Raw genomic sequence first — 239,657 nt, 5'->3', positions numbered from 1 at the left:
CTTCTCTGTCTGGCTTCACGTAGAATTCTCTAGGTCCATCCATGTTGCTGCAAATGGCATTATTTCATTCTTTTTTATGGCTGAGTGATATTCCATTGTATATATGTACCACATCTTCTTTATCCATTCATCTGTCGATGGGCATTTAGGTTGCTTCCACGTCTTGGCTATTGTAAATAGTGCTGCAATGAACATTGGGGTGCGTGTATATTTTCGAAGTATGGTTTTCTCCGGATATATCCCCAGGAGTGGGATTACTAGATCATCTAGTAGCCCTATTTTTAGTTTTTTAAGGAACCTCCATACTGTTCTCCATAGTGGCTGTACCAATTTACATTCCCACCAATAGTGTAGGAGGGTTGATTGTCTTTGACCAGGTTATTTTACAACTCTGTGAAAGGTAGATATTAACATGTAGAAAACTGATAGTAATGCATATCTTTCCTGTCCATAGCTATGCAAGTTATTCCTTTTGTCCACTAGAAAATATAAATCTCTGTAAATCAAATCCTCATTTGAACCAGTTATAACATCCTACTGGTCCCCTCACTAATTAATGAGTTAAACAAAATCTTTGACACATGTTCATTTTATAGTTATATGAGTCATGATTAAATCCTCTTATATAAATCAGCCTAAAGCACTTTAAATAAACACACGTTGGAAACAGTTCAACATACAGAAATAAAGGCAGAATATGTGATGTCTCCAGAGGTCAATATAAGCTAAGCATGATTAGATACTTAACTGATAGTGACTTGCTGATCTTAAGAACCAAAGCAGCAAAGAGGGAACATTCTGGAGTTGAGTACATTAAAAACCTCAGGCCACGAAGGCATTGAGGGAGATGGCTTTAGATGGCTTTTTTTTTTTTTTGGCCACACTGTGTGGCCTGCAGGATCTTAGTTCCCCAACTAGGGATCAAACCCATGCCCCCTGCAGTGGAAGCTTGGAGTCTTAACCACTGGACCGCCAGGCAAGTCCCTAAATGGCTTTTTGATACTCAGATTAGAAAATGTCTTTCTTTCTTATTTGGAGGCCCCTGGACTAGCTCCAGGGGCCAGGAGCCTGGACATAACCAAAGAGCAAATCCGGATGGCCTCACACATGCATTTCTTAACCTTTGCTCTGTAGCTTAGCAGAGAGCTGGCTCAGTAGGTCTGAGTTAGCTCTGTGGGAGAACAGGCTGATACCAGCTGAGCCTTCCCAGCAAGGCCACTTCTTCCTCTACCAGGAAGTTCCCATGGCAGAGCCAGAGGGCAGGGGCCCTGTCTCAGAGCCATTTGGCCCTGGCCAACCATGCCCACCCCAACTCAGGGGAATCATGAGAGCTCAGAAAGCCGTGTGCACTTTGCTACTTCCCTGCTTGTAAGTACTCTTAATAAAAAAAATTTTTTTCCCATTAACACCACATGACTCTGCTGCAGAGTATCTGTGCCCTCTCTGCAGGACATGGACATGGGAGGAGTTGTCAAGAGGACATGGACCTGGGAGAACCAGCTGGGGCCAACCCCCAGATTCAGGAAGGCAGAGGAGTTAGGAAGCAGGATCAAGCCTTACTGGAGATCCAGACTGACTTACCCAAGTATTGGATTTCCAGACCAATTTTAAAAATCACTGTGTTTTTTTGTTTGTTTGTTTCTTTCTTTGGTTTTGTTTTGTTTTACCAAACCCTCCTTTCCCTTTACTCAGTATACCAGTCTCCTCTTTTTCCCACTTCCCTTTTTATTCCTCAATCATCATGCCCTTCCCTACATCAACGTAAGGCAGCCAGGGTAGTAACTCCTTCCGCAGGGAAAGGACCAGGCAGCAGTTGGGGCTCGCCTACTTTCTCATTGCCTCTTCTAAGCTCTGCAAGTGTCCCCCTGGCTCCCGCCCTCAGAATCAGCCAACACTCCACGCCATAGGCACTCACTGACTGAGAGTGTCAGCTTCAGACACCACGCTCCCAACTGCTCCCGGACGATGACCCCAGGCCCACATCAACTGTTTTCGAGTTGCTCCCTCTAGAACATTCTCTAGCTACATGCCCACCAATAATTCTCTGGTTCTGAGTTCAGTGCCTAAGTGTGGTTTCCCAGCATGGATTGGACTGGACCTTGCCAGGTAAGGAATTAGGCATGAGTGAAAGAACAAAGGAAAGGAATCTGTTGAAACAATGACCAGAAGAGTCCCTGATACAACAGTGTATTACTCACTGTATTGCCTAGCCTACAAATTAAGCTGCTGCTGTAATCAAGACATTTAGAGATCAACAAATAAGATAGAAAAGTAAAAGTTCAGAGGCAAATAGTCCAGGCTGATGGGGATATCTGCTCCATATGATGGTCTTTCTGTCTTGTTGCTTCTTCTTAGTGTGTGGTCCTTAGATGCATGGTTAAAATTGGGCTGCCACTAAGACTGTGGCCCAGGCCACCGGGAGACGCAAAGAGAAGAAATGAAAGGCAAGCAATTTCGCGAGTGACACAAGAGCTGTACTCATCACTTTATTCACATTCCATTGGCAAGAACTTGGCCACGTAGCCACTCCTAGCTGTGAGGAGTCTGAGAAGTGCAGTCTCTAGCTGAGTCACCTTCTGTCTAGCTAAAAACTCTATCGCTATGGGAAAAAAGGAGAATAAACTGGGGGGAACACTCAGCAGTCTGCCAAACTCTCCAATTTTGCTTTCCATCTTAGGAATCAGGTAGCAGTGACTTGAATCGCAACTTCTATTCCTATAAACCCCTTTTGCTGGGGTTTACTGGGCCCCTTTCCTCCTTGGCCCACTTTATATGTAGAGCTAAACATTCCAGATCAGTCAGAGTATCCAGAATAAAGAGAGAGGGGACAAAATGTCAGTCAGACCATTAATCTGAGGCATGTTGAGAAGGCTGTGGTATTTATGGCGAGCATCCACCCCCGTTCTGCATCGCTATTTTAATTCAGGTCAGAGTCCTTGATCCCTAGGTCTTTTAAAGCCCATCTGTAATGTGCACTCTCTTTGTCATTTCCCTGTGGCCCCTTCCCTGTGGAACCACCAATCCCACTAAAAGCACTTAGATTATTTAATTCAAGTTATTTAATATAGCAATGACAATAGGCTATCTGGAGACTACCCACCATCTATACTGAAATTTGCATGATTGATGGGAAGTCTAAATTAACAAGAAGCTTCTAGTTACCTAGAGTTGACTTTTTTTAACAGTGTAAATGTTGTGATCTGAACATACCTTGTTGATATCCCTGACTAAGATTTTAATCATCAGTGAGGCATATCTGTTTTGCTCATCACTTAGAACACTGGCTGGTAAACAGTAGGTGCTCAATAAATATTTAGTAAATGAATAAATGAACCTATTAAATGCCCAATGCTTTTACTTCCTAAGGAAGATAATGTATAAATTTGTTTACATTTTTGTCTAAGTTTAATTTCAAAATATTCTAAAATATTATAAACAATTTCAGATCCTCATGTATTAATACATCTTGGGAAAATTTTTAGCAACAATGTTTGAAACAAAAATTATTTATGACTAGTATTGATTTAATTTTTTAAATACCATACCATAATTGCCCCAATTTTCTCACCTTGAAAGTTCATCCACATCCAAACCATCCTGTTTAGCTCTTCTCCTCCATAAAAAACCTCTCCTGATCACAGTAGCTCATTCTAAGCCCTTTTCACTGTGTACTGATAACACTTATTCTATACCTCTTAACTTTAGCATTTAATTTTCTGCTGCCTAAAATATTTGGCTACTTATTTCCCATATACTGTATGAGTTTTCTTTCTCTAAGGACATCTTTTAATCAGAACATTACTCAGCACATGACTTTGTATACTGTTGGCTGAAAATTTACACTTCTTTTTGATTCTTTTTCTTTTTCTTTTTTTTTTGGCTGTTCTGCACAGCTTGCAGGGGGATCTTAGTCCCCCAACCAGGGACTGAACCCGGGCCATGGCAGTGAAAGCACCAAGTCCTAAACACTGGACTGCCAGGGAACTCCCCTCCTTTTTGATTCTTTATTTCTCATAATTATGGCCAAATAATAACTGTTTCATGAATGCTTAGACCATTTATCTGGTGATTCTCTGAACAATCCCTCAAACACTTGGCCAAAATCCTTGGAATGTTGGGCCCCCTGGTCTCCTTCCTGTGAGGCAACCACTACTTCCTGCTTTGGCAAGCTCTTTCCACCAGGAGCCACAAGAGGCTTTTAAGATGTGGTTTTTGGTTTAAATTCATTAGAAGTTATGAATATAAACTAGCAATGAAAAATCAGTGAGAAAAAACACATGTATAATCCCCCAACCTTGAAAAAGAGAACAGGGACTTCCCTGGTGGTGCAGTGGTTAAGAATCCGCCTGCCAATGCAGGAGACACGGGTTCGAGCCCTGGTCCGGGAGGATCCCACATGCCTCAGAGCAACTAAGCCTGCGCTCCACAACTACTGAGCCCACGAGCCACAATTCCTGAAGCCTGCACGCCTAGAGCCCGTGCTCTGCAACGAGAAGCCACCACAATGAGAAGCCCGCACACCGCAGTGAAGAGTAGCCCCCGCTCTCCACAACTAGAGAAAGCCCGCACACAGCAACGAAGACCCAACACAGCCAAAAATAAATAAAATAAATTTATAAAAAAAAGAAAAAGAGAACAAAGTAAGACAGCACTAAAGATTTCTGTTTTTTAAAACTACCATAGTTTGCTATGTTAGATAACTTGAATTTTTCCCTCCATCAGGCTAGAACTACAAATGAGAAGAGCACTTACGAAGTACACAGTATTTTCAGCACAGTCATGGACATATTGGGTGACTTTGTACATGTTTTGACTTACTGTACTGCAATCTCTCACTTAGAGATAACCCCTCTAAGTTATAGATCCATCTAGGACTAGGAATAAATAACAAGTATCTCTAAAGCACTGGGTTAATGAAAAGGATAATATCACAGAAATAATATGCAACAACATCCTCAGCAAGTGACCCACAGAAAACCAATAGATAGTTTAAGATAAAAAAATAGTCCAAAGTAGTTGCTCTCAACCACTATTTCAGCCCACCCAGTGGGTGGCCTTGGGAAAAGTGAAGGGAGCTCATTAATCCATATACGTATGGTATCTGCAAAAAATAAAGGCTTGACCAAAGCAGGTTTAAACAGAAATGTATTATCTCACAAAACAAGAAGTCTAGTTGACAGGGTTGTTGGATTTAGTGGTGTCACCAAAAACCTGGGTTATTTCCTTCCCTCCTTCTTTTTCCTCTGGCCATCTTACCCACCCTTACAATATGGCTGCCAATAGCAACAAGTTTCCTCATTCATATCCAGTGGGAGAGAAAGAGGGAAAACTTTTTCCCAGGTCATAAAAGATAAGCCCTACACTTCAGTCTGACTGGGCCAAGTAAAGCCCTAAGTCCATCCCTGGACCAGTTACATTTATCAGGTTAAAACATGCTCTGATTGGCTTAGACTAATCAGGACCCTCTTCTGGACTGTAAATGGGACAGATGCTTGAACAACCCCCAGGTTCTGATTCAGGAAGAAAGAAAACAGGGTGAATGCTGGCTCTGCCACCAATGGTGCCCACAGGTGTGAAGCATCCGGAGACTGAACACATTATGTGCCTTTGTTGCTGTTTCCAAATGCCCTAGTGGCTCCTGTGATTAAAAAAATGCAGACCCATTCTGGAAGTGTTTGGGAAGTGCAGCTGAATGCATAATGGCCTTTAGCCATGTCTTTTCTCTACAAAGAGGTATTAAAATTATGACTATAATCATCTGATTAGACAGGAAAGAAGGAAGGCAGGCTCTGTGTGTTGTTAACCTTTGAATTATATTGCAGTTCCTGTGGGAGAGTCACTGCAGCCCTGTCGCCCTCTACTGGAATCATAGCAAAATTGTTGAACTTTTTATTTGTTTCCAAGTCTGTTTTTAACCGAAATGCATAGGCTTCTAGGTTCAAGTCTAACTTCGCAAAAAGTTGCCTAGTTTCTTGTTGATGGACTTTGATATGCTTGTCATGGCTCCAGGGGAATCATTGTAGAGAAAAGAGGAAATACTGTGAGATCAATCCAGGTCTAAAGCCACAGAAACCATGAGGAACCCCTTAGGGGGTCTGCTGGGATGGAAGAGGGGATGTAAATGTGGGGTTCCCTCAGCAGCATTACATGGTCTGAGGGCTGAATGTAAAACACAAGGACTTTTTTTGTTGTCTCCAAAGCAACCCAACTACTGAATAATTGTAGTTTGCAACTGAATGGTCCTTTGGCATTTACGAAACATTTTTACATGATTCATTTGGTCCCAAGAATGAGCTCTGGAAGCAGGCATAGCAGGTTACTACCTCCACTTCATCAGTGAGGAACCTGAGGCCCCAAGACATTAAGTTATTTTCCCCAGGACACGTGGTTAATAAATAGGAAAATTTGTGCTTTCAATCCCAGGGCCTGTGCTTTTCCATTGACCCTATACCCTCTTCTCCCTTCCTGGCTGCTCTGTAAAGTGATTTTATTATCTTACTTAACATGTTTCCCAAGGCATTTTGATGGCAACTCAGATCTTTTTAAATTTCATTTATTTATTTATTTTTTATACAGCAGGTTCTTATTAGTTACCTATTTTATACGTATTAGTGTATAGATGTCAATCCCAATCTCCCAATTCATCCCACCACCATCACCACCACACCCCTCACCCTGCTTTCCCCCTTTGGTGTCCATACGTTTGTTCTCCACATCTGTGTCTCTATTTCTGCCTTGCAAACTGGTTCATCTGTACCATTTTTCTAGATTCCACATATGTGTGTTAATATACGATATTTGTTTTCCCCTTTCTGACTTACTTCACTCTGTATGACAGTCTCTAGGTCCATCCATGTCTCTACAAATGACCCAATTTGATTCCTTTTTATGGCTGAGCAATATTCCATTGTATATATGTACCACATCTTCTTTATCCATTCGTCTGTTGATGGGCATTTAGGTTGCTTCCATGACCTGGCTATTGTAAATAGAGCTGCAATGAACATTGGGGTGCATGTGTCTTTTTGAATTATAGTTTTCTCTGGGTGTATGTCCAGTAGTGGGATTGCTGGGTCATATGGCAATTCTATTTTTAGTTTTTTAAGGACCCTCCATAGTGTTCTCTATAGTGGCTGTATCAATTTACTTTCCCACCAACAGTGCAAGAGGGTTCCCACAACTCAGATCTTTTAGTTAATTAGTTCCAGATTACTTCCTGCTAATTAGAGGAACTGATTCATTTGAATGAAATAGAGGGTTTTGGCGATGGTAAGAATGAATTCTTTGAATGAAAAGTCACATTTGGAACTATTCAACTCTTGAAGAAAAGAATGTAATTTAATTGTATGACAAAATAAACAAGAGGCTTAAACTGAACTCATGGGTAAATGTACAGCAGAAAAGGACAGCTGGGCAATTTAATATATGACTATTCTAGGGGTGGAAAAAATTTCCCTTCTTCCATTCTATGCTCTTTGGCCGGTCTAATAAGTAAATTGACATAAGACAGATTAACAAGAGAAAACCAAATTTAATTTTGACAGGAGTCCCACAAAAATTTGAAACCTAAAGTTAAGCTGGGCAACTGAGGCTTATATGCCATCCTGAGTCAAAGATTGGGATAGGGGCCCGGGGTCTTCAAAGGGGAGGAGGGTAATTCACAAGAAGATAAGAAGAGGAGGTGTTTGATGATTAGATGTTCACCCTGCCATGAAGATAGGTCATTCAGATAAAACATTATCTCTGGTAGTATCTCTCTTTCAGGACCAGGCCCCTTATCTAAATTCTTTTAGGCAGTTAAGGGAAAGGTAAAAGTTTTCCCTGAGTCTGCTGGGTCTTGATTGCCTTCAGCTCAAAATAATCCTCGTGTCAAATTGACCTATTTGGGGGTGACCTATTCTGCTCTCCCTCACTATTTAACTTTTTTCAACATGTCACTATCTTCTTTTTTTCGGTCATGCAGCATGTGGTATCTTAGTTCCCTGACCTGGGGTCAAACCCGTGCCCCCTGCAGGGGAAGCGAGGAGTCTTAACCACTGGACCACCAGGGAAGTCCCAGCATGTCACTATCTTGGCTCACAGATTAACTTTGGTTGCATATAATTTCTTAAAATAAGTTAACATAAATTCCATTTTTTCTTTGAATCTGTTGAAAACATTTTTTAAATAGCAAGCTTCAGACTGTATTCATTTGTTGCCATGTTTCCAAATGATTTGGTTCTTTGCTTTAAGGAGAGAGAAACCACTGGAGATCTTTAAGAGTCAGTGACACAAAGGATTTTTGTAGATTTGTGCCCACCTTCTGCCCTCTGAGGCTTAGGGTTAGGATTTCTCTGGGGGCTTCTGCAATCACCCTGCCACCCCACCAGGAGAACACCCAGGACAGCTCAGATGTGAACATCGCAGGTGTGTGGAGGATTGCAGCCCTTGACCGTTGGTGGCCCAAGTGTACAGAATCATGACTCTTCCAGCTGGCATAGGTGTTGGGGCTCCCCCAGGTTAACCTACCTCATTTACCACCAGAAAACGGGTCTAGATGGGTTATTTGGTTTTAGTTGCTTTTTCCAAGTGGCTATAAAGTCAAAGGAGGTTCTTGTTTCATTGGTTCCATTTAATTACAACTAGTATTTCCTGTTTTTAGCCAGTGCTGGAGATAGAGCCGGCCAATCTCTGGTGATTGTGGGATTGGAGCCGTGACTCCTGCTTTTAATTGTTCTGTAGAAAATGCAAAAGAGAGCAATGCCGGTGGTTTTCTCGGTTGATTCTTCTTGAAGTGTATAGTCAGTCGTTTCAGGAGTTGCTGAATGAAGTTTCATCTAACTTTAGAATTTCCACAGTTCACGCTCTGAAACCTCATTGTTAGGGACATATACTTTTTAGACATGGTTCGTTTGCTTAAAAACCACGTTTTACTTTCAGGTCCATTTACAGGCGTTAATTGGTTGTCCCTAGTAATTTTTTTTAAATTGAAGTATAGTTGATTTGCAATGTTTCAGGTGTACAGCAAAGTGATTCAGTTATACATATATATATATGTGTGTATATATATGTATAACTTTTTCAGATTCTTTTCCGTTATAGGTTATTACAAGATATTGAATATAGTTCCCTGTGCTATACAGTAGGTCCTTGTTGTTTATCTATATTATATATAGTAGTGTGTATCTGTTAATCCCAAATCCCTAATTTATCCCTTCCCCCTGCCACCTAGTAATTTTTAAATGGAAAAGAAAAAGGAAAGCTGGGCTGCCCGTCCCCACCTGTCCGCACCCAGTCTTGCAAACTGCTTCCCCAACTCGGTTATTCACGACCTCTCAGACAGAAGGAGGTGGACCCTGAGGTGCCTTAGGATTCTATAAGAAGCAAGGCCAAACTGTCTACGCACTGAGGACGGAGACATTGAGTAAATGACCAAATGGCCTTGGGTGTGGAGAGGCTCTCTTCTTAGCAGTCAACGCCATGGGGCATTTCCCACCTCAGTGGGACACCACGCTGTGTGTCCTGAGAAAGGCAGCCACATGTAGGAGCTCATGGGATTTTGTTCCAGCTGGTTAGAGGTTTTGATTGTTTTGCAAATACAAAGTTTACACCAAGAATATGGCTGACTCAACCATCTCGCTGCAAACCTCCAGGAAGACCAAAAAGGGAAATCATTAAGATTTTAGGCAAACTTTCAGCTTCCTTCTGTTACATCTAGTAGATAACATGCCAAAGAATTTGAATATAGCAACCCTCCCACGAGGAAAGAAAGGCTGTGGATGAAGACATTTATTGTACAGTGGGCGGCTAGGAGGAGGTATGATGACAAGTGCTTAGAAAGGCAGATGGCACAATAGTAACAGCTCAGATTTGAGCCAGTTCGACCTGGGTTCAAATCCGAGTGCTGCCACGTATACCTGGGTGGCTTCTGGGTGTAAACCTGCCCAGGCTTCAAGTTCTTCATCCGTAAAATGGAAAGACATCAACTGCACTTACTTCTTAGGGAGGTAAATGAGTTAATAAACAAAAAGTGTGCAACATGTAAAATGTTCCACTGTAGTCTCTCAAGGGAAAACTGTGAAGTTGTGACAGATACCACCACCATCTTGCCCTTAGAGCTTTAAGCTAACATTCTCTCATTTGCTTCTCACACCAACCCTGGGAGGTCGGCTAGGTAGGAATTAGTGCCTCCGCTTTACACCTAAGGAAACTAAGAGCCCAGGGATGTTCTCCACCGTAAAATGGAACAATTAAGAGCCCATCAGGATTGCCTCATCTCTAAATTGTAGACATGCCTTTTCAAACCAAGCCTATTTTCTTCATTTGATTGCAACTGATAGATAACAACTTTTTTAAACTGCATGAATTTTGCTTCATCCTACCAACTTCTACAAATTCTTCACTCACCCTTGTGTCCACCCAAAGCAAAGTTCAAGTGTATGTTCGCCACCTCTGAGCTTTAGTCCAGGAATTTCTTTTCTTTTTTTTTTAACATCTTCATTGGAGTATAATTGCTTTACAATGGTGTGTTAGTTTCTGCTTTATAACAAAGTGAATCAGCTATACGTATACATATATCGCCGTATCTCCTCCCTCTTGTGTCTCCCTCCCACCCTCCCTATCCCATCCCTCTAGGTGGTCACAAAGCACCGAGCTGATCTCCCTGTGCTATGCGGCTGCTTCCCACTAGCTATCTATTTTACATTTGGTAGTGTATATATGTCCATGCCACTCTCTCACTTCATCCCAGCTTACCCTTTCCCCTCCCTGTGTCCTCAAGTCCGTTCTCTACGTCTGCGTATTTATTCCTGTCCTGCCCCTAGGTTCTTCAGAACCATCTTTTTTTTTTAGATTTCATATATATGTGTTAGCATACGGTATTTGTTTTTCTCTTTCTGACTTACTTCCCTCTGTATGACAGACTCTAGGTCCATCCACCTCACTACAAATAACTCAATTTCATTTCTTTTTATGGCTTAGTAATATTCCATTGTATATATGTGCCACATCTTCTTTATCCGTTCATCTGTTGATGTAGTCCAGGGACTTCTTTTTTTTTTTTTTAATAAATTTATTTATTTTATTTATTTATTTTTGGCTGCACTGGGTCTTTGTTGCTGTGCACGGGCTTTCTCTAGTTGCGGCGAGCGGGGGCTACTCTTCGTTGCGGTGCATGGGCTTCTCATTGCAGTGGCTTCTCTTGTTGCAGAGCACAGGCTCTAGGCCCACGGGCTTCAGTAGTTGTGGCACATGGGCTCAGTAGTTGTGGCACACAGGCTCTAGAGCGCAGGCTCAGTAGTTGTGGCACACGGGCTTAGTTGCTCCGCGGCATGTGGGATCTTCCCAGACCAGGGCTCGAACCCATGTCCCCTGCATTGAGGCGGATTCTTAACCACTGTGCTACCAGGGAAGCCCCCAGGGACTTCTTGATGAGCATGCCTCTGTGCTGCTAAGTCAGGCACACACTCGGGCACACACCTGCACACCTGCCAGTTTCTTTGTTTATGAGTTATAAAGTCATTATTTGTTTATTTAACTGCTTTATTTTAATTATTATAAGAGGTTTTACTTCTCCAAACTGGAAACAATCCAAATATCTATCACAGGAGAATGGATAAAGAAATCACAATTTATTCAAACAATGGGCTACTTCTCAGCAGCAAACAGGAATGAACTACAGATACATGTAACTACATGAATTCATCTCAAAAATGTTATGTAGAGTGAAAAAACTCAGACATAAAAGGGTGCCTACCTTATACTACCATTTATATGCGGTTTTAGAAATGACAGAACAAATCTAATGGTGATAGAACATTGGTTGTCAGGTCATGGGGAGGTGAACATGAAGACTGACTGGAAATGGGATACAAGGAGGCTTTATGAGGTGTCAGAAATGGTCTATCTTTTGATAGGAAGGTGGGTTAAAGGGTATATACATTAAAATTCATTGCACGGTACACTTAAGGTCTGTGCATTTTACTGCATGTAAATCATGTCCAATAAAAACTGTCAGCTGTAGGTTATGTAATAATTGTTTATTAAAAGGTAGTTTTCCAGAAATACAGATATGACTAGACATGCCAACTATTTATATGCCCATATTCATGCGGACTATTGACTAACATTCAATAGACAAGAGCAGGATAATTTGGTAGAAAACAACAGATACCTTTGTTCTTGGACAGTACGACCTTAAGGTAAGCAGTAACTTGAATCAAATGGTCCAGACTACTAACTTGTTTAGTGACACATTGTTATTCACAATGTTGTTTTTAAATGTAGTCTTTTTTCTTTTTTAAGAAATAAACTCCAGAGCAATAAACTCCAGCTACTTATCTCACTCTGGTATTCTTCTTATTTTCAATACATGTCTATCATATTTGCCTACTGACTCGATTTCTTAAAAATATTCAAACTCAGAAGAACCTCTCCTCTCCTCTGTGATCACATTTACATCCCTTCAGCCAGCAGGACATCTCAAAACAATGTACTATTGTTGACGACGAGGATGGGGGTAACTCAGGGCAAACCCTCCACCACTCCAGGGAAGACAACTAAGACGGTGAATCACCATGGAGGCCTTCTCCTGCCCTCTTGAATCTAGTGATCAATCTCCTCTTAGAGTGTGGGCAGGACAGGGGGCAGCCGGTGGAACTGGGGGCTTTGGGACTCCACAGTCTACCCCAAGGAGAATTGCCCAGATTTACCAACCCCATTGCTTGCCCCCCAAATCGGCAGAGAAGGAGGGAAAGCGAGAAACCCTACCCTCTCCCAAAATAAACAGTGGTGGGGACTCACTGCCCAGGTCCTATTTCCAGGCACAGAAACATTCCAAGTCTCTCTGAGCTCAGCTGTAACAGAAGCTCCTGGCATGACCACAATGCTTTAGAAAGCCCCATTTCTCTCCGCTTCACACTTGAGGTAGAACAGGAAGGGAGGGACAGGCAGGGAGGGAGAAGGCAAAGGCTAAATATTTTGTTCTCAGATATGAGCTTCCCCACAATTCTCAGCTGGTGCTGAATGGAAACCGGTGGGTGTGCTCTTGCCTAGTATGGCAGGAACTGCTCTTTCCTACACTCTATGCTTTCCCTTTCTTCCAGACTTCCCTGTTTTGGGCTAGGTATATGTCTATTCAGAATAAGTACATTTCCCAGCGTTTTTTGCAGGTGGATGTGACCAAGGGACCAAGTTCTGGCCAATGGGAAGTGTGTGGCAGCCTCCTGGAACTTTCCTTGAAAGATAGCCAGCATGCCCTTTTTCTCCTTTATCCCCTTAAGCATCCTGCTTCTCCAGTGGCAGAAATGTTGGCTAAAGCTCTTGCCACCATCTTAGATCATGAGGTCAAGGGCCACACTCTAGGGCTACACGCCGTGAGCTGGGAAGAGCCTGGGTTTTCAGTCCCTGAGGACTGCATGGAGGAGGGCTGCTATACCACGCCGGGCTGCCACTTCCAGACTTCTTTCTTCTTAAGCCCATGTTCTGTCGCTCGCAGCTGAGCCTAATTGAAACTGAGGCAGGTGACATTCAGCAAGTCACTGAAAGCAAATGCATCAACCTGGATGGTATTCAGTGACATCAGGCAAATTTTTTCAAAGGACTTCTCCTGAGGCCAGAAATATACTCTACGATGCTCAGTGAAAAGCATGATTCAGTGAAGAATCCTGAGAGGTGGGCCATCTTATTCCAACTTCAGAGAGAACCTGTGCAGTACCGAAGTCTGGGTGTTCACAGGTGTCCCAGTGGGTCAGAGGGCTGAGAGGATGAAATCTGTAGCCAAAGTGACAAGTCTCAACCCAGGTCATGTGCTGTCACCAACTTCATGTAATTTGATGCATATTAACTAATTTGAATTCTATAACCGGCAGAAGGGGCTATCTGGGCAGGCACTTTTCCTTTAAAAACTAGCTGTCTGACATGATGCCTGTTACTCAACCTCTCTGGGTCTGGCTTTTTATCTGCAAAATGAAGGGCGAGACATCCCCCTAGAAAGGTGGTCCCCAAAAGCTCCGGCTGGTCCATGATGAAGTTTTCATCTGTCCTTTTGATGAAAACGTCAGGGTAAAGAGCAAACTAGAAGGATTTTATATTCTGAGATCAGGTCTTCCTACATTTTCAGTGTGAAAATTTTTGTTGTTGGTTTAGAAATGATTGCAATTATAGATGGAAGTGTATTTGGGTTATAGGGTGGTTTTAAATGTTTTCATCTAGCAAAGTTAAAAGTTGGCAACGCTCTTCCTCCCCTTCTTCCCTCTCCTTTCCTTCTCTTCCTTCTTCCTCCTCCTCAGCCCCTTCCTTCTCCTCTCCTTTGTCTACTTCTTATTTTTCTGGGCCCAGCACTGGGCTGAGTACTTCAGACACTTTAACTCAGTCCTCACATCCATCCTAAGAGGCCAAAATTATCATCTTCTTTTTTTTCAGATGGAGAAGCTAAGACTCAGAGAGAGTAAGTAGATTACTCAAGGTCACACAGCTGGCAAAATGCATTTACTTAATCTCTAGTTTCCTGCCTGCTTATTGAACAGGAATAAGATATTGCAAAAGCTAAGAGTAAACGACATGACGTAAGTAAAGCATCTTTTTTTTCTAATTGCAAAGCTATAAAGCAATATCTTTGAAACAATTTCTCTACAAACAGGAGACTTTAAAAAATTTTCTGTAAAAAACATACATGGGGGCTTCCCTGGTGGCGCAGTGGTTGAGAGTCTGCCTGCTAATGCAGGGGACATGGGTTCGAGCCCTGGTCTGGGAAGGTCCCACATGCCGCGGAGCAACTAGGCCCGTGAGCCACAACTACTGAGCCTGCGCGTCTGGAGCCTGTGCTCTGCAACAAGAGAGGCCGCGATAGTGAGAGGCCCGCGCACCGCGATGAAGAGTGGCCCCCACTTGCCACAACTAGAGAAAGCCCTCGCACAGAAACGAAGACCCAACATAGCCAAAAATAAATTAAATAAATAAATAAATAAATAAATAAATAAATAAATAAATAAAATGAGTTACAGAAATAAGATGCCTTATTGGAGATAATCTTAAATCCCCTTGCCTTTAAAAAATATATATATATACATGTGTCCTTATGTGTAAACAGTGTAACTGTGAAGAATATCTTAGTTTGAGGAAGTTTATTGTTACATTTTTGCAATAGGTGAGGCACAACTGTCTCCTGCTTCTCCAACATCTCAATTAAAAAAAGAAAATAATCAAGGAAAACAGTGAAATTAAAATTAAACAAATGCAAAAGCCTAAGGTTTTTGGAGAGAAAAATGACCATAATCTATGTGTAGCACAGCATCTAGAGCATAGTGGGTACTTACAAACAGTAGCTTTCGTGTCGCTTCAGCAGCACATACTGTATACTAAAATCAGAACAATACAGAGGAGGTTAGCATGGCCCCTGCTCAAGGATGACAAGCAAATTTGTGAACCGTTCATATTTTTTATGTATAACAAAATCACTTTGCTATATAGCAGAAACTAACACAACATTGTAAATCAACTATACTTCAATAGAAGAAGAAAAAGAACAACAACAAAAAAAAACAGTAGCTTTCATTAATTCCTTCTGTCGGTACTTACTGAGCATCTAACATGTGCCAAACACTGTTATGTACCCTGAGATACAGCAGCTAAGAAAATAGACAAAAACCCTGCCCACTGGAGCTGACGTTCTAGGGCTTGTTACCTCTGTGATTACATCCTCTGCTACGGCTTTCACCCACGTGCACTCTCTCTGCTCCCAGGAGGAAGGAGAGAGGTTCGTGGCCACGCTGCACTCTGCAGCTCTTCCAATGCCACGGCAGCGCAGACATGAGGGAGAAGAGGTGCTCTCTGGGGGAAAAGGAAAGGTGACGGGAGGAGGACCTGGATAAAGGCTGGAGGCTAGAAGAGTCTGGCAACCGGAGGACCAGGACCTGGGGTTGGAATCTTCCTCCCAGCAGTTTGGGCAAATCTGATGTCAGAGCAGAAAAACCAAAGCTCTGCGGGTGGTGGTGCTTGCCTGTCCCTCCCACCTCCGGCCTCCATTCCACCCATGCCAGGAGGCCAGGTACCTTCTGGACTGATGGGAGGAATGTTGATAGGAGAAGATGGAAACTTCCCTTGGGCCCTTTGCGTCTCAGACCCCAGAGCTTTATAAGAGGAAAACGTAAAAAGTGAAAAGGTTTTGGGGCCAGAAGTCCCAGTTCCATTAAACTGGATTCTTGGAAGGATTAAAGGACTGGGTTCCTGTAAAAGCACCTGCTCATAGTAGGTTAAGTATCCCTGTTGGGCTGGTTTGTTTGCCCAAGATCAGGATGAACAGATCGCTGGGAAGAGGAAGGGTGGGCTTCTTTTCCTCAGTGCCCTCCCCTGCTTTCTGGCTGGGTCCACAGCCCGGCCCCCACACACTATGCTCATTCCTGCTCTCCTATCTCCCAGGGTCCTCCCCCAGAGCAGACCCTGAAGCACCCCCAGAGAGCCCCTTGTCTCCCAGGGAACCCAGTTTGCAAACTATGCAAAACTCTCCCAGAGAAATTTATTTCAGACTTTAGTACCAGCCTTTTAAAAAGAGTTAGTGTTATTAACAACAGCAACCAAAAAAAAGAGTTGTGAGTACAAGAAAACCAGGAACTCTGGGGATGGGGCTCAGGCACTGAGATTTTTTCCAACAGCTCCCCAGGTGACTAAACCAGGGCTGGGAAGCATGGATTAAGGAGAATAATCACAACATAGAGGAAGTGCGTCAGTGCACAAATGCATAAGATGCTTTGGAAACACAGGTGAGTTAAAAATAAATTAAGCCTGGGCAAGGGAGAGGATGTCAGGAAAAGTCACAAAGGGGAGGTGACATCTGAGCTCAACTTTAAATAATGAGGGAAGGTGGTCTCTAGGCCCTCCCTACTTGAGATATGGTCTGCAGACCAGCAGCGTTGACGTCTCCGGGACGCTTGTTAGAAACGCATAAGCCTAGGTCCCCTCCCAAACCTACTGAATGAGAATCTGCATTTTAACAAGGTCTACAGGGACTTCCCTGGTGGTCCAGGGCGTAAGATTCCGCACTCCCAATGCAGGGCGCCCAGGTTCAATCCCTGGTCGGAGAACTAGATCCTGCATGCATGCCACAACTAAGAGTCTGCATGCTGTAACTAAAGATCCCATGGGCCACAACTGAGACCTGGCACAGCCAAAATAAATTAATTAATTTTAAAAGTTTTAAAAATAAATAAGTTTATTAACAAGGTCTCCAGGTTACTAATAGGCACGTTAAAGTGTGAGATGCCTTGGGCAAAATGGATAAGGTGAAGTGCATTTGCCATCATAAACCTGGCCAGTTTACATTCATCAATGGTTTCCTACACCTGAGGTTGGTTTTTCTATTTATCTTTTAAACCCCAAACCTAATGTTCTCAAGGGTTGACCCAAATGCCATTCCATGATGACATCTGCATGTCTGAAGGTGAGGACTGAGTGTTTAGTCAATCCGCTAGTGGGGAAGGTATTTATACTACAGGTGTGGACACTTTCCGCTGGCTATGGAGGTTGGACAGGCTGGGATGTAGGGCCCTTCTGGCACCAGATTTAGCTCTCAGTGCAGATAGGCCAGTGTACTCGCCCTCGGACACATGTTGGGCACACAGCCTTCCTTTGGGTACCATTTTAACGTGTGTCACATTTCTTAGGGATTGGTGGGGAGTTGGGGGCGGGTAGGTCCCTCTGAATGGCTGCACGTCCCACAGGCCAGCTTCCAGCCTCAAGGAGCCAACCCCGTGTCCTAGTTTAATTCCAGGTTCCATCTGGGTGCAGGGATAACTCCAGGCCGACATGTTTCAGCACAACCTAGGCCAATTTGGGTTTTATTTTCAGCCCCTTCTCTGTCCATCTAAGTAAGGAAATAAATCACTTTTCCCTGAAAATACCGTGAGAAATGAATTGTTTCATGCAAAGTCCACCTACCTGATGTGTTCACACAGTTATGGAAGGCAGCACACTTCCGTGGGTGTGTACTAGGGGAAATCCTTCCAACCTTGGCAGGATTTACGTGAGAACGGAATTAGGAACCCTACATCCCGCTCTCACCACGGCGCCAGGCACAGAGAAGGCACTCGATATGCCATCCTTTACACAACGCAGCTGCCCACACTGTGCGGCATGCGAGATCCTAGTTCCCCAGCCAGAGTTCGAACCCTCGCCCCATGCAGTAGCAGCTCAGAGCGTTAACCACTGGACCACCAGGGAAGTCCCAGTGCAGTTGCTTTAATGTCTGTCCTCCCATCTTCTGTGGTGGCTGAGGCAGGTGCCATGCTCCCGCCCGGCAGTGCCCACCCCACATGGGGACGGAGGACGGCACGAGTCCTCGAGACTGCTGCTTCCCAAGCTCTGTCCACAGACCTGGTAGCTGGGTTATAGACATTGTTCTTGGACCACGCCCCCCAGTTCCAATTGAAGAGTTTGGGGAACGCACCACTGAGACCACAACCTTCACCCACACTAGGTATGCCGTAGTGTTATTTTTAAGTCCTCCAAGTAAACAAGAGTCTAAAATAGTCTTCCGTGGTATTACTATTTTTTTGGCTGCTCCACGCAGCTTATGGGATCTTAGCTCCCTGACCAGGGATGGAACCCACACCCCCTGAATTGGAAGCACGGAGTCTTAACCAACCACTGGACCACCAGGGAAGTCCGGTTTTCCATTGTAAATAGCAGTTCTCTGAACATTTTTCCTTCTACCTACATAAACCTCTTATACTGGAGAGAACGGTCCCTCTTCTTTGCCACGGAAGGCCATCTACCTGCATGATTTATCCCACCTAGCCTCTGGACTCCATCTTGCCAGATCTGTTCATAGCCCTTACCCTTCTCAACTTCTGTGGTTATTATTTGCCCCCAGCCCTACCCTCCTCCACTTGAGAGTATGCCTTCTTCCTGCATCTGTGACATACTCTCCTGGTTCTCCTTCCATTTCTCTGATCAACCCTTCTCTTCCCACCTAAATAAATACTCCCAAGCTCTTGTTTGCAGGCCTCCTCTCTTCCGCTTCTCTCCTTAGGAGTTTCGCCCACCTTGATAGCTTCATTCATTGAGCACATCGGGGAGGGTAGTCCCAAATCTCTACCTCCCTCCAGCCGCAGACCAGTGTTTATAACTTTTTACTTGACATCTCCACTTGCTTGCCAGACCAAACTCCTCACCTTCCACTGGAATAGCTCCTTCACCTGGCTTCCTGGTCTCTGTCAATGTCAGCACACAGGCGGAGGTTCTCAAACATCACTGAGCTTAACATTATTATCATTATTTTCCTGCCTCATCGGTTCCCTGAAACTCAGCAGCTTTCCATTTTCCAAATTCATGCTCTCCCTTCTGCTGAGGTTTACAAAAAGATTGAACCAAATCAAAGTGGTTTCAAAGAGTTCTGTCTAAACTTACTCACAGCCCAGAACGCTGATTATCTTTGACATACATGGCCCAGACCAGACCCGTCCAGTTTCTTCCCCAGGTTTACTCTAAGTGGGATGAACCTGGAAGGACCCTTGACACCACAGTCACGGAACTAGAAGGATGAGAACCCAAGACTTTTGTGCATTTGGCGGAGTGTCTGCTCACTGCCCCTAAACACACCCAAGCTTTCCTTCTCCATGTTAATATTCCCTCCCCTCCTTTCTACTAGTTGAAATTATACCTATCCATTGCTCAGAATTTACCATAAATAACACTACTCCTCAAATGCTGTAATCTCCCCCTCCTTTGAACCATGCCCGCTACCACTGTAAGCTTCTTAACGGCTGAAAGCTGTTTCCCATGCATTTATCTGTCACCACCCCATCCCCTCACCCTGGCACAAGGCCTTGAAGACAAGTGCACAATAAATGTTGGCTCCTTATTGTCAAAGAGGTATGTCTGATCATCAGTTTTTGTATAATACCTATTTCTTTTATTCTTACATGCACATTTTTCACAATTTAATATGGGTGAAGTCAGGCTTCATCTTATAATCATTGGTTGCTATAATTTAATTAGCAGCATTTTTTCTTGCTTGGTGGTACATAAACTATGGGTGCATCTTACATCTGATAGTGTCTTAGATTCAGTGAAATAAAGTATCATTCAAGCATCCCTGATAACAATTATGTTTACTCCTCTATCTTCCTGTCTCTAAGGTGAATTGTTCCGTTCTCAAAATTTCCTTAGTTCCTGTTCTCTACTCCTACTGTTGTCTCCTCTTCACCTCATTTAATTTTCTACTTTTCTCAAGTAGAGTCAGATTATCACACTGCAGTAAAGCTGTGCTAAATCTGATGGTGTCATTGGTTCACGGTCCCACATGATAAAATGCTATTTACAATTCTACATGTTTGCTACAGAATGAACTCCAGTTCACTGTATAAGCTAGTTAAAATACATCTTTATTTTTTTTTTAAAGTGTGATCAGGCCACCATGTTATATGAGCCTCAATTTATGAAGACAATGTAGTCAGAAGCAGAGCAGTATTGGAATTAAATAAGACAACCAAATAATAGGATATATTTAACGACAATGTATCAATAATTATCATTCTTTGAGCAGCATTGTGGCCTAGGAGAGTCTCTAGAGAGTAAAAGTTTCTAAACATGTCCAGGTGCCCTGTACCATCCAATTTCCTTGTTTACGTACCTTCATTCTTCATTTGTCCTTGAAGCTGGGAGAGCCGCTGGTCTTGGGCCAGGCAACTCCGTGGGGGGGAAGCTGTCCTCATCAGCACTGGGAGGGGCGGGGGACCTGCTGTGACCCCTAGTGTTGCAGACAAAGCTGGTCTCTCACCTCTTCCTGCAACCTAGGATCCAGCCAAAACAGATGACTTGCCCCTCAAACTATACTCTGCAATCCCAAACTTTCCCGCCTCTCTCATGCCTTTGCTCAGGCCGATCCTTCCATCTGCAGCAGCACTGTCTAACAGGACTTGCTGTGATTGCGGAAATGTTCTCTAGATCTGCACTATCGAATACAGTAGTCGCTGGCTGCATGTGGCTATTGAGTAGAGCACTTGAAATGTGGCTCGCACAACGTGGCAAGAACTGAGTTTTTAATTTTATTTAACTTTAATTAACTTAAATTTAAATAAATACATAGCCAGTGGCTACCATATCGGACCGCACATATCTAGCATGTACTTTCTACATGTGCACCTAGCATGAACATTTCTTCTCCAAATCCCCAACCTTCGAGGAGCGGCTCAGAAGCTGTTTTCTCCACGAGATCCAGTCTTCCACTGGAAATCATTCTTTCCTTCCTTAGAATTCCCATTACACGTTGAACCATCTTTGTTGCGCTTAATACTTTTTAACTTACACGTAATCGTATACCATATCCTTGACCAGTCCTTTTTCTGAGAGCTATACAAGAATAAGACGATCTCTTACTCTTAATGTGGACCCTACTATATCTAGTGCAGGGATTTTTTTAATGTTTGCTGCATGAATATACTAGAAGCAGAGTAATTCACATTAACAATGAGGAATTGACAATGATTGCTGTGCAGTAAAGGATTAACCTTGACAAAAGAAAGGTTTGGGCCTTGGCCTCTAGCTCCTGGGAGGTAACTTCTAAACCCCTGGGCTGTCCTGCCTGATTGGAGGGTCTTTGTTCACCTGGGGGCCTACGGCCATGTCGGATGGTCTAAGCTAACAATGTGATTTATGATGGGGTTTCAGGCTGAGATTGATCAGCTCAGCCTCTGAAGGAACTGGAGACTAAGGTCAGCCATATAGGCAGTCAGCTATATCCAGATGGCCAGCCCCCAATAAAAACTCTTCACTTTGATGGGTTTGGGTGGTTTCCCTGGCTGGCAATACTCAATGCATGTTGTCACACATTGCTGAGAAAAATAAGCGCTGGCACAGGGCAGGTATTCAATATTTAATGAATGGTTGAATGGATGTATGAATGAATGACGTCCCTTAATAGCAAAATCATGCGAGTTGCCAGACTCACCCACGTCAAATCATTTCCTGTCTGGGATCTGAGTTGTTTTTCTTTCCTAGATAGGCACTTAATCCAGTGTAGGGTTTACAGATTTTTTTATTCCTATTTTGAATCTTAATTTCCTGTCTCCTATCCAGAATGCCCCTAAACTTGCCCTTCATTTTTCCCTTCCCTTTACAACTGAATCCTAGGCTTCATAAGGGTCTCAGAACATTCATCTGGGAGGCATTTGAGTCTTTTTTTATTGGAGGGAGGCTCTCATGAACCTGTTCACACACGAGAACAGAAGAAGACGGTCCCAGAGCGGCAAGAAGTGGGACACAACACAGCATGAACGATGAGCAAGCCCATGAGGCCTGGGGGAGGGCAGCTGGAGGGCTCCTGGGCTCCTCCGGGAGCCAGGATGCTGCTCGAGGTGGTCCAAGAGCTGCTGCTCTGTGAGGGGACACGCTCAGCAGGTCCACGTGTGGGCGGCCGGCCAGACACCAGAGATGTCCGTGCCCTTCCCCAGGCATAGCCTCAGAGCCCCTAGGCAAACACTGACCAATAAATTAAGTTGAAAAATATGTAGGAAGCTGGGAATATCAACCGGGAGTATTTGTCGATGGCGTGGGTGTTCTGGAAGATGCGAAGACCCACCTGGCCCTTCAGAAGCCCCTTCTTCCTGGAGGAGTTGGATTCACTGCTCAGGGCCAGGTGGGCCACTATTTTGTCTTGCCTTTCTTCTTCTGTCAGAATATGGCTTCTCGGGTACCCGGCCAGGCTGTTGGCCTCAGACTCACTGCAGCTTCCACCCAGCATCATGGTTCTTGAGTGGAGCATTCCACACATGCATGGGAACTGCGGGCAGCAAACACAAGGGGAGATGTCAGGCATGTTTAGGCCTGTGAGAGGCCCAGAGGAGGCTGCCTGGGCCGAGAGTAAAGCCCATGGCTTCTCAGAACCACAGAAAAGGCAGAACTAGAAGCATCTCCAGAGATCACTTTGTCCAACGATTCTCTGTCCTGGCTGTGTACTGGAGTCACCTTGGGAGCTCTTTAAACTGGCCATGCCCAGGCTCCACTCTAGACGGATTAATGTACGGCTCCCAGGTGATTCTACTATGCAGCCAGGATCCAGAACCACTGATTTAGTCCAAATGCCCTCCATTGCAGAAGCAAAAACTAAGACCAAGAGAGGCTATACAATTCTCCTGGGATCAGACAGTTAGTGTCAGATTCAGGACTTTAAACACACCTCTTCTGGTTCCAGCCGTGGACCTCCACCACTGCGTGCATGAATCAAAAGATGATTAGGTAGGAGAGTGTCCTTATTCTAAAGAGTTCCACTTAAGGGTAAAGGGTCATGGTACCTATCAGGTATTTTTATTTTTATTTTTTTATTTATATATTTTTTCTTGGATTTTTTCTTTCAAGTTTTTTTAAAAATTGAAGTATAATTGATTTACAGTGTTGCATAATTTCAGGTGTACAACAAAGTGATTCAGATATATATATATAGAAAGAGAGAGATATACACATATACATAAAATGTTTTTTCAGATTCTTCTCCATTATAGGTTATAACAAGATAGTTCCCTGCACTATACGGTAGGTCCTTGTTGTTTGTCTCTTTTATATATAGTAGTGTGTACCTGTTAACCCCAAACTCCTAATTTATCCCCCTCCCCCCTTTCCCCTGTCACGTATTTTTTAATGGTTCAGCTGCACCAACAAAAGTATGTTTATATGAGAAAAAGCTCACACAAAAATGGCAAAATGTCAACAGTGTTGGATGGAGGGGCAGGGTGTATGAATGTATATTATCCTATTTTTTCAACCATTTCTGTGAGTATGAAAATGTTTATAAGGTGGAGGGAAGGGAATGGTCTTGTTTAACTCCTCCCCAGCAAAGCTGGCACCGGTTAACGGCTGGTTCATGAACCCATATTTGTTGGATGAAGGCTTTGCTATGTTTTTTTTTTTTTAAATCTATTTTATTTATTTATTTATTTTTGGCTGCTTTGGGTCTTCGTTGCTGCGCGCGGGCTTTCTCTAGTTGCGGTGAGCGGCAAGTGAGGGCTACTCTTCGTTGCAGTGCTCGGGCTTCTCATTGCAGTGGCTTCTCTTGTTGTGGAGCACAGGCTCTAGGCACGTAGCGTTCATTAGTTGCGGTACGCCAGCTCAGTAGTTGTGGCGCACGGGCTTAGTTGCTCTGCGGCATGTGGGATCTTCCCGGACCAGGGCTCGAACCCGTGTCCCCTGCATTGGCAGGCGGATTCTTAACCACTGCGCCACCAGGGAAGCCCCGAGGCTTTGGCATGTTTTGAATGACTCTATACAGGAAAGTCCAATGGATTATAAATCAAAAGTATTTAAATATAATCCAAAGGTATTTGATGATAATCAATGTACAGATTATTGAAAATTTAAACAAGGATTCACATACCCAAGTAAAAAAGGTTTGTGTTTGGCTGATGCTGGCCAAAGGTATGACGCCTGCCTGATCCAGCCAACTGACCTTGGGTTTATTCCCAACCTGTTGGCTTTAATGTGTTTCTAACCTGGCTCTCAGCCCTGTGGTGCCTCTGTTTTTCCATCTGGGAAAGTGAAATAATGACATTTCACACATTTCCTCCTATTGTCATGGATCTTGAAATACACCAATGGATACCAGGAAGCTTTAGAATGCAAAAATAGATGAATGATTTTATGTCAAATCAGAATAACTTGAAGTATTTTTACACTTGAAGAAATCTGTAGTTTGGAGAGCTATTTTTTTTAATCAGGCATGATTGTTTCATTGTTATTTCTATGTCTTGTCCCACCAGCAACAATAATTAAGTAGCACATTAATACATTCCTAGAATAATTAACTCATAGATTTTAAGGATAAAAGGTCAGTGAGAGGTCATCTATTCAATTCTTTGCATTTAGCTAAAATCACATCCAAACTGGTAAAATTGTGAGATATTGTTATATCACTGGGGACTTCTTTTTTTGTAAGACATGGGTCTTCTTTTTCCTTGCTCTAAACTGAAATTCTTTCTGCTAAAATAAAAACAGACATTTAAGATTTTGAGTTAGAATCAGGAAATGCCCCAAATTATGGAAAATCTCTATTTCCCACATCAGCTCATTTCTAAGAAAAATTAAGTGGCACGTGGCGCACTGGGTCTGGATGATCAGCCAAAGAATTCAAGCACATATAGGGGAGCAGAACTATACTCTGCCTGCCGGTTTCAACCCAAAGCAGCACGGGTCCCCTTTTGAACCATGGTGAACCTAGCAGGCTTCAGTCAACTTTGCCCTCTGCAGAGCAGAAGTCAAAACTCAGGGAGCATCAGAATTGCCTGGGAGCTTGTCAGCAAGGCCAATTCCAGGGTGCCATCTCTGGAGATTCTGAGCCCGTAGGTCTGGGGTCCAGCCCTTAATCTTCATCTTTAATAGGCTGAGAAGGTGAATCCAGGCCAGGTGCTCCTGGGCTCCCACTTTGGGACCCTCAGCTCCACTGGGGGCCATGTTAACGTTGTGAACAGTGGTTTCTCTGTGGGGCAGCGGGAGAGAGATTTCGTGTCCTCCCACCGGTCTGCCTCCCCAGCAGCCGCAGCTTCTCAGCCTTTCAACCGCGTGCTTGACAACAGTGGAGAACAAGCCCTCACTTCCCGGCTGTCTGTTCCCATAGACATGGAGCTAGACTTGGAGCCCAAAGGGCTGTCCACGGATGATTTCCTCATTGCTCTTTAGCCAGCATCGTATCATCACTGGCAAACACCGGACCCATTATATGGCAACAGGTTAATGATCTGCCTGAGTACAAGTTATGTGCTGTTAATGGTTCATGGGCGCATATCTGTCGGATGAAGGCTTTGTTATTTTTTGAACAGCTCTACACAAGGAAAGCCTAACAGATTACAAATCAAAAGTGTTTAAGTATATTCTAAAGGCATTTGATAATGATCAATGCACAGATTATCAAAATTTGAGGGAATTCCCCGGTGGTCCAGGGGTTAGGACTCGGCACTTTCATTGCCAAGGGCCTGGGTTCGATCCCTGGTTGGGGAACTAAGATCCCACCAGCTGGGGAAAAAAAAAAAAAAAAAATTGAACAAATCCTCAAATGCTGAAGCAATAGTATTTTGAAGACAATTTAAAATATAAACTCTTAAACAATCTAGCATATTTGAAGACAATTGGAAAAATTTAACAGGTATAATGTGGGCATTAAAAAGCTATTTTTAAAAAGGCAACAGGTCCCCTTTCCTAAAATTTAAAGCTCCCTTTGCTAAGGAGCTCCCAGCCAGCTAGACACACATAAATGTGAATTTTCACGTCCCCTGATCTCTACACCTTTTAGGTAAACACCCATTTTGATCAGTACAATGACTAGCAAGGATTTGGTAACAAGTTGGCATTTTATTTCTTAATGTGATTAATAAGAGTCCGCATATGAATAGAATAGATTTTCCCTCTCTGCCCAGGTGCATTGCCCTGAATTCCCCATTTGCATTCCGTCCCATAGTAGACTTTACTATAGTGCAGTATCGTATAGATAGCATAGTATTTCCAATGAGTCTAAAGGCTAAGGTTGTGTGGCTGAATTTTCACTGGGCCAGACCACTGATAAATACAGGAGTTTTTTATGCTAGAACTTTCCTCTTGTCTGTTCACAGGACGTAGAGACATTTTCCCTAGACAGGTTCAGTAATGATAGTGATAATTTATGTGCATCTAGAACCACACAGTTTCAAAACAACTCTCATATACATTTTTGTAAGGGTATTGTGACCCTTACAACAACCCTGGGAGGAAGGTGGGGTGAGGGTTCTGTTATACTTTTTTTTAACAGATGAGGAAACTGAGGCCCAACATAAATGGCAGAGTTGGGCCCAAGAACCCAAGTCTTCCTAGTCTTTGTCCAAAGACTTTCTACTTTCTGGGATCCTTTGTGATGGAAGCTAGGATATTCTAAAACGGATCCTCCTCCTTTTGCACAAACATCTCCCTTTTCTCCATGAAAGCTCCCTCCCGCTATTCTCATCCAACCAGCAGCATGGGCTCCAACAAGGAAACGAATGAAACTTCTCTCACCTTCTCCTGCGGCTTCCGCTCCAGCACGGTGGTCAGGTAGTTGACGGCCGCGTACTCCAGCACCGAGAGGAACACGAACACGAAGCTGACCCAGAGGTAGATGTCCACGGCCTTGATGTAGGACACGCGGGGCATGGAGGCATTCACACCCGTGATGATGGTGGACATGGTCAGCACCGTGGTGATCCCTGCAGCATCCAGCTTTAGTTCAGCCACTGACAAGGGTACACAGCTGCCCTCACATTTCACTAAGTCCCTTTTTTTTCAACTAGTAACCCTTTTATACTGATTTTTGTAGTATGTTTCTTCCAAGGTCTTATGATGCTTAAAGAGATTTTATGTATAATAGTGTGTATATGTCCATCCCAATCTCCCAATTTACCCCTCCCCCTCTGGTAACTATAAGGTCGTTTTCTACATCTGTAACTCTATTTCTGTTTTGTAAATAAGTTCACTAAGGCCCATTTTACATTTGCTCTCTCTTACACCTAACAGGAAGTGGCCAGGGCACGTTTCCACCGCATCGCGGTGTGAGGATCTGCAGGGATCTGCTCCCGCGCAGCCCACCCGTTCTCCTCCCAGCCAACTGCCCGTCCCCTGTCACTCTGAGCCACTTGGGAGCCTGGGTTTCTGCAATGTGGTTGCTCAGATCAGCAGAGCTTCCCGAAGGATCTGCTCAGATGTGGACTTTAAAACAGTGGCTATGAAAATCAACTCTACTTCAATAAAAACAATAAAAATTAAAAAGCAGGGGCTACAGGACCCCTCTCAAGGAACCTTCCCAAACGTCAAGGAAAGAACACATCCTCCCTCGTCTGAGTCCAGGAAGACTGTGGAAATTCCTGGAAGCCTGTCATACAGGTTTCTTCTTCACTGTGCCTTGCTGGTCAAACCCTCACATGTCTCAGTGCCCAAGCTGATTGTGTCCAAATCTCAATGACGAATTGCAAATGTTTACTCTGGCATTTAGGGTCTGAGAAGGACTAAACCACAGCTCCAGGGAGTACAGCCCTCTCCTTCCCAGAAATCATGAAATATGGGCCCCACTCCCAAACTGTCAGTCTGTCTAAATAAGGCCAACAAAGTTTTTGTATTTGCAGAGTAAGTTTGGGCATTTGTCGAATTGTCTTATTTATCAAAGTACTGAGCTCTGATACTGCCAGTGGTGGAAGTCTACACCCCAAGTAGGTGCTATCCTTCTGAAATGATTCGAGCAGAGCTGATGCGGTTTGAACTCCCTGTGGTTTTCACAGTGTAGTCTGGGAAACTGAGGGCAGTATGTGAATGGAAAGCAAGAAGCAGGAGGAGAGTTCGCTCCTTCTGACTCTGACAGCCCATCGGTTAAGGACCCTGAATGATGATTTTACTTCTCCTTTACATAGTGATTGATTGAAAAAAATAAATAAATAACCACCCTATCACACCTTATCAAATGCTTTTACCCAGGGAAACTCTGGCGGGCACAGCTCTGTGGTCGATCCAGAAGGACACCCAGGACAGCATGACCATCAGGGTGGCGGGAAAGTAGGTCTGCAGCAAGAAGAAGAAGATGTGGCGACGCAACGTGAAGTTAATGTAGAGACGGTTGTACCAGCCTGGGGGACACAGGAAGAAGCCAGTGAGGTTCCATCGCAGAGGCAAAACCAAACTCCTTCCCCGGGGGCCCTTCTTCCCCTGTCATCACACTCATCTTCAGCAGAAAGTTAAAAGTGAATGATCCAAGGGACTTCCCTGGCAGTCCAGTGGTTAAGAATCTGCCTTCCAATGCAGGGGACGCGGGTTTGATCCCTGGTCAGGGAACTAAGATCCCACATGCTGCGGGGCAACTAAGCCTGCGTGCCGCAGCTACTGAGCTCACACACCACAACTAGAGAGCCCATGCACCACAACTACTGAGCCTGCATGCTCTGGAGCCTGGGCACCACTACCAGAGAGAAGCCTGCACACCACAACGAAGAGCCCGCACACCTCAGCAAAAAGATCCCGTGTGCCACAACTAAGATCCGGCACAGCCAAAAATAAATTAAAAAGAAAAAAGAGTTAATGATCCAAAAAAAAAAAAAAAATAGGGAATTCCCTGGCGGTCCCGTGGTTAGGACTCCTTGCTCTCACTGCTGGGGCCCGGGGTCAAACCCTGATCGGGGAACTAAGATCCCACAAGCCTCACAGTGCGGCCAAAAAGAAAAAAGTTAATGATTGGTTGGCTTAGTATAATACATTTCCTTTCTAAAATCTAATCTCTCTGCGTCTCAGTTTTCTCATCTGTAAACTGGGTATACTACGATCTACACCACAGATCTGTTGGGTAGAAATTAGTTAATTCATATAAAGCACTCAAAACAGTGACACATAGTAAAAGTTATACCGGGAACTCTTAAAAATGGTTTTAGAAAGAGAGTTGATTTGAACTTGACAAGAACAGATGAGAAAAGAAAATTGTGTGGCAATGCACATCAGAGCAAAAGAGAAGAAAGGGATGGGGTGAGCACCATGGGCATAAAGGGAAAGCAGGTGTGGGCTGTCCTGACACCAAGGCAACCTTGGCTGGGACTCGCTCTTCTCCAGTGTTTGATGTTGCAAACAGAAGGGTGGGGCTGGGGGCAGGCGAACGGGGAGATGGTGGCCATGCAGAGGCAGACGGTAGCCCAAAAGCTTCCCACAGCCAGGCCTAGGCTTCTCAGCACTGGGACAAAGGAAGTGAGAAGTCCTCCAGGGTCCCGTGGCTGCTGCAGAGCTGTGTATTGCAGCTCTATATTGCAGAGCTGTGTAGCGTATAAAGGTAGGTTGAAGTCCTAAATCCCACCACCTGCGAATGTGACTTTATTGAGAAATCAGGTCTCTGTACATGTAATCAAAGTAAGACGAGGTCATATCGAGTTACGGTGGCCCATAATCCAGTGACCGGTGTCCTTAAAGAAGAGGGAAGTTTGGACATAGATGCACAGAGACACACCATGGGAAGACCAGAGTCACAGGGAGAATGCCACGTGACAACAGAGGCAGAGGTTGGAGCGATGCCATAACCACCAGGAGCTAGTAAGAGGCAAGGAAGGAGTCCTCCCCAGAGCCTTCAGAAGGAGCATGGCGCTCAGGCTTCTGGCCTCCAGCACTGTGAGTGAACACATTTCTATCGTTTCAAGCACCCAGTTTGTGGTACTCTGTTAGGACGGCTCTAGGAAACTAACACAAGGGCTGATGGTGAGATTCAAGAAGAGCGGACAAATGGATCCTCTCAAAACTTCAAACATGGCCCCAAAGTCCAAGAAGAGGTCACACTACGTATAAGAAATGAACCCATAGCTCTGAATATAGGTAATAAATACATAGGTAAATCCAGTAATAAATACATAAATAAACAAGTAATAAATACATTTCCCCATATCGTTAAGTCAAACGAATCAGGTTACAGAATAGCGTGTACACTCTGACCCTACTTTTGTAAAATTACATAATTAAAGCAGGATGTCTGCAAGGGTGTTTGCTGAATTGTTCAGAATGACTACCTCTGACCATGGAATTTCAGAGGGCAGCAACTTTTAAAGCCTCTGCTTTTAAGTGCTGTTTATGTCTTGTTGGACTGGGCATTATTAGAATAATGAAAAGTTATTTTCATTGGAAGGGGAAAAAGTTAACACTGAAAAAGAATTCTAATGTGTTTTCTTCCCCATTTGAATCCGACCGCGGCAGAAGTTAGCTACCCGTGCTGCTGTAGAAGGCCAGTCTGGAAGTGGTGTGGAATTTCTGAATCAGAAACTGAGACAGGGAGATCTTCTCATCTGTTTTCAGGGATTCATCCCCATTCTTCCAGTACAGCATCAGATCTTCATCTGTATATGCATCTTTGGGAAGAGGAAAATAAGTTAATTTGACTCCTTTTCTTCTGAGGCAGGAGCAACAGGGCCATCCTACCTCAGCCAGGGATTAAATAGGTCTTATCCCTGGCAGGCAGTACTCAGTCTCATAGTTACTAAAATGGCACCGAGAGGGAATAAGGCAAAGATTTGCCATTACGAATACAGACACTTACAGCTTTCCAGCTCCAAAGAACAGGTCTGGGAGTCCAGGGGAAAGTGGCTGAAATCCATGTTGCACATGGCGGTGACTGTAATCCTAGAACCCAAAAAACCATGTTGGCTCGTGCAGTGAGTTACTGGCTCATATACCTACCCAGAGTAAGGAGGACAAAGACACGACCAAGGGCAGCTGCCTCTTCATGTCTACTGCAGAAGCTCGGAAACCCAGGACTCTTTTTTTTTTTTTTTTTCTGCCGCGCGGTGCAGCGTGCGGGAACTTAGCGCCCTGATCAGGGATCGAACCCGTGCCGCCAGCATTGGGAGCACTGAGTCTTAACCACTGGACTGCCAGGGAAGTCCCTCTAAGTTAACTTTTAGAGTTTTGTCTTCTGTAGATGATGGTATTTGCTCTGCCCGGATCCCAGCTCCTGAGGCTGCCGGCTGTGCATGGCCCACGCCTGTACCCTTCTCTGAGCATTGCCCGCGTCCAGAGACTTGTCTTCCCCAGAGATGCCCGGAGGTTATGCCCTGCCTCCCCAGGCCCGACTCAAGGCTATTAGCACTGAATTCTGGCGAACTGTACAAGGTGTGGGATGAGACCGTGTAATCACTCAAGTCAGCCCAGAAGCCAATCTGCAGTAGCATCTAATAAACAGTAGCTATCGTTATTTTCCTAATGTTTATTACCAATAAACTAGAATCATAGGCTCTCAGGGGTGGAGGGTACATAGAAGGTCACCATCTCCCTCAGATCATTCAGGTTCAATTAGTCTCCTAACCTAACCTTAAGATCCCCGATGACAGGGAAGTCAGCACCTACTACGGTGGTCATTTCATCTTTAGAGAGTTCTAAGTATCATCAGAAGGTTCAGACCCTCCCATGTAACCCACAGACCCAAACACAGTGACAAACTCTTCGGGGCCAAAGGGACAGACCACACATATACATTTTTTTTTTTTAAAAGAGGGGTTTTTTGGTGGTGGTTTTTAAACCAAGAGTTGACTAGCTAATTCATTCCACAAATGCTGTTTTCTCACCTACTGTGAAAAGCACAGTTTAGCTCTGACGATACAGTGGTAAATCAGTCAAACGATCCCTGGCGTTGTCCACACATATATTAGGATGCCATTGGACACAGAGGCCATGACCCCGTGGACAATTACCTCAGGCTGTACAGCACCTGCCCATCCGGGAACACCCTCAGCATGATGTTGTCCGTGGTGGTGTCGTGGATGAATGACCTTTTGGAGTGAACAAAGAAGACGTCGGGGACCCAGATCTTCTTCACCAGCCGGCCGTCGAAGGTCATGCTCTTGTTGCTGGTGCTGGGGAAGACCAGCCGCTCGTCCTTCCAGTAATGCCGCAGGTAGAGGGTCATGGTGAAGTCCTGTGGGAGTGGGGGGGAGACCAGACAGAGATGGCTTACAAAGCTCTCTTCCTGACAGCCGACCCTCTGTCCACCACTGTGACGGACACCTCAGGCTCAGCCTCCAGAGTTGAAGGAAACAGTTCTGCAGCCCTGCGGGACGACGGCCAAGGCAATGGCGCTGCTGCCACAGGAAAGAGAATGGCTCATGTTTGTGCCTCATGAGGTTGGAGCCCAAGAGACAGCACAGCCCCTCCTTCAGGCTTTGCAAAGGAAAATGGCAGCTCTGATGCCCACCGCCTGCCCTGGGGCCAGCAGGGCTGGATTCCCACAAAGCCCTGCACTCTCACCTAGACCTTTGCACGCATGGCTCCTTACCTATTGCCTAACCATTCAATTCAACTTAGCAGACACTTCCGGAAACCTGGACAGTCAAGTGTCCCATTTTGCCTTTTTTTTTTTTTTTTTTTTTTTGTGGCCACACTGCGTGGCATGCGGGATCTTAGTTCCCTGACCAGGGCTCAAACCTGTGCCCCCCTGCAGTGGAAGCGTGGAGTCTTAACCACTGGACCGCCAGGGAAGTCCCAAGTGTCCAATTTTGGAGGGTTTCTACCATTAGGCTTGTAGTATATTTAAAGGCAGAATTGTTTCCTGCCCACCACTGAATCTCCAGACCCTAGTTTAGTGCCTGGCAAGGCACAATACTGGATGCTCAATAAATATCTGCAGAATGGAAAAATGGGGGGAAATGAATGAATGAGGAGATGGGCAGCTGCATGTCTAGTATAATTTCAGCCAGAAAGCTTATCCTGTTAAAAAGTGTCTCCTCGTCTGCATAGCTGGTGCCTGAAACCAAGAGTGTAGCCCTTACACCGTAGCCAGAGCTAATACATGAACGCCAATGAATAAATAACTACCCAAAGGAGCCTGTTCCAGGAGCAGGTTGAAGGAAGGCTGGAAGGAAGCATTTGGTGGCCCACGTCTGCTCTGCCAACCACACTCAGGCTCCTCCTGCCTGTCCCGGAGGCCCGCCCGTGGAGGGGAGCACCGCCCCACTGGCCCACCTCTCCCGCCCCTCTCTTCCCCGTTTTGTCCGCCACCCTTTCAGTTTGCAAACACTGCCTCAGAGACCTCGTACGCGCTCTTGCTTGGCCCTCCCTACAGCTGTCAGGCCTCAGCTGAAACGAGGCTTCTTCAAAGACGCTCCGGTGCCCGCCTGAGCCTGCTGGGCGCTGCCAAGGAGTGAGCGGAGAAGCCGTGCTCCCGGCGGGCGCTGGCGCGCAGAGACCTGCAGAACTTGAAGGGGAACACGTCCGCCTCCCGCGCTCCTCCAAGTGTGGCGGGTCCGGCCCCTCACACCGCTAAAGGGGCGCGTTCAGAACGTAAAGGGCTGGGCCTCACTCCCAGAGACCGAATCAGGAAGTCTGGGGCGGGGCCTGGGATCTGCATTTAACACCCCGCCCCGGGCCCACAAGTTATTTTTACCCGTGAAGCTGCAGAAGCGAGGCTCTGCATTTTACTAAACCTGGGCCAAACTCCAAGTCCCGGTTTCATCCGCTCCAGCTCTGGCCCCGCCCCCAGACGCAGCCTGCCCCAGCGTGGCCCCACCCACCGCAGGCCCCCAAGGGACCTCGGCCACAGCAGCCGGCTCCAGCGCTGCCTGCGGAGCGCGCCTCGTACCATGTCCACCTCCGAGATGCTGTCCAGGCTCTCCAGCTGCACGTCCACGCCCACCGGGATGGCAGGGCCTGCAAAGAGGCAAAGACGGCTGGTTAAGGCGCCTTCCTCTCTAGCACTGCGCGAGCAGACAGCCCCTACCCCCTTCCCAGGGGAGCCTGAGCGGAGCAGGGGTTTGGCAGTGGTTCAGATTCCATGAGGGTTTTCTTGCTACTTCCTGGCAGGTTGGATGCCTGAGCTTTCTCCATGAGGGCGGGGACTGTGTCTACCTTAAGTGCCTTTCCTGGGCCAACATGGGTGTTTAACCCATGCTTGTTGCATGAGTGGATGAGCTGGATTATGTATGTTTATGCTTCCATAAAATTTTTTTTAGATTTTAATATTAAAAAAAGTCTTAAATGGGGAAAACAAAAAAACCTGTGTCTGTCAAGCATATTAATGAATGCTATTCCATTCACAGGCAAAAAAATGTCTCTGAGAGCATCAGGTGGCATCTGGGCGGAGCCTTCTGAGAGGAAGGCATTGTCTGGAGGCCAGCCCACTGTACCTGGGTCCCCTGGGCCCTGGACAGGGAGTGCAGGACTAGGGCTTGCCGACCCACCGTGGTCTGAGCTGGGAGAAGCTTAGGGTGGCAGGGGGAGTCTGGGTCTCAGGGAATGAGGACTGGGAGGGCCGGGGACTTTGGCTGAGGGCAGGGGAGGAGGATCAGAGATCCTGACAGGCTCTGGTGGGCCAGGGCACTGAATGGGCTCACCGACTCTCCCCAAACCTCCCCCGTGGTAGGTTTGCTAAGACTTGCAATCCCACCATGAAAGATTTGGGGCTTTTGGCTGAGCCCGTTAGAATGGGAGCATTTTATTTATTACTGGTGGGATTTAGTGGCTATTTTCTGTGTTCTTAAACATGAAAGCAAATGAGCACAACCTTTTTTTTTTTTTTTTTTTTTTAAACCAGGGATCGAACCCGGGCCCACAGCAGTTCCAGCCGTCCTTTGGAGAGAAATTTGATAAAGGCTGTGAAGGTGGCGTTCAGGCTCTGGAAGTATTGCCCACATGGGAGTGCGGGTCAGGCTCCAAGGATCCTGGGTTGTTGGAAAACATCTGTGTGCTCAGGAGGCTCCAGAGCTGCACTCGGGGACTCGCACCCCAAGCTTGAACGGGACCAACAGCTCTGCCCTCCTTGGTCCAAGTGCAATGGAGATGACCTTTGCCTTTGACTTGCCCCGCAGCCCAAGACTAACGCTCCGCCCCCAGGTTCTCCCGAGCTCTTCATTTTGTGGCCCTTCCCAACCTGATTTTCGAGAAATTCTTCCAAATTACTGGTCTTTCTCCTTTTTCCCGTGAACAGTTTTATGTTTAGAGTATGACTGAGTCCTATAAGGTGTTAGAAAGAAAATAAGCTAACTAGGCATTTGTGCCTTAGCCCATGAACACTGACGTGGGTTTTTTACTTTCAGAGAGGGATCTGGTGAGCCAAATGGAAGTCACTGGTGGAATTTCAGGCAGTATAGCCAGTGAGGCAACAAATTCAGAAGGGAAATATGTGTTTAGCCAAGAGCTTTTCTTGGTTCCTAGACTTTCTGCAATTATTTCTCCTCACATGGTCCTGGAGAGCACACATTAGGGATTTATCCATTTTTGAAATAAAGCTATATGTCATTTCTTCTCCACTGACTCTACAACAATAAATGTGAGGTAGAATTTTAAGACAAATTAAAACAGAATTTGCCAACAGGCATCCTGCCCTAAATGAAGGTGTTTTTCAAGCAGAAGGAGTATCATCCAGAAAGAAAGCTGGAGATGCAAGAATGAATAAAGACCAACAAAAATAGTAAATATATGTATGATTCTAAGGGAACACTAACTATATAAAACAATATTAACCATGTGTTGTAGGATTGAAAAAACTAAATAAAAATACACAACATTTAAGAAGGGAGAGGTATAAATGGAGTGAAAGTGTTCTGAGGTCTTTGCATTGTCTGGAGGACAGTACAAATAGTTAATTAACATACTAGTACTATAAGCCAAAGATTCATGTTGTTTTCTAGGGAACCACAAAAAAAAGTAGTAAGGGTATATATTTTCAAAACTAAAATAGGAAAGCCAAAATAGGTATAATCAAAAATAATCAGTCTAAAAGAAAGCAAGAAAGGAAGGAGAAAAAAAAAGAGAGAACATAAAGAATAGGTTGGACAATAAAAAGGATATGATAGGATGATAGATTTAGAACCAATGTATAAATTATTCAATAAATGTAAATGGTCTAAATGCTCCAGTTAAATATATTCATACTTGATAATTCAGAAATGTTGAAAGTTTATCAAGCTGGATCAAGAAACAAAATCTGGGACTTCCCTGGCAGTCCAGTGGTTAGGACTCCATGCTTCCACTGCAGGGAGCACGGGTTCGATCCCTGGAACCCTGGTTCAGGAACTAAGATTCCGCAGGCCACGTGGTATGGCCAAAAACAAACGAACAAACAAAAAGTCATCAAGCTGCACTTCTGTTGTCTGACTCTTCCATTAAATATATTTTCTTTAAAAAAACAAAACAAATACAAACAAACAAAAAGAAACAAAATCCAGCTTCATGCTGTTTAAAGAGACACACTGAAAATATAAGAGGGAGGGACTTCCCTGGCGGTCCAGTGGTTGGTTAAGACTCCACGCTTCCACTGCAGGGGGTGCGGGTTCAGTCTCTGGTCTGGGAACTAAGATCCCACATGCCACAGTGTGGCCAAAAAAAAAAAAAGAAAATATAAGATGGAGAAAAGATAAGATACAACATGAAAGGATGCAAACATACAACATGCAAAGAATAAATAAAAGAAAGTGGGTGTAGCTATATTATATCAAGTAAAGTAGACTTAAAGACAGATGAAATAGACATAAGAGGGTCATTTCATAATAATAAATTATTCAATTCACCAATAAAATATAACAATTCTTAATTTGTGTGCATTTAATGATACTGAAATAGCATAAACTAAAAATACCTAAGTGTACTAAACGCAAAAATGTTTTAAAAATTGAGATTTTTTACATAAAACTGGAAACTTTTGGAATCAATCAATATAATTTTCCACATTTGCAGATTAAGATACAGGAAAAGCCTTTGCTAAAATCAGTACCCGTTTATAATTTTGAAAAATATAGGAATAGAAAGGAACTTCCTTAATCTGAAAAGGGATAACTACCAAAAAATAGCTACAGTAAACATCATATTTAATGATAAAATGTTGTAAGATTTCCTTTAAGATTGAGTATGTCTGTTAATGCGACTTCTGTTCAACATTGTTCTAAAGGTCCTAGACAATATAATAAGGCAAGATATGAAAAAAAATTATGACAACTAGGACAAAAGAGCCATTATTTGTATAAGATTGGGTATATAAATTTTTTTAAAATCAGCAGATAAATTGTTAGACTTAATATGAGATTTTAATGAGGATGTTGAATACAAGGTCAGTATACAAATATCAGTTGTATTGCTATACGCCAGCAAAGTTAGAAAAAGAAATTTTTTCAAAAATACCACTTACTAGTAGCATCAAAAATACTTAGGAATAGGTACCTAGAAATAAATCTAACAAAATATCTGCATGTCCTCTATGAAGAAAACTATGAAATACTGAGAGAAATGAAAGAAGACCTAAGTAATAATGTTCATGGATTGGAAGATTCAATATTGTAAAGATATTAATTACCCCATATTAAACTATAGACTCAATGCAATTCTAATCAAAACCCCCTTAGATTTTCTTGTGGAACTTGGCAAAGAGATTATTAGGAAATTCAAAGTTCCAATGGCAGTCCTTCTTGAAGGAAAAGAGGGTGGGAGGATTTGCTCTACCAGATATCAAGATTTACTATAGAAATACAGTAATAAGTGGTGAAGCACCAGCATAAAAACGGACAAATTGACAAATGGAACAGAGTGGAGAGTCCAGAAACAGACACATACCTTTATGTACACCTGACTTATTATAAAGATATCACTGCAGGGCTTCCCTGGTGGCGCAGTGGTTAAGAACCTGCCTGCCAATGCAGGGGACATGGGTCCCTGGTCCAGGAAGATCCCACATGCCGCGAACAACTAAGCCCATGAGCCACAACTACTGAGTTCTGTGCCACAACTACTGAAGCCCGCACACCTAAAGCCCGTGTTCCGCAACGAGAAGCCACTGCAAATGAGAAGCCAGCGCATCGCTGAGTAATATATGTACCACATCTTCTTTATCCATTCATCTGTCGATGGGCATTTAGGTTGATTCCATGACCTGGCTCTTGTAAATAGTGCTGCAGTGAACACTGGGGTGCATGTGTCTTTTTGAATTATGATTTTCTCTGTGTATAGGCCCAGTAGTGGGATTGAGGGTTCCCTTTTCTCCACACCCTCTCCAGCATTTGTTCTTTGTAGATTTTCTGATGATGCCCATTCTAACTGGTGTGAGGTGATACCTCATTGTAGTTTTGATTGGCATTTCTCTAATAATTAGTGATTTCGTGCAGCTTTTCATGTGCCTCTTGGCCATCTATATGTCTTCTTTAGAAATGTCTATTTAGGTCTTCTGCCCATTTTTGGATTGGGTTGTTTGTTTTTTTGATGTTGAGCTGCATGAGCTGTTTATGTATTTTGGAGATTAATCCTTTGTCTGTTGATTCGTTTGCAAATATTTTCTCCCATTCTGAGGGTTGGCTTTTGGTCTTGTTTACAGTTCCCTTTGCTGTGCAAAAGCTTTTAAGTTTCATTAGGTCCCATTTGTTTATTCTTGTTTTTATTTCCATTTCTCTAGGAGGTGGGTCAAAAACGATCTTGCTGTGATTTATGTCAAAGTGTGTTTTTCCTACGTTTTCCTCTAAGAGTTTTATAGTGTCCGGTCTTACATTTAGGTCTCGAATCCATTTTCAGTTTATTTTTGTGTATGGTGTTAGGGAGTGTTCTAACTTCATTCTTTTGCATGTAGCTGTCCAGTTTTCCCAGCACCACTTATTGAAGAAACTGTCTTTTCTCCATTGTATATCCTTGCCTCCTTTGTCATAGATTAGTTGACCGTAGGAGCGTGGGTTTATCTCTGGGCTTTCTATCCTGTTCCATTGATCTATATTTCTGTTTTTGTGCCAGTACCATATTGTCTTAATTACTGTAGCTTTGTAGTATAGTCTGAAGTCAGGGAGTCTGATTCCTCCAGCTCCGTTTTTTTCCCCTCAAGATTGCTTTGGCTATTTGGGATCTTTTGTGTCTCCATACAAATATTAAGATTTTTTTGTTCTAGTTCTGAAAAAAAAGCCATTGGTAATTTGATAGGGATTGCATTGAATCTGTAGATTGCTTTGGGTAGTATAGTCATTTTCACAATATTGATTCTTCCAATCCAAGAACATGGTATATCTCTCCATCTGTTTGTATCATCTTTAATTTCTTTCATCAGTGTCTTATAGTTTTCTGAGTACAGGTCTTTTACCTCCTTAGGTAGGTTTATTCCTAGGTATTTTATTCTTTTTGTTGCAATGGTGAATGGGATTGTTTCCTTAATTTCTCTTTCTGATCTTTCATTGTTAGTGTATAGGAATTCAAGAGATTTCTGTGCATTAATTTTGTAACCTGCAACTTTACTAAATTCATTGATTAGCTCTAGTAGCTTTCTGGTGGCACATTTAGGATTATCTATGCATAGTATCATGTCATCCGCAAACAATGACAGTTTTAATTCTTCTTTTCCAATTTGTATTCCTTTTATTTCTTTTTCTTCTCTGACTGCCATGGCTAGGACTTCCAAAACTATGTTGAATAATAGTGGTGAGAGTGGACATCCTTGTCTTGTTCCTAATCTTAAAGGAAATGGTTTCAGTTTTTCACCATTGAGAATGATGTTTGCTGTAGGTTTGTCATATATGGCCTTTATTATGTTGAGGTAGGTTCCCTCTATGCCCACTTTCTGGAGAGTTTTTATCATAAATGGGTGTTGAATTTTGTCAGAAGCTTTTTCTGCATCTATTGAGATGATCATATGGTTTTTATTCTTCAATTTGTTAATATGGTGTATCACATTGATTGATTTGCGTATATTGAAGAATCCTTGCATCCCTGGGATAAATCTCACTTGATCATGGTGTATGATCCTTTTAATGTGTTGTTGGATTCTGTTTGCTAGTATTTTGTTGAGGATACTTGCATCTATATTCATCTGTGATATTGGTCTGTAATTTTCCTTTTTTGTAGTACTTTGTCTGATTTTAGTATCAGGGTGACGGTGGCCTCTTAGACTGAGTTTGGGAGTGTTCCTTCCTCTGCAATTTTTTGGAAGAGTTTGAGAAGGATGGGTGTTAGCTCTTCTCTAAATGTTTGAATTCACCTGTGAAGCCATCTGGCCCTGGAGTTTTGTTTGTTGGAAGATTTTAAATTACAGTTTCAATTTCATTACTTGTGATTGGTCTGTTCATATTTTCTATTTCTTCCTGGTTCAGTCTTGGAAGGTTATACCATTCTAAGAATTTGTCCGTTTCTCGCAGGTTGTCCATTTTATTGGCATAGAGTTGCTTGTAGTCGTCTCTAACAATGCTTTGTATTTCTGTGGTGTTCGTTGTAACTTCTTTTTCATTTCTAATTTTATTATTTGAGTCCTCTCCCTCTTCTTCTTGATGAGTCTGGCCACTCTCGCCTTTTGAGATGGACCTCATTCTGTCTATGGAATGTGTATCTCTCTATATAAATCCACTTCTTACATATCACTTTGTCTCTCACTGAATTCTTTCTGCGCTAAGACATAAAGAACCTGAGCTTCAGTAAGTCCTGAGACCAGGTGTGTGATTTCAGTGAAAAGACAGTGAGTTCAAGTTCCAATCTGAGTTGTGCAGTTTCAACATGGATCCAAATAGCTGAGAGTTGTTTCCTGTTAGAGGAAAGGAATTAAACTGGGCTCTAGGCAGGGACAGGCTGTCAGATGAAGCAGGACAGCACAGGGGGGCCACCATGGACAGATGTTCATGGCAGACTCGAGCACGGACGTGCAGAGAGAGAGAGGCTTCTACGACAGAAGAGGCCTATCAGGGGGAGGTAAGCTGGGGAGGCAGCTGGGCCAGACTGTGGAACTTTCGGGACACAGAGGGGAGAGGCGGGGCTGCATTTCATCCCGTAGAATATGGGAAGCCCTGAAGTTTCTGAGGGAGCAGCGCAGGGAAGGGGTGTTTCCAGAAGGTGAATTTGGCTACGAGGGGGGGTTTGGGGGCCATGGTGTTGGTGTCGGTAGTGCTTCCAACCTTCTTATGATTATCATCCATGAAAGAGAAAATTTAATTTATTTAAGTATGAATTCATTTAAATTTAAATTAAATACTAAGGAATAAGATGGGAAGGGAAGGTGGAGCTTTGGAGGGCCACAACCATTGTAATATCTAAGATTTTTTTCACCCCCCAAGAAGGCATTGAGAATGTGTGGTGTGAGGGGGCAGATCTGAGAGACACTGTGATGCATGAATTGATTCAACTTGGTTGATCTAGGAGGGGAAAGGGCAGGAAGGAGGGGGGCAAAATCAGCAAGGTCTCCACAGCTCCCTGCCTGAGTCGCCTAAGAGAAAGCTGACAGAAAATCAGCAGGTTCACTAAGTGAAGGCCGGAATTATGGGTTTTGCAATTATCTCAAGGAAGCACAGGAGCCAATGTTTCGTCTCCTAAATTCAGCCCTTTGGTGGTTGGATGTGGTGCAGGAAGGGTTCTCCTGCGCTCTAGAAGCTGACATGGGGAGAGTACTGCAGGCCCAGCCACTGCCCCAACCTGCCCCTGGTCCCATCTTCCCCGCTCACTCAATCTCGGCCGGTCCAGCCGTTGCCCCTCTGGGAAAGCAGACCCACACTCCGCCCTGCTCTGTGCTGGGCAGCTGACCACTAAGGGCAGCGTCCACATTTACAAACCCACCCCCAGGCAGGAGCACAAGTGGGGGCCCATATGCCACATGCTTGAATGTCTAAAGGTTATAAATCAAGCTAAGAAACTGCAGAATGATATATAGCCTCGCCTACTGTTTTGACAAATACACGTTCATGTCAACCCAGAAGGCCAAGCCCAGCCTCAGAGCTCTGACTCCTGGGAGCTCCGGCCGGGACATGGCAGGGCAGGGAGAGCGGGCCCAGCTCCGGAGCTGCCCTTTTCCCACCATAGCAGCAGCCGGCACAGAGGAGAGCCTGGCGTGTGCTGGTGGACACCCCCGCCCACTATCTGAGCTCTATCGAAAGCCGTCTGAAAGGCAGCCCTCAGCCCCCTCTCAGCACCGGGGAGCGGGGGAGGGGAGAAGAAGGGGAGGGGGAGGGGAGGGGAGGGAGAGGAGAGGGGCGAGGGGAGGGGGAGGGGAGGGGGGACCCCGCATGCGCAGTACAGCCCCCACCCCCACCCCCGGGGCTCGCCTAGGGAGGAGGCCCGGGCAGGTCCCGAGGTGGGCTCCGGGCTGTGTGGACATGATTCTGGGTCCCAGTACCCAAGTGTGGCCTAGAAGGGAAATCTCAGGTGGGCACGTCCTCTTGGCCCACAGACCACGCCCTGAGTGCAGGTGAGTGATCACACAGGACCCCCTTGCCTTGGCCTATGGCCACTGTTCACGGCGGGCCCTTGTCTTCTGCCCTCGGGTTGGTTCAGCCAATGAAGGTGCCAGCAGGTCTCAGAAGGCTGGAGGAGAGTGAGAGGAACTGATTCTCTCCCCCAGCCCTCCCTGCAGGCTTCATGGGCCCACCCTCTCCTGGATGCCAGGGTTCCCCTGTAAGGCAGCCCCTTCCCAGGGCTCTTGGTCTTTTCCAGATTCTGGTAACTGCTCCCTCCTCTTGCCCTTCACCCCTAACCTGGTGAAGGCTCCGCATTCTTCCAGCCCTCAAGGCTTCACTGCCAGCTTGCTGGTTTCCTTTAACCCTGCCCACCCCTTTGTGAGCAGACCTTTATTAAACTCTCCACTGTTCTCCCACTGTTACTGTAGCTTTTCCCAATGCCTCTCCCCTGGGCTCCGTCTGGGTGGATGGCCGCCCCCAGGCAGACACTCAGGTGTCCCAGCTTCCTCTGGTTCCATCGGTGGCTGTCTCCCTCCTTCACTTCTCACGATCCCTCCACTTTTATTTTTTTAACTGGAGTATAGTTGATTTACAATGTTGTGTTCGTTTTAGGTGTACAGCAAAGTGACTCAGTTATACATATACATATATCCATTCTTTTTCAGATTCTCTTCTGATATAGGTTATCACAGAATATTGAGTAGAGTTCCCTGTGCTATACAGTAGGTCCTTGTTGGTTCTCTATCTTACGTATAGTAGTGTATGTATGTTAATCCCAAACTCCTGATTTATCCCTCCCCACAACATTTTCCCTTTGGTAACCATAAGTTTGTTTTTGAAATCTGTGAGTCTGTTTCTGTTTTGTAAATAAGTTCATTTGTATCATTTTTTAAAATTAGATTCCACATATGAGTGATATCATATGATACTTGCCTTTCTTTGTCTGACTTACTTCACTCAGTATGAAAATTTCTAGGTTCATCCATGTTGCTGCAAGTGGCATTATTTCATTTTTTTCTGGCTAATATTACATTGTATATATGTACCACTTCTGGGTATATACCCCAAAGAATTGAAAACAGGGTCTTGAATAGATGTTTGCACACACATGTTCATGGCAGCATTATTCCCAAGAGCCAAAAGGTAAAAACAACCCAAATGTCCATTGACAGATGAATGGCAATTAAACAAGATGTGATATATTCATACAATGGAATATTATTTGGCCTTACACGCTACAACATGGATGAACCTTGAAGGCATAATGCTAAGTGAATAAGCCAGTCACAAAAAGACAAATACTGTATGATTCCTAGAGTAGTCAAGTTCATAGAGACAGAAAGTGGAATGGTGGTTGCCAGGGGCAGGGGGAAGCAGGAGTAATGAGTTATTGTTTCAGGACTTACCTGGTGGCGCAGTGGTTAAGAATCCGCCTGCCAATGCAGGGGACACGGGTTCGATCCCTGGCCCAGGAGGATCCCACATGCCGCGGAGCAACTAAACCCGTGCGCCACAACTACTGAGCCTGTGCTCTAGAGCCCTCAAGCCACAACTACTGAAGCCCGCGCTCCACAACTACTGAAGCCCGCGTGCCTAGAGCCCGTGCTCTGCAACAAGAGAAGCCACCACAATGAGAAGCCCGCGCACCACAACGAAGAGTAGCTCCCACTTGCCGCAACTAGAGAAAGCCCGTGTGCAGCCAAAAATAAATAAATAAATAAATAAATTTATTTTTTAAAAAAAGAGTTATTGTTTCACTGACAGTTTAGGAAGATGAAAAAGTTCTGGAGATGTATGCTGGTGACAACTGCACAACAATGTGAATATTCTTTTGCCACTGAACTATATGGTTAAAATGGTACATTTTATGCTATGTATGTTTTAGCCCAATTTTTTTAATTTTAAAAAATCAGCATTGCATTCTTTCTCCTAACAAATGGAGGGGAAACCCCAGGCCTCTGGAGGTTCTCCTAACCAGGACACACCAGCGTACCAGGCAGCTGGGAGCTTAGACAAGATATTTTTGTTTCAACTGATCCCTGGGATTATTAGGAAGCTACTAGATTTTTAATCTTTTCTCTTTCCAGACTGAAAAGGTCATCTGAGGGGTATCTAGTCTTAGGCAAATTCCTCTCTAGCAATTATTTTTAAATGTCAGTCCACAAGGAAGCCCCTCTTCGAAAAACAAGTTAGGAAGAGAAGACAGGGATGCAACACATACCCCACAATTGTTGACGGGCATCTTGTTGGCATGGCCTGCTGAGCGTGCACGGATGCTTTTTAGAGGGGCCTGTTAGGCTGGGCCGACACATTAGGGCCGGTTGAGCCCAGGCTCTGCTTTGGACCAGGTGTCTGGCACAGGGCTGCCCCCAAGGAAGGCGGGCTTCCTATTACTCACACAGAGCCATCTATGTGCTGTCTGCAAGCCTCCTTCCTCAGAGACACACCCACCCCCTGGCCAGTGCCTCTGCGCAGGAGTGAGGGGCTGGATGGAATGGAGACCCTCAGGAGGACCTGCAAGGAAGGCTTCTTGGCTCTAAACCATCTGCAGGTGCTCCAGGGATTACGGATTATAGCAATCATTGAAACCCCAGGCAGTGGGAAGCTCCCTCCTCTGACGGCCCCAGCCAGCCTGCTTGGCCATGTTGCAGCAGAAATAGAAATGAGACTTTTCTGATAAACAAGGAAAATAAGGAAACAATGAACAGGCTGGGGAAACAACATAAGCAGGTCTGAAAGAGTTAAGCAATCTTGGTCATTGTTTAGCTGTTACTACTAACAAACACTTGTAGCTAGACTTGTCCTTCACAAAGCTGATTACTCTCTGACTCCATACAAATTATCCTTTGCACCTGGCCTTTCTTCTCCCCCTACACTCCCTTGTAGCACTCTTCATTTCAGAAAGAAGTTCATGGGCCGATAACTTCAGGGACACCAGACCCGGTTGCTGAGCCGCCTGATGCCAGCTTTGGCCATGAATTTGCAGAAGAAAAGAAATGCAAGACCTTCGCTATTTTTGATCCTTATCATATACCCCGGACTGCAAGCCGAGCCCCACGTATAAAATCTTCTCCGATTCCCCAAGGAGGGGGGCACAGTTCTTGAGGCGTTAGCCTACTGTGTCTTCCCTTTGCCTGGCAAGGAAAATAAAAAGCCTCTCTATTTCTTATCTTCCAGTTCTCTGTCTCCGTATTTTTATTCGGCATCGGTGCACAGGGAGCCAGATTGGCACAGCCAGGACTCAACGAGTTGCAAAGATTCTTATATATGAGTTCATGTGTGTGTACCTCACTATGTGCTCCCCTGGTCCTATTTCATCCAAGTGACATCTAGACATCCAGGAAAGCCCTGCAGGGGAGAAAAGGTGCCCAGAAGACCAGCTGCTCTGGCGGGAGGGCGTCGGAAGGAGGAGTAGCCCCCTCCCTTGGCTTTGGTGACCAGAGATCTTGACAGCTGATGTGTAAGAGCCTCAGGTCTTATCGCACCTGCTGGAGGTGACACCTCCTTCCCCGGAAGCTTTCCCTAAAGTCAGGGTCTTTCCCAGCCTCAGAGGCTTACTCGGGCAGGGAGGGGCAAGGGGCTGTCCTGATTCTCCACACTCTGGGCGACACCAGAAGTTGCAGGGATCAGGATACAGGAAGTCCAATTTGCTCCTCAAACGTGGCTTGAGGAAGGAGCACCCTGACTGAGGCTGCAGCCTGTTGGATGATTCTACTCAGAGCTGGGTTTTCTGGGAACGTGGCAGGATTTCACCTGCCAGTCCTGAGAGCTAGCTCCTGGCTTTCCTGGCTTTCTCCCAGAGGAGGAGGGCGTTTTTATGAGGCTTTCACTTTTGCATCTGACATCACAGAGGAAACCCAAGTTCTGCCCCCAGTTGTTCTGTGGCCATCACTTAACCCCCTGGACCCCAGGCTCTTCTGTAAACTGAAAGTCCTAACCAGGTGATGACTCAGGCTCCTGCCAGCGACATCAACCTCCGTCAGAAAGTTACACTGTGTTATTCAGAAGATCACCCAGACCCAGACACACACAGCTGCCCTACAAAACTGTGCATTGAGGCAGGGTCACGTTGTGACTTTTGAGGACGTTGGGCACTTTTGCCTTCGTGGGCCCTTCCACCAGAAAAAAAATATTTAAAAAGCATACAACTGTGGTGGTATAAAGATGAATATATTAATATTATATATTAACATTTTCTTCTACCTAAAATTTTATTTTTTTCTTCTGACTTTAAAATAACATCTTAACAGGGGCCCCTAGGAGTATTGTTTGTGAGCCCTAAACACGCCTGCTCTGCCTAGTGGCCCAGCACTGGGGGACGTGCGGATTGAGGGGGTAAGAAAGAGACCCAGCTAGGAGAGCGGGCCTTCCTCAGTAGCTATGTGACCTGGACCAGTCACCTCACCTCTCTGTGCCTCAGTTTCCCCATCTGGGCATAATAGTAGTACCTACTTCACGGAGTTGTGAGGAATGAAGTAAGATCGTGTCTGTAAGTACCCTGGGTAGAATGGTGCCTGGCACAGAAGTCACTAGAAGTTGTTCGTTGTCATTAATGCTGTTGTTTGTCAACCTTGTTCCAGTTGCCTTGCTGACCCTCTGCATCTTACCCGACCCTCTAGAAGAAAGGCAAGGGGAGCAAGGGTGTCTCGCTTGGACTTCCTGGAGCACATACAGCTAATTTTAGAGCTGCTTATTCAGGGAAATGTTACTGAATTTCAGAAAACTCTCTGGTGGCATTACCCAGAACAAGCCCTCGAGGGCACCAGAACCCCCAGCTGTGCAGCATTCCACCCGGGGCAGGAAGAAGAGGCAGGGGCTGTCATCTGTCGCCTGCTCTCTCCTCCTGCTCGGCAGGTGTCAGAGCTCAGGGAACTGAGTGGGAGGCTTTGAGTCCTTGTAAAAATGCAACGGCCTCTGGGATAAATTAATGTCCTAATCCCCTAACAGTCACACGAGGGAGGCCTGACAGCTGGGTTTTTCTAAGGGGCCGTGAGCCTGTATGTGCCAGGGCTTTACATACATTATCTCATTTAATCCTGACAGCAACCCCAGATGGACGGATTACTATCCCCATTTCACAAACCAGCAAGCAGAGGCTCAGAGAGGGTCGGTGACTTGCCCGCAAGTCACCCCTACTCCTTCCTGCCGCCCCAGGAGAACGTTGGCACCTGAGAGGAGTTCAGGAGCGAGATAAGGGAGGAATGGAAACCCGCCTGCCTGGGTCTCCCTGGCCGGGGCCCATCAGCGGCCATGCTCCGGGCCTCAGTTTCCCCACCTGCGCAAGGGGGGCGTGGGCCCCGTGTCTCATGCACTCTGCAGTTCTCATCCCTCTCCCTGCCTGGTTGGTGCAGATGGCCGCCTCCTTGCCCAGCCCCCTCCCCTCTGTGGCATTCCTCCTGTCCCCGCCACTCCTCCCCAACCCTCCAAAGCAGGGAAGCTCCTTTGGGGCAAGTCTGCAAGGGAGCTTTGCAAGGCATTAAACTGTTGCTGCATTGGCAAGCAGGGGGCCCCCTCAGAACCCCAAGTTCCCAGCCAGGCACGGGATAGCAGAGCCGGGGAGTCCTTTTCTGTGTGGACGCTCAAGCCCTGCCACCCCCCCCCCCCACCACCCATGCAGCTCTTATGCTCTTATTTTTTTCGGAAAGGAAAGTTGGCAGCAGCAGGGCTGGGCCTCCATGGATGTAAACAGCTTAATCATCCTCAGGTCCTTTTCTCAACAGCCCTCTCCACTCACTTCCTTCCAGCTCTTTTCTCCTGGGGATAATTAGTGACTCCGGAGCCAGCTGGGCTTCTCTGAGTGTGAGTGGGAAAATCAGGGACCCCGGGGGGAGGGCTGTGCCTGAGGGAACCCACTGGAAGAGCAGCAGGAGGCAGCCCTGGCATCAGGCCCCAAAGGGCCAAGGGGAGGACACAGTCTTACCTCCAAAGGCGGGCCTCATGGTGAAGTCATGGTCATCCACTCTGAGAAGTGGCTGAGGTTTTCCCTTTCGGATTTTGGTCACATCAAGGTTCTTCTTATATAGGTGACTGCAAAGACAAGCAAGAAACTGTTTTCCGTCAGCCCACCAAGGCATCGCGTGAGAAGATTTGGGGAGATTACTTCCTGCAGGATCTACGTGTTACTCACCTTTTCGCCCATCCTACCATCTCTTTCTCCACTGAAGGGAGGTCGAGAAATAAAGGGTCCCCCCCCCGCTTACCTCCACCACCCCGGGCCCTCACAGGCAGGCTGACCCGAGGACCTGGCCCTTCCAGAGGCTTCCTAAAGTAGATCCCCCCGAGGCAGGACACCATCCTACCTTGCAAGCTCCTAGCTGTCTTGCCCAAAGTCATGATTGGATGACCAACAGTTGGGTCTAATGGTGGAGAATTATGATGGGTCTTTTTTTCCTGTTAAAATATTTCCTCAGTGTTGTTTTAATATTGGTTTTGCGATAAGGAAGATTCTTAGGGACTTCCCTGGTGGTCCAGTGGGTAAGACTCCACGCTCCCAATGCAGGGGGCCCGGGTTCGATCCCTGGTCAGGGAACTAGATCCCGCATGCTGCAACTAAGACCCGGCACAGCCAAAATAAATAAATAATAAATAAATAGTTCTAAAAATCAATATAACAAAGTGGCATATTTTTTAAAATAAAATAAAATAAAATTCTGAGACAAATGTAGTTAAAGTTTTAAAAGGCTGGTGTTATCCTAGCCAGACCTGATGCTCTTTTCTTTTTTTTTAGAGTATTAGTCATTTTTTTTAATTTTTATTTATTTATTTATTTATGGCTGTGTTGGGTCTTCGTTTCTTTGCGAGGGCTTTCTCTAGTTGTGGCAAGCGGGGGCCACTCTTCATCGCGGTGCGCGGGCCTCTCACTACCGCGGCCTCTCTTGTTGCGGAGCACAGGCTCAGTAATTGTGGCTCATGGGCCCAGGTGCTCCGCGGCATGTGGGATCTTCCCAGACCAGGGCTCGAACCTGTGTCCCCTGCATTGGCAGGCAGATTCTCAACCACTGCGCCACCAGGGAAGCCCAGACCTGATGCTCTTTACATCTGTCCAGTTGGCAGCTGTCTGAAGAATCCACCCGGGCGGAGAGAGCCTCAACCCTTGGGAGAACAGACAGTTCACAGCCAGTGGGCATTAAGGCCACAGGTGGGCACAGAGTTGCTCCGACCATCCAGCCAGGTGGTGGGCGGGGGAGCTGGAGCCCAGGACTGCAGACCCTGCTTCCCTGTCCTTCCTTTAACCCAGAGGAAAAAGGAGTAATTCTCTCCTCTTTTTCACTCACACTCATTCTTTCCATCTTTTTTTTATTCCCCACCACAATCACACATAATCCTAAAGCAGTCAAATTCAAAATCTTCTAAAGCAATAGTCTACTTAGGATTATCACTAAACAGGAAGAATAATAGGAGGGGAGGGAAAAGAAGATGGAGAGGAAGCAAGGCAGGAAGAAAGGAAGGCTAGGAGGCAGGTTATTTGGACATTTGGGTCTGACAGGATATGAGCTTTAATTCTTTTTTTTTTTTTTTTTTTCTGGCCGTGCCTCGAGGCTTGCGGGATCTCAGTTTCCCTGACCAGGGATTGAACCCAAGACCCGGCAGTGAAAGCCCGGAATCCTAACCCCTAGGCCACCAGGGGACTCCCTGAGCTTTAATTCTTGACAGAAGAAAATAATCTTATAAGAAGTCAGTGTTACTATCATATCTGTTATGTGCTGGCTATTGAAGGGTTTTAGAAGTCAATGAAGAGATTTTGTTTTTGAGTGTGTGTTGTTCAGCTATATATACCCCTATTTACTCTCCACGTTCTTACCACATTTTGTTGATTTTTTAGAGAAACAAGCATATTTCCTGTTTAAACCCTGTAAAAGGAAAGGGACATATTTCCTGTCTCGAGGTCCTGTTCTTTATGTCTTCCTACGAAATCCTTCTTAACTTTCATTCTCTACCAGCTCTGCCCAGATGGTATCACTTGATGGGAGGTCTGAAGCTGTGCTGATCAATAAAACAGCCACTAATCACATGGGGCTGTTTAGATTTAAGTTAATTAAAATTAGATAAAATTAGTATTCAGTTTCCTCGGATACACTAGCCATATTTAGGTGCTCAAGGGTCATAGGTGTCTGATCGCTACTATACTGGACAGTGCAGATATATAACATTTCCACAATTGGGAAAAGCTTGATTATTCAGTGCCGACCTGACCCTCAACTGTCTTCCCCACCCAAGAAGCAGATTCCCCTGTGAGCTGGGCCTCCCCGCCTTACAGCCCTGCTCTGGGAGTCACCTCGTCCAGCTTCTCACAGCTCAGGACCTCCCAGGCAGGCTCCCTCTTCTGCTGAAGGCTCGGTACCACCTGTTTCTCTCTATTCAGTTCCTCCCTTCAACCTTGGGGAGTTCAACATCCAGATCGTAGGAGAGCAAAATCTGCCACCTCAAAATGTGTCTCTTTGGCATGTGGATTATTTTGAGCTGAAAACAATCAAGGCCCAAAAGATCCAGGAAGAACCTTTGAGCTTCCCCCTAACTGCCTAAAAGAATTTGCACAGAGGGCCTGTTCCTGGAAGAGAACTGTCACCAGAGATCTCTGCAAAGAATATGGGCTAGGGGTGGTGGGGAGAAACTCTGCTGGGCCTGAAGACCAGAGTCCACTTGGTGTCCCATTGTCTCTGCACAGCCCGGCACACCATCGGTTTACCAAACACTTCCATCTTTTTTTTTTTTTTTAATCTTATTTATTTTTGGCTGCATTGGGTCTTCATTGCTGCACGCGGGCTTTCTCTCTAGTTGTGGCGAGCAGGGGTACTCTCCAGTTGCGGTGCATGGGCTTCTCATTGCGGTGGCTTCCCTTGTTGTGGAGCACGGGCTCTAGGCGCGCAGGCTTCAGTAGTTGTGGCTCGCGGGTTCTAGAGCTCAGGCTCAGTAGTCGTGGCGCACAGGCTTAGTTGCTCCAAGGCATGTAGGATCTTCTCGGACCAGGGATTGAACCCATGTCCCCTGCATTGGCAGGCAGATTCTTAACCACTGAGCCACCAGGGAAGTCCCTCTTTTTCATCTTCATGTGAATTGCCTTCCTCCCCTTTGTAGTCCTAAACCACTACCCCCAACATCCTCTTTGTCTTTAGCTGAAGATGGTTTTTAAGCTGAGGGTTTGGCCTTTTGGATGAATTACTCAGTTTTCCTGGGTCTTTCCCATGGATACAGTTATTAAACTTTTGTTTGATTTTCTCCTGTTAATCTGTCTCATGTCAATTTAACTCTTAGACCAGCCAGAAGAACTTAGCAGGGTAGAGGAAAACGTCTTCATCCCGGACAATACGGACAGCCATCCTGCAGTCTGGTTGCACAACTCTTCAATTCCTGGACTCAAGTGTATTTGCTCAACACATTTCTATGGATCACCTACTCTGTCCAAACACTGCTCACTCAAGTCACGGGAGGACATATATTCACCTCCCCTACAGAGCTGATGACCTAGTGGGAGAAATAGACAATAAACAAGTGGACAGATAAAGAATGTAACTTCAAAAAGTGTTGGGACCTCCCTGGTAGTCCAGTGCATAAGACTCTGCGCTCCCAATGCAGGGGGACTTGGTTCAATCCCTGGTTGGGGAACTAGATCCCGCATGCATGCCACAACTAAGAGCCTGCATGCTGCAACTAAAATATCCCACATGCCACAACTTAGACCCAGCGCAGCCAAAATAAACAAATAAATAGAAAGTGCCATAAATATATCATAGAGCAGGGTAAGGAAGAAGAGACAGATGGGTTGGGGTAGAGGGTGATCAGAGAAGCCCTCTGAGCCCTGGAAAGGGTGAGTCATGAGAGGAGCTGAAGAAAGTGCATTCTGGGAGAGGGAAGAGCAAGTGCAAGTGTCCTGAGGTGAGTGTGGCTTGTGTGTGGAACAGTAAGAAAACCAGTGGGCAGAGAATAAGGAGGAGGAAAGCAGTAAGAAAGGAGGTGGGAGACAAGGCCAGGGACTAGATCCTGAGGTCCTCAGGGATATATACTGAGTGGGGAAACACATGGGAATTCTGAGCAGGGGAGTCAAAAGTTCTGGTTTAACACCTGGGAAGATCACTCAGGTAGAGGAGACTGTGGGAGGGCAGAGAAGAAATGGGAAACCATTAGGAGACTTCTGCTGAGAGAACATGGTGCCTGGGTTAGGGCGGTAAGGGGTGGAGCTGTAGAGAAGTGATCAGAAAGGCTTTGCTGATGGATTGGGTATGGGGTATGGGGGAAACAAAGAGGCAGGGATGGCCCAGGTTTACGACGAGCACCTTGGTGAATGGTGGGGCATTCACTGAGATGGTAAAAACTGGAGGAGTGGCATGTTTGTGGGGATGACGGTGCATCAGATTCTTAGAAGCCGTCTTGATGTCCAGACGCCTGTGAGACACCAGGTAGGAAGTGCAAATAGGGTGGGTGCAACTCAGAAGACAGTAGCAGTAGCAGTGTTTTCACTTCCCTTGGCCTTGTAGGTTCTGGGGGGCCCCTGGGGGCTCAGCAGATGTGCCTGACCCTCCTTCTCCCAGAGCCCTTTGACTCTGCCCTCAACATCCTGGCCTGGCTTCCTCAGCTTGTCCCCTTCTCACTGCTCATTCTCATCAGCATTCAGACGGATTCGACTCTCTCTCACCTTGAACCAGAATGAAGCAGAAAATCTGTCTGGACCCCACGTCTCTTCACGCAAAATTAATTGAAAAGTGATGGCGGGACAGTGGTGGCAGTTATACTCTTCTTTGAACATTTCCTTTTTTTAAAAAAAAAATCTCTCCCGGCCTCTCAATAAATAAATAACTTTCCCAAAGACCTGCTGCCATTCCTCACTCCTGAGCACTTCTTGCCCCACTCGTGCCTGAGCCGAGGCCTTGAAGGTGCACTTGCCAAGGGTCAGGGAGGACCAGCCTCTGCTGGAAATCTCGTCTTCCAGGACAGGGTGCTTGTCCTGTCTCAGCTGCCTTCTCTTCCCTCTCGACACTCCCTTTGGCAGTGGCTTCAACTGTCATTCACTTACTGATGATTCCTAAATCTATGTCCCTTGCTCTACACCTTTATATCCTACTGTCTAACAGATTATCCCCAGTTGGGTATCCTATAGGCATTTAAAATCAACACGTCCATAGTTTGGGACCTGCTGAGTGGGAGGTGACCCAGCTGAAGGACACGTGGGCGTTATATGAAACTGGCAGGAGGGTAGGAGAGGTGAGGCTGAAATGGACAGACTGAGGCTGCAGGGGCTCAGCCAGGGAGAGCCTTGAAGATCCTGTTAAGAATTTTATCTTTACCCATGGGACTTCCCTGGCGGTCCAGTGGTTAAGACTCCCAGCTTCCATTGCAGGGGGCGCGGTTCGATCCCTGGTCAGGGAACTAAGATCCCGCGTACTGCGTGGCCAAAAAAAGAAAAAAAAAAAAAGAATTTTATTTTTATCCAAAAGCCAAGGAAAAAGAGGAAGGGTGTTGGGCACTTGGAGAAAGAAGCTATGATCAGATATGCTTTTGGACAAGCCCGTTGCAGCTGCACACTCCGAGGACGAGGGGCCAATGGCTTCTTCCTGTAGCTGGAAGGTGGGACCTAAGTCAGTTCCCTAGAAGCACGTGTGGTCATGGAGGGGCCCTTCCAAGGAGCTTCCGCCCCCCCGGGTCTCTTCCCCAAGAAGTGGAGCAGGACCAGGCCCGGCTCCCTGCACAGCGACTGCTGGGGGGCCGTATACAGAAGTCCCAGCAGAGACACCCCGGGAACGTGGAAGCAGAGCTCAGTCTGAGGGCTTAGCCGATCACAGACATTAAATTGTGAGGGCAGCCGGCTCACTGCCCCCTGGCTCGCGGGGAGCAAATCCCTCCCGGTCAGCACAGTTTCTCAGTTGAGAGGGGAGGATTAGGGGAAGGGGAGTTCCCGCATGCCAGCACCCCGGGGAGAGGGAGGAGATTGAAACCCCAGTGCCATTAATAAGGACCCAGAATTTTTCTTACGGGTCCAGTTATTTGATAACTCAGGCCGCTGATATCCTGATCCTTGGGCTATTGGTGTAAGCTAGATGCCCTGTATCCATCCTCCACAGGAGATGCCGGCCACTGCCCCACCCCAGACTCCAGGGGCTCGGCTCTCCCACTCCAGACTCCAGGGGCCATATGCCGAGCCCCAGCCCCGCGGCGGGGCTGCCAGAACCTTCACGGAACCTCAGACCCAGCCTTGTCGGGGTGTGGAGGGGGGAGAGAAGAAGAAAAAGTGCATCTGAGAAGCAGGGTTGGTGAGCTGCAGTCACCACATCATTCCAGTGGGTTTCAGTTGGAGAAATGAGGTTCAGAAAGATCAGGAAACACGGCCACACAGCCAGGGAGCAGCAGAAGCAGGGCCTGAACCTGGTTTCTCCAGACTTCCCAACCCCACTTCCTTCCCCAGATCCCTAGGGAGGGTGAGGGTCACTGGGTAGCAGGAGAGTAAAGCAGCTCCTGAGTCCAGCACTGGAACCATGATGCCAGAGGAGAGAAGGACGGCCAAGGGCAGGTGGAACCAAAGGGGCAGCAAATGGGAAGGAAAGATGAAAGGGGACCTCAGGCTTCGGCACCAGGAGGGGCCACACAGTGTGATCAGGGCAGAGCCCAGACTCCCAGATCGTGGTGTATTTTCAGATCTCAAGGGAGAAGGGCGTCTCTTGGCAGGAAAGCAATCATGTGGTCAGGAGGCCAGGAAAGCAATCATGTGGTCAGGAGGCCGCCTTAGGCAGCAAGGGCGGGGAATAAACCTGGGAGGCTGAGAGGCAGGAAGAACACAACAAAACAAACAGCCAAGAGCAAACAGGCTCACTTGGCAGCAATTCAATAAAGGGACACAAAGGATCATAATACAGGAAGCAGTTTTGAAAAAGCAGTTGCTGGACAGAATAATTGTTTTGTGAGGGTGTGTTGGCCAGGGTGACACAGGGAAGGTTGACAAGTTAGAAGAAGTCCTCTCGGTGTGTGTGTGTGTGAACAGGACTTGTAAGAGAAGGAGCTACTCCACAGAGCTGAACTGCTCTAAGACTGTAATGAGAAAGGGTCAGGTCATTTTATTCCTATTTAAACTCTTGTGTCAATAATGAAAGTACCTTTTAGTCAGATGTTTGGCTGAAATTTTTCACAGACAGACATAGCTCTATGATTGTCTGAGTGTGTACACGCCCTGGTGGATTACAGAAAGGCCTAGAAGCATGTTCCCTGATACATTTTCTCTATCCTTTTTCCCAGCTTCTGTTCAATAATTATTTTATATTCTTTGAATGTGTATGTTCACCTTTTCATCCACTTTAACACCTCATGGGATAGATTTCAAAAAGTTATCTTCACCCCTAAGGGTCAAATTCAATCCATCCATAAACAGTATAAAGTTTCCTCAAAAAACTAAAAATAGAACTACCATATGACCCAACAATTCTACTCCCAGGTATATATCTGAAGAAAATGAAAACACTAATTTGAAAAGATACGTGCACCTCAATGTCCATAGCAGCATTGTTTACAATGGCCAAAATGTGGAAGCAACCTAAGTGTCCATCAACGGATGAATGGATGAAGAAGTTGTGGTCTATATATACAATGGAATACTACTCAGCCATAAAAAAGAAAGAAAATTTGCCATTTGCAACAACATGGATGGACTTGGAGGGTATTACGCTAAGTGAAATAAGTCAGACAGAGAAAGACAAATACTGTATGGTATTACTTATATGTGGAATCTAAAAAACAAAACAAACTAGTGAATATTTAAAAAAACAGACTCACAGGTATAGAGAACAAACTACTGGTTACCAGTGGGGAGAGGGAAGGGGGAGGGGCAAAATAGGGCTAGGAGATTAAGAGGTAACAAACTACAATGTATGAAATAAATAAGCTACAAGGATACATTGTACAACACAGGGAATATAGCCAATATTTTATAATAACTATAAATGGAGTATAATGTATAAAAATTTAGAATCACTATGCTGTACACCTGAAACTAATACAATACTGTAAACCAACTATACTGCAATTAAAAAATTTTTTAAAATAAATTCAGTCTGTCCACAAGCTCATGCAGGTGTCTGGGAACGAGACTGTGGGTCTTCTGAGAGTAACAGAGATGCTGTAACTGCCCAGGCTGCCAAGTGGAGTCCCTGAGGGTCCCTGAGGGGCTCGTGCTGAACCCCAGCACCATTATTAGAAAATAGACAGGTTCAGACAACGGTTTCCCTTCAGACCTAGTAAATCAGGATCCTAGGTTCTGGTCCTGTCAAGCTACTACCGAGCTGTATGAATTACTCACGCCGACGTTTTAGCATCTGTAAAATAAGACAGTGTTTCCCCATGTGTGCTCTGTGGACTATGAATCCCACAAGATAGTCCCAAAAAAAAGTGTTGTTCTTTTTCTTTTTTTTTAAAGAAACACTGCATAATTTATCCTCCTCTTCAAGATTCACAACCTCTATTGGCATAATAAATGTTCTATAAGTTCTGCTATAAAGATATCTGTCTAAAATGGTCTAAACCAGGATTTCCCAAGCTTCTTTGACCCCGGAACCCCCTCTTTATACAACACCTATTCACATTTCACAGAATTAGAACTCAGGGGAATTGCTGGACCCCATGACCTCTGAAGTTCCTGCCAGTTCAACAGCCTAGGATTCTGGCTACATAACCAGGATGAGTCTTCGAGAGTGGTGCCTCTTTCCCAATATCCTGGACAATTTGTACCTGTTTGCTTTCTGACTGAGTAGAATTAGACTTCACAGAGTATTTACATCTCCCAGAGCAGCAGTCTCCAAAGTAGGGGCACACCTGGAGGGGTCAGGATGCTCCACTGGGATGCAAGAAGTAGAAATTGTAACTCTCATTTATAGTTAGTTTTTATCTAAAAATAAGGAAGCTTTGGGGCTTCCCTGGTGGCACAGTGGTTAAGAATCCACCTGCCGATGCAGGGGACACGGGTTCAAGCCCTGGTCCGGGAAGATCCCACATGCCGCGGAGCAACGAAGCCCCTGTGCCACAACTACTGAGCCCGTGCACCACAACTCCTGAAGCCTGCATGCCTAGAGCCCGTGCTCTGCAACAAGAGAAGCCACCGCAATGAGAAGCCCGCGCACCGCAACGAAGAGTAGCCCCTGCTCAACGCAACTAGAGAAAGCCCGAGCGCAGCAACGAAGACCCAATGCAGCCAAAAATAAATAAATAAAATAAATTTATAATAACAAAAAAACTGTGAGAAACAAATGTTTAAAAAATTAAAAAAATAAAAATAAGGAAACTTTTCAGCTTTAATTGAATATACATATTTATAATAGTACATGTATGTAATTTGTGTATATATATGTAAACACATCAGCGGGTACGGTTTCAAAAAATTGTCACTGATAGCGGTACGTGAAAGGGAGACCACTGACCTAGAAAATGTGCCTCAAGATATTAGTTAATATTCGTAATCACTAGTTCACACGGTGCTTAGTAGAATGGAAAAACAGACATGTAACATGGCGTGTTACACATGGCGTGGATATCTTAGCTGCTTGCTCTTCTCTTCATGCTGAACAGGACTAGAATATCGCGCTTCATACATCAGTTCAAAACAAACGTATTAAGGAACTTCGATTTGTGATGTAATTATGTTAAGTGCAAATTCTGGGCCTAACCAGTTATTTCTTGGAAGTGTTTCCATTACATCATGAAATAGCCTTCACTGTTGTTCACATGTATATTTTTGATAACCTAGCAAATTTCAAACATCTCTAAGATTCAAAACAGTACAATGAAACCTGATAGCATTATAAAATTGTTCCCAAGCAAATAATTTAAAGAAGACAACTCCCAGTTACATTTTTTTCTTAATAAGTCAAACTACATTCCTATATACAGTTCCCCTCAAAAAAAAAAATTCTTTTTTTTTTTTTTAAAGTGAAAGCAGGTTTATTTAGAGAGATACACTCCATAGACAGAACGTGATCCGTCTCAGAAGGCCAGAGAGGCCCCAGGGCATGGGGTAGTCTCGGAAAGTGAGAGTAGCCCTGAAATATGGGGTGGTTAGTTTAAAAAAAAAAAAATTCTTGAGTGTAATTCCTTAGCAGGTCATCTATGGTCCCTACAGGATGTAATCCCAAGAAACTAAGCAGCACAATCTGAGAAGTACAACGATGCTTTACCCACTAAGTCTTCAACTACCTGATTTAAATCAAAATGCTTTGGCTGAACACACACCAGAATGAAAGGCTCAGCCTGGTCTAGCTTCCCTCTCTCGCTGCTGGTGACACAATAGTGTATTTGTGCCCAGGGAGAGGCTGTGTTGGGTGAGGGCGAGGTCCTATCTACCCCCGGCTGGAAAACAGATTCCAGTAGGACGGACGATCTAACCACTAGCCCTCCCGGGAGCTGTCCCACTGTGTGTCACTGCCACCACGAATCACCTCCCTCCCCTCCTGCCCACAACTTTACCTTGGCTTGGACGTTTCCAGCTGCCCTGTCCATCTCCTCTTCTTGGGCTTTCTGCTCTCCACAAGAACCATCAGGCAAAACAAGAACAAAATGAGTCTTGAAAAATAAGGCATCCTGTGAATGTCTGTGATGCCACAAGCTGCTTTCCAGTAACCTGCAGCGGGGCAGATCCCCCCAGGCTTAACCATTGACTTGGTCTTCTGCCTCGAGCCAGGGCAGCAAGGAGGGCATGGCTGGCCAGGCTGAGTTTCCCGATTTAATACTGATACTGATGCTTGTGCCACCCTACTTCCCACCCCTTCGGGCCATGACACAAACACCAAGGCTTTGCCTTCCCCGCTACTTAGTGATTGGCTATTAGTCAGTAAGTTGGTTCTCCTGTGAAGCTCAGCTTCCGCTGAGTCCTAGAACAGCTTTGGCTAAAACTGTTATATAAAAAAAAAAAAATTAAATCTCTTGGACATGCCAGCTTTTTGCTGAGATCATTAATCCATCTCTCTGGCGATATAAAACCAGTCTGTCACATCCGCCAGGGAGCAGGTTGGATTCTGAGTGGATTTGCAGGGAAGACTTATAGACACGGAGATGGGCACCTGAATGTGCCCCGGAAATGCTGAGTAAACACGCAAATGACCTGTTTCCACAGGGTTGCTTTATTTCTTGAGCTAAGAGCCTGTGCTTCACCTATGGCCAAGGGTGCTTGCCTTTCCCCCAAATACACATCTTTTTTTTTTTTTTCAATGAAAACACATCTTATCAAAACATAAAACATATTTTGATTTTGAAGGAAAGCATAAACCAAAGGAGAATTCGTGATTATGTAAGCTCTTCTTCCTAGCATGAGCACTAGATTAATGTTGGTCTTTCATCCTAAAATGTATACTGTCATCGCTGATTCACTTTGTTATAAAGCAGAAACTAACACACCATTGTAAAGCAATTATACTCCAATAAAGATGTTTAAAAAAATGTATAATGCCATCATAAATGAGGCTTGATTCCTATTCTGGGATATGGAATTATGAACATCAGAAGTGAAAAGATACATGTGGTTATGTTTCATCTACTCTGCAGAAGAAAATGTTTAAAAACTACCTATTGCTTGCTTGCTGTGTCCTGGGAATGGAGATGATGAGTGTGGTAGAGACACAGGGAGATGAGGATGGAGGTCAGAAGGAGAAATAGCTAAAACTGAAACAGAATTAGGGTTTTCTTATGTAAGAAGGAATCAAGAGAAGCTCTTTTGATCCCTTTAAGCAAAGTAGAATGATGTGATCCACTTTATTTTTTCAGGAATTCCTAAGTGGGATCAGTTGGGTCAGAGAAGACCCAACTGATTGATCTCTTTTGACTATGTTAAAAGAGGATGAGGCCCTGCCCTAAGGGATGGGAAGAGGGAAGGAGAAGAAGAGGGAAGACAGAAGAATGTGACAGTCAAGTTATCACCGAAGGAGAATATACATGGTGACTGAATAGAGTAGGCGGTGAGAGAACACAATGAATGCTAGGACCCCGGTTTGGAGGCAGGTCTGGTGGGTTGGTACCACCATTATCTGATGTCCCTGAGAGGTGGACAAGTTTGGCGGGGTGGGGGGGGGAGGATGAGATAAATTTTGACTTATGGAGTTTGAGGCGTCATGGGACCTCCGGAAGCCCAGTAGGCAGCTGGAGTATGAGCCTGGAACTCAGGAGAAAGGTCTGGATTGAAGAAATAGATGAGGAACCATCAGTGTAATGGTGGTAGTTTAATCACAGGAAAAGATGAGATCTTCCCGGGAACAGAAGAAGTCGGAGTCCAAGTGCAGAATCCCAGAGACTCTGTACTCTTAAAGGCTGGGTGGGCAGCCAGAACACAGGCATAGAAAAACTAGCAGAGATGTTGACTACGAAAACCAAAGGAGTTTCAGGAGGGGGATAGTTAACAGTCAGTGCTGGGAAGAAGTAAGTACACAAAACATGTTCCTGGACCTGAGAACCAGAACATTGCTCCTAACTTCAATAAACTGTAGTTTTAGTTGTGCGATGTGGAAGAAGCCAAATTGCAATGAATTAAATAGGAATCTGGGAAACGGCGTTATTTAGTACGGGGACTGACTCAGTGGTTCCCAAATCTGGCCACTCCTCGGAATTACCCAGGTAATTTGTTTAAAAGTCTCATTCCTGCCAAAGATTTAGTGAGGAAGACATGAGACTTATGAAAGTTCTTTTCCATAAACTTTGTTCAAAAGATCTCTTTTGCTGTCTTTCCTTTGGAACAGGCCCATCAAGGGCTGACTGACTGGAACCCTAGAATTTTGCATGGATGTTGTTGGCTTTAAAGAGATATTTGTTTTGTTGCACTCCAGATGTAACTTTAGATCCTACCAATTTTTTCTTTAAATCTTACTTTTAGTAGTTCAATTATTGTGATTACAGTAGGGAGAAAAATCAGTTGGAGATAAGTGTAACTTTTTTTTTATAATGGCTTTATTGAAATATCATTCACATACCACAAATTTACCCCTGTAAAATGGGGTTTTTAGTTTTGTGCATATACATATACATCATGCAATATGTAGCCTTTTGTGTCTGGCTTCACTCAGTATGTTTTCAAGATTCATCCATGTTGAAGCATGTATTATAACTTCATTTCTTTTTATTGCCAAATAATATTCCATTGTATAGATATAACACATCTTGTTTATCCATTCGTCAGTTGATGGACATTTGGGTTTCCAGTTTGGGGCTATTAACAATAATGCTATGAATATTCATGTACAAGTTTGTGTGTACATGTTTTCTTTTGTCCTGGATATATACCTGGGTGTATTGCTGGGTCATATGGTAACTCGACGTTTAACTTTTTGAGGAACTACCAAAAGGTTTTTCAAAGTGGCTGCACCATTTTATCAATACATTCCCACCAGCAATGTACCCTCTAGCCATCACAGTGGGTATGAAGTGGTATCGCACTGTAGTTTTGATGTGCATTTCCCTAATGACTAATGATTCATGTATTTCTTTGTACAAATGTCTATTCAAATCCTTTGCCACTTCTTAACCAGGTCATTTATCTTTTTTATTATTGAGTTATGAGTTCTTTAGTCTTGATACAAGTCTCTTATCAGATATATGATCTGCAAATATTTTCTCCCATTCTGTGTTTTCAGTTTATTAACGATGTTCCTTGAAACACAAAAGGTTTTTCATTTTGATGAAATATAATTTATCTACTTTTTCTTTGGTTGCTTGTGCTTTTGATCTCGTATCTAAGAAACCACTGCTTAACCCACGGTCACAAAAATTGACAATGTTTTCTTCTAAGAGTTTTTGCCCTTACATTAAGGTTTCAGATCCATTTGGGGTTAATTTTGCATGTGGTATGAGGCAGTGGGTGTATAACTTTAACATTTGTTTATTTCTCAGGACAGAGGATCGGCCCCATTGGCTCAAGTTAAGAGCTGTGGAAAGGCCCCAGTAAGCATCTGCAGCCAGATTAGGCCAGAGCTAGGTGGGACTCTGGTCACACACAGCCTTGTGTCCTACATCAAGGGTTCAGGCTTATTTTAAGAGCAATGGGAGAGACGGGATCAGATCTGTACCATGCGCTGGAGAAGACTCCAGCTGCAGTGGGGCAGGAATGGAGACTTGTTAGAGATAATTGCACTAGTTGAGAGGAGATGATGGCTAATTAGTGGCAGTGAGCACGAAGAGAAGTGGAAAAATGCAAGAGAATACTCAAGGAGGTACAATGAACAGAAGATAAGACCAAATGACATAAAGAATTCAAAAGCAGGTATGAATAAAGTCACTGGTTTTACTGAGCAGCTCAAACTAGTTCTGAAGGCAACTTTTAAAGAGGCATTCCAAATAGCTTTGGAGCAATTATAGCCTCCCACAATGGCTGTTAAGAGTACACTTTTTTTTTTGGCTGCACCACACGGCTTGCAGGATCTTAGTTCCCTGACCAGGAATTGAACCCAGGCCCTGGGCAGTGAAAGCACGGAGTCCTAACCACAGGACCTCCAGGGAATTCCCACAGTACACATTATTCTTTGTTAAAACTCAGGTTCACTAAATGCATTCACCTTTCACATACTTCTTTGCAAGTAATAAAACAATATAGGCTTTTCAGTACTTCAGCCTAGGTTTCTGCACAACTAAGTCCAATTGTGTGAGGTCTGCCTGTTTACTGATTCTGCTCTATAAAAATGGGAGGTCTCAAAGTACCAGAAAGTTTATTCACAGCCAAAAAGAACAAAATGATTTCTTATTCTCCTGAAATAGGAAATTTTATGTTTTCATAGTCAAAATAATAAACAATTTTTAAAGGTTTTTAAAAAAAAGTAGTTGAGAATTTTGATGAAATTCATTTATTTCAGTAGAATAAAACTATAAGCAGCATGAAAATATAAAGTGCTACGTAAAAGCCCCACAATACATAACATTTGAAAGGTTTCATTGGTTTAAACAGTTACAGGTGAAACAGACATTATATATTTTTTCAAGCATGCTATTTTAACTACCTTGATATGTGCTATGTTGGTCAAAGGAAAAGCCATGAGTTACCTAAATCTGAGGATTGGAGGAAGGAGTCCTAAGCCTTTACCTACCAGATCACACATCCGGTTTTGGCCTTATGCTGTAAATAAGGGGTTAAATTGGGGCTTTAAAAATAATAGTTTTCTGAAGAGGCCCTTTATTGGGATGTAAGAATGGCTCCAAAGACCAGTTTTGTTCATTAACTCCACAATGGGGGCCAGATCGACAACTTAAGGAGTTTTAGGTAGCAAAGTGAGCTGAAAGGGAAGAAGCAAAAGATATGCCACTTTCAGATAACATGTATCAGGTGGTTAAAAAAAAAAAAAAAAAAAAAAAAAAAAACTGGAACAAAGGAGATGGCCTGGCTGTTGATGGGTGAAAGAAGAGAGGCAACTCAGATAGAGGAAGATCTGCAGAATGTGAAATCTTCTTGGCTTAATCAGTTTTAAAGTATAGACACACTCCATGGAAACATGCAACAAGATCACATAGATCGAGGCTGGCTCAGTGTGACGGAGAGGAAATGGAGGGAAGATTGTTCCTAGCACACGATTAACCTCAGGATAGGCTGAGAGAATGGGGATTTCCTTCTTCTCAGGTGATAACATTACCTGGTCCTCCCCCCGTGAGTCAGTGACCTCTTGCTAGGAGACCACTGACCACTGAACCAATATTTCTAATATCTTACATTCCAAACCAAGACTTCAGAATGTATTTTCTCATGGCAATAAAGTTATAAAATGGTAACCTATAATTTTCCTGATATACGAGGTCTTCATAAAGTCCTTGGGCCTTTTAGACTTTACCAACTTCAGCTGTAGATATAAGAGAAACAATCTGTAAACACTTTAAAAATGCTAATTTATTAAAATTTAAGAAAACTGTGTATTATATAATAGTATACAATACGTTCTTACTTTAGATGCAGACATAACTGGCTATAAGATGAAAACAAATTGTGTCTGATAGTTCATAGAACCAAAATCCTATCAGAGCAGGAGTAAAAATTAAATTTGCCTTTAAAATCATTTTACAAATTGTTTCTATCTTGCCCATAATTTCAGTTAGTTAAAGCTACGTAAGGACTTTATAAATACCATTCCCCAAAGTATTCAAGATACATTATGGACTAATGGATCTTGTCTAATGTGGCCTTGTCTAGAACCTAAACATGATTTACAACACTGAGTCGTTAAAAAAAAAAAAAAAAATTAACTTACAAATGCACTTTTAGAGCATAACCTATTTGAAAGCTGGGGACTGCCTGTATTTAAAAATTAAATCTTCATTAACAATACTCTCAAGAGTGCCCTCAATGCTGCTCCTGAACATGCTGAAGGTAACGTTTTTCTGTGATTATATGTTCTCACCAGGCATTATTTATGATGATAAAATTATCTACTAGAGTCTGTGGAGCTAGCTAGCACTAAGTTATATACAGATTTATTGATCAATATATCAATAAATATATTGATATATATTGATATATTGATTTTGCGCCGAAAATTATCTCTCGGGCTTTGATTAGGTGGGCAGTTCTAATTTCTGTCACTGTTACATGGGCCCTGAGCTTTTGTATTAAAATGGTACATGAAATATTTCAATATTATGATATTCCTGGAATAATTAAATTTATAGTGATTATAAAGCTAGGCATATAATACAACTCAAAAGATATACAATTCAAAGTACAGCAAACATTCAAATCTTAACTTGTGGAGGAAAATCAAGCAATTTCCTGGCTTGGATCCTTCCTTCCTTAAATCAAAGCTCTATGGAGGGTTGTTTTCCTTCTTTCTTTTAAAATCTTGTGTGAGAACTGGAGAGAAGGGGATAACCGCATATCAAAGTGGTTACAAAGCATTATTCCCTCTTCAAGTAACATCCAATAATAATGATGTAATCTCATTTCCTCAGAGATGTTTGACCGAAATAGTTTACTTTCACCAAAGAATGTTTAGGACACAAAGTCAGTCACAGAATGGGCAATTCCAGTATGTCTCATATGCATACATTTTAAGCAAGCTATTTGAGGGGTTTTATTTTCCCTTTTTTTTCAACTCTTATCCCTATATCATTCTACATTAAGTAGAAACAGAGTACTCAATAAATGGTACTGAGTAACTAGTAATACTCATCGGAACTTAAAATACCATTTTTTTATCCAAAAATTTTAAAGGGCTATACAGAAAAGTATCACAAATTTCCATAAAGAGAAGCTGAGGCATGAGAAACAACAATAAGTTATTTCCCTGTAAAGCAGGTCACACAGAGAGACAAGGGACTTTGACTTCCAGCCCCTTATACTAAGCAGGACACAGTCTGAATGTCTAGCTATATTTATACTGAACTATAAGGATCAAAAAAGGAATGAAGGGTAAATACAAAATAATCTTTTTGTAAACAATTCTTAGATTATACCCAATGCAGAATGTTTAATGAAGTAGCTGAGTCACAGCTCTTAAGACACAAAACAATATTATAACTCAAAGTCAAATATGTACTCATTGGCCAGATATATTCGTCGGAATATAAGAGCTGCCAATGCCAAAGTCAAGATGACAATCAGTACAGCGGATCCGCCATGATCAGTGTGGTGGTCTCTTGGCGGCCGGCCCTGGGTCACAGCTGGTGAAGTAGATGACCTTCTCTGACCCTGCTGCTGGGCCCGGCGCTGTCGAGGGCTCATGGAGGTATCCTCAGCTACAGGTTGGGCAGGTTGTTGAAGGGACGCTGCTAAGGTGTTCTGGACTCCACACTATGAAATTTTAAGAAATTTTCTTTGAAATTGGCAAAGAACACTTGTATACGTACATACAGGCTCTTCAACAGCACACGGAATCTCCGAGCACTAAATATGACTAAGGGCAAGACTACCAAGAATTCTCTGAATGCTGAGATTAGTAATTCACCCCCCGGAATAAGCCAGCAACACAATTTATTCTGAGTGCTCACCAGGTAGAGGAGGGATTTACCGGTAACAAATAAGACAAGGACAGAGTTTGCCCATATTCTCCATAGATCACTTTGTACTCTCCTCCAGCAGCAATTCAAACAGTATCTGCTAGGCATCTGGGTACCTCCCTTCTTTCAGGAGAGTCAAGGAGGGAAGCAATTTGATTCCCACTTTCTACATAAAAATTTGCCATATTCTAACTGGCAAAAAAGGGCAACTCGCAACAGTGTTCTTCCCCCAGTGTTATCTTATTACATCAACAATCATAGAACATAGGAAATAATTTCAAACCATATGTTCTTCATAATAATATTGTTATAAAAAATGGATGTGGTTTTCAAACCAGGCTTATCTTTTCTCATAATCCCTGTCAACTGAATTGAACACAAGTCTAGAAGAACCCTTTACTGTGTGTTTGAACTGTGTTATTCTATGAATGTAAAGCATGAACTCTTGTCAAGAGTGCCCTGGGTATGTGCTGAGAAACACGTGGAGGTGGTTAGGGGAGACTCAGTGTATCCCCCTGAAAAGCACTGGATGTCAACTGCTTTCCATCCTTTCAATGAACGCTTGGTCAAAGCATAAACACAATGTGGTACCAAGTGATTCAAAATCGTAAATGTGTTTTATAGACAAGAAAGCTCTACAAAATATGAATTCCACTTTATTTATATAGATACCTTAACTCTACCTCTAATAACCCAACAGTCTTTCTTATATTGAAAACAACTTTATGCTGATTATAATAGTGTCAAGACACATTCTTTCAAATAAAAAATAAGAATGTATGTTTTATTCAGAATAACTTTTTAAATTGAGTAATTACAAAAAAAGTATTGAACGAAAATACTATTCATTATAGAAATTTTCAATATTTAGGAAAAAAAAGAATCTAATAATGTAATTCAAATACCTCTTTTTTAAAAGGTAAGAGAATGAGCTTTGTCCTGGCAACAACTGTAAACATAGGGAAAAACTGCTGATCTAAGTTACCTGCAGAAGAAATTACGTTTTAATTCTGACAGCACCCCAACATTAAAAGATTTAAATAATCTGAGTTTCTTAAAACTATCCTTTGGAAGCACTCAAATGTAGTGACCCATAACCCAGAGGTAGAAAGGAACTACCCACTCTGAGTTAAAAATAAAAGTGCTGATGCTGAATGAGAGGTGTGTGAACTTGGACTTCCGTATGCCAGGGCTCAGGAGCAAGGTGCTCACTGAAGAGCAGATACACAGAGCTGTTACATTTTATGATGCCTAATGTTGCCACACTGTGTCATGTCATAACTTATTACAACATTCCACTGGAAATCTCCCATTCTTCCAGCCATTCAGCCAAGCAGATAAAAGTGTCTGATAGAGCAAAAGTACTCAGGGCTTATAGGGAAATGGGTTCTCAAGGAAAATAAAAAGCAAGCTGGTAGTATCAATTCAGAAACTAGCATAAGAGACTGACTCATCTTAAAGCTTTGATTTTATACATGTTGTTTTTCTTTTTCTTTAAATTAATTAATTTGTTTATTTATTTATTTATCTTTTGGCTGTGTTGAGTCTTCGTTTCTGTGCAAGGGCTTTCTCTAGTTGTGGCAAGCGGGGGCCACTCTTCATCGCGGTGCGCAGGCCTCTCACTGTCACGGCCTCTCTTGTTGCGGAGCACAGGCTCCAGACACGCAGGCTCAGTAGTTGTGGCTCACGGGCCTAGTTGCTCCACGGCATGTGGGATCTTCCCAGACCAGGGCTCAAACCCGTGTCCCCTGCATTGGCAGGCAGATTCTCAACCACTGCGCCTCCAGGGAAGCCCCTACATGTTGTTTTTTTCCATTAGTTTGAGGGGAGAACACTATCCTGCCCATATACCTGACTAAAACAGGGAGTCTTACCATTACTAGGCTGGCTTCGCCACTTCATAGATGTGTGACCCTAAGCAAGTTATTTAACCTAAGACTCAGCTCCCTCTCCTGTACAAGGATACTATCCAGTTCAGTAGTTGTGAAGATTAAACAGGATAATGATATAAAGTGCTTAGGATACACAATTGCTTATTAAATGTTAGTCATTATTAATATTACTATCGATATATCCCTTTGAAGACTCCAGATTTAGGTAACAAAAAAAGTCATGACTTTATTTAGGACTGCTTTCCAGAACTTTATTTAGGGCTGCTTTTCAGAACTTTATTAGTATGATTATTTGGAGTTGAAGGACTAATTGGACTAAATTTTGGTGGTTCATATTGAACTGCAGATGGAGAATCAAGTTGGCCTTAGCATTTTTAAAATGCCATAGGTTTGGTGGTAGGACTTTTAAATCTCTGCTGTTTGCCTAAACTTGTTCAAACACACATATCACAGAATGAAGACTTAAGTCATAATAGTTTCCATTTCCTTCATTAAGATGAAGTGATCATTTCTGGGAACGTAAAAGTATGTGACATTTAATTAAATTACATTTAAATATATATAAAAAAATCACAGTCACAGATAAGTCCCTTGTTATATATATATATAAAAGCTTTTCTATAGTAACCTCGAATAGCATCTGGAAGGGAGTTCTGTGTTTGCTTTTTTATGTGTGTGTGTGTGTGTGTGTTTGGTTTTTAACACAAAATGAAATGGCTTATTCAGAACCTCAATCCCTGGGAAGAAGAAAAAAGTCTGATAGACTGGAAAAACATAAATCGACCATCAGTATTGTTCCCATTTCTACATAGCTAAAAAATCTGCATCAAATAAACAGATGGCCTGATGTTATCTGCTGTATTTAGACTTTGGGCAATCTCTCGCCCCTCAAGGCTAAAAAAACTTACCTTATCTGGGATTTGATGTATAACATCTCAGTGAATTTATATTACACTTGCATGTAAAGCAGTTACCCCCAGCCGAATACTTCTTTCTTTTTTCATTTATTTTGTATCTCTGAGATATTGGATGTTCACTAAACTTATTGTGGTCATCATTTCATGGTGTATGTAAGTCAGATCACTAGGCTATACACCTTTTAAACTTATACAGGGCTGTATGTCAGTTATATTGCAATAAAACTGGAAGAAAAAATAAGAAAAAAAATCAAAATGGAAAAGACTAGTGTAATAACAAAACTACTGCTTGTGCAATCTAATTTACTAAACTTCTTGATTTCTTTATCTGTATTCCTAGTATTTCTTTAAAGTGCCAATCCTAAGATTCATTTATTCAACCAACAAATACCGATTGACCATCTACTATATACAAGGCACTATGCCAAGCACTAGGGATATCGTGCAGTAGAAAGACAACCCTGATCCTCAAGGAGCCTACATTCTGGGGAGGGAGATAGACAATAAATAACTAATTATAAAATAAATTACAACTGGAATAAGTATAACTGGAATATGCAACAGGAGACTTGACATAGATTTAAAACAGACTAAAGACAGATTTAAATACATCACAACTATTAGGAGACTGTCCTTATAGGTGAAAAAAGATTACTACCCTCCTCCTCTCTGTAATAGGATGGTTCTATTTTTAAAAAAACTATTTATGATATAAAAAAAAATTAGAGGGCTTCCCTCGTGGCGCAGTGGTTAAGAATCCGCCTGCCAAAGCAGGGGACACGGGTTCGAGCCCTGGTCCAGGAAGATCCCACATGCCGCAGAGCAACTAAGCCCGTGTGCCACAACTACTGAGCCTGCGCTCTAGAGCCTGCGAGCCACAACTACTGAGCCTGCGTGCCACAAGTACTGAAGCCTGCATGCCTAGAGCCAGTGCTCCGCAGCAAGAGAAGCCACTGCAATGAGAAGCCCTCACACCGCAACGAAGAGTAGCCCCTGCTCGCCGCAACTAGAGAAAGCCCGCACGCAGCAACGGAAGACCGAACGCAGCCAATAAATAAATAAATAAATAAATAAAATCTATAAGATAAATAAATAAATAAATAAAAAACGATTAGAATTCTAAAGGTGAAACGTAATCTGAATTTTTCTTTAAATACTGCAAGCTAAAACATATACTGACTAAAATTAATTCACTATATCTCTCTGTAATTCATGAAATTACATGGGCAACACATAAAAATGATTTAACTCTTAGCATGCACTTTTTTCTTATACTTCCATCTTCAGTCCAAAAACTTCCTTTAGAGCACCCTCTCCCCTGCTTTCTCCAATCCACTTCTTTCTGCCCATCTCACTCTCTGAATGGGAGAAGACCACTCAGTCCCACTTTATAATAAGTATTCCTGAGTAAAAGGAAAATCTGTATTTGCCCAGCTTCTATTCCAATTTTCCTGACCCTTTAAAATCCTCTATAAACTGGACAGGGGGGAAAGATGTGGCTACTCAACCAAACAATCTGTTACGAAAAAGACAGTTCCTCTCTTATATATAAGAAGGAGGGACTTCCCTGGTGGTGCAGTGGTTAAGAATCCGCCTGCCAATGCAGGGGACACGGGTTCGAGCCCTGCTCCAGGAAGATCCCACATGCTGCGGAGCAACTAAGCCCGTGCGCCACAACTACTGAGCCCGCGCTCTAGAGCCCGTGAGCCACAACTACTGAGCCCGTGCTCCACAACTACTGAAGCCCATGTGCCTAGAGCCCGTGCGCCACAACAAGAGAAGCCCGTACACTGCAAGGAAGAGTAGTGCCTGCTCGCCACAACTAGAGAAAGCCCGTGCACAGCAATGAAGACCCAATGCAGCCAAAAATAAATAAATAAATTTATTTAAAAATTTAAAAAAAAGAAAGGAAAGTCAATGCTTTCCCCCATAATCCTAATTATTTAGCAACAATCCAGTCACAGTTTCTTAATCAGTCTCTCCAACGACCAAAGCCCACTAATGTTTAGACAATAGGTCAGGGCACAACTAATAAGACCCATAGCATCCATGTAATCTTTCATTCAATAATTATTTATTAGACACTTACTATGTACAAGGGAGCACCATCAAACAGAACTTTTTGAGATGATACTGTTCCGTATCTATGCTGTCTAATACAGTAGCCACTAGCCACATGTGGCTCTTGAATACTTGAAATGTAGCCAGTGTGACTAAGGAACTGAATTTTTAATTTAGTTTCATTCTGAATAAGGTAAATACAAATTTAGATAGTCACATGTGGCTAGTGGCTACTGTATTGGACAGAGATGGTCTAAGGCAAATCTTTGACTCCAGGCCTTTAAGTCAGTGCCTTAATGCAGCTTAACAAACCTTCCAGAGATAGAGTGCCTATTTAGAAAGCAGCTAATGTATGTATATTTTGTTTCATTCAGAGTCTAGCACTATATTGAAACTAACTTTTCAGAAGAGTCATAGAATTCTGGGAGGACAATAGGACCTAAAATTTGTTTAGTCCAGCCCCATTTTAACAAAAAAGAAGGCTCAGAAGATATGAATAACTTGCTTAAGATACTATAATTCACTAGAGGGAGAGCTAGGTTAGAACCCAACTGTTAGGAGAACCAAAATATTCAGATATTTCATCTAGATATCGCCTCTTCTACTGCAAATAATGACAACGGTATAGATATAGATATAGACATAAAAGACAAGAGCCATACCGATGTACTTGCTGTAGCACCCTGGAATGTTGTAGGTATATCATCCTGTAAATCATTTAGTGAAAAAGAGTGGTTTAAGTCCGACTCAGCGATAGTCTTTCCAGATGAATTGACTTCTGCCTATAAAAAAAAGATACACCCAAGAGCAGTGTCACAAGAGGAGATGTACAGAATAACCCACAACCTACTAAGTCCTCTCCTGGATTTATTTTAATTACTACTTTAATATCAACTAGTCAGTTAAGCTCTGAGCATTCATTCGTGTCCAATACTGTGCTAGATATTTTAGGAAGAGTAGACAATACCTATTCTCAAGGAGCTGTTACTTGGTGAGGAACAAAACTAACACTCCTGGTTCACAATCCACTCCAGAAAGCTCTAAAAACTAAAGTTTTTTGTAATTTTCAGGCAAAGTCTGACATGTGAGGCTACTAACAGTCTTGATCGCACATTACTGTAAATATTCCCAGGTTTGCTGATGAGATATTAATAGATTTGATTACGGGGTGCTGCCCTAGATCCCACTATGGATGTTAGTATAGGTTTAATATTTCTAAAATCTGAAATTCTGATGTACAAAAGACATCTGGCCCTAAGATTTTCAGAGATGTAATGTTAAGCACAATAGGAATCCTCAGAAGGAAGAAAATAACCAACATTTACTAAGCACCTCCTCTTCCAGGCACCGCAGTAAAATAGAAGGGAAAATTTCTCCCAAAAACTGGACATGGGAGGATATACAAGATGTAGAGAGGGGAGAAAAGGGAGAGGCAGCATGTTGCTTAAGACAGGTTGACTTTTTTTGATGGAGCTAAAAATTAAATTCCGGAAGTAATTATATGCAGAGCAAAAGGATGAGAGACATGTCAAAATATTAATAACAGCTATTTCTTGAGGATGGGATTATGCATGATTGTTATTTTCTTCTTACTGTTTATCTATATTTTCTATAATAATAGTTAAAATTTATTAAGCACCAGAGACAGTTCTAAATGCAATACATTTAAAAGAGCATTAACTCAATTCTCGTAAGAATCCTACAAGTACCATTATTATTCACAGATGAGAAAAAGGTACAATGTAAGTAATATGCCTGATGTCCTACTACCAATAAGCAGCAAAGCTGAGATTTGAACCCTGGCACAGTATACCAGAGTCTAAGTTTTAACCATTACTATGCTATAATAATAATGCTGCTTCTGTGAATATATATTATTAGTTTTGTAATAAGAAAAATTATTTGTAAAAACCTCAGTGCGACAGAACTACATTGCTTTACTTTCTGTCCAAAAGTTGGCAATAAACAAAAGGGCTACAGAATTAGAATTTATTTACAAATTTAGAGTACCTTAAAACTGATTTGTCTAGCCAGTTCCTTGGCTTCTTGGTCAGCCTGACTTGAATCGCTTCCAGATTTTAAAGGCAACAGGACGTCCTTCATGGCAAAGCCACATCCCTCACAACAGAAATCTTGTGATCTGGTAAGAAGTAATTTTTTGATGGGTATAAATCAAATACTTGAAAGTTAATCCAAGACACTCAAATACTGAATGACTACATTTAAAAGATCACTCAACAATTCCGTATCACACTTATCTACATGCAAATTAGACAATTTTGGCAATAATTATAGTTCTGAGACAAATACACAAGTTAAACTGTTTTTTAAAAAAATCCACGTCAACTGTATCTCAATTTTAACAATCTGAAATTTAAAAATACAAAAACTAGGGCTTAGGTTTCATTTTTTCCTAATATACTGCCTAAATAAAGTAAGCTTTAGATCTGTAAGACAAAACATATAAATTGTTTAACTACACTGTCCTCAAGATCACACATAACAAGCCTATGTTAAGTCTATGTAAAAAGTCCATTTTAAAGCTCAATTCAGGAATTCCCTGGCAGTCCAGTGGTTAAGACTCAGCACTTTCACTGCTGTGGGCCCGGGTTTGATCCCTGGTAGGGGAACTGAGATCCCACAAGCCGTGCGGTGCAGCTAAATAAAAACAAATTTTTTTTAATAAAATAAAATAGAATTTACAGATATTTCCAAGGAAAAACTCACAAACCCTACTCATCAAAATAGTAGTACAACTTGAAAGATCAGAGAACTTGTGGAAAATCCAGACACTGAAATTCATCATTCATTATAATAAGTAGAGGCTCAAAATAAGCCTGCTAACTAGACTATTTCCTAATATTAATTTGTTTCTGTATGTTTTCATTTTCTTCTTCGTATGACTGGAAATAAATGTGTATAATATGCAGAAATATATATTGTTACATTGCTGAACTTTTAAAAAAACTATTTTGTCCTACTTCTAGTTCAACAAAATAAGAGTCTTAGATCTTGAAGAATATACTATTTATAACTTCATGTAGACAAAATATATGTAAAAGTTGTGTTAATTTAGTGTTTATTGATGAATGTTTTTTGTTTCACTAGAAGTAGCATTGCTGTCCATATCCTTTGAGAATCAGTTGTATCCAAATTATTTACCTTAAAATGTGTTCACTTTTAACTGAGAAGTCAGATGACGTTTAAAGGAGAAAGTTTATTTTTAATATATTAGTATTAGTTTATCCACAAGGACAGTATGCTACCATGGTTGAATGCAAAATCATGTTTTAGAAAGCCTGTATCACAGATTAAGAACCTAGAATATATAGAGTGAGAAGTTTAAACAAAAAGTTTTTTGGTTTTTTTTTTTTTTTTTACCTTGTACATGAAATGAACTGGATGAAAGTATCAAGATAGAAAGTCGACATAGGAAATCAAAACAAATGCTATGTACTCCAAGTACATATTATAGTTTGTGAATAGTAGCTGCAAGGTATATACCAAACTTGGGAATAAGGTTTAAAAAGAAAAGTTGCTGATAAAACAGGGAGTCTATCAAATCTTCCCAAGGCTAAAGTCTATCTGATTTAACAAACATCTATGGAGGGCCAATTCTGGGCTGTGCTAGGGTAAGATATACTATAATTTAATTAACATAATAGGTCTGAAAGGTGGCAGGCAGCGAAGTCCAGAACAGGACAATGATCAAAATCAAGAATGAGTTTTCGCACTACTCAAAGGAGAGGCTACTCCGAATCTAATGACTAATCTGGGTCATACAGACAGAATGTACTTGAAAAAACCCAAGAAGGCAATACCACTGGGAAACTACAACTTGATAAAGAAAATCTTTGCTTTATTCCAGATCATTTATTGAGCACTTGCTATGTGGCAGATGATACAGATACAAAGATGATAAAATGGATTCCCTCCCTGCCTTCAAGGAGTTTTTAAACTTTTGTGGAAAGCTACATACATATCATTACTCTGGCTCTTTTCCATCTGTAAAACTGCCCAAGTGGAGATAAATGACCAGTACTATCTTCTAGAAGGTATTGCTCATTGTAGGTTGATATTATCAACTACTTTTTAAAACTAGATAGCATGAAACAAATTCTTTAGAGTCTGGTCGCCCCTGGGGAAATTGATACAACTGAATTTCTGAAATAGCAAAACTAAGACTAGATCCTGTAGAACAAAGGTGAGTCACAAAGAGACAGAGCCTATCTCCTAGTAGACATTATCCAGAACAGTATTCAGATCGTAACAAATAAGGAAATGCAAAACTTACTTTTTCGCAAGGGCTCTTCTTTCCTCAGGTGTGTAATCTAGAGAACCTATGGCTCCCTCTCCTTTTGTTGGCATAAACCCAATGATGGCTAATAATGCTGTTCTTACTGAAATAAAAAGTAAACATCAATCTAAGTTGCTCTGTAAAAGGAATTGGGTTTACTCTGGAAAGAGAAAAAGAAAAGACTCATAGGGTTTCACTGAAGAGGTACAAGTAGGGGATTGTATTAAAATGATGCAAAAATCTAGACAAGGAAAAGAATTTTATTATTTATTCAATAATATCAAATTATTTATCCAAAACAGCTTCAACCTCGAGAGTATTATACGTTATTATTATGAATTGACTAAAGTTATATAAGATTTATATTCACTTTAAATACTCACTACTCCATGAAGGCTGCCAAGTTTCAGGATGATGTCCCGAGATGCTCAAACAGATTTTCTTGCCTACTTCAAATCGTCCATTAGCCTTAGGAATAAATAAGGTATTTTAAAAGTTATACATGTGTGTGTTTAATGTTTTATACTTTAAAATATAAATATATTTTATATATAAAGAACTTTTAAAGATAATTTTTTAGAGAATTTTAAAAGGATGGAACCTCCAAGGGCATACAGATTTTTGTCCTCTTACAGATACTCCACAAATATTTGTTGGATTCTGAATGAATAATAAAAGCTGTTTTTAGAAGTTGTAGCAGCTTTGTGAAACTGAGTTGCACAAGTGACATCTAAATAACTGACATATAAAGATGTCCTGATATCCTCCTCTGTGCCTAGTATGGTGCTAGACTCTGGGAAGGATCTAAAAGAGATGAAACTAGATACTGGGGAGGAAGGCTCTGAGATGGGAGTGATTCTCAGAAGGATGATGCAATTTCATACAGGAACACAGAAGTGAAAGATGAGAGAGAATGATTTCAGTTTTGTCTTGGCAGAAGAGCTACTGATGATGTCTGGCAGGCAGGCAGAAATACAGACATGCTGGTATCAGAAGAAGATAATACATTTCTGGTACGTGACTTTCACAGAGGTGATCGTTGAAACCATTTCTTAGAAATAAGAGAAAACAGCTGTAGTCTGAACTTGTAGACTATCCGTACTTAGGGGAAGGATAGGAAAAATAGGCATGAAGTTAGAATATAAGTTCCACGTGGGCAGAGAATCTGACTTATTCTCTGTCACACCCACAGGGTGCATGACACGTGTTTAATAAATATTTGTTGAATGAAGGCTGGAGAAGACTTTTCAAAAGAGAGGAAGTGAATCAGAAAGAGTTAAGTACTGAAAACCAGTACACATGATGAGATCATCGGTGAACAGCTGCTGCCCCACTGCCCCCCACCAGTTTCCCCACGCACCAGCCCTCCCTTCAGACCACCTGGCTCTCCCCACGATCTAGCAACTAAAAGAAGAGAAGGGCCCCTCCAGGGCCTCCTGCTCCAGCCCTACTGCCAGCATTAACAATTCTCAACAACACCTAGTGTTTAGTAAGCAGCGTCTATATGCCAGGAACTTTATAGTGTGATTATATTTACTATACACATCCCTTTTGACAAATGAGAAAACTGAATTTCAAAGAGATTATGTAACCTGCCCCGGGTGTAATGGAAACCGCACTGGCCAGAATCCAGGGCTATTGGCTCTAAAACTAATGCTCTTTCCACTACACCAAACGCTATAGGTAAAAGCAACATTAATTTGGTAATGATGAATATCTTTTCTTTTACCATTTGCTAACCCCATGTGTATCAGATGTTTAACTTAAACTTAGATGGAATAGGATGAAGACTGAGAAGAGGTGGTGAGATTTCTCAAACTGGTCTCTGAGACTGGTGTAGTAAGCCTGTTTAAACAGGGTGCTATGTGTGGGAACCAGAACACAACAGGCTAAACTAGAGTTAGCATGTCTTGAAGGTTATCAGAAGAGAAAAATAAGACTGCAGCTTAAAGTGGTAGCAGAGATATGGGAAGGTTTTTGTGTTTTATTTTGGCTTCTTTCAAGGTTAGGGGATAATTAAACACACATAAATGAAAGGAAATGAAGGAAGAAAAGCTTAACACTTAAGAGAGGAATTTACTGATGGAATAATGTCCCAGGAAATAAAAGAGAAAACTGGATCAACAGCTTTCCTTTACATGGAGATAAAATATGTGAAGATGGAGAGAAATTCTAAGATATAAATAGTAACAACATAGCTAACATTTATTGAGGACTGTGTCAGTTCTTATTCTAAGAGCTGCACGTAAAGATGAGGAAACTCAAGAACAAAGCATAAGAAAGGTGAGAAACTGAAGGAGATAACGTGATTAAGAGGTACAATAACAGTAACTACCCTTTATTGAGTACTTACTATGTGCCAGCCTAGCACTTGGCATACATTAATTCACTGAATCCTAACAACCACACTATGGCAATTAGCATCATGAGTACTTCTCAGATGCTTCAACTTCCTAGGAATTCTTTCCCAGAAAAAAATACAGTCCAAGGTCTGGTCTCCAAAAGCAAAGTTATAATAATAATGGTCCACTTTATTTCTTAATGAAAATGAGTATGCATACACACTTTACAGCCACCAGGAAGAGTTACACCAGAAGCATTCCAAAAAGTCAAGAATTCTTACCGTTAGCAGAATAATGCTTGGTGGTTTCATGGGATACTCTGGTGGCAGTACTATTCGTCCATGATAAACTCCTCCATCAAAATCTGAATCTGGGGGCCCTCTAACTGTGAAGTGCCATTCAAAAAGGTTATCCTGAACAAAAACAATAACCAACAAGGAATCAATAACATTAAAAAGTTGGATTTTTTTTATCAGTGAGTATTAGAAACATGGGTGAGAAAAATTAACGTTTTATATTATTGCTAGAACAGTTTCTAATGTACATAATGTCTCAAGTATAAAAGTTATAAATAAAAGCTATTAAATCTAGTTTTCATGTCCCATAAGAGCTAAAATGTTTTTAAACAAATGCATTTTAAAACATCTGAGCATTGTTATTTATTCATAAATAAGATTATAGATTTACATATTTCCTATTACTTTAGCTCCATTTATTTTCTCTGAAAAATCTCTTCTGGAGCCCTGAAGTTTTAATCTGGACTAATTGCTTTCTGACACATTCCAAAATTCTTCACTTGAGGGTCTTCTAGGTTTACTGGAATCTCAGTCTTCCTCTGTGTTTATTTGTTGTTGTTTGTTTTTTTGGTTTTTGCATTATTTTGATGTGGTTTATTGTCAGCTATGTGCCTCTGAAAGGAATACAAGGAAGAAAATCTGTGTTCTGGTATGTCTGAAAATATATTTATTTTGAGTTCATGCTTGATTGTTCTTTGGATGGGGATTTAATTAATTAATTAATTAATTAAAAAATCATTTGATCTAGAAAAAGATTACAGACTTAATTAAACTGTAAATTAATCCTTATATCCTAATTAGTGATAATTATTATTTATGTAATCAAATAATTTACTATAAATTTGGATTGTTTTAGCAAACTTTTAAAAATTATCCCTCATAGATGCCTAAAAGCTCTTTAGTAAGTGGTAATATTAACACACAGGCTGTTAACATCATCTTACAGTTAACCACGTACTTCATAGTTTGCAAAATGCTTGCACATGTTATCACATCTTATTCTCACTATTACCATGAAAACCAGATTGGGCACATTTAAATACCCTCCTTTCACAGATGGGAAGACTGAAGAGAGGTAGAGATGTTCATACAAAAAGCCCAAACTAGATGTAGAGACCCCTCAAGGGGCTAAGTCTTCCACCTGTAGAGTCTGGAGTTCTTTCCACTTTCCCTCCTGAGGGAAGACCTAAAATTAATTTAGTATCTGAGGCCCACTTTATAGAGACCAGAAATCTGCTTCTTCTAAAATGTCTGATTCTGAATGGCTAATAGAAATACTCAGTGTACACCCGAAACTAACACATTGTAAATTAACTATACTTCAATTATTTTTAATGGTTAAAAAAAAACCCAAAAAACTCAGGAACTATAGGGAATAAAATATATCAATAAAGCATATCAAACACATTTGTAATGACTCAAAGCAGTGAAAAAACAATTTTAAGAAACTTGTTTAAAATATTAAAGTATTAAAACACATATGTAGATGACAGAGACAGAAACTAACCTCTAAAGGCTGTGCATGATAATGATCTGTTGGATCTTTCAATTCTGCTGCTTCTTTCATTAAACGTTTAACAGCTAAAATAAAATTCACAAGATAGAGACATTTAAAATTTACTTTTCTAAGTGATTAGCACAGATTTACAAACCTAATGAAAAAGTTCCTACTTCAACAAAAAATGTGTAGAGGACTTGTTCAACAGAGCATATCATTTAATTATGGGATAATAGTAATAATGGTAGGGAGGAAATGGTAGCTAGGCACTAGAAGAGTTACACGTTAAATTAAATATATAGGGAAGTCTCATAAAGTCACTATTTTTATTTAGTAAGTACTTATATATACTTCCTATATGGTAGCACTCAAACATTAATTCATGTAATCCTCAAAACAACTCTATGAGATAGGTGTGATTTTTAACCCCATTGTCCAGATGAAGAAACTGAGACATGGAGAAATTATGTAACATGTCCAAGGTCACACAGCTGATAAATGACAGAGCTAGGATTCCAACACAGGCAGTCCAACTCTACCTTGTTAAAATATTTAACAAAAACGTGGCCTCTGGAACTCATGCTCATGAACGGTAAACCCCCTATATCCTCAACCTCTTGGGACTTTCTACCCACTATCTTGCATTAACTTAATGGCACTGTCCCCAGAGGTCAATGAATCTCTATAGCCCTAGCTGAATTCCTTTTTGAAATGATTCTTCGGCTTAATTAAAACCTCCAATCCACTGACCCCATAGCATTCTTCACCCCACCTATACCTATATTCACTTCCCTCTTCATCCACACTTTTGGCTCTTAGGGGTTCCTCTTTCATATTCCCCTGACAAAATTTAATTCTAACTGAGCCAACTCAACCATCTTCTTTTCCTTTTTAATATTTATTTTATTTATGTATTTTTTTTTTTTTTGTCTGCGTCGGGTCTTAGTGGCGACACACAGGCTCTTCGTTGTGGCGCACGGGCTCCAGGGCACGTGGGCTCTGTAGTTTGCCACGCGCGGACTCTCGTTGAGACGGAGCTCAGCAGTTGTGGCCCACGGGCTTAGCTGCCCCGCGGCCTGTGAGATCGTAGTTGCTCGACCAGGGATCGAACCCGTGTCCCCTGCATTGGAAGGAGGATTCTTTACCACTGCGCCACCAGGGAAGTCCCGCAACCATCTTTTTATCTGGAGTCTATACCCAAACAACTGAGCATTACTGAGGGGGGTTTAAAAAGTCAGAGACAGGCACATTGATGCCATTATAGAGTTATTAACAACAATCTCCACTGGGACACAATGCCACCCTGTGTTCCTACATTTCTCCAGGAAGCCTCCACCCAACCCCCTCCAACGAGCACTCCAAGACTATCTCACACCTATTTACTCTCAATTCTCTTCCACCTCTTTCAGTTAATGGCACAGACTTTTAGCCCCATGATCAATGACTACTGACAGCTTATGACAGTTTACAATCCTATGTGTATCTGTACCCTCTTTCCTCCCCTACTGGTTCACAAAGGTCAATCCTTTGATTCCAGCCCCCTCACCCTCAAGCTTTAGGTGCTAAAAATGTCAGGATACTGGTGTCGGATACAGGAGAGCAAAGCCAGGGAAACACCAGATGGCCCAAGGCTCTCCAAAACTCTGCTTGAGAACCAACTGACACAGTTCAATACATGCTATGAGAGAGGTGTGCACCAGGTGGGCACCTAACCTGAGAGCAGACAGAAGAGAAAAGGGGTCAGGTACTGACATCTGAAAGAAAGACAGTAGGAATTACCCAGCTCGGTATGAATAAGCACAGGAAACAATAAAAGTAAATTTGTGGTGGCACAGGTTGGAACGTTACGGGGAGAGGTTAACTGAGAAGCAAATCTCACACACTACAGCCAAACAGTTCGGTATGTGTCAGGACTTTTTGCATAAAATTTCATTTTAATCAAGGGTTCCTAAGCTGGAAAAAAAACTCTTAAGTCACTATCCTATTCCATAACTATTAATATTCTTTTCCATCTCTGACTCTGAGCTAAGCCGTATAGGCAGAGAATCTGTTCATCTGATCAGCAAATATTCATTAAGTTCATACTAGATGCTATAGCTACAACCAAAATAAAATATAGCTTCTGTTAGCAAGGAGCTTATAGTCTGGGGGGAGGAGTCAATACAAATCAGCATGATAAATGCTGTATTAGAAACACGCACATATATATTGAGACACGATCTCCCCCCAAGGTCCAGACACTAGGCTTTGTTCAATTCCTCGCATACAGTTCACCTTCTCTCTACTTCAGACCTTCCTTCCTACATAGCAATTCCTCAGCTTGCATCGCTGCTCCTCCTCCCTTCCCCCACTTCATCACAGAGTCTGGCTCCCACCAGACCTTTATGAAATTTACTCAGGAAGGTCTCCCTGACACCTTCCTTTGTCCACTCTCAGAGGACTGACTAGAGATTTCCATTTGGACAGATAAAAATCCTTGAGGAGTCCTGGCAGGAGAGTGGAGAGCAGGAATGCTCTCTAAGTTATTTCGCTTGGAAACCACTGCCCCGGATACTGGCTTGAGTCCCCCTTGCTCTAAGTCCTCTTAACACCCTATAATTTTTCTTTCATAAAGTTCTTCTCACTTGTGATTAACACCTGTCCTTCCTGCTCAACGACATTTACTTCATTGCAGTCTCCTCAAGGCTTAGCACACAGTAAGCACTCAAATATTAGCTGAAATGAATTTTACTATCTTCCCCCCAACAAAACTCTTTCCAAGGATCTGATTAAAAAGCAGTGGTTTTGGGGACTTCCCTGGAGATCCAGTGGTTAGGACTCCTCGCTTTCACTGCAGGGGGCACAGCTTCGATCCCTAGTCAGGGAGCTAAGATCCTGCAAGCCACACAGCGTGGTCAAAAGAAAGAAAAAGCAGTGGTTCTCAAATTTATTTGATAATGAGATAAAATCCTTCGTTCAAAGAAAGGTTTAAGGAGACCCTCAATATGTAAAACATAACAGCAGGGCCAGCATGGAAGGGCCTTCAGGCTGTTTATCCCCATCCGCCCATTCTACCTAAGGGGCCCACGGAAAGAGAACTGAAAGCCCCTGTTTTAGAGCCGTGTAAAAAAATATCACTAAGTTAATATAATTAGATATAAATAAAATCATGGAAGTTGTTATGAAGTTAATTAGTTTAACCTGATTACTGTTGTCAGCAATCAAAGATGCCAGGAAGACTGTTTTTCCTTTATCCCTCATCAGCAGGCTGCAAAATGATTAAGCTGAAGAGGTCAGATTTTATGTCATTCCATAACATTATCACATTTTCTCTGCCTCTTCGTCACTCAGCTCAGTTCAACAGAGGAAAATAAACACCCAACGGATATTATGAGAGATGTATGAAAGGGTCGGAATTGCTACAGGAAAGAATTTAAAGGAACAATCATTGGCTCAACCACTAAACAAGTTGATTTTATTAGTTCACGGGCCACACAGGCACAAACCATGTGAGAGACAAAGTACAAAGCTAAACAGAAGGTAAGATTATTCTAGTGTTTTTATAATCTATTTTTTCTGAAACAACATATACTATGAACACCTTCGTGAAAAAGAACGTGGACTCTGGAATTAGAGCTGCATTAAAATTCTGGCTCTGGGGACTTCCCTGGTGGCACAGTGGTTAAGAATCCACCTGCCAATGCAGGGGACACAGGTTCAATCCCTGGTCTGGGAAGATCCCACATGTCGCAGTGCAACTAAGCCCGTGCTCCACAACTACTGAGCCTGCGCTCTAGAGCCCGCAAGCCACAACTACCGAGCCCACGTGCCGCAACTACCGAAGCCTGCGCACCTAGAGCCCGTGCTCCGCAACTAGAGAAGCCACAACAGTGAGAGGCCTGCGCGCCGCAACTAGAGAAAACCCGCATGTAGCAATGAAGACCCAATGCAGCCCAAAATAAATAAATAAATAAATAAATATATTTTAAAAAATATGGCTCTGATATTTTGTAGCTCTAAATCCTTGAACAAGTCACTTATAATCTTATTCTGCCTCAATGTTCATATCTGTCAAATGAAACTCAATAATTTTGTCACATAATTCTCCTTTCCTTTTCACCCTTTCCTCTTCCCCAGGTCAGAAATGGATTGAGATTTAAGGCCCTCTCAATGATTCTCCCTGGTTCAAATCCAGGCCATAAGCATATGTAGTTGGCCACATGGCATGGCAACTTCTTCCACTCCAGCTCCTCTCTTATCTCTTTGCAAGGTTATCAGTGGAGCTCTCCAACCATGGTAAGACAAGGTGTGCCAGGAAAGAGAAGGAGGGTGGGGAGCACCTGCATTCCTGCTCTCATTCTTCCTTTTCATGGAGGCCACATGATCACTCTGGATCCAAACTCTAGGCTCTAAGGGCCTCCCATGAGCGTACTTCACATGCCCAGGTAGCTCACTGGACTTTGGAGACAAAGCTCCGGCTAAAGGGGTCTTTTAAAGGTCACTGTCTCTCATGCATCTGTTTCCCTTGGAAAGTATCAATGAATATCTTGATATCATCCAGCTCCAAGTTATCGAGGATGTGAATCCAACGTCATGCTCCCCAACCGCCTCTTCCTGCTCCCATAGTGAAGGCACTTAAGCAAATATTTAAGGACTCATGTTTCTGCCCACAAAGGCCCTGCAAAGGTATCCATTCAATTTAAAGAATCTCTGAGCCATGGAGATAGAAGAATAAGACCTGCTTCTTGTCTTCAAACAGCTTGTAGTGAGAGAGAAAGACATGAAAACAATTACAACACAAATATTGACCAAGTATGCATAACTATAGGGACTACCTTAGTCTGCCTATGGGAGCTGGACAAGGCAGAGCCTTAAAGAAGCTTGAAGAATTAATAGGAATTTCAAATGGTTAAAAGGGAAGGCATTCCAAGCAGAGGTTCCAACAGGGACCAAGGCATATAGGTGAGAAGAGCTGCTCCATCTGGAGAATCACTCAGGCAAAATGGATAGATGGTAAAAATGTACAGGAGCACAGGAGTGATAGGAGATGAGGCTGGTGAGGAGGGCAAGCTAAACAGTTTACGTTGAACTTAATCCACAGCTATCAGGAAGCTACTGAAATGTTTTCAATTTGAGGAGTGACCTAATCAGTTTTTGTTTCGTTTTAATTGATCTGGTGACAATAGCGAAGAATTAGATATATGTGACTGTGTGTATTGGCACCTGCGTGAAAATGCATGCATTTGTGTGTGTTTCAGGGTAGAGGGTGGAGTAAAGGAGTAGACCAAGAGATCAAAGACGACGCCAGTGGATTCCTGGGTGGCTGTCAAACCCTGGGTTAGGAATATTAGGGTGAGGTGCAAGTTTGGGGGAGGAGAGAAAACTGATTAGTTTGGTTTTGGGTTTTTATACCTAGGAGAGATTTTTTTTGGTCTGTGGGAAATTTGGGTAAAGATGTTAAATCACCAGTAAGTTCTAGTTCTATGTATCTAGAGCCTAGGAGAAGGTCTAAATTGGACATTAAAGCTTGAGAATGATTAGCATGAAGGGGTAGTAGACACCCTGGGCATGGATAGAATAACTCCTAGGTTTCTGATGGAGGTAGTAGGCGCCTTTGCACCAATCTCTTATATGCCAATCACCTGCTGAACGCAACCCAGAGGGCCCTTCCAAAGAAATCTGCCATAGGAGGTTCGTTACACATATGTCTCCCTACTTCATACTCCGAGATCCTGCGACTTTGGCCAGAACGGACCCAGAAAGAGATCAGGGAGCCTGATGCAGAGGCAAGTACTGATACGCTAGCCAGAGGCTTATGAAGTGGTTCCACACAGAGCTCTGCACACAGCCAGAGGTCCATTCCAGAAAGATAGTAAAAAGATATGTTTTCCCATCTATAAAATGAACATATTTACTATCCATATGCTAACACACTGGCCTTTAACCAGTTATTTGTACTATCTTAACTTAATTGGCCCATCCATACCTCTAAGACAACTCCACATCAGATAGAGAGAAAAAGTGTTATATCTCTTACATTGTGCAGTGTTTTTGACCACTTCCTTTCACACATGCATTACCCTACGAAATATTACAAGACAGAATAAAACAAAGGAAGGAAACATTTTCACTATGCCTCCTGCACTTATTCAATAAGTCCCATAGCTCATCTAATTTACCTTTTCCCTGAACTCTAAATAATCTGTACAATGACCAAAAAAGGTTTTAAAAATTTTTTTCATTTTTAGAACAGCAGCACTACCTTTGAGGAAATGAAACCAAAAAGGGGAAGCAATTTATTACACAGTAGAAGCATGTCTACCCAAGTTCAGCCAGATGACAAGTAGGTCATATAGTATAGAAACATACAACATTCTGGAGAATTTTAAATGCTTACCACAATCTCAGGTATGATAACCTAACAAAATTGAGCAAGGTCCTCTGACAACAATCTCTTGGGACCCACCAATCCTCCATTCCAAATTGTACTATTACTCACATTTTCATTATTCTCTGGACATTCCACTAAGTACCTCAGCTGTCTCAAGGAACTTGATACCATGTGACCAAGGAGTCACCCTAAGTTTTACCCACATAGTTTTATTAAAATCTAGCACAATCTTAACAATCTAGTCATTCTATCATCTAATCTTAAAACTAAGCTTTTCTTTCCCTCTTTCTCTTTGATCTCCTTTTTTTTTTTTTTTCCCCTGGTGTTCTTAGGAGATGGGCTGGGGGCGGGGATTGTGAATCCACTGAAATTGAATCCTATAAATGTATTTCTTGGAGAGCCCATGGCCTTTGCCAGATTTTTTTTAAAGTCTTTGCCTCCCCAAATGTTATGACCAATTCTTTAAACTTAAGTTACCTAAGAATGTTTCTTAGCCTGACAGCACTCTGGCTAACAAAGCTCTGTTCAATCAGTATCCTCAGGCTTCTCTGGATTCTTTGAACGTTTTTAAGTTATTTAAAATCAAGGATTCACAATTAGCTCTTTCCATGAGCATGCTAATCTTGCTGATTCTTACTGAGAAATTGCTTCTTTGGAAGAAAAAAAAAAAAAAAGAACTAGCAAGGGTTGGTCAAACCATCACTAACATCCTAGGATTATCATTTAGAGCTTAAGTGTGGAGCTTCTCCCTCCTAACAAATTTATCAAGGTACAGATCGAATACTATTTATAGAACACAAAGATTCGTTCCAAGCCTGTCTTAATCTGAGATGGCTGCTTACTTTTCGTGCATCTTTATGATACATCAGAAAAGAATTTGAGGCTAGGATTGTTTGGCTGCTTCTGTGAATGAAGCACGGGCATTAAATACAGAAAGAGAAGTTTCTATGACTGAACATAGACATACATCATACTAGTCAGTATGGCAAAAATCATGGTTAGCTCTAAAGTACACGGCTCAACTAGTTTTCGTAGCTTTTGGGTTAACTGGTATAGTCCAGAACATTTCCCTTATGTCTGTAATTCTATTCGCCCCAAATGCTGCAAACAGAACGTTTAAACTAAATCCTCAAATGCGAGTGGGTCAAGCAGCTAATAAAAGTCCGGTGGCGGCGACGGAGAAGGGCTAACGACGGTGTTCAGGGCGCAGGTAGGGCGAGGGGCTGATGATCACTATTACCCAGGGCCATCACCTTTACACCTGTGCTCGGGGATGAGTTGATAACCCAGCTCTACGCGGCGAAAATGAGGGCAGGGCAGTCGCGGTGCCGAGGGGAGTCCCCAGGTTTGGTGCCCGCTCGGCAGCCCTGCTGCGCGGCCTGCACCAGCCCGGCAGGCGGCGGGCTCGCGTAGAGCGCGAAACCGGGAGCGGGGCCGCGAGCGGCGGCCGACGCGAGGGGACGACGGCGCGGGGCCCTGGAGTTCGGGGTCACTCCTCCCTCCCGCCCACAGTGCGGCACCGCGCCCAGCCCGCAGCCCCGCTCACCCGGACTCTTCAGGTTGTAGCGGGTCTCCATGGCGGGTCGCTGTCCCGGCTCCGGCCTCCCGGCCAGCCGCCGCCGCCGCTGCCTCCACCTCTCCGCGCCGCTGCCGCCCGGGTCTCAGTGCGGCTCGGACCGACCGGCCGTGGCCCAGGAACCTCCGGGGACGCCGCCCAGCCCTGGCCAGGACTGCCGGCGGGGCGGGAGGCTGCAGGCGAGGCGCGGGCTCCGCAGTGGCGCGGGCTCCGCGGTAGCGCCGCCTCCTCCGCTGCTCCCCCGCCTCCCTGAGGGCTGGGCAGGCGCCGGCGCCGGCCCGGGTGTTGCTGAAGCGGGGGCCCGGGCTGGAGGTCAGCCTCCTCGTCTGGCCGCGGGTCCAACCCTGCCGCGGCCGCGCGGCCTGCGTCACCCGCCCTCTCCCCGGTTTTGTGAAGTTGTCCTGACGTGGCAGTCGCTTCGTGGCGGGAGGGCGGCGCCCACTTCGCCGGCCCCGGGAAGCCCGCTCCGGGATCTGAAAGAGCGAGCAGCGCCCAGGTGGTCTTCCTCTCACCCCGGGCCTCCCGGAGGCCGACCTTCCGCCGGGCCCATCCGACGTCCCCAGGCGCTCGCGGAGCTCCCCGCGGAGCGGCGCGGCCGGAAGCGCCCCGGCCCTGCTCGCGGCGGGCTGGGTCCGGGCCCGGGCCCTTGACACCGGGTTCAGAGCCGCCCCGGCCCGGCGCCCGCGTGCACCGGCGCCTGCCAAGTGCTTTGTTTTTAGATCAATAGTTGTTTTGGGGTGGAAACAGTTAAATCGGGAAGATAAAATCCAGTGATAAGGGATTGAGTAGGGTTTTATAAGGATTCTTTTTTAGACAAATGTGTTTAGGTGCCAGGCACTTAAGCATTTGGGGAGAGTAAAAAAAAAAAGAATTGAATCGGGGAAAGCATACAAATATGAAAGGTATATCCTTAAAGAACACACTTCAGGCTTCATTGCGGAAAGAGTGGGATTGAGAAAAAGAGGACAGGACTGGGGGTTTTGAAGACTTAAAAGAGGAGCAAAGACTTAGGAAAAGAGGGGAGATTGGGATGGTGAGGAGGATGAAGAGGGAAGGAAAGAAGTCTAGGTGGGATGAAGAGGGTTAATCAGGTTGGGCAAGTTTCTTTTTGTTATGTAAAAGTAGAAAACTTTCTTTTTGAAAGGCAGCAGAATATGCCACTTCAAAATATGCCTCTTTGGCATAAGGATTATTTTGAGCTGATTATTTTTGAGAAAGAGCAGGCTCAAGAGAATCTCTGAAAACAGTAGAAATTACCCTTTTCTAGGCGAAATTTACGTTTGTTAGCGTCTCCCTCTCTCTAAAGAGAAGGAAGGTTGACTCTAAATCACAAGAGAGTCTCAATGGAGAAGGCACTGACAAATCTGCAAAATAATCTTTACCCTTGTTTAAGTGCTTTTCCTATAACCTCCCATAACTGGCCTCCCTCCAATCCCCCTACAGCTTTCTTTTGTCTTTAGTTGAAGATAGTATTTAAGGTGGTGACTTGGGCCAAATCAGGGAGTTACTTGGCTTGTTTTTCTTTTGTTCATCTGTGTATTACAAGGGGTTTCAGCCAAGAACTCATAAGGGTAGAGGGAAAATTATTTTCCTTCCTATATTTTCTATTGCTAAAATTAAGAATCTAAAGTGAATTGAGGGCTTCCCTGGTGGCGCAGTGGTTGAGAATCCGCCTGCCAATGCAGGGGACACGGGTTCAAGCCCTGGTCTGGGAAGGTCCCACATGCCACGGAGCAACTAGGCCCGTGAGCCACAACTACTGAGCCTGCGCGTCTGGAGCCTGTGCTCCGCAACAAGAAAGGCCGCGACAGTGAGAGGCCCGCGCACCCCCGCTTGCCACAACTAGAGAAAGCCCTCGCACAGAAACGAAGACCCAACACAGCCAAAAATAAAATAAATAAATAAATAATTTAAAGTGAATTGAGGGTTTCCCTGGTGGTGCAGTGGTGAAGAATCCACCTGCCAATGCAGGGGACACAGGTTCGAGCCCTGGTCCAGGAAGATCCCACATGCCGCGGAGCAACGAAGCCCATGAGCCACAACTACTGAGCCTGTGCACTAGAGCCTGCGAGCCACAACTACTGAGCCCCTGTGCCACAACTACTGAAGCCTGCGCGCCTAGAGCCTGTGCTCCGCAACAAGAGAAGCCACCACAATGAGAAGCCCACACACCGCCACAAGAGAAGCCACCACAATGAGCAGCCCCCGCACCGCAATGAAGAGTAGCCCCCGCTCGCCGCGACTAGAGAAAGCCCGCGCACAGCAATGAAGACCCAACGCAGCCAAATAAATAAATAAATTTATTTATTTTAAAAAAATAAAATAAAGTGAATTGAGTTCTTGATATCTAATTGTATCAGCAACCCTTTGTAAAGAGTGAAATTTGGAGGAGGTGTGGGTAGGAGGTGGAGGATATCAAAAATAAAACTAGATAGTATCTTTTAAAACATTCCGTGATGTTATTTTCTGAAAAGTAAACTGGTAAACTGATTGGCACATATATGCATCCAAAACGGAACCCCAGTGTGCTGCTTCATTCACTCATTCTCTGTGTTGAATCTTCAAATTGTCTAACACTTGACATGCTCTCTGTACCACAGCTCTGCAAAAGCCAGCATTCGTGCAATAGGCCTCACAATGGAGAGGCTTATGAAGCAGGTACTATTGTTACCGATCACAAGTTCATGCGCTGGGTGCACAGTGAGGCCAAACAAGCCAAAACATTGAAGTTTGGAGCAGAGAAATGTTTATTGCAGGGCCAAGCAAGGAGAACGGGCGGCTCGTGCTCAAAAGACCCAAACTCCCTGATGGTTTTCAGGGAGGAGTTTTTAAAGGCAACATTTGGGGTGAGGGGTGTAGGGTGTGTGACTTTCTTCTGATTGGTTGGTGGGGAGGTAACAGGGTGGTGTTCTTGGGATCTCAATCATTAACCTGGCTCCCACCAGTCTGGGGTCTCTGTAGTTGCCATCCTCCACCTGGATGGGGGCTTTAGTTCCTGCAGAACAACTCAAAGATCTGTATCAGATTGTTATGTATATCCCTTGAGGAGGAACTAAGGCTCTGTTTTAATCACTGCACTATTATTTTTGACTGCTTTTCCTTTGTTTCTGCATTCCCTCACTTCCCTAATTAGTAACTGCTGGAATCTGCCCTTTGGAACTCAGGAAAAGTATAGGAGGCTGAAGCCTCTTTCCTACAAAAAAGAATGTGGTGAGGGTACACAGAAAGGCTTTTGTACCTGGGAGGGCCCCACAGGGTCCTGCTGGGTTTCAACCTCATAGCTGAGGAAACAGCATTCTGGAAGCACTAGGAACCCCTTTGGTTATTCAGCCTCCAAGTCCATCAGTCAAGCTCTGGAAGCAATAGCCCTCTGAGCTCTCCTTTTCTCCCTCTACAAAGAGATGGGGACATTTTGCTTCTCCTTCATTTTATTTATTTATTTATTTTTAAATTTATTTTATTTATTTTTATTTTTGGCTGCGTTGGGTCTTTGTTGTGGTGCACGGGCTTCTCATTGTGGTGGCTTCTCTTGTTGCAGAGCACGGGCTCTAGGTGCACGGGCTTCAGTAGTTGTGGCATGAGGGCTCAGTAGTTGTGGCGCACAGGCTTAGCTGCTCTGTGGCATGTGGGATCTTCCTGGACCAGGGCTTGAACCCGGGTCCCCTTTGTTGGCAGGTGGATTCTTAACCACTGCACCACCAGGGAAGTGCTTCTCTTTCATTTTATAAGTCACCACTGAGGCAGGAAGGGGCAGGGCACAACTTTTAAAAAAATGACAGCCACTGAGGACATAAACTGGTTAGAACCAACTAAGTCCAAGATGGCAGACAACTGACTTCCACTAGACCTTGAGCCTCAGTATACGCTCAGTGTGACACATCAGCAAGCTAAACGACACACCCACAAGCGCCATGACAGTTCCAAGGCCAATAATAAACGGCCAAAAAATGGGCGGTGACCCAATTCCTGGAAATCCTCACCCCTTCCCCAAAATAGTTGGAATGATCCTCCCACTCATTAGCCTATGAAATTACCCACCCCTATAAAAACCGACAACCCTCTACCCTGGCACCTCTCTTGCCTTCTGAGATGGCCCATACTCTGTCTGTGGAGTGTGTTTCTCCCTGAATAAACCTTCTTTTACTTTACTATGGCTCGCTCTTGAATTCTTTCCTGCGGAAAGCCCAGAGTCCACACTTGGCGGCCATCGCAGGGACTCGCCTGAGACCTGGGACGTGACCATCCTCTTGCGCCCCACTCTCTTCCCTGCAACACCACCACCTAGTCTACTCCTTGAGGCACTTCTCCCCATAAGTCTGGCTCAGTAGGATTTATAGCCTCTCCTTTCCTGATTAAAAACAAACTGAAAATCTATTCTGACAATTTGGTTATGGGCACATGTTAAAGTTTATTACAATCTTGCTGCAGGAGCTAAGACCTCAAGCAAAACAATTCAAAGATTCCTCTCGGCAAAGACATTTACAGAGAAGAGTATTGGAGGGGAGTAGAATTTTCCACCCCAAAAGGTGTCTCTTTGGAATATTATTTTAAGCTGGCTATTTTCTAGGAAACAGTAGACATGGGGAAAACTCTGTAAACCAAGTAGGAGTTACCTTTGTGTAAGAAACATTTATATTTGTAAGGGAAATCTCCATTTGTAAGGATGTCTTCCCTCTCTGTACCTGGAGGAGGAGCATGACTAAATCTCTAGAAACTATCATGGAGAAGGCAATGACTTAAATCCACATAACAACCTTACCCTTGTTTACTATGCTTTTCCTGGTAACCTCCCATAACTGACCCTCCCTACCCTCAACATCCTCTTTTGTCTTTAGCTAAGGCTGTATTTAAGGTGAAGCTTTCACCATTTTGGTGCGTTACTCAGTTTTTCTGGTTCTCTCCCATGTATATATGTTTTTAAACTTTCATTTTCCCCTGTTATCTATCTCATGTCAATGTAATTCTTAGATGAGCCAGGAGAACTTGGAAGGGTAGAAGAAAATTTCTTCCTCCCCAACAGTATTTAGATGCCAAAAGAAGAGTAATTCTATTTAAAGGTCACTAGATTCTTGACTGTGGGAGGGGACCTAGTTTCTCCAAAACATTAAATTTTTCCAAAAACTGCTTATATTTTTATCAGGATCACTTATGAGACAGGAGGAAAGGAAGCAGGGCACAACCTTTAAAAGAATAACATAGCCGTTGAGGATATGACAAAAGCTGGTTAGAACTGGTACTTCCCTGGTGGTCCAGTGGTTGACTCCACGCTCCCAGTGCAGGGGGCCCAGGTTCAATCCCCGGTCAGGAAACTAGATCCCGCATGCTGCAACTAAGAGCCCGGATGCCACAACTAAAGATCCTTCATGCCACAACTAAAGATCCCGCACACCGCAACGAAGATCCCACGTGCCACAACTAAGACCCAGTGCAGCCAAATTAATTAATTAATTAACTAAAAAAAAAAAAAAGCTGTTTAGAACCAACTAGGTCCAAGAGGGCAGAAGATTCAGATTCGACTTCCAGTGGACCTTGAGCCTTATTATATGTTCATTGTAATACATTAGCATATGCTAAATGACACACCCACCAGTGCCATGACAGTTCTGAGGCTAACCATAAAAGGTCAAAAAGTGGGCGGTGGCCCAATTCCTGGAAATCTCCACCCCTTCCTCAAAATAGTTGGAATAATCCTCCCACTTGCTGGCCTATGAAATTACCAGCCCATAAAAACTAACCACCCCATATTTCGGGGATTCTTGCTTTCTGAGATGGCCCACACTCTGTCTGTGGAGTGTGTTTCTCTCAGGGCAGTTCTTGCCTTTTGAGATGGACCACATTCTGTCTATGGAATGCATATCTCTCTAAATAAATCCACTTCTTACCTATCACTTTGTCTCTCACTGAATTCTTTCTGTGTTGAGAATGAAGAATCTGAGCTTCATTAAGTCCTGAGACCAGGTGTGTGATCTCAATTAAAAGACAGTGGTTTTAAGTCCCATCTGAGTTTTGTCTGGGTTCAAGTCCCAATCTGAGTTGTGCGGTTTCACTGGCAGTGGCACAGATTATACCCATTTTACAGATGAAAACAACTGAGGTCTCAGAGAAATCAAGGAATTTACTTAAATTCTCAGTTTTTTCAGCTATCAATACAAGTTCTTACCTGTGGACCAAAAAAATATTGCCTGCCATTTCAGGAAACAAAGAATGTTTGCCTGCCATTTCAGTAAACAATGTTGCCGGCCATTTTGTAAACAACAAATGTTGTAGCCATCAAGCCATCAGCTACCGCAATTGCCCCCTAAAAGTGCACCCCGAGGGGAATTCAGGATGAAGAAAAACAGGATAATGGCCCTAGAGAGTTAAGAAGAATAATTTCAAAGAGTCCAGACTCTTGCATCTTCCCATAGGTAGAAAAGCACTAAAATCATTAACTTGAGATATGTGGTTTTTTGTGATTAACAGTAATCTTTTCATGTTCAACTACATGTTTTTTACATGTTCCCCCCCACCCCCAGCAAAAACTCCTATATATCCTGGCTCCTCTCTTACCTCTTTGGAACACTTCCTCAGAGATATCCGAGAGGTGGCATCCCAGGCTAGAGTCATCCTGGGCTAGAGTCCTCGGTAAGGCCACAGAATAAAACATAATTCTTAACTTCTAGATTGTGCAATTTTTTCAGTTGACATATATTTCTGACATACTATTTTTTTTATCATATTGATGAATGGAAAATTTCTAGATTTTTATTAATTTCTTGATTTCATTTGAATACTTTGAAATCCAATTTACAGAGGTTCTTAAAGTTTCATTGACTTATTCAAAGCTACTTATCTAGAACGTTGAAGAACCCTGATTCAAGTCCAGGTCTTCCAACTCTGAAACCGGGATTGTTTTCACTGCACTAAAAAGGAATCAGGCTGTCTTGTGTTATATAAGGCCTTTCTTCCCTACCATTTGAAAAGAGGGACATGCTTCTTAGAACCTCAGTGCTATTTTTTTTTTATTGGAGTATAATTGCTTTACAATGTTGTGTTAGTTTCTGCTGTACAATGAAGTGAATCAGTTATATGTATACCTATATCCCCTCCTTCTTGGACCTCCCTCCCATCCCCACCTCCCATCACCACCTCCCATCACCACCCAGCTAGGTCGTCAGAGAGCACCGAGCTGAGCTCCCTATTCTATACAGCAGGTTCCCACTAGCTATCTATTTTACACATGGTAGTGTATTTATGTCAAACCTAATCTCCCAACCTCAATGCTATTCTTGAACTGCTGTCGATGGCAAGTTCGTGTGCCGAACACACAGTGAGGCCAAACAAACCAAAACGTCGGAGTTTGGAGCAGAGAACGATTTGCTGCAAGGGCCAAGCAAAGAGAACAAGTGGCTCATACTCAAAAAACCTGAATTCTCGGATGGGATAGTTCTCCGGGGAGAATTTTAGGGCTGCAGGGTGTGACTTTCTTCTGATTGGTTGCTGGCAAGGTAAGAGGGTGGTGCTCCAGGGACCTTGTGCTCAGCCTGAAGTTACCATCCTCCGCCTGGATGCGGGCTTTAGTTCCTATAGAAGGACTCTACGTATATCTCTTGAGGAGGAACTAGGACTCAGCTTTCTCGCTGTACTATTGTTTCTTGAGTGCTTTTCCTTTGTTTCTGCATTCCATCACTTCCCCGATCAGTAACTGTTTGAATCTGCCCTTTGGAATTCGTGGAAAGTCTAGGGGGCTGAAGCCCCTTTCCTACAAACAAGAAACTGGGGACACAGAAAGGCTTTTGTGCCTGGGAGGGCCCCGCAGGGTCCTGCTTTAAAATATTTATTCTTCCACATTTAAAAGTGTTCTTATTTTTTTTAATGATTTTTTTCTTGAGCACAAAAGTAATACATGATTGTTGTTTAATATTTAGAATATGAACAAAATACAAATCTCCTATAGTTCTACTACTCAGAAATGGCCATGATTAACATTTTAGTGTATTTACCTTTAACCTTTGTTTAGAAAGCATAGGTATGTTATTAGGGTTGAAATTCTATTGTTTATACTTTTTTTATACTAAAAATATCTGCATAAGCTAACTGGATTACTTGTTTTGCAAGCCACAGAGCTATTAATGACTTGTTTTTTGTTTGTTTGTTTGTTTTGCCACACCACGAGACATGTGGGATCTTAGTTCCCTGACCAGGGATCAAACCCGTGCCCCCTGCAGTAGAAGCACAGAATCTTAACCACTGGACCACCGGGGAAGTCCCTGACTTATGTTGTTAAAAAGGAAATGACAGGCCCAAAATGGAGTCACTTGTGTTAAGCCCCATGTCAGCAAATCAAGACTCAGTACCCAATCTAATTGTAGTTATGACCTCTTCCAGGAATGCATTCTGCACTGATCAGTCGAATTTTCTGGTCAGCACCAATGAGGTAATCTTCCACATAGCCCCCTGCCATCCCAGTAGGTAGGTTATCTAAAACTGAAGCAACCCACTCTTTTCCCCTTTCTGCCTATAAAAGCCTTCCATCTTGCACAACTCCTTGGAACTCCATTTTATTTGTTAGATGGGATGCTGCCTGGTTCATGAATCCTTCAATAAAGGCAATTAGATCTTTTTTTTTTAAATTTTTTTCATTTTATTTATTTATTTTTGGCTGCGTTCGGTCATTATTGCTGTGCGCGGGCTTTCTCTAGTTGCGGCGAGCGGGGGCTACCCTTTTGCTGCGGTGGGCGGGCTTCTCATTGCGGTGGCTTCTCTGGTTGTGGAGCATGGGCTCTAGGTGTGCAGGCTTCAGTAGTTGTGGTTCGCGGGCTCTAGAGTGCAGGCTCAGTAGTTGTGGCGCACGGGCTTAGTTGCTCCACGGCATGTGGGATCTTCCCGGACCAGGGCTCAACCCCGTGTCCCCTGCATTGGCAGGTGGATTCTTAACCACTGCGCCACCGGGGAAGCCCCACAATTAGATCTTTAACTCAGTTGAATTCTGTTTTTTTAACAGTTCGAATTGATAAATTTTATATCAGTGTCTTCCTAGAGTATAATTCAAAATAAAAAACACCTCGGAAAGCCATGTATGGACTTTATTGTAAATATTAATTACTTAGAATATTTCATGAGGTTTTGATTTTTCATTAAAAAAAATCAAAAATAACGCTGCCATAGTTTTTCCTACTGTTTTTTTTTCCCCCCCAAGATTTCCCCTTTGTAATGGTTAATGAGAAAAACGGTACTAATTTGCTGGCTGGTATTAATGTTAGGAGATGTTGGTTATTATCAGGGGCACAAGTTTAAACTCTGGTTACCTAAACAAAAATGTCCGCCAGGAAGGAGTTCTTTGTTTTTTTCATGCCTCGCCTTACTGCATTGCAGGTCTAATAGCTTTGCTTTTGTCTACCATCTGGTGGCCAGCTGAGAGATCCAGGAGAGAAACTGCCTCTTCATTTCTTCTTTCTCAATTTCTGCTATAGTCGAGATAATGTCTTCCCTGCTCATTCTATTTGAACAATTTTCTAATACTATATTCCAGAAAAAATATTATGGAGAGATATCAAGTGAGTATACTGGAAACCAGTGGAGTGCTTACAATACTAGTGCAGTGGATTTCTTCCACCAGATGACCCGTACCTCATTTTAAAAGATTTTCCCCGTTAATAAGCAAAGAAGCATTTTCTAAACACAGTACTTAATAGTTGTTTGCAACATTATTAAAATGATTTTTATTGTGGCTTTCTTAAAAATGATGTCTTTTCTTGGAAACCTAATTTGCTACCATAGCTTTGAATTATCTGACATCTCCTCCCAAATTACAGCTCTTGGTAGTAGGGATGAGGAAAAGGAAAACTGCTTAGTATTGTGCTTTTGCTTTATTTGCATGGATTGCATTTCTTTGTTGTTTTTTTTTCAAAATAAAGGTGCTTTTAAAATTAGCAACAGAAATGACAATACTCATTATATTCCTTACTCCTTAGTTCTGATGAACCAATGAGTTTGACATGAGATCTTTCATTTGCTAAACTTAGCTCTAAAGGAAACACCTGCAACTAAGATAAAACTGGTGTTCATGGGTGAAAGAAAGGTACTTCATGATGGGCCAGAAGAGAGTCCTACACAGCTGCGTCTTCTCTCTCGCACCGAGTCCTCTCCTAATAGCTCTTCAGGCACTGTCCCTCTGCCACTCTGTGCCTTTTTTTCTTGTGTCCCCATATCCTGTCACCCCGATTTGTCATTCTCTGGACCCCTTTTAGCCACTTGCTGATGGATGACACTCGGTCAGCTACAAACCAGCCAGAATAGCTTAGAACTCTGCACCCGACCTTCACAGAAGTTTTGGTTTCTATTTATTGGGAAATTGCAAAACGACAAAAAATACTATGAGTTCAATACTTTTAAGCAAACTTGTATTTTATTTACCACTATAGCATCCACAAACTTTCAAAAAATAATAGTTCATAGATGTGCAAAACACACACGATGCTCAGGGTGAACAGGAATTATGGGACTCAGAGTAATTCTGCAGCCACAGAGCATTTAGACAATATTATTAACGTCTTTAGAACAAACAACCCTACCTGCTTCCCATTAAAATTCATGTTACAATTATAGGCAAATTTTGAATAATAACCAAGTCATCCACTTCTAAAAGGTGGTCCTGGCCTTCCCCACGATGTATTCTTTTAGTACAAAATAATCAGAAAGTTGCAGGTATGCCATACTCCGTCTGCCTTATGGCATCTTGTGAAAAAATAGCTGGGCCAGTCTGACTTCCCCAGAAGTTGAAGTGGGCTTTAGGTGCAGATGTTCTTGAATGGAAGTATACACCATACATGCCAGGATAGAAAGCAAATTTTTCCCCAAAATACTGTTCTTCAGGAAAGAGAGCTGCTTTATTTTTTTTTCTTTACTTTGTCCTTTTTGAACAAAGTACTCTTCAGGAAGACACTATCTCTTGAAAGGACCTCAAGTGATGGCAGTTTTCTATCTTATAAAGGTCAGCTAGCAAAATCCGGGGGAAACGGTGAAAACATTTATTAATTATTCCTGAGGTTATGACCACGGAGAACAAGCATTGGAGATCATAATTAGTAAGCTTCTTACAAAGGTATTAGAAAGAGGAATACAAGACCTATTTGTGGAGATTGTGAATATGCAAGGGAAAAAAACCACTTGTCCCAAGATTTAACAAATGGTTCCTGAGATGCAGTAAAATCTCCACTGACAGCATCCTACTCAATTCAAAACCTGTTCTATCTTAAATAACTAGAAGGGAACTGTTAGATGACTCAAAATGTTGTTCCAGTGATGAGAGAGACCCTGCTGTAGAAGATCCCTGTGAAGAATTTGACTAAAATTATTTGAGTGAAGAAAAAGTAACTTTTCTAAATTAATACCATTTTGTATAATTTTTGATATTAAATGCAAGTATTTAAATACCTAAATGAATAGATGGTTTAAATAAACTTTTAAATTGTTTCATTTACATCCATAAAAGTTCTACATTCAAATTGCAGATGAACTAATGTAGACTTTGAAAGCTACATAAATCAAGTTGGAAAAGGACACCAATGCTTGAGGCATATGTGTGTGTGTACATATGTGTCCATGTGTGTGTACGTTTATGGAGGAGCGACAAAAGCTCCTCCAGGTGATTCCAATCCTACTCCTTCACCATTTCTCTTCCTAGTCCCTTTTTTTTTTTACTTAAATTTTTTTTTAAATTTTGGAAGCATTATAAATGCACAGGAAACAACAAAAGAATATACAGGAAGGTCCCAAACATCCTTCGTGAAGCCTCCCCCATGTTAAGATCTTACATATATATAATACAATGTCAAAATCAGGAAATTGACAATGGTACAATGCATAGAACTTACTCAGACTTCACCAGTTATACAAATACTGATTTGTGTTTGTGTGTATGTAGTTCTATACAATTATATCACATGTGTAGCTCCACATAACTATAGCCACAATAAAGATTCATTGCCAACAACTACAGGCCAAACAATGTCTCCCAAATTGTAAGAATTGCCTAGGTGCTTGTTTTAAAATACAGATTCCCAGACAGACCTCTGCCCAGAGATTCCCATTCCAGAAGACTGGGGTAGAGATGGGAATTTGCATCTTTAAGCACCCTAGATGATGCTTAAGATCAAGTAACTTTGAGAAACACTGGCCTGGAGCATTAAATGAAACAGTATAACGTGAATTGGTGGCTGTATTTCTTGCACATTATAAACCTGACTTCCTTCCTCTTCCGCCAATATGGAAAGACATCCAGGCCTGGTCTCTCCCTGTCAGCGCCTTTACTGGTTGCTTCCCATGGAGGGGCAGTGAAAGCCTGTTACCAAGACCGCCTTACAGGGGTCTGGGAGAGTCTGGAGTTAGTTCCTGGTTACTATCTAGTTGGTGAAGGTGGAACACTGCAGGGGTGAGCTATCCACCGGCCAGAGGCAGAGACAATTGGCAGCAGCCAAAGGGACTTAGGCAATCATGGAAACTGGAAGGAAACAGAAATAGCTTATAGGAATGGAATTCTCCACAGTGATGGAGAGGGTTAGCATGGGAGAGCCTAGGTCTTAACTGCTCTACTGTACTTGGCCATTCAGGGAAAGGGCCTTAGTATTCTGACTCTCAGTTCTAGGGGACTAGAAAGATCCCCCTTGCCCCAGCAGCTTATTAGTACAGATTAAGAAAGCAGGGAGGTCAAGGCCTTAGGCAGCTGGACACTAGTTAATGTTCCCCTTCCCCCACCCCCATCCTGAGTGGAGGGAGCTAGATCAGGTCCCTTTCATGGGAAAGGGGCTTGTCCACCTGGTTCTTGGGAGTGTCAAAAGAGCACAAAAGGGCAAAACTCATGGATTCTTGATGCTGGATAAGACCGATGTCATCTGAATCAAAAAAGGACCCCTTAGAAGTTAAATATGAACTCATGAATCACTAAACTCCAAGTTAATTATTTATTATAGTCAAGGATAGAGTCTATAGTAAAAGATGATCCTCTAGAGACTGCAGCCCCCGGACGACAACCCAACATACAAAAACATCCAAGGGATGGCAGTGAAAAGTGAAACTGCTCTGGTCAACACAGCAGAAAGCCCTGATCAAATGAAAGAAAAATTCAAGAGCTTCCTCAGAATTTCCCTGTTTGGTAAGATCTTAAAATTAACACAGAGAGCAGGAAAATCTTTTAGGTTAGAAAAAAAATCCTCAGGTATCTCTGATCTGGCCAGTGGGTTCCCTCTAGCAGTGCTTACAAATTGCAGGTCATGACCCATCAGTGGATTGTGAGATTTTTTTATAAAGGAAATGAAAGAGAAAAATACTAGAATGCATTGCATGTAGAAAGAATAGTAATTCATGAGATTTTTTTTTAAAGTAATATTTGTAAGCATGAGGGTATAATAGTTTGCATTGTGAATTGTATTTATTGTGACTCACAACAAAAATTTAAAAACGGACTTCATAAAGGGTTGACTCCTGCAGTTCTGTCCCAGGGCAGTTTTAAGCATCCATTCAAACATTGCTTTGGGTATGAGTTCACATGGTCATTCTGTTTTGTTTTGTTTTTTAAAATTTTTATTGGCGTATAGTTGCTTTATAATGTTATATTAGTTTCTGCTGTACAGCAAAGTGAGTCAGCAATACGTATACATTACCCCCTCTTTTCAGGATTTCCTTCCCATTTAGGTCACCACAGAGTATTGAGTAGAGTTCCCTACGCTATACAGCAGGTTCTCATTAGTTATCTATTTTATACATAGTATCAGTAGTGTACATATGTCAATCCCCATATGTACACTAATATGCATAAAATAGATAACTAATAAGAACCTGCTGTATAGCACAGGGAACTCTACTTCGCTGTACAGTAGAAACTAACACAACATTGTAAAACAACTATACCCGAATTTAAAACAAAATAAAACACTGACCATAAAAAGTGAATATTCTTGTCTATCTTTTTTTCCACAAGTGTTATCTAAAAATAAATTGACATTTTTGAGGGAAAAAAAAAATAGTGTATATATGTCAATCCCAATCTCCCAAATTCATCCCACCGCCCCCCATTCTGCTTTTTAAGATTGTTTGCCTTTTCAATACTGAATACCGAGGACCAGACTGCATCTCAGCTTTAAGTGTAAATCATTTATTGAAGCTAAAAAATGTAACATTCTATAAAGAAAGACTATTGACTGGTATGTACTGGATTAAAGATCTTGTTTTGGATTTTTTTTTATTTACTTGTTTTATTTATTCACTTATTTTTAATCATTTTACTTATTTTATATATAATATAAATTTAAATTTATTTGTTTTTTTTTTTTTTTTTTTGGCCACCCCACATGGCTTGTGGGATCTTAGTTCCCAGACCAGGGATCAAACCTGGGCCCTCTGCAGTGAGAACTCGGAGTCCCAACCACTGGACCGCCAGGGAATTCCCTAAATTTATTTGTTTTCATGAAATTGAATTGCTCCTTGGAATAACATGATATAATCTGAAGTATTTTTAAAATGATAATAGGGACCATTAAAGCCTATATTTTCACTTTACCCTGACAATTATAAAAAACTGCAAAGATACTGACGGTACAACTGAAATATAATCCCTGCCTGAACTGAACTTGAATTTTTGATAAAGGTAGATCTTCTGGAGCACCTGCCAGGCCAAATTTGACACCTTTAAAAATATCATCCGGACTTCCCTGTTGGTCCAGTGGTTAGGACTCCACACTTTCACTGCAGGGGGCACAGGTTCAAACCCTGGTCAGGGAGTTCCACATGCCACATGGTGCAGCCGGGAAAAAAAAAAAAAAACCTCACTAAAAAAAATCATCCAGGGGGCTTCCCTGGTGGCGCAGTGGTTGAGAATCTGCCTGCTAATGCAGGGGACATGGGTTCAAGCCCTGGTCTGGGAAGATCCCACATGCCGCGGAGCAACTAGGCCCGTGAGCCACAACTACTGAGCCTGCGCGTCTGGAGCCTGTGCTCCGCAACAAGAGGCCGCGATAGTGAGAGGCCCGCACACCACGATGAAGAGTGGCCCCCGCTTGCCACAACTAGAGAAAACCCTCGCACAGAAACGAAGACCCAACACAGCCAAAAATTTAAAAAAATAAAAAAAAAATAAAAATAAAAAATCATCCAACCTTTCAAAATTCTAAATGACTTTTTAAAAAGCTCTGCATTAGCCCTATTTCCTACCATCAGATTCTCTTCACATCTTCCACTGTTCTTCATATCAATTTAGTAAGAGAATATAAACATCTACCTTGGACAGCACTCAGAGTTCCTGGTACAAACAGATGGAAAAGAGGAGTAACAGTAAAATAAACTTTTAAAAAATGGTTCTGAAGAACCTAGGGGCAGGACAGGAATAAAGACGCAGACGTAGAGAATGGACTTGAGGACATGGAGATGGGGAAGGGGAAGCTGGGACAAAGTGAGAGAGTGGCATGGACATATACACACTACCAAATGTAAAATAGATAGCTAGTGGGAAGCAGCCGCATAGCACAGGGAGATCAGCTTGGTGCTTTGTGACCACCTAGAGGGGTGGGACAGGGAGGGTGGGAGGGAGATGCAAGAGGGAAGAGATATGGGGATATATGTATATGTATAGCTGATTCACTTTGTTATAAAGCAGAAACTAACACACCACTGTAGAGCAATTATACTCCAAAAAAGATGTTAACAAATATTTTTAATAAACTTTTTATTAAATCTAATTTTGGAAATGATATTGACTTCATATATGGATTAAGTTAGAAAAGTCTGAACATTAAAGTAACACTTAAAACACATTTTTAAGATAATTCACCTCTTCTCTTAATTACAGGGAAAGGCACTACTTCAATAAACATTTCTACTTTCACAGCCTACCTCTTGTATTTAGTTGCAGTAAATTAATAATACATTAAATATAGCTATTGATCTGGCCTTGGTAGAACAACTCAACTTTTCAGATGCTTGTTATGACTCTCCATGGTCTTTGCTGGAGAGTGGTAAGATCCTATACAGCTGTGGTTACAAAAACTAACATCTACAGGGCCTATCTAAAACTAGTTTATTTTCTATTATTTTTAGATATTAAAATCCTTCCATCTTCAGTGTCTGTCTTTGTGCTATTTTACTAGCACAAGGTCTGGCATATAATAGATACCCTATCAATAACTGTTGAATGAAAGAAAATTATAATTTAACTCAGAAAATGGCTGATAAAGAAAGGAATGTGCTACTGGTCCAGCGCTGTTGAGGGAGAATGAACCAAGGCTGGAGAAGGGGGTCTGGACTGGGCAGGCAGGGTCTTGCAAACTTTTTTGAGGAGTCTGACTGATACCTGTAGTGGAAACCTACGAAGGTGTCAAGCAAGCAAGTGATGTGGTCAGAAGTGAGGTTTAGATGGTCACTCTGGGTCTTGTGTGCAGAATGGAATGGATGGATGGCCGAGGCAGAGGGATACTAGTTAAGAGGCCACTGAGATTCAGATACGAGGAGAAGGTGGCCTAGACCAGGAGAGTGGAGGGGAGGTGGAGAGAAGAGATTCAATAGACCTTTGTAAGGCTGAGCTGAAGGAACTGGGTGATTGCTTGGAGGAGGTGAGCACGAGGGAAGAGTCAAGAATGAGGTCCAGGGCTTCCCTGGTAGCACAGTGGTTAAGAATCCACCTGTCAGTGCAGGGGACACGAGTTTGAGCCCTGGCCCGGGCAGATTCCGCATGCCGCGGAGTGGCTGGGCCCGTGCGCCACAACTACTGAAGCCCGCGCGCCGTGCTCCGCAATAGGAGAAGCCACTGCAATGAGAAGCCTGTGCACCGCAATGAAGACCCAACTCAGCCAAAAATTAAAATAAATAAAATAAATTTAAAAAAAAAAAAAAGAATGAGATCCAGGCAGTGTGCTCCACTGTCCCGCAGATCTGTCTCTTGCTTTGACAGTGTTTGGATGGAACAGCCCCAGGGACGCCCCTTGCTCCAGCCTCCCACCAGCCTCCAACCTTTTTTTTCTAGTCGCAGCCTTTGGAATCAGCCACTCAGCTATCCTTGGCCTCCGGGACGAGCCAACACCATTTTTTGAGCTTAGCTCCTTATTACCGATCAACTATTAGCTCCCAGATTCGTCAGAATTGTTCTACTGAGACAGGGAACTCCACTTCACTGTACAGTAGAAACTAACACAACATTGTAAAACAACTATACCCTAATTAAAAAAAAAAAAGAACTGTTCTACCAAGGTGGAGGCCGTCAGCAACTGCCCGGTCAACATGCATCTGTGGGACTCCCACACCTACCTCTCTATGGGCTTCTATTTCCACGGCGACGATGTGGCTCTGGAGGGCGTGGACCACTGTTTCCACGAACTGGCCGAGGAGAAGCGCGAGGGTGCACAGCACCTCTTAAAAATGCAAAACCAGTGCGATGGTCGCGCCCTCTTCCAGGACTTGTAGAATACTCACCAAGATGAGGCAGGTAAAACCCAGGACACAATGGAAGCCACCACTCTCATGGGAAAGAACCAGACCCAGGCACTTTTGCATCTGCGTGCTCTGGGTTCTGCCCATGCAGACCCCCACCTCTGTGACTTCCTGGAGAGCCACTTCCTGGATGAGCAGGTGAAACTCATCAAGAAGATGGGTGACCACCTGCCCAATCTCCGCAGGCTGGCTGGTCCCCAGGCTGGCCTGGGCGAGTCTCTCTTCGAAAGGCTCACCCTCCAGCACAACTAGGAGCCTCCGGAGCCCAGCAGCCTTTGAGGAGCCCCTCTGGTGTCAGGGCTTCTGCCTGAAGCCCCTCTCTGCAGCCACTAGGCAGCTTTTTTTTTTTTTTTTTTTAATTTATTTGATTTATTTTTGGCTGCATTGGGTCTTCATCGCTGCTCATGGGCTTTCTCTAGTTGCAGCAAGCGGGGGCTGCTCTTCGTTGCGGTGCGCGGGCTTCTCATTGCGGTGGCTTCTCTTGTTGTTGAGCACGGGCTCTAGGTGCGCAGGCTTCAGTAGTTGTGGCTCACGGGCTTAAGCTGCTCTGTGGCATGTGGGATCTTCCCAGACCAGGGCTCGAAACTGTGTCCTCTGCATTGGCAGGCAGATTCTTAACCACTGCGCCACCAGGGAAGCCCTAGGCAGCTTTGTAATCACCCTGGAGCCCTCTCTCAAGCCTTGGACCAAAATGGAAACAATAAAGCTTTCTGCAGAAAAGAAAAAAAAAAAGAGACCCAAGTTTCTGGCAGGGACCCTAGGGAGGGTGGTCACGCCATCACAGGGAGAGAAGATTTAGCAAGAAAGAAGCCGGTTCCATGTGGGACATGTTAGATCTGAGGCACCTCTTATAGGAGAGTCCAACAAAGGTATGCTAGCAGCAATTTTAAATATAGGTTTGAAGGATTAGGATTGAAATGTATCTTTTAGAATTTTAATCCAGATCAGTGTTTTAAGTTATTGTTACGTATACTAAAAACTCAAGGTAAAGGTTGAATATAGCTAAGATCAAAGGCTTATTCTCTCTTGATTTTCTTACAGTTTGATATACTATTGCTTCTCAGAAAATCAGATGGCTTGGGGAATTCCCTGGCGGTCCAGTGGTTAGGACTCGGTGCTTTCACTGCCATGGCCCAGGTTCAATCCCTGGTTGGGGATCCCGCAAACCTGGCAGCAGAGCCAAAGAAGAAAAAAAAAAAAAAAAAATCAAATGGCTATAAAAGGTATTTAAATTTTCTGATATTTAAATGCTGTTAATATTATTTTTGGCACTAGAGTTATTTAATGGATTAGGAAGAAAAACAGCATAATCTTTGTTGGGTTTCTCCTCCAGGTGAAGCACATTAGCAGACTGCTCCTATTGATTCTTTTCTTTTTTTTTAATTAATTAGTTTATTTATTTATGGCTGTGCTGGGTCTTCGTTTCTGTGCTAGGGCTTTCTCTAGTTGTGGCAAGCGGGGGCCAATCTTCATCGCGGTGCACGGGCCTCTCACTGTCGCGGCCTCTCTTGTTGCGGAGCACAGGCTCCAGACGCACAGGCTCAGTAAGTGTGGCTCACGGGCCCAGTTGCTCCGCGGCATGTGGGATCCTCCCAGACCAGGGCTCGAACCCGTGTCCCCTGCACGGGCAGGCAGACTCTCAACCACTGCACCACCAGGGAAGCCCCCCCTATTGATTCTTATGTAAGAAAAGGTATTTTAAACACCTCAGCATGTCAGCCTTCATAAGCCCATGCAGCAGAAACTCTGAACTTCAAGTCTCCCTCTTCCTAGTCATGAAAGGAGGGAATTTTAAGGGACATTTGGTGAGGCTACTTAGAGCAGTAGTTGACAGGGTGGACTCTTAGGTCCAACTCCGGGCCTCGTATCTTGCTAGTAATATGATCTCAAGTTCTTTTCATTTTATCTTTTACAGCTGCCTCCTCTGTAAAATAGGAGTGATAATAGTACCTACCTCTTGGGTTTATGAGGATAATTATGTAAAAGCATTTAAGGGCAGCGCATGGCATATCGTATGCACTCAGTATCTGTTAGTATTAAATAATGCTTTTAATGACATTTTCTTTCCCCTAAACTCAACATCACCACTGATTAAAAATCTTGGGGAATTCCCTGGCGGTCCAGTGGTTAGGACTCTGAACTTCCACTGCAGGGGGCATGGGTTCAATCCCTGGTCAGGGAACTAAGATCCCACATGCCATACAACGCAGCCAAAAAAAACAAAAAACTTGGAAATAATTTTTTTTTTTTGGTTGCACTGGGTCTTCATTGCTGCGTGCGGGCTTTCTCTAGTTGCAGAGAGCGGGGGCTACTCTTCCTTGCAGTGGCTCCTCTTGTTGCGGAGCATGGGCTCTAGGCATGCGGGCTTCAGTAGTTGTGGCACGCAGACTCAGTAGTTGTGGCTCGCGGGTTCTAGAGCACAGGCTCAGTAGTTGTGACGCACGGGCTTAGTTGCTCTGTGGCATGTGGGATCTTCCCGGACCAGGGATTGAACTCGTGTCCCCTGCATTGGCAGGCGGGTTTTAACCACTGCGCCACCAGGGAGGTCTGGAAGTAATTATTTCAGTTCAGATTTTCCCATCAGAAACAGGATTTCATATATAACATCTAATGCTAGCCCTCTCTGAGAACTCTGAGGGGATCTGTAAAAGTCATTATACGGTGGAATCTCACTAAGCAAGTAAGAATCAAAAGGTGGACTGTTAGGAAAAGAATTTTCAAATGGCTAGGGATTAGGGCCAGAGCAGCAAGAATATCTGAAGTTTACTGCAGTAAGTTCTACAGCCAAAACAGGCATGTCCCCATCAAAAATATGGAGAGACACGAGTGTTTAAAAAAATAAATAAAAATGTAAATCCAACTTAAACAGATCAATTTATCCTCATTTTCATAAAGTGACAGCTGGTTAATTAGGACAAACACATTTATCTAAAGGAACCCAGCAGTGATACGCATGTATACAGTAAACAACCTCACAAACATGAAAGACCGTGCTTTCTTTTCACCAAAGAGACCATTCCGCTCCCAGAAAGATTAGTTACGAATATGCCTGAAATAAAATGAGTGTTACCAAATCAGGAGCGTATGACACAAGCTTTTAAATGGGCAGCTAACGTTCTTGAAAGGAATGCTTTAACAATGGTTATAAATGATGTACTGCTTAAAGTAAAACATAATACTAAATACTATACTTGATTACAAATTACATCCAGTCCGCATAAGTTGAATGCATACCATACTTTAATAATCAAGACAATTCAGCTGTTTTTCTCGAGTATGTTTCATATAACCCGTATATAACAATATTGCTGTGTTTTTAGGCATTTTTACATTTAAGGGCCCAAAATATATCATGTTCACAAAACATTACTGTCTGTGAATGTCAACCAGTTTTTGATTTATATTCCATCAGAAACACGCTACCCTGGTCATACACACTAATCTACATCACTGAAAATAACCAAAGATGGTATTTCACAAGCAGAATCTCATCCCTACATAGAAGTTCTAATTGCCCTGGAAACCTGTAGGTCAAGTTCTCAACCTTTAAAAATTAGCAAAAATGTTCCAGAGCAGTCACTGTAGCCATGTATTTGGGCTTTGTATTTATACATTATTTTGTATATTTATACATATTTATAGCATTACATTTGAGACCGAAAAGGTGGCCACACACAAGTAAGCTAAGCCCCATATCAAAAATAAAATGAAAAAGGAATTGAAGAGATTTTGTGATTCCAATAGCACAGACTTCAGAAACTGAATGCTTAGATATAACTCCTACATTTCTCTTTAATTAAGAGGTCATTGCCATGCTTACGGCTTTGAGGCAGTAGTCTATATATCAGTGTGTCATTAATCAAAGAGTGCACTTACTATCATGAACTTGGGTCTGATGTCATAGCATTAACTTTGACTTTCCCCCAAAGAATCATTTGCTCTTGAAGTAATAGGCTCTTAAGGCACATTTTAACAAAAACCCATCATATACCCAGCTTAAAAATGGAAGCTCCACCTCGTTACAATAACATATATACCTAAGTAATGTGTGATTTACCAGATAGGTAAATGTCTCTATCTTGAGGATAAAGTCACTTTAGAAAAGTGATTCTTTATTTGCTTATTCAAAAAGAAACACTGTGTAAAAAATATTAAAGAATAGATTTATAAGAATAACTTCCTTGTACCATGTTGGCAAAGGTCTAACAGGTTATAGGTCTGGAAATTAGGAAAAAGACTTCCCTGGAACCCTGGCTTCCTACCCACCTGTGTTTCTGAGTAGGAATCATGAGGAAGGGTGTTAGGGCACCTTCATGATTTTTAGAAATTTCCTTCCAAAATGCACAGACCCTTGGGAGGGCTCAAACCTTAAACCCCAATCAGCTACCATCTTAAATTACAGTTACCAGCCTCAAAGGAATAGGACTTGGGAAAAGGATGGAAGGGGAGAGGATGGAAAGAAGCTGCAGATAGTAGTGGGATAGCTTCAAGAACAAGTTGCTTTAGGAACCTGATCCATTTTTGCTAGGTTCAGCATTGCTATCCCTATGAGGCTCTGCTGAAAACATATATATATATATGTACATTTTCTAATACCTGCCAACATGCTTTCCTTAGGGCTCTGACCCTTGGGATGGATCTAGAATAATCTACTTGGAATGGTTTGGGATGGGGGTAGGTTTAGAATCTCTTAACTTGCTGTTGGCCTAAAGTAAACATAAGAGGAAGAATTTCATAGAAACAGACACAAAGCTAACTGTAATGCCTCCTCTGGCCATCCTTTTCCACTGACCTTTAGAGGTTTTCAGGATGGCTATTTAGCCATGCAGAACACGCTGCTGGAGAGACGAGCTCTAGTTCAATCATAAGGTGGGAACAGGCAGAGTCCACAAGGCACACTGTCACAGGTGAGAGGGAGTCAGAGGTGACAAATGTGCCCAACAGGATTCAGCTCTGTGACAGAGAACTGAGATATTGCCTGTGGTCGTGGAGCAATGCAAAAAAAAAAAAAAAACAAAAAACAAAAAACAACTGGTCCTAAATAAACGTTTGCAATGTTGCACAGTAAGAGGCTCATTCCACAGGGGCCAAACATTGTATAGGACATATTTTAAAATCTGCAGTTGCCAATCACCTACATTTGGGAAACCATGCGACCTCTGATGTTATTACTTTAGCCTGAGTGGCAGGTACAGAAAGGCCTCCAGAAACCCTGCAATTTAGCGACATTCTGATTTCTCTCCATTGATCGGCACCATTTTGGAAATCTGGTCCCAAAAGTTCTAAAGAACAGTAATGCAGCAAAAAGAAATAACCTCTCTGTATAAAATGATTATAGAGATGTGTGTTGAGGTAAAGAGTTTTGTAAAAAGGGTCGACTAGGGAAGCACTGTCACGGCTATAGAAATTTTTAGATAAGTTTGGTGCTAATATTATTCTATAAAATTTCTATTTATATCAGTTATAAACAGGGGACAGTTCTTATTGCTCCTAGAGCTTGCTGCCCCAATCTGTTCCTCCACTGAAAAATGTTTTTTCTCAACAATTGGTAGCAAAGATTCCCAAATTTATAAAAAGTCATTGCCAACGCTTCACTTTTTGATTACTTTCTGACTGCCCTATAGATATGGACTCGGTATGCATGTCCTAGACATCAAGGACAGAAAAGAGCCTAGAAAAGTTGTTTTATCAAAGTTTAGTTCAATGAGGAAAAAAAAAAAACATGAAAAAGTGCAAAATATATACAGTTCCTGGCAGTTCTCACACAGGATTTTTTCTGACTACAGACCATAAAAGTTTACATTTCTGTAATGAAGTTACAGTAGATTCCACTTCATTGTTAATATATGTTTTTGCTTCAAAGTGCTTACTTTATTTTAAAAAAAGAGAAGATCAAGAGGGTGGCAGGAATTTTTTTTTTTTTTTTACAACAAATATATGTCATGTGTCCCAATCTCCTTCTTCCTCTTCCTTTAGTGCAACACAGAGCAGCAGCCTCATTGAAAGGTCTGATTTCAAAAGATGTTCCTGAAACCTCACCTACAGCAGCACCCTAGGCGTCCCGTTAGGGGTGGCTCCTTTTTTCTTCTGCAGCCTATTCTGAACCTTTCGTGATTTCACCACTTTCATTCTCACCTCAAAAACTTCATGGATGGCCTTCCGGAAGCAATGAAAATTATAGTCAATCAGCCCTGGAGAAGAAAACAAAAAATATTTATAGAGGTACCGCCTAGAAATAATCTCTTTTCGTGGCAGCTATGGCGAGGACAAGCCAGTAGGGGGCGGTAGAGGAGCAGGCTTAACATAAGATCTATAGATTTCTCTAGGAGGTGTGCAGCTGGGCTTCAGGAATTGCAGGCAAAGTCTTGTGAATATATATATTTTTACTAAGGAAAGGTTCCAGAGTATATACCACATTTTCAAAGGTGTCTATGACCCCAAAAGTTTGAAGAACCAATTGAACTGCCTTTTAAAAAAATCTTTCAGAATTAAAGATTGTAAGAACAATTAAGATATATCTTCAGTGAAATACTTATTAGTATTTTTTCCCCAAAAGGTATTATTAAATTGACTCTGAGTGGAGGCAGACCCTGACTTGGAGTGTAGCTGAGATCTCAAGGTCACAGAGCCGTTGTCATAAGCCCTGGGGAAAACAAAGTCCCTGATTTTAGAGTGGTTATTATCACCTCAGGTGAACTCTGAGCTCAGGAATTCAACAACCAGTGACACTCTCAGTTTTTCAATATTAAGTAAATTTTAAATGGGGAATAGTAGTGGAGAATCTTCTTGTATTTTCAGAAATCAATAGAATTTTGTAGAATTGATACAAAATAGAATAAAATCTAATCTAAGTCTTGAGCACATTTCTCATCATCACCACTAACTTGTAAAGTGTTGAGAGCAGCATTACATTTATACCAATTAGGATAAGGCAGTGGGTTCCATTTACTATCTTTAAATTTATTAAAATAACTAGTCCCAAAATTATTTCCATCCACTCAGGTGATGCTTCCAGAGTACCCCCCCACCCCACCCCACCCCCAAAAAAGAACTGTTTTCCAGACAAGAAGAGAAATGCTTCAAAGCAGTCATGTAACCAACCACAAGTATGCTGGAAGAAACACCATCTCAGCTTCCAGGAGCAGGAAACTCTCTGAGTGGTGCCCTCTGCTGCTTCTGCGGTGATAGTGACCACAGTGCAATAAAACTAGGAGACAATTTCCTCAAGAAAAGACCAGTGAAGCAAGAGGGAGAAAGTAGTAAGAAATAAGCAAGCCCAGGTATGGGCATCTCTTCTCTGCCTGAAGCTTTCTTTGGCACACAAACAGGTACCAGGGCTATGGAAATAAAAGTTTCTGAGGGTATCCCTCACACAATGGGACATGGGAGTTGGTGGACAAATGTGGAAGTCTTTCATGCCCAATGGGTGTGATTCCGAATTTCTTGCACACAGCTTCTCCGAGATTCCCCCAGCAGGAATGAGCATACAGCTCCCACTGTGGATGGCTTTTCTACCTCCCTTCTCTATTTCCCCACTTCCTCACTTTTATTTCTTGGAACCATCTTCCAAACAAAGCATGAACTTCAAAAAAAGAAAGAAACATGGAGCATAGAAATGATTTTATTTAGTGGGAGTTTGGATAAGAGATGTAAGAACCACCTGCAACCAACTGCCTTAGGCAGAAAGCTTAGCTAGAGGACTTTGGCTCAATTAGAATTCAACTTGGGAAATTTCAGATCCAGCCTACTGATGATTCCTGACAAATCTCAATTTATTCATGGTGCACATTTAAAATGTAACAGCAGGGGCTTCCCTGGTGGCCCAGTGGTTGGGAATCCGCCTGCCAATGCAGCAGACACAGGTTTGAGCCCTGGTCCGGGAGGATCCCACATGCCGCGGAGCGCCTAAGCCCGTGTGCCACAACTACTGAGCCTGCACTCTAGAGCCCGCGAGCCACAACTACTGAAGCCCGTGCACCTAGAGCCCGTGCTCTGCAACAAGAGAAACCACTGCAATGAGAAGCCCACGCACCGCAACAAAGACCCAACACAGCCAAAAATAAATTAAATAAATAAATAAATAAATTTATTAAAAAATAAAAATAAATAAAATAAAATGTAACAGTAATCTTGCTGCATTTGGAGCTTTAAAAGTGAAAATTCACAACTGAGGTTTTTAAAGGAAGTGCCTACAAAGAGTTTGCTGTTTATTTCAACTCTTTCATATAACGCAGTTGAAAATACAGGAACAGGGCTTCCCTGGAAGCACAGTGGTTAAGAATCCGCCTGCCAATGCAGGAGACACGGGTTCAAGCCCTGGTCCGGGAAGAACCCACATGCCGTGGAGCAACTAAGCCCGTGAGCCACAACTACTGAGCCTGCGCTCTACAGCCTGTGAGCCACAACTACTGAGCCCACGTGCCACAACTACTGAAGCCCGTGTGCCTAGAGCCCATGCTCTGCAACAAGAGAAGCTACCGCAATGAGAAGCCCACGCACCGCAATGAAGAGTAGCCCCCGCTCGCCCCAACTAGAGAAAAGCCCACATGCGGCAACGAAGACCCAACACAGTCCCAAATAAATAAATAAATAAATAAATAAATAAATAAATTTATTTAAAAAAAGAAAATACAGGAACAGAGACATGAACAGAACAAGCACTATCTTCAGCTCCATACGCAGTTATGGGATGGTCTTACATCCTTCCCTTGGTTCAGTGATTCTCAATCATAGCTGCACATTAAAAGCATCCAGAGAACTTTTTAAAAATTAACAAACCCCAGCTTCCTCTCCCAGGAATTCTGTTCTAATTGTTCTGTGACAGGCCTCGATGGCCATATTTTTAAACCACCTCCCTCCCCAAGGTGCCTACGATGTGCAGCTAAGACCAAGAATCCCACTTCTGCTTTCTATCCTCCCCTTTCTGCCAAAGCAGTCAGAAATCATCCATGAAAACACAGACAGAGACCAACATCAGGACAAGTCAACCAACAAGTGTTGATTATCAGCACCAGCAGGAGTCAACACTTGAGATTAAAGCAGCAAAAACAAATCGAACCACTCCATGCATATGTAAAGCATCAAGCTCTTTCTAAAGCTAAGGTGATCAACTTAATGCATTTGCCTGGGACTTTCCCAGTTGCAGCCCTGAAGGTCCCCTGTTTCAGGAACCCTCACCTCTGTCCCAGGCAAATGGAGATTGGTTAGTCACCCTAAAAAGCAAACAAGTTTAACATCATGGGGTTAAACCTTGTCTGCCTATTTATCTCTCTTATCACATGAAAACAAATACTCAGGTTTCTAATTAGTTTAATAAATTTTACAGAATCTGCCTATCTTCAGAGATGATCCTCCCTAGGTGGTTTAACAATAACTTGCCCAAGATCCACATGAGAAATTCCTGCTTAAATTAACTCACACGACCATAGATGGACATTAAAATCAGTGGGCAAAAGTGTGAGGAGAAAGAGGATTTGCATAGTTTGAAAGTATTTATTAACTACAAAGTGAAAAGTAGGAACTTTCCAGGGGAAAGACCTGGTAGACCCTATCTTAACTAAATCAAGGTCAGCATCACCAGTAATAAGCCAAACCAACATCATAAACATATGATACACTAAGGACACAATATCATTTCTGTGTGGTATTCTGGCCAAATTGCATAATCTCATTCCAATTGTGTGAAAATATCAGACAAACCCAATTTGGGGAACGTTGTACAAAATAATTGATGAGTACTCTTCAAAAGTGTCAGGGTCATGAAAGACCAATACAGATTGGAGGAGACTAGGAGAAATAATAACTAAATCAATTTGGGATCCTGGAAGAGAAAAAAAGGAAAAACTGGTGAAATTTGAATAAGGTCTGTAAGTTTTATTAATATTGATAGTATTATACTGATGTTAATTCCCTAGCTTTGATAACTGTACTACAGTATGTAACATGTTAACATTTCGGGAAGCTGGATGAGGAGTATATATAAACTACATACTATTTTTGCAACTTTTCTGTTAAGTCTAAAATCAGTTCAAAATAAACAAGCTCTCAAGGTTGATGTTATTGTACCCTAAATTTTAGGACCTGTCATCACCCTAGATAGTTTGGGGTCTATAGTTGTACTATTTGCATTACTTTTACTTTCCTTAGTTTCCAAAATCAACATAAAATATTAATCACCAAATATAAATTCTGGAAATATCTTTAACCAAGGGAATGTATGTATAATGGTTTAAAACACAATACACAGAACTGATTCTACACAGGGAGAAGCCTAGAAATCTTTAGCCCAGACTGCCATACACTGGTGGTATGACCATAGGAGAAAGTCACTTCTATTTCCTGGGTCTGTGTAAAATCATCAGTAATTGAGAGAGTGAAACACAGGATGGTCCTGTCTATCTTCAAAATTCCATGAATCCATTATATAATCTGTTCTTAGTTTCAGCAAGATGAAAATAAAAAGTAAAAGATTACCACCATTTAATTAAAAGTTTTGAGGGCCAAGGACATAACAGGCAATTTGGCTGGTAATAGTAAATACAGGAAAAAATACACAACTTCACTAAGAAGCAGAAAAAATGTAAATTTGTTTTCAATTATCAATTTTTAATGCTAATACCCAATATTAATGAGTATAAAGCAAAATGGACACATTCATATTCTCTTAGTAGCATAAACCTGTAAAAACTTTCTGAAGGACATTTTGGTAATATGCATTAGAAGCTACCAAAATGTATTGATCTAAGTAATTCCATTTGTTGAAGTCTTTCCTGAGGAAATAACCAAAGATGTACACAAATATTTAGTGGAAAGAAGGTCATTATGGATTATTTATAACATCAAAATCTAGAAACAACACATATTTCTAACAAGAGAAGAAACTAATCATTAAAATGACGTGGTTAAAAAAAGACTTAATGAATTGGAAAGATGTCTGTAATAATTTAAGTGAAGGTTATAGAGTAATATTTATTATATAATCCCATATATAGAGATATCTATGAAAAAACTGGAAAGTTATACAGAAAATATCAAGAGTGATTATGTGAGTGAGAAGCTTATCAATAATTACTTCTTTTTTGCTTATTTATTATATCTAAATTTTCTAAATGAATCTATTACTCTGTAACAAAAAGAAGTAATAAAAATCTAAATCATGTTTTCAGCCTCAATGAATTAAGAAGATTTTCATGATATAAATAAGTGAAAACAACAGGATAGAAAATTATATAGGCAATATGGCACCACTTTTGTTGGAAGAAAGGAAGGAAAGAAGGGATGAAGGAAGGGAGGGAGGGAGAAAAGGAAAGAGAAAAAAAATCCCAGAAATTTAACATGGAGTTTAGCTCTAGATGGTGAAACTGACTTTTTTATACTTTCCTAAGTTTTCAAAGTATTTTTATAATGAACATGTATTGCATATAAGAAGAAGAAAGGCTATTTCAGAAAATGTTACTATTGCCACTTTGTTGGGAATTTAGGGTAAATCATCCCCTAATTACTAGCAAAAATCCCTAGCTACATCAGTAAACTGATATTTCCCAGTTTACATAGTGGTGCGGGGCAGGGCGGGGGAATATGAGTATCTTTATGAGGGTTAATTGCTTTTGTTTCAAAATAAAACTACATTTGGTCCTAAAAAGATATTTGGTGACGTTATTAAATATATTCATATCTCCCTGTTTTGAAATCACGATGCTGTCCCTGTGTTTTAGGACTAAAGAATGGACAAGGGCTGAACAGAAGTTAAATAACATCTAGCTTTAATGTTGTATGAGTTTCATCCTTTACACGGGGAGGACAAGTGGTCACACGGTCCCTAATACCTTCCAGAGGTGTGGACCAAGAGGGAGGCCTTGGCACCCCCTGTAGGCTAGGGGCCCTCTCCGGGGTAAGAGACTCTACAGCCTGGCAACAACGCCCCAGCTGGCTCTGCTCCCAGAAAAGCTAAGGCCCCTCCCTGGGAGGATGGTCTGGTTCCACTACCACCTCACGGCAGCTGCATCACTAGAGGGCAGGCTGGTTCACGGATCCCAAAACCCCACTGATGTGGGCAGGAGCCAAAGGGGTCTGTGACTAAAGTCTGGAAGCCTCCCAAGGCACACTGCTGTCTCCCTGCATTCAACGTCTGAATGGAAATGCTTCATTTAAATCACACAAAAAATTACCTTTTCTTTCAAAGCTTTCCTCTCTGACAAAGCAAACGAGAGCCAGGAACTTGGTCACCTCTTTTAAATAGAGAACTGTTGTATTATTCAGCTTTATAATGGCTGTTGACTCCTTGTCATAAGGGGTTCCTGCTCCATCTTCTTTGAGACTAAATGGGGACAGAAACCAAAACATATTTGACCATTGAGAAAGAACTTCAGTTTGTGACCCAGCGACGGAGACCGGCTTTCACACAGAGAATGATAATCATAATGATAGGGAGTTTACACTTGCAGTGCCTTTCGGCTAAAGAGCTCAGAAACCCCCAGTCACGAGAATGTACACAGCGTATGACAGTCACTTTCCTACTGACACACTGAGTGTGGTGTGTCAGCTGGGCAACTCTCCAGGCACCTGAGGAACACAGGTGAGGGATGGAGGTTAGTTCTTCTCCCCTCCGTGGCCCACAAGGGCTTCCTGTTTTCTCTCGTGACAGAATAACCAGGCTGTCCAAAGCACAGCCTGATGAAAGACCAAGAAGGGGTGAAGAACTGATCCAAAATAAAGCAGCCTGAAGGGAAACGGCAGCAAAATGCTCGGCTAGATCCTGGATCCAGCAAAAAACTGCTATAAAAGACAGAATTGGGACCTTTGATAAAATTTGAAAATGGACTCTATATTAGATAATAGAGTGATGCAGAGATGTTAAATAAGTTTAATTTGAAAATTAAAACTGTGATCCTACAAGAAAACATCCTTGTTATAGGACATGATTCCTATAGAATCATGTTACAAATTACTCCCAATTAGTTCAGCAAAAACAAACATGTCCAGTCATCCCTCAGTATGGGGGGGCTTGGTTCCAGGATTCCCCTTAGCAGATACCAAAATCTGCAGATGCTCAGGTCTCTTATATAAAATGACACAGCATTTGCATATAACCTACACACATCCTCCCATATACTTTTTTTTTAAACATCTTTTTTGGAGTATAATTGCTTTACAATGGCGTGTTAGTTTCTGCTTTATAACAAAGTGAATCAGCTACACATATACATATACCCCCATATCTCCTCCCTTTTGCGTATCCCTTCCTCCCACCCTCCCTATCCCACCCCTCTAGGTGGTCACAAAGCACCGAGCTGATCTCCCTATGCTATGCGGCTGCTTCCCACTAGCTATCTATTTTACACTTGGTAGTATATATTAGTCCATGCCACTCTCTCACTTCGTCCCAGCATACCCTTCCCCCTCCCCGTGTCCTCAAGTCCATTCTCTACGTCTGCGTCTTTATTCCTGTCCTGCCCCTAGGTTCTTCAGAACCTTTTTTTTTTTTTTAGATTCCATATATATGTGTTAGCATACGGTATTTATTTTTCTCTTTCTGACTTACTTCACTCTGTATGACAGTCTCTATGTCCATCCACCTCACTACAAATGACTCGATTTCGTTTCTTTTTATAGCTGAGTAATATTCCATTGTATATATGTGCCACGTCTTCTTGACCCATTCATCTGTCAATGCACATTTAGGTTGCTTCCATGTCCTAGCTATTGTAAATAGAGCTGCAATGAACATTGTGGTACATGACTCTTTTTGAATTATGGTTTTCTCAGGGTATATGCCCAGTAGCGGGATTGCTGGGTCGTATGATAGTTCAATCTTTAGTTTTTTAAGGAACCTCCATGCTGTTCTCCATAGTGGCTGTATCAATTTACATTCCCACCAACAGTGTTAGAGTGTTCCCTTTTCTCCACACCCTCTCCAGCATTTATTGTTTGTAGATTTTTTGATGATGGCCATTCTGACTGGTGTGAGGTGATACCTCATTGTAGTTTTGATTTGCACTTCTCTAATGATTAGTGATGTTGAGCATCCTTTCATGTGTTTGTTGGCAATCTGTATATCTTCTTTGGGGAAATGTCTATTTAGGTCTTCTGCCCATTTTTGGATCAGGTTGTTTGTTTTTTTGATATTGAGCTGCATGAGCTGCTTGTAAATTTTGCAGATTAAGCCTTTGTCAGTTGCTTCATTTGCAAATATTTTCTCCCATTCTGAGGGTTGTCTTTTTGTCTTGTTTATGGTTTCCTTTGTTGTGCAAAAGCTTTTAAGTTTCATTAGGTCCCATTTGTTTATTTTTGTTTTTATTTCCATTTCTCTAGCAGGTGGGTCAAAAAGAATCTTGCTGTGATTTATGTCATAGAGTGTTCTGCCTATGTTTTCCTCTAAGAGTTTTATAGTGTCTGGCCTTACATTTAGGTCTTTAATCCATTTTGAGTTTATTTTTGTGTATGGTGTTAGGGAGCGTTTTAATTTCATTCTTTTACATGTAGCTGTCCAGTTTTCCCAGCACCACTTATTGAAGAGGCTGTCTTTTCTCCATTGTATAGTCTTGCCTCCTTTATCAAAAATAAAATGACCATATGTGTGTGGGTTTATCTCTGGGCTTTCTATCCTGTTCCATTGATCTATATTTCTGTTTTTGTGCCAGTACCATACTGTCTTGGTTACTGTAGCTTTGTAGTATAGTCTGAAGTCCAGAAGCCTGATTCCTCCAGCTCTGTTTTTCTTTCTCAAGATTGCTTTGGTTATTCAGGGTCTTTTGTGTTTCCATACAAATTGTGAAATTTCTTGTTCTAGTTCTGTGGAAAATGCCAGTGGTAGTTTGATAGGGATTGCACTGAATCTGTAGATTGCTTTGGGTAGTAGAGTCATTTTCACAGTGTTTATTCTTCCAATCCAAGAACATGGTATATCTCTCCATCTGTTTGTATCATCTTTAATTTCTTTCATCAGTGTCTTAGAGTTTTATGCATACAGGTCTTTTGTCTCCTTAGGTAGGTTTATTCCTAGATATTTTATTCTCTTTGTTGCAATGGTAAATGGGAGTGTTTCCTTAATTTCTCTTTCAGATTTTTCATCATTAGTGTATAGGAATGCAAGAGATTTCTGTGCATGAATTTTGTATCCTGCAACTTTACCAAATTCATTGATTAGCTCTAGTAGTTTTCCGGTAGCATCTTTAGGATTCTCTATGTATAGTATCATGTCATCTGCAAACAGTGACAGCTTTACTTCTTCTTTTCCAATTTGGATTCCTTTTATTTCTTTGTCTTCTCTGATTGCTGTGGCTAAAACTTCCAAAACTATGTTGAATAATAGTGGTGAGAGTGGGCAACCTTGTCTTGTTCCTGATCTTAGAGGAAATGCTTTCAGTTTTTCACCACTGAGAACGATGTTGGATGTGGACTTGTCATATATGGCCTTTATTATGTTGAGGTAAGTTTCCTCTGTGCCTACCTTCTGGAGGGTTTTTATCATAAATGGGTGTTGAATTTTTTTGAAAGCTTTTTCTGCATCTATTGAGATGATCATATGGTTTTTCTCCTTCAGTTTGTTAATATGGTTTATCACATTGATTGATGTGCCTATATTGAAGAATCCTTGCATTCTTGGGATAAACCCCACTTGATCATGGTGTATGATCCTTTTAATGTGCTGTTGGATTCTGTTTGCTAGTATTTTGTTGAGGATTTTTGCATCTATGTTCATCAGTGACATTGGCCTGTAGTTTTCTTTCTTTGTGACACCTTTGTCTGGTTTTGGTATCAGGGTGATGATGGCCTTGTAGAATGAGTTTGGGAGTGTTCCTTCCTCTGCTATATTTTGGAAGAGTTTGAGAAGGATAGGTGTTAGCTCTTCTCTAAGTGTTTGATAGACTTCGCCTGTGAAGCCATCTGGTCCTGGGCTTTTGTCTGTTGGAAGATTTTTAATCACAGTCTCAATTTCAGTGCTTATGATTGGTCTGTTTATATTTTCTATTTCTTCTTGGTTCAGTCTCGGAAGGTTGTGCTTTTCTAAGAATTTGTCCATTTCTTCCAGGTTGTCCATTTTATTGGCATATAGTTGCTTGTAGTAATCTCTCATGATCGTTTGTATTTCTGCAGTGTCAGTTGTTACTTCTCCTTTTTCATTTCTAATTCTATTGAGTCTTCTCCCTTTTTCTCTTGATGAGTCTGGCTAATGGTTTATCAATTTTGTTCATCTTCTCAAAGAACCAGCTTTTAGTTTTATTGATCTTTGCTATCATTTCCTTCATTTCTTTTTCATTTATTTCTGATCTTATCTTTATGATTTCTTGCCTTCTGCTAACTTTGGGGTTTTTTTGTTCTTCTTTCTCTAATTGCTTTAGGTGTAAGGTTAGATTGTTTATTTGAGATGTTTCATGTTTCTTGAGGTAGGATTGTATTGCTATAAACTTCCCTCTTACAACTGCTTTTGCTGCATCCCATAGGTTTTGGGTCGTCGCGTTTTCATTGTCATTTGTTTCTAGGTATTTTTTTATTTCCCCTTTGATTTCTTCAGTGATCTCTTAGTTATTAAGTAGTGTATTGTTTAGCCTCCATGTGTTTGTATTTTTTACAGATTTCTTACTGCAATTGATATCTAGTCTCATAGCATTGTGGTTGGAAGAGATACTTGATACAATTTCAATTTTCTTAAAGTTACCAAGACTTGATTTGTGACCCAAGATATGATCTATCCTGGAGAATGTTCCATGAGCACTTGAGAAGAAAGTGTATTCTGTTGTTTTTGGATGGAATGCCCTATAAATATCAATTAAGTCCCTCCCATACACTTTTAATTACTTTTAATGCCTAATACAATGTAAATGCTATGTAAATAGTTGCCAGCACGCAGCCAAGTCAAGTTTTGCTTTTTGGCATTTTCTGGCATTTTTTTTTCTGAATATTTTCAATCCACTGGTTGGTTGAATCTGCACATGTGGAACCCACACGGAGGGTCGACTGTATTAGAAAAAGAAAGAAAGAGCAAATATGGCAAACTGATAAAAATTGGTGAATCCCAGTGAAGGGTACACAGGAGTTCACTGTACTATTCTTGCACATTTTCTATAGATTTGAAATTTTTCAAAATAAAAAGTTAAATAAATAAATTGGTCTATTTAAGAAGAGGTGTGGCCTGCAAACACAAATGACTTGGGTTTGAATCCCAGCTCTCTTATTTATCGTATAAGTTTGGGCAAATTGAGTAACTTCTTTGAGCCTCAATTTCCTCATCTGTACATGAACAGTAATTACCTCAAAGTTTCCTAATGCAATGAAATAATACATATATAGTGCTAAGCATAGTGCTGAGAGCATATAAAATGCACAATAAATGCTAACTGCTGTTATCATTATTAATATGGCCTTAATGATCAAAATTGGGCCCTCTGAAGACACTGATGTAATCAGTTATGTATCCTTTCTTTATAGGCAAAGGAGCACGTCTTGTACCTTTTCCCTTATCTGAAACTGTGTATATGTTTTCAGAATCCCAGCTGAGATTCTTGAGCAGACCAGGTCACCTGCTTCTGGGGTCTCCAATTACAGGGCTGCCAGCTTCCTGGGCTGTGGCATGCATCCCCGGCCAGCCCCTGCAGGCCACATGGGCTGGCTCATGGCTGCTCCAGAAAACAGTCTCAAGAAACTCCATAACTCACACCCCATTTGTGACCCATACCCAGACTGGCTCTTACTGAACCAGGCGGGCTCCCAGGAGCACTGCACTCGGCAACAGAAAAGCAATCTACCAGCAAGGCCCTGCTCCCTCCTCCGCCCAATCCCTCCCTCCCCGTGTTTGTTTTAGCTGGATAAAAGTAACTCTGATTAACATCATTTATATGAACAACTTACCACTTATGTCTAATTACCATATGGCAAAATAATGATTATGCATATCATTAAATATGTGCCAGATTAACTGTGTTGTTCATTGTATTTGATTACGACAGCCATCTAGACTGTAATCAGGGTAGTTTCAGCTTCCATGACTATTTCAAGGTCATCCACTTAGAGTTTTAAAACAAGAGAATACTGCAGGGCAGCGATCTTGGAAAATAAGGTCTATTTCTAAAGCCGGTGGCAGTGCTTAGTAATAATAACAATAATTAATAATAATTATAATGGCAGCTACATTTATCCAGGGTCCACCAGGGGAAGCCTAATGATATTGCATTCTCACTACAGTCCTGTGAGGTAAGAATCACTTTCCCTGTTTCATAAGGGAAGGGACTGTGGGTGTTCATGTGTGTATAACAGTTAACAAGAAAGAGTCTAAACTGAATGGAAGAGAGAAATGGTAAGACTGAGGCTTGCCCAGAAGCTGGCAGAGGAGGCTGTGTAAAGTGGGTCACAGCCAGTGAGTAAAGAGGAAGATGAAGGAAAGCTTTACCTCATCAATGAGTGGGTGAGGATGTGAGATTCAATATCCAATATAAGGCAGCAACAACGCGATGCCTTAAAAAGATAGACATACGAGTTCACACCCACTCACTCTGTAAAACACCCTGAATTCAGCAAATTCACAATTATGTGGAATTATTTCTATGTTTGGTAACAGAATCAATTTTCCCCACGCCTGTTTATTTTATATTATTTTAAATGTACAAGAAGTTCTGTTTTCTAAGAATATAAGATAATAGTAATAAGCAGGTAATGTTTGCTTAGTTTAATAATTCTCTGCTGTCCACAGTAGAAGACAATCAAAAGTATATTGGAGGGGGCTTCCCTGGTGGCGCAGTGGTTGAGAGTCTGCCTGCTAATGCAGGGGACATGGGTTCGAGCCCTGGTCTGGGAAGGTCCCACATGCCGCGGAGCAACTAGGCCCGTGAGCCACAACTACTGAGCCTGCGCGTCTGGAGCCTGTGCTCCGCAACAAGAGAGGCCGCGATAGTGAGAGGCCCGTGCACCGCAATGAAGAGTGGCCCCCGCTTGCCGCAACTAGAGAAAGCCCTAGCACAGAAACGAAGACCCAATATAGCAATCAATCAATCAATCAATCTTTAAAAAAAAAAAAAAGTATATTGGAAAAAACAAACAATTCAGCAGTTATTTCATGTAATGAAGAAAATAATAGAACTGTGGTAAACATGAGATATTTATGTAGAATCCAAGGATCCTAGTGGTCTCCCTCAAGTATATACATTATGATATGACAACAGACTTTTCAGTAGAGGAAGAAGGTATCAGACTTGAGCTCAAATACAATACTAATTCTGTCCCTTATTGACAGTGTGAGCAGGGGTTAGAAACTTAACCACTCTGAACCTCAATGTGCCATCTATAAGATGGCGATAGTAATTCCTGCCTCGTGGAATAGTGGAGAATTCAATGATAATAATGTGGGCAATGAAATTATTAGCATAATGCCAGGCACTTACTCAATAATGTTTTGTTATTATTATTACATACGAAATGGTGTATTTATAGATCTCAGTCATTTCAAACAAAAGTATTAAGATCAAATAAGTAAATGCAAAATTCTCAAAGGTTATGAAAGAAAAGTATGGCTCAATTGTAGCCTTTCAGAATGTTCTACTTACCCATAAATACAAGAAATGTCGATAACCACATCGATCATGTCACAGCAGAGCTCATAGGTTTGCATATCCACGGGGGTACTATCAGTTGCAATGTAAATCTTACTGACCACATCAAAGAGAAACGCCTTTTCAATTCCAGAATTCTGAAACAAAAAGGAGATGCGGCCTTAAAGGGACAGCTGATTGCAGAGCATGTCATGGTTACATAAAATGATGTGCCATCCTCAGTCTCAAATACGAACCAGCAAAAATTTAGGTTGTTCCTTTTATTACAATTTAAACCTCATGGTCATAAACTTCTTTATAATGGACTTGCACAAGAAATGAAAACTGGAATTATCACGAATTATTTACTTTAGGTAAACAAATTAAGTCGTGTTTCCTGACTCTTAGAAATGTACCTGCAGTTAGGAAAAAGGCCAAGTAAAAAAAAGAATTTTAAAAACTTTATAAATTTAAAAATAGATTTTAAAAATCTAGACAAACAAACTCAAAATTGTGCAGTGAGAATCAATGTGAATACAACCAAAGGTCTGCCTTAATTCTATTTTGTGAAGTTTGACTTGAGGTGGTGGTTTTTAGGACTCAGCCAACCAGCACATCATTCACAGTGTTAAACATATTTTTAAAAATTCAACAGTATATACCTTATAGCCAAAACCAACTTTTATGCTCCCAACCTCTGGTAGGATTCCATTAACACTGAATGATTGCCTACAACTTGAATAAACATTCCGATTATACCAGTGAAGTACAGGAATCGTTTTGGGAGTTAAATTTTAAAGGCCCTAAAACAGTACATAGGCGCAATCTTCAAAAATAATATTTCAGTGAACTTGAAGTGCTGTAAGAGCAAGTAGAAATAAGATCATTTTCACTCTTGCAATGTTATTCTTAAATTCCACAAATGACTCTAACAGGACAGTATTATTTACTTACTGAGATAAAGATGTTTAGCAAATTCTCCAGGGTGGGGAGTTGTGGAATCAGTTTCTGAACCACTTTGCTAAAAGCTTCAAATATCGAATGGTCATATATGCTTGTCAGATAAAAGCTGAAAGACGAAACAATATTTCATCACTTTTTACCTTTGACTGAGGAATAGACGGTTCAGGCTATGTCATAACACCAGAATCATGCCTTCTGTATTTACTACACACACATTCTAGCCCCCTTCAGAATTCAAAACAACCTCAGTAAAAATTGAACATGTCATAACAAGACATTCCTGCCCAACTCCCCAAAGCAAGAACTGTGCCCATTCTGATCTGCTGACTGGCTGGACTCGGAGGCTTAAAAATGCAGCCGTATATGCCTGTATCTGCATCCTTACATTCTGCAAGAGAATCCAAGCCAGATCATCTTTATACACACCTCTCATGTTAATAGTTATATTATTGACACTGAAGCATCTAATCTTTCCATTTTTCCAATTTGCAAAATGAATGATGCATATACATACTACCCCGCAAAAATTAGAGAAATGGCTTTCCTCTGTGAATATTTCTATCTGAATTATTGTCAGAGTACTCCTTTACTTATCATTATAGATACTATCTATAACAGTAAACTTCAGCATCGATTAACTTCCTGGACGCAGTTCATGGGTTTTCTCCTATGTGTTTTTCATAGGGGGAAAGAACCTTAGCTTTGACCTTTGGTCAAAAAAATTTGTTTAAAACCCCATCGCTTTTCCCAAAGATTAGAGTTGGCACATGCAAAGCTTGCTTTTCCCAAATATTACCCCAATGTCTAACAGCACAAAACAGGGTACACAGGTAAATGACTGTCCGGGCCAAACCACTCCTGATGACTCTGGACCCCAGTGATCCCTGATGGGTTTCTGTTCTCACCTGAGGTGAATTTTTTCTAATCCAGCATCTGCAAGGTCATCATTTGCCCTCTGGTGAATATCTCTCTGGGTTTCAATTTTGTGGTCATCTGACAGACCATCCACTTTGTGAATAAACACCTCGAAGTTGATGTCGGTGTTCACTTTGTAGGCCCTGGTCACCGTGAGGTGGAGCCTGGCCAGGGCCTCCATGTAATCGTCCTGGGAACAAAGCACACTCCTGTCAGGGAGGCTGCTTTGATTCCCTTCCACATACAGTCTTCCCTCCCAGCTTTACTGAGGTATGACTGACAAACATTGCATGTATTAAGGTGACGACGTAATGTTTTGGTACCATTGTGTACCCATCTGTACCCATTGTGAAAGGATCCCCCCAGTCAAGCTAATGAACCAATCCATCACCTTACAGGTACCATTTTTTCTCTTCCACATACACTGTTAATCTTACAACCTCCCCCCAAAATATTTTGCAAATGCCCCAATAAAAGCTGTTTCATAGAATTCAAGACTGAAAACTTAAGTTTTGTTAACAAAGAAATGAGAAAGAAAGGCCAGAAAAATACAGTTATGATTTAGCTTGATGACAGTCATAAAGGTCGGAGTTGCAGTTTTATGTATTGAAAATGACCCCACAGCATCCAGGACCTTCCCTGGAATACTGTCCCTCCAGGATTCTGAGTCTCTTGGTGAAATGTAATGAACAAGTAGGGATGAAAACATGATAGGGATCGCTGGGAAGATGGGGAAGGAGCCAGGGGGAAAAACTTTAAGAACCACTGATCTGGAGCAGAGGTCAGCAAACCATGGCCCTCGGGCCAAACTGGGCCCACCTACTGTTTGTAAGTAAAGTTTTATTGGACCACAGTCACACTCATTTGTTTACACACTGTCTATGGCTGCTTTGAGGGTACAGTGGCAGAGCTGAATGGTTTTCCTCTGTGGAAACTCCTCAGAGACAGCACAGCCTGCAAAGCCTAAAATAATTACCATCTGGCCCTTTTCAGAAAAAGTCTGCTGACCCCTGGTCTAGAGTAATTGCCCCAAATAACACAACACTATTTTTTTCTCCTTCCTACAGATGATACCTATGTAATAATGTAATGAATGCCTGTGTATGCATCTCTCTGTTTAAGAAATCAAACATTAGACACTGAAGCCTTGTGTGTTTCTCCCCATCCTCCCAGCCCATCCCATCACACTCTACCCACACCCTCCAGAGGTAACCACTATCCTGACTTCTACCTGTATCATCACTCATGTCTTTATACATTACTGCATACATATGTATCACTAAACAACATACAGAATTCATTTACATTGTTTAAAACTTTACAGAAATATCAATTTGCACGTGGATTACAGTTTGCCTTCTTCACTCACATTATGTCAGTGAGATTCACCTTTGTTGAAGCACATAACTCTAGTACATGTTTCCTGTTAACAACTCTATAAAATTCCATTGTATGGATGGTCTAAAATTTATCACTCACTTGCCAGTTGATGAACATTCAGAATGTTTCCAGTTATGTGCTAGTTCAGATGATGATGATAATGTGGACAGTCTCACGCACACATCTCTGTGCCTGTTTGCAAGTTTCTTAGGGCTTACCCCGAAAGGAGGCTTGTTGGGTCATAAGAATGAGCACCTTGAACTTGACTAGATAATGTGTAAGAGCCCCTGATGCTCCAGACTCTCAACACCCAGTGTTGTCAGGTCTCTTCATTATTGCCAATTTGAAGGGTGTGAATAGGTCTTGTTTTTACAGCAAAAAAAGGAAAGGGGGGAATTCCCTGGCGGTTCAGTGGTTAGGACTCGGCGCTTTCACTGCCATGGGCCCGGGTTCAATCCCTGGTCAGGGAACTAAGATCCTGAAGAAAGGGATCTTCAGGACAGAATTTAAAGGACTTTTCACCAATTCTTTCGCCAATTCTGACTCCAAACCTGGACAAATACAGAAAAGCCAATAAAACAGGGGATGTTTTTAGGCATTCTTGTATTCCCCAAATTAAATTAATAAAAACGTATCCCTAGTTTTTAGATAAATCAAAATATTAAAGATACTAATAGGACACTATGAAGAGAGATAAAGATCAAGTGGAGTCCTCATCCTTTGTACTCTAAAGAGTTGTTTAAAATGAAAAACAAATATTGGACACTGGGATAGCAGATTAAGCATTTTGGAAAAATTCTAGATTAATAATTTGCAGCACTTTTTAAATACCTTACAATATCTCAAATAAAAACTAAAGTCCACATACTGTACAATTCCACATACAGAAATTCTAGAAAAGGCGAACTACTCTATAGAGAAAGAAAGCACATCTCATCAGCAGTTGCCTGGGTCTGGGATCTTGGGGGCCGTCTGAGAAAGGACACAAAGAAGATTTCAGGGTGGTGGAAACATTCTGTATCTTGATTGTGAGGTGGTTAGAGGTGTATTTGTCAAACTTGTTGAACTGTGTATTTAAAATGAGTGCAATTTATTGCATGTAAATTACACTTCAAAAAATGTTATTCCTTATGTCTTTAACTGAAGAGAGGAGTTCAGGGCACATGTCTGTGAGCAAAACTAGCCAAAGTCAAGAGTGTTATCACAGTCTCAAAAGATTAGAAATCACTCCTCTAACCTCCCTGCCAAGCATATAAAATGGTCTGATTACCAACAAACTGATGAAGTGGTACAGATCTACAAGGGCTAAAAATGACATGAAAAGAAAGAAAATACTTGATTTATTAGAGCAGAGGGATTGTGAATGATTTTTTTTCTACTGTGTTTGTTATTATCTTCTACAACAAATTAAAAAAAGGAAAAATACGCTGTCTGGTTTCTATTCCAAAATTAGATCTAGGAATTAGAGGCAGGTCACAATCACCAACGTGGGTCAAGCAGACACTCTAGTTTGGATCCCAGGCACATGTGAAATGGCTCCCGGGGGCCGAGGGTGGCCCTGGAGATGAGGTCCTTTCTGTGGGCCATGCCGGGGGCCTGGCAGTGTCACACAGGGAGCTCACGGGAAATTACTCTTGATGCTTTCACTCTCTTTTATTTTACAACATTCTGTGGGGACACATTTTCTCCCTGGTGATATATTTATCTGGCAATCCTGTGATTGTGAGGAATTCGCAAGCAAAAAATAAAAAAATATGAGGTGTCAGACGAACATAGAACTGCTTAGAAATGAAGGCAGTGACATTCAAGGGTTGCCGAGACACTTCCCTCAAGTTTGGTTTTGTTTAGTGCTTGCAGTCACATCAAGTAAAGATTTCCCCAAACGTGATTTTTATCAGCTGCTTCCAGTAGAAAAGTCTATTAGGCAAATTCTGGAAACTGCTTATTTAACTATTCCTTATTTTTAGTAAATGACAACGCTCAACAACGTTTTTTTCTACCTTTTAAAAAGTGTAATTTAAAAAGATGTATTTCTCATTCTTATACCTTTGTCTGCCCTACGGCCAAAACAAAACCCAACAAACCAAGAAACAAAATAAAACAAAGAACACATTTACCAACCACAATCGAAGGTCCACTTTTCATGCTCAGGTAAAATTAAAACCAAATTACAGTTCCAATTTAAAAATAGGCTAAATAAATAAATAAATAATAAAAAAATAAAAATAGGCAAGTGTGGGATGGGGAGGGATAAATCAGGAGTTTGGGATTAACATATACACACTACTATGTATAAAATAGATGACCAACGAGGACCTACTGTATAGCACAAGGAACTACACTCAATATTTGGTAATAACCTATAAGGGAAAGGAATCTGAAAAAGCATATAAATATATATGTATATATAACTGAATCACTGTGCTGTACACCTGAAACTAACACGATATTGTAAATCAACTATACTTCAATAAAACAAACCAACCATAAAAAGGGGATCACTTTGAAGCAATAAAAACACCCCAAACAATGAAAAATAAATAGGCAAGTATGCCTATTTTAGCCATATTACAAACACCTGAGATAGAGGTGCACTGGAAATTCAAATTCCATACATGTAAATTGCTATGTACGCACAATACTGTATTGAAGGAAGTACTTCCTAAGCCACTGTCTTGAAGTGATGAGTCAGGGTTGGAATCTACTTACCCATGGGTAGGGCTACTACAGCTCCACAAGTTCACCATGCAGTCGCTTGGAACTAAAAGGCTGAGTTAAAAATTTCATTTTTACATTAAACAGGCACCTCGTTCCGTGAATGACTTTATGATACTCTCAGGCATGAGTAGTCTTGTCTGAGAATGGTTTTCTAAGAGTGGGCTCAGAACCATTATTACTGAAGGTCTTCACAGCCCTTTCTCCCTAACACCACTGGGCTCCTGAAGGGCTGGGAGTGCTTGGCCCTACCTGTCTGACTGTAGGTCCACAGTTGCAGGGAAACGTTGAGACCTGAGCTTAGAGTTGGCTTAGGGCATTCCTGCAGGACTTGTTGCCTTTTATTCCCCCACAGCTACAAAAGAGAGCTCTCAGGAGGGCCTTCGGGCTGGGCCACCCATTGGGGACACTTTCTAAGAGTCCCTGAACATGGAGAGTTTGAAGAACGTCAATGTCAATGTCCCAGTTCTGCTACCTGTGCTCTGTGCTAAGACTGACCTGCCGGAGATGCATCTGTGGTCCTGCTGCTTCCCTTCCCCTCCTCCCTGTAAACCACCAGCTCTGCCCACACTTCACAGGAGAAAGGTCCAGGGTCTTAAAAACCCAGGGTGCCAAAGAGACCGTTCAGAAGGCTGGTCTGAATACCAATAAAGTGAGCGACTTTAACGCCTGGTTGGTAAGGTTCTTCACCAGTCAAGGGGCTCCCGATTCTTTGCTTTCAGCAAAGTTAAAGGAGGACACAATCAGGATGTCTACTGATAAACTATGAAAAAATAATATTTTTGTGATAGAAAATTGGGTAATTTAGGGGATATAACTTAGAAGGAGTTAAACAATTGAGTGAATGCTAGAACAAAACTCACCCCATATCCACCTCATGTGAACAAGGTTTCTCAGTACTTACAGCTATACAAACAAAAAAAGAATTGATGCCAAATCCTGTCTTAGTCAAGCATAGATACATGAATTAAGTGGAAAAAAATATATAAGTATCTCAAATTTTACATTTTGTATTTAGTTACCTATAAAATACATACTAGTCATGCTGCTGTAATTGTGTACTAGTAGTAATTACAATAATATGGTTCAGAAGAAAAATGTTCACACTTAGAACTTTATCTTCAAAGGAAATAGTAGACATTTTGAAATGTAGATATATATGTATTTTTGTTGTAGAGAACTTGTGATCTTTTATACATGTCTGCCAAGAGTACCAGAGGGGGGACACATCGTTGGTGTCACTGGCCTGCACGGTGGTCCCCCCCACCCCCTGTCTGTGAGGTTTCCTCCAGGGTTTGCTGAGAGCACACAGTTCCTGAACATCGCATGTTGGTCAGTGCTGTGTGAAGGGAGCCTTTTCCCCTTTGCAAAGCCTGAGAGCCCCAACTGAGAAATGCTAGTCTAGTAGAAAGGCCTATTCCTGACTCTAAAAACCAAACCAAAATGATTGCAAAGGAACTTGTTTGCAAGAAGGGGCTGCCTGGGGCAGGGGGCTACAGTCCCACCGTACCCCGAGACTGAGCCTTACCTGGGAGTCTATGACAAATATCAGTGCTCCCGTCCCCCGGAAGATCATCTCATAGTCAAAGGTAGGGTCAAAAAAGTCAATCTGTCCTGGGAAGTCCCAAATCTGAAAATTAACAAAGGAGCTGTTGGAAACGTCTTCCCGGCAGATCTTGTTCGTACTTTCCAAGAACAGGGTTTCGTTGGGAGACATTTTATGAAAGACAACTTTCTGGATGGATGACTTGCCACTCCTTCTCAGGCCCATGAGCAGGATCCTCGGCTTCACCTCCGTGCTGAAGGGGTCGCTAAAGTCCAGAACTGGAGAAACCACAAAACAAGAATGAGGGTGAGATGCTGTCACAGCGGTTAATGAGATGAGTTTCACTTCTGCCTCAGATGTGATTTATGATCCACAGACAATGCTACGTTTCCAAATACAGAGAGCGCTAACTCCATCACCCTGCTCATGGAGGGGCAAGCTTTTACAAAGTGCAAAACCCTGAAAAATGCTGCATCACCACCTCTCACACAATTTCAGAGGACCAGAAAACCTGGGATATTCCCCATCACGAGCAGGGACTCTGGAGCATGAATCACAGAGGTTTCCTGGAGCAGACTATGGGGGGAGAGAATCCAGTCTTAGTATTGCAGAGCAGGGTCCTTCTTTGCCCAGATCATCAGTCTCTGCACTAAAGAGATGCTTGTTTATTTGAGTTACGCCTCAAAGAAACAATTTTGGACTTCATCAAAATTTAAAACTTTTGTGCTTCAAAGGACACTTATCAAAAAAGTGAAGACAACCCAAAGAATGGGAGAAAACATTTGCAAATAATATATGTGATAAGGATCTAGTATCCAGAATATATAAAGAAGTCTTACAATTCAACAGTAAAAAGATAGTCCAATAAAAAATGTGTAAAGGATTTAAATAGACATTTCTCCAAAGATACACAAATGGCCAATAACCACATGAAAAGATGCTCGACATTATTAGTCCATAAGGAAATGCATATGAAAACCACAATGAGATGCCACTTCATACCCACTAGGATGGCTAAAATAAAAAAGACAGACAATAACAAGTGTTGGTGAAGATGTAGAGAAATGGGAACCCTCTTACACTGTGGGTGATAATGTAAAATGGTGTGCTTTGAAAAACAGTTTGGTAGGTCCTCAAAAGGTTAAACATTTGAGTCACCACATGACCCAGCAATTCTATTCCTAGGAATAAAGAAATAACATATGTCCAAGCAAAAACCTGTACATGAATGTTCACAGCAGCACAATTCATAATAGCCAAAAAGTAGATACAATCCAATGGCCATCAACTGATAAATGGATTAACAAAATGTGGTATATTCATATAATGAAATATTATTCAGCCATTGAAAAGGAATGAAGTACTGATTCATGCCACAACATGGATGAACATCAAAAATGTTATGCTAAATGAAAGAAGATAGACACAAAAGGTCACATATTGTTTGATTCCATTTACATGTAATGTTCACAATAGACAAGTCCATAAAGACAGAAAGTACTTAGTGGCTGGCAGGGGCTAGAGGGAGGGGGAAATGGGAAGTGACTCTTAATGGGTATGTGTTTTCTTTGGGGTGATAAAAATGTTCTGGAATTAAGGCTTCATGACTGACCAAAAAAAATAAGTAAAGAAAAATAAAAGACCCAGTATGAAACTTGGAGAAAGATCAAGAAACCAACATTTTAAGAAAAAAGGTAGAATATAGGAAAATAAATATACATATATTATTTTTCTACATTTCTTTTTTGTTGCCTTCTGAGCCACACCTCATTGTCTTTCTCAGACCCTGATCCTGGTCTAAGCATAATCCAATACAGACTGGAAAGTAATCCTTTATTTCCCTATTGCAACTAAGAATTTTTCCCAAAGTTCTACAATTATCTAAAACACAGGTTACTACCTGATAGAATCTTAGTAAATTTCATTTATATATATAATATTTTGATGTTTCACTTTGCAATAGTGCAGGGAAATACATAAATTTCAGGTAAAACAGTAAATGAATAAAGAAAATGTCAGTGAAAAAGGGCCTTATGGATCTTAGAAATAAAAACACAACTGTTGGGCGGGGAGGATATATGGATTGAAAAGCAGAATAAACACAGATGATGAAATAAATAAATTTTATCATCAATATAAAAATAAATAAATAAATAAATTTATTTTTTTTTAAAAAGGATGCACTCCTGGAAGAAAATACACTCAAATATAGTGGAATGCAACAAGCAATGGAAGACAAATTTTACTGAAACCTATTGATTTGAAATAAGTATTGATTTTAATTTTTTTTTTGGCTGCGTTGGGTCTTCGTTGCTGTACGCGGGCTTTCTCTAGTTGCGGCGAGCAGGGGCTACTCTTCGTTGCAGTGTGTGGGCTTCTCATTGCAGTGGCTTCTCTTGTTGCGGAGCACAGGCTCTAGGCATGTGGGCTTCAGTAGTTGCGCCTCACGGGCTCTAGAGCACAGGCTCAGTAGTTGTGGCGCACGGGCTTAGTTGCTCTGCAGCATGTGGGATCTTCCCAGACCAGGGATCGAACCCATGTCCCCTGTATTAGCAGGTGGATTCTTAACCACTGAGCCACCCAGCAAGTCCCTGATTTTAAATTTTTGAATAAAAATCAGAAACTAAAATTCCAGACAATGTAGACATGGGAGATTGGTGAGGGAGAGGTAAGCAAAAGGTAAGTAAGAGAATGCTACGGTCCTTGTTAGAAAAGCAGTTATGTATCAATTTTTTAAAATATAAGGATAAGCATCTCAAACTAGTAGAAAATATAAAATAGGTGTACCACATTTAATTATGTACAACTACAAAAATATTTAAGTGCATATAAATGTCTTTATTTCTTCCCAATTTATACTGTTGGATGTGGATGCAGATTGTAACCTCTCTTCAGCAGGGTCTGCAAGTCTCTACGTGGCATGATCATTGACATTGGTGCCCTGGAGGTTGGAACTCCTCCTCCTGGGAGAGTGGGGAGGTGATGGAGACCACTGTGGAAAGGGGAGGGAGTGTGTATGTGTGTTTACATACATAGAGTGGCTGGGAAGTGAAATACACATACAGCTATAACATACACACGCAGCTGGAGGCATGAGCCACCAAATGTAAACAGCTGGGAAATAGTGAGTCAGATCAGCAAGAGTACCATCAACTCTGTAGAGATCCCTTACACCCATGCAGATGCATTTTGTCATATTTAACTAGCATGTACAGAAATATACTGTGTGCCAGGGACCTCGCTAGACATAGACATCTCTACAAACTTTACCCACGCAATGAGGACAAGTCTGTTTTACACCTGAGGAACTTGGGGGAAGGAACCTGCCCAAGGACGCAGGACAGGTATGTGCTAGAGCCCTTACCCAGGGCCTTAGCCACCAATCAGCTGGCATTGTACTAAAACTGCAACAAAGACAAAAGAAGAGACCAGAAAATATCAGAGTGCGTTATGCATAACAAGAGTAAATACTGCTAGTGAAACTCTTTTACATTTACTTATACGTACGTGGGTGCTGGTTCCCAATATAAACGTATTTTTTATTTTGGACTCACAGTCAAAAATGATTGTAGGCCACTGCTGTTGAATAGGGAAGGTTTCTTACATCAGAAAAGCCTACTGGCAAAAATCTTCCCTCTAATTCTCTCACTCTCTCAAATATCTCTGCTTCTGAAACCCTATGGGGCTTCTCAGAGGATCTCCTTCCACTCGAGGAGTGGTAGCAGGGAGCTTCCATCAGAAAAGGAAACACCCCAGCCTCCGGACCTCCTGCAGAGAGCTGCCTCATCCCACACCCCCATGACATTTCCCTGAGTATCATGCGCTTGCTCAAGCTTGATAAGAACCACCTGAGAAAAATGAAAGCGTTAAAGAGGATGAAGGATGAGAGCTGCTTTGAAAGGGGCAATAAAAGGGCTAGTACTTTATTTTTTTTAAGGAAAATCAGAAAGGAACTACAGGAGAATCTGGGACTAGACATGGGACCCCAAAGAGGGCTCTTTAAAAGTGTCCGCGGGGGTTTGGAGGAAGTTGCCAGAGAGAGGTGAAATTTACAAGAGGGCAGTTTGTTCCTGTTTCATAAAGGTTCCCTGAACGTCCGCCAAGTGTTCTTTCTGTTCGACAGGGCTGAGCCAGAGGCTGCAGACACAAAGAAAAGCTTCATTCCTTAGCGATTAGGGGGGAAAACAGACAAGAATAACTGACGACTACAATGCACTGCTATCTACTGTGTTATGGGTTCAGCGAGAAGGTTCCCTGGAGAAATAGCATCTGAGTCTTAAAGGAGAGGAGGCATAAAAGAGATGAATGAGGGAAAGGTCGTGCCAGGAAGAGATGTGGCCTTCCTGGAGTTTAGGGAACATAGTTTAAAGACAAGAAAAGCCTGCACACTCTCCAGCGGCTTCCCACAGCATTTAGAATAAAATCCAAATACCTTCTTAGCCCAAAAGGCCCTAAGTGGGCTACCCTCTCATCCCATGCCTGGTTCACCCTCCCCACAACTTCCCTACCCTGCAGCCCCACTGGCCTTCTGCTTCCTCACCTTAGGGCCTCGACTCGCTCCTCCCTCCTCCCTCCTCCCTCCGACTCGCTCCTCCCTCTGTCCAGCAGGCTTTCCCCAGGCCTCCCCTGGCTCCTCCTCCCACTCAGCCCAGGGGCAATTTTACCTCCTCTCGCCTCAATGGGGTCCCATCACTTCCTAATATCCCTATGTCTTCTTCATAGTACTTCACTATACAAAATTATCTTTTTACTTTATATTGTCTTGTTTACTTGTTTATTGTCTCTCTCACATACACACAGGCAAAATACATTGTAGCATGTGGTGTGAACCCAATAAATATCATTGAATAAATTAATTGATAGAGAGATAACAGGCTAGCTCATGAATGAGATGCAAGTTTGGATTTCACTCTGCAAGCCATGAGGAAATCACTAAGGATTTTAAGGGGAGACTAACATGATCAGGAAGCTCACTCCAGAAACAGACTTCCTTAGAGGGGGTCAGTGTGCGGACAGCAATAAGCCACTATGGAATAACAATTTTTTTGAGCTAAAGGCACTGGAGTTCCTGAAGTCCCTTATTTGCCTAAAGCAGACCCCCCCAAAAGAACTCAGTTGTCAAAAATGTCCTCCCCAGGAGCAACTCTCATCTTCTCTTCTTGGAGAGTGAGAGAAGTCAGCCCTACACCCAAACAGACACTGTCACCAAACTATCGTTATGTCCCACCTTTTCTCCTATGGGCCCATTTATCTTTCCAGTGATTTGTTTTTCCATAAGTGCCCCTTCCCGCATTCCCTTTGAAGTCATTTTTTTCTCCCAGAAGTGCCCCTCTACCCCTCCTCATCCTCTGTTAAAATGGTATATAAGCCCCAAATTCTAACCGCCTCCTTAAGTCGAATTTTTTGTGAACTCTCATGCATTAGTACTTAATTAAACCTACTTTTCTCTTGTTCACGTCGTTTGTCAGTTTAATTTGCAGGACTCCAACTCCAGACCTAAGAGTTTTTTCTCCCTGACAATAATTAGGTTGTTCTAGAAACACAAATGAGAAGCATGTGGAAATGGGCAGATGGAATGGATTCATGAGAAGCTCAAATCCACTCAGTAGTACTTTGTGATCCTCTGAACATAGGGGACAAAGGAGAAAGAAACCCCAAGTTCCTGACCTGGAAGATCAAGTAAATAAGGACCTGTTCGTGAAGTTCATAAAGGCAAAGAGGCTGAACACGGATTTGAAGCTGTTGAGTCTGGGGTGCCTGTCGCCCTTGGCTCAGGTGAGGAAAAGATCTGGGGCCTCAGAAGGCAATATGAATACGAAGCTGCAGGCAGGTTTGAAGCGGCAATGCAGTTTGCTGAGGCAGTCCGTGTCCCATTGGTCCTTTTTTCCCCTGAACACACCTTACCTATATCTTCCACTGGATCCTGTTCGTACCCAAATTTCCCAGATAGCTCACTTTTGTAACTAGACTGCCAGGAAACCCAGGGAAACTCAGTCACCCAAGGAGCAGGATTATGGGGAGGGGTTACTTAACTGAGCCACTGTCAGCCCTTAACACCTGCAGGCTAATGACTTAACCCAGAAATGGCAGAGCCCTGTCAAAAACGACAGAAGGAAGGGAGAGAGATGGATCAGTGACTTGGGGACAGGGCTGCCTGGGGGCCACACCTGACTGATCTGTGGGCTGGGAATGTTCACAACAAAAAAGGAAATAGAAATCAGGAAAATGGGAATTGAAGTTCTGACAGGCTTGGCCCTGGCTTCCTGGGGAGAACAAGGTATTGTATGAAATGCATTTCATAAATTCTGATGTATCAGACAATTGAGAGCTATTATAATTTAGGAAAGTTCTCCAAGAGATGACGCCTTGGAACAGACCCCAAACTGGAAAATAAAACAAAGATTTAACAAAAGAATTAGGATAATGTGGTAGCAAATGGAATGGTGGAAGAAGTACTGTGTTAGTGCCAGACTGGGGTTCAAATCCCAGCTTGGCCACTTACCAGCTGTGTAAATGCCCACACATGTCCCAGAGCCCATGAGCCTTTATTTCCTCATCTATCAGGCTCTGTCAGCGGGTACGTACACACACACACACACACACACACACACACACACACACTCCGCTTCTTTTTTTCTTTTTTTCCCCAGCCCAAGCCTAGGTAACGAGAAGGTCTTTTTTGGAATGTGACCACAGTGAGAGGCTCACTCAGCCTTAAGGGAAAGTTAGAATGTCTTTGCTATTAGTATTCTGTGGGGTCCACAAAGGCTTAAGGTTCTACATACTTATGGTTTTAGGAAGAGGCCTCTGGTTTGGTTCTATTTGCATCATTATCTGTAGCCCTTTACATTTCTGATCAATGGAACTACTTACACATTCAAGAGCCAGGAGTCCAGTAAGAAATTCCAACCCAAGTGGCAATTAAATATATGAATACTAATACTGTTAATAAGAGAATATGCAAAAATCATGAAGATTCAGTGTCCGTTTGATTAACGAACTACTTAGTAAGGAAAATTTAATGCCATCAGAACATGTATTTTCAAAGGCACAAAGGTTTTTGAAGGTGATTTTTATTTATATGTGAAGACCTAATCTTTTTCTATGAAATCCTCTCACATCACACTGGCAGGTAACTAAAAAACATGATTCTATATGTGAATATTTCCTTTACATAAGCATCCAATAACATTTCTGGGAATTCCCCGGCAGTCCAGTAGTTAGGACTCGGCACTTTCACTGCTGTGGCCCGGGGTTCAATCCCTGGTCTGGGAACTAAGATCCCATAAGACGTGTGGCACAGCTAAAAACAAAAAACAAACACATTTCTAATGTGTTCTGATTTACCAATGCTTCTGCAAGAAGGGAAAAGTGTTCTTGTGAGCTTTTTTTTTTTTTTTCCTCCAAACGATCACTCTGAGTGTGATCAAGGTTGGTTTTATGTCGTCCTCGATTTTACACACTGAGAAACAGAGTTGGAGTCTTCCCCAGAGGTCCTCAAGAGGAGAAAGTCCACCAGCTCTCCGGGCGCGTTAGGCCAGGAGTGAAAAACCCATCTGTCTTGCATGTTACAGCAGAACCAGGGAAAGCCACTGTCGCAGGACAGCTTTAAAGCCCTCTTTAAAAGAGAATTGAAAAGTTGCCTTTAAAAAAAGGTAAGGCATATAAGAATAAAGGAAGTAGAGGAGAAGTAAGAAAAATGAGCAGGACAGAAGTGATTGTGATAGGAAGTAAAATCATATCACCAGCAGTGATGCGAGTTGGGGGGACTGAACAAAGCAGGTGAACTCTGAGACACAGCACCGGAGGACAGAAAAAGATAATCCTTCAAACTCGGAGCCACACCCCTTATCCAGAACTCCAGAACTTGCTGATTCTGCCTCTTTTTTCCATTAGACTACCCCAGGTCTGTTCTAATATTAAAATGGGAGATATTTCTTACAAAAGTAGAGAATCAAGATTCTATGATACCAGGAATCACTGAAACATGTTTACAAACATCTGATATAAAAATATGCTCTCTAACCATATGTATTTGAATAAGCTTTGGGCCTAAGGTGTGACCTTGGTCACATCATTTTTAACTATTCTGTGCTTCCATCTATTCCAACACTTATATATCTCTGTATTTTCAGGACCAGAAGGAAACCCAAGAGATTAGCTATAGCCAGGGTTGCAGTCAACCCAACTCTTTTTGGACAAGGCAGAGTTACAAGGGAAGGGACTTACATTTCCATGTACTTGACCCTCTCCTAAACCTTGCTCAGTTCTAGCCCATGTTGTGGCTGCAGAAAAGTCCCCTGGCATCTCTGAGCCACGGATTCAATATCAGAAGAACAATTCTCTCTACTTACCCTCAAGAAACAATGAGAAGATAACTTCACTAATAATTTTAAAAATTATTTTAAGAAAAAAAAAGCTGACACTAATGATTAGAAGTGAATCGCCAGATTCACTGCCTTTACAGCCACCAGGGAAGGATCACCTGCTGACCCTGGATTTTCTGTGCCTCCAGGGACCACCTAACTGTCACTTCCTCAGACCCTGAGAGAGTGCACAGGCTGCTACGAAAACAAGACCGCACTTATGTGGACTGTGGCAGAGCAGCTGTCTTAGCCAAATTTCCCTTAAAAATTGGGAGGGGGGGCTTCCCTGGTGGCACAGTGGTTAAGCATCCGTCTGCCAACGCAGGGGACACGGGTTCGAGCCCTGGTCCGGGAAGATCCCACATGCCGCGGAGCAACTAAGCCCGTGCGCCACAACTACTGAGCCTGCGCTCTAGAGCCCACGTGCCACAACTACGGAAGCCTGCGCGCCTAGAGCCCGTGCTCCGCAACAGGAGAAGCCACCACAATGAGAAGCCCGCGCACCACAAGGAAGAGTAGCCCCCGCTCGCCGCAACTAGAGAAAGTCCACGTGCAGCAACAAAGACCCAATGCAGCCAAAAATAAATTAATTAATTAATTAAAAAAAAAAACTTTTAAAAAATTGGGAGGGACTTTGGGAAAAAATAATTTCACTTTCTAATTAAATATGATCTTTTAATTGGTTTCCTTGTTATTATAGTTTTTAAAGAACTGTAATTTAATAAAGACTTAAAAGTCCATGTGTGTAAAAATAATCAATATTTTTGGTGCAATTGTTTTTAATGGTTTAATTATTGTCTCCTCTCTCTGGAGTTTTATCTGGAGCATGGGGGTTGAAGATGAGATTCATCTTATCTCTGATTAATGACCCTGAAAGGGGGGGTTGAGAAGTGCCCAAATCTGTCCTTAACAGAACTAAAGTGCTCAAGAACATTCCTGCTATTCATGAATAAAATTTGGAACGTAAGCCAAAGAAGTGCAGTTTAAGGCTCACCTTAGCTGCACTACATTTTCAAACTTAACACAATGTGGTAAAATGTACAAGGCACTCGGTTTAAAAATAAGATCAGAGGTTCCTTGTAAGACTATGGGAAATAAAAATCACACTACCCACCTTCAATCACATTCTTTTGCACAGCAATGCTGGTCAGGCCTGCATCCCACCCACCAGGGTAGATTTCTGAACCTCATGGAAAAAGCCCCAGGTCTCCGAGAAGCTCAGGCACTAAACCAAGTCCATTAGGATGGTTTGGAATTCATTAGAGAATTGCTTTGCTCATGGTTCAAAGTGCACCATATACATCTCTTCTCAGAGGAAATAAGTCCTCCTCCCCACCCCCTACTTTCCACGTCTTGAGTTTGAGAGTAGGTAAATGTAAAATTTACCCCAAATAACACAGGGTTATAAGGCAACATGTGCCCAGGGCCCATTAGAAATCGGGATGACCATTTGGTGGCACCTTGATGTCTCAAGAACAGAAGGCCACAGGAACAGAAGTCACAACTCCCAGCCTCCACCCCCATCCTGACTCCCCAGGACCATATCAGCTGGCATGACAGGTGCCAGGGACAGTCCTTGCTAGAACTGCTGACTGAGGGGCCTATCTGCTACTCTAGAAAGCGAATGTTCTGATAGAGATTCTACATTCAGGCCTAAACTCCAAAATCAAAGCCAGCGACACATGGAAAGAACAGCAGCCCAAGATAATGGAGGAAATCTTCAGAGACTAGACCGTATCCACAGCAGGCCCAGGTGGAGAAAGGCCAGGCTTCAGTAATGTTTGCTCTTCTTACCACACAAATATACTCAGGGCTTTTATAGCAAGATTTCAGTTTGATACCAAGAACTCACGAGGGAGGATTTTATTACTAAAGTAATCAAAAGCATCAGTTACAGGCGGGTTTGCCTTGGGTTAGGAGCACTGAGGAGCATCCTACACCCGAATCTGGGGAAGCCCTTTGTTCAGGAAATCCTGGCCCCTCAGCCAAAGCGTTAATTTCACTTCAAGGCCCCAAATCAAAATTTTGAAGTGCCCCCTTAAAGAACTGCAGAATAAACAAACAGGTCCCCTGCTTTTCCTGGAACCCAGTCTCTGGCCCCCAGGATAATATCAAATTACAGGGTTTTTCTTCCCATATACGGTCTCTTATGTCTTTTCCTTTTTTTTCAAAGAGGATCACAATTGCACCCTGTTGTGTGTCTTCGGTTTCAAATACCTCGCAAATACATCCCCATTCTGAATCTCTCCGGAGCCTCCGAAGAATCTAGGAGGGGCTAACAAACGCCATTTGAATCATAATGAAGAGACTGAACAATTTAACTACCAAAGGTAGCCCTAGAGACTCCAGCAAAAGGGTTGAAAGCCTTTATCTACAAAAATGTGGCCACCTGCTCGACTGTGGGACCAGTTATGGGGAGTGCAGAAGAGAGAGGCGCACAGGTGCACACACAGTTTAAGCAAATAGGGAATTAGTACAAATGCTCCCTGGGGACCAGACACTATGAAAAAGGGTGACTCGGAAAGCTCCTTTCTCATCTATCAGGCTCAAGGTTTAGTTAACAATTTTCCCTTTCTGATTAATTGAAAGTAGCACTCACCATACGTAAAATAATGAAAACTGCCCCCCCCAGAGAAAGGCTTTGTTTGTATGGAGAATTTAAAACAAGTCCAGTGAATTTTCAATAAAAGTTCTTCAAAATCAACAGTCACGAAAGTACTTTTTATCCCTCATGCAATTTCTGCCAAGTGAACATTTTAAAAGTTAGTTCCTTCTTTAGGAAGCTGACAGTTCCACCTAGATGTTATGTTTACCAGCCTCATTCTACTGACCTTTCCAAAAGACCTTACAATAAAGGACTTTTTCCTCGATTTGGAGGGAAACAAAAAAGATGAACCTTGCTGGAATCCTAACAAGCTCTCAACTCCCTTAGTCCTTGAAAATTAAACGCAGGAAGCCCCCGCTGGCTGAACAACTGCTAAATCCTGCTTCTTGAACAGGAAACAGAGTTTGCTTCTGAGTGGCTCCGTATTCCCCCGCCCCGCGCTCACTCCAGGGCAGGCGCTGCCATGCCCAGGTGGTGACGCTGAGCAGAGATAAGGTGTCCTAACAACCTTATTTGCCTGGATCTCTGGATACCCGCGGCCACACGGCGACTCCCTTATCACCTGGGTGCATCCCTCCGCCGCTCCACCGGTGCCTCCACGCCGCCGACCTGGGCGGCCCCGGGACCCCTCCCGCGGCGACACGGGGCAAGACTGACACCCGCAGCTGCCGACGACCCTGCCAGTCACGCTGCCGCCGGCTGCCTTTTTTAGCCACGACATCTGACCCCGGCTCCGACAGCAGCATTCAGGGAGAGATCCCAGGGCGCGCCGGGCGGTCCCCTCCCCTCCCTAACCCCCAGACCCTGCGGAGAGCTCGGGGTGAGGCGTGGGGGAGGTACTGGCCCTGGAACTGCCAGAGAGCGCGCGTTCCTCCTGCCCAGACGCTTCCTCTCTGCCCTCTCCACCGATCCCGGCCCCCGCTCCGCTGCCTGCACCCGGGCTCCCCCATTTTGCATCTCGCCGCGGCTCCTCTGGCGCCCCTCCCCACTCCCACCCCGCAACTCCGCTTGCCTGGATCCCCTCCAAGTCAGCTGCCCGCGCGCCGGGCCCGGCGGGGGTGCGGGCCGAGGACGCTCGGGGCGGGGGGCCGAGCGGGGGACCCGGTGCTCACCTCCCTCCTCCGTCCCGCTGTCCGGCTCGGCGTCCGAGGAGTCGGGCCCGTCCCCGTAGCCCGCTAGCCCCACCAGCTCATCCTCCTCCTCGTCGTCGTCCTCCTCCTCCTCCGGCTGAGGCTTCCCCAGCACCTGGCTCATCGCGCCCACGGCCGGCCGTCCCGGGGGCGACGGGGGTCTCTGGTGGGGGGCGCCAAACCTCCCGGCCTGCCGCTCGCAACCTATTTCTGAATTGGGGTTTTGTCCCGAGGTTCGCGGGCGGAGGCGGGGACCGCGCGTCCCCCGCGGCGGTCAGCGTCCAGGTCTGGGTCCCGCCGTTCCCAGCGCGCCCGGAGCCCCCCTGCCCCGCCCGCCCGCCGGCGGAGGAGTCAGCCAGAGCGCGGCAGTTCCTCCCCAGAGGAGGGAGAGGGAGACTGCGTGACCCAAGTCACCTGACACACACTGTCATACACTCACACACACACACCGCACGGGCGCGCGCGCGCTTTCCCGGGAGCACCGCTCGCTGGGGCGCTGGGCCGAGGCCGCGCACACACACTCAACCGGGAGCAGGCCGGCGCGGGGCCCTCCACCCACCCAGAAGCGCACACAGACACTCGCCCGGTACCCGGGGACCCGGGACGCGGCGCAGTCACCCACCGCGGCTGCTGGCCCTGGGCCCCCAAGCGCCCCTCCTGCACGTGGTCCCCGCACAGGCGGGCGAGCTGGGGTACCGCGCACCCGGAGAACCTCTCCCCGCCCACCGCCGACACACACACGCTACCTAGGGCGGCCTTCTCCAGCTTTCGGTCCCGGCCGAGGGTTCCAGTCCCAAGTGGCCTGCCCCCCGCCCCGAACACTGCTGCGCCCAGGCCCCCTCTCCGAGCGGCGTGCCTAGGACACCCCGTGGATGCTGAAGCGCCCCGAGAAGAAAACTCTAGAGAAATGCGCCGCACAGGCGGCGCAGTCTCCATAGCAATTGCCTTTTAGTGCGCGTTTGTGGTTCAAAGTGCTTCCCACCAAGAAAACAGACGTATTCACTAATCAGGCCTACCCAGCTGTAAATGTTCTTTAAAAAATAACATGCCTCGTGGCTGCCTAGCCTGAATAATAATTCCTCTGCGGCGTTTGGGCAAAGGTCTCAGGTGTATAACACACCGAGGGGCTCTTCATAGCCACCTCCTCCTGTCTCACTGTTGAATAGACTGTAATCCCAAATCCCACACCTCAAAATAAAATGTTTCAAGGCTTCTGGGGGGAGAGAGGGGCGGTGGACGGGGAGACAAGACTCGCAGCAGTGTGAGGGTGAGACTGAAACCGGCATTCCTCCACAAGCTTTTCACCACGGGACAGACCGAACCCGCCCTTTCTGGATGCTGCAAAAGATCACGTGGATGAACTTCCTTCTGTCAAGCACAATGAGAAATAAACCAGCTGGCCAGCAGGATAATCCAGATTCTACAGGTGCCAGCAGCTCCGCAGGTGGTGTGGGGAGAGAGAAGAGGAGGAAGGGAGCTGAGGCTGGAGGCTCTTGGGGCCCCAGGGTGCTGCCTAGGTAGGGAATTTGGATGGAGAACCTACTCTATGCCAGGGGGCTTGGCTAAGGGGTGAGGGTGCGGGCCTCCACGTAGGCTCAGAACAGTGTTCGTGCGCTGGAAGAAATCCCAGTCTAGCAAATCATGACTCCGGTCCTGGATTTAGTAGTAGCTGTAGGTGTTGAAGGTGGATGCAGACACCTTCTAGGAGGTGGCTGCTTCTAATCCCGGAAAGGTTTGGGGATTTTCCAGGTGGAGGCAGTACAACATGTATGGCTGTAGCAGTCAAGGTCCTTCCCAGCAGAAAAATAGATGGCACATGCAAAGATTTTAATTTAAAAGGCTTTATAAAGTAAAAGGGACAATTTACTAGGATGTGGGCAGAGTTTAGGGATCAACGCAGGGATTAGCAACAGTGGGAAGAGGTTATCTCCCCTAAACTAGTTGGTGTAACGGAAGGGAACTAGAGTCCTGGTCAGGGGGCTCAAAACAGGAGCTATAGCTGGTGAGGAAGCAGACACTGCCAGAGCCACCTCCTGTCAAGGAGACAGCAGTGGGAAGGAATACACTGACCTCTCTTGCCTCCCACCCTCCATTCTTCTCTTTTTGGCTGTGCTTCCCGGCTTGCAGGATCTTAGTTCCCCCACCAGGGATTGAACCCAGGCCACCTGCAGTGTGCAAGCACAGAGTCCTAACCACTGGACCGCCAGGGAAGTCCCTTCATTCTCCTGAAAGAGGTTCCCATTGGCCAAATCCAACTGGACGCCAAAGGGCTAGAGAGACTGCAACCTAGTCGAGGACTCAGAGATTGGGTCGGGAGGGCAGTGGGTTCCAGGGGCAGGGGTAGGGGCAAATAGTATATCCAGCACAAGCAGGCTCTACTCGCTCTTATCAGAGGAAATTATTCTAGGAGTAATCTTCCTAGTCCATCTTCATCCATTCTGTTTAAAGAAAGAAGTACCTGGGAGGAAGGCTCTTTTAGAGTGGTTTTCAGACTTTCAGTTATCCCAGAACAAACCACCAGCCTGGGGAACTGTTGAGCTGGCCTGATTCAAAGTGCAGAGGGCTATATATGGGGCCCTAGAAGCCAGTCCAAAGGTCAGCCCAGACCATCAGGACATCCTTTGGGCTGTTTGCTGACTGTGTATGCCTTGGGGACTCAGGGGTTCAGGCAGGACAATCGCTAAGCCAAAGACCCCTCTGTGCCTGAGATCAAGAAAAAACGGAGATACCTCATGGTTCTCTGCCTTCCCCCCCCCCCCACAAAAGAGAGATCCTGAGGGGGGGAACACCAGCAGGAGATTGGAGCATACCCTAGGATATTTGAGAATTTGACCATTCTTGAGAAAAAAAGGAACAAATCCACACACACACACACACACACGAAATCAATAAAAGCCAAATCCTCAATTTTGCTCCACCCCAAGGTAGATAAGAATCACGTACAGGTTTAAGAGATTCAAATTCACTGTCATTTCAGAAGTGTACAGTATTGATAAAGTTTGAGTGAACAGAACAGGAAAAATCTTTATTGCTTTTCTTCTTTTCTGTTATCATTTCAGTACTGTCAGCTTTCAAATAAAGAACATGTTGAAAAATATCTTAGAGATTTTTAAATTTTAAAAGTCGTGTGTGTGGATCCTTTCAGAAATTAAATAAAGATAGAAAGACACTAAACCCTGAAAGCCTTTGAGACACTCGGTATGGGATCTGCTCAGTGAATTAGCTACCGCCTGGATCACTCTGGCCTGGAGATCAGGCTCTGTGACGTCTCCCCAGGAGGGCGATCTCAAGAATGTGAGGATTTGTCTCTGGGCTACTCTTGGTTTTTGCTGTTGTATGTAACCATGGCAGGTTGCCACATACATGATAGGTGCTGACGTTTATGAAATGAATGAAAGAAGAGAAGGGAGGAAGTTATACAGTACATGGCCAGGCACATTTTTGAGAGAAACTTCAGGAAAAAACAGAAGTCAAATTTTCTACTTACTCTAAACCCTGGGAGATGCCACAGTGAGGTAAATATGAACTATGCTCTACAAGAGTGCAACCAGACTGCCTGAAGATTGGAAGGAATTACAGTATAATGACTATGGAATGCTTATTCTATTTTTGCTAACCCTTCCTTTCTAAAAAAACCCAACTTTCAGAGATATTTTGTAGCATCATGAAATATGAGATTTGTCTTTTGCCAAAATTTTCCAACTAATATTGGGGGAAAAAAGACATGAATAAGGAAGGCGCTCTTCCAAAATAATATGACCTTCAAAATATTCCCATTAAGTAATATTATTGTCCTTAATTTACACATAAGAAATATTCACCCAAGGTACCACATGGAAGGTACCAGATGGTGAAACTACTTTGGAACTCAGCTGGACACTAGACCTATTCCTATTTTTTTTTTTTTTTTTTTTTTTTTATTATTTATTTATTTTTATTTATTTATTTTTGGCTGTGTTGGGTCTTCGGTTCGTGCGAGGGCTTTCTCCAGTTGCGGCAAGCGGGGGCCACTCTTCATCGCGGTGCGGGGACCGCTCTTCATCGCGGTGCGTGGGCCTCTCTCCACCGCGGCCCCTCCCGCTGCGGGGCACAGGCTCCAGACGCGCAGGCTCAGCAGTTGTGGCTCACGGGCCCAGCCACTCCGTGGCACGCGGGATCCTCCCAGACCAGGGCTCGAACCCGTGTCCCCCGCATTAGCAGGCAGACCCCCAACCACTGCGCCACCAGGGAAGCCCCCTATTCCTATTTAATGGCAGTAAAGCTAAAGTCAATTACATTATGGCCTGAAACTGAAAAGGGAGAAGGGGAAGGGAAAAGCTGGCTCCCAATCTCCTAGGTAAAGAACCAAAACATACATAGACACTAAAAAATGGGTCTGTTGTCTCAGGCCACTAATTTACAGGATTCACTGAAAGGAGGGAAAAGAAGAAAAATTGAAAAGCTTCCTAATGAACAAAAGTTAGAAAATTACTTGTCATAATAAAATTGTTGATCACCATCACTCCTTTTATTAGGAACACAAATAGCAAGTGAGGGACTTCCCTGATGGCGCAGTGGTTAAGAATCCACCTGCCAATGCGGGGAACACGGGTTCGAGCCCTGGTCCAGGAAGATCCTACATGCCGCGGAGCAGCTAAGCCATGCACCACAACTACTGAGCCCACGTGCTGTAACTACTGAAGCCAGCGTGCCTAGAGACCACGCTCCGCAACAAGAGAAGCCCCCGCAATGAGAAGCCCGCACTCCGCAACGAAGAGTAGCCCCCGCTCGCCACAACTAGAGAAAGCCCGTGCACAGCAAAAAAGACCCAACGCAGCCAAAAAAATAAAAAAGTAAACCTAGATCATTAAAAAAAAAAAAAAAAAGTGATTTAGTTCCCTTTCTGGCTAATATGGCTCTATTGTACTACATGCTTAGCTAAACTATAACATCTAAGTGTATTTTTGTTTAAAATTTGAATTCTAAAGGCCAGAAGTTTGTGCCCTTATTTTAGTGAATTATTTTGCTGTTACCAATTAGATGCTTTGTGACAAGGAACATGTGAGCTATTTAAAAGAGACCTGTACAGGCAGAATAATTGCAGTCCTGAATAGGGCAAGCAATTAAATACAGCCTGCAGCCCTGCATCTTGGGGTATTTTGAGGCATCTGATGGCCTTGCGCCTGGTTCCTGGGATTCACATGTTGAAAGCCTTTAAGGCTTTCTTTTTAAATATGTATTTAAAGCCATTAATTCTCTCTTGATGAAGCAAACAAAGGAAAGAGCCTTCTACAGAGTCTTGCCGCACTCCTGCTAATCCAGGAAAGCCAAATTTTTCAAGAGGGCAGCTCAGAGTCTCCAGTTCTCCTAAGACAGTTGATGCCCTGATGAAATCATTAAATCATATCCACTGAGGCAAACCATCATTAAATATATTTTACTAAAATAATGTTTTGATATTTTAAGAACATGCATGTGGTAAATAGTCAAACAGCATAAAAGAATATTCAATGAAATGTTAGTGTCTTCCCCCAACCTGCCCCTCTCACCGGCCTTACAGTCTCCTGGTTTCCCTCCGCAGAGGGAAATATCTTGCTTTAAATGTGCAAACATATTTGTAGCCTTTATAGAGACTTATATTTGATAACTTTATCTCTTTAGTAGTCTACAAATTTTTTTTTTAATGAACGTGAAGACAATTAGATTTTTAGGGCTGTACTTTGAAGGAAATAAACAGAGAGAGACAAGAGAGAAACCGGGGATGAGAGAAGGAGCCTGATTTAGATGGGGTCGCCAGAGAAGACCTTTCAAAGAAGGTGACATTTGAGTTGACCGTGAGACGGAGACAGACAGCCAAGTGAGTCAGGGTAGAGCATGTTCCCCTGGAAGGTATCTCCACAGTTGGAAAAATCAAGGAGAAGTGAAAGGACTTGGTGTTGGAGGAACAATATATCAGTGTGATGGGAGAGGGGGAGGGTGGTAGTCATGAGAAACAGGTAGTCTTCTCCACCAGGATAAAGAGTTTGGATTTTATTCCAAGTGCCACTGAGGCATTGAAGAGTTTTAAAAAGGGAGGTGAAATGCGTGGTTTACATTTCTAAAAGCTCACGCTGCTAGATTGTTTCCAAAGATGGCCTCAACAATCATGCCATCCCACATGCCCTTCTGCAAATGTGACTTTGCCACTCCTTCCTCCTATTTTCCCTCCTCTTAAATGTGGGCAGGCTCTGTGACTTGCTTTAACTAACAAAATGCAGCAGAAGTGACAGTGACACTGTGCAAAGTCTGAGACAGGGTCATAAAAGACCTTGCTACTTCCTTTTTCACTTTCTTGGTGCCTTTAGCCACCATGAAAAGAAGTCTGGGCTAGCTTACTGGAGAGGCCCCATGGATACAGAGGCCCTGAAATGTTCCAGAGCACAGGAATATAGAGGCCCCAGAATTCCAGCCATCCATCTGAGGGGCCAGGCATGTGAGTGACACCAACTTGGATTCTCCAGCTCAAATTGCAACCACATGAGCAAGTCCAGCCCACTCTGCATGAAACACAGACTTGCTGTTACAGCTGAACCCTGCCAGCCAACCCACAGAATCATGAACAAATAAAATAGCTGTTTTTTTTAAACCATTAAGATATGGGGTGGTTTGTTACATAGCAGCTGATAGCTGATGAACATATTCTGGCTGATGTGGGGAAAATGGATTGTAGATTTCAGGGTGGAAGAACAGGAGATCACTTTAGTAGTCCATAAGTGAAATGAATGGAGATGGTGGAAACCAAGAGAAGTGGATAGATTTGATATAAATTTTGGAGGTAGACTAGATCAGATTTATTGATAGCTTAATTAACATGGATGGTCAGGGAAAGGACTCATACCAGACATTTGATTTGAGCAACTAGACATATGGTAATGCCATTTATTAAAGTGAGTTAAGACCCAGATAGGAACAGGATTGGGGGATGGGAGGTGAATCAAGGTCCTTGATTTCTAACATTCTAGTTACTGTATATGGCCACAAGGTAAGCTACCTTAATCCTGTGATTTTGGCCGTTTCTTAGATGTCTATCATGTTGTCTTTGGTATAAATAATGAATTTTTCCAACTACAAGCCATGAATGAACTGAAGATGACATTTGTAAAAGTTCCAAACTAGTGAGATGGAATTGTTACTTATGGACTTCCATAAAAAGTTAACTTTTTATTCATATGGATTTTTAAGGACAAGCTTCTGATATAAATGGTGCCGTAACATGAGAGGAGAAATGTCTTGACTGTAGAGTCAGCCAAACAGAGGTACTAACAGCTCCACATCTGTAGATCAGTTTGGACTTGGCAACCCCTGCCTTGGCTGGGAGGGTTACACTAACTTCAGTGATACAAAAAAGCAGATTCTCCAAGACAAATGACCTTATTAAAAATCCACAAGAATGAGAGAGTTCCCAAGATGCTGGAGTAGGAAGGCCCTGAGCTCACCTGCTCTCACGGGCACACCAAAATTACAACTATTCACAGAGCTACTGTTGATGAGAAAGACAAGAACCTACCAGAAAAGACCTTCTATAACTAAAGATATAAAGAAGGAACCACAACAAGACAGGTAGGAGGAGAGGAGTTGCAGTACAGTCAAGACCTATATCCCTGGGTGGGCAACCCACAGATAGAAGAATCATTACAATTGCAGAGTTTTCCTCAAGGAGTGAGGGGTATGAGCCCCACATCAGGCTCCCCAGCCCGAGAGTCCTGCACGGGGAAGATGAGCCCCCAGAAAGTTTGGCTTTGAAGGCCAGTGGTGCTTACTTTTTTAAATTTATTTTTGGCTGCACCACACGCTATGTGGGATCTTAGATCCCTGACCAGGGATTGAACCCATGCTCCCTGCATTGGAAGCGCAGAGTCTTAACCACTGAACTGCCAGGGAAGTCCCCAGTGGTGCTTACTTTCGGGAGACCCAGAGGGCTGTGGGAAATAGAGACTCTACTCTCAAAGGGCGCACATAAAATCTCACCTGCTCTGGGACCCAGGGCAGAAGCAGTAATCTGAAAGGAGCTTGGGTCTGACCCACCTGCTGATCTTGGAGAGTCTCCCAGAGAGGCAGGAGGCAATTGGAGCTCAACCTGGGAACACAAACACTAGCGGCAGCCATTTTTGGGAGCTCATTCTACCACATGGATGCTGGTGCTAGCAAAAAATTTTGGAATCCTCCCTCTAGTTTATTAGCCTCGGGACCCAGCCCTGCCCCCACCCACCAACCTGTAGGCACCAGTATTGGGATGCCTTAGGCCCAGCAACTACCTGGGTAGGGACACAGCCCCACCTACCAGCAGGCAGGCTTCCTTAAGAGCCCCTGAGCCCACAGCTGCCCTTGGACATGGCCCTGTCCAACTGAGGACCCAGGACTTGGCCCTACCCACCAGGGCACAGGCACTAGGCCTGGGACTCTCAGGGCCCTGCAGCCAGAGATTCTGAGACCCAGCTCCACCCACTGGTGGGCAGACACAAGCCCCAGGACAACCAGAGCCCTGTAACTTGCCATGGCAGGACCCAGCCAACCCACCAGCAGGACAGCACCAGCCCTGGGACCTGTTAGGCCCCAGCTCAGCCTACCAGCAGTCCGACACCAGCTCTGGGACCCCTGAGTCCTGCAGGTAGAGACCCCAGGACCTGGCTCTGCCCACCAGTGGGCTGGCACTAGTCCCAGGACCCAGCTTCACCCACCAGTAGGTGAGAACCAGCCCTGGGATCTCCTGGACCCCAAACCCATCCACCAATGTGTGGACACCAGCCCCAGGACCACAGTCCCACAGCCTGCCTTGTCAGGACTCAGCCAACACACCAGCAGGCCAGCACCAGCTCCAGGATACCAGGCCTCAAGCCTTGCACAACACCAGGCCAACTCCAACTCTCGCTCACCTTGGGCCCCTCAGCCAGTGGCCCTGGGATCCAGCACCACCTACCAGTGGGCTGACACCAGCTTTGGGACCCCCAGGGCTCTGCAGCCAGAATACCTGGGAACTGGTTCCACCCACCAGTGAGATTGCACTAGCCCTGGGGCCCCCAGGGCCCTGGGCTCACCCACCATCAGGCCAATACCAGCTCTGAGATACCTTGGACTCCTTAGCCAGCCACTCCAGGATCCAGGCCCACTTACTGGTGGGCCAGTACCAACGTTGGGAAAGCCCAGGACCTGCAGCCAGCCGTGTCAGGAACTGGCCCTACCCACCAGAAGGCCAACACCAAATTCAGAAATCCCAGCCCCACAAGCACCCACCCCAGAACCCACCAATGAGCCAGCACTAGACCCAAGACCCACTAGGGTTGCACCACCAGCCGCCTCATGGCCCAGCCCCACCAACCAGTGGCCGGCAGCCTCTGCACAAGGCAGGGCCTGGCAACCAAGCAGACTGAGGGCCAGCCACGCCTACCAGACTGCCCAGAGTAATCAGCTGACCACAACAGAAGGACGCATGTTGCCCACATGGGGGCATCCCTGGAGCATATAGCTCTGGTGGCCAGAGGGGAGTGCACTGCCAGGGTGCATAGGACATCTCCTCAAAAGGCCAATTCTCCAAGGTCAGGAAACAAAATCAACCTAGCAGATACATAGAAATAAAAAGAGCAAACTAGGCAAAATGAGGTAACAGAGGAACATGTTCCAAATGAAGGAAGAAGCTAAAACCCCAGGAGGAGAACTAAGTGAAGTGGAGATAGGCAATCTACCTGAGAAAGAGTTCAAGGCAATGATGATAAAGATGATCAAAGAACTTGGGAGGAGAATGGATGAACAGAGTGAGAAGTTAGAAATTTTTTAACAAGGAGTTAGAAAATATAAAGAAGAACCAAACAGAGACAAAATATACAATAACTGAAATGAAACATACATTAGAAGGAATCAACAGTAGTTTAGGTGATACAGAGGAACAGATCAGTGAGCTGGAAGATAGAGTAATGGAAATCATTGAAGCCGAACAGAAAAAAGAAAAAAGAATAAAAAGAAATGAGGACAATTTAAGAGACTTCTGGGACAACATCAAGTGTACTAACATTCGCATTATAGGGGTCCCAGAAGGAGGAGAGAGAGAGAAAGGAGGGAGAACATATCTGACTACAAAGAGCTAAAAACTTCCCTAACCTGGGAAGGGAGATAGACATCCAAGTCCAGGAATAACAGAGAGTCCCAGACAGGATCAACCCAGAGACAAATACTATATATCACTTACATGTGGAATCTGAAAAAATAAAACAAGCAAACAAATAAAACAAATGAAACAAGCAAACAAATAAAACAAATGAAAATAACAAAACAGAAAAAGACTCACAGATATAGAGAACAAACTAGTGGTTACCAGTGGGGAAAGGAAAGGGGGGGAGGGGCAAGTAGAGGTAGGGGATTAAGAGGTACAAACTACTATGTATAAAATAAATAAGCTACAAGGATATACTGTATGGCACAGGGAACATAGCCAATATTTTATAATAACTTTAAATGGAGGATGATCTATAAAAATTTTGAATCTCTATGTTGTATGCCTGAAACTAATATAATATTATAAATCAGCTATACCTCAATAAAGAATACTTAAAACCATAAGAAAAATCTACAAGAATGAAATCTAAGAACTGTCACTTACACATACCACTTAATGTTACCTAAAAACATGGCAGATTCTGTCGGTCGGCTACTTACCATCCATCCCCAAACCCCTTCTCTTCTCCTGTTTCCCAAACTAGCAATGGGGAAAGTCAGATAGTATTCAAACTCTGAGACTCCTTCACGTCTTGTCAGTAAAAAGATAGGGGGAATCCTGCTGGGGAACTTCTAAGAAAGGGTTTGCTTCCTAATAAAAGAGGTCAGGGTATCAGAAGAGCCCCCTGACCACCCCCCCCCTCACCGTTTCCTGCTTTGAACACAGTTGTGTGAGAACATGGTACTTGGAGTTAGGAAAGCCATCTTGCAGGTAACAGGTCTAAGACTAAAAACCTGTCCTGGAAATGGCAGAATAGAAAGAAAGAAGACCCTGGATGACCTTGCTGAACTACTGTACTCAAACCTGAAAAGCCTACCCCCAAACTTCTTATTTCATGAGAAAATTAAAAGTCCATTCCTTGAGTCAGTGCTTCCCTACCTTGACCAGTCATGGCACACATATTTATTTGGCACACTGACCTAAATGGACAGGCTGCTTGCAGCCGGAGGTGACTGGTCCAGAGACTTTGGCCACCTCAGGCCCTGCCCAGCTGTCCCAAAGGCTGAGGGGGATCAATAACTTGGCCATAGCAGTAACCCATTTATGGCACACAAATAGTGGTGGCAAACCAGTTGGGAAGTTCTACTTAAACCACTGAAGGTGGGGTTTTCTGAACTTTTCAGTAAAACGTATCCTAACTGATACAACATATAACCTTTATAAGTGGAGGGAGGGAAGGAAGGATGGATGGATGAAACGTGATCATATACCTATCGGTGAATTCAGAAGTTATGTCATATTCATAGGATCCTAGGAAAGGTGTCTCAGGATATGTCAGGAGATAATCACAGCTTCATTAGAAAGGGAACTTGGTTTTGCTTCTCTGTACTTCTCACTTCTTTCTTCTCTCTCTGCATGAAAACTGGCTTTCTGTGCTTCCCCCACCAGATGGCAGGAGACGGCTGCTCCACCTTTCCAGGCTCAGTGATAGTGGGCCCAGTTTCCGGAACTAGGCTACCTGGGTTCAAATCCTCGTTCCACCACTAACTAGCTGTGTGACCTAGACCAAGAAACTTAACCTCTCTGTGCCTTGATTTCCTCATCTCTCAACTGTTTATAATGTTATATACCTCAATAGGGTTGTAGAAAGAATTAAATCCATTAAACCATGTAAAATCATTTTTCAAGGTGAGCACAATATAAGCTTTAGCTATTATTATTTTTGATTCCTAGGCAAGAAAATCTGATTAGTTGAGTTTAGGCCAGTAATCCATTCCTAATGCCCCAACCATATTTTACATAAGACCATATACTGCTACTCCTTTAGCACATGTACCTCAGCTATCATTTAATATTTGATTGAGGACTGTTTTCACCACTAGACTCCAGGACCATTGCTGTGCTCATCGTTTTGTTCTCAGTGGCTAACACGGTGGTCAGAACCTCTATGAAGCACAATTCTAAGGCGCACCATTTACATTGTATTTTATGTGCAGTATGGTAGCTTGATGGTGGTCCAGTTCCAATAAGTATGCTGAATTAATGGCCCAGTCCACTATGGCTGGGGGTGCAACTTGTGGCTGCAAAGGTCTACCCTCATGAGTGGGGAGACAGCTCTGAACGAAATGGGGAAAAGCTGAAGAGAAACTTCGAAATATATCTACCATGTGCCTCATGTGGCCAGGCACAGGGAATACAAAGTCAAACAAAGTCAGGCAGAGATTGTTGGTGTCATAATCCCCCCACCACTTTGTCCTTAGTTTGATATCCTTAACTCTTCTTGGGTTTCAACATACTCGAGGAAGGAAGCCCAGGCTCAGAGGTTGAATCATGATTGGTTTATACTGGGTATGATAACCAGCCCCTCACCTTTGTGACCCAGGTGCGATCAATGGCATGTAAGGAAAAATAGATTTAAGGGGCAGCTGTGAAGAATTTGTTCTCAAATTAAAATAAACACAGTGAGAAGGCCTGCCCCTTTCTCCTGCCTAGATGTCAAGCCAAAGACAAAAGCCAGTACTGAGGTGGTACAGTAAAATAATAGAAAGAGCGTAGACCCAGATATTTTTATTACATAATTTTTTATGTGTTTAAACCACTCTAGTCAAGCACACTCTTTCCAGCAGCCAAACACATTTTAACTGATAAACATGGCCCCTTTATCTTTATAACTGAAAGTGAGTGAGGGAGACAGATCAGATAATCAGTAGCTTAAGATCAGGAACTGAGAAGGAGGCCCGCTACCATCACTCCTATTCCACAGTGTACTGGAAGTCTTTGATTGCATAAGAAGATAGGAAAAAAGACAAAAGGATTGTGACACTAAAGCACATACTATCCATAAAAGAAAAAAATCGATAAGTTGGACTTCATCGAAATTTAAAACTTTTGGGAATTCCCTGGCAGTCTAGTGGTTAGGACTCAGCACTTTCACTGCCGTGGCCCAGGTTTGATACCTGGTCGGGGAACTAAGATCCTGCAAGCCTCGTAGCACGGCCGGAAACAAACAAACAAACAAACAAACCCCAAAAAACCTTTTTCTCTGCAGAGTCTGTTAAGAGAATGAAAAGACAAGTTACAGAGCGGAGTAAAATATTCATTAACCACATATCTGACACGGGATTCATATCTAGAATATACAAAGAATTTCCAAAACTCCACAGTAAAAAAAAATCCAATTAGAAAATAACCAAAAGACATGCAGAGACATTTCACTGAAGAGGATATAGGGGTGTCAAATAAGCACATGAAAAGATGTTTAGCCTTTTGGCTTCCAGTATTTACCCAAATGACCAATCCAAAGGGAAAGAGGTAAGGCATCTGCTGTATGCCTTTTAGAAAACAGAAGTTGTTCCTTTTGCCGCATACATGTGAATTTGCAATAAAGGTGATATTGTAGACATCAAGGGAATGGGCTCTGTTCAAAAAGGAATGCCCCACAAATGTTCCCATGGCAAACCTGGAAGAGTATGTTGAGTGTTACCCAGCATGCTGTTGGCATTACTGTAAACAAACAGGTTAATGGTAAGATTCTCGCCAATAGAATTAATGTACGTATTGAACATATTATGCACTCCAAGAGTTGAGGTAGCTTTTTGAAACGTGTGAAGGAAAATGGTCAGAAAAAGAAGGAAGCCAAAGAAAAAGGTACTTGGGTTCCACTGAAGTTCCAGCCTGCTTCACCCAGAGAGGCACACTTTGTGGGAACCAATGGAAAGGAGCCTGAGCTGCTAGAACCCATTTCCTATGAATTCATGGCATAATAGGTGTAAAAAAATAATGGAAGACCCTTGGACTATTAAAAAAAAAGAAAAAGAAAAAAGAAAAAAATGTTCATTACCACTAGCCATTAAGGAAATACAAATTATTAAGACCACAATGAGTTACCACTACATAGCTATCAAAACCTGTGCACAATTGTTCATAGCAGCTTTATTCATGATAACCAAAAACTGTAAAAAATCCAGATGCCTTTCAACAGATGAATGGTTAAACAAACTGGCACATCCCTACCATGGAATACTACTCAGCAATAAAGAGAATGAACTGTTGATACATAGAACAACTTGGATGGATCTCAAGGGCATTTATGCTGACCCAAAAAAAGCCAGTTTCAAAAGTTCATATACTATATGATTCCAGTTATATAATATTCTTGAAATAACAAAATGTAGAGATGGAAAAGAGATTAGTGGTTGTCAGGGGTTAGGGATGGTGTGGGGAGGAGGTTGGAAGTGACTGAAATCGAGTAGCACCAGTGGTGATGGCATAGTTCTGTATCCTGATTGTGATGGTGGTTACATGAAGCTACACATGTGGTAAGATTTCATAGAGCTTTACACACATTGTACCCATGCCAATATTTTGATATTGTTTTAATGTTTTGGTATTGTACTATAGTTATGTAAGATGTAACTACTTGTGGAGACTGGGTGAAGAGTACACAGGACGTCTCCATACTATTAAACTTTTTTTTATACTTAAAATGTTTTAACTTTATTTATTTTGAAGTATAGTTGATCTCTCTACGCTATTTTTGTAATTTCTTGTGAATCTGTCATTATCTCAAAATAAACCAAAAAAATTTAAAGATATAAGGGGTGGAAAGTAAGGAATAAAATATCATTACTTGCAGGTACATAGAAAACGAAAGAATCTATAAATCACTAAAACTAATAACAGAATTAAGCAATGTTGCTGGATATAAGATCAATAAACAAAGATACTGTACATTTTTCTTATTGACAACAAAAGTGTAGAACGTGGATTTTCAGAAACGTCATCACTTGCGATAGTAACAAACAAGATAATTAAAAATAAATCTCAGAAAATGAAAAGTTGTAAAACGTTTGAAGTCACTAAGATTCTAAATAAATGGGCAGAGACTTATCTGGTGGTCCAGTGGTTAAGACTTTGTGCTCTCAATGCAGGGGGTCCGGGTTCGATCCCTGGTCAGGGAACTAGATCCTGCATGTCACAATTAAGACCCTGCATGCCACAACTAAAGATCCTGCATGCCGCAACTAAGACCTGGTGCAGCCAAATAAATAAATAAATAAATAAATAAATAAATAAATGGACAGACATGTCAAACATGTACATAGACAGGAAAAGTCAATAGTATAAAGATGTCAGTTCTCTCCAAATTGCAGTAGCAGCAAACGATTTAGTTCTGGTTTCCATTACGTGAGGGCTGCAGACTGCCTACAGCCATACTGGGCTCTCTGTGATTCCATGTATCTTCTCATTCTGGGATCCCAGCTGAAGGAGCAGCCACTCTTTGGGGCATGTTAGTCTCATAACAGAGGGCAAAAGCTCAAGGGGAACAGGAGAAGCACTAAAGCACGCCACATATTTAAAGCTTCTGCTCCGACATGGTGTTGGTCAAGGCAAGTCACACAAGCCCCAAACCAGTGGGGCAGAGGAGTTTACACCAGTATAGGAAAGCATGGCAAAGATGGGAAGGGAACAAATAATTGTGAATGACTAATGCAATCTACCACACAGATTCACTGCAATTCCAAATCAAAATCCCAAATTTTTTAATGGAGCCTGACCAACTAAGTATAAATGTCTATGGAAGAGCAAAGGGCTAAGAATACTTGAAATCCTTATGAAGAATATAAAGAAGTAAGTCAGGGTAGGACTTCCATAATCAGAAATCAAGATTTAATATAAAACCGTAGATTTTCAGGCTGCATGTGACCAGCACAGGGATAGGCAAATGGAACAAAATAGAGCATCTAAAACTGATCCATACAAACATGAAAACCCATTATAAGATAGCCCTGGCATCGAAATGAGAGGGGAAATTAATTTCAGATGGAATGTGAAAGGTAAAACTTTACAACTTTTAGAAGAAAATATGGGAGAATATTTTTATATCCTCAGGGTCAGGAAGGATTTCTCAAAACACATAAAACAGTGCAAAAGACATGAGAAGTTAACAAAAGAGAAAACAAGAATAGTAACCATTAAAGATGAACAATCACACCTATAACTGGAGAAATACAAACCTCACTCATAGTAAGAAATCATTCACACCCACAGAAAAAACAAGCGCTGGCAAAGATGTGGAGCAAGGGGATTTTCATACATTGCTTTTGGGAATTAAAATTGGTACAACGGATTTAGAAAACAGTTTGGCATTACCTAGCATGTAAATTTGAACACACACATACCTTAAGACCCAACAATTAAGTTTAGATATGTATCCTAAAAACTCTTGCACACATGCCTCAGAAGAAATATTTAAGCATGTTCATAGCAACATCGTTTGCAATAGCAAGAACTGGAGACAACCCAATGTCCAAAAGTAAACTGGGCAAATAAATTGTGATATCTTCTTACAATGAAATACTATATGACAGAGGAACTGAATAGTCGAATCTCAGAAACAGAATGCTAAGTGAAAAAAGCAAGTTGCATAGGAATCATGCAGAATGATTCCACTTACAGAAAAGTTCAAAAACAGGCAAAACTGAACAGTACAGTATTTAGGGCTACATATGTTTGTGATGAGAATTATTATTTTTTAAATTAATTTATTTTATTTTATTTTTGGCTGCGTTGGGTCTTCATTGCTGCGCGCTGGCTTTTTCTCTGGTTGTGGCGAGCAGGGGCTACTCTTCGTTGTGGTGCACGGGCTTCTCATTGTTGTGGCTTCTCTTGTTGCGGAGCACGGCCTCTAGGCATGCAGCCTTCAGTAGTTGTGGCCCGCGGGCTCTAGAGTGCAGGCTCAGTAGTTGTGGTGCACAGGCTTAGTTGCTCCGCAGCATGTGGGATCTTCCCCGACCAGGGTTTGAACCCGTGTCCCCTGCATTGGCAGGCGTATTCTTCACCACTGCGCCACCAGGGAAGCCCTCAATAAGAGAATTATTAACACAAAATTACGGACTGTGGTTTCCTCTGGAGGACGAGGAGGGTATGATCATGGAGGGGCACATGTAATGTTTCTCGAGTGGAAGACTTAGCAAGGGATGGAAGTCAGAATGGTGGGCTGAAGGACCAATTGCAGCTAATGACGCAAAAGACAGCTAGTGCAGTCAACTCGTTAAAGAAACGTTGCTGGAAATAGGAGCAGATTATATTCTCATAGAACAGTGAAAGCTGTCACTGGTAGAGTAGAACTTTTTTCTCATGAGGCAGAAGGAGAAGGTAGTGGGGTGGATGTATGAGGCTGGCTGTGATGGAGCTGGACAGAGGGGCAGAACGGAACTGAGGGCTGGGAGCCTCCCTCATATACAGGGAGCTTTAGGATTCTCCTTTCATTAGCTGTCCAAACACTGTGTGCCCACTTGGAGACAAGCAAGCGTGATCTCCAAGCAGCTCACCCACTGCCTGCTTTGGCTCTCATGAGGCCCCTCTGCCAGGAATTGCCATTAATTAAGGTCTGGGAACAACTGCAGACCAGTCAGTTCCCAGGAACATTCACATGTCGTACAGGCTGGCTTCTGTTCCTTTCAGCAGGATTAATGTGCGATTGCTCTGACTGCCCATGAATGTAACTTCAAACTCCATCTCATCTCGACCTTGTGGTGATGTCATAAAAGCCTCCTGGAGGAATGGAGCACTCTAGCTTTGGTTGTTTATTCAAGGGACTAGCTAGGAAAAGTCTTTAATCTGGAAAAGTATAAGAAGGAAATGATCAGGTTGAAAGGTAATGGGTACTTACCTTGACCTTGGGGGTTCACCTAAAACTCAGCAGTGACCTGCCTGGAGAGAAATCCAGAGCTGATGAGCAGGGAAAGGAAATGTGTTCTAACAACTTTAGATGGGGAGCGACAGGGATGGGGGCAAATCTGAAGAAAGCCAAAGGATACTCAGAAGAGAGGTTTCACACTCTGCCATGTAAAACCCTAGCTATGCCTTTGGGGTTGGGGGAAGTTCAGAAGTAGTGGAGGAAAATCAAGCACTTACCCTTTTCTGGTATGCATAGGGCTGTTTGGATTTCTCCTGCCTAATGTTCCCTGAAGGAGAGAGGGAGACAAATATCTTAAGAAAAAGTAGGAGATCATCATGTTTCTTTTCCCCTGGAAACCAGGCCTATTTCAGAGGGGATAAGAAAAATCCGGTTCAAAATAAGCTCAGGGAAGACCGAAACTCCATTCTAGGGTTCCCCACCTCCCTCTCCAGCTCTCTGTGTTCAGAGAGCAGATACCTGTCGCGCTTCTTCAAAAGGCTGAATGAGGTCCTACTCATTCATACATTCGTTCAACAATAATTTACTGAGTGCTCGCTATGTTCAGGGAGCTCCTCTAGATACTGAAGTAGTGACTGTGAAAAACAGACAAAACCAGACCGAGTTAATGGTATGTAAAGTGTGATTTGAATATAGGAGGCAGGAACGTTCAATGCTTTTGCCTGTTTCGTATGGGATGCTTCCGACAAGCTATTAACAGACAAGCTTTTTGGAATAAAGGCTTCCTTTCTTCTCTCCAGCTTTCTAATGAGCCTGGATCATTCATCATTGTTGTTCAGCTTCTACTGAGACATCCCAGTTAAGTGAACTACGAACATATTGAAATACACACTTGGCCACAGGTTGAGGGATGGTTTCTCCTCCCGAATCCCCTCTCCCTCCTACAAACCTCCTGGCAACCCCTGCCAGGAAAACCTCACCCAACTGCATCCGCTGTTCCTCTCACTCTTTATAAGGATGGCTCTCAGGAGGGCGCGGAAGGGGCAGCGGCCCAGGAGGGAGCTGGCTGCAGGCCAAGGCCAGCCCGAGGGCCCTGGGGGCCCCGCCTCCCCTCGGGCCGCCGCCGTGCCCTGACCGGCCGCTGTGGGGCGCTGCGGGCCCAGCCTAGGAGCGCGGGCGGGGCGGGGCGCCGAGCGGGCGGCGGGCACGTCGGCTCGGCCACAGGTAACCTGCGGGAGCGGGGAACGCGGACCGGGGAGCGCAGACCGGCGAGCGGCGGCAGGAGGCGGCGGCGCTGGGCGGCGCCGAGGCCCAGGGGCCGCCGGAGCCAGCGGGAGCCCGTGCCCATCGTCTCACCTCGCCCCCCACCCTGTCGCCGGCATCGGTCCCAGCGGCACGGAGAGAAAGGTACCGTGTGACCTCGCCGGGTCCCTTCGAGACCCCTCTTCATCCCAGGACCGGCGTCCTCTACTCTCGGGGGGCCTCCGGGAGGACCGTGTCGCGGGTGGGAGCGCCCCCAGATCGCTGTCTGGGGAGGAGTCCCAGACGGAGCGCGTTGCCCCCTTTCCTGCGGCCTCTGGGGAAGCCGGCGCGGGAGGGGGGGTCCTTTCTGGGGCACCTCCCTTGTCTCTTTCCTTCAGTTGCTTCCCTAGAATATAGAACTTTGGTGGGAGGAGGCAGAGAACTTTCTCGTCTTTGCACGTCCCCCTCCTCTTTCTCCAGTGAGGTCAAAGAGTTTGTAGAAAGGGGGGGTGGGGTGGGGTGGGGCGGGGGTCCCAGACCGGACGCGGAGGCCGGCCGTCTTCGGGCGTAAGGGAGGGTCCCCTCTGGTCGCCAGCGCCCCCCGCCGTCCCTGGGCCTGCGGGCAGGCCTCCGAGTGACCGGGCTCGGCTCGGACGCGACAGCAGCCTGACCCCTTCCCTCACCCCTTCGAGGACCACAAAGGGCTGCAAGCGCCGGACCGTGGGGCTGCCCTACCCCGGGGAGGTCCGCTCTGGCTGAACTTAAGCTCCGTAAAGAGTTAGCAAGTGGCATCTCCCCGGGCTCAAGGGAGCGAGCACGTTGTTTGGTTTGAGTTTAGACATCAGCTCACGGACACTTGTTTTGGAAATTTCAGTGTGGTGCTTCCGGTAGATTTGAGGGGCGGGAGGGGAAGTCGACCCGAGAGGAGCGTCGGTTTCCTAGAGTGGGTCAAGGATGTTTTCCCGGGCCTTCCCTGGTGGCGCAGTGGTTGAGAATCCGCCTGCCAGTGCAGGGAACACGGGTTCAAGCCCTGCTCCAGGAAGATACCACATGTCGCGGAGCAACTAAGCCCGTGCGCCACAACTACTGAGCCTGCGCTCTAGAGCCCGCGAGCCACAACTACCGAAACCCGCGTGCTCCGCAACAAGAGAAGCCACCGCGGTGAGAAGTCTGCACACTGGAAAGAAGAGCAGCCCCTGCTCGCTACAACTAGAGAAAGCCCGCGCGCAGCAACGAAGACACAACGCAGACCAAAAAGAAAAAAAAGAATGTTTTCCCTAAAGCATGTTGGGATGGTTTAAGTGGTGGTTAAGAGATCCCCTTTGGGGTCATGAGATTGAGTCTTGATGCCACTTGTTAGGTGTGTGACATTGGAAAACCCACTTCTTTAAACCTCAGTTTTTAGAATTGTAAACTGGGTGTATGATACATAACCTGGTGGTGTGGTTGTAGAAATTAAATGAAATGATGCAAGTGAAAAGCTTGGCATAGCGCTCTTGAAGGTTGGGTATCCTTTTTGTGAGTCTGTTGGATGGTGATACTCATTCACATTGAGCTAATGTCTGTTAGGCCAATGGAAGTGGGAAGCACTTGGGCAGTGAACACAAACACCCCTGGGTCCACGGTGGTCCCACAGTGTACTGATGGTCTCTGATGGAGTTTCCCATCCTTAAAATAGCAGTAGCAACCTGTTGTTCTCCTGCTGTAGTAGGTGCTGGACTATACATATTTATCTTTCATCATCCCTAGCAGGTGCTTAGTATCTGGTAAATGAATTTTTTTTTTTTTTTGATTAGGGATATAAATTAAAATCGGAAGAGTTTTCTGCCCTCTAGGTTCTAAATGAGGAGGGGAGAGTGGAAGAAGGGTGAAAAGGAGTAAGAGCCCAGAAAACAACTGGTTGCATGTTGTTGGGAGGTATAAACCAAGGGTGATAACAAAATGCTAATTTGTTAACTCCTTGTTCGGTGGTGGCACCAAAAATTAACCTTAGCTTTCCACTCAAACTCATCAGCCTCTCCAGAGCCCCTCCAGATAAGCATATAATCCAAGTAAAAGCAGACGGCTTGTGATCCAACTCTGCTTAGAGAAGAAGTACTCTTTTAACTCCCAAGGCCCTCGCATATTGAAATTCTGGTGCTGCCACTGTGGACTGTATCATACATTCAGAAAGTATCAAACGGAGAGGTACAAATTAAAGAATAGGAACACAAGGCACACCCAAGTACCCATCACCCAGCTGAAGAACCAGAGCATCCTCAGAACCTTGCAGGCCCGAGCCCTCCTCCCTGTGGCATTCCACTTACCTCTCTCTCTCTCCCCAAGGAACTGATAGTCTGGATTTTGTGTTTATTTTCCCCTTGCTTTTCACACTTAATATCTTACATGAAAAACTCTGTGGAAGGGAAGTTTCCAAACAAGCCTTTCCACAATAACCTGGAGCATTCCTGTAGAACGTAAAAGCAGGATATTGAGAGTAAGATGCAAACCACAGAAAGCTGAAAGTATCAAAAGTGCTGGGATGGGCAGGCTGGCTGTCAGAGTCTGCCCCCAGTTTCCTTTGGCACAGGTTCTGCGGGTGTGTTCTGTCTGTGTCGGGGAGGGCCAGTCTCTTCTAACATAGCTTGGAGGCTGTAATTTTGAAAGCTTTGCTTGAGTCCCTAAGAATTGGAAAAACAGTAATTTGTGTGCATGTGTTTTAGAAGTGTTTAAAAAAAATACCAGTTTTCCAGGGGACATTGTATGAGATTTGAAGGATTAAGCCAGCTGAGAGTGACCTTTAAAAATGGTTTTAACCTAAATTCTTCTTTGTCTGGTTATGATATTTGTGTTAGGGACCTTAAGTTATTTCTTTGGGCTGAATCACAGGTCTCCTCTGTGAATCTTACACATTCTGACATTTCTTGGTTAAGGCAAAGATTCCTAAACTTGGTTCATGGCCCCCTTAGTATCTAAGTAATTTTTTCAGTGTCCCTAGATTTAGGTAGTTAGTAGTAGTTAGGTTGAAATAACGTAATAAGTATTTATATCTTAACAACATACAAGCTGTTTGAAAAAAAAAGAATGCACATAAACTGAGAGAAAAATATTTATATCATTCTTAAATAACCACAGCTACAAAGAGGATGTGTGTGTGTGTGTGTGTGTGTGTGTGTGTGTGTGCTGCACGCACAAACTTTGGGATCAGATTGGATCCCAGTCTCATTTCCTGTCCCACATTAATTTTTCTGCAGCACTTGCTTTTTATCACAGCAACCACTGAAAACCCAAGCTTTGCAGAGATATGATGTCATTGACAGGAATGTAACGGGATCTGATGTTGAAGCTGTGGGCTCCTCCAGTCTGTAGGTTCAGTGTCGAGCGCATTGAGTACACTGTGTCTCCCTTGAAATTTTCAAAAATCCTACGTTTCCCCTGTGCATTTTCTACAGCTCCCGAGTGCCTTGGTGCACAGTTGGGGAGTTGTTGGTCTAAGGTAAAACCCCCTTCCCAAGAGAGATCAGTTACTAAGGAAGGTGTCTGCCTGAAGTAGCCCCAGGTTAAGCTTCTGGGTGCAGTGAGCTACATCTTGGTTTTCTCCTCTGTGTAAAATGGAGTGGCTAGAGCCTTCCTGATAAGGGTCATTCAGAGGATTAAACTAGGTAACGTATGTAAAACCATCTGTTAAAGCCCTGGAATATAATGGAGTCTCAAGAAATGGTAGCTGTTTTAATGATTGTTAAATAGTACTAAATGAATGTCCAGTAATAGGTGTATGTCATTGCCCCTATTTAAGAATAGCCAGTACTTGAAATCTCAACCTTAGCAAATAAACTATGAGGTAATTAGTTCACATTATAGGATGATTTATCATTTTCAAACAGAAAACTCTGGTGTACCATTGTGACACTTTTTGATTTTTTTAGACCATCCTTGGAATACTCATTTTCATTTGCCACCATGTGCCCTGGTTTGGGGAGGAGGTCATAACTGATTGGATTGAGCCCGGACTTTGTCTTATGTCTTGGGAAGTTTGGACGTAGGTTACAGGCCGAGAAATGTTTCAAGTAGGATTTAATTTCCACATATACTTTTGGCACAGAGAACAGATAATCTTTTCAGATGAAACAGTTTTTATTAAATTGTAGAGCATCCCATGATAATTCCTATCAATAAGTGGTACTTGTTAATCCTCCAAGGAAAGGCTGACTTGAATAACGATGTCACAGATGGCTGTCACGGTGCCTTTTAGGTAACATAGACCTTTCCTCCCTTGTCCTATTCCTTGCCCAGATCCCAAGTGTAAGCTAGGACCTGGTGATATTTTAACAATTTGTGAGAATACACTCAATAGTGATGTTTCCCTAGCATAGTTGTGGATTCTTATTGTTGCTTTCTTCAGTCATTTATCATTGGGAAGCCTGTACAGAACCATAGGTGATGCTTCCAAATTGACATAAAATTTTTTTTCTGTTTGTTTTGGTTTATAATGTTGAGGGTTTTTTTCTCCCTCTATAAAATTTGGATATATGTTTGTGTGTGAGAAAGTATTTGATTCTTCTGAACTGATAATTCCATTTTTTCCATTTCATGCCCGTCTATAAATTATCAGCATTATTTTTACTTAACATATTGCTCCTTTCTTAAAAAATAAGAATTTCATATCTTGCCTTGGGTTAAGCTGATTATATTTAATAACATCTTTTTTTAAAAAAGTATAGCTGACTTAACAATATTATATTAGTTTCAGGTATACAACATGGTAATTCAATATTTTTATAGATAATACTCAACGCCTTATGGTTTTAGGGTATAAAGTAGAAAACTGCATTGTAGATAATAAAATGTGGGTTAGAATGAATTGCTTTCTTCTTTTTGTCTGCAACTCATAATTAAAAGAAAATTGAGATTCAGAAAGTTTGAGCATCTGTTTAGCTATTAGAATCTGATATCAGGCACAAAGTGCTTTGCAAAATGCTTGACTCTTTTTCTTAAAGGCTATAATCCATTTACAGTTATTATAAAATATTGGCTATATTCCCTATGTTGTACAATATATTCTTGTAGCTTATTTTATACCTAATAGTTTGTATCTCTTAGTCCCCTACCGCTATACTGCCCCTCCTCCCTCCCTCTTCCCACTGGTAACCATTAGTTTGTTCTCTGTATCTGTGAGTCTCCTTTTTTTTGTTGTATTCACTAGTTTGTTGTATTTTTTAGATTCCACATGTAAGTGATACCATACAGTATTTATCTTTCTCTGTCTGACTTATTTCACTTAGCATAATGCCCTCCAAGTCCATCCGTGTTGCTGTAAATGGCAAAATTTCATTCTTTTTTATGTCTGAATAATATTCCCATGTGTTTATGTATATGTATATATATACCACATCTTCTTTATCCATTCATCTGTTTTTATTAATAAATTTATTTATTTATTTTGGACTGCGTTGGGTCTTTGTTGCTGCACACAGGCTTTCTCTAGTTGTGGTGAGCGGGGGCTACTCTTCATTGTGGTGCGCAGGCTTCTCATTGCGGGTGGCTTCTCTTATTGCGGAGCATGGGCTCTAGGCATGCCGGCTTCAGTACTTGTGGCACGCAGGCTTCGGTAGTTGTGGCACGCGGGCTCTAGAGCACAGGCTCAGTAGTTGTGGCGCACGGGCTTAGTTGCTCCATGGCATGTGGGATCTTCCTGGACCAGGGCTCGAACCCATGTCCCCTGCATTGGCAGGTGGGTTCTCAACCACTGCGCCACCAGGGAAATACTATCCATTCATCTGTTGATGGACACTTAGGTTGCTTCCATATCTTGGCAATTGTAAATAATGCTGCTATGAACATGGGGGTGCATGTATCTTTTCGAATTAGTGTTTTTGTTTTTTTCAGATATTTACCCAGGAGTGGAATTGCTGGGTCATGTGGTAGTTCTATTTTTAGCTTTTTGAGGAACCTCCATACTGTTTTCCATAGTGGCTGCACCAGTTTTCATTACCACCAACAGTGCAAGAGGGTTCCGTTTTCTCCACACTCTCTCCAGCATTTGTTATTTGTGTTCTTTTTGATGATAGTCATGCTGACAGGTGTGAGGTGATAGCTCATTGTGGTTTTGATTTGCATTTCCCTGATGATTAGCAATATTGAGCATCTTTTCATGTGTCTGTTGACCATCTGGGAAGTGCTTGACTCTTAATATCTTCATGTAAAACTAAGAAAGGGTATGTAAGGAGGAAAAGATTTAATTTAAATTTGGGAGTTTATTGGTAGCTGAATGGACTTAATTTCTACATCACTGATTTGTCTTCAGTTCCAGAATGGAGATTATGGGAAATATTTCTGTCCATGATAGTAAAAAGCGTTCTTTAAAAAAAGGTGAATTTGGGACTTCCCTGGTGGCGCAGTGGTTAAGAATCCGCCTGGCAATGCAGGAGACATGGGTTCGAGCCCTGGGCTGGGAAGATTCCACATGCCGCAGAGCAACTAAGCTCATGCGCCACAACTACTGAATCCCACGCGCCTAGAGCCCGTGCTCCGCAACAAGAGAAGCCACCGCAATGAGAAGCACACGCACCGCAACGAAGACTAGCCCCCGCTCGCCGCAACTAGAGAAAGCCCGCGTGCAGCAACAAAGACCCAACGTAGCCAAAAATTAAATAAATAAATAAATAAATAAATAAATTTATAAAAAAATAAAAAAAGGTGAATTTAATGGAGATAGATATCAGCAGATGGTAACCAAGAATGGAGAAGTAGTTTGAAGTAAACTAATACTAATAGCTAAACAGGAATCAGCAAGGCTTTTTTTTTTTTTTTGGTTTATTTTTGTTTTTGTAAAGAACATATGCTTTGAGAAATGTTTGTAAAAGGAATAAATACAAAAGAATAAGGTCAATTTTCCTTACAGATATTAAGTAGGTAAGAGGTGAAAACAGAACTTAGTTCTTTCAAGGTTGTGACCTTTTCCACCTTAGCTCTAGGAACCCTGTTCTCCATCATCTTGTCGGGTTGGATCGAGGGGCACGTCCGGGGTCCTTGAGGAGGATGGAAGGACATTGGATGGACATCAGGAAACGTAGTGTAGTCCTGGCCACCAACTTGCTGTGGAGTTCCAGAAAATATCTCAGAGTCTCAGTTTTCTCTTCACTAACTAAGAGGACTAGACCAAAATATTATTTTTTAAAGGTATCGTTTTGTGAAATCATTCATATTCACAGTGTAAAAGCAACACTCTTTTTTTTCCTCACTTCTAGAGATCGGTGCCCTTGAATCAACCTGATGGTCTGTGAGCCAAAGAGAGCTAATGAGATTGTTAACCTGATGTAACCTGATGACTTCCTTTTATTATGAACATCAATAGCTTACTGTGTAGAGTCCTTTCAGACTATGTATGCGTGTATTCACATTTTAGAATATAAACCCAAAGTACCATCTTATTCTAAAACCTGATTCCAAGGTCAGAAAATTTATATTCATTTTTCAGTAAATTAGAGTTTTCAGTTTTTAAAAATGTCAGCATTTTATTCTAACTCTAGGAAAGTCCCAGGGGAATCTGATATACAAGGAAATTGCCTCTAGGTGGTGAGTTTTAGGAGTAGTGGGTGTTTTCCCCCCCTCTGCATCTTTACGGAAATTTTAAGGCTTCTTACAACGAACATATATTTAGTTTATAATCAGAAAAATAAATTAGTTAAAAAGTTTTAAAAATTACACAAGAAAATTCATTGTTAATCAAATGTACTAAAAAAATACTTTGTTCCCGTAATGGAACTATTTAGATGTTCTAGTAACTAAAATATTTGCTTAATGAGAGGTGGAAATGTAATGATGTGAGATGGACCTATTTTTTTTTTTTAATTTTATTTATTTTTTATTTATTTATTTTTGGCTGCGTTGGGTCTTTGTTGCTGTGCACGGGCTTTCTCTAGTTGCAGCGAGCGGGGACTACTCTTCGTTGCGGTGTGTGAGCTTCTCATTGCGGTGGCTTCTCTTGTTGCGGAGCATGGGCTCTAGGCACGTGGGTTTCAGTAGTTGTAGCACGTGGGCTTCAGTAGTTGTAGCACATGGGCTCAGTAGTTGTGGCTCGCAGGCTCTAGAGCGCAGGCTTAGTAGTTGTGGCGCATGGGCTTAGTTGCTCCGCAGAATGTGGGATCTTCCCGGACCAGGGCTCGAACCTGTGTCCCCTGCACTGGCAGGCGGATTCTTAACCACTGCGCCGCCAGGGAAGCCCGAGATGGACCTATTTTATCATGGTTAGATGGTAGTGATTTGAATTTATTATTGAGGATGAAAAATAAATCATGAACAATTTGACTTGGAAATTTTCAATTCAGATTTTTCACAAAACTAAAAGTTATTTCTCTTTCTTTGGCAGGGATAACATGTCTCATGCCAGTTTTTAAAAATTAATTAATTAATTAACTTATTTTTGGCTGCGTTGGGTCTTCATTGTGGCGTGCGGGCTTCTCATTGCAGTGGCTTCTCCTGTGGTGGAGCACGGGCTCTAGGCGCGTGGGCTTCAGTAGTCGTGGCACACGGACTCAGTAGTTGTGGCTTGCAGGCTCTAGAGCGCAGGCTCAGTAGTTGTGGTGCATGGGCTTAGTTGCTTTGCAGAATGTGGGATCTTCCCAGACCAGGGCTCGAACCCATGTCCCCTGCATTGGCAGGCAGATTCTTTACCACTGCACCACCAGGGAAGTCCCTTGTGCCAGTTTTTAAACTTACTTTCTAGCTAGAAAATAGCAAGTGAACTGGAAGTCCTAGCTGAAATTCTGAATTTGACCCAATGGTAGAATGTTGAGATGTATTATATACTGTTTTATATTATGCCATATGTAGTATAAAATATTCAAGTACCAAAGAACAGACTTCTTGAGTAGGTATATATGGATGCATTTGAGTATCCTAGCTATGCCCCAGGCATCTTACTGGGTTAGATGCCTGGCTCTGGCACCTATTGGTTGTAACATTTTTGACGGTTTACTTAACCTCATTATGCCTCAGTTTCCTAGTCTGTAAAATGGGGATTTGAAACAGTTTTGTACTTTGACTATGGTGGTAGTTACATGAATCTATGAATGTGATAAAATTCATAGAACTACACACACACACACACACACACAAACACTGTGAGCCCATGGAAAAAGTGAAATCCAAATAAGTTCTGTAAGTTTACTTAATAGTATTATACCAGTGCCAGTTTCCTTGTTTTGATAATTGTACTGTGGTTATGTAAGATATTACCATTGGGAGATAGGGTACACAGGAACTCTCTGTATTATTTTTTTACTGTGATAAAATATACACGACATAAAATTTACCATTTCAGTAAGTTTTTAAGTATGCAGTTCAGTGGCATTAATCACATTCACATTGTCGTGTCACCATCACCACTGTCAGTCTCAAGAGTTTTTTCATCATCCTAAACTGAAACTCTGTACCCGTTAAATGATAACTCCCCAATCCCATCTCCCCCAGGCCCCTGGTAACCACTACTCTACTTTCTTTCTCTGTCAGTTTGATTCTAGATGCCTCCTATAAGTGGAATCATACAATATTTGTTATTTTGTGACTGGCTTATTTTACTTACTCTTAATACCTTTGAGGTTCATGGACTATTTTTGCAGCTTCTATGTGAGACTAATGTTGTTTCAAAATAAAGTTTAAAAAAGTAAAAAAAAAAAAAAAAAGGGCTTCCCTGGTGGTGCAGTGGTTGAGAATCTGCCTGCCAATGCAGGGGACATGGGTTCGAGCCCTGGTCTGGGAAGATCCCACATGCCGCAGAGCAACTAGGCCCGTGAGCCACAATTACTGAGCCTGCGCATCTGGAGCCTGTGCTCTGCAACAAGAGAGGCCGTGATAGTGAGAGGCCCGTGCACTGCGATGAAGAGTGGCCCCCGCTTGCCACAACTAGAGAAAGCCCTCGCACAGAAACGAAGACCCAACACAGCCATAAATAAATAAATAAATAAATAAATAAATAAATAAATAAATAAATAAATAAATAAATAATCCCATTGATGGGGCCCCACTGCTGGACTGTACCAAGGCATAGAGGTTAAGAACAGTGCAGGATGGCTAGAAAGGCCAAGGAGTGACATTACCTCTCTTTCCTCCTCCTCCTTATCCCCAGTCATAGGAGAAGAGATGCAAGAAGTAGCTGTGTTCTCTCTTGTATAGGGAAGAGCCTGCATTATTTATTAGTAGGTTCCTATATCAACCTGAGGAGCAGCTATTAAATCTCCTACTAAAATAGGGATTCTTTTTGTTGTTGTTGTTGTTTTGATGTTTCTGAAAACATGCTTGATTTTTTAAAAAATTTTTTATTGGAGTATAGTTGATTTACAATGTTGTGTTAGTTTCAGGTGTACAGCAAGGTGGATCAGTTATACGTATACACATATCCACTCTTTTTTAGATTCTTTTCCCATATAGGCCATTACAGAGTACTGAGTAGAGTTCCCTGTGCTATATAGTAGGTCCTTATTAGTTACCTATTTTATATATAGTAGTGTGTATATGTCAATCCCAATTTCCCCATTTATCCCTCCCCCCCTTACCCCCTGGTAACATAAGTTTGTTTTCTTTTTTTTTTTAAAGGCATTATATTATTTATTTATTTAATATTTATTTATTTATTTGACTGCGCTGGGTCTTAGTTGCAGCACACAAACTCTTAGTTGTGGCATGTGGTATCTAGTTCCCTGACCAGGGATCGAACCCAGGCCCCCCTGCACTGGGAGCATGGAGTCTTAGCCACTGGACCACCAGGGAAGTCCCCATAAGTTTGCTTTTTACATCTGTAACTCTATTTCTGTTTTGTAGGTAAGTTCATTTGTACTCCTTTTTTAGATTCCACATATAATCATGTAAATATGATATTTGTCTTTCTCTGTCTGACTTACTTTGAAATAGGGATTCTTAACCTGAGGTTCATTGATGGGCTACAGATGCTCTAAGAGCTCCCAGAATTTAGGTGTAAGTATTTAAGTGAATGCTCATTTGTATATATGAGAGGGAAGACATTCCATAGCTTTTGTTATAGTCTCACATGGTTCCCTAACCCAAAAATGGTTAGTAAGCAATGCAAGAAAATGTTGTTTACAGAGCTCTACCCACCGCATAACAGGCTCTTTCACTTGGGTGTCTTAGCCCCTTTCAGTTTTCTGGTATATCTTTCCCCTTACCAACCTCCAGAGGCTTTCTTTCTGTTTAAACCTGGGAGAAGCGTGAACAATTCTTTTCCCTCAGAGCCTCCCGCCATTCTCTCCTATATCCTACAAACTCCAGGATCCATTCCTCAAGGGCCAGAGGAGCCCCATAGCAAACTGTCTTGGAGTCCCTAGTGGGCAGATATGGAACTAGAGTGTGTGCAGGACTCAGCCTCACAACTGCCATTTCTGTCCCTGCCCTCTTTAGGCTCCAGAAAAATAGGAAGAAAATAATACTTGAGGTACAGCTCTGGAAAACTCATGAAGTTGTCCTGAATGACTGAAGTTCAGTAGATTCTGCCTTGGGGAATACAAATTTAATTTTCAGATTGTCTTCTGGTTTACACTTTATGTTTTAAATGTATTATAAATATATCATACAATACATTCTACCTTGTGGAGTATCCAGTGATTTAGGTGAGCTGTTGCAATGATGTATTGTTATAAAAGATGTTAGTATCAGAATTTATTTATAAATAGAACTCTCTAGTCATTCAGACTGGTTTTTAACTCATATGAATGGATTGCATAAATGGGAAAAACTGTAACTTTCAAGTTTTTCTTATACATGTGATTCTTCAATATTTGCATTCATCTTAGAAACCCTTCAATAAATTATGACTTGACTCATTTATCCAACTCAAAATATATTCTGTTAGGGTAGGCTAACTGCTGTAACAAACATCTCCAAATCTCAGTAGCTTAATCCAGTAAAAGTTTATTTCCAGCTCACCTAAAGTCCAAATAGGTTATTCCTGGTTGAGCAGCTCTCCTGGTTAGCTCTTCTGCAAGTGACTCTGAGATAAAGGCTCCTTCCATCCTGTTATACCATCATTTTCAACATGTGGTTTCTCGTGTCGCTACAAGGGGGAAGAGAGTATGAAAAATGCATCCAGATTAACTACCCTCACCAGCAAGTGAAGACATCACTTCTGCTCACATTCCATTGGCCAGAAGCAGCTCAGAGCCCCACCTCAATTTATGGAGGCTGGGAGATATAGCGCCTGGCCAGACAGCTGCTTCTGAGCAATAATCATTTACTTTATTTATTTATTTAATTTTTTATTTTTTGGCTGCACATGCAGATTCCGGGATCTTAGTTCCTCGATCAGGGATTGAACCCAGGGCCACTGAGTCCTAGTCACTGGACCACCAGGGAATCCCAATAATCATTTACTTTAGAAGGGGAACAGAACTCTTTGGTGGATAAGTAGCCATCTTTTATATTAATATGCTAGTCTTTTAACTGGTCAGTTCAGTGTAACTGCCTTCATATTATTTATTTCTCACTTTCCAAACAGCAAGTGTTATGTCTTTGTAGTGTAAAGTGTGGATGAGACCTTCATACGGGAAACAATTTTGTCATAATTGTTGAGCAAATAAAAATGGGATTAAGCCATCTAGTTTTGTACATTTATTAGGGAATGAAGTATATTTTATTTATTCAGAGTCACTCAACCCCCTAGAAAATTGTACATTTGAGAAAGATGGAACATTAGCAAAGAGGAAGATTAGCAAAGAACAACAATATGCATGTCTTATTGAGTTCATGAATGTTCTCATAGTAATTTAAAACTACTTCCAGCTGCTGGCAATAGGCAAGTATGAAAACTTTCTTCTTCAAAAAAAAAACAAAAGCAGTCTTCACCATGGGATGTATTACACAGTCATAAATGTATGTGTCACTTTTATTTGCTCTTTAAAGATCTTAATTTTTTAAAAAATTTATTTATTTTTGGCTGCATTGGGTCTTCGTTGCTGTGTGCGGGCTTTCTCTAGTTGTGGCAAGCGGGGGCTACTTTTCATTGTGGTGCCGGCTTCTCGTTGCGGTGGCTTCTCTTGTTGCGGAGCACGGGCTCTAGGTGCGTGGGCTCAGTAGCTGTGGCTCGCGGGCTCTAGGGCACAGGCTCAGTAGTTGTGGCGCACGGGCTTAGTTGCTCCATGGCATGTGGGATCCTCCCGGACCAGGGCTCGAACCCGTGTCCCCTGCACTGGCAGGCGGATTCTTAACCATGGCACCACCACGGAAGCCCTACTTATTTGCCCTTAAGGGAAATTAATGTTGTAAGATTTGGATCTGTTTATCTTATTTGCTTGAAGCCATTTTGTGTCTAGGAGGGCGCCATTTGGCTATATTCAGCATCCGACAGCTAGAAATGGAGACTATCAAGTGTGAAAGATCCCAGTACTTAGCTGGAGTCATGGAGAAAGTGGTCCACAACTTTAGTAGTTACACTCACTATACAGGCATATCTTGTTTTATTGCTCTTTGCTTTACTGTGCTTTGCTTTATTGTGCTTCACAGATACTGTGTTTTTTACAAATTGAAGGTTTGTGGCCACCCAGTATTGAGCAAGTCCATCGGCACAATTTTTCCAATGGCATTTGCTCACTTTGTGTCTCTGTGTCACGTTTTGGTAATTCTTGCAATATTTCAACCCTTTTCATTATTAGTATATTTGTTATGATGATCTGTGTTCAGTGATCTTTGATGTTACTATTGCAAAAAGATTATGTCACTGAAGACTCAATGGTAAGCATATTTTGGCAATAAAATATTTTAAAATTAAGGTATGTACATTTTTAAGACATAATGCTATTACACACTAAATAGACTACAGTGTAGTGTAAATATGACTTTTATATGCACTGGGAAACCAAGACACTAGTGTGACTTGCTTTATTGCAGTATTCACTTTATTGCAGTGGTCTGGAACCAGATCCACAATGTCTTCAAGGTCAGCCTGTAGTAGTGTTTCATTTACCCATTACTAGTTGAGACTGGGCTGTTCTACCTAAGGAAGAGGTCCCAACAATGAATATTTACCATCTTTTAAGTCCTAATTTTTTTCTTTTAAAGTTACATTTTATGGTGCCCATGTTGGAATTAAAGATGCACTAGACCAAAGGTCAGCAAGTTATAGCCATGGGCCAAGTCTAGCCCACTGCCTGTTTTGTAAAGTTTTGTTAGAACACAGCCATACTCATTGATTTACATACCTCCTATGGTTGCTTTCACACTATACTGGCAGAGTTGAGTAACTGTCACAGAGACCATATGGCCCACAACACCTAATGTATTTATTTAGTATCCCTTTATGGAAAGTTTGCTAACCCTTTCATTAGACCTAAAATTTGTATAACTTGGTTTGAGGTAACTCTGCTCCTACTGAGGATTTACTTAATCTCTGGCCCACAGTTCGCCATCATAGTGAGGATAATAAAATCTACCTATCGAGGTAGTTAAAATAGACTTTAAGTGATCTTGGGCAGGTTATTCAGTTGATCTTCTAGTTAGCTATCTGCCAATCTGTCTTCCAGTAGGCTTCCTTAGACCAATCTGTTTCCAATTTACCATGTATAAGAATCATCTGGGAACTCTATTAAAATTCAAAGATGCCCACCCTCTCATTCCTTAGGTCCTGATTCATCAGGTCTGGGAAGATGCACGTGTAACAGGCACCCCAGATTCTGATGCAGGTGGCCTGGGCTTCAAGTAACTCAGACCCTTGTGGCAACTTGTCTTTGGGTCCCTAGAAATAGTTTCTCTGACAGCTCCAGATATGCTTCTTGACTCAGCCAGAACTGAAGCCTTGCCTACTATATAGGAGAGCTTGGAACCAAAAGGGGACTGCCCAGCGGCGTTAGTCATCAGCATTCTGAACATGTGCAGAGAGACCTGGCAGTGGGCTTATCATATAAATCAAATCATTGACTGCCTGACTGCACCTATACAGCCATCTGCTGCTTTGCTTTCAAATAGAAATAATGATAGGGAAGTTGGCACTGGGGCTTCAGAGAAACTGATTGGTTTACGTTGTAGCTCTGTATGCCTCTTGATGCTAAGAGGGAACAAATTAAAGCTAAAATTAGCAGTATAGCCCTGGGCTAGCTGTCTCTCTTTAAAAATCAAGATAAAAGTTAATAGCAGAAGAAGTTACCATGAGAGGAAGAACCGAAGTCCAGGTGCTTTATAGGTGCTTTAAGAACGGATGCTGATTTAATGGTTTATAATTTCCTTAATCTCCAGAATGTATTACCCTACGTTATGTGATACTTAATGAACGGTTTGCTCACTGAAGCCTTTGTTTTCCTCCATTTGCTATTCAAAAACTGAGTAAAGAGCTGCCAAGCCAGTAATGAATGATGGCAAAATCCCCTGGCACCTGTTGGGTTTTAATACAATATGGAAAAAAGTGAGACGCCCCCCACCCCCGCAAAAAAAAAAATTCCAAAAACAAAAACCAGAAAAATAAAAACTTGAAGGAAGAATCAAAGAACCTCACACTTTCAGTACTTAACTAGGAGTGGAGCTGTGTTGCTGTTCAAAAGCAGTGTTAAAATTGAGGGTCAGGTGCCTTTAAACATTTCCCTCTTTGCTGCCCTGCTGAAATAAACCTGGGTGTTTGATTGGATGTAAGCCAGGGTATTTTGTACTCTGAAATGTAAGTAAAGTAAACACATTATCATCCAATGAAGGACTTAACAGCTAATTAGATACCTTCCTGTTGGGCGACGTCTTGGGAAACTGATTTCAAAAGCATATGCTAATAAGGATTTAAAGAATCCTATGTAAGATTATCAAAGGATTCCTTTCAATAATGAGTTCCCTTAGACCCAGGATATTTCATATATGATTAGAATTACTAATCATTCAAAGTATACCCTCTTTAAGGGAGCCCAGCATTGCCAGGAAGTTAGGAATACCATCAGGGAACATGTTCTCAAGAGGTTGCTAAATAAACAACCGTCTTCTATTTTTATTAAAATGATAGCTTTAGATCATTCCTTTTCTCCCCTGCAGGATATGCAACAGGTCTAATTTATCTCTAGATACCAGAATTTCTTCCCTTGCTATTACTAAACCCTTGAGAAAAGGCCGTTTTGAAAACAATAAGGCTTCTGTCTTTAAAAACGGATGATTTTGATACACCAAAAAACTAATTGTCTTGATGCTCAGTGCATTTCTGTCTTTTTAAATCCTAAATTCACAAATTTATATTCTTCCCTTGGTATTTAAAGACTCAAAAACACTAACACTGTGCTTATAATTGACGGTGTTAAAAGTGGCCATGCTTTTGTGTCTAAAAGTAGAACATGAAATATTGTACCAGATTTTGCCCCAGGACTTCTGTGCTGTTTCTTATTATGTCCTTCTCTCCCCAGCCTTTGGAATTCCCTTAATGTCAGAGACATTAACTTTGAGGGTAAGAGAGTAAATCTTAAGAGACGTACTATCTGCTTTGAACTTACCAGCCAACTAAATAGGATGGATGTTAATGTCTCAGGTGTACAAGGAGTACTTAGTGTTAGTGTTAATGAAAGCTGTGTATATAGTGGAGAGAAAACATATTCCCCAAATCAGTAAACAGACAGAAGCTGTGATGGACTTTTTTGGCCGTGTCACACAGCATGCGGGATCTTTAGTTCCCCAACCAGGGAAAGAACCCGTGGCCCCTGCAGTGGAATTGCGGAGTCTTAACCACTGGACCGCCAGGGAAGTCCTGGATTTTGTATGAAAAAAGCAATGTCAGAGGCTATTAGGGTATTTAAGTGAAGGGAAAAATTCTATGTTATGGTACTAAATCTAAAAGGAAAAATCGAAAAGAATGGATACCTCTATGGGTATAACTGAATCACTTTGCTGTAACTGTAACTGTAAAATCACCTGTAACTAACACATCATTGTTAATCAACTATACTCCAATATAAAATAAAATTTTTTAAAAATTTTTAAAAATTAAAAAAAATAAAAAAATAAAAGGGAAGACCAAGTATTGATTGTAACCTAACCAGATACCATAAATCCACAGCAGCACTGTCTCAGCCCCACAGAATAAATGGCATTCATTATGTTTGAGTGTATTGTTGCCCTAGGATGAGGGAGGCCAAACTGTTTTACTGTTCTCTGCAAAGCCTAATCTCTCTACCTGAAAAATAATTTAGGAAAAAAAAATTTTAAGGTCAGTGACTCTCTCTTGGCCTCCCTACATATTTGTCTTTTTCTTTCTTATTAGCATTAGGTAATGTATCTTAAAACCCCAGGCCTATACATTCAAACCTGGCTGAATTACCTCTCTTGCACAGTACAGATGCCCTTCAGGAGAAGTCTGTTTCGTGGGAGACTGGCAGGCTTTAAAGAGAAGAGTGCGACTTGGCTGCCGGCAGGCTTGGGTTCCAGTTTCATGTCTGACAGCAGCCTTTGTGCCCTCTGCCGAGTCACCTTCTTACTTCTGTGGCTTTCCTTTTCTTTTCTCTTAGAAAGGTGACCACTGGACCCATGTTTCAGACGGGTCCTCATTGACTAGTCCCCTGCCCCCATGGATTTGAGGCCCAGAAACATTTTTTAGCTTAACAAATTATTATAAGCCAAATACCCTTATAACAGCCACGCCAGTCAGGAAATCGAACTTTGCCAGTCACCCCAGAAGCCCCTCCTTGGGTTGCATCTCAATCATAACTCCCTCTCTCCCTCCAAATTAACTACAGGCAGTCCTTGCCTTATATGGCACTGTGGTACTATAAAGAAATGCTGAAATCCTGATAGGCTATCTTAATCATCAGTGGGAGAAATTGCAGTTGTTCTGAGACCTTTATATGTTTGGCCAGAACATTAAAAACTCTTTTACTGTCTGTTATAATTGTAGAGGGAAATGAAAAAATACTAAAATTTAGTATGCAGTAATTTAAAACATTAGCAACATTGAGAATTAGACTTTTATTTCTTTGTAAAATCTTATCAAGAGTAGTTTGGTTTGCCTTTTCCCATCCTGTAACTTATGATACAGAACAAGCATCTTTTCTTTTCAAAATTTATTTTATTGAAGTATACTTGATTTACAATGTCATGTTAATTTCTGCTGTACAGCAAAGTGATTCAGTTATACATATATATACATTCTTTTTCATATTCTTTTCCATTCTGGTTTATCACAGGATATTGAATGTAGTTCCTTGTGCTATACAATAGGATCTTGTTGTTTATCCTTCCTGTATATACTAGTCTGCATCTTCAGCAGGCATCTTTTCTATGCCTTGATGAACTTTCATACTCTTGTAGAAGTTTGGATCAGTTTCCAACATTTTATCCTTTGCGATTTCAGTGTTGTGAAGTATCTGCAGGAGTTCCTTTAATGTGGACTTTTTGCAGCGTCATTTCTTCATTCTTTTCATCTCCACACTTTCGTCATTTATGGCGATCAGTTCCCTTCATTCACTTCCTCTGGCTGCACATCTAGAGGCTTCGGGTGGTAGCGCGTCAACTTTCCCACAGTCAAACATTTCTTCTGTGACTCCATCCTGTTCCATTCAAATTTCACTTCCAGTGTTACCACTTTTGATTTCTTTGCTGCACTTTCTTCTTTGTTGGCTAATTACCTATTTTAATTGTTTATTTTGGTAAGCTATTATGTGGGTTTTTCACTGGGAGACAAGAAGACAACACAGATACATGGTTTGCTGTCTGTGTGAACTGAGTAACAAATGAGTGACCAATCACTGACAGACTTGGAAAGATGTGACATGATTGGTCACTGATCATGATGGTCATATATTAATTACATAGTGATTTGTAGACTGGAGTGCTGTTAGTGAAGTTTGTACCTCATGCAGTTTCTGAAAGTTAATTCACCATGGTAAGTGAGATTTGAGCCGTGTTGTTGGAGGACTGGTGTAATTTAAACTGTGGGACCTGAAATTGTGCACATTTATAACCATGTAAAGTGAAGGCTGCCTGTATTATTTGCTGTAGTAATCACTTTCTTGTAGGTCTGGACACTATGGTTAAGTGTTGTTCCATAAAATGTTTTTGTTATGTCTTCTAAGTCTTTTTTTTTTTTTTTTTTAAATCTATGGGTTTCCCCTCTGTATTAGTTTTCCAGGGCTGCTGTAACGAAGTACCACACACTGGGTGGCTTAAACAACAGAAATTTATTTTCTCACAGTTCTGGAGGCTGGAAAATCTCAGATTAAGATGTTAGCAGATTTGATAAACAACAAGGTCCTACTTTATAGCACAGAGAACTATATTCAATATCCTATGATAAACCATAATGGAAAAGAATATATATATATACACATATATATATATATATAAGAACGTATATATATGTGTAACTGAGTCACTTTGCTGTACAGCAGAAATTAACACAACATTGTAAATCAACTATACTTCAAAAAAAATTTTTTTTTAACTTAAAAAAAAAAAAAGAGGGCTTCCCTGGTGGCGCAGTGGTTAAGAGTCTGCCTGCTAATGCAGGGGACATGGGTTCGAGCCCTGGTCTGGGAAGATCCCACATGCGGCGGAGTGGCTAGGCCCGTGAGCCACGACTACTGAGCCTGTGCATCTGGAGCCTGTGCTCCGCAACAAGAGAGGCCGTGATAGAGAGAGGCCCGCGCACCGCGATGAAGAGTGGCCCCCGCTCGCTGCAACTAGAGAAAGCCCTCGCACAGAAACGAAGACCCAACACAGCTATAAATAAATAAATTTATTAAAAAAAAAAAAAAAGATGTTAGCTGATTTGGTTTCTCCTGAGGCCTCTCTCCTTGGCTTGCAGATGGCCACCTGCTTGTTGTGTCTTCACATGGTCTCTTCTCTGTGCATGTGAACTCCTGGTTTCTCTTTCCCTTCTTATAAGGACACTGGTACTGTTGGATTAGGGGCTACCTTAATGGCCTTATTTTAACTTAATTACCTCTTTAAAGGCCATGTCTCCAAATATAGTCATATGAATTTTGGGGGGACACAATTCAGCCCATCACATCTTCTATTCCTTTCTTTTCTTTACTACTTATCTATCAAAATAGCTGGGCTTCTTGACCACTGGTTATATAAAACATAAGCCATAATCACATAAACTTTTCATTAAAGAGTTAGCATCATTCATGAAGGACAACATTGAAAATTAGGCCTGGATTATGTTGGGTAAAATTATGTTCCAGTTACTAAGGGTATATAACAAATCACCCCAAAACTTGGCATCTTGAAACAGCAATAATTATTTATTATCTCCCAAAATCTGTCAGTCAGGAATTAGAGAGGGACTCAGCTGAGAATTCTGACTCTGGTCTTTCAATAAGATTGCAGACAGATTTAACTGGGGCTGCAGTCATCTGAAAGTTTGACTGGGGCAGGAGTCATCTACTTTAAGATGACTTGCTCAGTTGGCTGGCATGTTGGGGATGGCTGCTGGTGGGAGGCCTCAGTTCCTTTCTACATGGCTGCTTGACTGTCCTTATGGCATGGCAGCTGACCTGAGTGAGTAACCCAAGAGGTCAAGACAGAAGCTGCAATGCATGGTCATTTTCACCATGTCCTATTGGTCACAGAGATCCAGTCTTGATTCACTGTAGAAGGGACTCCACAAAGGCATGAATATAGGAGGTATGGATTATTGGGAGCCATCCTGGGGACTGGCTGCTATAAATTGGATGAGTAAAAAGTGTCGTACTTTTGGGAAACCTGTTTGTAAGTCTCTACCTTCAAATGCTGCTTATCTTACAGGCATGTCATCAAAGTTAAACATTATTATTATTTTTTTTTTTAAAGAAATCTACATTTTAATTAATTAATTTATTTATTTATGGCTGTGTTGGGTCTTCGTTTCTGTGTGAGGGCTTTCTCTAGTTGCGGCAAGCGGGGGCCACTCTTCATCGCGGCGCGCGGGCCTCTCACTATTGAGGCCTCTCTTGTTGCGGAGCACAGGCTCCAGATGCGCAGGCTCAGTAGTTGTGGCTCACGGGCCCAGCCGCTCCGTGGCATGTGGGATTTTCCCAGACCAGGGCTCGAACCCGTGTCCCCTGCATTGGCAGGCAGATTCTCAACCACTGCACCACCAGGGAAGCCCCTAAACATTATTAAATGCAAACTTTCTACCTCACACTTAATGAGTTAATATTTTAAAGAGTTTTCAAGGTAATTTTTTATGCTCAGTCTCTATGTCTGACTAAAACCATTATATTAATCCAAATACATATACTTATCTATTAGTAGATTTTTCTTTGGCTTGGTCATTCATCTGAGATACTGGTCTTTTGTTTTGTTTTGTTTTACTTGGAGTATAGTTGCTTTACAATTTTATGTTAGTTTCTACTGTACAGCAAAGTGAATCAGTTATACGTAAACATATATCCCCTCTTTTTTTAGATTTCCTTCCCATTTAGGTAACCACAGAGCATTGAGTAGAGCTCCCTGTGCTATTCAGTAGGTTCTCGTTAGTTATCTGTTTAATACATAGTAGTGTATATATGTCAATCCCAATCTCCCAATTCATCCCCCCCACCCGAGATACTGGTCTTAAATGGTGGCTCCTGAACTCTAAAATGTGGGATCAACAGCTTCAGATATCACGTATGCCTTTATGTGAAGTAGGAGACGATACTGGAAATGACAGAAGAGCATGTGCTATGGAGCAGGAAGAATATATAAAGGAGGGGAAGCAAGTTGAACAGGGGTGAAGGTGAGTAGTATGGAGGGTATATTAGTTGATGGGGCAGAATAGAATTGGTGTGAGATGAAATTTCTTATGACAGGTTGTAAACTTGTGTGACAGTATTTATTATGTGCTGTCTGTAGGAAGATATATAGTTACCTAAGTGATTTAGCAGTATAAAGTATGAGATTCATGGCTCTATGTTAAATCAACTTATGTCCGATATAAAGCTGATGCTAATAATTTAGGATTTACATTTTTTATTGAAGTATAGGTAATTTACAATGTTGTATTAGCTTCAAGTGTGCAGCAAAGTGATTCAGTTATACACACACACACACGCACGCACACACATATTCTTTTTCAGATTCTTTTCCGTTATAGGTTATTACAAGATAAGGTATTGAGTATAGTTCCCTGTGCTATACAGTAGGTCCTTGTTGTTTACCTATTTTATATATAGTAGTGTATATATTAATCCCAAACTCCTAATTTATCTCCCTCCCCCACCCCTGCTATCCCCTTTGGTAACCATAAGTTTGTTTTCTATGTCTGTGAGTCTATTTCCGTTTTGTAAATAAGTTCATTTGTGTCATTTTTTTAGATTCCATATATAAGTGACATCGTATGATATTTGTCTTTCTTTGTCTGACTTAGTTCACCTAATATGATAATCTGTAGGTCCATCCATGTTGCTACAAATGGTATTATTTCATTCTTTTTTATTGCTGAGTCATATTCCATTGTATAAATACCACATAGGATTTAAATTTTTTTAATTACCCACATTCACTCATAACTCAGTATCGTTTGTTAAATAAAGATGTTTTGGGTTCATTCATAAAGGAAAATTAGGAACATTAGTAAAATATGATGAGTTTAAGCCCCTTAACGTGTTATAGTTTGATAGGACTTCACACAGCTGCAGAAATGAGTGTAGTATCCAATCGGAACTCTTGTGAATAGAGTATTAGAAATGATGTTATTGAATCTTTACATCCCTGGAAGTTTGTCTAATAAATTGAGTAGTTGTCACACTGAGTTTCATACAATTCATATCATAAAAATATAACTAAAAACTAATTTATTTGTATTCTGCCTCACTCCACAGGCTCATTAGAAGTGACTGGTTGGTAGTTTCAAAAACGTAGTGAAAGAAGTTTGCAGAGTTTGTGTTCATTTGGGATCAGGCTGTTTTGCAGAGTTAAGGTTATTGAAATTTATTTGTGGCAGAGATGGGTGAATAATGAACAGTTCTTTCTAGACACACAATACAAGCTCCCTGTTGGCTTCTATCTGTCTGCCTTAGGAACAAAGATGTGTCTGTGCTACGGGGTAAAGACCTGGAGTGAAGTGAGTACCTGGTAAAGGCTAAGAGCACATGTAGGGCGTGGAGCCACGAGGACTCATTATGATGACTAGATTGCTTATGGAAAACCAATACTTGCAAGTCCTGATTGGAGTGGGCTTCACAAGTCTGTGTTCTGTCTTTCATATGTAGCATTTCGTTCTAGAGACAAAATAAGGTCTGTTGGATAAGGCAGTGAAAGATTGTCTTTGGGCAATTCCTATAACAGACTTTCTGTTTTAACTAATCTCTTGTTATTTGAGCCTTTTATTTATTTTTAGAGACATTTTAAAACACAGAAAAGTACATAGGCACTCTGTTTATTGACCACCGAGATCAGTTTTTAGTTTTCAATATCTTCATGGTGGGAATTTAATTTCCTGCTTCACAAAATATTATGCTCAGCATAAGGTCTTTCAACTTGTGGGAAACAGGACTAGTAAAGTGAAGAACAATGATCCCTTCCAAGACTAGCTTTTATTTATAGCTGTAGCTTCTAATTTTATTTTAGTGCTTTGTAAACTCACCAAATCCCACTGCTTAACATTAGCAATAAATTGTGCCTTGTTTACTTCTAAGATGGTCTGGAGCTTTTAGTGTAATTGATTGGCTGCCTGCTTTTGCACATGTGCAAATGGTTATGTTATACACTGTCAGACCCATTCCAGAGTGGTGAGGAAGAAGAGAAAAAGAAATGGATTCTTATCCTCTTCTTAAAATGATCTTTTCTTCTCCATGTAGGGAATTTGGATAATTCTGAAACGTCAACCACTTAATGTGGTTGTTTTTTTTCATTCGTTGTCCCATTCAATATAGAGATTCATGCTCTTCACTTCTGGGAAATTTTATTCTATCATTTCTTTGATAATTCTCCTGTCTTCTTACTCTGTTTTCTCTTTTAAAACTTCTGATATGCAGAAGACCTATTGAATTGAGCCTCTCTTTTTCCTTAACGTTTCTGTCTCTATTTCTGCCTCTGTCTTTTGGTTTTATTTCCTGGGAGATTTTTAAAACTTACTTTCGTTCCTTCTATTGAATAAAGAAAAATTTTGTCAATAGCATTTTTATTTCCAAGAAATCTCTTTGGTTCTCTGATCATTTTTTTCATTTTAACTTGTTCTATAATACTTTCTTTAATTTCTGAGGATACTAATTCAAGTGTTTTTTTTTTAAGTTCTTATCTTTTTTTTTTTTTTTTTTTTGGCCACACAGCACAGCATGTGGAATCTTATTAGTTCCCCTACCAGGCATTGAACCCACCCACATCTGCAGTGGAATACTGGAGTCTTTTTTTTTAATAAATTTATTTATTTATTTATTTTTGCTGTGTTGGGTCTTCCTTTCTGTGCAAGGGCTTTCTCTAGTTGCGGGGAGCGGGGGCCACTCTTCATCGCAGTGCGCGGGCCTCTCACTATCGCGGCCTCTCTTGTTGCGGAGCACAGGCTCCAGATGCGCAGGCTCAGTAGTTGTGGCTCACGGGCCCAGTTGCTCCGCGGCATGTGGGATCTTCCCAGACCAGGGCTCGAACCCGTGTCCCCTGCATTGACAGGCAGATTCTCAACCACTGCGCCACCAGGGAAGCCCTATACCTGCATTGACAGGCAGATTCTCAACCACTGCGCCACCAGGGAAGCCCTATACTGGAGTCTTAACTGCCAGACCGCCAGGGAAGTCCCTTAAGTTCTTGTCAGTTACCAGAATTATCTTAGTTTACTCCAGGGTTATTTCTTCTTGTTTACTGTGGTCCCTCCTTTTCATTTTGGAAGCTTTCCTTGAATGTCTGGTGGTCCTTGGTTTTGTGTTCATATTTAAGACTAAAAGGCAATTGGAGGGTCTGTGTGCAAAATTGTAGAGTATATGAAGGTCTTGTCTTAGAAGCTGTTCAAATTCTCTAGAGAGGAAACATAATATTGGGGGGAAACCACCGACTAATTAATACAATATGATATCAGTTTTACAAATTGAAAAATAAAACTAAATGACATATGGCTTGTGGTTATATACATATGTGGCAAAACCATAATAAAGGCAGAAGAAACTAAACACAGAATTCAAATAGTGCTTACACTTTGGGGATATGGTTGGAGTGGAGCATAAAGAATATCACTGTTATTGGTTATGTTCTATTTTTTAAATTGAGAAGTGAGTTTTATTATGATCTTCATTCCTATATGTATGTAATATAATATTAATACAGTCTTTTATATGTGTCAAGTATTTCATAATAAAAATGAGAAAATTTGAAGGAAACTCTTTGTATCCCATCTTGTGAGAGCAGATGCTTGACTGACAGTGTTCTCTGCCTGGAGTTGGGGGGCTGACTGTTCATAATCATGACCCACCCTTTCAGCTCAGTATGCAATTTGAGAAGTGACAGGGCTAAATGAATCAGCACAAACAGGGTGGTTATGCATAATTCCTTTGGAGATGTTCTTGGCACCATGCTCCCTGATGTCCTGATGCGTATACTGGTCACGAATTCGTCCAGACACCATCCAGTCTTCCCAGTGATGTGTAAGAGATACCTCCACCAGCCCCTGAGTACCTGCCAGTGTTAAATTTCATCCTTTGCCTTCTGCAAGGTGCCTCAGGCACTTTTGTAGCACCTTTACTGCTGTCACTTACACATCTCTGTAAGCCATTTGGGGTCAAAACTGTTCAGCTGCACATGAAATAAAGGCAGAAAGAAACCTCGGTGGAGTAAAGGGGCAGCTGGGAGACAAAGCGCGGTACTGCGGTAAGTGCTCATTGGTGAAAGCTCGTGGGCGGGGCATGGCTGGGAGGTGTGCATCTTCCCTCCGCTCCCTCCTCAGCACCGGAATGATTCACCTGTGTGCGCATGGGGGTGTGCATAGTTTTTAATATTGAAATGTTTGAGACAGAGAGGGTCATAATGAGTCAGTGCGTGTCGGGCACCACTAACCAGGTACAACTGTAGACCTTCAGTTTCTCCCCAGTTTGTGTTTGTGTCCACTCCAGTGCCGAGTGGTTCTAAGTCCCAAACCTCAGCAGGGTTTTGCGGGGGCAAAATTGTCTCTTTCTCAAGTGTCCCCCTCTGTAAACACCAAGCTGAGGCTTCTTTCCCTCCCCCTCATACAGAAGTTACCTCTTCTCCACTGGCTTTCCATCTTCCATAACTGTTGAAATCTCTGCTTTGCTCTTGGCCACTCCGTGTTCTATTCCTTAATGTGGCTTATCTTTATTCTTTTTCTCGCACGTTAATGGTGTCTTTGTTGGGAGAGGATATCAGGGAGGTGTTTAATAAGCTTTCTTTTTTTTCTGCCAAGAAATGAAAAAAAAAGTATTAAAAATTTGTTTTTATTTTCTTTTTTAATTGAAGTATAGTTGATTTACAATGTTATATTGGTTTTAGGTGTACAATATTGTGATTCAATAAGCTTTCTTTCCTTTTTTTAAAAAAATATTTATTAATTTGGCTGCACGTGTGCGAGATCTTCATTACAGCATGCAGGATCTTTTTAGTTGGAGCACACGGGATCTTAGTTGCAGCATGCGGGCTCTTAGATGTGGCACGTGGGATTTAGTTCCCTGACCAGGGATCGAACCCAGGCCCCCTGCATTGGGAGTGTGGAGTCTTAACCACTGGACCACCAAGGAAGTCCCCAATAAGCTTTCTTTAATCAGAAAACAATATTAACATTATGAGGAATCTTGTCTCCCCCTACCCCGTGTTTTTTTTTTTCCTTTAGCTTCATTGAGGTATAATTGACAAATAAAATTATAAGGTTTTTTTGGGGGGGTAAGATATTTAAAGTGTGCAACATGGTGGTTTGACATATGTAAACATTGTGAAAGGATTAACATATCCATCACCTCCTTTTTTTGTGTGTGTGAGAACATTTAAGTTCTAGTACTCTCAGCAAATTTCAACTACATGTGTCGTCAACTGTGGTCACCATGTTGTACATTATTAGATCCTCAGACCTTATTCATCTTATAACTGAAAGGTTGTACCCTTTTACTGACCTCTCCTTGTTGCTCTCACTCTCCAGCCCCTGGTAACCTACTCTCTTTCTATGAGTTCAGCTATTTAAATATCTATCTATTTATTTATTTATAATTAAAAGAAAATTTAAGACTCCATATATAAGTGACATTATGCAGTATTTGTGTTTCTGTGACTCATTTCACTTAGCATAATACCCTCCAGGTTCATTAATGTTGTTGCAAATGACAGGATTCCCTTCTTTTTTTTAATTTACTTATTTTTATTATATATATATTTATTTATTTTTGGCTGTGTTGGGTCTTCGTTTCTGTGCGAGGGCTTTCTCTAGTTGTGGCAAGCGGGGGCCACTCTTCATTGCCGTGTGCGGGCCTCTCACTATTGCGGCCTCTCTTGTTGCGGACCACAGGCTCCAGACGCGCAGGCTCAGTAGCTGTGGCTCACGGGCCTAGTCGCTCCGCGGCATGTGGGATCTTCCCAGACCAGGGCTCGAACCCGTGTCCCCTGCATTGGCAGGCAGATTCTCAACCACTGCGCCACCAGGGAAGCCCTCCCTTCTTTTTTAAGGCTGAAATTTATTCCACTGTGTATGGAATAAAATATGATATATATATAATGTTTTCTTTAGCCATTCATCCATTAATGGACACTTAGGTTGCTTGCATACCTTGGCTATCATGAATAATGCTGCCATGAATATGAGAGTACAAATATCTCTCGGAGATACTGATTTCGTTTCTTTCGGATATATGCCCAGAAGTGGGATTGCTGGATCATATGGTAGTTCTATTTTTAACTTTTCGAGGAACCTCCATACTGTTCTCCATAGTGACTGTCCCAATTTACATTCCTACCAACAGTGTACAGGGGTCCCCTTTTCTCTACATCCTTGACAACACTTGTTATCTCTTGTCTTTTTGATGATAGCCATTCTAACTGGTGTGACGTGATATCTCATTGCAGTTTTCCCTTATGATCAGTGATGTTGAGCACCTTTTCATATATCTGTTGGCAATTTGTATGTCTTCTTATGAGAAATGTCTATTCAGGTACTTTGCCTATTTTTAAATTGTGTTATTTGTTTTCTTGCTATTGAGTTGTTTGAGTATTTTATATATTTTGGATGACTTGCAAATATTTTCTCCCATTCCATAGATTGTCTCTATACTTTGTTATTTGCTGTGCAGAATCTTTTTAGTTTGATTCAAGACAATTTATTTCTGCTTTTGTTTTCTGCACTTTTGGGGTCATATTAAAAAAAATCATTGCCCTGACCAGTGTCAAAAAGATTTTCCCCTATGTTTTCTTCCCCTACGTTTTATAGTTTCAGTTCTTACATTTAAGTCTTTAATCTATTTTTGAGTTGATTTTTGCATATGGAGTGAGATAAGGGTCCAATTTTATTCTTTTGATGAAAACAGAGTTTTCCCAACTCTGTTTATTGAAGAGACTGTCCTTTGTGTGTTCTTGGCACCTTTGTTGAAGATCAATTGTGGATTTATTTCTGGGCTCTCTATTCTGTTCCACTGGTTTATATGTCTGTTTTTATGCCAGTGCCATGCTCTTTTAATTATTATAGCTTTTTAGTACATTTTGAAATCACATAGTATGATGCTTTTAGCTTTGTTCTTTTTGCTCAGGATTGCTTTGATTATTTGAGGTCTCTGGGGGTTTCATGTGAATTTTAAGATTGTTTTTGGATAAATCTTTATAATTGAAAGAGCTTATATTAACTAGTCTCATTCCTTGGTGAGGCAATCTTTTGTTAGTTTCACTTTTGCAAAACAAAGATTTGATCATGTATATTTACATATTGGAGATATGGCTCAATCTAATTTATCAATTAGGTGCAAAACCACAGTCTACCAGTAATAGCGGCTCATCTTTAATAAGCTCTGGGATAACAGAATAAAATATTCCTTTCTGAAATATAACTGAGGAGAACTATTATTGGTCCCTGAAGTTAAAAAACTGTCATTGTTCTTTAATAAGATAATTTCATCACTAGTGGTGAAATTTTATCTAGTAGTCTAAATTCCTACTTCCACCAGCAGGAACTTCACTTCTTTTTAACATGATCAAGTGTCCAATTTTAGAACAGCAGATGGCTGGAGCTTGCTTTATACTGATTAGTAATATTTTTTCTTCTAATGTACAGAAAACATTTCTTTAGTCCCTAGCAACTTGATCATCTATGCACCCTTACAGAAATCTCAATGTGCCCTATATGGCTCAGAGTATCATCTACAAGCACTTACATCTATCCGGCTTTTGTTTGGAGGCCAGAGCAGGAATGTCACATGATACGCAGGAAAAGGTCCTGTAATCTTGCCTATTCATACGAGACACAACATAGTTTGTCCAGCATCTTTTGTACTTTAACAACACCTTTCCAAGAACTTACATTGCTTCCATCTAAACTAACTTGAAACTTCCTTAGGGGAAAAATAGTATACATTTCTGTTTGTGAGGGAAATGGAAAATACTTTATTTTATACTGGATTGTGAGTTAATATGTCTGGGTAGACCGTTACTGGCCAGAGCCGGAACCAAACTCAGGTTTGGCTGCCCATTGCTCTGGAGTGAATGTTCAAGAGACAAGTGTTGGTGAAAAAAATGATGCTTTATTCAGGAAGCCGGCAACCTGGGGAGATGGCAGACTAGCATATCCTAAACCACCTCCCAGTTGTTGGTTAGGGAGCAGAAGGTCTTAAAGGGGAGTTTCAGGGGTGCACAGGCAGTGGGGGGCCCTCCGTGCAGAGCAGCACAGTCAGCTCTGACAACCGTCTTGAAACTGGTCATGTGGTCTAATCAGCATCATCGTGATTGTTTTAAGCACAGTTAATCTTCAGTTCCAGGGTTGATTTGTTCCCATTTCCTTGAGGCCAGTTCTCGGAATTGTGCAAGGCATAGACTCAGTACTGCTCAAGACAGAGCAGCTTATGTCATGGCTACAGTCTGGTCATCCTGCAGTTAGCTTTTTCCCTCTGGTGGCAGTTTTAGTATCTGCAAAACAACTCAGGAATGTGCATCAGACACTGTTATCTGTGTCCTTCAGGGAGGAACTAAAGATTCTGTGACTCTCTTGTCCTAATCATTAACTGCTTGAGCCTGCTCTTTTGTGACTCAGGGGAGGCCTGGGAGACTATGGCTTTTCTACAAACAAGAGACAGGGGACATGGAAGAAGGGCTTTTGCATCTGGGGGGCCCCCCTCCAAGGTCCGGCTCTGTTTCAAGACCTCTGGGAGTTATTTGTGGGGGACCCACCTTGGCTTTTAGGAGCAGGAAAGAAGTATTCAGGGAATTGTCATGGCCTGGGAAGGGAGCAGGAGAGTGTACCAGTTGGAGTTTGAGTTTTCGAGAATGCTGTGTGTTTGTGTGTGTGTGTTGAAGGGAGGGAGAATGGTGATGAGGAATAAATAGATGACTTTTCAGATAATCGGAGTGAAAACCTAAAATGAAAAGGGACAGCCTGGTGAGATGGGAGAAAACATCCAGCTTCACCACCTGTCTCCCAGTATGCTCTAAAAATTCTGGCCCGCAAAGATACTCTTTCTTTAAGAATTTGTAGTGCATGTAATTATAGATTATCTGGCATTTTACTTTAAATTATTTTAAAAATGTGAGTCACTGCAAAGTGGTTTAGAGATCAGGCTCTGGAGCTAGGTCAGTTTAGGACAAATCCTGGCTTTATGACGTATTAGCTGTGTGACCTGGGACAAGCTACTTAACCTCTCTGTGCCTCAGTTTCCTCATATTTAAAATGAGGATAATAATAATATCTACTTTGTTGTTTTGTTATGGGTAAATTACTTAGCCAGCAAAATTAGTACATATTCATTGTAGAAAAGTAGATAGTGGGAATTCCCTGGCGGTCCAGTGGCTAGGACTCTGTGCTTTCACTGCTGAGGACCCAGGTTCGATCCCTGTTCAGGGAACTAAGATCCCGCAAGCCAAAGAAAATAAAAGGAAAGAAAAGTAGATAGTATAAAAATTAGCAGAAAAGGAGATAAACATCTTCAATCCTTCCACCTATAGGTAACCACTATTACTATATTGGTACATACCCTTAAATGTTTTTTGTGTGCAACCTTGAGATCGATCATACTTTTCATGTTATTTTGTAACTTTTTCTCTTAATAATATATCATGAGCATTTGCCCATACTTTTCAACATCATATATCTAAAATAGAACTACATTGATTGGATAGGTAGTTTTTAGTTTATTAAGGTGTTCCCATATTGTTGAAGCTTTAGGTGGCTTTCAGATTTTCACTTTCACATGAAATGCTTCAGTAAACATTTTTGTATGTTAATCTCATTCTTGAAGTTATTTTCCTTGAAGAGAAATGGAATTGCTGAGTCAAAAGGTATTTGTTTTTATTTTTAAGGCTTTTGACACATATTGCTAAATTGCCCTCCAGAAATGTTCACTAGCGATGTGTGAGAGTTTGTTTTCTTGTCCTCTTGTCAGTAGGGATTATTCTAATTTTTTTACATTCAATTTTATAGGTAAAAATTGTGTCTTTGTTGTTTGATTATGAAGAAGACTGAACATTTGTGTATGTTTTTAGCTCTTGGATTTCTTTTTCTTCTCTGGTGTGTGAAGTACCTGTGTATTCCTTATTCACCTTTTTTTTTTTCCCTAAAGTATTCACTTTCTTGTAAACTTTCAATTTGTAAGAGATCTTTATGTTGAAAAGCTATTGTTTGGCTTGATTAAGATATTTTTCCCCCAAGAAGTAAAATTTCAACAACTTTGTTAATGAATCTGATAACTCTGAGGTTGGTCAATTAAGCTTCATCCATGAGGTCTCTAAGAGAAAAACTACAAATCGGTAGTTATGATATGATATTATGATATTATAGTACACAGGTATATTATGATATTATAGTACACAGGTATATTATTTATAGACACAATTGGAAAGTCTTTTTTTTTTTCCTTCTGAAAATAGCAAATACTTGCTGGTGAGTCGATTTTTTGTTTGGAGTTTGCTTTGTAGGTGGAATATACTTCATTTATTCTGATTAGGTATTGTGAATCCTGTTTTGTGCTATACCTATGATATCATTTTTTTTTTTTATCAAAGTATAGTTGATTTACAATGTTGTGTTAGTTTCTGGTGTACAGCAAAGTGACTCAGTTATACAAACATAGATATACATATTCTTTTTCATATTCTTTTCCATTATGGTTTATTATAGGATATTAATATAGCTCCATTTGCTATACAGTAGGACCTTATTGTTTATCTATTTTATATATAGTAGTTTGTATCTGTTAATCCCCCCCAAATATGGAATGCCTCACGATTTTGCATGTCATCCTTGCGCAGGGGCCATGCTAATCTTCTCTGTATCATTCCAATTTTAGTATATGTGCTGCCGAAGCGAGCATTATACCTGTGATATCTTGATGGAGTCCTCAACTATTTCCTGGACACTGTCTTGGTATTTTATAGCTACTCTATTTCTTTTCCTTTCTTCCTTCCTTCCTTCCTTCCTTCCTTCCTTCCTTCCTTCCTTCCTTCCTTCCTTTCTTTCTTTCCTTCCTTCTTTCTCTCTCTCTCTCTCTCTCTCTCTCTCTCTCTCTCTCTCTTTCTTTCTTTCTTGGGTCTTCGTTTCGTGCGAGGGCTTTCTCTAGTTGCGGCAAGCGGGGGCCACTCTTCATCGCGGTGCGCGGGCCTCTCACTACCGCAGCCCCTCCCGTTGCGGGGCACAGGCTCCAGACGCGCAGGCTCAGCAGTTGTGGCTCACGGGCCCAGTTGCTCCGCGGCATGTGGGATTCCTCCCAGACCAGGGCTCGAACCCATGTCCCCTCCATTAGCAGGCAGATTCTCAACCACTGCGCCACCAGGGAAGCCCCGTCTTGGTATTTTAAACTCTTAGAGTCAGCCACAGTGTTTATGCCCTGTATTTATCAAGGACTTGCTGTGTAGATAGATCAAAAGTCGAGATGGAAGGCACAGATTTTTGTGATTCTAGAGCTGAGGTCATAATGCTTGGTATACAAATGACTTGAAAGGTGGGATTCTTAGAAAGATTGGAACCATTGCCAACGGTGAACGTTTCACTGATTCTTTGAAGAGTATCGCAAGAGCTCACCCTCTGTAGGGCAGATCACTGTTGCTCAGGCCTCCTGCAGGTATAACTTCTGAAAGCATGTTGGAGGACTCATTTATCTGTGTCGCATCTTGAGGCTTAAGTGCGAAGCATATATTTTTGTGAAACCTGGAACTGAAGGAAATTTCTTTAGAGTGCAGTTGAAACTTTACTCATACCTTCAAACTCATTTTGGAATTTAAAACAGCTGTAAAAATTCCTGTTGCACTGATGGAGTTCCCAGGGTGGTGTGTCTCTCCTTCCACTTTCTTTACTTCCCAAGCTCTCCCCACCACAAGGCCCCCCAGCCGTCTAAGGAGACATCTCTGATGGCATAAAAGCCTTCTGAAAACCATTAGGTGACTCATACCACGCGTGTATGGCTTTAGGCTTGACAGGCGGTTTTTAAAAATAGTTCACCCTCCCACTCTAAGGAGATTTCCGAAGTTCTGATCAGGGAGTCTAAAAATTCACATTTTACCTAATAGATGATGAGGAGGGTGCTTATCTTACCTGTCTGGATTTTTTTTTTTTTTTTACTCAAAGTTTAATGAAATATTCTGTATTACCTATAATCTTTTTTTTTTCTTAATTTTTTTAAGTTTATTATTTATTTATTATTATTATTTTTTTATTTTTGGCTGTGTTGGGTCTTCGTTTCTGTGTGAGGGCTTTCTCCAGTTGCGGCGAGTGGGGGCCACTCTTCATCGCGGTGCACGGGCCTCTCACTATCGCAGCCTCTCTTGTTGCGGAGCAGAGGCTCCAGACGCGCAGGCTCAGTAGTTGTGGCTCACGGGCCCAGTTGCTCCGGGGCATGTGGGATCTTCCCAGACCAGGGCGCGAACCTGTGTCCCCTGCATTGGCAGGCAGATTCGCAACCACTGCGCCACCAGGGAAGCCCTATAATCTTTTTTTGAAAGCGAGAGCAGACTATGAGGAAATATGTAGAATGCGTATAAACCAGCAGAGCAAAAGTCAAGTTCTTACCCCTATTATTTATAAATATTGAGACGTTATTTATTTAGGCATGATAAGTAGATTCTCTTTTGATGGTTGAATGTGAGGGTCGCTTAGAATTAAATTTTTTATTTTAGTTTTTCTGAGTGGCTGGGACTTTTTCTAGCTAACGTAAGTGGTTTTATAGCGTTTCTCTGGCCGCTTTATCTGTATTTAGAATTTTTATTTTTATTTTTTTTATTTTTTATTTTTTATTTTTTTTTGTATTTAGAATTTTTAGCAGTATTTTCAGAAAATTTCCAAGGCCCATCATTTTGTAAAAATTTGTGTTACAAACTTGTTTCTTTTTGATTCCCCCTCCCTTGGTCTCTCCCTTCCCCACCTCCATCCCGTCAGTTCCTCCACTTCCCCAGTTCTGGGTCTGTTTATTTTTCACCTCATGAGTAATGATTATTATAAATTCAGCTCGTTCTAATGAGGCACTAAGGCTGTCTCTCAGGTTTTGGATTTCCTTTAGGAGAACTGTTAATTATTACCGCCTCACCTTCTTATACCTGGCACAAAAGTAAGTTGCAGAAGGAGAAGAGGAAACACCTGTTTATAAAATGTGGCATTTGAGGAAAATTCTAAATGCAGAATGATTGACAGCAGAGCCTCATAGAATCAGCTCAGCCCTGTCTTGATTCGGTTTCCCGTGGCTGTGGATATCGCATGTTTCACACTATGTGTAGATCCCTTCCGCCATGCTTTTCATGTCACTCTCTACTTCTGTTGCCACCTTTTTTTTTTTTTTTTAAATTTTTTATTTATTTATTTTTAGCTGTGTTGGGTCTTCGTTTCTGTGTGAGGGCTTTCTCTAGTTGTGGCAAGTGGGGGCCACTCTTCATTGCGGTGCGCGGGCCTTTCACTGTCGCGGCCTCTCTTGTTGCAGAGCACAGGCTCCAGACGCGCAGGCTCAGTAGCTGTGGCTCACGGGCCCAGTTGCTCCGCGGCATGTGGGATCTTCCCAGACCAGGGCTCGAACCCGTGTCCCCTGCATTGGCAGGCAGATTCTCAACCACTGCGCCACCAGGGAAGCCCTGTTGCCACCTTTTTAATTCGCAACTTTAGTTCATTTCTCTGTCACGTTAGCTTTTTCACTGGGCTTTCCCTGCCTCCAAGGTCAAATTCCCTCAATCTGTAAATCCAACAAGCAGCCGCTGGATTTGTATTTGAATGGGGTCCCTGCACTCCGCAGCCCTCCTAGAATTCCTCCTGTGGTATGGTCCAAGTCCTCAGCCTCTTCAAGCCTTTTTACTGCGAGCTCCAGATTAATTTTCTAGTCTGGTCACCTGCTGCTCCTTGACCTCCAAATTCTGCCCTGTTGATCTGACAAGTCAGAGCAGCTATTGCTTTTCCTACCACCCATCTCTGTGCAGAGGAATCCGACCCACCTTGGAAGTGGCGCCATCTCCTCCAGCATTCCTTTCCAGATCCCTCCCGCTGGCAGTGTTCCTTTGCGTTCTGCAGCTCTGGTGTCACTCATCGGGAATTATTTTTACATTTGTAGGCTCTTATCTGTGTCGCCTGAGGGTAGGAGGCAACTCATCCATTCCTGGTTCCCCTGGACGCGCTCAACCTGCTTGGCCTGCGGTGCTCACTCTTTCATCCCCTTCTGGTTCTTTCCCGCATTAACATTCTCATTTCTCCTATTGTAAAACAACAACTACTGCAAACTCTCTCTTTACCCAAATTCCCTCTGTTACAGCTGTATCTCTCTCTGCTTTGCCTCTATGAATTTATTTTTTGTAATTGAAGTATAGTTGATTTACAACGTTGTACTAATGTCTGCTATACAGCCAAGTGATTCAGCTATACAATATATACATTCTTTTTTTAATATTCTTTTCCATATATTTTATCATAGGATATTGAATACAGTTCCCTGTGCCATACAGTAGGACCTGGTTTATCCATTATATATAATAGCTTACATCTGCTGACCCCAGGCTCCCACTCCAACCCTCCCCCAACCCCCTCCCCCTTGGTAACCACAGGTCTTGAACTTTTTTTTTAATGGAAGAGACTTGCTTTATTGATTTTCCTGATAAACAAGCTCACTGGAGAAAAATACAAATAATACAGAATTTGAAGAGAGTAAAAATCATCCAAAATGCCATCAACCAGAGGTAAATTGCCTTTCATTAAACATCATGTCCCATTTCACATGTACACACACGCACATACACACTCTTGTGCATGATACCACAGTTTTATATTAATGAAATCACACTGTACGTACTGTTCTGTAACCTGCTTAAAAAAAATTCAGCAGTATATTGGGGACATCTTTCCAAGTCAGTTCATGTTAATCCTCATCATTTCTGTAAGCAGTTACCAAGCACTCGATTGAATCAACAATTATTTAATCTACACCTTTTGATGAGGATACCCATTCTTTCCTGGTTTTTCATTTGTATGACTAACACTGTAGTTGTATTAGTTAGGGTTCTCCAGAGAAACAGAACCAGGGGACACGCACACAGAGAAATATAAAGAATTGGCTCATGTGATTATAGAGGCTGAGAAGTCCCAAGATCTCCAGTTGAAAGCCTGGGAACCAGGAGAGCCGATGGTGCAAGTTCCAGTCTGAATCTGAAAGCAGGAGACTGATGTCCCAGCTTGAAGACCATCAGGCAGAGAGAGCAGATTCTCTCTTGCTCAGTCTTTTGTTCTATTCATGCCTTCAAGGGATTGGATGAGGCCTGCCCACATTAGGGAGGGCCATCTGCTTTACCTAGTCTACTGATTCAAATGTCAATCTTATCCAGAAACATCCTCACAGACACCCAGAATAATGTTTAACCAGATAGCTGGGTGCCCAGTGCCCCAGTTAAGCTGGGACATAAAATTAACCATCCTAGTAATGAACAGCTTTATACAGCTATCCTTAAACTCATCCCTCTCTCCCCATTAACTCTTTAGGATAAATTCCTGCATGTGAAATTGGTGGGTCAAATGTGTGTGTATGCTAGGTGATATTATTGCCCATCAGAAAAGTGAAGCTGTACCCAGGTAAAGTTGTCATTGGCTTTTCCACTGCCCTCACCAACATGAATATTGTCAAATCATCCTAATCTTTGCCAATTTTATGGTTTAAAAATATCTTTCTTTCTTTTGCATTTCTTTCAAGACTAAGGTTGAATATTATTTTGTAAGTTAATGTTTGTGTGTGTGTGTGTGTGTGTGTGTGTGTGTGTGTGTGTGTTTTCCTTCAATTAGACTGACTACTGTTTACTGCACTTCTCTAGGGTCCTAAGTCCAAATAATTCCAGTCCTATAATGGAACTTATTTAGTGTGTGTGTGGAATTGCCTAATCGGATCCTTTGCCCATTTCACTATTTGAGTGTTTTGTCTTTATTCATTTGTAAGAACTCTTCAAAAAGTATGCATGTTATCATATGTTATCACAGTTTTCTTTTAAAATTTTTGGTTTCTATGATTAAGATGAAAAGAGCTTCTCTACTCCTAAAATTATAAAAATATTAATCTATAGTTTCTTCTGCTGTTTTTATGGTTTTATTTTTTTAAACTTAATTTACTTTTTAGTTTTTTATTTTTTTACTGGGGTATAGTTGTTTTATATGGCTTTATTTTTTAAATTATCTTTTATTTTTATATTTGTATATATCATAGATACTATAACATCTATATATTTTACCTTTATTTCCATAATTTCTAATAGGTAGCAACCTCTTTGTTTTCAATGTGGCTCTTTAATCCATTGGGTACTGCTAAACAGATATCCGGGTTGCATTATTTCTTCTTTATTAGCTGAAATATAAAGAGAAACTTTATCTCATTTACTATTTTGGTTACTCATTTACTATTTGGAACAGTTTGTAATAGCGCAGGCAGGATAAATCTTAATTCTTTCCTTTATCAGTTAGTTTTTATAGGAACTTTCTTACGGTAAAACTAGTGTAATTCAAGAGAGTCTGTTGCACAGAGCACAGTGCCTATTGGAATAGCTTCTTGGAACACCTTTCTTTCAAGTAAAGGTATAGAGGTTTGCATGAGATCCTATAGATAATGGTTTGGCTAAGAGGTCATGTAGTTCCACCTCCTGTTTTTTTTCTTTTTAATTTCTTGAGGTGGTTATTTATTAAGCTTCCAAGCAAATATAGAGTAGCATAAGACACTCCAAATCTATTCAGAAGAAAAGTAAAAAATACTACCAAGTATTGCTAGTTTCTTCAGCACCTCCTGTTTTTTCTAAATGAGGAATAACCATCGCCCCCCCCCCCGCAGCCCTTCCTTCCTCCCTTCCATCTCCACACCCATAGATATAAATGGCTATATGTATATGTACATGTTTATCACTTCAAGTTCCAGGACAGCCCCATATGGTCAAACTCTAAGTAACTGTGATTCGGCCCAGAGTTAGTGAATCCATTGTAGGCGCCTGATGGGTAAAGGGGCCCCTCGGAGGAGCAGGGACGGCTGGTTATTGGAGGTCACTGTGCTTCTCGGGTCTTCCCTTGTCTTTGGCAATAGTCCTGCTTCACGGTGGACCTGCCAAAAATTCGCTGGGTCCTTTCCTGTCAGTCCCTCTCAGGATAGCCTGTGCCAGAATTGTGAATGCATCACCTGAGGATTCTGGCAGAAAACCTCAGGGTGACGGGTACTGCCACCACCTCAGCGTCTCACTGGGTCTCCTCATCTCTTGGCATCTCTCTGGCTGTGAGTGGCTTCCTCTGCAAGGCAAGGTGAATCATGTTGTTTCATGCTGTCTGCACCGCCCCCCGCCCTGGTCTGCCTCTGAAAAGCAAAGAAAATCGTTCACTCCCCTGCTCCCACGTCTGCTGATTGCTCAGGCCAACGTGCTGTGTCCGCGCCTCAGCCCTATGAGAAGGTTCGGGCCGCGAGGTACCTGGACTCACACTTGGCCAGGAAAAGCCCCAGAGGAAGAGAGGCCACTGCCTACTTCCTGACCTCTCATCTGTCTCCATGGTCACTGGCTTTGCTCTGTGTTTTCATCGTGCATTGCTTATACTTTCTTTGTGTTTAATAGAGATTCTTTAAATCAGACATTTTTAGATTTTTTCCTGACCTGGCATACCAAGTTTCGAATTCAGGCATACTATAAGTTTTTGCTCCCTTGCCTTTGCTTTTTCACCTTTATGTAATCACTGCTGTAGGTCTAGAGAATTTATTAAAAAGCATATGTTTGTTACATCTTCAAAAATTTTTTTCTTTAAAGGTGTCACTTCTTGGTTTTTCTTTCCTTTTAAAATCTCATCTTTATTCTTATCCTTCTAGGGTTGCCTAATTTTAAGTCTCTCCAGTGAATTTCTGTGTACCTGATGTATAGTGTTTATTAATCAAGTGTAGTTGTGTTATTTTGTAAAGTAACATCTCACATTACCAGTGTGAATGGTTTTTAAAAATTTTATTTTCTAAGCAACTGTCAATCCAGTTAATGGTGGGACTTGAGGCTTAAAAATTGACAGCTTGTAATGCTGTGGATGAAGGGGGTGCAGGAGGTAATGCTTATCTGTCAGACTTCTCCAAGTAGCCCCCATGCAATACTACACAACTCACCCAGCTTCCTTTTATCTTTTCCTTCACATCTCTAAAGCTGTCATTAGCTTGAGGTAGAGGAAAAATGTTCAGAATGTGCAGTGGTCTGCAAATAGATATCATCAGTGTTCATAAAGATATGTTTATCTGAGAACTCTAATATCAATAACTTATAAAGTTTTTGCATTTTTTTTTTTTTTTTTTTGGCCGTGCTGTGGCATGTGGGATCTTAGTTTCCCTACCAGGGATCAAACCTGTGCCCCCTGCAGTGGAAGTGTGGAGTCCTAACCACTGAACCGCCAGGGAAGTCCCTCTCTTTTTTAATCTGAAAAATTGCCCACTACATTGTTACATTGAATATAGTCTAGAAACAAACCTAATTCATTAATTTCATTTTGGCTTGAAGTTATTTGTGCTTTTACTCCACCTCCTTTACAGCCTTCACTGAGGAGATCTAATTTAACCTGCATTCTTGACCTGATCAGAATTTTTGTACTTTGAGTCAACCATTGAAGGAGTCAATGTAAAATGAGAAATTTGTCTTATTTATAAATTGTCAGAAGGCAACAATCCCAAGACTCTCTATGTAAACATGAATAGATGGATGGAAACGCAATTTATTTAGAAGACAAACCCTAGGAGCCCAAACCTAAGGTCTGGACGTTTCCTATTTAAGCAAAAATAGGAAAAAATGAGAGCATGTATGGCTCCCATTCTATGACTATTTTCAAATAAGAGTTGCTATACTCTAAATTCTGTTTGTGAAGCTGGGAGCTAAAAATAAAACAATCTAAAACATGCTTATTTCACCTGAATCTGTATCCTAGCATCTGTACTGGCATGCATATGATTGGAACATGTAGAGTTGAATCAGCACCCTTGTTTCTGGTTAGTTGCCAGAAATAAAGACATCAAAGGAAATAGTAAACTGGGCAGTGAATCAAAGCTGCATGGCCTTTCCATTTAGTAGCTATTGTAGGTCTCTCCACTGCTTTCTAACTGAAACTCTCCTTCCCACAGTCCCCTGTGAGAAAGGACCACCCTAGGTAGACCAGTTGTTCGTTCTTGTTACCTTTACTTTGTGCATGTGTAGAATTGTTTCTGTGGAACAGAGTCCCAGATGTGGAAATGCTCAGTCAAAGGGAGTGAACATTAATAGGTTTAACAAGTACTGCCAAGTTGTCCTTTAGAAAGGGTGTGTCCATGTGCACTTCCACCAACAGTGAAGGTGAAACCAGCCACTGAGTTGTGATGAATACTGTGGGTTGTTTGTTGGGAGCCAGACAAGCCTGAAGTTTTGCCAGCCATCTTCTAGACAAGAAGTTGATTCTTGGAATGGTTAAAAGCTGTTTTAGGCAGTGGAAAATGAGTTACAGATATTCTTAGAAAAGAACATTTTCTAAGAATACTTAGAATACATTTTCATAAATAAAATGAAAATGTAATATTAAAGAATATTTAAAAATAATACATAATCCTACTCTCAATAGATATTCATTTTTGCAAATTACTGTCTGCATATGAATATATTTTACTGGTTATAATTTGTGTGTATTTTTATATTTTACATTTTTTTTCAAAGAACTGTCTCATAAGCTGTTTCCTATATCTGTATGTCTCATAATGGTCATTTAAAAGCTGCATTTTGTCATTGTACCATAATTTGTTAGCTCAGCTCTTAATATTGAATATTTAATATACAACCAAATACTTAAACTACATGTTCTTAATTAATAAGATTTATTGACTTGTTCTGGTTATGAGAGTAATATAGTTCATTATTAAAAAATTTGGAAAACACACAAAACTTAGGAAGACGTACACAAAATTCTTTCTATAACTTCTGTTAACGAACTCTGTGAGTATTATATATTTTCTTCCTGTCTTTCCCTAATACACTATTTGTGTAAAACATATTCATTTTCACATGTTTGTAAACCCCATTTTTTTTGGCTGCTCCACGTGGCATGTGAACTCTTAGTTCTGTGACTAGGGATCGAACCCGTGCCCCTGCAGTGGAAGCGTGGATTCTTAACCACTGGACCGCCAGGGAAGTTCCTAAACCCTTTAAAAATATCATTTCTCCTTTTTAAAAAAAGTGAAATTTTTTTCTGACTGTAGTAGTAATTTGAAATTATTACAGAAAATTGGGAAACAATCCCAAACATCCATACTATCACCCTGAGGCATAAACCATTAATATTTTGGTTTATTACCTTCACATTTTTTTTTCTTTAAAAAAAATCTGAGATCTTGTATCATCAATGGTTCTTAATTTGGGGATGGTCATGGACTCTAAAATAAAATCCAAATTAAGAGCTCTTGCTGTATATATAAATATATACCTCTTTTTTTCTATTAAACATGATAAAACAGGTGTTTTTAAATTATTGGGAACTCTCATAAATCTGCAAATTTGCTGATTGTTATGGGTTGAATTGTGTCACCCGAAAATGCACATGTGAAAGTCCTAACTCCCTTTACTGCAGACAGTGACCTTATTTGTAGACAAGGTCTCTATAGAGGCAGTCAAGTTAAAATCAAGTCATTGGTGTGGGCCCTAGTCCAGTATGACTGGTATCTTTATGAAAAGAGGAAATTTGGAGACAGACACACACAGAGAAGATGGCCATCCACAGGTCAAGGAAAGAGGCCTGGAGTGGATTCTTCCCTCGTAGCTCTCAGAAGGAACCAATCCTGCTGACACCTTTATTCCAGACTTGTGACCTCCAGAATTGTGAGACAATAAATTGTGACTATTGTTTAGGTCACCCAGCTTGTGGTATTTGGTTATGGCAGCCCTAACAAACGAATACACTGATTATGTAGTCTTATATAATATGGACGTCTAGGTGCATATTTACTTTGTGCCAGGCACTGTGCTGGGTTGGGAGTACTAAATCAACAAAGTCAAGTTCCCTGACCTTAAGGTGCTTAGATTGGCACACAGGAATAGAACCCTGGGGTCATGCTATGATGGGTGGTGCTCAGGGCATCACGGGAGCCCAGAGCTGGGCCAGGGGTGAGGGCAGACTTCCCAGGAGAAGTACCACTTGAGCTGAGTTTGGAAGAACTAATAGGAGCTTACTTAACATTTCTATTGTGGGATATTAGGGTGTTTTCACTTTCCTGTATTTTTCAATTATTTCTTTAGGATAGATTCCCAGTAATGCATTACTGAGACAAGAATGTGAAGCTTGAAACATCATTTTTAGGGCAGTGTAATTTTCTAGCAGGTGGAGGTTTCCTGGTTTATTGAATCATCCTCTTTTATTGGATGACAGTCTCCCTGATGCTGTTTCCAGTTTTGCTGCTATAAATAATGCTGTCATGTACATCTTTTTGTAGGTCCGTTTCTTCTCTTGGGTTTCCCACTTAGAGAAGTTCCTTTAGCATTTGTTGTAGAGCTGGTTTGGTGGTGCTGAATTCTCTTAGCTTTTGCTTGTCTGTAAAGCTTTTGATTTCTCCATTGAATCTGAATGAGATCCTTGCCGGGTAGAGTAATCTTGGTTGTAGGTTCTTCCCTTTCATCACTTTAAATATATCATGCCACTCCCTTCTGGCCTGTAGAGTTTCTGCTGAGAAATCAGCTGTTAACCTTATGGGAGTTCCCTTGAATGTTATTTGTCGTTTTTCCCTTGTTGCTTTTAACAATTCTTCATCTTTAATTTTTGTCAATTTGATTACTGTGTGTCTCAGTGTGTTTCTCCTTGGGTTTATCCTGTATGGGACTCTCTACACTTCCTGGACTTGGATGGCTATTTCCTTTCCCATGTTAGGGAAGTTTTCGACTATAATCTCTTCAAATATTTTCTCGGGTCCTTTCTCTCTCTCTTCTCCTTCTGGGACCCCTATAATGCGAATGTTGTTGCGTTTAATGTTGTCCCAGAGGTCTCTTAGGCTGTCTTCGTTTCTTTTCATTGTTTTTTCTTTATTCTGTTCTGTGGCAGTGAATTCCACCTTTCTGTCTTCCAGGTCACTTATCTGTTTTTCTGCCTCAGTTATTCTGCTATTGATTCCTTCTAGTGTATTTTTCATTTCAGTTATTGTATTGTTCATCTCTGTTTGTTTGTTCTTTATTTCTTCTAGGTGTGTGTTCTTTAATTCTTCTAGGTCTTTGTTAAACTTTTCTTGCATCTTCTAGATCTTTGCCTCCATTCTTTTTCTGATGTCCTGGATCATCTTCACTATCATTATTCTGAATTCTTTTTCTGGAAGGTTGCCTATCTCCATTTCATTTAGTTGTTTTTCTGAGGTTTTATCTTGTTCCTTCATCTGGTACAAAGTCCTCTGCCTTTTCATTTTGTCTGTCTTTCTGTGAATGTGGTTTTTGTTCCACAGGCTGCAGAATCGTAGTTCTTCTTGCTTCTGCTGTCTGCCCTCTGGTGGATGAGGCTATCTAAGAGGGTTGTTCAAGCTTCCTGATGGGAGGGACTGGTGGTGAGTAGAGCTGGGTGTTGCTCTGGTGTGCAGAGCTCAGTAAAACTTTAATCCACTTGTCTGCTGATGAGTGGGGCTGGATTCCCTCCCTGTTGGTGTTTAGCCTGAGGCGACCCAACACTGGAGCCTACCCGGCTCTTTGGTGGGGCTAATGGCAGACTCTGGGAGGGCTCACGCCAAGGAGTACTTCCCAGAACTTCTGCTGCCAGTGTCCTTGTCCTCACGGTGAGCCACAGCCACCCCCCGCCTCTGCAGGAGACCCTCCAACACTGGCAGGTAGGTCTGGTTCAGTCTCCTATGGGGTCACTCTCCTTCCCCCTGGGTCCTGATGTGCACACTACTTTGTGTGTGCCCTCCAAGAGTGGAGTCTCTGTTTCCCCCAGTCCTGTCAAAGTCCTGCAGTCAAATTCCACTAGCCTTCAAAGTCTGATTCTCTAGGAAGCCCTCCTCCCGTTGCTGGACCCCCTGGTTGGGAAGCCTGACATGGGGCTCAGAACCTTCACTCCAGTGGGTGGACTTCTGTGGTATAAGTGTTCTCCAGTTTGTGAGTCACCCACCCAGCCGTTATGGGATTTGATTTTTTTGTGATTGTGCCCCTCCTACCGTCTCATTGTGGCTTCTCCTTTGTCTTTGGATGTGGGGTATCTGTTTTGGTGAGTTCCAGTGTCTACCTGTCGATGATCGTTCAGCAGTTAGTTGTGATTCTGGTGTTGTTGCAAGAGGGAGTGAGCACACGTCCTTCTATTCCGCCATCTTGAACCAATCTCTGTCATGTACATCTTTCTGCATAAAGCTTTTTCCATAATTAAAATTATTTCCTGGGACTTCCCTGGCAGTCCAGTGGTTAAGACTCCACACTCCCAATGCATGGGGGACAGGTTCAATCCCTGGTTGGGGAAGATCCCGCATGTGGCATGGCGTGGCCAAAAAAAAAAAAAGAAGGATTATTTCCTTAGTGATAGAGTCCTAGAAATAGAATTAGAGTATCAAAACAGTCAAATTATTTTTCAGAATTATACTGATTTACATTCCCATTAATAATCAAGTGAAATTTATTAACAAATCAATTTGATTTATTATAGTTTTTTATATCCTTTGGGGTGTGTTGAAACAGTTCAGTACTTCCCTCTTTTGAAGACTGAACCTTTCCAGGGGAGTAAAGTGAGGTTTGTATCACTTGGGATGCAAGACCCCCCTCCTCCTTAGATTCTTCTTTTCCTCTGAGAAATACCTGCTTAAAGGGCATTGTACCATCACAGACTTGCCCACACAGCTTCTGTGCTGGTTTCTCACCAGCAGATGTGTGCATTGGTCTCTGTTTATGCTCTCTTAGGTCATTGTCTGTCTGAAATCTAACTATCCCAAAAGATCAGCCTTCCAAATTGGCTATTTCTGTTCTATTCCGAGATTGTCTCAAAAAGACTCATGTCCTCTGCATTCTGCTAGACTGTAAATGTTGGCAGCGTATCTAATGTAACAGTAACAAAAACCCCACAATCACGGTGACATGCTGGGCATATGGGTGCATGAAGGAGCTGGGTCAGGAGTGATGGTGTCCTGCCTCAGTGAGAGAAGAGTTTGTTAGCAAGCTTCGTATTGTTTCCTTCATTTTAAAAGTGAGTGTGAGTACATGTTATTCACTCGACCAGATAGTGAGCATCAAGGAACAAGGACTCATCTTCATTAGTTTTGTATTCTCTACCCCAAAGGGTGCCTTGCATAATTAATTGATGCTGAATAACCATTGATATAATTTTTTTGAAAATGCCCCACTCACTAGTTACTTTAAAAACTTGGGGCTTCCCTGGTGGTGCAGTAGTTGAGAATCTGCCTGCCAATGCAGGGAACACGAGTTTGAGCCCTGGTCTGGGAAGATCCCATATGCCGCCGAGCAACTGGTCCCGTGAGCCACAATTACTGAGCCTGCGCGTCTGGAGCCTGTGCTCCGCAACAAGAGAGGCCGCGATAGTGAGAGGCCCCGCGCACCGCGATGAAGAGTGGCCCCGCTTGCCACAACTAGAGAAAGCCCTTGCACAGAAATGAAGACCCAACACAGCCATAAATAAATAAAAATAAATTAATAAAAAAAAAAAACTTTACTTTTGACATTGGGGGAAAAAAAGCAAAGTTATGCATAGTTTAAACACTACAGAAGCACATATGTGGCAAGTGTGAGTCTCCTATATTCCTATCCCACAAAGATGAGCAACCATGGTCTACAATTTAGGACATGTTTCTCCAAATTTTCTCCCTAGCGTTTAAAAAATATAATGATGCTTCACCTCACTAACAATAAGTGAAATACAGAGTAAACAAAAATGAGATTTTTTTTCCCCTATCAAGTTCTCAAAGGTAAAGCGAAACATAACATACAGACCTGATTATGTTCATGTTGGTGGACATGTAGGAAAATGGCACTTCTGTAGATGTGGGTGGGAGTTGAAATCTATCTAGAGGGTAATTTGTCAGTAATTACCAAAATTTTGTCTACACATATCTTGTGCATTTTCTTTGCTGACTTTAGAGAAGTAAGAACTTTGAGAGCTGTTTTATAAGAATGTCGTTAGGTGATGTGCTGGTGCCGGTGGTGGTGTCTCTACTATATGAGGCGGCTTGGTGAAGTCTCATCTGAGTCTGCTTTGTACCCAGAACAGTGCCAGGGGGCAATGTGGGTCAAAGCAAGTCTCATGATTCTTTCACAACGTAGGCAGAGAGATAAGCTTCCCTGGGGAGGAAAGATTTTTTTACCATTGCTCTTCTCAAGGTGGAAACAATCGGAGGTTCGCTCAGTCCCTGCAGACGCTTTCTGAAGGCATTCCCTAGAACTCCCTCCTTTCCTCTGCTTCTAAGTTCTAAGGTAGCAGAGAGATTCTGCCCTATGAAATATTCATAAGATTCAATTGACCGTACCGTAAAACACTTTGTAAATGTAAGTGCTGTAAGTGACCCAAATTATATCAGCAGCTTTTTGAGAAATGGAGAGAGGAAGGAAAAGGAATGTAAGGAAATGGGATCCAGGGAGCCAACCTTGCCATTTTCAAACCATAACAAATGGGTCATGGATCTACATTTTGTAATTTCAGAAATGACTAATGCTTGGACAGTTTTTGAGCATCTTAAGAGTGGCTTCATTCCAAGACAAATCAATCTTTGTACATTACACAGATTATGCCACTTTTTAAATCCATATTTTTATTTCATCGTCATCCTGTTTCCAGCTCTCGAAAGATCCTGAGAACCCGTACTCGAGGTGGTCTTCTAACATCAGATGCTAAGGCAGTGTCCCTGAAGGCAGCTGGCCACCAGGCGAGCCTTGGAAGGAGCCTCTGCCAGCACCTCTCGTACAGGGGGCGGGGCTCCAAGGGCCCTGCGGGAAAGCAGCCTTGGCGCTGACTCTCGACAGCCAGAGCTTTTCATTGTTAGAAAATTCATCAGCCCTTTCTGCTGCCGTCTGGAGCCCCCAGAATAAATCTACTGTGTATGCCCTTCCTGTACTGAGGATGGCCATTCCCCACCCCGACCCTGCCCAAGTCATTTCTTCCTCGTAGGAGAAGATTCTAAGGATTTCTGCCCTCCTGGGTACCCACTCTTCTTTGTAGAATAGTAATGTGGACCATCTAGTCCTCCCCGTGCGCCCTCGTCCTTAGTGCTGTCTTTTTATAATGAATCCTAAAATTGTTACGTTTGTTCACTTGTTTCTGGCACCCAAGTCTCTCCATTGTCTCATATCGACTTGTAAGCAAACTAAAACCCCAGAGCAGTTACCTTTGAGCCTAAGTGAATGATGGAACCTCTGTTTCTCTGAACTGTTTTTTTCCTTTCAGCTCATTTTTTTTCAAGCCAGACAGACCTCTTTTGGAATTCTGATTCTGTCGGTCTTATCTAAAGCATTCATCTCTCCCAGCTTGGCGTCCTCAGATAATTTGAAAAGCCTGTGATGTATTTACCTAGGCTCAGGGCTCCGAAGAGGGTGACAAATCCGTCATAACGAGTTTGCCAAATGCCTGCTGGCAGCCAGCGGCTTCAAGGCTCCATGGAGAGAGAGAAGGAGCAAACCCAGGGCCCGGGCCGGGTCGAAGGAGCTTTGGTTTGACTATTGACATGTAAATGTCAGAGGGGCCTGAGGCGGATCCCCGCAGACCCTCCCGCCATCCCTCCAACCACACAAAGCCCAGCCCTGAACGGCTGCCGGCTTTATTTACCCTGTGAGGCGCCGGGCTGCAGAGGTAAGTCCTGAATCAGCTCTGCTGTAAAACTGTTCTGTTTGGGATGGTAATTGTGGACTGGAAATTTCTCCGAGCCACATGCAGGGGGAGTGGTCCCTTTGGATGTCGACAGAGACTCTGTGAAGGTTTTTGAAATGAAAAAGAATACTATTAAGTGACGATTAATTTGATTTGGTGCAAGAAAAGAAACAATCACATTTGCCCACCTGTATGTGCCTAGACAAGATTTGATGCCAGATGAGTTTCAAAGTACTTTTTGAATTTTACCTGAAATTTCTGTAGCATTATTTTCGGCTTTGTGTTTCTGTAGTCCCTCGGGCACCCCCCTACCCCCTTTCCCTCTCTCAGTCTCTACCTCCCTTCCCTTCCGTCCTCCCTCCTTGTTCTTGTAGGGATGGTAAATTGTGTGACTCATAAAAGGAGTATCACAATGTGCTTTACAAATTAGAGAAGTGAAGGAAAAATTATACACCATTAGAAGAATTATATGAATAAACCACCACTAGAGACTGGAGGTGCTGAGTTTGTTTTTTTTCTCTCTCTGAAATTTCAGGGGAAAAGTTTATGTAGCTATATAGTGTCCTAAATTTAACATGTGAATTATAAAATTTATATGTGCCAACTAAAGAATGTCACTTGCCGTCCAGCTCTACAAGGACTAGGTCATGAGCCACGGCAGTCGCTGACCTTTAATACCCCCTGAAAGGAGTTCAGGACAGAGATCAGGAGTGAGGCACTCCGTGCTCTGGGAAAAAACTGGCGGAACAGGCCTTCAGAGAGTTAGATATTTTCAGGAGAAAATTGTATGAACCTAATTTCTTGCATCCTCTCATACCTAGAAAAGCACTAAAATCATTAAGGGGAACATCTGCTCCTTGTGACTTAACAGCAGCCTTCTGCCGAGGTGTGTGCTGGGTTGCATGTACACCCTTTGCCGAATCATATATGCGTTCACCTCCCACACCCTTCAGAGCTGTTCCTTAGAGATAGCTGAGATGCTGTGTCCCGGGCTTTTGTCCTCAGCAAGTCCCCCAGTACAACGGGATTCACAGCTCTCACACTGTGCATTTTTTCAGTTGACAGTGTCATGCTTCGGACTGATTTTGTTACAAGTCCTTTAAGAACTAGCAAGAAGTTATTGAAAATATAAACTTAGATTTCACATTCATAATGAGTGCTAGGTTGAGTTAGAGAATCTTGATTTTAAAAAATCTCAACTGAAAGGTTTTATTTGGTAAAAGTTAGCCCACGTAGGACTCACTTCCCTGACTGCTTGCAGAGATGGTGCTTTGAAGGAAAACATTTTTTTAATAAAATGTAAATGTTTCCAGATCTCTTTCTCTCTCTCTCTCTGGTACAGATATTCTTTGAAATATGAGTTCTGTACACAATGCCTCCTGAGGACTTGAATATTGATAGGTGGTTGTTAGTTCAGACACTTTTTTTGCCCTCTTAGAGTAATTATAGTAATAGAATTATGCTTCTATACCAGAATACCCATAACGAGATTGAAAAAACAGTTCACGCAATCAGGCTTAGATCTAGAAACCATAAATCCTATCAGTAAGTGTGAAGTCTATTCTTAATATTTAAGTGTCTCATGCTCTAATGAGCATAATTAGGGGAGTTTGGTACAATGAAAAGAACACAAAACTAAGTGTTACGAGACATGGGATTCGGCTCTAGCTACTTAGGGGGCCTTGGGCAAATGACTGACTTCTCTGCCCTCAGTGATGGACCAGATCAGTGGTTCTCGACCAGGGGTGGCAATGTCCTTACAGGGGCCCTTGGAAATGTTGAGGGGGAACATTTCAAATTGTCGTGGTGTATGGGGGCACCAATGGTTGAGGACCCCGGATACTAAAATCCTGCAATGCCACCCGGTCCAGGGAAGAATTGGTCCACTCCAAATGCCAATGGCTCCCACGCTGAGAAACACTGAACACGACGGTCCCTGAGGTTCTTTCAGCTCTGTTTCTCTCAAGTTCACAAGCGGAGCGTTGAAAGCATCCAGAATGATGTTGAACTGTTACACTTAGTGTCTGTATCTCCCATCTGGCGTTAAATGCTGTGCTGCTGGGATTGAAGTCAGACCCAGTAGTGCTGGGTCAGGACACTCGTGCCATGGCAGCTCCAATTCAGAGCTTCACTGCTGTGGGAGTTCCCTGCTCTAAGCACAGAAGAATACTGAGACTGTTCAAACGCAGGTCGGGAGCTGGGCCTGGGTGTTTTGGTTGGCTTTGGATTGTCCTTCATGTCCTCCTGTCCTTAAAGGGAAGAAGAGGGTTTATTGTGGCCACAGGCCTGGCCTCCAGGGCCTGGACAGCTGTCTCAGTGCACTGCCCCGCTGTTGGGCACTGTCACCTCTGTTGGGAAGGGGTCACCGTGGTGGCAGGTGCCGTCTGCAGATCCTCCCGCCTGCAGGTTGTCACAGGCCAGGCCAGAGGCCTTGATGAGGCAGAAAGGGATTCGGGCTGGAATAAAGATTCCTGGGGAGTCTGAGTTCTTAGATAGTTTGGTGTGATTAAAATTTTTATTTGACAGTCAAGTGCTGTTAAAGTCCCACAAGAAAGCTTCTCTCAGGCTTATCTTCGTGTAGAAAGCAATAGAAAGGTGAGTGACTAATCCTCACCAGAAATTGTCTGTGACGCTGTACACGTATCCAATCTTAATAGCTCACGTGTAAGATTACCTGGAACATATTTGTCAATTGATGTGTTGTTTTCAATTAAAAAAAATAATTTTATTTAATTAAAGAAAATTCAAATACATAAAAATACCAGTAATTACTGCATTTTGATATATATCCTGCTGGTCTTTAAAATTTTACAAACATGGGGTTACAGTATATGATGTTTTGTAACCTGCTCTGTTCACTTCACACTGTCTCACGAACATGTGTCTTATCACATAGATATTACATGCCTCCTGGTGATCCATTGAGAGGACAATGCCAAAGAGCAGAGACCCTAGAGCCGGACTCTGGGTCCATACGTCAGCCTTGCCTCTCATTAGCTGGGCAAGTTATTTAACTGCTGTGTGTCTCCATCTGCTCTTCGGTAAAATGGGGAGAGCAGTAATACCCACTGCACTGGTCTGCTTTGAGAATTAAATGAGGAGATAGATGTTGAGTGCTTAGAATAGAGCCTTGCAAAAGGTAAACACTCAGTATCTGTGAGACAGCTTCAGCATCATTGACTGTACCGTCTCTGCTAACCCCTCCCCTGGTGTTCTTGCAACTGTATCCTTTCTGACCTGTAGAGTTACTACTTTTCATATCAGTTCCTAAAAGTGGAATTTCTGGGTCAGAGAGCAAACAACGGTTAGAGGCTTTGGATACATGTTGCTGAATTTCCTCCTTTCTCAGCACTCACTCCTACCAGCTTTTCTCAACTGAATTAAAAAATTCAGCTTGGCTTCCTTCTAATATCCTGTGTGCTCTGGGACCTCCCCCTTCCAATAATTGGGCATATAAACTCCTATAATATTGCTCTGGGGCGAGTGTAATTAAGGAAATGAATTAGCCACAAAAAGACTTCAATAAAGCATGCCACAGTCAAATAAAAAAAAAAGGTGGTTCACTTGCCACTTGGTATTTTCAGTGCTCCAGCTTCTCTCCATTGATCAAGAATTGTTTAGGTGTGGGATGATGTGATGTGGAGCCCATAAGTGTAGTCCTCAAGCTCTCTTCCCCTCCAACCAAATTTAACTTCTTGACATGCTGGAAGAAAAAAAAGTTATCTTCAGCAACAGGAAAGGAAATGTACGTGAAATTAGCCATATAACTTGTAAAACATTAGGTTAGTCTCTTTATTCTGTGATATGTGAAAATCACTTCATTGCATTTACTTTTACATTTACAGTGAAGAAATTGTTGCAAAGATGGGATTCATAGTGTTTGCTCCTGGACCTGGGAGTGAGAGCTGTGGTCCACGTGCCTTGTTCAGCAGTCCTGTCCTACGAGTTGCTCGGTGATAACTCAGTTCTCCCACCCTCAGGTGACCGAGAACCCCCTGCACAGCATGGCGTGACCTGGCCTGGCCTTCGCATGTATCAGTGCAGCATTGCTAGATGAAGGCTGCTTCTCTGTTGATCTCAGCCATCCAGCCACCTGCATTTGATGATAAACACGAATGCAAACGTGAACATTTAAACCATATGACGCAACACGGTTATGAGGGAGACAGCCAGATGATTCCTAATATGTTCAGTATAGATTCGCATTAGCGTTACCAAACGCAAGTTTGAGTGCCCGATGCACAGTGAGGCCAAACAAACCAAAATGTCGAAGTTTAGAGCAGAGAAAGGTTTATTGCAGGCCCGAGCAAGGACAGCTGGGTGTGGCGGATGGGAAGGGGAGGGCTCAGGCTCAAAATACCCTGAGCTCCCCGAAGGGTTTCAGCAAAGCGGTTTTAAAAGCCAGGTGAGGGAGCCGGGATTGCAGGGTATGTATGTGATCAGCTCGTGCAGAATTCTCTGATGGGTTGATGTTGAGGTAACTGGGTGGTTCACATTACCCTTAGGCGCCCTGTACATAGGTCTTGGGGCTCATGATCATCAAGTAGTTAATTTCTTCCATTTGGTGGTGGTTTTATCATCTGTAAAACAACTCTGGAAGTGTGCATCAGATACTATTATCTGGGTACTTGAGAGAGGAGCTACAGCAGAGGATATGGCGGAGGGGTCTGTCCCGGGGAGGCCCCATAGGGTCCTGCTCGGTTATATTAGGAGCACAAAATGTGAAAATTCTCATCAAGAATTTTCAGGCCTCTGAAAATACTTCTTAAAACCCCAGAACTGTGCTCGGGAAAGGCTGACTCAGTTTGCAGACACTGTCCAAGGTACTTTTGATAATTATTGGCATTCCAGAAAGGAAGGTAAGTTATATTTTTATTATTTCTTTAGATTGGATACTTGATTCACTTTTGCTCAAGAATAGTGCCTTTCAGACTTTTGACTGTGACCCGTTAGAAGAAATATATTTTACATAGTGACTGGCTATGTACCTACACGTATAAACACATACAAGTGAAACAGTTGTTTCCCAAAATACATGCAGCACACTCTATTTCCAGTTCTGTTTCATTCTTTAAAATGCTGCTTATGACCCACTAACTTATTTTCACGACCCACAAATAGGCCTGCATGACCTGCAGTTTGGAAGTTCTGTTCCAGAGGTGGTGTGTTGGATAACTTTAGTGGGGCCTTTATCACGGTGGAAGCCCGTTGCCTTCCTCTAGATGCCGAGCCCCGCAGGCTGTCCGTGCCCTGGGCATCCCCTTTGGCGGGTCTCAGGGCCCCGGGGCTGGGCAGGCAGTGAAGGCGGAGCCCATGTGCTGGTTGCCTGGGAACTTGAACAGCTTCGCTTTTGAGAGCGTTCATCCTTCCCTGGACTCTCTGCTCTAGCTGACAGCTCCGTCTGAGAGGGAAGGTTTAAACAAAGACAAGAATTCAGTTCGAGTGCCCGTGAATCATGTCTTTGTCTCTGCTCTTGATAGATCAGAAGGAAGTTGTTCATTATTAAGGATGCCAGCTGCCCGTGGATTGATATACCTCTAGTCAGGGCTGGCTCACTGTCAAGTAGGTAGAGAGCTGGCTCCCCATTTGGTGTGTTTTGAAGGGGGTGCAGAAAGGATTTTCCTAAAGATGTCTCCTCATTCCCTTGTGCCTAAAATTTTATTTTTAGAAGTTCATCCTTTTCAATCTTATAAGCTTTTTGGTTTCCCAGCTCAAAATAAAAATATCCTTGAGGAAAGAGAATACCTTAAGATTGCGTCAGATAACATTTAGTGGGGATTTGGACAGCCACGAGAGCAAGGGGAGGGCTGCAGCAGGGGGCTGGGGTGCCTGGAGGACTGTGAGAAGGAACAGAGGGGGCTGCAGATCTCTGGAAGTTTCTGAATCTAATGGCATTTTGAAAGGTGTTTGAAAGTGTATCGCTCTTTAAATATTTTCATGAGAATTTTACGAAGACCTGGTGTCTTGGGGTGGACTTGAGTAGGGCTTAGAGGTGAGAGAACTGATCCAAATGATGAAGGATGAGGGATGAGGGGACCCACCAAAAGTGACCAGAGCTCTTAGGATCACTTGCCACTCAGGGATTACGTGGCCTGTATAACAGTAGAACCCGTTGAACACAATGGGCTTGTGTTCTCATTTAACAAATGTATTGTCTGCAGACATGACTAAAGTATGCCACCCAAGGTTCACATTTTATTTTGTCCAGTGCCTTCCAAGCACCTTGCACGTATTTAGACATTTTTCCTTAACTGTAGCTTCTGCTTGGTCAGATCACCACAATTCGATTGCACGCCAGTTTGTTTTTCCAGTTGTTGGTTATGATAGAATTTAGAGATAGAAAAAGATCTTAGTGATCACCTGGGTCAATGTTTTTCAAGCTGTGGTTATCAGCCCATTCCTGGGTCATTAAATCAGCCTCACGGGAGTTACTGACAGAGACTGTCGGTTGAATGGGTGAGAACCCTGTAAATATTTATCTTCCCCACCAGGCATTGTGTAGCGCACAGGTACCTCCTGATGAGTAGCAATATACACAATACATCTCATGGGATACAGATATATTCATTCTTTTGTTTGACAAATATCAATTGTCAATTAAGCACCTGTTGTTTATAGGTACTGTGAGGAGGGGCAGGGGGTACAAAGGTGAGGAAGACATGGACCCCGCCCTCGAGATCCTTGGGTAGGGGAGCCGGGCACAAAAGGTTATCGTGACACAGTGCGGTGGCCGCAGTGATGAGGACACGTAATTCCCTCCTCACCTCACCCGGGGGAACGCTCTCCCTGGGACGCCCCACTTTGGAAAAGCACGGGCTGGCTGGTTTCAATGAACAGAGCCGAGGAGAAGCTGCAGGTACACTTGTGAGAGGACAGAAAGTCCACCCTCAGGTTCAGAAAACTAGACCAGGGAAGGCTTCTGATGAGTGGTGATCGCTCGGCTTGGCCTGCACAGTGGATTGAATGCCCCCCAAAATCTACGTCCATTCCCTAAATCCCTGGAGCCTGTGAACGTTCCCTAATTTGGAAAAAGGGTTGAGGAACACTGCAGCTGGAGGAGGCGTGGAAGGGATCCTGCCCAGAGCTTCCAGAGGGAGCGCAGGCCTCCAGACCGTTGAGAGAATGAATTGCAGCTGTTTTAAGTCACCAACTTTGTGGCAGTCTGTTATGGCAGCCCTGGCAAACTAAGCCTGGGTTTCCATAGGCAGGGACTACAGGAGGGAGGGTGTTTCTGGAGAGAGTACAGCGGCGGGAGGCAAAGCCCTGCGTAGGGAGAGAGCGGGCCGTGTGGCCGCAGCAGGGATTTTGTGAAAGGGAGTAACAGGAGAGAGGGCTGCAAAGCTGGTATCTGACTCCTGGCCTTTGTGGTGGTTTGAGTGATGCCCTGTTTATAAAGGATTATTTGATGGTTCATTGTACTGCCTCTCAGGTAATGGCTCCTAACGCTGGGTGACCAGGCGAAGAATACAGGGTGAGGTTTGTTTGTTCCTTGGCTGGCTCCACTCTTGTGTAGACATGTGGAAAGCGCAAACACTCTCCGCTGTCTGGCCACTGCCCGCTGGAGAGGGCAGCCCCCCCACTAGAGGGCCGCTTTAGTCACTCGCCTCGTCTTATTCTTTAACTTGTATTTCTCACTGCGTTTTCCTAAAAAGATATATATATATATATTTTTTTTTTTTTAATAAATAAATTTATTTATTTATTTATTTTTGGCTGCGTTGGGTCTTGTTGCTGCGTGCGGGATTTCTCTAGTTGCGGTGAGCGGGGGCTACTCTTCGTTGCCGTGCGCAGGCTTCTCATTGCGGTGGCTTCTCTTGTTGCGGAGCACGGGCTCCAGGCGCACGGGCTTCAGTAGTTGTGGCTCGCGGGCTCTAGAGCGCAGGCTCAGTAGTTGTGGCGCGTGGGCTGAGTTGTTCTGCGGCATGTGGGATCTTCCCGGACCAGGGCTCGAACCTGTGTCCCCTGCATTGGCAGGCGGATTCTTAACCACTGCGCCACCAGGGAAGCCCAAAAGATATATTTTTATGGCATTTTATCTCCTTGAAATTATCAATTAACGTTGACTCACTCCTGTGATGTGTAGTGAGCATCTTTAAACCAGATGAAGAAAATCTTGTTCCTCAATGTGAAACTAGTCCCTGCTCCTTTTAGGGATGCAGGAGTTCAGGTTTTAGAACAGACCCTCCCCACATCATGCTCCTTCTTCTAGAACTAGACCCTTTGATACCTGTTTGTTTTCTTTAGTGAGATAGAATTTAGCTGTGAGTACATTTTGGGGTCAAACTAAATTTTATTTCTTCGGGATGAGACATAGCAGCTAAAGGTCTTGTGTCTCCTCAGCTGTCTGTCTGACGGGCACGATATCTCCTTCTATGTTCACTTTCCCCATCCCCCAAATTTTACGCACTCTCATGTTTTATGGCTTTAATGATCAGTTTTTATTACAAAAATAATTCAAGCTTATTATAAAAATGTCAAATGGTAGGTTTGAATATATTGCTCCTTAGTACTTTAGCTGGCTGCAAAACCCACTCCCCACTTTGCTATGGTTTGTGTCCCCCCTAAAATTCATATGAGGAAACCGAAAGTCCAATGTGATGGTCTTTGGAGGCGGGGCCTTTGGGAGGTGATTAGGGCGTGAGGATGGAGCCCTCATGAATGGAATTAGTGCCCTTGTGAAAGAGGCCCCAGAGAGCGCCCTTATCCCTCCCACCATGTGAGGACACAGTGAAAAGGCACCATCTATGAAACAGAAAGCAAGCCCTCACCAGACACTGAATCGGCTGGCACCTTGATCCTGGACTTCCCAGCCTCCAGAATTGTGAGCCATTTCTGTTCTTTATAAGCTACCTAGTCTGTGGTATTTTGTTATAGCAGCCCAGATGGACTAAGACACACTTCTATGCCCTTATTAGTTTCCTGAGGCTGCTGTAACAAATTACTACAAACCGGGTAGCATAAAACAACAGAAATTTACTCTCTCACAGCCCTGGAAGCCAGGAGTCCAGCATCCAGGTGGGGGCTGGTCAGGCTCCCTCCAGAGGCTCTAGGGCAGATTCTGTTCTTGATTCTTGCAGCTACTGGGGGTGAAGATATTTCTTGGCTTGAGGCCACATCACTCCAGTCTTTGCTTCTGTCTTCACATCACTGGTTCCTCTTTGTGTCTCTGTATGTCTGTGTCCCAAAACGCCCTCTGCCTCACTCTTATAAGGATACATGTGATTGCATTCAGGGCCCCCAAAAGTAATATCCACTCTTTTGCCATGTAAGGTCATACTCACAGGTTCCCAGTCTTAGGGCATGGCCATAACTTTTGGGGGGCCACCGTTCAACCCACTAACCATTGTTAAAGGAAGGATTATTATGACACATGTTAAAATAGTAAGAAAGACTTTATTCAGGAATATCATGACAGGTGTCGACTACTGCTGTAGGGGAGAGAGATCGGGCTCAGCCCTGAATATGACAAGTACAGGTGGGGATTTATAGCCAAGGAGCAGGTTGGAGGGGTGGAGGGAAAATTACTAAGAGGAGACCTCAAGGGTAGGAAGAATTCTTGCTAAACGAATAGGATTCTTGCTGAAGGCCAGATGGTGGGGGATGAGGAATTTGATCAGATATTGAGGGTGATCAGGTATTAAGAGTGGGAGATATTAAGGGTACTAAACTGACTTAGCGGGATTCTCGCTAAAACTGGGCTCTGCAGGCCCGGCACGGATGGGGGCCAATGTGAGTTTGGTTAGGAGAGGGTCTTTGTCACAATTCTCTTAAGCAGTATTTTCCAGACTCAGAAAGACCATAAAAGCCAACCCAAACTATATCAACAACCGAACTTATGCCGATGGGGGAACTTCTGGAGAGCTACATGCTGCAGCTGCCTAATTGGAAAAGTGACTCCTTGCAGGGTTCTCTCTCGTCTCCTGCAATCAATCTCTCTTGCCTCTCCAGACGCCCTAGCAGTGTGGGCATGCCGTCTTCTTTAGCAGAACCAGTTTACAGGTCACTCTGCTCCCCAACTCTCCCCCCACCCCTGCCCCATGCCTTAGAAAGCAGCACCTGCCCCTCCCTGAATGTTATTGTTTGGACTCAACCCATGAGGGCCGATGTTAGGAAACTCACTGTGACATCGGAGAGAATTTTAGATAAATCACCATGTGGGAAGAGGAAATTGATTGCTGGTTTGGGGCCCACCCTGGAAACATTTGGCAGCTGATAAGAAGCCCTGTGGTCATTCTAAGGATCTGAAGGACCTGATTTGGCAGGAACCCTGTGGCTTCGGGGTGGGGACAGGGCGGGTCTAACTTCAAGACTGGTGTCTGTGGGAGGAGGGTGTGGGAGGGTCTCTTCCATAGCAGGGGAGGAGGGGTCTGCCTTCAAAATGACCTGATCCCTCTAGGGAGGACCAGGGCAGAACCAGGTCCAGATCTGTTGCTGGACTCACATCTGAGCAGGTAGTTGCCGGCCTGTCTCCTGCCGTGGAGACAGGTAATAAATAAATAAAGGGATTTACAGGTAGGAAATAAATGGAATCGGCTCAACGACTCTATAAGTAGCTCCTGCTGGTGCTTCAGGGAATGGGAGGCCCTGCTTTCACGGTATTTTCCAGTTCTCTTCTACAGGCTTATTTTTCTACTACAGGATGAGACAATAGTGCTTTTTGCTTGTCAAACTGAAACTGTCTCCTAGAGCTTTGCAGGAATCCAGTATGCTAATTATATCGAATTTGGCTCACGTTTATTTCTCCCCAGGCCGCGCTGTGGGCTCTCTAGGACACTTTTTCTTTATTTTGTTTAACCTTTTACCGCCTTCAAGTCATAGGTATTATCTCCATTTTTTGGAGTGAAGAAACTGAGGCTCAGAAAGTTTTTGACCTGTCCAGGTTCTCATGTCTAGTGATGGTGGAGTCAGGATTGGAACCCGGGGCTGCCACTCCAGACCAGCGTGTGTGCGTGCTCGGGTGCAACCCCAAGGGCCCCCATTAAAGGTGGGACAGACTCCCGGAGCTAACTGGGGCCTGCCTTAGGTCTTCAGGACATCGTACTGAGCCTGTCGAAAATGAAAGCTCTGGAATTATCCTTCTCCAGGTCTCAGGAACACTGAAGAGAAGGATTATTAGCAAGTGGGTTTTTGTGGTTGTTGTTGTTTTAATATTTATTTATTTATTTGGCTGCGCCGGATCTTAGCTGTGGCACATGGAATCTTCCGTTGCAGCATGCGGGATCTTTTAGTTGTGGCATGTGGGATCTAGTTCCCTGACCTGGGATTGAACCCCAGCCCCCTGCATTGGGAATTCGGAGTATTAACCACTGGACCACTGGGGAAGTCCCTTGTTTTGTTTTTTTGTAAGTACTTAGGTGTTTCATTTGGGAAGACAATGGCTGAATGAATAACAGAACAGAATTCTGTGTATGAAGGGGTGTGGGGTTATCTAGAGTACTTAGGTAAGGTTCTGTTGGCATGATTAAGGGTTGTCAGAGGGCAGAGTGAATCACCAGCCAGGATCCTGTTTGTAACAAGCCTTCAGGACGCTAACTGAAGTCAGTGTGTGAACTGGAGATGTGGGCAGAGAGGTGATGTGAAGCCTGGTGCCATCTGCACTGAGGCCCAGGAAATCTGTCTCTTCCCCATCCTTGCCCTTTAGAGGAATGTGCCCTGGGGAAATTTAATATTTAAATCCCACTGTTTGCTTTTCAAGTGACAACAAACTTACTAAGTTTCAGAATTTGAGAATTTATGAGGTCTGTAAGTAAGAAGTTTGTCCCAACATCTAAGTGTAAATTCTAGCAGTTATTGTTTGATAGACAATATTGATGAAAAATTAAAGTTGTTTTACTTCTCACTTTGCAGCAGACAAAGCTTCTGCCGCAAGCACAATGCCCCTGCTGTGGATGACTTTGCAGCTTCCTTTATTCTGTTTTGGTGTAAATTCTAACTTGTCAGAGATGCTTTCTTTTACAAAAGAAAATGAAGTCTCAAATTAATTTTCCTTACTAGGTGGGTTTACTCTGAAGTGGTTTTGAATGGATTAGATTCTCCCGAATGACAAAAACAAAAACAAATTGTTGCTGGCACCAGCTGATAATTTAGGATATTTAAAATTGAATTACAACCTTTAAACCACATTTATTTTTTGCTTGTTTTTTATTTGGCATACTTTTTTTTTTTTTTGTCTCCTGCTTTATGACTTTTGTAAACAGAGGGTTCTAATCGCCTCCTCCTTGTCTAGTAAATTCCTGCGCTGCAGAAACACTGGACTCACTGCCCAGACCTTGTTTGCTTTTTTTCCTTTGTCTATTTCTCATTTTCAGATTTGTAGGAAGGCTACGAGAAATGGTATGTATGACTAGACGCTGCTTTTCTATGACATTAGTGAAATCCTTGAAAAGTGTTTTTTTGTCAAAATTCTTTTTTTTTTTTAATCACTCCTGCAAGCCTTATCTTCCTAAGTGTAGTACTAACAAGTAACAGTGGATGCATCTCTCTTTCTCCCTGTCTTTGGAGCTATTTTTAAAATAGCTTTATTGAGGTATAACTCACATACCATAACACATCCATATATATTTTAGTAAATTTCTACAGTTGTACAGCCATCACCACAGTGCAGTTTTAGAACATTTTCAATCACTCCTTATCGTTAGCTTGTGCCCATTTGCAATCAGTTCTAACCCCTGCTTCTAGCTCCAGGCAACCATCGGTCTTCTTTCTGCCTCTATACATTTGCCTTTTCTAAACATTCCGTATAAACAGAATCATATAGTATTTGTTTTTTTGTGTTTGGCTACTTTCATTCAGCTTTTTTTTTAGGTTCATCCGTGAAGTATGTATCAGTATTTGTTCCAGAGCTATTTAAAAAACCCAACTTTCTATTGTGGCAATTTCAAAACTAGAGAGACTAGTACAAGTCACCCACATGTACCTCACCCCCAGATTCAATAATTAGGGACTTACAGTCAATCTTGTTTCATCTACTGGCCCCCTCTGCTTTTCTCTCCCACCCTCTTGGATTATTTTGAAGCCAATCCCAGATGTTCTATCGCTTACTTTTTGTAAATAGTTTAGTATATGCATGTATGTTTATCTCCTGCTTTTCTATAGCTAAGGAGTTAAATATCTTTAGAAAACGTGGGTTCTTGGGTAATGGAGAAGATAAAAGAGCTAAATTTGTAATTTAGCTAAGATATAACACTCCTGCTGTGTTCAGGGTGCTCCATGTGGCAATCTAGGGTGTGATGTATAAATCTGGTGTGTCTACCAGGTCTGCAGTATATAATTACAATACTTAACTCAGACATCTGTCTATAAGGATAACAGATTTCCCTTCTAATATTTTTATTTTTAAATTTTATTTATTTATTTATTTTTGGCTGCGTTGGGTCTTCGTTGCTGCACGTGGACTTTCTCTACTTGGGGCGAGCGGAGGTCACTCTTCGTTGTGGTGCGCGGGCTTCTCATTGCGGTGGCTTCTCCTGTTACGGAGCACGGGCTCTAGAGCGCAGGCTCAGTAGTTGTGGCGCAGGGGCTTAGTTGCTTCGCGGCATGTGGGATCTTCCTGGACCAGGGCGCGAACCCGTGTCCCCTGCATTGGTAGGCGGATTCTTAACCACTGCGCCACCAGGGAAGCCCCTGGCTACACTGGCTTGGACAACCTGGAGGGAATGCCCAAGGTCCCCTTCCCATCCGCGCCTCTCTTCAGTGTAGCCTGGCTTCCCTTTCACCTCTGTTGTGGCGCCCTCCTTGATTCCTCAAGCCTCCAGCATCAAGGCTGCATTCCAAGTGGGGGACACATCGTGATCGGAATGCTCCTTCTCCAGGTTGCCTCCTCTTTACAGGGTACATAAATCCTACCGACAACATCAAGACGTAGACCTGTCTAATCATTTTCTCTTATGGAAGCACCAGGCTAGTTCCTACGTATTTCCAGTGTTTTGCCCCTTAAGGAGCACATGCTTATAAAAACAGACGAAAACTTTCTTTCAGCCAAAAACGCCTCTTGGGTCTGCCCTCCACAGCTTAAACCGAGGGGCTCCATCTGCGTCTGCACGCAAAAGGGAAAGGCCTTCGCACAAGAGCACACACCCTGTCCATATGGGGTTGCTTGGAACTCCTTCAGCTTAAACATTCTTTAGAAACACATTCCTTTGATGAGCTTGACAGGACTCCCAGCCATGAGAAGGCCCCGCTTATTCAGAGCTCGGCCTTACCCCTGGTCTCTAAGCCGCAGGCATCTCTCTCTGGAAGGAAACAGCGTAACAAAACGCCTGTCAACGGTGTATCCTGCAGTATCTTTGCATCAAAGCAAAGTACTTGTTTCAGTGACTTGGGGAGGGGCTTTAGGGGTGACATCCACTTGGAGACACTCGAAAAAGATTGTTTCTCACACTGGAGTGAATGGGCATTTGTGTGTTCCCTGATATGGAGTGCTGTAATGAAGATTCTTCTTTTGCATTCCTTTTCATCGAAAAGGCATCATGGTGCTGAGTCTTTAATATGAGAAAAGTTCTCTTCAAAAACAAAGCGTAGGGCTTCCCTGGTGGCGCAGTGGTTGAGAGTCTGCCTGCCAATGCAGGGGACACGGGTTCGAGCCCTGGTCTGGGAAGGTCCCACATGCCGCGGAGCAACTAAGCCCGTGCGCCACAATTACTGAGCCTGCGCGTCTGGAGCCTGTGCTCCGCAACAAGAGAGGCCGCGATAGTGAGAGGCCCGCGCACCGCGATGAAGAGTGGCCCCCGCTTGCCGCAACTAGAGAAAGCCCTCGCATAGAAACGAAGACCCAACACAGCCCAAAATAAATAAATAATAAATAAATAAATAAATAAATAAATAAAACATTAATGCCAATCTTAAAAAAAAACAAAAAACAAAACAAAACAACAACAACAAAAAAAACAAAGCGTAGACTTGAGTTGTGTGGTGCAGACAACATTATGCCCCAGCACACACCGACCCGTCCGCTTTCTCTCCTCCTTTAATTTAATGGGTCTGGTTTGCAGGATAGATTCTCAGATGCTCACCCTCATTGGTTTTCGGCTGAAAGTTCTAGTTGGCTGCCACTGTACACAATTAGCACCGTTACTTATAGCCCCTACATTCTCGTTAACATTAAATTACACTTGCCCTAAAATTTCTGTGTATTCCATTTCCTCACTGGTGATTGGATGTTTGTAATTTTTTCTCGTGAGGTCTGCCACATTTCTTCACAGCAATAATGGGAATCATTACAATAGTAGAACTGGAATTTACACTGCCTGTTTACTTGAAAAAATTTTTTTTGTTTACATATATAGTCATTTAAAATAACATAACATTCCTATAATTAACATAACCATAATAAAACTAATCTAACTGTAATTATCTCAGGCAGAATAACCATTTCAACATCTCAATAGACATATGAAAAGAAATAAATCCAGATTCCTGGCTACCAAGCTTACAGCCTAGTCTTATTTATTTTTTAGACCTGTCTGGGCCAATAAATAAGTATTTTGAAAAAACAGCTTTTTAAAGCATATGCAGATTCAATCCTCGCATTCCTTACCTGACAGGACCCTTTTTTGAGCTTTTGGCTGTTGTCAAGAAAATATAGCAATTAAATCCCATTAGGCTAATAGCTACAGAAATGTAGGCCTTACCATGTGGCCTACACATTGTACTATTCTAAGCCTGGTATTTATATTAATTCACTTAATTAAAAACACAGGGATCTCAACGTGGGGTATGACAAGAAAACCTGCCAATCTCTAGCTAACGGTCTGCCTCCTGGAAGATTTATTGCATTCAGCATAGGGAGGGGTGCCGTTGGGGTGATCCTGACGGAACTTGGCCCAGGCTCTGCTGCTGCTGCTGCCCTAGTTCTGTCTAACCCAGGCTGTAGCCCCTCCATCGCCCCCTCCCCAGCCTCCCACTGGTGCTGCAGGCGCCCCTCCACTCTCTCCAGTCCTCAGGCAGCAGAGTGCTTGGCTTGGCCCCGTGCGGTGTTTGCAGCCGGAATCTGGGGTAATCCGCAGAAGCCCTCTTGCCGACGTTAGTGATTGGGCTACACTACAGTGCCTGTCAGGCAGTGCCCAGCCTTTTGCGTTAGAACGGTGGGTGGATCTGATGCCTTTTGGCTGCTGGGGCTCTCAAGGCAGGATTGGAAGGAGGACGAGGAAAGTGGGTCCCACTGCCTCTAAGTCATGTTCTCTGCCTGCTTAGAAAGCAGTGTGGATGGGCCCAGCGTCTAAGGCGGAGCACCTCTCCGGGGTAGAGAAGAGGACAGAAAGTAGACTCACATGAGCGCACATATTTATCTTACGCCTGCTGCGTCTCTAACAGCCCCTGGGATGTGGAAGGAGGGTTTCCTGTATGGAAGGAGGGTGCCCTGTACGGAGCGTGGGCTTCTGAGTCAGATGGAGCCTGAGTTTGCCTCCTAGCACTGCGCCCTACTACCTCTGCAGGCGTGGGAAGCTACCTAGTGCCTTAGATTCTTCATTTATTTATTTAAAGTCAACAAGTATTTGTTACGTGACTACTATGTGGCTGATCTAGCCTTTTTTTTTTTTTAATTTACTATTTATTTTTGGCTGTGCTGGGTCTTTGTTTCTGTGCGAGGGCTTTCTCTAGTTGCGGCAAGCGGGGGCCACTCTTCATCGCGGTGCGCGGGCCTCTCACTATCGCGGCCTCTCTTGTTGCGGAGCACAGGCTTCAGACACGCAGGCTCAGTAGTTGTGGCTCACGGGCCCAGTTGCTCCGCGGCATGTGGGATCTTCCCACACCAGGGCTCGAACCCGTGTCCCCTGCATTGGCAGGCAGATTCTCAACCACTGCGCCACCAGGGAAGCCCTGATCTAGCCTTGAACAAAACAATTCCTACTGTTGTGATGCTAGAGGGCAAAACACAGTAAACAAAGTAAATATCGTAAGTAGTGCTAAATGCTCAGACTGTAATTTTAAGCAAGGTAGTCAGAGAAGACATCACCAATAAGGTAACATTTGTGCAAACAACCGTAGGGGCTGAGGGGGAGGGCCATTTACATACTATATAGAGGAACAACAGTGCAAAGGTCCTGAGGCAGGGGGTACCTGGTATGTTGGAAGAGTAGCAGGGAGGCCAGTATAGAGTGGGGTAGAGTGGGCCAGGGGACTGGAGAATGCGACCAGAGAGGAAAGGGGGAGCAGATCCCAGAGGACTTTGCACAGACCTGCGCTTTTATTCTGGGCCATATGGGAAGCCATGTTCGGGGCTGGGGGAAGGGGGTTTGAAAACGTAGAAGAGTGACACGATCTGACTTAAGGTTTCATCAGCTTGGCAGTTGTGATGAGGAACAGTCGTGGGGGGAGGGGAAGGGCTGGAACAGAAAGACCAGGCAAGAGGCTGTGCAGCGCACAGGTGAGAGGGGATGGAGGCCTGGACCAGGATGGTGGTAGGAAAACGAGGCAAAGTGGTCACATTCTGGACCTCTTGAGTAATATCCACCTGATGGAGTGGTTGTGAGGTTAAATGAGATGCATACAGGGTCCTGACATGTGGCGGGTCCTCAGTAAAGTCCAGCTGCTACTATTGTTATTGAGGGGCTTGTCGTCTTGCAGGACGGTCCTGACACACACAGGAAACAGGTCAGGGATTTGTCCGTCTGGTCAGCAGTAGCAGCGTTGGGACTGGCACTCAGCATTGCTGGCTTTGAACCAAGTAGAAAGCTTCCTGCCTTTGCCTTTCACTGCAAATCTAAATCACTGTGAGACCACAGCGGGGAAGTGCTCGATTAAATCACACATGGAAGAGAGCTGCTCCGTCACCGTCACACTGTATGTGGTGTGAGCTTTGACCGTAAAGCACTGAGCCTGCTTTCCATGCCCTGTGTGTCCACAGGCGGGTGTTGCAGCTGATCGGCCCGTTACATCTACTTGAGTTCAGCCTTCCGGTTCTGGCTTCCCCGGGCACCCTCCACCCCCGCAGGCAGTGGGCCTGACCCTACCCCGGCACTATGTGGCTCTCCACTCCTTACCAGGCCTCTGTATTCTTGTTCACTCCAGGCCTTTGCTGCCCTTCACCCATGTGGAGAGATTGAGCTTTGGAAAGTAAACGGAGGAGGGTTGGTTAATTGCATTAGCATTTCTTAATAATTTAAAAGACATAGGATTTCTGTTGTGAATAAGTAAGGGTTCAGTGCAGGAAACAGAAACCACTCTAAGTATTGATACTTTAAGCAGGAAGAGATGGGGATTAAGTGGTCACAGACTTACTGGAAGGGAGAGAGCCCTGAGGAGCCGTAGGCTGGGCCCTGGGGTGATTCCCAGAGGTTTGAAGGACGGGCCTACCAGCAGGCTCCCAACTCAGAGGATGTTAACTGGGGCTGTGGATTCAAGAACCCACTCCCTGAAAAGGAAACCCTCCTGCACTGCTGGTGGGAATGTAAATTGGTGCAACCGCTGTGGAGAACAGGATGGAGGTTCCTTAAATAGCTAAAAATAGAGCTACCATATGATCTGGCAATCCTACTCCTGGGCGTATATCCAGAGAAAACCATAATTTGAAAAGATACATGCACCCCAATGTTCATTGCAGCACTATTTACAATAGCCAAGACATGGAAGCAACTTAAATGATGTCATATATATATATATGTACACACACACACACACACACACACACACACACACACACACAGTGGAATATTACTCGGCCATAAAAAAGAATGAAATAATGCCATTTGCAGCAACATGGATGGACCTAGAGATTATCATACTAAGTGAAGTAAGTCAAAGACAAATACCATATGATATCACTTATAGGAGGAATCTAAAAAAATGATACAAATAAACTTATTTACAAACAGAAACAGACTCACAGACTTCAAAAACAAACTTATGGTTACCAAAGGGGAAAGGTATGGGGGAGGGATAAATTAGGAATTTGGGATTAGCAGATACACACTACTATATATAAAATAGATAACCAGCAAGGACCTACTGTATAGCACAGGGAACTATACTCAACATTTTGTAATAACCTATATGGGAAAAGAACCTGAAAAAGAATATATATGTATGCGTGTGTATATATGTATATACACACACATGTGTGTGTATAACTGAATCACTTTGCTGTACACCTGAAACTAACACAACATTGTAAATCAGTTATACTTCAATAAAATATAAATTCATTTAAAAAAAAAAAACCCACTCCCTGCCTGTGTTTCAGGGATCAGGCAGCCTGAGTGGAGAGAGGCCTGCCACCACCAGGCAGGAGAATGGTCCTGAAAAGCGGCTACAGAAAAACCTCCCGTCTCTGCACCTTGCTCCCCAGTCACCGCTGTACAGGCCAGGCCTCCTCTTGGCTTCCTAATTTGGCAGAGGTGCCTCTAGTTGGATCACATCCCAATCTCTAGCTGCAGGTGTGGGATCTGCAAAGTGCAGTTTTAGCTTTCTGCCCTCCAACCAGGAGGAGGATGAGGTGAGGTGAGACAAGCGGACTTCCAGTCCCCGTGACCTCCCATTTGTTTGCGGTGAGTATGGCAGGGCCCCTCCTTCTGGTTTTGTTAGCTTGGCCGGTGTTGAGAAGATACCACCCACAACATAAAACTCTACGTTAAACACCAAATCCAACTGTCAGTATTTCCCAAGCTTATCTTTAGTACAGTGCTGTGTACTTTGTAATGGAGGAGCTCATAATTAATTACATTGTGATGACCCTCTGATGTCTGTAAAATAAACAAAGTGGGCCTCATCACTGACAGGCAGATTTCAGTTTATTTATATTTGGAGAAAGTAATGAGTCTGGATTTCTGTTTATCACAAAATGTTTTTATGGTTCATGTCATTACATAAAAAGACTAGGCTAGTCACACTATTTATCTAAAATTACATTATCAACATTTGGTGTGAACAGCAATTCTAGCAGACTGTTTTCACTGTAAAAATATGCAGGAGTGGGTGTCAGGTCCAGGTAAAGGTTAAGGAAAACATGAACTGGCATCGACACTGCTCTGACCATTCCGATTTCTCTGGAGCCCAGAAATAGCCATTTCTTGCAGCTTTGTGTCAAGTACATTTTGTAAAAGTTAATCAAATTCCTTTAACCATTACCTGACAAAGCAACAGGGAATTAAGCTAGCCTAATTAGTTTGGGAACTAAATCAGACAGAACAAACAAAGCAAAGCACAGAGTAGGATAAATGGATTCCGGTGGCCTCATCTGAAGGCTAAGTTACTTTTGACATAATACTAAGTCCTGTCAATCATAGGGTTCTTTTTTTTTTTTTAATTAATTAATTTATTCATATTTTTGGCTGTGTTGGGTCTTCGCTTCTGTGCGAGGGCTTTCTCTAGTTCTGGCAAGCGGGGGCCACTCTTCATCGCGGTGCGCAGGCCTCTCACTATCGCGGCCTCTCTTGTTGCGGAGCACAGGCTCCAGACGCGCAGGCTCAGTAGTTGTGGCTCACGGGCCTAATTGCTCCGCGGCATGTGGGATCTTCCCAGACCAGGGCTCGAACCCGTGTCCCCTGCATTGGCAGGCAGATTCTCAACCACTGCGCCACCAGGGAAGCCCAATCATAGGGTTCTTGAAAAGTGCCCTGGATGATAAAAACTGAAATTGGCAGATGGGTGTCTTTTTGAAAATTGGAGGTTGGGATAAAAAAATGAGTAAAATACATCTAATACTACTTTATATACACAAATGGATACTTTAAAATATATATAATAAATAACACTCTAAAGACATCTGTTTCCAAAACATACTATATTCCTTGGTAACCCTTTCAAATCACTCTCTTCTGTCGTTCAGGAACCGTTACTGCAGCTGCGTCGTGGACTGATCCAGCTGCCAGTTTTTTGTTGTGCAGCCTGCACTTTCTTCTCCAACATTTGATTATGAAAATTTTCCTGCACACAGCAGAGCTGAAAGAATTTTACAGTGAACACCTGTATACCCATCACCACCTAAATTCCACCATCAACATTTTATTAAAATTGCTTCATTACTTATCGTTATAGGTGCTTTATCACCTACAGTCAGTTAGGTATTGCTGCATAACAAATTACCCCAAACTTAAGGGCTTTGTTTTTTTTTTGGGGGGGGGGCTGCTCCTTGTGGTTTGTGGGATCTTAGTTCCCCAGCCAGGGATTGAACCCAGGCCCATGGCAGAGGAAGCATGGAGTCTTAACCACTGGACCTCCAGGGAATTCCTGGGGCTTATTTAAAACAGTAAGCATTTATTATCTCATTTAGCTCTTGCGAGTCAGGAGTTGGGAAGTGGCTTCTCTGAGTGGTACCGGCTCGGGGTCCCCTGTGAGGCTGTAGTCCAGACACTGGCAAGGGGTTACAGTCATCTGCAACTTGACGGGCTGGACAGTCCATTCCCAAGAGGGCTCAGTCACATGGCTGATGGCTTGAACCTTCAAAGATGGAACAAGGCAGTTTCAAATGGGTGCTATTGAGACTGATGGTTGCCAAGGGGGAGGGGATTGGGGGAGGGATGGAGTGGGAGGTTGGGGTTAGTAGGTATAAGCTTTTATACAGAGAATGGATAAACAACAAGGTCGTACTGTATAGCACAGGGAACTATACTCAATATCCTGAGATAAACCATAATGGAAGAGAATATAAAGAAGAATGTATATACATGAATAACTGAATTACTTTGCTGTCCAGCAGTAATTAACACGTTGTAAATCAACTATACTTCAATGAAAAATTACATGTAACAATCACAAATATATAACCTAATATAAAAAGTTAACGACCACAGGGAATTCCCTGGCGGCCCAGTGGTTAGGACTCCGAGCTTTCACTGCCGAGGTTGCCGGTTCAATCCCTGGTTGGGGAACTAAGATGCCCGCAAGCCGAGAGGCACAGCCAAAGAAAAAAAAAAGTTACAACCACAGATGCACACTCAAGCTTATCATTAAAAAAGTGAAAACATTTTGTATGGAAATTTTAGACAAGTTAAATATTTAATATTTTTCCTTATTAAAAAATGGGTGCTGATGACAGTGACCTAGAAATGATGGGGGGGAGGTTGGAGAATTCAGGGAAAGCTCTGCCCTGAAGGTGGGACTTGCCTGGATCCTCTACCCGTGGGCACGGCATTCCAGCCAGGGGAGATGCTAACACCAGTGCAGAGAGAGAACCTCACATGGAGTGGAAAGCAGAATGAGAGCCTGCTCCCAGACACATCCTGCAGGGCAGAAAGGGTTTCAGGTGATAGATTCCACTGGGGAAGGCTTTAATGGCTCCTAAAAGGAGGGGCCTCAGCTCCCGAGACTGAAATCATCAGATGGGGTCATTAACGTTTGAAAAATAGCAGCACCCAGAGATATCTTTTCCTAGGTACACACACATTTTATTCACACACTCAGTGTGTTCCTCTGAGGTTGAAATATTGTGGACGGCTCCCTACTCTTTAAAGCTTCGCTCTACTGAGAGCTTTTTTTGTTTTTCCTCGCAACACATCTTCCTTATTTTTAAATTTGTTAAAAATTTGTTTATCCTGTTCCTGACCCCAGAACAGGGCCAGATGGACAAGAGAAAGGTCTCTGGGAATGTTTTTGTTTTTGTTTTTGTTTTAATTTTATTTATTTTTTTATTTATGGCTGTGTTGGGTCTTCGTTTCTGTGCGAGGGCTTTCTCTAGTTGCGGCAAGTGGGGGCCACTCCTCATCGCGGTGCGCGGGCCTCTCATTATCGCGGCCTCTGTTGTTGCGGAGCACAGGCTCCAGACGCGCAGGCTCAGTAATTGTGGCTCACGGGCCCAGTTGCTCCGCGGCATATGGGATCTTCCCAGACCAGGGCTCGAACCCGTGTCCCCTGCATTGGCAGGCAGATTCTCAACCACTGTGCCACCAGGGAAGCCCTCTGGGAATGTCTGACTCCCCTTAAGCCAAGAGGGTGACAGCTGCTGCCCCTTTAACACAGGTGCAGCCGCCACCCGGGACATGGGTGGGAGGGTGAAGGTGGGCAGCGGGCTTCTGAGTGGGTGCGTGCGGTGTTGAGGTCCTCACCCAGTGGTGGGCGGAGGTGAGCTCGGCCTGCTCCGGGGGTGGCCAGCTGCCCTCTGGATGACTGTTATCCACCCTCTCTGCTCTCCTGGGAGGTGAGGCTCTTTCTTGGAAGTGCACCCAGGACCTGGTCCTCTCCTGACAGCTTCCTGGTAGTCGGGCTGCAGTGGCAGCAAGGGTAGGCCTGCCCAGGGGGCAGAATCCAGGGGAGGTTGGCCTTCCTGAACCAGGTAGAGAACGTATTAGTGTCCTCTTGATTCGGAGGGGAAGATCATCCTTTATGGTCAAAGAATGAAGAGTAAACAATGAAAAATACCTTATCAGGCCAAGTCAGTGACCCATGAATCAAAAAATTCCAAGTGTTTAGTGCTGGAGAACCTTGGCAATCACCTTGTACAGCTCCTCTTTTAAAGATAAGAAAGAAACCTGGAAGCCAAAGGACCTGGCAGCTGGTTCAAGGCCTGGCCAGGTGGGGCCTGCACCTCCTGGTATTCTGCTAATAAAGGCTGCCATTTATTTTGTACCTACTTTGTACGTGTTGGCTTCTGTGCTGATACTTCACACAGTGCCCATCCATTAATTATGTTACAAAAATAAATAAAAACATTGCCTTAAAAATTTTTTCCCCAAAATAATACAAGTTGTGTAGTACTTATGATATTAGCACTTGCCAGGAACTGTTCTAAATTCCTTACAGATAGAAATACTCACTTAATCTTCTAACAAAACTAGGAGGTACATACTATTACTATCCCCATTTTCTGGATGAGGAAACTGAGGCATGAAGAGATCCCATTGACTTCTCTGAGGTGAGGTGGTGATGTCTAGCTAGAGAGTGACTGCATGCTGGCTGTACAACCCATGCTCTTAACCACACTACGCCCTGATTCCCTGTGCAAACATCAGTGCTACTGACTGAATCTTCAAAGCTTTCTGTTTTCTAGGCATGTGATGGGCTTGTGCTTCCCACCTCCTTGTGTTTGTGGAGCCATGTGACTACTTCTGGCCACCAAGTTGTGAAAAGTGTGTTGTGTCACTTGTTGGCTAGATCGTGTGATCACTATTGTGTGACCCTCCAGATCTGTCTTTACCTGTGCCCTGGAGACTGGTGGTTTCTCTGTCAGCCTGGGCAAATCAGAGAGGAAACAGAGCCCCAGCCAACCCTAGGTGGACAGAGCTGGAGTGTGAAATAAACTCCCATTGAGCCACTGAGATTTGGGGTTTGTTTGTTACTAAGCCCATCCTGACTGATGTATTGATGTGCCTAATATTTTAAGGAGTACATTAGTAATCTGGACACAAAGGTCTCTCCAATTTATTGAATTATTTTACTTATCCACGTTATTATTTACCCAGACTATTATTTCTCTTTCCAATACCTCATTGGATAGCATTCACTTTCTTCCATATATATAGAAGGCAGGCTAGTACTATAGAAATAGCATGGAGCTTGAGGTTGAAAGTTCTGGGTTTGGGTTCTTATTATATTTTTAATACAACAGTTCTATTGAGATATAATTCACATACCAGACAGTTCACCTATTTAAAGTGTGCAATTAAGTGGTTTTTAATATAGTCAGAATTGTGCAACCATCACCATAATCAATTTTAGAACATTATTATCACTCTGAAAAGAACCTCCCCGCAACCCTTACCCCTTAGCAGTCACTCCAGGCCCTCCCCCCAACCCTAGGCAACTACAAAGCTACTTTCCGTCTCCGTAGATTTGCCTTTTCTGCACATTTCATATAAATGGAATCATATGGAATGTAAGTTCCATGAGGGCAGGGATCTCTGTCTGCTTTGTTCTGTGCTGTGACTCCAGCACCCAGCACAGTGCCTGGCACATAGTAGGTACGCAGTAGCTACCTGCTGGATAAGTGGATGGCTCCAATGTCAGGGGCTGAGAGCAGCGTGGCAGTAGCTGGGCAGCTGGTAGCTCCAGCATTGCCCTGGATGGAGGGTAAGGGGGCAAGAGAATAACCTGCTAGCAATCTTGGTCTCCTGTTGATCCAGAAACTTCTGTCTCAGGGCTTATTATGAAGGTTGAGAGGTAGGCCCAGTGAAGGCCACGCACTTGATGTGGGGTGAGTCCTAAATAAAATGCCCCCTTTAGGGCTGAGGTGGAGGAGGAGGTTACAGGGTCACCACACCCTAGATTCCTGTTCCTCCATAGACTCTTCCCAAATCCACACTTTTCTCAGGACCTCACTGAATTCCCTCCTCTCCAGGGAAACCTGCTGTCCCTGGCTCCCCTTCCCTAGATACTTGGCTGGGGATGAGACCCACTTCCCAGAGGCACACACTGAGGCCTTGGGAGGTTCTTACTGCTCTGAGTAGTACAACCAGGCACTGCTGGCTTGCCGGCCTGTGGAATTCCTACTCCCACCTGCAAAACCAAGCCTGGGCAGCCTGTCTGCCTTTCCCCAAGTACTCAGCTCACATTATTCAAAACACCAGGAGGCAGAATAGTACAGTGATTAAGTCTAAGTTTGAGGCCCAGATCTGACATTCTTTAGCTAAGAGGCTATGGGCAAGTTACTTAACCTTTTTTAGCCTTTATTTCCTATCTGTAAAATGGGGATAAGAATAGTATAATAATATGAATAGACTCGTGAGGTTGTTAGAATGATGCATGTGTAGTTCTTAGTGTAGTACCTGGCCCAATAAAATGTTTTGCTATTGTTTTTGATATTATCAGTAATTTGGTCATGATACTGTTGATGTTACAATTTCCTAGAGAAGAAAAGAACTAAATTTAAATTAGTTTTTTTTTCTAAATTGCCCTAAGATTTGCTAGATGATTTTTATGGCAAGTCACTGAATACCTCTGTGTTATCTCCTGAAAGGGAAGTGGAGGGAAATGGAGAGAGAGGAGATGGATGGCCACAATGGAGACACACTGACCCGTGGTTTGGTCTTGAGAATGGTTCTGATCGTAGGGTTACCCTGACTATTGTTTGAGTCCTGGGGAATCCAAGTTGAGAGCAGGTGCAGGGACATGTTGTCAGCCTGTGTGAACCACTTAAACCTCAACATACAAATGTTCTAGAATTTGACAATAATTGTTACCCCCAACATAAACTTGCAGCAATATTTTTAAAAAACAGTAAATTCTATATTCGCTAAACTCCAAGCATAGCCTGGAGAGAGGCCGGATCTCAGGATCAACAAAACAAAGGAACGATGTTAAATTTTTCTCTTTCAGATATATCGCCCTTTGTACCCTACTCTCTCCCCTCCCTCAGGAACTGCCATGAGGCAAATCTGAGCCACCTGTTGGTTTTGTTTTTGAAAACAACCATGGAGTGTCTCTGCCTGCACTTGGGGGGCGGCGGGCGGAGGTGCAGTCCCGGGTTTGCAGGACCCCCGAACGTCACCGGGAGCTGCTGTGCAGTGTGAAGCTGCAGGCCAGGGCTGCTCAGGGAGTAGCAGGAGCTCCTCTGCGGCTGTGCACTTGGATTTTGACCTGAAGGAGGTATTTTCAGTGCTTTTGCGAAATTAGTGAACTAATTACTTGGCAGTGTCAGAAATGCCACTAAGCTTAGCGAATGGCTGCTGCAGCACTTTGTACATCAGTGTCAATATTAACCAAAGATCCTGATTGGGGTGGGGGGAGATTTCTCAGCTAATCTGGAAAGGAATCATCCTGTTGCTTTTCTTTTCTTAGACGAGTGAGTGGTTTCCTCTCAGAAAATTCAGATCCAGAGGTTTAGAGCTTTAACCTTTATAAAAAAAAAATAAATTTATTTATTTATTTAATTTTGGCTGCATTGGGTCTTCGTTGCTGTGCACGGGCTTTCTCTAGTTGCAGCAAGCGGGGGCTACTCTTTGTTACGGTGCACAGGCTTATCATTGCGGTGGCTTGTCTTATTGCAGAGCACGGGCTCTGGGCACGCGGGCTCAGTAGTTGTGGCTCGCAGGCTCTAGAGCGCAGGCTCAGTAGTTGCGGTGCACGGGCTTAGTTGCTCCGCAGCATGTGGGATCTTCCCGGACCAGGGCTCGAACCCGTGTCCCCTGCATTGGCAGGCAGTTTCCCAACCACTGGGCCACCAGGGAAGCCCTAACCATTTTTTTTGGATTGAAATATAGTGTACCAACTGAAAAGTGCACAAATCATGAATATACAGATGGGTGAGTTTTCACAAAGCGAACAGAACTATCACCCAGATTAGGAAATTGAATGCGGCCGGCAACCCAGAAGCCTTTCACATCCTCCCAGTTAATACCTGCCTTCCTCCCCAAATCACTCTCCTGACTTCTAACACGATAGGTTCCTTTCACCTGTTTCTGAGTTTTATATAAGGAGAATTATACCGTGTGTCCTTTCTGTGTTGTGAGGTTTGTCCATGCGGTTATCACTTATTGATTTGCATTGCTATATAGTCAGAATGCATCACAATTTATCCCTTCTGCTCTTGATGGACATTTTTGTTGCCCTATGGATTTTAAAAAATTATCTGTATTTCAAACTTTATTTTCACCTTTGTGTGCTACTAAAGCACTAAACAATTACTAAACAATAACTCCTTCAGAACATAACTCAAATACTTTGGTTAATTTTATTCTGGAATAGAAAGGCATTAATGCCAGTCTTAGGTGGCAGTGAGCTTCACAGAAGAGACAGAAAAGTTTATACTTCATTATAAAATAATTAGTGTCTCCCTATTTATGGCATGGTAAAGGGATTCAGAATGCATTTGTTACTTCTATAGATAAATTTAGAAAATTATAACTTGGTGGAAAAATTAAAGTTCCAATTTGTGACAACAGGAATTATCAGATTCTGTCACATTTCAGTTACTTAAGTAGTCAAATCATAAATGGAATTACAGTGCACATAAGACATCCTCAGTAGCCCGTCATAACATATTTGTTGGAGATAGAGACAATTTACATTATCCTTATGTTCAGATTGATTACCAATAACTTATTTTACAGTTTTTTTACAATTATGAGTGATGCTGCAGTGAACATTCCCCGTATGTCCTTTGGTGTATATGTGTTTGCCTTTCTGTGGATTACATACCTAGAGTTGGAATTGTCCGGGCATAGGATATGTG

The 239,657-nt window shown here is 42.8% G+C and overlaps 4 protein-coding genes, 2 long non-coding RNA genes and 2 pseudogenes across 16 annotated transcripts in view; 4 read left to right on the top strand and 4 right to left on the bottom strand.

The window, feature by feature from the left end:
- Window positions 1–20,771: 20,771 nt before the first annotated feature.
- LOC309635111 (gamma-aminobutyric acid receptor subunit rho-2) lies at window positions 20,772–61,316 on the bottom strand. 5 transcript variants are annotated; one of them, XM_082405961.1, is made up of 9 exons: window positions 59,004–61,316; window positions 48,493–48,599; window positions 33,848–34,110; window positions 32,160–32,383; window positions 31,010–31,092; window positions 30,681–30,821; window positions 28,425–28,577; window positions 26,983–27,197; window positions 22,312–22,753 (listed from the first exon to the last, which is right to left on the bottom strand). In XM_082405961.1, exons 1-9 carry the CDS (start codon window positions 59,189–59,191, stop codon window positions 22,442–22,444), a joined length of 1,686 nt encoding a protein of 561 aa, XP_082262087.1. In that variant the 5' UTR covers window positions 59,192–61,316; the 3' UTR covers window positions 22,312–22,441. The 5 variants fall into 5 exon arrangements, with proteins under 5 accessions (XP_082262090.1, XP_082262091.1, XP_082262089.1 ...); XM_082405962.1 differs by having other exon boundaries at window positions 26,983–27,170; window positions 34,043–34,110; XM_082405964.1 differs by lacking the exons at window positions 33,848–34,110; window positions 48,493–48,599; window positions 59,004–61,316 and adding an exon at window positions 33,501–33,772 and having other exon boundaries at window positions 20,772–22,452; window positions 22,553–22,753.
- On the top strand, window positions 34,041–37,289 carry LOC309635152. Its single transcript, XR_014248665.1, has 2 exons — window positions 34,041–34,212; window positions 34,994–37,289. It is a non-coding gene; the product is annotated as an uncharacterized lncRNA (long non-coding RNA).
- A 131-nt stretch (window positions 61,317–61,447) lies between the features above and the next one.
- UBE2J1 (ubiquitin conjugating enzyme E2 J1) lies at window positions 61,448–90,009 on the bottom strand. Its single transcript, XM_082406015.1, has 8 exons — window positions 87,708–90,009; window positions 79,801–79,874; window positions 78,279–78,410; window positions 76,039–76,123; window positions 75,653–75,758; window positions 73,369–73,498; window positions 72,021–72,140; window positions 61,448–66,282 (listed from the first exon to the last, which is right to left on the bottom strand). The coding sequence occupies exons 1-8, from the start codon at window positions 87,736–87,738 to the stop codon at window positions 66,004–66,006; spliced, it is 957 nt and encodes a 318-aa protein (XP_082262141.1). The 5' UTR covers window positions 87,739–90,009; the 3' UTR covers window positions 61,448–66,003.
- Window positions 90,010–104,933: 14,924 nt separating this feature from the next.
- Window positions 104,934–110,222, top strand: LOC309635142 (ferritin light chain pseudogene; annotated as a pseudogene). Its single transcript has one exon. The product of its transcript is annotated as a ferritin light chain pseudogene (transcript).
- On the bottom strand, window positions 108,414–144,672 carry RRAGD (Ras related GTP binding D). 3 transcript variants are annotated; one of them, XM_082405991.1, is made up of 7 exons: window positions 144,314–144,664; window positions 132,213–132,508; window positions 126,580–126,779; window positions 125,666–125,780; window positions 124,727–124,869; window positions 117,359–117,507; window positions 108,414–111,382 (listed from the first exon to the last, which is right to left on the bottom strand). In XM_082405991.1, the coding sequence occupies exons 1-7, from the start codon at window positions 144,453–144,455 to the stop codon at window positions 111,231–111,233; spliced, it is 1,197 nt and encodes a 398-aa protein (XP_082262117.1). In that variant the 5' UTR covers window positions 144,456–144,664; the 3' UTR covers window positions 108,414–111,230. The 3 variants fall into 3 exon arrangements, with proteins under 3 accessions (XP_082262117.1, XP_082262119.1, XP_082262118.1); XM_082405993.1 differs by lacking the exon at window positions 144,314–144,664 and adding an exon at window positions 144,214–144,235; XM_082405992.1 differs by lacking the exons at window positions 108,414–111,382; window positions 117,359–117,507 and adding an exon at window positions 121,901–122,147 and having other exon boundaries at window positions 144,314–144,672.
- Window positions 144,673–153,146: 8,474 nt separating this feature from the next.
- Window positions 153,147–158,397, top strand: LOC309634442 (large ribosomal subunit protein eL21 pseudogene; annotated as a pseudogene). The gene has a single exon. The product of its transcript is annotated as a large ribosomal subunit protein eL21 pseudogene (transcript).
- Window positions 158,398–163,414: 5,017 nt separating this feature from the next.
- The window catches only part of ANKRD6 (ankyrin repeat domain 6), a gene marked incomplete at its 3' end in the record, with an annotated part of 203,713 nt that continues 127,470 nt past the window's right edge, over window positions 163,415–239,657 (top strand). For all 3 annotated transcript variants that reach the window (XM_082405932.1, XM_082405936.1, XM_082405934.1), the window contains exon 1: window positions 163,415–163,545. The remainder of the gene's footprint in view (window positions 163,546–239,657) is intronic.
- LOC309635326 lies at window positions 187,519–190,549 on the bottom strand. Its single transcript, XR_014248767.1, has 2 exons — window positions 187,983–190,549; window positions 187,519–187,930 (listed from the first exon to the last, which is right to left on the bottom strand). It is a non-coding gene; the product is annotated as an uncharacterized lncRNA (long non-coding RNA).

The sequence above is a fragment of the Balaenoptera borealis genome (assembly GCF_965194805.1).
Source record: "Balaenoptera borealis genome assembly, chromosome: 9".
NCBI classification, from domain to species: Eukaryota; Metazoa; Chordata; class Mammalia; order Artiodactyla; family Balaenopteridae; genus Balaenoptera; species Balaenoptera borealis.
This window is presented reverse-complemented; position numbering and strand designations above follow the sequence as displayed.

What these genes read in the sequence shown, in the direction of transcription:
- RRAGD (XM_082405991.1), bottom strand. Translation starts at nt 144,455, where the DNA reads ATGAGCCAGGTGCTGGGGAAGCCTCAGCCGGAGGAGGAGGAGGACGAC. An exon ending in TATTTGTCATAGACTCCCAG is followed by an intron (nt 126,780 to 132,212) that starts GTAAGGCTCAGT and finishes CTTTGTTCCCAG; the next exon opens with GACGATTACATGGAGGCCCT. An exon ending in TTAGAAAAAATTCACCTCAG is followed by an intron (nt 125,781 to 126,579) that starts GTGAGAACAGAA and finishes TTCGTCTTTCAG; the next exon opens with CTTTTATCTGACAAGCATAT.
- LOC309635111 (XM_082405961.1), bottom strand. Translation starts at nt 59,191, where the DNA reads ATGGTTAAGCCTGGGGGGATCTGCCCCGCTGCAGGTTACTGGAAAGCA. An exon ending in CTGGAAACGTCCAAGCCAAG is followed by an intron (nt 48,600 to 59,003) that starts GTAAAGTTGTGG and finishes TTGTCTTTGCAG; the next exon opens with TCACCTATATAAGAAGAACC. An exon ending in CATGAGGCCCGCCTTTGGAG is followed by an intron (nt 34,111 to 48,492) that starts GTAAGACTGTGT and finishes GCCTCTTTGCAG; the next exon opens with GCCCTGCCATCCCGGTGGGC.
- UBE2J1 (XM_082406015.1), bottom strand. Translation starts at nt 87,738, where the DNA reads ATGGAGACCCGCTACAACCTGAAGAGTCCGG. An exon ending in CAAGCATTATTCTGCTAACG is followed by an intron (nt 76,124 to 78,278) that starts GTAAGAATTCTT and finishes TTTATTCCTAAG; the next exon opens with GCTAATGGACGATTTGAAGT. An exon ending in GTGCTACAGCAAGTACATCG is followed by an intron (nt 66,283 to 72,020) that starts GTATGGCTCTTG and finishes AAAATTTCATAG; the next exon opens with TGTGGAGTCCAGAACACCTT.